This window comes from Tachypleus tridentatus, chromosome 8 (assembly GCF_004210375.1).
Source record: "Tachypleus tridentatus isolate NWPU-2018 chromosome 8, ASM421037v1, whole genome shotgun sequence".
Taxonomy (NCBI): domain Eukaryota; kingdom Metazoa; phylum Arthropoda; class Merostomata; order Xiphosura; family Limulidae; genus Tachypleus; species Tachypleus tridentatus.
In genome coordinates, this window is record NC_134832.1 from 17,382,370 (window position 1) to 17,626,162 (window position 243,793).

Genomic DNA, 243,793 nt, shown 5'->3' on the forward strand with positions numbered 1-243,793 from the left:
CCAAATCTAACATACACGCATAATTCACAATACGCAGACGACATCGCTATCTGGAGCACCTCCAGAAACCCAGTGATGGCCATGTCTCGCGTACAAGAATCACTAAACAACGTCTCAACATGGAGCAACAAGTGGAGAGTTGTATTAAATCCAATCAAAACATAAGCAATTACCTTCTACAGGAAATTAAAAAAGCAAAGGAAAAATCTAGAAAAAATAAAATTATCTCTCGGAAATACAACCATTAACATGAGCAAAAACATCACATTCCTTGGCATCACTTTCGACACAAAACTAACATGGAAAAAACATGTAAACAATATACACTCATCAATTAGAAAAAGGATTTTACACCTAATGACTCTAACCAGTAGACAATCGAAATGTTCACCAAACACCATTATCCAAATATACAAGGCTTACATCCGTCCACTTATAGAGTACGGATGTCAAGTAACATACAATATGTCAAATAACACACTCCAGAAAATCCAAGTTCAACAGAACAGAATACTAAGATCTGCATTCAGTCTACCGTCATTCACGCCAGTAAATTATATACATCAAATTAGCTAAGAGATAGACTAACGGAAATATCACACAAATATTATCTAAAAGCAGAAAATAGAAACAAACTAACGGCATCACTATACAAATTAACTAGTGCACCAAAAAAATACATTTCACCTTACAACATATTTCAAAAATCACAAATTACAAAACAAAGTATCTAAAGAAATAAATTCATGTCAATAATATGTATTCCTTTTTTTCAGATATCAGGCACACGATAGGCAAAACTTTCGGCGCCTGTCCTGTGAAAGTGGGTTTTCTCAAGGCACTCCCGTTTCCCCCCACAGCAAAAACTTAGGCATTGGATTTTTAGATCCCAGCCCAGGCATCTTTATTGCCAGACCCTGAGTCGGGTCGTTTGAATTGAATTCATGTTCATATTTGCTTGACTTCTTCCTTTCAGGAAGGGACCTGGCCATTCTCTCCGTTGCTGCCTTTGCCTCCGTCCAAGATAACATTTAGAGTGACATCCTCCACCAAAAAAAAAAAAAAGAGCCAAAAATTATTTAATAAATAAATAATAAAACTAAACTTAATAACAATTCACGAAAGGGGACGAAGAGGAACCACAACGTTCCTGAACACCCCAGTTGGAGAGAGAACTCTTCTGATTTCTCTCTCTCTAAACTAAACCCCTGCCACGTTAGTTTGCGTTTGCGTTTTACTGCAGCATATAAGATTACATAAAAATGTATGGAAAGAACCGCTACGACATTTAATATTACATAAAAATGTGAGGAGACAACTACTACAGCATATAAAATTACATAACAAATATGAGGAGACAACTACTACAGCATTTAATATTGCAAAAAAATGTATGGAAAGAACAGCTACAATGTAATACTACATAACAAATGTGAGGATTCAACTGCTACAACATATAAAATTACATAAAAAAGATGAGGAGACAACTGCTACAGCATTTAATATTACATAAAATTCTGAGGAGACAACTACTACAGCATTTAATATTGCATAAAAATGTGAAGATACAACTACTGCAGCATGTAAGATTACATAAAAATGTATGGAAAGAACCGCTACGACATTTAATATTACATAAAAAATGTGAGGATGCAACTGCTACAGCATATAAAATTACATAAAAAATTGAGAAGTCAACTGCTGTAGCATGTGAGATTACATAAGAATGTGCAGAAACAATTGCTACAGGATGTAAAATTATATGAAAACGTAATTAAACAAGTGCAGGTTTTGTTGCAACGGATAGATAGGTAGTAAAAAACTTACTAGGAAGGTGAAATTATTAAGGAATTTTATTTTATTTTTATTTCAACACATTCTACTATGTTATATTCGCTTTACGTCATTCACCTTATCTTACTGACGTGAAACCTTTGTTCATAGACACAGACTTTCGAATATATCTGTATAAATACAAAAAAAGCTTCTACTAAAAAACTAAACGTAAGTATAGGTTAAAGAAAACTCACAGGGAAGATATTAGCGACGGTAAAGAATTATTATAAATTGTTGTTTTACTTGCCTTCTCAAACATTAAGAACTGAATAAACATATGGTGTCTTAGCCCATCTGTTATTAACGCTACAATTTGCTTCTGGTAGGTTATATTTGACTCTGGCTTATCTCAGAACAAAGCGAGATAGTTTGTGTTTGACTATACATTGCTTTAGCAGTTCGCTTTAAATGTTCACGTTAACAGTGAATGTTAACATTATTTCACACCCGAGAAGGAGTTATTTGATTTCAGGTGTTATTAATCTTGAGTTGAAATGTTGATGATGTTTTGTGTCAGAAACGGAAGATGTTAATGAAGTGATGACGTTCACGACCACAATTTGTCTTTGTTTATTTCTTATCAAAGCTACAAAATTGGTTATTTAAACTATATTCATAATGGGTATCAAAACCCGATTTTTAGCTTTGTAAGCCTTAATACTAATCGCTAAGTTACTAGGGTGAATATAGCGGTAGATCTAGACCAACCCCTTAATGGTACAGTGGTATATCTGTGGACTCACAACGCTAAAATCGTGGTTTCGATACCTGTATTGGGCAGAGCATAAGTAACCATTGTATAGCTTTGTACTTAACTAATAAACAAATAAACACGACATAAATGGAAAATACACTACGCTTAATGTATTTATTTTTCCATTTGAAAAGCTATATAACACTTTGATTCCTAAATTAAAAACCTTACAGATATTAAGCATCTTTAAATTGAATATATAAACGCTTTCGCTGTAAACCTAAAAATAAGCCTTATATAAGTCATTTAGGCTCCAGTTAAAGAGTTTTTAAGAAAACTTTTCACGGCTGTATTGAAGATTGTACTGATTAGGAATAGTTTCTGTCATGTTTAGAGGTATATACTGAGTTGAGTACGTTCTATTAAACGAATTTTGAATACAAAGTCAACATGTTACTTGACAAACACACAGCTGATATAACGTTGTGTTGAAACGAAACATAACAGAACTATATATTTTGACACGGATAAACTATAGATTTTGGGAATTATGTGACGGCCTTTCTAGACGCAAAATATTCAAACATGTATATCATGAAGGTGCGTTCATATCGGTGATTTAAAATTTCCAATATATGGATATTTTTTGTGCTCAATGGTATTGGAAAACAAATTGATATGGAGCAATTGAGTCACAAGGACCATTAAGAAATAGACTGCGACATTTTGTAGCCAGTTAGAAAAAAATGAAGCACGATCGTCTGGTATAGCATAACCAGAGCTGGCGTAACGGACTGTAATGATGTGGTTAAGGTTCAAAATTGTTTTAAGATAATGTACTCTGGAGTGTGTGTGAGAAATTTTGTGCAGTCTTTAATTATGTGAATGCCGTACCTCATAACTATAACTTAATAATATGATAATTATGAAATACGAATCTAAGCCTCAGATAACCAAACATTACACCTTATGGATGAGATCAACCTTTCTCCTCAAACTTTCTTAAAACATGCGTACTAATTGTCTATGTACGACTGGAAGTTTTTTTTCTAATTCTTGCTTTATGACAGGAATTTATTTGAAAATATCATAATAATAATTTGTATGCGAAGTGGTAGGAGTTTCGGGAAGAATGATTTTGTGGTAATAGGTAATGTTTTTCTCGTAAATCGTAGGAGATAATACGCCCGTAGACTGCAAACGTCAGAAAAAATAAATGTTGTGCTCACTCAATGTCCAATGAAATTTTCCATAGTCGATGTCTTTATGCATTACCAATATTATTATATCACATGTAAATCTTATTTTCCCACTTTTTTGTATTATCACGTACAGGTTGGTTAGCGGTAAGTTTGCAAAACAAAAGGTACCCCGCTAGTACAGCGGTATGTCTCCGGATTTACAACGCTAAAATCAGCGGTTCGATTCCCCTTGGTGGGCTGAGCAGATATCCCTCTGTGGCTTTGCTATACGAAAAAACATACACACACGCAAAACAAAATATTTATCATCTCATAAAATTTTCTTAAACTGTCCATTCACAAAATATTTTGAGTGTTTTTTTTGTTTCGTCGCTTACGGTACCCATGTAGAATGATCTCAAGACTTTTGTCCCTTCTCACACTCCAGTGGCATAGCGTTATGACTGCAGAACCACACCTCTACAAACCAGGTTTTGATACCGGTTGTGGTCAGAGCACAGATAGCCCATTGTGTAGCTTTGTGCTTAATTCTGAACAAATAAATTGTCCATTATCTTCACTTTTGTTCTCAATGGGAGAGTTCCTTTTGAATAGATGATCAAACAGATATACTGTTAGCTGTATGGTCAATGGTCCTTCTCTAAATTAATCCTCGAGTACTCAAGTAGGCCTATCTACTTCTGGTGAAGTCTTTACTAAACTTAACCAACTGACCGTTCTTCCAAAATTATTCTAACATATGGCTTTTTGGCTTTGATCACCTAATTGTCTGTTACATTTCGGAGTCAGCTGTTTTGTTTGTTTTGAATTTCGTGCAAAGCTATACGAATTTACTTGTTGTAAAAATTGTTTGTTTATTTTCAATTTCGCGTAAAGCTACACGAGGTCTATCTGCGCTAATTTAGCAGTATAAGGCTAGATGGAAGGCAGCTAGTCATCACCACCCACCGCCAACTCTCGGGCTACTCTTTTACCAACGAATAGTGGAACCGACCGTCACAATATAACGCCCCCTCGGCTGAAAGGGCAAGCATGTTTGATGTGACGTAGATTCGAACCCGCGACCCTCAAATTACAAGTCGAGTGTCTTAACCACCTGGCTATGCCAGGCCTATTGTAGTTATTAGCCAACGTTGAAATCAGTGACGTATTGATGATATTGTACACAAATAAATAATAACGAAAATTTATTCATTGATTAACAAATACGTTTATATCTTGTACAGCGTTATGTGACAAGACATTCAATATTAAATGTAAGATTTTTCGTAATGGACCGATAACACGGATCTTCTATATAAACGTAATGCATTTCATAAATACTGACGACTTATAATATAGGTATAAATTAGTACAATCTGGACAATTAGAATATAAATATAATTCCGGTAGTATAATGAGCATGAGAAACATCTAAACTAAAATCTACCGAGTTTAGTTTTTTAATATGTATAAAAAACAGTCTAATTTAACATAGTTCCAAGTGTGTTTGTTTGTTTGTCGAATTTCGCGTAAAGCTATCCGAGGACCATCTAGAGGGAGAACAACTAACCAACACCTACCAATACCAGCCCATGGGCTAGTTTTCACCTAAGATGGGTGAGATTGATTGAAACATTATAACGATCCAGCGACTCGCTGATTATGAGTCAAACAATCTAACCATCAGGCCACTACCAACTTAAAATCAAACCTTGAAAGGTATCAAAAGTAGATGAACATTTTATTTAACTAAAATTAAAGAAACTCTCTACAAACCAAAAATATTATGTTAGTTGTTTTAAGTTTCCGTTATTGCAGGTTGGGAAACAAAACCTCAAAATAGTCCAAATGATTTAAAAAATCCAAAGAAAGTAAGTGATCCTTGAATTGTTTTTTTTTGTATAAAATAAGTCAAACGTCTGATAAGGACGGACTTACAATTTCTCTATGAGAGAAATGAAAGCAACTGATCCGTGCCCGGCATGGCCAAGTAATTAAGGCACTCGACTCGTAATCCGAGGATATCGGGTTTAAATCTACGTCACACCATACATGCTCGCCCTTTCAACCGTGGGGGCGTTATTATGTTTCGGTCAATCCCACTATTTGTTGGTAAAAGAATAGCCCAAGAGTTGGTAGTGGGTGGTTATGACTAGCTGCCTTCCCTCTTGTCTTACACTGTTAAATCAGGGACGGCTAGAGCAGATAGCCTTTGTGTAGCTTTGCGTAAAATTCAAAACAAACAAAACCCTTACTATACCCCTATTGTTTAGTAGTTTTTATGTATCATTCAGCATGTTTTGAATATTGTTATTAAGCATGTCCATAATGTCTGTGAGTTCATGTGATTTAGAAATAAACGATTTATTGTATGTTGTGGAATATGCATTATACTTTTTATTTCTTTCAATCACAGACTTTCTAACAATAAAATATCTGTCTTGTTTGAGGGGTCGTTTACCACATATCTTCTAAAGACAGAGAAATTGTACTAATAAATGTATTTTTTTATAAACAAAATTAATTTCAGAAATACAAATTATATACAAGTTATGACATTTACATCTCCATAACAAACAAACAAACAATAACTACAACAAGTAAATTCAGTTAGCGTGCTATATGTTTTATAGATTTCAAAAACCATTGGCTCAGATACAGCCCACAATGTAAACGTTGAACGATGAATTTGGATTCATCGTAAAATCTTGCTATTCGGCGGTAGAATAATAGCCCAAGAGTTGATGGTGGGTGGTGATAACTATTTGCCTTTCCTCTAGTCTTACACTACTAAATTAGGAACGACTGGCGCAGATACTCCTCGTGTAGCTTTGCGCAAAATTCAAAACAAACCGAACAGTACTATATACATTTTATTTTCTTGTAGTTAAGCTCAAAGCTACACGATGAGCTATCTATCCTTTGCCAGCCATTAATATCGAAACCTGGTTTTTACCGTTATGATTAAAATAGTTTTCTATATATCTGTAATAAGGATGAGTGTGTGTGTTTTTCTTATAGCAAAGCCACATCTGACATCTGCTGTGTCCACCGAGGAGAATGGAACCCCTGATTTTAGCGTTGTAAATCTGTAAACTTAATACTGTCCCAGCGGGGGATAATAAGGGTGAAAACGAACAGCATTTCTTAAAGTTTTTAATTTGTGCTTTATTCGAGGGAACTGAAATCAATGAAAGATTAATACGAGTGCAAGTTTATCAGCTAAGAACAGAGCTACATGAAAATCATTGTCAAAGATTACTATGAAAAACTTGCTTGAAAATAATGGAATTTCAAGATTCATTACTTTAACCTACAAGTCATGTAAGTAAGAATAGTAATAATTGTATAAAGAATCTCAGAGTTTCTGTCATATTATTACAAACTTTTAGTCAAAATAAACTACCTACATCGATCAAAGTTGAAAGTTATACTATGCAATAAATTAATTTAGTATGCTGTCTACCTAAGGATATGTAACGTAATAAAACAAAAAGTTGTAACTATTAGAGTTCATTGGTTCATTATTTAAACCCTCTCGCTGTTTTCAGTACTTTCTGTTGTGTAATAAATATCTCACTGAGTTTGGCCTCCTTATGAGATCTATTATGAGTGGTGATTTCGTATACAAGTTAAGATCACAAAATAATATTCATGAACGATGTATGTATTTGTATAATAAGTAAATTTAGATTAACAAAATAATATATAAGCTTGGTTAAACATTTTAACAAATAACATTATTCAAATTGTCATTACTGGAAGTATAACACTTAGCACAACTCACAATATTTTATACTTTTGTAACTAAACACAAAACTGTACTATAGGCTATCTCTGCTCTGCCTATCATTATTATCGAAACCCGGTTTCTTAAAGTGTAAGTTCGCAAAGTTTTTAGTGGATCTTCAGAGTAAAGAAATTTTAGCTCCCTAATGACTCCAAAAACGTCAAACATACTAGGGACTAGTTAAACACTACCTCAGAATATAGTCATAGATGGGCAGGTGCTATACAGCCCCCCCCCCCATCAACAAAATTGCTTAACACCAGATATCAGGCATTCTGTGAAAATCAGCCTATTAAGAAAATGTAGAGATGAGCAGAGGGTGAGAGAGAATAAGTCTGCCGGCGTTTATTTAAGGACCATTGTGAGCAGTCACCTGTTATCACAGCAACAAATGGTACCTAAATCACAAACTGGTTAGGGAACTGGTTAGGTATTACCTATCTTGCAGAGGTCATTGCCATTTTTGCAGCAACGTTGAAATTATTTTATCAACATGAAGAAGGTTTATGTGAGTGGCGTATTATCACAAACTCTTATTTACGTTCTCTCAAATGTTCTAATTAATAATCCATGAGGTTTTTCTTTGAACAGTTTATTTGTAATTTGGCGCAAAGCTACATAATGGGCTATCTATACTCTAACAACCACGGGTATAGAAACCTTGTTTCTAGCTTTGTAAATCCACAATTATGCCGCTATGCTTCTGAGGGGAAATTCAGAGGAAATGAAACTCCTGGAAAGTCCCCCACTGGTACAGCGGTAAGTGTACGGTTTTACAACGTTAAAATCAGGGGTTTCATTCCCCTCGGTGTACTCAGCAGATAGCCCGATATGGTTTTGCTGTAAGAAAAGACGCACACACTCCAGGAAAACACATCGCTGTATGATATAGCTAGGAGAAGAAAAATATGAATAATGAATAGAACAGAATACAGCCAGAAGGTATCCAGTAAATTAGCTGTCTTTTACTTCAGGCCAGACCTGAGAGATAAGAACGAACCTTTGGACGAAACCCTTAACGAATTACTTGAAAGTTAAAGTCAACGTGTTGGTAAAATTAACGTGAACTTCCTCACAGTTAACAATTTAGGTAACTATAATGATGAAAAAAAAAGGATGTTTAACATAAAATTAACTCCTCAAAAATTAGTATTAACTTCATAAGATTTTGGCACTGATTCATTACTTAAGAATAAATAAATTATCGTGTTACTGATTTTGTAAATAGTGTCAATTTTGTGTCTTAAGTGTAATGATATCTTACAATTTATTTCACGTACAATGTTAACAGTAACGTTGTACAAATATCGTGATGATGAATTTAGAATGAAACGTTAACATGATTAACTCTGTGGTTTACTACTGAGCTACAGGGAGCTATAAGACATAGAAGGCTCGGCATGGCCAGGTGGTTAAGGTGCTCGACTTGTAATTCGAGGGTCGCGGGTTCAAATCCACGTCATACCAAATATACTCGCCCTTTCAGCCGTGGGTATGTTATAATGTGCGATCAATCCCACTGTTCGTTGATAAAAGATTAGCCCAAGAGTTGACGATGGGCGGTGATGACTAGTTGCCTTTCTTCTAGTCTTACACTGAAAATTAGAGAAAGCTAGCACAGATAGCCCTCGTGTAACTTTGCGCGAAATTCAAAACAAACCAAGGCAGAGAAGAGGGAGTTTGGATAATAGGTCAGTGTATAAGCCAACCTCCCCCGCTAGTACAGCGGTAAGTCTATAGCTTTACAACGCTAAAATCAGGGGTTCGATTTCCCTCGGTAGGCTCAGCAGATATCCCGATGTGGCTTTGTTATAAGAAAACACTCAAATATAAGCAAACCCTAAATAAATTTCATTCTTCATTAACTTACAAAACCAGTAATTTCTCATGGAAAAATTAATAAAATCAAGCTATTAAGTTTCGCTTATAAATTTATTTCTTTAATATAATGTGATAGGTACTCGGAAGTAAAATATTTTCGTCTTTCGGGTATTTTGTTCAATTTCAACACCGAGTTCGTTAGTTTAATTTCACTCTAGCAAAATTAACTCAATTTCAACTACTTATCCATGATGTCCTTCGATTATACATACAATTGAAATACAGATATAACTTTAAAAAACTTAAGAATTGGTTAATAGGAATAATGAATCTGCATATAGGTTTATTACTATTTTCTTAAGACACCAGTGGTTATTTTTGCTCCTATTCTTATGTGATTGCCTTGATAAAAGCTTTAGCTTTAAAATGGTGTAAGTATTATTTGTTCACAACGTATTTTTCTTATTCATTCTATTTAATAGAAATTGTTATTATATACTGATCATGAGGGAACACTCAATAGCTGCGGCTGTAATTACAGTTTAAATTATTCAAGAGATTGAGCTATGAGCTAAAAATTCGTACATGAAAGAAAACTCAGATCAATGGCTAAAAATTTACTGATACATTAATGAAAGTATATTTTAGTAGCCTTTAGTTTAGGTACAATATTTTAAGATATTTTTGCTGAGCAAGGGTTACCTGTGTTAGCTACCCCTACTTTTAAAGTGATAGGCTACAGAGAAGGTAGGTAATCAATATTACTAACTGTCATATGTTTTCAAGTTTAATACAAGGATATAACTGTAACTTTTATAAAATACCCACCACTAAACATAAGATATTTAATTGCTTTTTTGTAATGTAGTAGGACTTGAATCTTGGAATCTTCGTTCTGCATTGCCTTTAACAATTAAATCCATAAATTCCGAGGACCGAATCCACAGCAATAATATCTAATTGTATGACTTTACTCAAACTACCATTTCTTCACTTTACAACTACAGTCCGGCAATTTTTTAAGTCTAGTTGTTCTAATGTAAATCCTTCAAAACGTATACATCATTTTAATGTATTTCAACATTCGTAAATCTCTTCGTTTACGTGTTTCTCTGTAGTGCAATTATATCATCATTAGTATACCTTTCCTTATATTGGTGTAAAGTTAATATCTTTATTCTTTGTAGCGTAAGTATCTCACTATACTTGCACTATTATTGTTATATAAATGTCTCAATATTCTTGTTTCATATATTAATGAAACGTTTGACACTCTTTTGTTGTTGATGTGTGTGTTTGTTTGTTTGTTTTTTTGGAATTTCGAACAAAGCTACTAGAGGGCTATCTGTGCTAGCCGTCCCTAATTTTGTAGTGTAAGACTAGAGGGAAGGCAGCTAGTCATCACCACCCACCGCCAACTCTTGGGCTACTCTTTTACCAACGAATAGTGGGATTGACCGTCACATTATAACGCTCCCACGGCTGGGAGGGCGAGCATGTTTGGCGCGACGCGGATGCGAACCCGCGACCATCCGATTACAAGTCGCACGCACGCCTTAACGCGCTTGGCCATGCCGGGCCACTGATGTGTGTGTGTGTGTTTTCTTATAGTAAAGTCACATCGGGCTATCTGCTGAGTTCACTGAGAAGAATCCAACCCCTGATTTTGTTTGTTGTTGTATGGAAAGTGTCAAAACACTTCGTGCACGATTATAAAACATCTATTTTGATATTGAGGTATTCTGTAAACATTGGGTCATAAGAAAAAAACAGACATTTGGAAATAATTCATATCTTTTTGAAAAATCAATTTCAGATTATTCCAATATTATAACTTTCTATTTCATTTTTGTTTTTTTTTGTAATTATTATTTCCAATCTTGTTATATCATAAAATATTGCCCCCCGCTAGTGCAGCGGTACGTCTACGAATTTACAACGATAAAATTAGGGGTTCGATTCTCCCCAGTGAGCTCAGCAGATAGTCCGATGTGACTTTGCTATAACACAAACACACACACTCATAAAATATTGTTACCATTTCGAAAATGCAGTGTATTTAAAAACGTTGTTATTATAATGTTAGCTCCTATATAATTCAGAACCACTATAATACATATGTTTTGGACTCGAAAAGTTAGGTTCTTGCTTATTTTCTCTGTAAGTATTCTCCTTTACCTAATGTATGTAGGCAACTTGCCTCAGGCACAGTAAAGTCACAGCAACCAATATAAAGTGTTATTCAAGGTATTTCTTCACACACTCCCTAGGGACATGTATTTTTCCTTTTTCACACTCACTTGCCTCTATACTTTTTATCACAAAAGTCATTTCCAAGTGGCAAATCGCCAGTCTATTTAACTCGTTGGTTCTATCATGCAGCCAACACTTCTATTTCGTTCGAACAATTCGAACTCTCTGTGATGAAATGTTAAACTTCAAAGCACAAAACAGCAACAGTCAACCCAAAATATAACCATAAATCTGGAAAATATGAAAAATAAAGTGCCTTTTCAGTCCTGCTTTAAAAGTTCTGTATTTTTCAAAAGATATGGAATATGAAATGTCTCGTTCAATTGGTGAATATCTTTACAGAAAAAAATCTCTTTTCTTTCTACGAGTCATGAAGTAAAAAATTCACTATATGGGCGATTTCAAGCTGTTGGGTTCAAGTGTGACTCAGGATTTAACCTATTAGACTGGGTTTTCAATAGTCTGGAGTTCTAGACTTTGTACTGTTAACTACTCTTTATACTTTCACCTCTGAATGCACTATAAGAGTCAATCTCCTTATTCAACGAGCTGTGCTTTGACAGGGGTGCTGCCAATGTTTGCCTGTCCTCTAGTCCTTAGTTTAAAACTAGGAATACGGCCCGGCACGGCCAGGTGGGTTAAGGCGTTCCACTCATAATACGAGGGTCGCGGATTCGAATCCCCATCACACCAAACATGCTTCCCTTCAGCCGTGAGGGCGTTATAATGTGACGGTCAATCACACTATTCGTTGGTAAAAGAGTAGCCCAAGAGTTGGCTGTGGGTGGTGATTAGTAGCTGTCTTCCTTCTTGTCTTACACTGTCGCGCAGATAGACCTCGAGTAGTTTTACGCGAAATTAAAAAAAACAAACAAACAAGAACTAGAAATGGCCATGGCTGAACGATGGGTGGTTTTGTAACCTTTTGTATACAGAAGATCTCGGTCGGTGAACAAATAGAAATCAAGTTGTTGATTGTTTGTATTTTTAATAGAGATGTAGCATTTTAAAATAAAATTAACTATACTAAAACCTACATTCATTTTAGTAATTTTTTTCTCATTTCAAATTACACTTGAAAATGCAAATTATTTAACTTTTGTTTTTGTTTTTATAACTTCCTTGATTGAAGTTGTTAGGTTTTGGTTTTGTTTTTATAACTGACTTGATTGTTAGGTTTTTGTAATGATATCACGGTTTGGCAAATTAAAGGCAGAAAGTTAACACTGTTTTGAGACATTTTATAACTGTCATATTTGGTTCCTCTTTCATTAAAGGATTCTCTGTATATTAAAGACAATCAGTCTAAACATTTCTCATTACTTTGTTTTACGAAAGAAAAAGTTCGTTTGTTTTTAAATTTCGCATAAAGCTACACGAGGGCTATCTGCGCTAGTTGTCCCTAAGTTAACAGTGAAAGACGAGAGGGAAGGCAGCAAGTCATCACCACCCACCAACAACTATTAGGCTACTTTTTTACCAACGAATAGTAGAATTGACCGTCACATAACATCGCCCCGCGACTGAAAGGGGGCAACTATGTTTGGTGTGATGGGGATTCGAACCGGCAAATCTCAGATTGCGAGTCAAGCGCCCTAACCACCTGGCCAGTTAAAGAGACAAGGTGAAAGTAAATCGAATCTCTCAAACAACACAGCTAGTCAAATACAAAACCTTTTAAGTTGTTAATAGTTGCCAACTATTCCCTCTTGTAGCCAGTTGCTACTTTTGTATTATCTTGATATGTTAAATTCTACAAAAAACGGTTTAAACGACGTTTCACTTTGGTCCAAACTACATATTAAACTTGAACGCTATATATTCCCTGGACACGACAAACAACAGCTTAATAAATATTTGAGTTAATTTACTTAACTAATCGTGTATAATGGAAAGAAAAATGAAATCGACTTTTTCATTTATCAAAAGAAGAATTGGTCCTGAGTAGTTAAAAATATTCATGCTTTATAGCTTTATGAGCAAAAATGCTTAGCAATAACACATGGTAGGAATTTCACCATAACTAGAGACCATGCACATTTACAGTAATTAGCAAGGTACTCATTGATATTTCACGAATACGATTTTGAAATAATACATAGACCGGGTTAAAAACCAATTTAGATATGTCAAAGGCTGAGCTAATAATAGAAAACATATGATTAACAAAGTTAATGAAGTGAAGAGAGACATTGAGTACAACTATGAAGTAGTTTATGATCTAGATGATGTTATCAGGAAACAAAAGGAAAGATGTAAGTTCAGTAATAAATATAATATCACAAGGAAAATAAACTAAATACTTGTTAAGTACAGATAAGTTATGTACAAAAAAAAGAGAAGGTTTATTACATATTGTAGCACCACAAAGTGTGAGAAACAAAAATACGTGTTAAGTACAGATATGTTATGTACAAAAAAAGAGAAGGTTTATTACATATTGTAGCACCACACAGTGTAAGAAATAAAAATACGTGTTAAGTACAGATATGTTATGTACAAAAAAAGAGAAGGTTTATTACATATTGTAGCACCACACAGTGTAAGAAATAAAAATACGTGTTAAGTACAGATATGTTATGTACAAAAAAAGAGAAGGTTTATTACATATTGTAGCACCACAAAGTGTAAGAAATAAAAATACTTGTTAAGTACAGATATGTTATGTACAAAAAAAAGATAAGGTTTATTACATATTGTAGCACCACACAGTGTGAGAAACAAAAAAAAGAGAAGGTACTTGTTAAGTACAGATATGTTATGTACAAAAAAAAAAAAAGAGAAGGTTTATTGCATATTGTAGCAACCACACAGTGTAAGAAATAAAAATACTTGTTAAGTACAGATATGTTATGTACAAAAAAAGAGAAGGTTTATTACATATTGTAGCACCACACAGTGTAAGAAATAAAAATACTTGTTAAGTACAGATATGTTATGTACAAAAAAAAGAGAAGGTTTATTACATATTGTAGCACCACACAGTGTAAGAAATAAAAATACTTGTTAAGTACAGATATGTTATGTACAAAAAAAGAGAAGGTTTATTACATATTGTAGCACCACAAAGTGTGAGAAACAAAAATACTTGTTAAGTACAGATATGTTATGTACAAAAAAAAAGAGAAGGTTTATTACATATTGTAGCAACCACAAAGTGTGAGAAACAAAATACTTGTTAAGTACAGATATGTTATGTACAAAAAAAGAGAAGGTTTATTACATATTGTAGCAACCACAAAGTGTAAGAAATAAAATACTTGTTAAGTACAGATATGTTATGTACAAAAAAATATGTAGAAGGTTTATTACATATGTTAGTAGCACCACACAGTGTGAGAAACAAAAATACTTGTTAAGTACAGATATGTTATGTACAAAAAAAAGAGAAGGTTTATTACATATTGTAGCACCACAAAGTGTGAGAAACAAAAATACTTGTTAAGTACAGATATGTTATGTACAAAAAAAAGAGAAGGTTTATTGCATATTGTAACACCACAAAGTGTGAGAAACAAAAATACTTGTTAAGTACAGATATGTTATGTACAAAAAAAAGAGAAGGTTTATTACATATTGTAGCACCACACAGTGTAAGAAATAAAAATACTTGTTAAGTACAGATATGTTATGTACAAAAAAAGAGAAGGTTTATTACATATTGTCGCACCACACAGTGTAAGAAATAAAAATACTTGTTAAGTACAGATATGTTATGTACAAAAAAAGAGAAGGTTTATTACATATTGTAGCACCACAAAGTGTGAGAAACAAAATTATTATGAGTAATTACCTTAATACTCCAACCACAGCACACTCAGATTTACAGAGACATATATAGACATAAGTAAGAAAATCTTAGGACATAAGAAAACATATTAAGAGCTTCTGTAAATTTGCAAGAATGTCTAAAACGAAATACTAGTCCTTATTTCAATCATGCTTTTTTAGAAAAAGAATGCCGAACTTTACCATGTCATTTCAGATGATAGTCGTGGTCATTTTAGGTCCATTTCCAAAAACACATTTTAGAAATTAATACAAATTATTCGTTTTATACTATCTAATCAGATCTCTAAATGTATCGTTTACTATATCAGAATGTGGAAACTACAGCAAAAGCTATTATATGTTAAACTATATACATGGTATATAAAAATTATCTGTTGACATATAATAATATAAATGTTACTTCAAAGTTTATGACAAACAGATGTAAACAGCTGCTAATCGACTAGTAGATAGACTCAACAACAGAATGATGTTAGAAACTGTAGCACAGTATTGTGAATCAAATTAAAAAATATTACATTAACAACTCCCATTGCTAATATTAGTTTAGAGAAGCAGAAAAATAAACTGATTTAAGAAAATCGTTCATTCTTATTAAATGGTAGATAAACAATATTACTGATACAGCCAGTATTAACTCCATGTAATTACTTATGCTGATCATGCATTAAATGAGGATTAAAAATGAGAAATGATGTAAAGATCGTAAATAATATTTTGGATAGGAAACAAATAATGAACTAAAGCATCCAAAAAGAAACAAGTGAATACAAAAGCAAATCTTAGTGAGATTAAACTAGAAAAATAAATCTTATTGTATCCACCATTGCTGAAAGAGAAAACACTAAGAAACTAGCTAGAACATGAAAAGGTCCCTTCAGAGGAAACAAGCAAACAAGTTCAGTTATACATATAGTAAAAAAATTACGCAGTTAAGACAAGTCAATAAATTAAAGTTAAAAAAACATAACCATATGAGTATTTTATTTGTTTCTTGAGTTGTAAGACTACAGATATGCCGCTGTGCCACTGGGGACACCATATAAGTAGAAAACGTACCTGTAAAACAAGGCTTAGTTAATCTGACGAACCCATAAAGAGAAATGAAATGTAAAGTAATAAAACGCAATAACGAGACCGAGTGTACTGAACACTTGAAATATGATTTTGCAACGGATGATGACTTACGTTACTGATGTCAAGGGTTAAACATTGGATTTAGACTACGTAGAGCAACAGAATAGAAGACTAGCAAGAATCCTCCATCATACACTATAGCCAAATTCAGGCACAGAGATTCACAACCTACTTCCAATAGTAAGTGCCAGTAGAAGTGAAACCATAACAACACAACCAAAACCAATAGTGCATGTTTGTAGCTTAAGACCAACCTTGTATATTAGATACTTCATCGAAAGATATCCCCTCTGATAGAGCGGTAAGTCTACGGAGTTATAACGCTAAAACCAGGGATCGATTTTCCTCGGTGGACTCATCAGATAGCTCGATGTGGCTTGCTATAAGAAAACACACACGCACACATCGAAAGCTTTGACTTACCTGTGATTAAACACATGACCATAGATCATACTGATGAGGTGAAAAAGACAAAAAATAATCCATTAGGAAATAGTTGTGTAGAATAGTGAATACGTTATTTGACAAAATGCATTTGTAATAACTGTTAATACTGCAAAGTTCCAAAAATTCAGGAAGTATGAATAAGTTTATTTCCAGCAATTCTAGGGCAAGCAATATTCTTGTAATAGTGACCATGGTATTGTGGTATAATTCTTTTTCAATAACAAATACAATATTAATTGAGAAAAGGTTGTTTTGTTTTTGGAATTTCGCACAAAGCTACTCGAGGGCTATCTGTGCTAGCCGTCCCTAATTTAGCAGTGTAAGACTAGAGGGAAGACAGCTAGTCATCACCACCCACTGCCAACTCTTGGGCTACTCTTTTACCAACGAATAGTGGGATTGACCGTCACATTATAATGCCCCCACGGGTGGGAGGGCGAGCATGTTTAGCGCGACGCGGGCACGAACCCGCGACCCTCGGATTACGAGCCGCACGCCTTACGCGCTCGGCCATACCAGGCCTGTTGAGAAAAGGAATTTCATCTTATAAGAAAAGGTAACTTGATGCTATTGTAAAACATATCTTTTAATTAGTAAATTTGCTAATTATAGGCTGTGAGAAGGATGTTCTGTTTTACAAAATAATTTAGATTATTTGCTACGTAAACAAATAAATGACATGGCTTTTAATTATAATAAGTGCAAGATTACACATATGGGATATTACAATTTATATTATCAGTAAAGGTTTAACGGGAATAACATTAATAGTGTTTTGAAATAAAAGCATCTTTCTGTTCTGGTTAATCAGTTTCTTAAACTTTTCAACTAATGTGTTGATGTTCGTGGCAAATAGGATTTTAGGTTGTATCTGAAAATATCCTGAATACAAGTCTGAAGATGTTATGATGTCATTCTATGAGAAGTCGCTTTTCCTGCAGTCTGACATTGCTAAATTAGGGACAGATACTCCTAGCGCAGATACTCCTCGTGTAGCTTTGCGCGAAATTCAAAACAAACAAACAAACTTAATATGACAACCAACAGAAAACTGAGTTCACACTCTTACCATATGAATTGATATCTCACAAACGACAGTTAAAAATAACATTTCGACTAAGACCTTGTGTGTTTCGTGGTCAGCTGATCTAATGGGTTGTGGTATCGAAGAAAATCCTCGTCAGCAATGATTTTGACATATTTTGAGTTGGAACACTGTTATGTTATTTCTACTAGGAAAATGCATAAGGCCAGTATAAAAAACGTTTTTTTTTAAACGGTTCTCAGTCGCATTGCGATATAAGATCACACAAACTACCAAGCTATAGATAACTCTGTTAAAACAGTCATTACACACCATACAAACAAAGTTTAATTAAAAAATTAAAAGTAAAAAACAATTATACATGTGTTGGTGGTTTCATTTTCATACGATGAGCTTCCTTTTGTTGTCACGTTAAAACTATAATAAATCAAAGTTTTTTTTTCCTTTCTTTCCTTTGGGAAATATGAAAGAAAGAAACGTAAATTGATTTGAATATTTGTTATAGGTTTGGAAAAATTATTTTACTTACCGATTATTATTAAATAATTCTGGTTTGCTGCTTTCATTTCATGGTTATTATAATTTAATTGGTACTTTGTGTGATTTATCACTTTCACTTACTGATTATTATTTTATGTCTTGCTACTTTCGTCTGAGTATCGGATTTCTTAGTATCAGATTTTATCAGTTGTGTTCCTGACTTTACAAGATCGTAAAATGTTTGTTTGTTTTTCATTTTTTTAATTTCTCTCAGAGGTTTAACAGTGAGCTTAAGTAATTATAATACTAAAAATTCGATTTCCCAAGTTGGACAGACAGCAGTATCGTATTGTGTAGCTTTGCACTAAACAAAAGCCACAAACACAACTTTTTGAAAATTACTTTCCGTCATAGTAACAAAGAAATGGTTATCTAGCGATATATGCTAACATAGCCGTTAAACCCAGTAAAATAGCTATTAATTTGTAAGCTAATTTTTAAAATATATTAATACATGTCATTCTGACGTATGTCATTATACTTTGGAATATTAGGCGTTTCTCATTGTGGCGTAAAGTTATTGCATTGTTTGGAAAGTGAAACAAGTACTAAGAGAAAAGAAAACGGTTTGAAATAAATGTGAAATACAAAAATAACGGTTAAATTATTCAATGATGCATATCAGTTTTCAGGCAAATACGAAAAAAAATTATGGCTGCTAATAGCTAAGGTTGCTATAAAACTGGAAAAGCTTCATTAGCCGCCAAACGTGGCTCACGTGGGCGATTTAAGTCCACTAGTAAATGCTGGCGAGAATAAAGCTCATTAAGGTGTCTCTAATGTAGGGTTCCCTGAGGAACCTAAGGGCAACTCCTTAAACAAGATTGGATTCGGTTCAACGTACTATGTAAATGAAATATATGAAGATGAGAAATATTCAGCAAGTAAAAGGTGAAGTGAGTTTTTAACTTATTTTGTGTCTCTTTGTTATTAAAAATAAGATAACCTTCCAGCAAAATTAAAGCAATGCGATATTCAGCCTAAGCACGACTCACACGTCTTATTACTTTTATCTCTGAAACTATTTTAAGTGTAAAAATTGTTGAAATTGTGTATGTTTAATACACAAATTAAAAATTCGACTAATATAATAACTTATGTTAATGTCTAATTTAAGCAAAATGACAATAGTCATTAAATACAGTACTGTGCAAAGGTGTTAGGACAATAAAATATTTTATTGTTCTTTCCATTTTATGGAACTAATTCTTTCGTGCCATTACAGAATATAAATTCCAATCATTCTTTAGAAATCTCATATACTTGTATCAAGGGTATTTCATAAGGGATGAATGAACATATTTGAATGAACATACTGATCAAATTGAGGATTTAAAATAACTGTTATGGTACCCCATACAGTGTTTTAACTATATAGAAAGAAGCTAGCAATGAGCTAGAATATGGTACCAATATGCTAGAAGATATCAGTTTAATAGCACTCCACAAATACACCTTGATAAAAACATTGTTTAACATTATATATTAAGTATTGGCGTCATTCTAAGACGTAGAGGATTGTAAGCAAATCAGAGAGTTCACATAAAATCTTTACCGGATGTTGCTTTGACTCTGACAAATTTCCGCATACTTGAAATGCTCCCCAAACACTACAGAGAAGAGTAAATTTTAAAATAAAAAAGTAAGAGGCAGTATCTTCATTTATGCAGCCTTTAGAATAGAAGGAAGACTGCCGCTGATCTCAAATATGAGATAAATGACCATGTACCAAATAACAGAAAAGTGTTTAAGTCTACAGTTTCAAGAAGCCTAAACTATAATGCAATATTTGGTCGTGTAGCAGTTAAAAAGCCTCTACTTGAATCTACAAATAATGTCAAAAGACTAAAATTTGCTAAAAAGTACAAAATATGGACTGTTGATTATTGGAAAAGGGAGATATGGATGTATGAGTCCAAGTTTGAAATATTTCGTGCAAAGCGTAAGGTGTATGTCCGGCAGATGAAAGACGAAAGATACCTCAAAGCATAACGCCTATCATGAAGCATAGGGAGAAGAAAGTGTGATGGTATGGGAATATGTTTCTGGTAAGACGAAGGAGATATTTGTTAGATAGGTGGACTAATGGACCAGTGTAAGTACCATCAGTTACTGATCCATCATAGTATACCCAGTGGTGGTGGACTAATGGACCAGTGTAAGTACCATCAGTTACTGATCCATCATAGTATACCCAGTGGTTTACGTATTATTGATAAGGGAATCTACTATCAAGAATATAATGACCCCAAACACTCATCCAACCTTTTCAAAACTTACTTAGTTAAGAAGAAAGTTGATGGACTAATTAGAATGCCCTGATCACGGGACGTTCCACTGACTAATGTGGAGTTGCCCTGTGACTTGCTTCTTTTCTGCCTGCGGGATCCGGACTTGTTCACTTCCTTTTTGCCGCCTTTATCTCACTCTGCTTTCTCACCCGACATTTTCATACTTCCCCACCTCACTTCATTGCCTCAAACAAGCCAAACTAAAATACAGGAAAAACTCCCATGTACAAAAAAATAATCTTTCACGAGCAGGAACGAAGAGGAACTACAACGTTCTTAACACCCCTGTTGGGGAGAGAATTCCTCAGACTTCTCTCTCTCTAAAACTAAACCCCTGCCAAGGTTTCGTTTCGTTTCGTAATTAGAATGATGCAATGTCCCTCACAGAGCCCCTATTTCAACCATATTGAAGAGATATGGGATTTGACAGATAAAAAAATTGACAAATCTAAAGTTACTTCCAAATAAACTTTATAGGAGTGTACTAGAAACACTTGGAGTAAAATATCAAAGGGCAGTTTGATTAAATATGTTACAACAATGCCTGAAAGACTGTTTACACTTATTAAAACAAAAGGAGACTCAAATTATTATCTGTTTCCTGAACTCAATCACTTCCACCAAGTTTCTATTATTCCAAATATTAAAACATGAAGATTAGTAAAATTTTGATGTTTCACCTGTGATTTACCTTCAATTGTTCTTTAAAAGTAATCTGAAACCTAATTTTGTCTTTGTCTTCACACATTTGCACAGAACTGTAGAGGGTAATAAATTCAATAGTGTGAAAATTATAAATAAAACCGAGTGTTAAAAATCAAATCTCCAACTTCAAATGAAAGCAGGGTAAACTATGGATCATTATTAATAAATATTTTATTTATATTACTGGATTACAGTGTTACAAAACTGAGAAAACATCTCTTTGTACTTGTCTCCGGATTTGTACTTGAACGCCATATCAGAGATTCACTCGTTTAGTTTCAAATCATTAAAAACCATAGCCTTTACCTCCAGACAAATTAGTTCTTATATTCCCTCACATTTGATCATTTAGAAGGTAAGAAAATTAAAATCCCACCATATTTTCGTCAGTTAGCAGAAAAACAGCTTTCAATCTCCAGATAATAATAACAACGTTTTATTTCTGCCAACGTTTCTCCATGAAGGCTTTATCATGGCAAGTAGTAAAAGAACTGTTTGATGTGAAAACTACAAAAAAAAGCTTCCATCAGTCGACCGAATCCACTGTAGTGGTTTCTACATCAAGATAGTCATTAACCATAACCAGAAAACCAGAGGCTCTGGAAACATTTATAATGACCTTAATGAAAAAAAACAAATTAACCTATTAAAACATAATAATAATTTAAAAGTTTCGGTTTAATTGCCGAAAGCCGGAGAAATATTGGAAAACCAAAAAGATTAAAAACTGTTATAAAATTTCTATATAATTCTTAACACAATATTTGTTCCACATTATTGTTATGATCAACTTTCTACTGTAATTTTATTTCCATATCCATTTATCAATAATAAATGAAGCGTTTGAACGAGTAAAATTAACACTTTTATTTCTTTTATTACGATTTGAATACATGTATAGTGTATATCACAATTATACAAATATTGGTTTAATTTACAGTCTATTAGAACACATATTTCCGTGTTAACTTTAAGCATTCAAACTGTAGGTTTAAAAATTTAATCAAACTTTTAGATCCAACTAAAAGTGAACAATATGTTTTGAATTCAATTTGCCCTTATCTATAATAATTCAAAAAGTGTCTGAATAAGTAAAACTAATAGTGATTAAATAAAATATAAATATTATTTGTTATTAATGACAGACACAAGGGTTGATAAAATCTTTCCGTTCGAAGAGTACTGTTTATACAGAATAAACTCAGTTCTGGTCTTATCCAGCTAAAATTTTTATAAACAAATATAAAGAGAGGTAGATAGATAATAAACGTATAAACAATGAAGCAAGTTAGTTGACCTATTTCTACCGGTATCATTAACAGCTAAGTAGTAGTGTAACACTATATACAGAGTTTTGTTTTAGTAACAGATGTTTAACATTTCCAGTACAAACATAGTGGATAACGTGCTTTTCTTGTAAAATATCTGTGAGTTTATTAATGTTTTCTGCTAATCTAAAAAACTTGGAAGTTAGAAAACCATTGTGTACCATAAATATATACATTATTTTGCACGAATAGTTTTAGACCAATCGAATTAGAACTGAAAATTCGAATTTCTAACCCGACAGTTACCTTATTAACACATGAGGCTTAGGGATATGTCAGAGATGCCTTGTTTAACTTGAGCTGCCCATAAATTTGAACTACTAACTAGAGGGAGGGTAACTACCAAAAAAAAAAAAAGCCGCCACAAGGGATTTGGCTCGGGTTTTTGAATCGAATAACGGGGTTGCTTGTAACGTATATAAAGTATCCATAACATAAGTGCAACATTATTCTCTGAAACTCAGACCTAGTGGTCAGCACGGTAACTACAGCGAAGGAAAATTTTATTGTACCACCAAGTTGTTCACACTTTTCTGTCCTCCGCTGGTAGAGCAGTAAGTCTACAGGTTTGTAATGCTAAAATCAGTGGTTGAATTCCTCTGGGTGGACGCAGCAGATATCCCGATGTGGATTTGATGTAAGAAAAACGCACACATTTATGTAGTTTGTTAATTATTTATTAATGTAATTATGTATATATTTATTTAACATGTATTAACTTTATACCCAAACCATACAAAATTCATACCGTTCATTACGCAACTCGTCAAAGTGTAAAAAAATCGATGGAAGAAAATAGTAATTTTACACATTCAGACACTTGATCATTAATATATATTATTATGAATTCAATGAATACTCGTATTGTCCATTTTCGTCTAGCCAAGCAACTTATCCATCAAAAAACGTGAAATTAGTCAATCTAATATTTATATTTGTTAAGAATGACTCCTATTCTTCAATTATAATAAATGCATCATTTTGTGAAAAGCTGTCGTAACGTTAGAAAATGAGTTTTGTAAAATATTAGACTTTCAAGAATATTCTATTCACACCTCATGCTGCGAGAACACAGTCAACTTTCAAGTATATTCTATTCACACCTCATGCTGCGAGAACACAGTCGACTTTCAAAGTATATTTTTGATGACAGCAGATTGCAGTTTCTTCATGTCACAGAGTCATATTTTGGAAACTTTTCAAACAAAGTATCTAACTTTATCGTCAAAATTGCGATGTTTTGAGATCGGCTTTAAGAAAAAATTGAATTCCATTGTTTTCACGTATATTCACAAAAGCAGGTGTTCTTTCCTAGAACCTTCAGTATTCCTTAAATTTACGACGTTTTGGAGACAAAACGTAACTGTCAATCTCGAGGTTTGTTATATTTAGGTGAACTCAAATAACTCGAAAGTAGAGGAAAGGTCCGTAAACAAAAAGGGATTTGGAAAGATAAGACCTTATGGAACAGTTCTGATTGTATGCCGACTAAGCTCAGACTTTGGAATAAGTAGAGCGAATACTAACTACGAACTATTCTTTATTAAACTCTTACAAGATGAAAATATAATGTGTCTAATTGCTATTTATCACAGTCTTTGCTTTTACAAAGCAAGAATCAATTTATAGCACTCTTAGGTTTCCATTTCTCAGAACGGATTTCTAGAGAACTAAATACGTTGTAAACCATAAAAAGTTGTCTTTAAACGAGTTTTTAAGTTCACAAAACTTTGTATTTGGATATTTCACAACGTGACTCCCAGTCACACCAAACATGTTCGCCCTTTCAGTCGTGGGGGCGTTATTATGTGACGGTCAATCCCACTATTCGTTGGTAAAAGAGTAGCCCAAGTGTTGGTGGTGGATGATGATGACTAGCTGCCTTCCCTCTAGTCTCACACTGCTAAATTAGAAACGGCTAGCGGAGATAGCCCTCGAGTAGCTTTGCGCAAATTTCAAAACAGATAGAAACAAACTACAACGTGACTGATTACGCTCTTCAGTATTCGTCGAGTAATGCTTATATATATATATCACCCAATCGGCCACTAACCAGTAGAAAACGTTTCAGCATCTTAGTGGACCAAAAAAAAAAAAGGCCCGGCATGGCCAAGCGTGTTAAGGCGTGCGACTCGTAATCTGAGGGTCGCGGGTTCGTATCCGCGTAACGCCAAACATGCTCGTCCTTTCAGCCGTGGGGGCGTTATAATGTGACGGTCAATCCCACTATTCGTTGGTAAAAGAGTAGCCCAAGAGTTGGCGGTGGGTGGTGATGACTAGCTGTCTTCCCTCTAGTCTTACACTGTTAAATTAGGGACGGCTAGCACAGATAGCCCTCGAGTAGCTTTGTGCAAAATTCAAAACAAACAAATGGACCAAAAAAAGGGTTGTAGTTGATATGGTGAAGATGACGACAAAATCACAAGGCAAAGCTAATTTTAAAAAACCTTATCTGTTTTCTAAATCATTTGATTTATGCAACACAAGCACATATTCAAAACTAACAATAAATTTATAATAAACATTTTTTTTAGGACAAAACCTTTGGTAGATTTCTACACCACAAAGAACAAGTAGTGGCTTGTTTCCGTGTGTGTTCATGTTTGACTATTCTTTACCTAGTGATTTTGGTATTGCTTATATTTACGGCATTTTAGGAACAAAAATCTTTAGTCAACCTGAGATACAAGTATTTGTTTTGTCTCTGGGTATAACCATGCTAGACGGTGTCTCTTGTTACCAATATCGGTATAGCTTAGCAACTCTAGTTTCAGTCGCGACTGTCATAAAATAGTAATTTAGTTTAGTTTCCAAATAGGCACCGGCAAAGGAAACAAAAAGTTTCAATAATAAATATAATTTTATTCTAAGAGTTTATATATATATTGTTTGTTTGCTTGGAATTAAGCACAAAACTACACAATAGGTTTTCTTTACTTTGTCCAACATGGGTGTCAAAACCCTGTTTCTAGCTGTGTGAATCCACAGACATTCCGCTGTGCCACTAGAAGGCTTGTACAACGAGAAAACCCCCAGTGGCTCATTTTAACATTGGGACAACCGTCATATTACAAACACAGTGCAGAATATAAATACAACCTTGTATTCAAATACCACTAACGGTACAGTAACAAGCTTGTATTCAAACACCATTAACAGTACAATAATAAGTACGTATTCAAATATCATCAACGGCACAACAAATGTCTTGGCAACACACACACAGACGAATTTTTTGAACAAGAAAACATTTAAAATGGCAAAACAATGTCAGACGTAAATTGTAAACAAACTGTAAATCTCATATTTTATTTCAGTGATTTCTATATGATAATCTAGTGGTGTATCACTGCAGCTGCGAGCGATGACATCATAAAGCAAATACTTTTACAGAACAGTTTCTCAACCAGATAGACTTATAATGTTATATAAAGACATTCCAAAGAGAAATATACCTAAAGGCAGACTTTTAAACGAATCACAGCTGAAAGACACAGCATTGTAAGAAGTAACAAGTGTTTGGTGTTCCACGCAAAAGTAAAAATTCACCCAGCAGAACGTTTACGACAGAAAGAAGTTCTCAAACATAACAACCCCATCTATTTCAAAGCTCTCATGCGCACAATTGTGGATACGAAGAGTATTATACAGCCCAAATCGAGATATTGTTGTAAAGATGGAGATATCTCCTGATGATAATAGCTTCCACAACACTTCGAAATCTACAACGTTTTCGTGAAAAGATGGCCAAAAAAAACCAGCAATTACACTTGACCATTACCCTAATTCAGCTCAAATAGAACGTTTTTGCCTTTGTTCTCCATAAATATTGTTTTGGAATTCGACGTTCACGTACAGAAGAAATGTTTTTTACTGTTAAACTTATGTCTCCATTCTTTATACACGCTTTACTTGTAATAGACAGAGTTGGTTTACAGAGTGTAATGATATCCTTCAGACCGACTTCAATAGACAGAGTTGGTTTACAGAGTGTAATGATATCCTTCACACCGACTTCAATTGTCAGTGTTGGTTTACAGAGTGTAATGATATCCTTCAGACCGACTTCAATCGAAGGCAGCATAGAACGTGTTCCTCAAGTACGATTAACCTCAGTACAAGTACTAAACCAAATGCTTTATTAATATTCACTCACATTCTGACATTGTTAATGTCAATAACGTCTTTGTTATGACGAAAATTAATTTACATACAATCTCATATTTATAACATAACCCAATAACACTTTTAATATGTGCCACATTTCCAATCATTGTTGGAAACATGCGAACAAATGTGGAAAGTCCAGTAAAAATAAAATGGAAAGAAAGTCAGACAAGCTTCACATGTGATCATAAGAAATTATTAGTTCAAGAGAAAATGTTTCACTTATTAAGACAACATACTCATATTTTACGTATTATCGTTATTTTCATACAAGTAATTATATTAATGTCAAAACAGTAATTCTACATCGCATGTCTTCGTGACAGCTGTTTTTATTTATAGATTTCTTCTATACCCCTTTCATTTGTTAAACTTCATTATCATTCATATACTTTGTAATTTATTCTAATTATATTTTTTATTTTAATTAGAATATTAAATTTAAATTTTCAAACTCTGCTGAATTTTTAGAAATCTCTCTGTGTTTGACAGACGTTTAATAAACCTCAGTAAAGTAATTTCCAACTTTTATGGTTTCCTTCATATAAGGACTTTTAATTAGATTTTTTGACACATTTTTTTTTCCGAAATAACTGCTCAACTTTAATTGTTGTAGGGTAACTTGTATCTCGTTGGTACAACGGTAAGTTTACGGACTTACACTAAAATCAGCGGTTCGACTCAGCAGAGAGTTCCATGTGAGTTTCCTGTAATAAAATACACACACTTATGACAACCAGTCGACAAAACGTAGACCCTGCGAAACAGTTTTACTCTTATTTGTATTTAAAATGTTTTCAATAAAAGTTATCGAACAGTGAATTCAAAAAGATTTCTTTAAGTTATCTTAAACAGAAATAAATACTAAGGAACAATAAAGAGCAATGTTGAGTGGACTTTTTTCTAAAACATAGAAATACACACATAGAAAAAAATACAAACATAGAAAAGAATATAAAGAGAAATTTTGTCAAACAAAACAAATATCGTGTAACAGATAAATGACAATATTACTGTGTGCGATAATAACAACAAATAAATTTGAAAAATCATTCACATAATGCACGATTATGGATTAATAATAATTAACAGTAATTGTAATTACTCATTGCTGTAAGATTTTCTTTTCATTGAAGGCAAGCTAACAGTATGTAAATAATTAACTAGTAATAGAACAAGAGGGAATCCTCAACAGCCTCGGCACTTGAAATTCTTTTAGACAGGAATAGAGTAAATTATTGTATGATACCTTTATTTACCTTTTTTATTAACTATATTTTTGTGCACCAGAAATACCAAGTATCAGTGCATGGGTATATTTCATTAATTTTAATTATTCATCAGGACCTCTATAAGCCTACAGTCAAACTGAAACTCTTTTACGCAAAATTGAGAGTAAATTAACAATTGAGACTTTGGGCATGATCAAATACATCAGTTGAAAGGGTTTGATCTCCTGAGTTGAAAACTGTAATTAAATATCAAATCGGTCAAAAGACAACGGAGCTATGAACTAAAAGTTTGTACCTGAAAAAAATGAAATATAGTTCAGAGCCGTTCTTTGAACCGTTATGCCGCGGCTTAAAATTTAAACAAAAATTTAATAATTCATCGATTATTCATAAAATTATTACAAGATCCATTTCTCGTAATTAGGTGGATACACTGAAAACAAAAACGAAGTAACAACATAAAAAACTATAGTTTGAGACATTAGCTTAACTTAAGATAAAAGATAACTAATGTTTCTCGCATAATTTTCATAGTGTTTCAAAGTTTTCACATTTTGTATGTTAACTTGAATGTCAATTTGTATACACTACTGGCCAAAATCTTAAGGCCAATGAACATAAAACAAAAATATGCATTTTGTGTTGTTAGACTCAACCACTTATTTGAGTAGAGCTTCGAAAGATAAAAATAAGAAAAATGAAAATAAAAAAAACAAACTTATTTTTAGCATTTAATAGGGAAAATGTGAACACTATGAAATTATCCTAAATACTAGCTGATCAAACGATTAAGACCATACCAAAAAGAAGTCCTAAACAAGGTAGAAAATGCCCAGCAAGAGGTCTCAGTAGTGAGTTGCACGGCCGTCATTGCGAATTACTGCAAATATTCGGTTTGGCATGGTCGATATAAGCGTTTGCAGAAGGTTGGCTGGAATGTTATTCCAAGTGGTGAAGATGGCTCCACGAAGATCATGCACTGTTTGGAATTGACGTCCATTTCTATAGACTTCCCTTGCCATGGGATTTAGTTCGGGCGAACACACTGGATGGTCCAAAAGGATCACGTTATTCGCCATGAAAAAGTCCTTTGTCCTGCAGACATTGTGGTTTGCAGCCTTGTCCTGCTGAGAGATCCAGTCATTTACACACAAGCGAGGGCCTTTAGTCAATAAGTATGCTTTCTAACATTCCAATGTATCCAGCTACTGTTTGACGCCCCTGTATAAACTGAAGCTCACTTGTTCCATGGAATGAGAAAACACCCCAGATCGTGATGGAACCTTCTCCACTGTATCGTATAGAAAATGTCTCCGATGAGATATCCTTATCGTGCCGGTAACATTGGAAGCCATCTGGACCATCCAGGTTAAATTATTTCTCATCAGAAAACAAAACCTTCGTCCACTTTTCTTCGTCCCATGTTTGGTGCTTGTCAACAAAGTTTAACTGAGTTGTTTCGTGGTGTGGAAGGAGGCGTGGCCTTTGAAGACGTTTACGGTTTTTAAAGCCCTTCTCTCGTAGATTTCGTCTTATTGTTCTTGAGCTGCATTCTGCGTCCGTAAAGGTCTTAATCTGGTTCGACGATCGGAACTTGCCGAATAACCCGTCGAATCCTCCTGCTCAACGTTGGCGAAATTTTCTCCGGCCAACCACTTAAAATTCTCGTTCCGTATCCCTCAGGGTCTTTTAAGAAATTTGCAACAGCAGTTTTACTACGCCCAATCTCACCAGCACGTTGAAAGAGACCTTGCTTTTACAGCTCGACATTTCTGCCACGTTCAAACTCTGTTAACTTTTTAGCCTTTGCCATGTTTTTACCCAATGTAACACAGAAGATGTCAGTGGGAGATGTTGACAACGCTAATGCTTGAATACAAATGACTAAATTTTGTTACGTGTTTACCGATTAACGCTTCGTTTCAGTATGGTCTTAAACCTTTGACCAGCTAGTATTTAGGCTAATTTCATAGTGTTCACATTTTTCCCTATTAAATGCTAAAAACGTTTTTATTTGTATTTTCCTTTTCCTTATTTTTACCTTTCGAAGCTCTACTCAAATAAGTGGTTGAGTCCAACAACGCAAAATACATATTTTTTCTTTATGGGTGTTTTCTTATAGTAAAGCCACATCGGGGTATCTTCTGAGCCCACCGAGGGGAATCGAGCCCCTAATTTTAGCGTTCTAAATCCGAAGACATAGCGCTGTACTAGCGGGGGGCATTTTTTTTATGTTCATTGGCATTAAGATTTTGGTCAGCAGTGTATATGGGTTAGACAGCCAGATCATACATTCTTAAGACTCAGATATATCCATCCCAAATTTAGAAGTACTGACTATATAAAGTTGCAGCAGTCAACAGCACCAGCGGCCTGCAGAGCTACCCGTAATCGAAAATCGAGATTGACTGTCACGGTTATAACACCCTAAACTTGAACGTTTGGAGCTTAATATTAATATTCACAATTTTGTAATTACTGTCAATAAATAAACTGCTCAACACCAGGAAACTCTTGTATATTTTACAGAAATATAATTCAGACTTATTTATTTCTCACAAACATTAATATGTGAGCGTGTGTGTGTTCATGTTTCATTGCATAAGTACTTGTTATAGCTATTATAACAAGGAAATATTAAAAGATTGCAGAAAATTTTGTTCTGTATTTTGTGCAAAGCTAGTCGCACCTAATTTAGCCGTGAAAGACTCGAGAGAAGGCAACTAGTTATCACCACCCATCGCCAACTCTTAGGCTACTCTTTTATTAACGAATATTGGATTCATCGTAACATTATAACCCTCCTACAGTTGAACGGGCGAGTATGTTTGGTGGAACAGGGATTCAAACCTACGACTCTCATATTGCGAATCAAGTGCCCTAACCACCTGGCCATGAAGTTGATACTTCACAGATAGATCAAAATGGAGAAAAACAAGCAATCTGATGAAAAGGATATAAATGATGTAAATAATTGTAAGCCATAGATTGTTTACAGTATATTTATTCATATTGTTTACAGTATATTTATATATGTTCACAACATATTTATTTAAAAGAAATCGTATCATGGTCAATTGATCTAGTCGTTTAACCTTCATGCTTCTCAACTTGAAAATACCAAATGGTGAAAAATCATTATTAAACATTATCCAACAAGTCCAATTCTTAGTAGATGGTATCTTGAAGGCATTTTACTTGCAACTCAACAAAACAATTGTTTCACTCTATAAGAATCAATGATAAAGAACTGGGTAGTAGGTATAGTGGACCTGGAGTGGTTTAGAGGTCAAAATACCAGAGTGGTTATACGAAGACACCGTTGCTGCTAAATCGCACTCCGAGGGTGCTTTTCAAGAGAAATGGTCAAATTTATTGACGTAGTTCATGAGTTATGAGGTTAACTACATTTTCCACCAAAAGAACTGTAGAGATTTGACTTATTTAGAATTTCTCAAAGTATTAATGACAAAAATTGTCTTCTTTTAAATAAAGGTTAAGAGTCGAATTTTAATGATGAACAAGTGGAAAATCCATTAGCGTTCTCGTTGATCTTTTCTCAAAAATATTCCATCATTTCTTACACTTGGTGTTAAACTTTTATTTTACGGTTTTATTTTCCGTGAAACATTTTCCTAGTCCTTTTCAGATTTGATGTTGGAGTTATTAATCTACAAAGTAATGTTTAGTTTTTATAACATTTTTCAACTTTTCCTGGCCTGGCATGGCCAAGCGCGTAAGGCGTGCGACTCGTAATCCGAGGGTTCGAATCGCAGTCGCACCAAACATGCTCACCATTTCAGTCGTGGGGGCATTATAAAGTGACGGTCAATCCCACTATTCGTTGGTAAAAGAGTAGCCCAAGAGTTGGCGGTGGGTGGTGATGACTAGCTGCCTTCCTTCTAGTCTTACACTGCTAAATTAGGGACGGCTAGCACAGATAGCCCTCGAGTAGCTTTGTGCGAAATTCAAAAACAAACAAAATTCAACTTTTCCATTACGTACAGAGAAGAGCTCTTGCGTTTGAAATAGTGGTCCCTCGTATTTTACATTGGCTGTGTAAATTTCTACTTTATCGTTTTTAATTAAGTTTCTTTGGCACGATGGTAATGCCACAAGCTGAGTAAAATGTGTGTTTTTCTTGTATCACACGAGGTTTCTCAGAAGATAACCATGATACAACAGTTGTATCAGACTTCAAATTCCAACAGAAACCTAATTCTTTGTAATAATGGATCTTAAAATATATAGATATTTCAAAGATTTATGATATGCATATTTCTGTACTTTGGATTACTGTGACCATGGATGTGTAATATATATACAATATGTATGACCCGCAAAAAGTTATATAAAATGATAAAAATTTTCGTCATTATAAACCTGAAATTTGATATCTTAAAAATTCCTCATAAAAGCGGATAGAAAATGCGTTTACACTCCGTGTACATGGAGAATATTTGATATGAAAAACATCCAAACTTTCCATTAAGTAGTTTTGGAATTAAAGGTGGTTTTGAAAATGTTGTAAATTTTTCTAGGATTAAAAAAATTAACTCGCCCGTGGATCTACCAATTTTCGGAACTGTAGTACATGAACCTAAATTATGTTGGTCTAGCCAACATAATTTAGTTCCATGTACTACTTTGGGTGAGCCTTAAAATTTGTTCCACAGAAACGTAATTAACAAAGTCGAAAAAGTGTTTGGAAAGTCTGCCAGTATTAGTCTATTCCTTTCAAGGTTCGTATATATGTTAAAACAAAATACTGCTAGGTATTTCGGTTTAATTCCACCAAGGATATCATTAAAATAGTATAGATAACATCACCTGGTGACTGTACAGATGATGTTGTGGCTGCACGAATCAAAAATGATGAAACAAAAAATGAATGATTGTGACCGTTCTTGGAATCGTTGTTTTCTTTAACTGCTTCTTTTTTGGTATGAGTGCTGATAATATACGATAAGGACTATAGGAGAAAACATCCGAGAGTAAAACAAACTGTGTACGTGAAATGGATTGTTTAAAAAAAGGGAAAGAGGATTATTTAGCAAAGTTGTATGAAATCTTGATAAGCACATATATACAGGAAAAAAGAACAAAGACGTAATCTCAGACTTTCCTTCCAATATATGACTTTATAAAACTTTCTTGTTCAACGTGTATGTAATTTGCAAAGCAAATTTTATTGCATAAAGTGCTGTATGTAACAAAGCAAGTAAAAACAATGGATATGGAATAAAAATAAATAAGATACAGAGAGGTTTGTTTATTAAACCTATAATCATTTATAGTGTTTGCAATTTTTAGTTGAAAAAGAACAATCAACACTAAAATAAATACATTAAGTAGACAAATTAATCGAGTTACTTATTTTGAGGTTAATAAATTCGACAAAGAACAGATAAATCAAGCTATGTTTGATTTATTTTCAGTTTATTTGTTTTTGAAATTTGCTCAAAGCTACATGAGGGCTATCTGTACTAGTTGTGCCTGATCTAGAAGTAAAAGACTAAAAGAAAGATAGCTACTAATCACCACCCACAGCCAATAATTGGGCTACTCTTTAACCAACTAAAACTGGGAGTGACCGTCACATTAAAACGCCCTCACGGCTGAGAGAGCGAACACGTTTGTTGTGACGGGAATTCAAGCCTAGTGCCCTAACCACCTGACAACATTAGGTTTTTACAGTTTATAAAAACTAGCGAAAGCACCCGGCTTCGTTTGGGTTATTAAATTTGTATTTTGAACTCATTTTAACAAAAAAGTATAACCTATATACTTTTATTGTTAAGCAACATGACATTAAAGCTATTGTTGGAACGCATCACTATCAAAACGCACTTGTTTTTCTATGAATTACAATTTATTATATAAGAAACCATTTCTTTCCTATGTGGTTTTTCACTAGACAGACTCATTAAAAAGATGCAAGCACGCATGCTAATGAGAAATTATACCCAGATGCACACCCTCAAGATCCACTTAGTATGGCGGTATATTTTCAGGTTTCTAGGTTCTTTCCTCTTAGAGCTATGGCGGTCACGTACAGTCCCACAAAGACGCCCTTTTATTATCAAAGACACATAACAAAAAAATGTGTTTTTACTGACTTAAGTTAAATATTTTCTCAGACATGTAAAATCTTGAAATTTTCGTTTATTGAATTTATGTAAAACATTTCAAAATAATTCATTAATTTTATGATGGTTTTGTAATATAATAAATATCTTTTTTAATGATGATCAAGTGTATCATTTTGTTAGCAGAGCTGTAATATCTATCTTTTATTGACATATCACCAAACTATCATTTTATTTAAAAAGTAAATTTATCCTCAGATATCTAAAGTACTCTACAGCGTATTTCTTATGTCTAACATCAATTGGAGAAATTCAACACAAATGAATATAAAATACACATCAGACAAAATAACTTTATACTTATATGTTATTCTATTTGCCTGCCAGGTAGGAGATTTGTTCATAATGAATTACGTTTTATAAAAGCAGGTCAGTAGTTTCGAAGGCATATTACCAAGACTGTTTCAAGTGGTTACATTATTAAACGCCTTTTTTTCCTAATCGTGGAAATAGCCATGCCAAAGTGTTTTCAACTCGTTTGTTTGTGTATATATATACTGCTGGCCAAAATCTTAAGGCCAATGAACATAAATAAAAAATATGCATTTTGTGTTGTTAGATTTAATCACTTATTTGAGTAGAGCTTCAAGAGACGAAAATAAGAAAAGGGAAATAAAAATAAAAAGCTTTTTAGGATTTAATAGAGAAAATGTGAGCACTATGAAATTAGCTTAAATACTCGTTGGTCAAAAGTTTAAGACCATGCCATAAAGAAGTCCTAAACAGGGTAAGAAATGTCCAACAAAGGTCTCAGTAGTGAGTTGCACGGCCGTCATTGCGAATAACTGCAAACATTCGGTTTGGCATGGTCGATGTACGTGTTTGCAGAAGGCTGGCTGGAATCTTATTCCAAGTGGTGAAAATGGCTTCACAAAGATCATGCTCTGTTTGGAATTGGCGTCCATTTCTATAAACTTCCCTTGCCATGGGGTTTAATTCGGGCGAACACGCTGGATGGTCCAAAAGGATCACGTAATTCCCCATGAAAACGTCCTTTGTCATGCAGGCATTGTAGATTGCAGCGTTGTCCTACTGAGAGATCCAGTCATTTACACACAATTGAGGGCCTTCAGTCAATAAGTATGCTCTCTAACATTCCAATGTAGCCAGCTGCTGTTTCACGCCCCTGTATATGCTGAAGCTCCATTGTTCCATGGAAGGAGAAAGCACCCCAGATCATGGTGGAACCTCCTCCACTGTGTCGTGTAGAAAATGTCTCCGGTGGGATATTCTTATCGTGCCAGTAACATTGGAAGCCATCTGGACCATCCAGGTTAAATTATTTCTCATCAGAGAACAAAGCCTTCGTCCACTTTTCTTCGTCCCATGTTTGGTGCTTTTCAGCAAAGTTTAACCGAGCTGTTTCGTGGTGTGGAAGGAGACGTGGCCTTTGAAGACGTTTACGATTTTTAACTCCTTTCTCTCGTAGATGCCATCTTATTGTTCTTGAGCTGCATTCTGCGTCCGTAAGGGCCTTAATCTGGTTCGACGATCGGCTGGTATCTTGCTGGACAACCCATTGAATCCTCCTGCTCAACGCCGGCGTAATTTTATTGAATTTCTCGTTCCGTATCCCTCAGGGTCGTTTAAGAAATTTGCAACAGAAGTTTTATTACGCCCAATCTCACCAGCACGTTGAAAGAGACCTTGCTTTTACAACCTTTTTTAGGCTAATTTCACAGTTTTCACTTTTTCACTATTAAATGCTAAAAAAGTTTGTTTTTTATTTTCCCTTTTATTGTTTTCATCTTTCGAAGTTCTACTCGAATAAGTGGTTGAGTCTAACAACGCAAAATACATATTTTTTCTTTATGTTCATTGGCCTTAAGATTTTGGCCAGCAGTGTATATATATGCATATTTAAATTCCATTCTGCAAACTTAAACTATATTACGTAAATTATGAGACAGAACTTGTTGAGAAAGGAAAGTTCATGCTATGTCGTTGGAGATCAACTTGAGTAGAGCATCCTTAACGTGAATCCCAGTCTAGACTCTCCTACTAACATTTAATCAAAACTGTTCCACTGGATGTCTAGCGAAGTATCTACAAATGTATTGAGATTTCAGGATCTATCCTTTATCTTTCTCTGTGCATGGTCCAAAACTATTTCAAGAAAGTTAATTTCTATACAGGTAAAACAGCTGTGTTTTAAAAACATCACTGTTGGACGAGGTGTAAAATACGATTTGGGGTACTGTCATTCTGTAAAAAGTGCAGTCCTTCTTTATAAAATTCTGTCAAGACATGCAATGTTACGCTGTCCAGAATATCACGTCATGACATAGCATTTATAATTGTATTAATTATTACTGAAAAACCAAGATGAAGCGATCTGAGAAACGACATCTCTATTGCTTCTCAACTTCGCGATGAACACAGCACACTCAATTTCAAAGCATCCTACAGGTTTCCGACAAATCCATATCAGTCTATTTGAACTCGCATTGATCATATCTGCGTGACGGTTTCAAATTGCTACTTGTCTTACTTTCACTCTTAAAGGAAGAAGAAAATCGATGCTTAGCATTCACGACTGTTATTATCACAGCGGGTGTGCTGGTCTGATATCCTCATATTTTACTGATCACGGAGAACCATTACTAGATTTTCGGTTTAGTACTACAATGCCGTTAAAAATCGAAGAAGTAGTTAATGTGGGTTTACAGACTAATAGTTCTTATTCATATGTTCAGTATTATTCCATTTTTCTAAGTACTTTTAGAATCTCATTGAATGTGAACACAATAGATGGGCTGAAATGATTTACTTACTCGTACCATCAGTACTCAACTTAAAATGATTTACTTACTCATACAATAAGTACTCGATATAAAAATGATTTACTTACTCATATAATCAGTACTCGGTATAAAAATGAGTTACTTATTCATATAATCAGTACTCGGTATAAAAATGATTTACTTACTCATATAATCAGTACTCGGTATGAAAATGATTTACTTACTCATATAATCAGTACTCGGTATAAAAATGATTTACTTACTCATATAATCAGTACTCGGTATAAAAATGATTTACTTACTCATATAATCAGTACTCGGTATAAAAATGATTTACTTACTCATATAATCAGTACTCGGTATGAAAATGATTTACTTACTCATATAATCAGTACTCGGTATAAAATGATTTACTTACTCATATAATCAGTACTCGGTATAAAAATGATTTACTTACTCATATAATCAGTACTCGGTATAAAAATGATTTACTTACTCATACAATAAGTACTCGGTATAAAAATGATTTACTTACTCATACAATAAGTACTCGGTATAAAAATGATTTACTTACTCATACAATAAGTACTCGGTATAAAAATGATTTACTTACTCATACAATAAGTACTCGGTATAAAAATGATTTACTTACTCATACAATCAGTACTCGGTATAAAAATGATTTACTTACTCATACAATAAGTACTCGGTATAAAAATGATTTACTTACTCATACAATAAGTACTCGGTATAAAAATGATTTACTTACTCATACAATAAGTACTCGGTATAAAATGATTTACTTACTCATACAATAAGTACTCGGTATAAAATGATTTACTTACTCATACAATCAGTACTCGGTATAAAAATGATTTACTTACTCATATAATCAGTACTCGATATAAAAATGATTTACTTACTCATATAATCAGTACTCGATATAAAAATGATTTACTTACTCATACAATAAGTACTCGGTATAAAAATGATTTACTTACTCATACAATCAGTACTCGATATAAAAATGATTTACTTACTCATATAATCAGTACTCGGTATAAAAAATAAAATCTCCTTTCAAGGCCAGTGAGCTCCTTTTCCGGTTGTAATTTAACTCTGGATGATTGGGTGTGATAGTTGCTGGCTGTAATATATATTACCAATAATTTTGACACGAAATTTGCAAATAAGATCCTCGGGGTTGAACCCATACTTGTTAGGGATTTTGTTCCATAATATTTTTTTTTAATGTTATGCATATGTGAAACAGACCGAAACAAAATTTTTCCAGATTTTTTTAGACATAACTTACAAAAGTTTGGTACAAATTAAAAGAGAAAACAAACTAAACCAACAAAAATTATTTATTAATGTTTAAAAATTAATACAACTTTGTTAATTATGAAAAGAGCCAATGATACTTGATTGTGTTAATATATTAAAATTGTATTATAAAGAGGTAAAAATTATTTTCCAAATTTATTTGAAAAAAACACAAAAATTCGAATGCTTAAAATGTTAAGCCATTGTCAATTTTATTCAAGTGATTAAAGACGAAATTCTCGCTGTTTTTGTGTTGTTGTTTCACAATAAAATAAGATGTAACAGCCTTAGCATAGTCATGTAATGTTATCCATAGTTTAATTTTGTCTCACAGTATATCCCAGAAATCATATTATGCTTCTATTTATCGAATGGACACTTTTGGGCTTCTTTGTTAGGTTAGCGTTAACCACAACACTACGCTAAGACTATCTGTGCTCCTGTCACTGTGGTTATCACAACCCATATTTTAACTTTATAAATCCTCAGATGTATGCGCACTTTTGAACTGTGTATGTGTTCTATATCAGAGGTAATCGCGTTATTTAATCTGATAAGAGTGACCAAAGAGTTGGCGGTGAGTGCTGTTTACTAGTTTTTTTTCTGTCTAGAGTCCATCCTGTCTAGTTAAAATTAAAACGGCTATGCCTTTTCTGTAGTTTCACACGCTATTCTAAGAAAAACAAGATTCAAATGTACTGAAAATAACCTAACCAAGTTACTACATCTTCCAGTTATTTTTAAATACTGTTACATATAACACGTTACTTTTGAATCTCAGTTGGTAAGGAAAGAGAAATTCGACGAAAACCCACTTGAATTTAAAATTTATCTCAGGAGGGCTGGTATGGGTATCAATACTTTTACCAAAATAAAGCAAAGAACAACGTTTCGACCTTCTTAGGTCATCTTCAGGCTAACAAGAAGATGACCTAAGAAGGTCTAAACGTTGTTCTTTGCTTTATTTTGACAAAAGTGTTAATACCCATACCAGCCGTCCTGAGATACAAAGAAAGATATAGTTTACTCCAAAAGCAACCGTTCTTAAGGTTAAGCACTGTGTTTGATTGTATGTTTGTTTTGGAATTTGGCACAAAGCTACTCGAGGGCTATCTGTGCTAGCCGTCCCTAATTTAGCAGTGTAAGACTAGAGGGAAGGCAGCTAGTCATCACCAACCACCGCCAACTCTTGGGCTACTCTTTTATCAATGAATAGTGGGATTGACCGTCACATTATAACACCCCCACGGCTGAAAGGGCGAGCGACTGGGATGCGAACCCGCGACCCTCGGATTACGAGTCGCACGCCCTAACACACTTGGCCATGCCGGGCCTAACTGTGTTTGAATAGGCTATATTAAAATGAGTTTGTAACTTAACCACGTCACTACAGTTTATACTGTCACGTCCAGAAATGTCAGCTTTGCATCTTGCGGATAGTTCTAGGGTACTTTGTATTGAAAAGGCTCCGTTGTAAGGTTATCATATCAAAGTCACACCCGTCTTTCCTGATTACTTTTTATAACCCGTATAGTATATTATGGAGACCGTTTCCCACCTCCAATCACAACAATCCGATTGTACATAAATTTATAAGCGCTTCGCCTGTGACTTTACTGATATCGCTTCATATGGAATAGTAAGAGTGCTCGTTTTATTAACCATCTGCTTTCGATATGAGAACTTGGAATGTCTTTGTCGTGGAAGTAATTTGTGTACACCTGACACGTGTTGTGAGGGATTATTTTTAATGTTAGTGCACACTGTTGCCTGACATATACATATATATATATATATATACGGTTTTTGTCATTGACTATTGTGTTCTTGGATTCTAACCTGTTACAACAAGCCACGCTTTGTTTACCGCGGTTCGGACACGACTTGTTGCAGGTCACTTTCTAGATCGTTCTAGTTTTTCAAGTTGATTCTTTTATTTTCCAATACCTTTAAGTGCAAAATATATCGCTATATCAGAAATTCTAAGTTTCTTATCTGAATGCATTTTATCACCAGAAATTATTATCGGAAAGGGCTATTATACACCCTTCTCAAAAGCGATCCACTGTCGGTGGCATCACACTACTTGCGTAATACCATACAGTGTTCAAATGTAGTTCTGATACATCCTGTTCCATCGTAACTTTCTCATTTGCATATTAAAAATCGTTTTAGTATAATGTACTCAACCCTATGTTATTACAATTAAAAGTACATTTGATCATTGTCGACCAATAACAATTTATAATTAGAACGAGATATAAACGTTTAACTAGACTGTTTCTATTCTCTAAAATTTCAGAGTCAACTTTCTACGCTCAGATGATGTTGTAAGATTCTACACATGGTACCCAATCTTTATAACGGAAAATGAATGTTTTATAAAGCTCGTAGCTTTTACTACTACTACTACAGTTGTTTCTGAGTCCAGTTTTTCACTTAGATAATGTTGTAAGTTTTTTCGCAGCAATACCTGATCATTAGTAAAAAGAATAAACGTTAACTGAAAATGACATTTACATGACATTGTGTTTCAGCCCTTCTTTTTGATAATTCTAATCATAGCCTTAGGATCCAATCTATCTGTCATAGATGATAATCGCACAAAATAAATGCTTTAATAATATAGACCGCGATGCCTCTAGCAACATACTTGGCCAACATCAGACGTCACGTGGCTTTTACTAAGTTGTCGCAATACATCACAGTAGTTATTGGAATACTGACATACATTGTATAACCTAAAGGCACAAGATTATTATATGGAATATCTAAAGACATAAAATTATTATACAGGTAATTAGTGTCTACCAGATTAATTACATATTTTCTATATGCTTATTGAGGCTTAGTTTCTAAGAAAATGTAACAAATTAGTGAAGGAAACTGTGTATTCTCTCATTTCTTCTTGAATCCAAACTATTAATAATATCAACTCAAGATATAATGTAAAATTTAATTATCACTTAATATCTTTATAAGCTTAAAAATCAGTAAATAAACTAATTTTTCTGTCAGCTGTGTGAAAATTCGCTTAGACACTATGCACTTGTCTTTATACTTTATTCTCGCTTCTCTTAACGGAAACTTAACTTTTGATATTGCTTGTTAAGAGATGACGCAAGAAGCTGTTTTTTTTTTAATGGAGATCTCGTATTAGGTGTGAATATATTTTGTTTCATGTTACCGCCAACAAATTAGATGCATGATTACTGAAAAAGAAACTACATGAAGAAGAATTGGATTCCTTAAACTATGAAGCTGCAGTTTAGTTAATAATAAAATTCCTAAATAAAAATTTTGACAAAAGTAGTTGATCATCTTCAAGACGCTTTGATGCGAGAATTCGTGTTCAGTTTCGACCAAAACAAAAGTATAAATGTTGATGAATTTTTACCCTAGATTTTTATTTTTACTTTTACTGCTGTTTCACGTGAGTGCATTAGACATTTTAAAGTACATACTTGTGTATATGAAACACAATTAGAATATAAAATTACTACATATATATATATATATTATTGTTACGATGCCATATTTTTGTAATATTTAGAAAAATAGCTTACTTGAAAGGCGCTGCAGTGTGTATTACCTGATCATTGACTATAACTAACGGTTTTTAGCACACAAGTTCTCTGTAACGGATTTTTTTTTAAATGTATATGAAAAAAGTCTGAAGATTCCGTTAGGAGAGAGAGTGAAGTGATTGTTCTTGTTTGTTTGTTTTCAGAAGTTTGTTTAGTTTAGTTTGAGTGGCCATTTCAAACAGATATTTTCTGTAACAAACTAGAGTTTTCTCTTATCCAGATATTAATCGTTGTTTTTGTTATAAGCTATCACTAAAGGTTTTATTTTGTCTGTGACTCTAAATCGTTGATAAGATTAAGAGTTAGTCTTTACTTTTCTAACTTCTGTAAGTCTTGTGCTTTTGTTCAAAACCGTTTTTTGAAAATATTGAAAAGTTTTGATGCAGTGGAGACTGAAACAGTGAACTTTTTGCAACCGTCTAATCTAGCGTGAATTAGAACTTTGAAGTTACATCCTGAAGCTGAATTACATACTACGTTTAAGGCGATTGTGTTGAATTGGAGATACAGTTTATACATGGATCTACTAAAATAAAAGTGATTTTTATTTTAAATTGTATGTTTTGTATATTATTGTATATAATTCATTATCTTATGTCTCTCTTGTTGTTGTCTTTATTTTATAATATATATATAAAACTACAAAATTGAAGAGTTGTCATTTTCTCGTTTTTACGTATTATATTCTACAATACTACGAGATCGTAACAATTTGTAGTAAAATGTGGTTTCGTCGTGACTTTTTTCAGTCATTAATTAGTTCTCATGTGTGTGCACACGCTGATGAAATTACGTTTCTTGTACGAGTTGGACATTCTAGTAAAGCAATAAAATATTATATATTTAAATAGCCTTATAATTAATTATTTTTAAATCCTCATTTTTATCACATGTTCTACAATGTCAATCATACATAAAAAATGTTATAATATTTGAATAACACAAATATAAATATGTAAATTAAAAGCGACTAAACTCAATGTATATGTGTGTATATAAGAGAACATGAAATCAATACATCGCATTGCGGATACTATATCCAATAAAGGAGAGTGGCTCCATATTGTTTTGGGGTTTTTCTTTTCCACATCCCACGATTTAATGGAATTTTTACGGGTTACTCCTACATAGGCTGTAAATATGAAACGTGCTCCAGTGTATTGACATTTCCTATCTCTAAATATCAGGCTCTAGTAAGCCACTAGCAAATACATAAGGAAATAATTGTAAACAGAATAAGAAAAAATGTTTACATTAAATATACTTCAGTCATTTTGCACAGAAAGGTTTTTCTTGTCTGGGAATAGTTTTATACGGTCTTGTTGAACTCATTTCTATATAAATAATGCCCCTCAGTAGCACAGCGGTACGTCTGCGGACTCACACCGCTAAAACCGGGTTTCGATACCCGTGATAGATAGAGCACAGATAACCCACTGTGCAGCTTCGGACTTAATTCTAAACAACCAACTATATAACTAATATTCAAAGTACAAACAGAATTGCTCTTATAGCGTTTAAACAATCACGCATAAAAACAAATCATTTATTTGAACAAAAGCGTTTCAATTCACTTCTTTTCATAAAGTACGAATTTTTTGCGCCGTTGAAGACTGTGACCAAAGATTAATTACAATACTTAACACTGTAACAAAGTCTGTTTTATGGACTTCCATGAAGACTCTGACGAAAGAATAATTACAAGAACTTAATACTGTAATATTAACAAAGTCTATTTTGTAGACTTCCGTAAAGACTCTGACGAAAGAATAATTACAAGAACTTAATACTGTAATATTAACAAAGTCTGTATTATGGACTTTCGTGAATACTGTGACCAAAGATTAATCACAAGAATTTAATAATATATAATATTAAGGGTCTGCTTTATATGTTTTGAACAAATTTATTTGTTTGTATGTGAATTTAATGCTGTCGCGTGACATATCTTGGGTTTATTTTGCAAAAAGTAACTTATAATGAGGTTTATTAAATTAATGGAACTTTTATTCAGATATACACATAATACATTTTAATTGTGTATATACACTGCTGGCCAAAATCTTAAGGCCAATGAAAATAAAGAAAAATATACATTTTGCGTTGTCAGATTCAACCACTTATTTGAGTAGAGTTTCGAAAAATGAAAATAAGAAAAGGAAAATAAAAAACCTTTTTAGCATTTAATAGGGAAAATGTGGACACTATGAAATTAGCCTAAATACTAGTTGGTCAAAAATTTAAGACAATATCAAAAAGAAGTCCTAAACAGGGTAGAAAGTGCCCAACAAGAGGTCTCAGTAGTGAGTTGCTCGACCGTCATTGCGAATAACTGCAAACATTCGTTTTGACATGGTCGATATAAGCGTTTGCAGAAGGCTGTCTGGAATGTTATTCCAAGTAATGAAGATGGATTCATGAAGATCATGCACTGTTTGGAATTGACGTCCATTACTAGAGAATTACCTTGCTAAAAAAAAATTTTTTTTTATTTTCCCTTTTCTTATTTTCATCTTTCGAAGCTCTACTCAAATAAGTGGTTGAGTCTAACAACGCAAAATGCATGTTTTTTCTTTAAGTTCATTGGCCTTAAGATTTCTGCCAGCAGTGTATGATATACAATAATGCCTCTTCTGCTCATTACTTCATCAGAACTTTACTTTTCAGATGAGATAGTTTTAAATTACGACACATGGGTGGTAGAATTGATACTGATAAGTTATTGTACTTAAAGCATCTGGTGTTGATTAAGTTAAAGTGAGTTGCATTTATTATTTATTTTGCAAAAATGTGTGAATTAAATTATTTGTAATTGAACATCAGTAATTATCAGCATTGTGTGAGCTCTATGTAATGATTTTCATACGAGACAAACAAGAAAACACACCCTTCTAATATAAAATCATACAACCCGCAATAACTACAAATTGAAATAAAATACACAATTATCAGCTTTCAATAACTTGTCGTCCATTCGGTTCACAACATCCCAGAATGTCTCCACACACAAAGAAATCCAGATACAAATTTTCAAATAGGACATGAAAAGGTAAATCGGTCTTTACCCATTGTGGCTTCTTGTTTAAAAAATAAACATCACATAAATAGATGTGTTTCGTTCGTTTCGTTGAATTTTTTAATTTCTTTGATCTCTTTTTAACGTTATTTTCAGACGTTTAATCTTAGAGAAAGAAAAAATTGTGACTTCCTCCAAAGGAAATCAAGTACGAGAGAGTGTTGGCTTTCTTAACGAATCTACTACAAATGTACAAGCTTCAAATAACTGCAAGGTGGCATTGTCATGAAAATAAATAATAAACTTTATATCATTAGTACACAGTTTCAGAGGGATTTGTCAAGCGTAACTCGGAATGTTTAAGCCTCATGGTAGTCGTGCTTTGTACCGATACAGGAATGTGGTGAGCTCTCCAACTGAATCTTCCTTTAAATCTCACTTCCAAATCTCTCGCTTTTTGGTGTTGTTTTTTTCCTTCTCAGCATGGTAAGTGAGTATTTTCGTTTATTTCCTCAGCATCTAGGACAAAAGATAAACTAGAAGTTAACTTAGTTGTAATAAAAAACAAAAACAAGAATTTTTTTCCTTTAAAAACGTTTACACCAATCGCTGTTCCATGATAACCGGTGAACCTTTATGTCATTTAAATTTACTAAATTTAAATTGTCAACTGTTTTTCTCATAACTTTAGCTTAAAATAAATAGTTTAAGGCTTCTGAAATGTTTCCTTAAACAATAATTTGTATTGGACTTCGTTATTACAAAATGTATAAATATAAACCAGTTAAAAAGTAATTTGGTACGCAGATGAGTAAGGAGTTTTTAGTTCAATTAGTAAAATTAAATAATTATGGTTGGATTATCCTGTTTATACAAATATTTTTCCATATTGAGGTTGAAATGCTGAGTTAAGAAGATAAATTTTACTTATGCGACCCCGTTTTCTGTCTTAATTACTGTGATTAACAGTGTTCGCAGTTCCAGTTTTATTCAAACCTCTTGCCTCTAAGCTGGTAACAAATTGCGAGTGATAGTTTGAATGTGAGACTTCGTGAATTTCAAGTCATTCATTTAATCCTGGTTATAATTTCAATTTCACTTTCACTGTTCGGCTTCATAAGTTAAATCTGGAGTGCAGTGTATTTATCTCCACTGCATTTGTGAGCCCCATTTTACCTCCTACCTCCACTACTACGATCCAGTTCATAGTTTACTATTCTGAAGAGTGCTAGTTTAAAATATGTAAAATTGGTTTGTTACTTGTTGTTTTGTTTTTGGCCTGATTGACTGATTGAAATTTAAATGTATCAAATACAGCTATTTTGTTTTGAACGTAAAACTTTCCTGCTGGGAAAGCGATAAGTTTATGGATATAACAACGCTAAAATTCCAGATTCTACTCCCTGTGGTGTACAGGAACGCGTACAGTTAGAAGAATGATATTAAATGCTAGCATATTCTAGCTAACACGTAGGTATTAATTATAAACAAAATAACCTTGACATGTGTTTATCATCAAAAGTACAGTGTGTAAATGAAATAACCCATGGTTTTACTATAGCATTTAAATAATGTTATTTAAAGTTTTCTTAATGTTGGGCCCGGCATGGCCAGGTGGTTAAGGCACTTGACTCGTTATCCGAGGGTCGCGAGTTCGAATCCCCGCACACCACACATGCTCGCCCTTTCAGCCGTGAAGAAGTTCTAATGTGATGGTCAATCCATCTATTCGTTTGTAAAAGAGTAGCCCAACAGTTGGCGGTGGGTGTTCATGACTAACTGTCTTTCCTCTAGTCTTACACTGCTAAATTAGTGACGGATAGTGCAGATGACCCTCGAGTAGCTTTGTGCAAAATTCAAACCAAACTCTAATATTGTTTTTATTTCAATCAACTTTTTACTGCATACAATTACATGCTGTAAAACATTTTCAATTATGTAAATGAAAAACTATTACCTTAAACCTTATCACTAAAAAGTTTTACATTAGTTGCACTTTCTACATGTATGTTGCTTATCTGTACTGCAATAGCTTAGAATAATACATTGAATATTTACCTATTGCACAATTCTAATATAAACCTTATTATAATAATGGCATAAAGTAAACTTTAACAATTGTAAAAACTCGTTGTATAGTTCCGAAATATATATGTATGAATAGAAAACCAAAAGTCTAACAGTCAAGCGAAACAAAATGAAAAGAAAGAATTGCGTTCAAAACAGTAAATCCAATGAGAACAGCTATAAATAGGTAAATAAAAAACTAGCATAAAATTAAGTTTTGCATCAAGTAACAAAGAACAAATTATTTCCCCCATACAGTTTACGCTTCTTTTACGTAAGATGTTAATCTACTTGCAAATGAATTGATCGCAGTTTTTATCTTACGTTTTATAGCTGAGGTCATACTTAGCATCTACGTCAGTTTAATGTTACTCAGTTGTAGATAGATAGTTACAACATAAACCTCAGGGTGTGAAACTTGGCATAGAATAAACAAATCGATAATGAAATACGTATGTTTCTCTGAATACACAAACATAGCTCCGAGTTCTTAATATTCAACCAATATCTTGGGGTTTTCCTGTTTTTAGACTATTAAGTTGAGACTTTCATTAGTTTCTTGAAACAAGTATATAACAAACAACACATAATATGTATCCTCGTATATGTCTTTTCTTCCATTAAACCTACTTTTAAAAAATAAAACAAATGTTATAGCTTTTACAGGTTTGTCTTGACAATAATCTATTTTCAAGCAAATACGCTTTGGACGACTGTTCTTTAGTTTAACTATATAAACCCAAACATTGTTTTTGCTTTTTTTTAAAGGGGAACGTAAAATGTCATGATAAAGTCGCTAGAATGTCATGTAAATTTTCAAACAGGAGAGATAAAAGTATAAGTAACAAAAACAGTAAAGTATTATGATGCATGGAAAATTGGAATGGCATGTCTTCGTAATTTTTAATCAAAAATTGTCCCTTTAAGTTTATTTTGAAAGTTAGTAAATATACCCTGTAAAATGTTTTTTCAGCTACTAGTGAGCCCCGACATGGCTAGGTGGTTAAGGCACTCGACTCGTAATTCGAGGGTTGCGGGTTCGCATCCCCGATACTATACATGCTCACCCTTTTCTTCAGCCCTGGGGCGTTGTAATATGACGGACAATCCCACTATTCGTTGGTGAAAAAAGTAGCCCAAGATTTGACGGTGAGTGGTGTGACTAGCTACCTTTCATCTAGTCTTACACTGCTAAATTAGGGATGGATAGCGCAGACAGCCATCGTGTAGCTTCGCGCGAAATTCAAAAACAAACAAACACTATCCATGGCATTCTTTCGGTATGTTAGCGATAGGTTTATGGACTCATATCCATTAAAATCTAGGGTCTTATTCCTTGCAGTATATATAATGCAAACATTCCACTGTGTTTCTTTGCAGAAGCAAAAAAAAACAAAACGACATACCCATCGCTATCTACACAATGGGCTATCTACAATGTGCCCAAGATTAGAATGGAATCCGAATTTTAGTGTCATAAGCCCTCAAGATAATCTTTGAGATATTTGAGGATGGGAGTGAAATTGTCTTTAAAAGATTTTTGTTTTATTTAATGTATTTGAAACAGCTTCCTGTGGTATTTCATGTATTTGAAACAGCTTTCTGTGGTATTTCATGTATTTGAAACAGATTTCTGTGGTATTTCATGTATTTGAAACAGATTTTTGTGGTCTTTAATGTATTTAAAATAGCTTCCTGTGGCATTTAATGTATTTGAAACAGCTACTTGTGGTATTTCATAGTGATTAACAGGTTTCTTTAAGCAACTTTACAGGCTCATAAATTTTAATGTCCCTCGCTGGAACAGCGATAAATCTTCGAGTGCACAACGCTAAAATTATGGGTCCGATACCCTCTCGGTGGACAAAGCAGATAGCCCGATGTAGTTTTGCTATAAAAACACACACACACACACACAAATGTTTGATACATGTTAGAATTTTTAAAATACAAGCATTAGTATACGTGGAACAACATGAATAAATTTATGACATAATATTTAGGCTCAGAAACATAACTATTGCCACATCGTTTTGAGCGTAGTATCCTTCTTAAAGCATACAAGTATCACGAGAAACAAAATGATCAAAAATTATTTTGTATTGACTATAGAAAAGTACGGTGAAGAGTAGAACACATGAAATCAGACAGAATTAAAACAATCACAAAAACAAAAACCCAATATAGATGTTATCACATGTCATTTTCTGTTTGCCGTTTTTTTCACATATTTTATTTTTCATTTCATCTCATCGTGTTTCCTTTTATAGATTGACCAAAAAACAATAAAAGAATTAATTAAGTGGTTTACGTGAAGATCCCCAGAGAAATAAAGGAAATGTTTAAAACACAGACAGCTAGAGTTTGAGTTTATATTTAACTTAAACATATTGATTTCTTTTTTTAATTTTTCTTTTGCGACCAAATCAAGAAAATAATACGATAATCGAAACAGCAATAAGCAAAAGATATATTTCTTATAAATGATAATTTATACATATGCAGTTAATAGGAGTACAACGTTAAAATAATTGCACAATCGATTAGTTATTAAAAACAGGAACTTGTCCTAAAAATACTCTTTGGTATCTTTAGGCCACCATCTTCAAAATATACAAACATATATATATATGTTGCAAAAGCGCCATCTTAATTCATTTAAATGCTACTTTGATGTCACATAGCACAAACGTCTGACGTAAAGTTAAATAGATTTTTAAACGTAATAAATACGTACTATATCCGTCACAATTATCAACCTAATCAGTCATGGTGCATGTCAAATCATTATACGTAGTAGAGGTACGTGCGATTTGCTGTAGGATTAAGTTAAACTTACAAATATATTAAACGTGGTACACACACACATATGTATTATAACCGGATTTAAATCACACAAGCAAAACTTCAAAACATTAAAAATAAAATAACTGCGAAATGGTGCTTAAAAATATTAAAAATATCTTTATCGGTTCCGGGTCATGTTGGTGATTACCATCACGGCGACAACCCTTTTGAATTTTTTTTATATATATTATGAACTGTTTAGCAACATTGTAGCTTTTTTATTGTATAAATCATTATTGCGTAATTTTTAGTTTTGCTATAATACATTAACTTTCAATATTTTTTTTTTTTTCGGTTCATTTTCGGAGTACAAATTCAGTATTTCACAAGCTTGTTTCGTCTCTGTCAAATCATTTAATTTTATATTTATCCGTTCAAAATGCAACAAATTACTCTTATACGCTGTAAACCTGATTCATAAACTTGCACACATTCTCCTAAGTAAACGTAAATATAATAAAAAATAAATCCATCTTACGAAACAATGGTCGACACGTTGATTTTTTGACAACTTGTCCAGTCGACGACCTCTCTTTCGACATAACTTACTGTCGCCTATTTGTCCTATTGTCCATATGCCACTTAACAATCTCAGCATTTAACTTCGACATCGTAGGTGAAAAACCGCTTTGCAATCGGATGAAAAACAATGGTAAAGGGTTATAAAAACTAAGTGATTAAAGTCAAAATATTCCAAAATCTCTCCATCTGTAATTGTGTAGGCATGAAAGAAATCTTACAAAATCAAATAATTATTAGAAAAAAATATATATAGATGTATGTCTTCTCTACCCACATAATCGAAATCAGATATCACAGCCACCACCTCCCAAAGACAAAATATATATACTGTATGTTTGTTTGGAATTTAATACAAAGCAACGTAATGGGCTATCCGTGCTTTGCCCACCACGGGTATCGAAAGCCGGTTCTTAAAGATGAAACTCCGCAAACATAACGCTGTACCTCTGTGTAGCATAAATATCATGATAATCTAATAAAACAATGCATTTTGTGTCTCTTTCTGCTATTGGTGTAAACTTTCCTTTTTTACTTTCTTTTGTCTTGTGTGATTAAATCCTCATTACTTGTAATAAATTATATTCCTCACTTATTTTCGATGTTGATTCATTTACAGTTTAGCAGTTAAATGTTAAATTATATTTTATACTAGTTTTTCGAAAGTCACTTCTCATAATGTAAGACTGTTGGTTTGTTTGTTTTTTTTAATATCGCGCAAAGCTACTCGAGGGCTAACTGCGCTAGCCGTCCCTAATTTATCACTAATCATCACCACCCACCGTTAACTCTTGGGTTATTCTTTTACCAACGAATAGTGGGATTGATTGTCACATTATAACGCCACCACGGCTGAAAGTGCGAGCAAGTTTCGTGCGACGTGTCATGACTTGGGAAAAAACGTAGTATGAAGAAATTACTTTGACACAGAAATACGATACCGTACAACATGAGTGCTTTCGAAAGGTGAACTTTTTCTTCAGGGGTAATCTGTAGAAGAAAGGGCCGCCTTTCGAAAGCGTTCAGCTTATTCGGTATCGTGTCCTTGTGCTAAAATCAATTCTCATATAAAAGCATGCGAAACGAGGTGACCTAGGCCTGTGCAACATAGAATACACTTTTGTTGCTCTAATACTCCATTTTGAGTTCACTATTGAATAACCGTGTATATTCTGCATTTCCTTGAATGTTTGACTTCAAGTGATTAAAAATATAAACACTTCAATTCTGTAAGGCGTACTTAAATATAATAGAGACTCTGCTGTGTTCTAATACAGAACTTAACACGTTGCGGCAGCCTGTTATATTAAATTATATCATCCGTGGAAATCTATTCGATATGAATTCCGAACTAGAGGTCACCTTCCCTGACCAATGAAGAGAACCGTGATTGTTCTGATGGCATATTAGAAAAGTAACTAACACTTTTGAAATATTGTATAAACTGTAAAGTTGAAGATACTTCAGAATATATTTAACATTAGAAGAAAGTGAAAACAACACTCAAATTTCTGAAAACTTCATGACCCCCAGTGGAACAGCGGTATGTATGCGGACCTACAACACTAGAAACCAGATTTCGATAGAGCACAAATAGCCTATTGTCTAGATTTATGGATAACTTAAACCAAACTAAACTTCATAAAAGTTATATAATCATTGCACTGAATTATACCAAAGACGTACTCATTTTTCTTCTATATAAAAACAATCTACCCTGAATCTGGCTTGATAACATAAATCATACAATATTCTATATTCACCCTAACAGTAACTTACAATTGTTTAAAACGAGTAATTTCGCCCAAAGCTACACGAGGGATATCTGCGCCAGCTGTCCCTAATTCAGCAGTGTAAGACTAAAGGGAAAGCAGTTGGTCATCACCACCCACCACTAATTGTTGAACTACTCTTTTTTTAGTCATCACCACCCACCACTAATTGTTGTACTACTCTTTTTTTAGTCATCACCACCCACCACTAGCTGTTGGACTATTCCTTTACCAACGAATAGTGGAATTGATCGTCACATAATAACGCCTCCACCGCTTAAAGAGACAAGCATGTTTGGTACGATGTAAATTCGAACCATGACCCTCAAATTGCGAATCGAACGCTCTAACCACCTGGCCATGCCGGACTGTAAATTTAAGAGCAATATTTGGAGGGATTTACTTAATAAATATATAGTTTGTCCATAAATTAACTTCCGGAATGTTATCTTTAACTGCAAAAACTCTATATACTTATGCAATAAATTAGTGTAAATATATTCCATAACATAAGTAAAATAAAAAACAAAGTTTATTCACATTTCTTTTTCTTTAACAATTAAACATTAGCATTATCAAATACCAACTTTTATTATAATTTTGAGGTTACATGTTAAGAGAAACCATAACAATGTTCCATTGGATATTTTTGAAGTGAAGAAAAACCTTTCCTCCACTTTACCAACAACGATGTATAAAAATACGTTATTTATCTTAACGTTTCTTCCTCTTTTTTGTGTTTTTCTCTTTAGCAATATTATTTTCAAAATCCATTCTAAACTACTCACGTACTTATTTATTATTACAATTATTCTAGTAGTGTGAGTTATTCAAAAATATGCCTTAGTAACAACTGTAACCCCTTGAGATGTTTGTAATCTTCATATAATATCTGGTGATTGTCCTAACAGTTTCAATTAGAACTGGATTGGCAAGAATCCCTGTAGATTTGTATTAAAATAACAATGTGAATTCAGGCAAAGTTTAGTGAAAATTTTCTTTATATACCAAACATAAAACTATTCTATCTCCTCTAGTTCTTTTCAGTTGTTGGGTTGACATATACCTTAGGATTCCTCATGTTACAATGCGTATTTCTTAAAAATTACATGAGGGTTGAGGAATTACAGTATATCTGCAATGTGGAGGTAATATAACATATGAGATCTGTTTGACTCTGCAATTTGCTGTTACAACAAAGTGAATATAACATCTTATACTTCAAAATTTAATACGTTTTTTTTCTATTAAGTTAAGCTGAGCCTAATGTAGTACAGTGATGTAAAAAACTATACATCATCCTTTGTTTTCACACTTCTCTTGTTTCCTATAATTTTTTCCAAAATTGTGTATTGTGGAAGTGTCGGAACTAGTGTAAAACCGTTATGTAAATTGTGTGGTGTATGTTAACTTATATTTCGTTCATTCAAACTCATATATACATCTTTATTAATAAACCAACTAAGACAAACATATTACAGCAGATGATAAACACATACATGGTAAATACGGAAAAGTTCTTTGAGTAAGAAAATCTAAATTTTAATACAACGTTATAAATTTTATTGACAAAAATTGGTCACAGAGTCTGTTTCTTGTTTTAATGTATGGTTGTGTCCATTCTGACCTCGATAACTACTTAAGCTGTGACATAAAGAGTTTGAAGGACTGGATTCATCATCACATACGTGGACTGGAGCTTCTGCAGTTCTAAAATACTTCTCTTGTCTTGCATTACTTATTACTTTTATTACTTATTATCTTCTAGAATTTTCGACAAGGTAGAGAGTTGAGCCGCTGCCTGACCAATGTAGTATCTTGATCCTGTCCATTCGAAGGTAGTCTTTCACCCGAAATAATTAAATAAAACCCAATATATATTAATATACATGTAGAGTTAAATTTTCTCTTTAGTTCATGCCTACTTCATAGAGAACATGAATATTACCAATCTTTTCAGCCCTGTTACATAGATTAAGATCATCCTGGAATGCGCACTGACCAGTTCTATCAAAGTGACCCACAACAGTTGGTTTTAATTATATTGACACAATCATTCACTAAATACAGGCTCCTCATACCCTGTCCTAGATACATCCTCATATCAGCTGACTCTGTGAATGCCTCACAGTTACATTCAATCACGCTACATGAAACATTTCTAACATTGGCGCTTCATCAAGTACTCTAATCATACTTGTCCTGGTGGAACATTGATCGCTTCAGTCCAATCAATATGCCCTTTGGTATTCATCTTGATGTGAGATTTTGAGGATGTATGTTGTTATTTTGCCGTCTTGCTAGGAGACCTGCTAAATATAGGCAAGATCAGACTATACGCAGTGATAATGACCCGTGATGTTTCCTGCTATGCTCTAGTGAAATTTGTGTCAACGATTCTGCAGGTTCATGAGCTTTAAAATATGATCTTCAGCAATTGTGTAACCTGTGTGTCTACTCCTTCTGCTGCCCCACGTGACCAGTCTCTTTATATTTCTACACCAAGGAGCTAACTAAATTCGTTAAATTTAATTCTTCTAGTAATCTACCTTGTCCGATGTCCACCTTTGCTCAAAGAAGCTAAGTGTGTTTTTTTTCCCTCGAAATTAACTCGCAATCCTTGACCATGATAACATCACACCTACGTTGTACCTGATACACATTCAAATTGACTTTCAGTAACAATCTTATGTTTATAGCCAAAAGGGGGTGATGCAAAGTATTTTCATCCATGAAACACATTTGCACCTACATACATTAGGACTTCAACTCCAAAAATGATTCTGAAGAGAAGCGTGTGTGTGTTTGTCTTATAACAGTCACATGGGACTATCTGCTGCGTCCACCCAGAGGAATTCAACCCCTGATTTTAGCGGTGTAAGCCTGTAGACTTACTGCTCTACCAGCAGAGGACAGAAAAGTGTAAACAACTTGGTGGTACAATAAAATTTTCCTTCGCTGTAATTACCGTGCTGACCACTAGGTCTGAGTTTCAGAGAATAATGTTGCACTTATGTTATGGATACTTTATATACGTTACAAGCAACCCCGTTATTCGATTAAAAAACCCGAGCCAAATCCCTTGTGGTGGCTTTTTTTTTTTTTTTGGTAGTTACCCTCCCTCTAGTTAGTAGTTCAAATTTATGGGCAGCTCAAGTTAAACAAGGCATCTCTGACATATCCCTTAGCCTCATGTGTTAATAAGGTAACTGTCGGGTTAGAAATTCGAATTTTCAGTTCTAATTCGATTGGTCTAAAACTATTCGTGCAAAATATTGTATATATTTATGGTACACAATGATTTTCTAACTTCCAAGTTTTTTAGATTAGCAGAAAACATTAATAAACTCACAGATATTTTACAAGAAAAGCGCGTTATCCACTATGTTTGTACGGGAAACGTTAAACATCTGTTACTAAAACAAAACTCTGTATATAGTGTTACACTACTACTTAGCTGTTAATGATACCGGTAGAAATAGGTCAACTAACTTGCTTCATTGTTTATACGTTTATTATCTATCTACCTCTCTTTATATTTGTTTATAAAAATTTTAGCTGGATAAGACCAGAACTGAGTTTATTCTGTATAAACAGTACACTTCGAACGGAAAGATTTTATCAACCCTTGTGTCTGTCATTAATAACAAATAATATTTATATTTTATTTAATCACGAGAGTGTAAGTGTTGTTATAGATGTAAAATGTTTGAGAAACAACTGTGCTTAATTTCATCTCACTTTGTACATGAAATATACAGAGTTTGCAGATCCTGAAATGTGTATCATCACTGTTGTATAATTCTCGGTCACTCATTTATCTTTCCAACGAAGATATATTATCAGTCTGTAAGTATCTTTCTTGTTTTAAGTTTTAGAAAAAGAAACTGGCAGTCCTGTTAACCTTTAACAATTCCCCTTTTAAAACTGAACAAAACTAAAAAGTCAGTTAGTTTAGTGTATTTTTTAATACCACATATTTATATACTTAATCAGTCCGTATTTGTTTGTTTTTCAATTTTGCGCAAAGCTGCACGAGGGCTCTCTGCGCTGGCCGTCCCTAATTTTGCAGTGTAAGACTAGAGGGAAGGCAGCTAGTCATCACCACCCACCGCCAACTCTGTGGCTAATCTTTTACCAACGCATAGTGGCATAGGCAGTCACATTATAACGCCCCGCGGCTGAAAGTGGAAGCATGTTTGGTATAACACGGATTCGAACCAGCGACCCTCGGCTTACGATTCGAACGCTGTAATCCACCTGGCCATGCCGAACCATTACCTCCGTAACAGATATTGAAACTTTTCAGTTTCCTCAGCCCTCGAGTTTTTTTTTCACATCTCAGTATTAAATAGTGTGAAGTTACAAATCTTCACACTACATCTCACCCGGATTTTTAAAGTTAAATAAAATCAGATTCAGAGTGAAGTAACATTCTATCAATACAACTCTTTGTGAGCAGCAAAGTTGTAAGCGGCTTGGCTAAACATTATAATAATCGCATTTTTTCTCTTTATAATGGAATTGAGCGTATTAATTCATGTTACTAAATTATTATACAATGTTTCAAAGTCAACTGCCAAAATTTCAAACATAAGTCATTGTGACAGATTTATTATTATATATTTATTTTAATATCGACGTTTCTTTCAGTTAAAATTGTATTTAATAATCCACGTAACGTATATTGTTAAACTGATATTGCGAAATTCCTGCCTATTTACTAAAGTTGTAGAAAATTCTCGAATGTAAGAATCAACAATACATGTGTATACGTAAAACTAACGTGTCGTTTGTATTGTTGTGCAAGCGGAAATTTCTAGAAATTAACTTCACGCTTATAAAATCAACCAAAGCGACGCGCCAAGAGACACTATGTATATTTTATTGGTTTGCAATAATTGCTATACTATAAATCTCAAAATCTATAACTGTGATTAGTGCTTATTAATCGAGAACTTAGATATTTGACCAGGAAGAAACGTGTACAGGTTTTGAACATTACAAACCGTTTAACTTCAGTAGATTAACATCGGACGTTAATACTTTTATGAAGACATTATATAACTTTAGCTTTGAAAAATTCACGCGTGATAAGCAAAGAGCTAGCTAGCACCCTGTTAAGTGAGTTGTATGAAAGAAGTTTCAGATTAGATACATACAGTATTATTTGTTAATTTGTTGACAAATATCATACATTGGATATACATCGACATTTATTTAGTTTTTTAAATCTAAATTACAATTTAGCTTAAAGTTTAAGCTATTTGAAACCGTAATACGTAACAGTCATACAGATAAATCTTTCGTGCATCGTTCTACCAAACATGAAGAAAATCACCAGTGAATGGGACGTCAATATTCTGTTATAAAGAGCATGTTTATATACATACCTAAAGTTGTTACGAGATTCAAATAAGTATTAATTCATTAACATTCAATGTAGTATTAAAATAATATTTCCTTTTGTTATCTTTTTTCTTTTGTTTCTTTAAAAGCAAGCACAAAGAAAGACAAAGGGTTATCTGTGCTATGCCCAAAAACTGATATCAAAACCGTGTTTCTCGCGTTGTAAGTCCGTATACAAACTGCTGTACCACTAGGGGACCTTTGCTAGCGACTATGTGAGCGCTTTACATGTAAATTTTATATAACGAGAAAAGAAGAAAGTTGGCAAACCATTGTTTTAAGTTATGTGACATCAACGGCCTTACCAAAATTAGCGACACTTTCGGAAATAATCCAAGGGCATTTCATTATTCTGATTAGAATGTAATCTGCCTCATTATATAACCATGAAACTATTTAAGATGTCAAAATTTGTTGTTTTATAAAAAAAGAGGCCCGTCATGGCGAGGTGGTTAAGGCACTCGACTCATAATCTGAAGGTCGCAAGTTCGCATCCCCGTCACACCAAACATGCTCGCCCTTTCAGTCGTGGGAGCGTTATAATGTGACGATCAATCCCACAATTCGCTGGTAAAATAGTAGTTCAAGAGTTGGCGGTAGATGGTGGTGACTAGTTGCCTTATTTCTAGTCTTACACTGCTAAATTAAGGACAGCTAACGTAGCTAACCCTTGTGTAGCTTTGCGCGAAATTCAAAACAAACCATAAGAAAATATATCCTTATGATTTTTCTTTTTTTTGTTTTGGATATATAAAGACAAATCTGAAAAGATAAATTTATACCTCGAAGATGTTTTTTTACAATAAACAAATGTTAAACTAAATTAGATTTATCATACTAGAGTAAACATACAACAAGAGATGTTTTTAATTGAATAATTTCCTGTTCATATAAAGTGATATTAATGCGATCACACATGTTCTTCCCATATTCTTATTGGCATTCGATCTTATGCTTATTCTGTGTTTTTAATTTTATTAGTATTGTAAAAGTTTAATATTTATTTCTATTTTCGGGGTTAAAATAATTATCTGGGGAAATAGGAGAGGACAAACTCATGTTAACTTAATATTTTCACAGATATCAGTGTACACAGGGCAAGTAAACACATAAATGTTCTTCAGCCGCAACTAATTGATAATGTTCTCTCTCTATACGCTAGTTGGAAAGTTATTAATTTTTTTTGTCTTGTATTTGAACATATTTAAATAAATTACATTGCGTGGCACGTAATAATAAACACTGATTTGACATAGAAACGTCTATGCTCTCATGTTCTCAGGCCTACATCTTCTGTACTTTCAATGCATGTCAGAAAATGTAGTGTACAGATATGTTGCGATTAGGTTGGTATCGTTACAATGCAAGAAGAAAGACAGTCGCTCTTTGATTCACCAGTGAAAACATTGGTTGTAATTTCAGTGAAATGCAGAATGGCGACATCGTGGAATGATCTGGAACAGCCTTTTGGTAGGCTAATGATGATATAATAAAAGGAACCCGGTAATATCAAAGACAAATTAATTAGCCTAATGCAGACACATCCTCTGGTGAGCCATAAGTAAATCTTGTTTTCATCAATGCCTTCGCTGTTCAGAGATTACGCTATGTTTAGTAATAAGATATACTAATGTCATCTAAAGGAACTGCAGAGATCTAGAAAGTGGTTAAATTTGTTTGTTTTGTTTCTTTGGAACGTTCGTGTCACTAAACTTACAGAATGGCTGTCTACGCAAACCGCCCCTAATTTAAAATGGATAGATTCTAGAAATGACAAATCTTGGGTTAACCAACCGAACAGTGAGATTTGATCGTCACTATTATCACTCACACACGGCTCAAAAGAAGTGTGAACCACGATTTTAAAACAATGTACGCGAATAATGTACACACGGGTTCGCAGTCCGACACGCTAACCACCTTGGGCAACACCTGGCCCAAGTGATTAATATATGAAATGAAGAATATTATTCCTGGAATGGCTCGGGGAAAACAAAAATTATTTGTATCTACACACAGGCTTTCATGATCATATAAGTTGAAAAATATACCAAAAAAATATTTATGTTACTCAAATACAGGTGCTTGGCCTGTATCCGTTTTATATAACTAAGATTACTTTCTGTTTTATCAAGCAGATAAAATTTAACTGTCTTTTACCTGAATTCCTTTTTTTCGTGTAGTTTTATATACATATACTATTTACATTAATACAACAATACGGTTGGGAAAACAACGTAGTTGTTATTCAGTTGATATATGTAGATACCATTAAAAAAAAGGGGAAGCCCGTAAATCCATTGGAATTTTGCTTCCTTACAGCGCCATCGCACGACAGTCTTTCCAATTAAGGCGTAATATAGGACATTCAATAAGCACGAACACCGTCCTGACGGGCCTTGTTAGGAAACGTGTGGGATTCTCTGTGCAGCAGAAACTTGACACTGTAGAGAAGTGACCCGTGACGTGGAGTTGTCTAGTCCTAACCGAAGAACATATCTCTTTCAATATTGCACAATAACAACAACAAAAAAAAATCAGGTCTTGCACGGTTTCAAGTAAAGATTAAGATAAGAGAAATACAAGAATTAATTCATAACGTGACTTTGATGTCGTAATATATCCCCATGGTAACCTCAGATATCTTGTGTTGTTTCGTTTATTGGCTCAAATTCATTTTAAGAACAGTTCTTCATGGAGAAAAAACGAAAACAACACAATTACTAAACGAAAGCCTATAACTGACAAATTACGTGTGGAGTTAAGATATTTTATTTTGGAGATTTTGATTTACACTAGAAATAGAATTGGTGCTCATTTCACTTCTCACGCTCGTTTATTCTTCAGTTACATCGACTGCTTTTTTGGCATCATATAATATTGTGTGTGATGTAGCTTGTCATGTACAAATAGGTCGTTATTCTGCCTGCTTGTTTGTTTTTTTTAATTTCGCGCAAAACTACACAGGGGCTACCTGCGCAAGCCGTCTCTAATTTAGTAGTATAAGACTAGAGGAGAGGCAGCTAGTCATCACCTCCCACCGTCCACTCTTGGGCTACTCTTTTACCAACGAAGAATGGGATTGACCATAACTTTACAACGCCCCAGGGGTGAAGAAAATGGTAATCATGTGTGGTATCAAGGATGCGAACCCGCGACCCTCATATTAGGAGTCAAGTGCCTTAGCCACCTGGCTATGCCGAGCCTAATCAGAATAGACCATAAACCAAAAAAACAACAAAAAACGGGTGTTATACAGCAATGTTTACTTTGTAATTAAAATAATACATTAAATACATAAAAAATAATAATTTGAAGTTCATAACATTTTGTAATTTGGGTATTGCTGAAAAAATTATAAAAAGTAGGTCCAATCTTAAAACCTATTCAAAAGCCTGTTATATTTAAATTAAAGAATGCTAGCATTTTGTGATGACAACGCTAACATCCGTCCATCACAAACTAAGAAAACGTTTTACGGAAGAGAACGTGTCGCTTTCGAAACTGTCTTAGGTAATTACTATATTTGCAGCTGTTGTTCCATAGCCAGGCATGTCCCAGTGGTAAAGGCACTCGACTCGTAATCTGAGGGTCACGGGTTCGAACCACCGTCACACCAAGCATGCTCGCCCTTTCAGCCGTAGGGTTATTATAATGTGACGATCAATCCCACTATTCTTTGGTAAAAGAGTAGCCCAAGAGTTAGCGGTGGATGCTGATGACTAGCTGCCTTCCCTCCAGTCTTAACACTGCTATATTAGGGACGGCTTGCGCAGATAGCCCTCGTCTAGCTTTGCGCGAAGTTCAAAAACAAACAATTAGTTAATACGTGTTTTAGTAAGGATATTGTTTACAGGTATAACTGTTACATATCAGGAACGTTTACCTTTATGTTTTGATTCTTTTGTTCTATAACTCAATATTATAAACTCATTTATACAGCTCCGCCTTCTCTTAGATCTTGATGCATTTTCATGTTGTTGTTTTTTCAATCTGTGTTTCTTATATCACTGTTTTTTTCCACATGTTCTACATATTACCAAAAATAATTTAAAACGTTTTTAAAAAACTGTTACTGAATAAAATCTGCTGAGTAAGATGTTATTTATACTAATACTAAAGACGAATCATATTTTTGTAATAGTTGAATAATGACTGACACTTTGATTTCGCTAGAGATATTAAAACTTCTTACTCACATCTTTACTTCATTATCACATATTTAGAAGTAAAAGTATCCAACCAGAAAAGGTCAGATCAACAATACACGCCTTCCGAAAAGGTACGGTAGGCGTCTCAAGACTAAATATCAAATTTCAATACTCGTGGCGCGTGAAGCTCAGACAGACTATTGTGCGTTTTCTTTTTCTTAACAACAAAGAAACAATAAATGTTTTATGCCTAAAAGAGCTTCAGGAAAAATTATATTTATGAAAAGAATATGGAAATATATTTTAAAACACGCCCCTTAGAGACACAGTGGTATGTCTGCGGACTTACACTACTAAAAACTGGGTTTTGATACCCATGTTGGACAGAGCACAGATAGCCCTTTGTGTAGCTTTGTGCATAGCAAAAAACAAACATCTTTTGAAAAATATTAAATTATTCAAACTAAAATTGAGAAGCTATACGTGAGGATAAAATGTTTGAAATTTATTTAGAAGTTAATATTAAAATAAAAGCTTTGAGTCCCAAAGTTTAGTTTAACTAGCAAATCCTATGGCGCACATTTACAGGACCGCTATGATTGGAATTTAATTTCTTTAACCAAGTTAAGAGAGGTAATTAGTAGGCCTGCTTATTTACCCAATTTAATATAAATGCTACATTTGAGACTACTTTCAATGAATCTTCCTAAAATTGTTTTCGAAAACCCTCGGGTCTTCCAAGAAGTGGCGTGAAAATATATATCTTTATGCTAACCTCAAGACCGAAATAATTCATTTAGTATCGTTTCGAACACGGTGCGACAAGCGGTTTGAGAAGAATTACGTGACACACACACAAACACAGACACGTTATAATATAATAACAAAGAAGTATTTTATATCGTGTTTATAAGTTTGTTACACAAACATTTGTTTTATATCATAATTATAAGTAAATTATAGGACTATCCCTACTCAGCAGGCACATGGATGTTGTACCAAGAATTAAACTTTGCATTTAATGTGGTTGAATAGGGAATTTTAGCCCCTCGCTAGTACAGCGGTATGTCTCCGAATTTACAACGCTAAAATCAGGGGTTCGATCCCCTCGGTGAGCTAAGCAGACGGACCGATTTGACTTTGCTATAAGAAAAACACATACTGAGATTTTAAATCTGTGCCAATATGACTGAGGTAAAACATATTTTGAAACTTGTTACACATGGTTGTCTACTAGTACTTTTAACAATTTGCTACATGGGACTGTTCCACAAGGCAGTTTAACACTTTCTTACATCTAACTGTGTACAACCAACTTTATGCTTAACGATTAACAAACAAACAAACAGAACTGATGCACAGAAGTTAAGACTTTTGAAATATAAGCACATTTAATGCCAACATAGTAAAACTGAACCTCAAGATGTTTTATAAATATTATCTGGAAATATTTGTTTTCTCATCTTTTAAGCGATTAGACTTGCTTTCAATTGTTTGATGTGTAGGTTTCTGTTCTATGTGAATTAAAAACAAAATACATACTTTTATATAAGACGTGGTTATTTATCATGCATGTTGACATATATTTTTTCTATTTTTTTTCTATCGTATGTTTTTATCCCCCAGGCTAAACGTCCGTAAAGTGTGGAAATTTTCTTACGAAGTCTTCGGATTTACAACGCTAAAATCAAGGGTTCGATTCCCATCTATGGACACAATAGGTAGCCTGCTGTGGCTTTTCTATAGGAAAACGCAAAACATTCATTACTGTTTTAAGCTATATATATATATATACAAGAATTATTAAACGAAGGATTTATTGTTGTAAAACGTTCCCTGTATAATACAGTAAAAGTATACACAGAACTTTCATTATTGTTTCCAGGTATACGTTTCTGGGATTTATTGTTGACATTCTAATTTTTTTCACACTAACAGTAAAATATTTTTTACTCTTTTCTGATTGGTTTGAATAAAGCATGTAATAGTGAAGAACATCTTACATAGCTTATGTTTGTTTGTTTTTTTGGAATTTTGCACAAAGCTACTATGCTAGCCGTCCCTAATTTAGTAGTGTAAGACTAGAGGGAAGGCAGCTAGTCATCACCACCCACCGCCAACTCTTGGGTTGCTCTTTTACCAACGAATAGTGGGATTGACCGTCACATTATGACGCTCCCACGATTGAAAGGGCAAGCATGTTTGGCGCGACGGGGATGCAAACCCGCGACCCTCAGATTACGAGTCGCACGCCTCAACACGCTTGGCCATGCCAGACCTACATAGATTATGAGGAATTGTTATAATCGGGTCGAGCGTAATCTAGTATTTAGTGTACCTGCTTATGAATCCTAGGGTTTACGATTCACGTCCAGTTATCAGAGAAATAATCACTCTCTGGACTTCATGGCCATGGTTGTGCAACAAAAGCGAGTGAAATCCTACTAATTAGTTAGAGTGGCTCAAAGATTGGTTTCGTTTGAATTTCGCGCAAAGCTACATGAGGGCTATCTTCGCTACCTGTCCCTAAGTTAGCAAGGTAAGACTCGAGGGAAAGCAGCTAATCATCACCACCCACCGCCAACTCTTGAGCTTCTCTTTTACTAACTAATAGTTGGATTGACCGTCACTTTATAACGCCCCTATGACTGGGATACGGAGATTCGAACTCGCGACCCTCAGATTACGAGTCGAGTGCCTTAATCAACTAGTCATGCCGAATCCTCAAGGGGTGGAAGTGGATGTTGTTGAGATACTGCCTTCCTTTAAGTACAACAGTTCAAATGTATAGTACGTTCTTGCAAACATCCTTTCTGTAGTAACAATAAGAGTAATATTCTTTCGAATGAGTTCCTTTTTATAATTTACTTTTCCACTTGGATTTGAGATATATTTTAAATTCTCTTTGTAACTACGAAATTATGATGGTTTGCACAATGTTTGTTACTTCTGTTCTCAAATTAACTACACTGATACCGGTACGTTTTCACTGAGATAATGTTAATTAATTCCCTTTTTTACTGGTTGTGAAACCATAAAATACATTGAGATACTCACGAGTGGCAGCTCTGCTTATAAAACTTATGTTATGTGCTAGCCCTAATTTTTAACTGATAGGTTAGAGGAAAATTGCTTTTACAAAAGTTGTTTTAGTTTGTCCTTAAGCACAAGCCTATACAAAGGGCTATCTGTTTTTTGCCCACCAGGGGTATCGAAACCCGTTTTCTAGTAGTATAAGTTTGTGCACATAACACTGTACCACTGTAGGGGCCTTTTACAAGGAATATATTTAGGATATGGATGCGCTTTCCTACTACAAGCTAATTCGATGACTTAAAAAGTGCGAAAATGACGTCACCGAGGTTGAGTTTAGACAAACTAATGTCGGGAAGTATCTTAGTCATCACATATCTAAGTAATCAAAATAACCCAAACAAAGAGACGTAATTAAATATTACTTGAATATATTAAGCACGCCTATCATTGCACTGAAATAATATACATGATATAAAATTGATGCACTGAGGATAATGTTAAAACATTTTGCAGTTTCCGTTGTCTAACAAACTTGAAGTTTCTGTGGGTTCGTTATCTCATTTAATTGCAAGGTTAGATAAGAATTTGTGTAAATAGTTCTGATCAGGTATCCTTACAACCTATCGTGGCCTGTTCCCCTGTGACTGCTGTGGCTGAGACATTGTTGTATAAAGTGTAATAAAATATTTACAGTAATTTAGTAGGATATTACACGTAATTTTGAATAACTTTGGCCTACTTTTACGTCATAATTAAGAAAAACATTAAAGTTCACTCTTAACTCATGTATAGTGCTTTTAATGCGGTATCTCATAATCCTTATATTCCTAATATCAATGATTATTCGTAGTAATATATACAAAGGTACAGAACGTCCAACCGATACCTACTTTAATAAGTATCTGTTTTAGCCCTTGAGATGGAACAGATGCCGCCGTATTTAACTTTTTTTAAGGAAATAATTAGTATGTGTTTAGGACCTTTCAGCGTCTGTTTAACAAGAACATTATTAACTATGTATAATACACCTACAACTTAGAAAAACTAATTAAATATACAACAGATATATTTTAAACTGAAATTAGCAGTTATTTCAACTATGACACACATACCATAAAGATAAATGTTTTACGTAGCTTTGGGTCAGTTAGTTTCAATTCTGTTGATGCTTGGTTTTTATTAGTGGATGTGCTATTAATGGTTACATATAAAAGTTAATAAAAAGGAAATCGTATGCAAAAAACAAAGGCAAAAGAATAAGAAAGAAACCTAATCAAAACCCATTAATCCGAAACGTAATTTTGTTTCCTGTATGTTAATATTTAAGGCTGAAAAGAATGAAGTATACAAAAATTGCGTTTTCCACTCCCTCTCACATTATGCATCTTTCATACAGTCACGAAGCTTTATATCCTACAGTTCTAGTTTACAACCTGATAAAATCAGTCTACCTTGTGTGTGAGTTAATCCAAGAAGTTATTTTCCGTAGTGACTTTCAGTAACACAGTGGTACTTCCATGGAGTTATAACGCTAAAAGTTGGGTTTCGGTACCTGTAGTGGGCACAGTACATAGAGCCCATTGAGTAGCTTTATACTTAATTACAAACGCACAAACTCTCTACATCGTGAGTCGGTAAAATTATCTATTGTGTTACTTACTTCGTAGGGCTCGGCATGGCCTAGCGCGTTAAGGCGTGCACTTCGTAATCTGAGGGTCGCGGGTTCGCGCCCGACTCGCGCCAAACATGCTCGCCCTCCCAGTCGTGGGGGCGTTATAATGTGACGGTCAATCCCAATATTTGTTGGTAAAAGAGTAGTCCAAGAGTTGGCGGTGGGTGGTGATGACTAGCTGCCTTCCCTCTAGTCTTACACTACTAAATTAGGGACGGCTAGCACAGATAGCCCTCGAGTAGCTTTGTGCGAAATTCCAAAAACAAACAAACAAACTTACTTCGTGGATTGGTTGTGCTGATTTAGATATGATCCTGAGTACGAGATTATTTTGTGATTATCGCATGGGAGAAATTACTTCGAGATTCTTGTTTGGTTGGCAGATATAAAGTGTGAATCTCTTAAAGGATATGCTGTAAAACCCAGTCTGAACCTTTCTTTCGTTGAACTGGTGATTATCATGTCGACCGTGTTTGTAGCTTTTAACTTCTCATTTTATAATTCAATAAAAAATTCATTTCAAGTTACAACTTATCAATGTCCATTCTAATACAGTATTTCTGTTCATTAGATACATTTATTTCATTCTGTATCTGAACTTAATTTTAACCTCAATCCAATAATACCTACCATATGAAGATCAACCTTTGTCTTCAGAGTGATTCTTGGTAAACCGTTTGACGATCCACTCACTGCACGTACAGGACTTGTTTCTTATCCAATCGGTGGTCAAGTAATTGTGTCTTTCTTCAACCGACGTCCGGCTTGGTAACTTCAATTATCTAAATCACTTTTCTTCCAGTAATGGGTCTATTGATCTTCAATTTCCACTTTGTCTTTTTTTTTTTTTTTTCGTTTTAAGTTTTGTTAAACACGATTGAAGAATAATTCAGTACATACTGAAAATATCTAGGAATCAGTTTGACGTATTCTGCATGCTAATATCCTATTCTTTTCTCTTTTTTTGTAAAACAGCTAGAGTTCTTCGAAGTTAAGTTTTGCTCTCAAGCTTTAAAAGTGTAAGAAGTTTATTAACAAGCAACGCACGATCAAATCTAATGTTTCCCTGGTTCATACTTTAGAACGAGGTTTAGAATGTTAACACCATACTGTTCCGCCGCAGACACTTTGATACGGTTATGACAGTCTCTAATAGTTCTTCCCAAGCTTTAGTAACTTCATAAAACTCTAGTTCTTCTAACACTAGATTGTAATAATGCCGAAGAAGTTGAAATTATTTCAGTTTTTTTCTCAATTTATTTATCAAACTAGCTTACTTTCGAGAAGAGGGTAGGTAGGGAAGGAGGGGGGTAGAGAATGACAATTTTAAGGAATTATATTTCAGCTGGGATACTGCCAGGTAAAACTGTATTTTTAGAAACTCTTATCAGTTTCTTTAACTTTTATAAAATGCAAAAGCCCACTAATATAAAAGCAGATTACTACATTTCTGCTTACAGGCTTGCTAACATTAAAAGAGTAATATAATCAAGAACGCTCCTGGATTTTTTGTTCGCAACCCCTCTGCTTCGAAATTAACCTATTGCAGAACAAAGATAAAAGCTGCTTTTAAAACATTTTAATATATAATTTTGACCAATTTAATGAACTTTTTAATACTATCATCAAAGTTATGCGAATAGCCTACGTTGCTGTCCGTTGTCTGCCTATTTTGTCAATTGCTCGGTTCATCTATACTCTGTAAAATAAATCTGTTTTTATGTGTGGCTATAAATTCAACTGCCATGTAATCCCCCAATTATTCCGTTGTGATCCACAAACATCTTTGATATTCGCTTATGCAACTGTACTAATATTAACTGACATTTTATATGGCAATTACGAAATGGAAGATTAGGACCACCGACTGAAAAAGTAACCATTCATACAGCAAATTCTTGACCTTGCTAAAATATACTTAAGTCACGCGATTGTCATTAATAATATCCTTGGTCGGCTATACCTCTTTTTTTTCTAATTTTGTCCTCGTGCTCGTAAATTAGATGAATAAGAAAAACTACCGAAACTTTTATGAGAGACTGATAAGTACAGTTTTCGTTATTTAAATCCGTACTAACAGTCACCTGTTTTGTTTTTTGTTGTTTTAATTTAGATTACTCTAGATACATATATAACGACTTCTTACGCTATATAAGCAATTGTTATAACATGACTAATCGAGGCTGACTTTCCCCAACACAGTTATTGGTGCTTGATTTTTTTAAAACTATTAGTAAGTTACTCCATCTTGCTTACTTTCTGTTGGTTTAGCCTTGAGAATTTCAAAGTGAAGATAAGCCTAAAACAAATAGGGTTTTATCTGCACATTATGAAAAATGTATAATTTTCAATGCTATTAGCATAAGCCACATCCAAGGAAAGCTTGCATTTAAACATAGGTTTTTCAAATATCTTAATCGTACATTTTTTTATTTTTTTAAACTGCAAAACCCTTGGAATTTTGTACGTTTTTTACCACGATTCAATTAATGTAAGCATTATGAGAATATTAATTTTATGCACCTTGAAAGTTACACATAATAAATGTGCACATAAATATATCATATATAGGCTTATTGCTGAGATCCACATCTGCAAAGTTATGAAAAACATCTCACTCATTATCAATCAAAGTAAAAAGAGTAAGAGAACAACTGTGAGCTTAACAATATCTAAATATAGAGTCTTCCAATGAAATACATTGGAAAACTATATAACTCTTTATAGTGTAAGATATTAGCTTCCAGAATATATTTATTCTATATCTTCAGATTTGTTGAAATTAGGCACAAAAGTACACAATAGCACATATCGCAGCGTCACTGTAGGGCTATTTTATATCCCTGGCTAGATAGCCGCGAAAATATATGTTCTTTTTTATCGCAGATTTAACCAAACGATGAACCACAAATTATTGGGAATCTTTGTGCTATGTTAAAATAAAATCTTACTATCGTTATATGTTCATTACGTTTCAGTGTAATCATGTAAAATGTTAATAATTTATAATATAATTATAATCCAATGGTAGGGTTTGTTCTGAGCTGGTGGCGTTACAGCATCAGTTTGTAATGAAAAACAAACGTTATGAATAACTGGATATAAATAAAAGAAATGTGAAAGTTTAGATTAAGTAAGCAGAACGTAAAGAATAAGGAAACTACAGAAATGTTTTACTAAAAAATAACTAAAAGATGTAACATTATCTTGTAGCAATTGTCCATGAACACTTTTGTTGTTAAGGGGTATAAGTACACGTGTTGGCTTTTCCACTCTCATTTACTGAACCAGTCTATATCAACAACCAGTAGTGTATATTTGAGTTTGTAATACGTTACTTGATGTTTAACAAACTTTATACTGTGTTTTCCTGCGACCGCGAAAAAGGCTTATACGTGCTCCAGGAATTTCTTAGGGTTCTTTTTCCCAACAGGTGTTTAAGGCATTCAACTCGTAATCTGATGGTTACTGGTTCGAATCTCCATCACACCGTGGGGGCGTTATAATGTGACGGGCAATCTCATTATTTGTTGGTAAAAGAGTAGCCCAGGAGTTTGTATAGCCCTCGAGTAGCTTTGCGTAAAATTCAAAACAAACCAAAACCAAATTATTTTTCAAGCCGTTACCGTTAAGATTCCAGGAAAATTAAACTGATCCTGTGACAATTATATTAACTATGTTTATGTAACACTTTACATGATTTAAATACAATATTTGAAAAATATAAAGGAAAATCAAACTAAACTTTTCAATCTTTGAGTGAATTACGTAAAAAAACTGAATAAGCAGGAAAAAATCATATCTAATGTCTCAGTCTTCTAATAAATTGTATAAAACCAAGGGAAAATATTTTTAAAACCGTATATTTTGTTTCAATTCATGAATGCGTTAAGTAAAAGGCTGAAAAAGAGGAATAAAACCATATCTGAAGACTTGGTCTTTAAGTAAATTGTACAAAAATTAAGAAATAATCGCATAGAGGACGCGACTGAAGAGGGAGAACGTTATAACTGTTATAGATTTCTAAAAGTTATTTAATATTTATATTATAATTGAAGTAATTTGGTTCAATAATACAATAATAACTAGATAAAAAAGAAATTTTGGTAAATAAAATCAAGACGATAAAAGTTTTAACTTAAAATTTTGTGGTGTAAATTTGACAGCTACGTTAAAATAGGCTTAGTACTTATAATCATACTTTAAGCTTAGGTATATTTCAACTTACTAGTAAATCGTAAAACAGGAGAGCTACATTGTATTATTAAATAAATACAATCTGAAAATTAAATTATTGTATCTTGGTGTTTTAAATTCAAATTATACTGTTATAACTTATAGATAGGTTATAAATCAGGCAAAATAGATTTTATTATTAACGTTACCTATAGTTTTAATTCTAATTGTAATGAAATATTGTGTTTTGTTTCTAAGTAATATGTAATTAAAGGCAGACTTTAGTTTGAAAACAAAATAGTGATGAAATTATTATTGGCTCTTCAACGTTAGACTTAATAGTAACAGTATGAACCTAGACTACTGTTATTTAGTATTAAGTATTTGTTTTCTGGCTATAAGTATAAATACAATGGTTAAGACTAATGTAGGATATAGGCGCTCACAGTTTGTTAAGTGTAATAAATCCAATGGGTGGGTTTTATTTAGGAAATTATGGATGGCATATACTTTTAAGGAAGCTAGTAGTGGTAATGAAGATGTGTAATTTTCACGTAAAGTTTATAGATTGGAGGAGAAGTTGGAGGCTATCTTTATCAAAGGAGAAGTTTATCGGTTGCATGTAAGGAATACATCCACTAACAATGATATTCAGGAAGTTAGAAAGATTACTATTAGAGTAAAAAGTTGTAAACTTAGTTATAATGAGCCTATTATGTTGAGCAACAAATTTCAGTCCTTGACTTTACAGATGAGAAGCTATTGGAGGGAAGGAAACCATAGGGTCAAAGAAGGATGTGAATGACAAGGAGATTACAGTTATAGGTAATTTCCTGACAAGGCATGTGGATAGAATAATCTATGAGGTAAATAGGTAGAATTACACTACACAGGGGTGCAGATGAAGGATAAAACCGGCAGAGCAGTAGATATAATAAAGGAGCTAGCTGAGATCCAGCTGTCGTAGTGTATGTAGGGAAAGTTAGGTCAGAGGAACTAATTAATAAGTACAAAGGGTTGATAAAGATATTTAAAAAAAGGGCTACAATACAATTTTGTCAGGGCTACTGTTCAGAATTAGCTGTGGGAATGAAGTTATAGGTAGATTACTAGAACTAAATGCTATACTTAAGTTAGTATGTAAGAATGAGTAGATTGGCTGGTTGGACTTGTAGGGGTTGGTTCAGTTGAATAAAAGAACTTTATGTTATAGATTTTTTTACATTTAAAGTCAACTAGAGTAATGCCACAAATAAGATTTCCAAGGGACCCTTGTTCTTTTTATTTACCTCGAAAAATAGATGAAGGAATGATCAACATGTTATTTAGTTTTGCAGTTATATTTAGGTCTTGGGTGTTCTTAGCTGTGAAAAGGATCCTCTCAAAACTTCCATAATTATTTATATTCGTACTGTACTTATTACACAAGCAAACAATTCGATGAACGGAATTGTAATCTCACTTTTCGCTTTGAAAGAGAACAAATATAAATATAATCATGTGTTGTCTAACAGTATATATTTACTTGACGTTAATTGGTTATATTTTAAATGTCACATTATTAATCATCCCACTAGCGTCTATAAATAACCTGGAGTAAACGTAGTTTGCGTACCGTTACAACCCAAAACAAAAGTCACACTTCACACTTTGGAACCGTGGGTGAGTTACAAAAAGTGCCGGTCAAGTTTCTACTATTCGGTCTGACGAATGTAGATCAGCAGTTGGCTGTGGTTGCTACTAGCTATAGCTGTCTTTCCGCTAGATTATCACTTTAAAATCAGATAACCCTCGGGTTGCTAGCTTTACGCGAAATCCAAAGAACAAGCAAACCATTTAACAAGAGAATACTTATAAACAATTAAAACCAACAACAAAAGCGAGTTTCTCAAAAGTGTTGAACTTCAGAAAAAAACTACATATTATACTTTTGACCATAAAAAGATATAGTCAAATAAAATTTGATAAAAGCCATTAAATCGTTGGTGTAGAATTTTACGAAATCTGGTCATCACTTGTGAAAGGATCTCACAAAATTTTAAAAGATGAGGTTCATAAAGTGTGCTGTTGAACGGAAATGAAATTCAAAACCCTGAAGGAAGTATTCTTTGATCAACATTTTATATACGTTTTACTATATCTGTCATGGATGGTACCAATGAAGTATTTTCTTCGTATCTTTCGATACACGCAGATTGTTTTACTACCTTATTTTAAACCGAAAATTTTCCTATGAATCCATCGAGGACGGTTTGGAGGTTGCACACCAAAAGCGGGTGAGGGATTCAGCTTTAATTAAGGACTCACATTTACTGTTAAATGTATCAGCGGCGCAGCATGGCCATGTAGTTAGGGCTCTTGACTCGCAATTTGAGAGTCATGGGTTCGAATCCCCGTCATATCAAACATGCTTGCCCTGTCATCCGTGGGGGCATTATAATCGACGGTCAATCCCACTATTCGTTGGTAAAACAGTAGTTCAAAAGACTGTGGTGATTGGTGATGACTAGCTGTTTTTCTTCTAGTCTTTCACTGCTAAAATAGGGACGGCTAGCGCAGATAGCTCTCTTATAGCTTTGAGCAAAATTAGGAAACAAACAAATAAATATATATGCTGTGTTCAGGTGACCCTTTATGACATCTTTGTAAGCTCAGTTGTGGTCCACCTTTCCGTCATCGTCCACAAAAAGTTCTCCATAAAGTAGAGTATTTGGAAGTCTATGTTCTTGTATGTGCATCACATGACCAGCCTACCACAGCTATCTTTTAAGAAGTATATCTTCTACACTGGATATGCCAACGCACTTCAAGACTTCTTCATTAGCAACTAAGTCTTCCAAAGATATGACAATTTCTTACTCTTGGCAGTCTCTTTGTGTCACAACATGGAATATACAGTCTCTTCCGAATATATTAGGGAGCTCCCACTATACCGCATGTGGTATACTTTGCACTTGTTTTTGTTGTTTTTCGTTCGTATGTCAAACTGTTTCCAGAGTCTCCCTTATAATCGCTCGAAACAAACAGATGTCTCTTGGATCCTGCGGTCAAGTTCTGCAACGAGCCTGTTGTCATAAGCAGCTGTACAGCTTATTGCCATGTTAGCTTTACATCGTGAGAGATAGGTAGTGACTAACTGATGACTTCGATATTTTGATGTTAATTGTTAGCTCGAATGAGTGAAGGCTTTGGAAATGTGTTCTACAATGGTTTGTAGGTCATCTATCGAATTAGAAATAAATGTCTCTCAGAACGGCTAGTATGGGTATTAACACTTTTATCAATAAAGCAGAGAAAAACCTTTCCATAACTGTTTCAGTGCTCAAAACTTGATATAACATGCCTTCTCTGCTGTTTGCTCAGTTAAACCAAGCTTGCAGCAGATAAGGTAATCCACCATCCTGCTTCGTCAATGGTTTAACAATATCCCTGGTTTGGGGTGCTCCGAGGTAACTAGCACTTTCCCGGGGTGCCACCTCAAGGCTGCTACTTGCAGCAGCTAGGTCCTGTGCCGCACAATTGAATAAAGCATAAAACAACAAGTACCATTACAATTGTTGTAATGTCTCTAACGAGGTCTTATTGTTATCATTGGACTTTATAGAATCTTATTGAGTGTTACGGTGTGGACGTTACTGAGAGGTTAACTTTATTTGTTGTTTTCAGTTTCCATCCTCCACGTGTTTTGTTAAACACTAGAAAGTAATTGAAGTCGGAATAGTTGTGTTCGACAAACTTTATAATATGTGTAATATATATTGTTTCTATATGGTTATATTTTAATTGGAGCACCAATATTCTATCTATTTACCGCACAATTCAGGTATTCGTTTAGTTTTTTATGTACTTCAGGTACCGTTCGTCCTCTACTAAACTATTTTACAGTTAAACAATAACTTGTATCATATTAATTTCATCAGTTGCCACGTTCCTCTAAAGTTACACTGTAGAAACCGTTTAATATGTTTTCATTTTTCACAATAGGTTGTTAGGGGTCACTTGTACACGGTTATACACGTTGTAAATCAGCATATATACTGGGTTTCGATAGAATCATTGTGTAGCTTTGCGCTTAATTTCAAACAAACAAGCAAACTGTTCAACGGACAAACGTTGAAGTTACAACAGTACTTAAAGCTAACGGCTAGTGCTCGTGTGTGTTGTGTACTCTATTCTTTCTTTAATGCTACACAAAAAAGAGTTTCTATCATCAATTATATTATGTCTGCCATATCACGAGCCAACAACACCTTTCACTCAATACCAGATCAACAAGGGTGAGTTTTTCTTTTTAGCAAAGCCACATCGGGCTATGTGCTGAGCCCACCGAGGGAATCGAACCCCTGATTTTAGCGTTGTCAATCCGTAAACTTACCACTGTACTAGGGGGTACAAAATTGTTGTTTTTTGGTATTAAGCAGAAAGCTAGACAGAGGATATATCGAAACCCGGTTTCTAACGTTATAAGTCCGCAGACATACCACTGTGCCACTGGGGTGCGATAAGGCAGAAATAGCAGAGGTCGATACACTATTTATATGATTTGTTGCATAACCAATAACTCTTAACCGTCTGAAGTAAGTTACGAATACGAAGGGTAGTTATTATCAGTTTTATTCAAGTCATTTACAACTCACGATTAAAGCAAGGATTAGTAACATGATATCATGTTTTTGTTTTTAACAACGATTATTTATTATTAATTTATTTTAACATCAAGCACTTTTACTAATCATTCAAAATAACTGATGAACTTTTTGCCTTCATCAATAATACTATTTAAAATGTTTAGTATACCTCACTTTATTATGATACTTTTGCCAATGGATAATTTAGTATATGGATTTAGGACTAACCGAACAGGTTGAGAAATTATTAGATTCAGGACCGAAAATGCCATTATCAGCGAGGAGATCCAACTGATGGCATAATACATAATAATGTTTATAACTATTCTTTGTTTGTTTGTCATAAAACGCAAAGCTATACAACAGATTAATCATGTTCTACTTATCGCTGGTATCGAACCACGATATATAGTGTTATAATCCCACTGACATGTTTGCTGAGGCACCAGGGGACGTTTTAAGTGAGTATTTTGTGTTTGAATTTCGCGCAAAGCTACACGAGGGCTATCTACGTTCCTAATTTAGTAGTGTAAGACTAGAGGAAAGGCGGCTAGTTATCACCGCCCACCGCCAACTCTTGGGCTACTCTTTTATCAACGAATAGTGGGATTAACCATCACACAATAACGCTCCCACGACTGAAAGGGCAAGCATGTTTGGTGTGATGGGAATTCGAACCCGCGACTCTCAGATTACAAATCGAACGCTTTAACCATCTGGCCGTACCGAGCCTCTAAGTACGAATGCTAAGAATGCGAGAGAATTATAATTGCGTGGTTATGCTCATTACCAGATTGACTTTGTTTTTCATATGAGTAAGTACGTTGTTTGGATCAGAAGCTAATGTTGACATTGCATTGTAACTGGTCATATCAATTGTCAGGTGGTCAGCACTGCGATTAAGACCTAGAAATTCACATTTTCAGAGGCTATAAGATACATTGTTAGTTTGTTAAATCTGTAAGTGCTGATTAATACAGTATTGTTCAGTTACTTTGTGGAAGATTATTACAGCAATTTAAAACAATTTAAATTTTAAAATCTTGATGAAAACTCGAACTTACAAACCTTCTTTTAAATTAATATTTATTAACATTCAATTCTTGATTTTATATATTAATGAATTACAAGATGGTATTTAATAAAGAGAAAACTTAACTGAATTATTTTATATAAATATTTCTCCTTGCAATGTTTCTCTAAAACCGACGTTAATCAAAAACGTACAAAAACTTACATTTCCAAGTAAAGATTTGTTTGTAATTAAGCACAAAGCTACACAATGGGTATCTGTACTGTACCCATCACGGGTATCTAAACCCGGTTTTGAGTCAGCTGATACGCAACTGTGAGACTTCAAGTAAAGGAAACGTTCTTGTGTTATTTATCGATTTATTTCATACTTTCATACTGACTCTAGCTCGAAAAATGTTAATTTTAAGTCACTTGTTTTGAAACTACAGTAAAGGTTATGCAGGTATACAGTCGATAATTTTAGTTTGAACTAAAATTACGTTTGTTCTTACTTTGCCTATTTTTCATTACCATAATTTAATGTTATATGCTATATTATCGGTGAATGTTTATTGACAAGAAAGACTCAAACCACTGAAAAGGTAATGCAGTAAAGCCCCCATTATCGCCTTGTGTTTCTTCTTACACATTTAAATTCTGGCAGAAAAAAGCTGCAACCAAGAAAGGTGCATGTCTTTGGTTATTGTGGTTGTCATAGAAATGTAGGAATTATTGGCTTTTGTGATGCACTTAATGAGAAGAAAGATATATTTAACAGCTCGCAAAATTCAACAAGACGTTCATTACTTAGGAACGTGTTCTTCAGACATCGATTTGACAAGATTGTAGGCCGTGTATAGAATAAATGAGTTTCGAACTTTTATCAAGGGTTTACATTTTTCATTTCTTCTATCGCACAGTTTTAGATGTGTTTAATCAAACTGCTATACAACTTTAATCAACTATTTCGTTAAAATGCTTCAATGTTTGTCCATATGCAAGTTTCTGTTTTCAATTTTCCAGCCATAAAAAATACGACTGTTAAATATTATCGATACATTTAGTATGCAATATATCAATGCAGGTCTCTTCTAACACCCAAACGATTTACTCAATTCATCTCAAAATGATAAAGATTGTCTAGGATGGTATGTTTCTGATTTATAAAGAAATCCAGATTATTTGGTGAGTCTAGCAGGCGATATTGTAAAAAGTTAAAATGCGTGTATGTGACAAAAAGTACTCGTTTTAACATGAAGCTATTTCAATGTGGCAAAGCTCGGAGGCTAAAACCTAAAAGCCAGAAGTCGTGTCAGTTATTAATATGTTTCTAATGACAAATAAAAGTAGTGAATTCAGATACGCTAAAATCTGTAAATAGTTTTTGTAATTATTTATCTTACGAGTATCACAAGTATAATGTTCACCTATAGACCTCAAACAGTTCACCCATCATTGAGAATAATTTAAAACACTGGTTGATATGGGAGAAATATAAGTAGGCAACTACTTCCTTCTAATTCCCGTGTCCATGATGAATGTCTAAATATTCTGAAATTGAAAGTGCTAAAATATGGCTTCTTTGCTGTTCCTTAATATTTGTAAAAATAACATCCCTGTTCCTGTGCTAAAAGCCACATTCAGTTCTTCAGTTCTTAAAAAGTAGATACCTAATGGATTGTGTATGTCATATGTTGTCAGTATTTAGTAAAGATACATTTGTTGATGCTGCCTAGTCTGCAGACAAGATGTATAATCACTCCACAACCTATTTACAACAGACCATATGTGCAATCACTCTTCGATCTTTCCAATACAGTCCAGTTTTCTTATCACTGTACGACCTTTCCAATACAGTCCAGTTTTCTTATCACTGTACGACCTATCCACTGAGGACCAGATGTCTGATAAATCATTTTACAGCCTATCCACTGCACGCCAGATGTCTGATCACTCTACAACGTATCCCAGGGTTCGGGAATCCTTCAAGGAGGAAAATCCATCTTTTTAGTTTTGTCTAAGATGCAAACATTTCAAGAGCCACAATATGCCCTTATGATGTAGTGTAAAAAAAGTCTCCCGGTGAGCTAGGGATAAGTCTTCGGATTTACAACGTTAAAATCAAGAATTCTATTCACCTCGTTGGACACAGCAGAAAGACCGAGAGCGGCACAATCTTAAAAAGTCACAATTAATTAATTGCTTGTTTTTGTGTTTGTCGATTTGTAACGGTTGTGTACTCCCTTCCAAAATACACACTCATTACCAATAAAGAATTGTACGGGACCAAGAAATGAAGTTCTCGCCAAATCAACAAATAAAGAAGAGACCATATCACATAGTGAAATAGGGGCTCTGTGCTTACAGGGTGGATAGAAAAAGTAAAATGTGTTGAAACAAACGCGTATTCTTACAGTAGAAAACTTAAAACCTTCGTATATCTAATGTTACATCGATTTTTAGAATTGAATTCAAGTGAACCTACCTTCCCAATACATATTAAATGTTTGATACTTAAATGTGTGAGTATATATTACATGCAAACAAACTTGTGCAATATGTACAGCATTAAGGGAATGCAAACTAGCACGTAGAAGCAGCAAATAACATCTCATTGTTTAATTACTTCAAATATTTTGTTTGGAGTACCTAAATGTCTATAGCTTCAGAAAATAGCGTAACAGTCATTACACGTATTCTTATACACAACGTAATCTGAGGGTCGCATGTTTGGATCCCTGTCACACTGGAAATGCTCGCTCATTTAGCCGTAGGGACGTTATAATGTGGGAGTTAATCCCACCATTCGTTGATGAAAGAGTAGCCCAAGAATTGGCGGTAAGTGGTAATGACTAGCTGCCTTCCCTCTAGTCTTACACACTGCAAAGTTAGGGACGGCTAGCGCAGATAGCCCTTGTGTAACTTTGCCCGAAACTCAAACCAAACCATATAGACTATTAACCATGACAACGATCATTACAAGTCCTTCACCTCATGTGTAATATTCTTGTTCGCCGGTAAACACGTCGACATCTGGAGGTTATTCTAAACGGAATTCAAGGGTAGAAGATTTTCATTAGAAAGGATATGTGTTTTTAATTTCTAAGGATTTTGAAACCATAAAATGAAGGGTGATAATAAGGGGAAATTTGGGTACAGTTTGTTCCGTGCAGATAAGTTTGGTTTTGGCAGGAATCTATTTAATGTTTTGGATATAATTACGTCACTGAATCATTGTATAGTAGATTTGTATCATAATTTTTAGTCCTGTTTTAATTGCCTTTGTCTTCATCTATTTGTGTACAGAGCCATGCATGCCCTGTCATACTTGGATATTATGAACAACGCTACACTACCTGCACTGATGGAAATCCACAGATTACATGAGAATGCACAACATGAAACTGTATGTCAAGTTCAGCAGATGTTGGAGACAAATAAGATCTATAATCAACCAGGGTTCCGAGTTCCGATTGGAAGCCATTTGAACCATTTAGGGACATTGTAAAGCGCCGTACAAGAAACAGACATCAAATCTCATTACAATTACACCTGTTATGTAAGATGGATAGGTGTGGGGATCTGTTCCACCAAGTCTATGCCAATGGATAATGGCTAGTGTTAGTCTAAAGTCTGATTAACAACAAAGGTTGGATTCCTCTCTGGTAAAATAAAACCCCAGCGACAAAATACGCAATACTTCCCTCCTTGATGTACGTTGTCCCATTAGTTTTAGTAATATAGTATGCTGTAGTTTTTAACTGGACTCTGTGATCCTGTATTTTTTATTTTATTTTTACATTATATATTTCATTTAGAAGTTGAAGATATTTCATTTAAGTATTTATTTGTTTAGTGCAGTTTGTTCGCGATATTGTTTGTCTAACTTTCTGGTTATTTTTGCCATTTTTTCACATATTTCTTCGTATGTGTGTTTGTGTCAATATATCTTTGTAATTCTATATATATATGTGTATTTTTAATAAGCTCACTGCAATGGATATTAAATTTGCACTGAACTGCGTAACAGACTATAGCCGAGAGCCATGTTACTGTTCATTCAACGATCCCATATTATCTTCTATACATTACAATCAAATTATTTCATAGTTAGCAACGCCTACAAGTATCTCGCATCACTGGAGATAAAGAGTAAAAACAGTTCGTCTTTTCAAAATAAAAACGACAAAACTTCAGAACTGTGGATTTTCTGTTACTCTAGTAAACGATATACAATGAAAATAATAAACGTTCTTACGTGCAAGAGAACAGCATGGTTAATCTTGTAAAAGGAATAGCCGCAAGATACGGTTGACTCAGTTTTGTTGCAAAACAGATATGTAAAGATATTAAACTAGAACTATTTTATTTATCTTCTATGTTTACGCAGCCATGAGTTAATTTCATTTGATTGTTAGAGCCTGCTGATCTTAATGGTAACGTCTTTTTGATTGATCGAAGAGTATATTTTCCAGCTGGTTAATTGTAATAAAATAAGACTTGTGTAACTTATCTTGGAAAATATTTATTCTTTATTATTATTATTTTCGAATTATATATGATTAACCTCCTCTGAATTTCACCTACATATAAATGAGTGTGTATCTTTCACTTGCAACGACAATAAAATTATTTGATACATGACATGCAAAATGTTAAGAAAAGAAAAAAAATAATAAATCATTAATATCTTTCTTGCTAGGATACCAACACATATATATAAGATTATAACCTGATATTTCTATATTAATACCAACACATATATATAAGATTATAACCTGATACTTCTATATTAATACCAACACATATGTATAAGATTATAACCTAATACTTCTATATTAATACCAACACATATGTATAAGATTATAACCTGATACTTCTATATTAATACCAACACGTATATATAAGATTATAACCTGATATTTCTATATTAATGAATTCGCAATAAAAAGTCAAAAATATTTCAGGTTCATCCACATTCGAAATGGAAACATTAATATGATGAAAAAAGTAACCCCTTGATCTAGAAACTTTTACTAATTTTCTAAATAAGCCTTAATCTAATGATCAAAATTATTTGTCTGTCTTTTTATGTGTATGTGTGAGTGTGTCTTTTATAGTAAAGCCACATGGGGCTACTTGCTGAGCCCACCGAGGGAAATCAAACCGCTGATTTTAGCGTTGTAAATCCATGGACATACCGCTGTACTAGCGGGGAGCTGTTTTTTATATTTCTGAGCAAAGCCATATTGAGCTATCTGTTTTTGTCCACTACTGAGAAACGAAACCCGGATTTTAGCGTTGTCAGTCACAATGTTACCGCTGACTCACTGGGAGATGAAGGTTATGAAACCTATGACAATCTGAAAGGAATGCATTTTTATGTATCGTGACGCAGTTGCATTTTACGTAAAGTTATTGTATTGATTAAATTTAAATTATGTTTGTGTTTTTCGTGTTTTTCTTAGAGCAAAGCCACAACGGGCTATCTGCTGAGGGGAAACGAACCCTTTAAATTGTTACAATTGACAGCTTTTTAATTTAGAATTAGTTTGTGTTTTGTTTTATTTTGAGTCTGGTTGATTTTAGTAGTATCTCAGATTAGCTTCTAATAAATATTAAACATTGATTTTTTCAGATACGAAAGGAGATTATTATATACAGAAACTTTGATGAGAAAAGCAGGCTTAGCATTTTGATGAAACACGAAAACTAACTTTGTGAAAACGATTTTAGAAAACAAGAGACTGGCTGAGGGATCTGTGTCAGAGATAAGTGACTGGTTACTGAATTACTTCTACCGTTTATACTAAGTTTATATAAAAGGTTTTCTTCGTTATAAGAATAAATTATAAAATATTAACTTAGTGGAGTGTCGCAACAGATGGAAGCCCTGGTCTAACGATCACATTTAGCGGTCTTGTATATGGATTACAGCACATTTTTCACCATCCTAGCTGCGTAATGCCGACAGGGTAGACTAATGTCTAGAGGTATATCAAAAAGTTCTCCAAAGAAAAATATTCGTACAGTGAGATCATTAAGTGACCCAGAACCGAAGGAACGAACATTTAGAGGGTATATGCATTCAGTTTTCTTCGTAAAAGAGGGGGAGGGAGAATCTCATATTATAGCCTTTAGAATATTAATACACTTCGAAATCCCAGCCAAATAACCTGCAGCAAATATCCTCTCCGTGAAGTAACGATCATGATTGTACCGTAAACAAGATAATTAACAAAGTTTTGAGATTCACGAAATAACATAAGCTTCCCGATACACCTAAAAATCAATGGTTGTTTCATAACTAGAAATACAAAATGGCTGAGGAAACTCTTAAATTATAGCAATCCCAATCGACCGCAAGTACACCTGTTAAATCTCTATTCAGCTCCAACGGAATGTTATGCCTTTGTTCTGTTTGAATATGATATTAGAAACCAGTGTTCACGTACAATAGCCCGATGAAAGGTTTGTCTGAATGCGTAATTTTAGACTGTCCTCGCCGTCATTCGCAGAAACTAGTTATAATAGAAATTACGTTTTCGGGCAGTATCGTGTAATTGTAGCCATCATACTGCACGAACCACTACGGAAAAACTAGTTCCAAAAGCAGCATGGCTGCTGAAATATCGTTTTTATAAAGTAAAATTAATTAATTCTAACATCGTAGGTTTAACTTACTTATCTTCACGAAATATTCAATTTACCTAGATAATAAAATTAGAATCACAGTATTCGTAACAAAATCGCGATTATTCTTGAGATAAATTTATTGCATGATTATAACAGTATTTTTTTTAATTTCGCGCAAAGCTACACGAGGGCTATCTGCGCTAGCTGTTCCAAATTTAACAGTGTAAAAATAGAGAAAAGGCAGCTAGTCATCACCACCCACTGCCAACTCTTGGACTACTCTTTTACCAACGAATAGTAGGATTGACCGTCACATTATAACGTCCCCACGGCTGAAAGGGCGAGCATGTTTGGTGCGAAGGAGATTCGAACCCGCGACTCTCGGATTACGAGTCGAACACCTTAAACCACCTGGCCATGCCGGGTCTTCATGATTATAACAAATACTTGAAGGACTGTTTGTATTTTATTTTTGCGCAAAGCTACACGAGGGCTATCTTGAACTGCTATTTTACCAACGAATAGTGGGATTGACCGTCACATAATAATTCTCTTACGGGAATTATAACGTTGGCGGTGGGTGGTGATGACTAGCTGGCTTCACTTTTGTCTTACACTGCTAAATTAGGGACGGCTAGTGCAGATTAGCCTTCTTGTAGCTTTGCACAAAATTATAAAAGAAACAAACAAACAATCTTATCGCGTCAATCTCTTGCCTAATTAAAGATAATTTCTCCAGAATAGTGTGTGTTGGTATTTTTCTTATAGCCAAGCCACACTGAACTATTTGCTGTGTCTACCGAGGGAAATCGAACCTCTGATTTTAGCGTTGTAAATCCGTAGACTTCCCATTGTACCAGTGGGGACTCTCCAGAAGAAGAGATAAACAACATATCTTCCATCACTAAAATCGATCTTATAAAACAGTTAAACAACTGCCTCAAAAACGTCCTGAATACAAAAGCTTCCCTAGTGTGTTGGTCCGGCATGGCCAGGTAGGTTAAGGCGTTCGATTCGTAATCCAAGGGTCGCGGGTTCGAATCCCCATCGCACCAAACATGCTCGCCCTTTCAGCAGAGGGGGCGTTATAATGTGACGGCCAATCTCACTATTCGTTAGTAAAAGAGTAGTCCAAGAGTTGGCAGTGGATGGTGATGACTAGTTGCCTTCCCTCTAGTCTTACACTGATAAATTAGGAACGGCTCGCTCAGATAGCCCTTGAGTCGCTTTGCGCGAAATTCAAAACAAAACAAACAAAAACCCTAGTGTGTTATACTTAAAGCAAAATGTTAAAAAATCGCAAAAGAAGTCGTTGACACAAAATAAATTAAATTAAACATGATGGTAGACATGACGAAAGCAGGTCTGTATAGTGATTCGGTGAAGATTATTACTGTTTATACAGGTGGTTGGATCATGAGGATAGCGCTCTTGTCAAAGTGCAATTGATGAAATTTTGGTCGACCTTAGAAGGTAAACACACAGTATGTTGATACATATGTACGTACATGTGTGCACTTCCTTTTTTGTTTGTTTTTCTACTTAGTGATTGAAATGTTTAGATGATGCACGTATTTTAGAAGCGTTTCAAAGGGGTGGAGTTAATGAGGTTGGCTTTGGGTAAGTGGATGAAGTTGAGCGGGGAAGAACAAGTAATGAAAACTGATGAGGAAATTCTTCCAAAGAAAAAGTAAAAAACGCTGTTTTTCACGGATCATCTACGTTTTTACTGTATTAATCACAAGAGGTGTGATTTGAAAAAGAAAACCGTTTAATTCGTATAAGCAAAGCAGAAGGCGTGAGCTTCGTTACACTGTGACTAGCACCAGTGTTTGGGATACGTGCGAAAAAACAAAAACAAAAAATCATTTATCTTAAGTTCAATATTTTGTCATTTAAAACTACAGTTCTTATCTTTAGTTTAAAAGTATATAACGTATTTACCAATTTTTAGCATTACAGAGATATGTTAGTTTGTGCAATTCCCAAATTTCCATAGGAATATTTGTATGCAGTCTTGAATATTTGCCAATAATGTAATGAAGGCAATTTTCCATTCTTGTATATGATAAGCAATGGATGGAGCTTTTCTTTTAATATGAAGACATAGAATTTTTCTTAATTCTTGTCATTAATCTGTTGGAAACTTTAACCCTTTAATGAAGCAAGAAATTTATTCCGGGCAGTACTTTCAAAACGAGTCTAACAGTGTGTAGTAATACATGAGGTTACTACCATTTCAAAACGAGTCTAACAGTGTGTAGTAATACATGAGGTTACTACCATTTCAAAACGAGTCTAACAGTGTGTAGTAATACATGAGGTTACTACCATTTCAAAACGAGTCTAACAGTGTGTAGTAATACATGAGGTTACTACCATTTCAAAACGAGTCTAACAGTGTGTAGTAATACATGAGGTTACTACCATTTCAAAACGAGTCTAACAGTGTGTAGTAATACATGAGGTTACTACCATTTCAAAACGAGTCTAACAGTGTGTAGTAATACATGAGGTTACTACCATTTCAAAACGAGTCTAACAGTGTGTAGTAATACATGAGGTTACTACCATTTCAAAACGAGTCTAACAGTGTGTAGTAATACATGAGGTTACTACCATTTCAAAACGAGTCTAACAGTGTGTAGTAATACATGAGGTTACTACCATTTCAAAACTAACAGTGTGTAGTCTAACAGTCTAACAGTGTGTAGTAATACATGAGGTTACTACCATTTCAAAACGAGTCTAACAGTGTGTAGTAATACATGAGGTTACTACCATTTCAAAACGAGTCTAACAGTGTGTAGTAATACATGAGGTTACTACCATTTCAAAACGAGTCTAACAGTGTGTAGTAATACATGAGGTTACTACCATTTCAAAACGAGTCTAACAGTGTGTAGTAATACATGAGGTTACTACCATTTCAAAACGAGTCTAACAGTGTGTAGTAATACATGAGGTTACTACCATTTCAAAACGAGTCTAACAGTGTGTAGTAATACATGAGGTTACTACCATTTAACGCCAATCACGTGTATCTGTATCTTTCTCTGACAATAGTCTTAAAGCCTAGCATGGAATTATGGTTAGGGCGTTCAGTCTTCGAATCGCGAGTTCGAAACCCAGCACCAAAATTCCTTACACTTTAAAACACTGGGACGTTATAACGATCAGTCAATTCTACTATTTGTTGGTAAAAGAGTAGTCCAAAATGTAGTGACGGGTGTTGCCTTCCAGTTACGTTCCCTCTGGTTGGAATCTAAATATTAAGGACTGCGGCGAATAGTCTTTACTTTATAGTCTTTACTTTTGCCGTGAAGAAACCAAAGATTATTATCAGATAGCGGTAACATTGTACTGAGACTAAAGTAGCTCAATGACTTAATCTTTAATATTTATAACAGTGACAGTTTCATCAGTATAAGTACCGGTTCAGATTCATTAAGTTACAGTTCTCTCAGTATAAGTACCGGTTCAGATTCATTAAGTTACAGTTCTCTCAGTATAAGTACCGGTTCAGAATGATTAACTGCCCAGAAAGTGATGCGTCACAGTTTTCTCAGCCTAAGTACCGGTTCAGATTGATTAAGTTACAGTTCTCTCAGTATAAGTACCGGTTCAGATTGATTAACTGCCCAGAAAGTGATGCGTCACAGTTTTCTCAGCCTAAGTACCGGTTCAGATTGATTAAGTTACAGTTCTCTCAGTATAAGTACCGGTTCAGATTGATTAACTGCCCAGAAAGTGATGCGTCACAGTTTTCTCAGCCTAAGTACCGGTTCAGATTGATTAAGTTACAGTTCTCTCAGTATAAGTACCGGTTCAGATTGATTAACTGCCCAGAAAGTGGTGCAGCTTTCCTAGCGGTTCAGACTGATTAAGGAACTTTTACTTTATTAATGCAGTACTCTATTTAAGAGTGGTGTAAAAGACTGAAAGTCTATGTACTTAGTGTTTGGAAGTAAAAAGCTCTATAATCTAATTTGTGGTTACTCTTTTATCAAAAGAACCAGTTTTTCGTACTTGTGGTTAACTATTTTCTGTGTTTGTTGATTGTAAAGATGTAGATTTGACTGTCTACACAATGCCTATCGCAGAGTTTAAACAATAATATAATTTGAAGTTCAATGAGAGGGGATATTTTTTCTGAGATCCAAACTCTTAAATGTTTAAAAAAAGTAAATGCAGTAACAAGTGGTCTGGCCCCAGATTGTGCTGTAGCGCGTTAGCATAAACTCACACACACAGACACAGAGTAAACGATGAAAGTTATCACGTTCTAATTTTCTTCGGGAAGAGGTAATTATCTCCCCTCTCTCAACATGCACACACATTTAATTAGGAACGACTAACGCAGATAGCCCCCGTATAGCTTTGCGCGAAATTTGAAACAAACAGTCAAAATGATGAGGTGTTTGTTGGATTGTATTATCATAGTTATTAAAGTTACTATTTACTGTAAGCCATATTCCAAAGAAGGAGCAAAACCAGTTCTATAAATTTTTAATGGGAAGGTTCAGACCTACAATATCTTAGTTCTGTGTTGCAATGTGAATAACCAAGGTTACATCTCAAAATTTCACACACTACATTCATAGCTTTTATATTTTTCTCAAAATGATAATTACATTAATTAAAGTGATAATCAACATGGCCACCAAACTGAAATAATTGCATAATACAATTTTCATTGTGATTAATCATCTCACTAGACACATCGTTTGATCGATCCCAAATTAAATTAGCGACACTATCACATTATACAATCCTCAATACAAACCAACAAACACAGCATTTAAGAAAGTGACATTCGACAGTAATCAACATTAACTTTAGGATAGCAACCCCATTATTCGGAACAGACCTATACTTCACAGAATCGACTACATTCTTTAAAATAGATGGCGGTAATCTTCCTCTCTAAAATAATGTTAATAGCTTCCTTTCTAGTAACGCCATGGAATTTCGATTAACAGTTTCTTGTCATCACTCCATAAATCTGTACAGTTATATCACTCTTTAGTTAGGATAATTTCATAACATTTTATAAATTTATACTGAAAAGTTGGAAAGGAATATTGAATAATAACCTTCCACCTGTATGATTATTTTGAAAACTTGAGCTTGCTTCCCCTAACTAATACTTTATATCTGCACGTCCGTTCACTTTATAGTTTTGCTGCTCTAAATCAGTTGTCTTTATCCGAATGACAAAAAATAAAAACTGTAGTAATTAATGTTAGACAGATAACTTGTGCCACTTTTTGGATAGGTGTAATCAAAAATGTTGGTCAGATTTGAACATTTCTTTGTTGAACAATGCTGCACGTGTGACTTATATTTATACCACATGAAACTGCTAAATGTAGGTTTCAATGACTTATCAGTGTGCCAAATTTGAAAGAAAAAATCCATAAAAGTTAAGTATGTTTATCTACCAAACAAAATTTCCGGGCGTTTAGTACGAAAAACAAAAAATGGAAAGAAATTCAATCAAAATTGAAAATGTTATATCTCAGGTTTTGGTTAATGGATTGCCTTAAAAATTAATATTTGAAATAAGAGTCCAGTAAAGCACATTCTTGGAAAATATGTAATGGTTTGGATTAGGACAGTCCGAGATACAGACGGTGAGAAATCGCTAAACTATCATTCCTGTTAATAACTCCGTGTGTTCTACAGCTTCAGGGTACTCCAATGGGCTGCACAGTCCTCAGATTTCAATCAAATACCTTAGGGATGAGGTGGAACAGGACATTCGCAGCATGAATGTGTGGCCGACAAATCTGCAAGAACTGCGTGAAACTATCGAGTCAGCATGGACCAAAATCCCCGAGGAATGTTTCAATCACCTCGTTGAATCCATGTCGTGAAAAATTCTGGCTGTACTGGAGGCAAAAGGTGGTCCTACCCGTTGCTAGATAGGTGAACTTGTAACGTGGCCACTGAGTGTATGTTTATTGTCAAGCGTAACATGTAAGAACAGTTTTGTAATTAGATATAAGATGCACATAAGGTTTTGAAGTCAGAACTGACATTCTTGCTTGTTGTTAAGCGCGAAGCTACACGATGGGCTATCTGTGCTGTGCCCAGATTTCTAGCATTATAAGCCTTCAGACTTACAGCTGAGTTACTGGAAGGCAACAAATGTGTATGAATTGTTTTGCAATCAGACTAATAACCACACAAAGTATGAAAGTCAAACTAAAATAAACGTTTACTTAACCTGAAGATGACCTAGGTCGAAACGTTGTTCTATCCTTATCAGTAAAAGTGTTAATACCCACACCAGCCGTTCTGAAATATATTTTTATTTCAAGTGTGTTTCTTGCCATCAAGAATTAAAATAAACGTTACTGAAGTAAAAAGAAACTAACATAAACGATATTGAAGTCAAACTAACACAAATTGTACTGAAATCATAACTAACATAACAATTTTATAGACAATGATTCTATAAAAATATGGTGTCATTACAAAACTATGTTTTCTATAATTTATAAAATTGTAAATCCTTAAATTTAGACTTTTGGTATAGATTTCAATTCAACGGTAAATTACTTTTTTTCTAATTCAAAATACTTAGATTAACACATATGTGTAACAGCACAAGCATGTGTCAGCTTTAAAAAACACAAAAACTAAAATCACAGTTTGTCACGTTTCATTCAGACGAACCTGGTCAACATATTACAAAATAAGCAATTGATATACTCTTTATAGTGGCGAACTGCTACTGCAATTTATAAAAAATATATATAATACTGGTTATTATGATGCACTGTTACTTCAGTTTATAAACAAAATATAATACGGGTTATTGTGATGCACTGTTATTGCAACTTATTAAAAAATACTAGTTTTTGTGATGCTTCGTGCTTTGCTTTTGTAAAACATTGATTTCTTAAATGTTCAATTTATTAGACAAATTAGATCGACTATTATAACTTAAGATTAAAATAATATTTCACCGGTAACTTAGAAGTTTAAAGACTTATAACCGTAAAAATACAGGTTCGATACCCGCTATGGTCGCAGCACGGGTACTCCATTCTATAGTTTTGTGCTTAATCGCAACTTAAAATAATCATATATGTGGTTGTTTATTTTAAACTTTCAAAAGTGAATAAAATAATTAATTATAACTTAATTTTCTCTTCATGAATTTGTCCTGAAATATAATAATTATTTTAAAAACCAGTTGGAATTAGAAAAATAGAAACGTGTAAACCTGCCAAACTGATTTATCTAAAGTCAAAGTTACAAATTTCGAACGGCTTGAGTACAGTGTCTTCATTCACTTGACATGATCGTCCGCGAGTTGCTCGAATTCCATTTAACTACTTCAGCGACGCCAATCGGAAAATGTCCGAAATAAGTGTCTTCTTTGAGGGTTCCGCGCGTGGTAGAATCAGAAACGAAGACACAGACTCGAAGTGAGGGTCTAAGCGTGGTAAAAGAAAAGCGCGTACACTAGAACGCGAGCAACGGTATGTTGACTCTTATTATATTTTGGTCACGGTTTCCATGGAGAATAATTGATACGAGTAACAATATCGAGCATTCTTCTACTATCTACCACCGATACATAACTTTGTGACAATTCTTTTCGGTGACAATTTTTTTAGCTTATCCTAAATTTTATTCCCAGTCATCACCACGTGTCAGACATCCCTCACACAGGAATGTCGGAACTTAAGCGATTTTCCGCGAGAGAGATTCTTTTCACGACGGGGAAAGAAAAGTGTAAAACAGGCAAATACATAGGGCGTAACCTCTGGATCCTTCTTTGGACGTTAATCGCATCAATTTCAGTTACCGTCGTCAGTGCTAGCAATATTCGTAAGTTTCCTGTTTGTTATTAAGTTCTTAATATTACTTCAGTAATACACGAATAGTTTACGTACAAAAATAGTTTCTGTGATGGAAATAATCTCTTGTCTGTAATTAAGAAGTTCAGGTTTGCTACAATGTTATTCAATAATCTTTTAGTTAAAATAAGTTGTAGATTTCTAACAGGTATTAAATTTGCAAGCAATTAAATCAAGTGTTATCAATGTTAATGAAGAAACGTTTCGTTTTTACTTTAAAATCAGTTTTCTTCTATAGATATTAAACCAACAAAAAAAAATATCTATTCCATAAATAAAGAGACAGGTAAATATGTGGTTGGATTATATGGTATTGTTTTTTTCCAATACCTAAACTCAAATAATTTGACAGGAGAGCATCTTGTTATGAATATATACGCACAAGTGTATAAAACTAAATTTTAGTTTTTCATTGTTTTTTGTGGAATTAACTTGTATAAGTTAGTTTTGTACAGTTAGTTCAGTTTTTTACTTTTATGTAATTTTTACATATTTTATATTTTGTCTTACAGAAAAATATAGATAGGTTAAAATATATATAAATAACAAACCTATAAGGTTATAAAGACAGACAAAGAGATACAGATACATAGATATAGTTCATGCTAAATATATCAACGTGTATACGAATCGATATTGTGGTTCAAATATCTTAAATTTTTAATGGACGTGTCAGTGTTTTGGGATTACAAACACGCAATTTGTAAATAAAATTGGACAGAAAAAAATCGAAGTTCCTATTGTTCTCTTAACACATCTTACGTAAAGTTAAAGAGTGATCGGGAAAAAAATCGCCCAAACAGTGTATGTGTTAAAAATAACAACACAAATGTTTACAGTTCCAACGTACTTATGAAGACAAATGCCTTAAGAGTAAAAAAAAAAGTAATAAAAATAGTATTTTAACAATATTTTCCAATAGAACCACAAAGATTTTTTGATTTTTGTAGCAATATATGTTCTTACATTTGTTGTCAAACAAGACAGTTGAAACAGAAAACTCCAGTCAATTTATTAATACACCATTAGAGGGCTCTAAACTTGTATTAAAGACGTTTTATAATGTTCATGAAAGATTTAATAAAAATACATGTGCATATAAAAGTCAACTTATAACAGAATTTCAAGATTCTACAGCTTTAAAAGGTTTTTACGTTCCAACATGTAACTGTGATATTGCTGAATACAACAGATGTTATATGTTATTATAATACACTCTTATTTCGCGTTTACTCATAATTTCTAACTGTCTCTTGCGTAATATTTATTACCATAGTATGCTTTATATTATGATAAATAATTGGTTATTAGATTGCTGATAAGATGTTTGTATTGTGCTGTAAACTGGACTATTATAATATGTTAATATTATTTGTATTCACAACTCAAAGTGGGTTGTGCACTGGTCTTGATGTTTAATAACAATTACAGAAAAAAAACACAAGTTACAATGCCACAAAGATTTAACAAGAGGGAATCCTCAATAGCCGCGGTACTTGAAATTCATTTAAGCACATTAAAATAATCTATGTGACGCTTTTTTTTTCTTTTTTGCTTGCTATATATTTGTTCACTAGCAATACCAAGCATGTGGTACACACACACCCAAATCAGTTTTATTACTCTACCAGAGTATCATCAAATTCGAATTATTTTAGGTAGAATTAAAATAAATTGATATATGAGACCTTGGGCGTAATCAAATACATTGATCGAAAGGATTTGACCTCCTGGGTCAAAAACTGTAGTTAGATCTCAAATCGGCCAAAAGATGACGAACTTGAAAGAACAAAAACTCTATGGGTCGCTATACTGCAAAATAACTGCACAGCAATATTATGTGATTGTTTGTATAAAACACTGGAAGTTGTAGCGCTCTTGTAAACTAAATTATCATTATGTCACTATTATCTTTTAATTCATTTCAAAAAACTTTTACAGCACATTCACCCTGGTCTTAAAACTACGTGACATCGCTGAGGCTTAGTTCATAAGATCCCAATATGAGGGATAATTTTGAACTTAAATATACCTATACCTCCCAACCTTGATCAAGCAATACCGCTTCTTTTCCACAAAGCTTAAAGTTTATTTAGCAAACTTACAGACTTTCACGAAGCAGGTAAACCATCTCATAGAGCTAAAATACTGCGTAAGAATATCCTTGTACTGGTGGTTGTTGTTACTATTTGTAATTAAGCACAAAGTTACATAATAGGCTATCTGTACTCTGCCCACCACGGGTAATGAAACCCGGTTGTAAGTCCGCAGACATACCGCTAACAACAGCGAAAATATGTATAAGTTAATTTTTCATTCAAAGCTTCATGCAGAAAGGAAGAAACAGATCCGTAAAGATGACTGTTCAGAAAAGAGAACTAACTACATTAGGTGCTCAAAAAATTCTAGTTTCTTAATTGACTACATTAGGTGCTTAAAGAACTGTAAATTGAGTACATTAAGTGCTTAAAGAACTCTAGTTTCTTAACTAACTACATTAGGTGCTTAAAGAACTGTAGTTTCTTAATTGACTACATTTGGTGCCCAAAGAACTCTAATTTCTTAATTGACTATATTAAGTGCTTAAAGAACTGTAGTTTCTTAATTGACTACATCAGGTGCTTAAAGAACTCTAGTTTCTTAATTAGCACAATTAGATAAAAACGTGACGATAATATTTGAGCGTAAAAAACTTCTTTGCAATACAGGCTTGAGCATACAAACATATGTGCATTCCCATGCATGCGCAAAATGAAGTAAAAAGTAGTAGCTCGTGCTACTTCCGTGTGATCTTTCGTACATCCTTGACTTACTGCCAGCGTTCCCCCTGAGTACGGGGTTTTAAAATAAATATCAGTTCAACAGTTTCGAAGAGTTAGTGGAAGAAAATAGATTTGCCCTAAAGTATATCGACTGAAATCATGCGTATGGCCTAGAAAAAATAATGTATTAATTACTTTGATCTATTCATTGCTAATTTTGGAACTACACAGCAGGTGGTATTTGCATGTGCTATTGAAGAACGTTTTTTTACAGACAGGTGTCAAATGTTGCACTACGTCACTATAAATTATTATTGCTAAACTGATTCGCTTCCAATGTTTATGGTTTTAATTCCTAAGGTCAGCGAAATCGTTGTAAAACAGTAACAAGCATTTTCAAGTACAATCTTTTAAAATCCTGTCTTAAGTTAATGGTAATCTTTATATTTACTAAAAAACAAAAACAAACACGCTAAATATTTAATTCTGTAGCTAAACACATTTATTTAAAAATATCTAATCCAAATTTTCTACAAATAAGGCTTCGGTATATTCTATTGAGTTGTTATTCTGAATATAATTTTTTTATGTTGTAACTCTCAACCAATATCACGAAAAATATATATTTAATGAACATAATTTACATATAAATATTTTAGATTAATGACATTTACTTACTAGTCCAAGATCACATGAAATCTAATTACTTTAGGTAGTCCTGGTGAGTTTGAGCTCACATTTTCAAATTTTATCAAAATCTGTCGAATATACATTGAACTAGAGCAAGTTGAAATGGACAGGAATGCAAATCATTATGAACGCCCTCTATACTTTGATGGCAGATATTAAAAATCGAGTGTAATGCGGTTACTGGACAACTTGAAACAGAGATGGTGAACTGTTGGATGTATCTAATCACCAGGTGAGTTCCGAGTAATCTGTTTACCTCGTAGGTATCCTGAGTGGGGGTAAAAAATTAAATATATAATATGTGCTCATTGATTATAATTTTGCCTGTTTATCGAAACGACAGCCAAAGGAATGTGTTTAGAAAAGTTGTTAAGGTTTGAAATAATACAGTGTGATATAAATTGGTAAAAGGGTGATTTTTCACTTTCTGGGTGTTCTGTTAAAATCTATATATAATGTGTGTTTGTATGTGTATAAGACGAAAAAAATTCGAATACTTCGATCAACAGAATATGGAGTTAGCTCAAAGTATTACCATCATGACGGTATAGGGAGTGATATTGGAAATATGGAGCTTTCATTTGTTATACGAAATTCAATCGAAAAGAATATTGATCAAGCTAAGAACAGCAATTCAAAGCTTCAAGTCCCATAACATGTTTGATGGGTCATCTTAAATATAAGTCCGTGGAACATCCCCAGATGACTTTTTTTCTTCTACCAACTTTAATCAACTGATAATGCCGGTTAAAATATGGTCAGATCATAAGTCGGTATGGGTTTCCAGTAGTGAATTCCATAAGAACGTTTTAGAGTTGGTAAGCGTGACATCGTTGTTTTCTTACATAGAAGTTTCTTAAATATTTTATACTTTGTGTGTTCTGTTTTATTAGCTAGGATCACTTACCTAAGATGAATACAATATATTTTTTCTATATTTCGCTATCACCTTGTTTAATTTTATCTCGTATGTATATTTTCCATAATTTTTTTCCTAAACTTACAAACATTATCTGTCGAGATAATTGTTAAATTAATAATCTTTACTTACTATTTTCACATTAATATTTATACTATTAAAATGGAGCTCTGTACGATATTTTTTAATAATACTTCTACACAAAATATTTAATTGAAGACATTTTGGGTCAGAAACTTCTTCTTTGTTATTAAAAAATGAGAAAAACCCAAAATTGTCTGATAAACATGTATTTTTTATATGTAATTACATTATACATGTAATATATATATATAGATAGATAGATAGATAGATATGCATGTGTAAATGTCCTGGGGAACAGTGCTTAACATAATCAAATAGAAAGCTGGTCTGGAAACTAGACCAACATGGTGCGATATTAGAAAGATAAAGTTTCCAGTCATACCTCCAGTACAATCGCTCACCTCAACAAAATGGTGAATGAAACTGGAATTTCGGCTATTCCATGCTAAGACCTGCCGACCAATTCGTTTATGTATTTCTAACTGTTGAAACGAGAGCTTGGAGACTGTCCTTCTCGAACTCCAAATCTTTCATGGAAAGCAAGCAGGAAGAAGCAATGGGCTTTGCACGTGAAAGCCCAATAATGGAGCTTTTCGCAATGAAACATGGGCTATAACGACGTAGTGATGTTCTAAAATTGTTTCAATATAACATATGTGTGTGTGTGTGTATGTGTGTGTTTCATTGCTTTCTTAGAGCAAATCAACATTGAGCTATCTGCTCTCTCCACAAAGGGGAGTCGAATATTTGATCTTATAATTGTAAACCCGAAGTCTTACTGCTATCCCAACGGGGTATTTAGTATAATGTGTTCAACTCTTTGAATATAAGTTTAGTTTAATGAGATTATCATCCGTTAAAGTTATAATCAATTTAAAACATTATAGTAAAATATTTCTCGTATTTTTTCTTCTTCAAATCTAATTTCACATTACTTATACAATACTACAATATAAATATCCTAAATACGTTGTGTCGTTTTGTAATTAAAAAAACACAAAATATATTCCAGTAGCAGGTTTTATGAATAATTCAAAACAGACATTTGTTTCGGAAAAATTATTTGAATTACATTCATTTTAAGTAGAAATTATCTAAGATGTAAAAAAACAAACTAATTAGTTAATCGAGAGGTTTTTCTTTATCCTGCTCTCAACTTAAATCACTTTTGATGAATCTTGAAGTTAATTCCACATTTAATGAATAAACTTATCCAATTTCTAGTAACTGGTTTTAACGGCTGTACACAAGTATCACTAAATTGCTTTGTTTTCTATAGTTTGAAGACGAGATACGTTACAAGGAAATCGAAAAGATCACATAATGAGTTTCAACTTGTGGAAAGAGGCGGGCTCTTACTGTGATTTGTTTTTTGTTTTAGTTTTTTGTCGTCATATATACGTCAGATATAAACGTCTAAAACGTAATATATTGTTGCTTTGCCGACGACACAAAAGCAGTTCTTGGCGAAATGTATTTAATTACACCGTGAATTTGATAACATCTGGAATTTTCATCGGGACAAGCGGGTTATCGCTTGGTTCTCTTTTGCTTATTGAAATAAATATTCGCAGAATAGATTGCTTCTATCTACTATAGTTTGTACAATGACTCATCCAACAACTTTACGTTTAAAAATCAGGTTGAGCATACCTTTTTAAGGTACTATTATTATACTTTGAAATAACCGCTCAAATACATTTTTATCCATTGATATAAACTGTTTGAGCCGAATAATTGGGTTTTATATATTACATTGGGTTTACATATATCACGTTTATCACTGGGATGCACAAAAACATCGTTCAAAACCTCCTTGCAGGGCATGAACTAATCTCTACCGAATCCAGCAGTTTATGCGCGTAATTATTAGCTTTTGCTAATTAACTTACAAAAAGATGATTATTTGTGTGTGTGTGTGTGTATATATATATATATATATATATATATACTTTTGTACGGTAATTACAGTACGTCATTACTATAATATTTCAAGCTAATTATGCAGTGCGACGTCGCCAGCCTCAAAAGGTGGTCTGCATTGGTTATCGACCTCCTTCCAAAACGGATAACCTCACATGTATTTGCAATTCCAAATGTGTGGTATGTCAAAGATGTTTCCACACCTAGAAGTGAGAAACAAGGTTATATAACAGTTGCAACTGGATGTAACTACAACCTTATAAACTGAAAGACACGATGTATCTCTCATTAAACACATCAATCACTGATGGTATAACTATTCTGTCGAGCTATTACATTTAATCAGACTAGTGTGAGCATGGCAAACAAATGCTAGACAAACATTAAAGTCCAATTTAAACCTCTGATTAACAGAGCAGATGGTTTAAAAGTACAAAAGAAATTTTGAAAAATACGGAGTGGATATACCGTCATCAGTTGGCAAGTTGTCGTTCCATATGGATCGCAAGAAGAAATAAAACTAAACTTTGGTCCTAATAAAACATGAAGTTTTAAATCTTAGATATCAGTCTCCAGTAAACGTTGCTACTGCCCCTTAAACTCATGTAATGGGACGCGTGCAGTTCCCAATAGTTATTTATACAACAGTGTTTAGTTTTCTTGATGCTAGAACTCGTACCAACTAATGTGTTATTGATGACCTATTTTCGTAATCGGGTTATAATTACACATTTTACTTTCTCACTTCCTTTCCGAAGAGAATATAATTACACATTTTACTTTCTCACTTCCTTTCCGAAGAGAATATAATTACACATTTTACTTTCTCACTTCCTTTCCGAAGAGAATAATTTTTATTTCAATATTTTCCACACATTTAAAAAAATTAGAATATTAGAATATCTTTCCTAATGATATAATACTAGTATTCGACTCTTGGGTATAAATAAACCATAAATCGATTAAAACATAAAAATCCACTCCAATGTATAACCCGTGTAATATTGCATTTGCTGTTTAATTTTCTTGTAACGTAAATAAAGCTGAAATCTGGTCACACGTAGAGCGAATAAGGGTTATAAAGCACGCTTTATTTGTTCTCTCAACACGCGTTTCTATGAGATAAACTATCAAACTTTTCTTGGTATTCTTGACTTCAGTTTGACCTAAGTAAAGTTTATCGTCGGAAGACTAGGAGTCATAGGTCAAGCATGACTGTCACGTGATTTGTGATAAGTCGTATGTCAAACGACATACACTACTAACGTGAACGTATAGTTAGTTATCCTTCGTCTTTTATGAGTTATACCTATGATAACAGAGTAATTAAGTCCATACCATGAGGGTTAACTTATTTTCATAGATTGTATTACTGTGATAGTTGGTTAACTACAGCATCGTTTCTATTCCATTTTGTAATTATGTTCTAGGTTAACACCTTTGACATAAAATTAATAACTGAACTAGAATTTTCACTTGCTAAGCAAAAGCTTTTCTGCAAATAAATCGAAATTTACTCGTATGAAAGCTAACGCAAACATAGTTGGCATTGTTTGTAAAAGGTATAAAATAATGAAATGGTTGTCAAATGTATTAACAACAATCGCCAAGATTGGTCTGTTGAAAAACACTTTTTCGGACATTCGCGTATAGTCCAATGATTACACTATATAACAAAATTTTTACTTTTTCTTGTTCCTGGGCAGAAAGTGTTATTTCCAAATTGCTTATGCCAAAGTAAATGGAAAAGACGTATTTTTCTCTTCAAACTTTGTTTTCGTGACCTGATCCAGGTTACAATTTCAGAGGTGCAGTTGGTGAGAGAAATCCATACTATATCCCAAGCAAAGAGACCTCAATGACATGATCAGAGATCTTGGTCTAACAAAGTCGAATGTCGAGCTTTTAACATGTTGGCTCAAGAAGTGGGATTTGTTAGATGAAAGTGTGCAAGTCGCAAGTCAGAGGAAGCGTCAACGATATTTTTCAAGCTTCTTCACTCGTCAAGCTGGGCTCTGTTTCTGCCACAATGTATTCGGTCTGTGCAAGGCAATATGGAATTGCCTGTAACCCGAACGAATGGCACCTCTTTATTGATAGCTCATCTAGAAGCCTCAAAGCTGTGCTGCTCCATAACGGGAGAATAAGTATCAGTCTCTTCCCCTGGCTCATTCGGTGCACCTCAAAGAGGAATACAACAGCATCAAGGCCTTGCTAGAAGCCTTGAAGTATGATGAGTATGGCTGGGAGGTTATCGGATACTACAAAATTATGGTATTTCTGATTGGTCTCCAAGGAGGCTTTACCAAGTTTCTCTGTTATCTTTGTCTTTGTCTTTGCAGCGCACTACAACAGGAAGCACTGGCCACAACAGAGTTTTCTGTGGGGAGGCATAATGTCAAGTGTGAGCCACTAGTGGACCTTCAGAAGGTGTTGTCCCCACCATTGCGGGAGGGTGACCACATTGGGATAGCGGGTGATGATGACATTTTTTGAATGGCCCGGCATGGCCAAGCGTGTTAAGGCGTGCGACTCGTAATCTGAGGGTCGCGGGTTCGCATCCACGTCGCGCCAAACATGCTCGCCCTTTCATCCGTGGGGGCGTTATAACGTGACGGTCAATCCCACTATTCGTTGGTAAAAGAGTAGCCCAAGAGCTGGCGGTGGGTGGTAATGACTAGCTGCCTTCCCTCTAGTCTTACACTGCTAAATTATGGACGGCTAGCACAGATAGCCCTCGAGTAGCTTTGTGCGAAATTCAAAAACAAAACAAAACCCACCATTGCACTAAATTTGGGTCTTATGAAACAATTTGTCACAGCTTTTGACAAGGAGTCTGCAGCCTTCAAGTACCTTCGAGGCTTCTTCCCTAAGCTTGTCTGAGGCAAAGGTCAAAGCTGGTGTCTTCGCAGCAGTTCAGGGCTTTTAAGACAATCACAAGGCCGAAAATTATACGTAATTTGTTGAGGCTTTGGTAAAGAACTACGGCAAAATGGGCTGCAGGATGTCCCTTAAAGACCATATCCTTGACGCTCATCTTGATAACTTCAAAGAGGACACGGGAGCATACTCAAGGGAGCAAAGCAAGCGCTTCCATCAAGATATACTGGATTTTGAACGCCGCTATCAAGGAGCGTATAACGAAAACATGATGGGAGACTATATTTGGGGCTGATACGTGAAAGTGATTTACATTACAGTCGTAAATCTCGAAAAACTATTCACTTCTAAACATGTTTGTTCATTTTTGTATAACTTTAGTGTACATATATGTAAATCTTGATTCATATGTTGTTTTATTCAGACCTTGTGTTAATGAAAATGTGCAAATTTGCCCGTTTATACATAGAAGATGGGTTAATTCCTAAATTTCATTATCCAGGTTACAAAAGCAAAACTTGAAGGAAATAATGGCCATTTTCTGTACTTTTACAACATAAGCAATTAAGAAATACCACATACTATCCAGGAACAAAATTTGTGTTACATAGTGTAATACTACATACTATCCAGGAACACAATTTGTATTACATAGTGTAATACTACATACTATCCAGGAACAACATTTGTGTTACATAGTGTTATCAGTGCTATTCATCACCAGCTCTTGAGATGTTCTTATTTGACCGAATAGTCGGACTTCGATGCCACACCTATGGCTTCAATATTTTGTATAAATTTAATGTACACAACCATAATATATCCATTGTTTTAATTTAATTTTGTATTATTATACTGTGATAATGATAAGATACACCTTATAATATTATTTTTCTAACATTGTCACAACGTAAAATCTCCAAGAGATTATTGGTCTGGTTTGGTGTTTTTTTTAATTTCGCGCAAAGCTACTCGAGAGCTATCTGCGCTAGCCGTACCCAATTTAGCAGTGTAAGACTAGAGGGAAAACAGCTAGTCATCACCACCCACTGCCAGCTCTTGGGCTATTCTTTTACCAACGAATAATAATCATTACATTAAAATGCCCTAAAGTTGATAGGGCAAGCATGCTTGGTGTGACGGGGATTCGAACCCCCAACATTCAGATTACGAGTCAAGTGCCTTAACCACCTTATCATGCCGGGCCCTAAGAAATTATACCATATTGTAACATAAAATCAAACTGTGTGTGATAATTATTTTTCTTTTTTTTTTAAATAAATAACTTTCTGTAATAACCGAACTGCAACGTTTTTCCTGCTAATGTATTTTCAGTTATATCTACAAGGTATTACTTTACCAAAACATTTAATATATCCTGATTTTTTGTGAAGTAGAGTTAATGTTTCTAATATTTTTTACTATTTAAAAACCTTACATCTACATTTGCTGTAATTTTTTTTTAATTTCGCGCAAAGCTACTCGAGGGCTATCTGCGCTAGCCGTCCCTAATTTAGCAGTGTAAGACTAGAGGGAAGGCAGCTTTTCATCACCACCCACCGCCAACTCTTGGGCTACTCTTTTACCAACGAATAATGGGATTCACCGTAACTTTATAACGCCCCCACGGCTAGGAGGGTGAGAATGTTTGGTGCGACTGGGATTCGAACCCTCGGATTACGAGTCGAACGCCTTAACACACTTGGCCATGCCGGGCCATTTCCTGTAATATAATTGATTATTTTCAATTATGTTTTAATTATTTTAATTAATATCACATATGAACGTTTTCTTAAAACTTAAACGTGAAGTTTCATTGTACCCTTTATTTGTTGTTATTAAGCACAAAGCTACACAAAAGACTATCTGTGCACTGCCAGCCACGGGTATCGATACCCGGTTTCTAGTGAGTCCGCAGACGTATCACTGTGCCAAATCTCCTTTGTAAATTTTGAGTCTTTTCTTATTCGTTTGTTTTTTGTATCTTGTAGGTTACCAGTAAGTTTACGGATTTACAACACTAAAATCACGCCTTCGATTCCCCCCGATAAAACAGTTAGCTGAATGTAGCTTCAAAATAAACATAATATCCATAAACAATTAAAACCTAAAACCATCTACAGAACTAACTCAGTCAGAAGATGCTAAATATCTCATCTTGTGCATCTTTTCGATTATATTTTCATTGTGAAAAATAAATTCCTCATATGTGCCGATATGTACTGTATACTATATTCAAGTGCATGATTTTCGTTTTTGATACGTACTCGGTATTATTTGTTGTCCCGATTAGTTATTACGTATTTGGAATAAGTTTTGTTTGATACTTTCGCGCAAAGCTACCCTAGGGTTATCTGCGTTAGCCGTCCCTAGTTTGGCAGTGTAAGACTAGAGGGAAGGCAGCTAGTTACCATAATCAACCGCCAACTTTTGGAATATTCTTTTACCAACAAATTGTGGGATTGGCCGTAGCATTATAACGCTCTCACGGTTGAAAGAGTGAGCATTTTTGGTATGACAGAATTTAAACATGTAACCCTAAAATTACGAGTCGAGTGCTCTGTAATAAATTTTACTCCTTACCTTTTGGAGAAAAATTGAGCGAGAGGATTCATAACTAAGCGGTCTTACTCTCCACCTATAGTTCCCCGCTGGTACAGCGGTAAGTCTATGGATTTACAACGCTAAAATCAGGGGTTCGATTCTCCTTGGTGGGCTCAGCAGATAACCCAATGTGCCATTGCTATAAGGAAAAGCACACACTCCACCTATACTTTAAATATATATCTTAAAGTTGTTTGGTACTTTCCTTGTAACATGATGTTTTCGAAGGAACACCGTAAGTCACGAATATACGAAGACAAAGATGACCAGCGAGTAAGTGTAATCGGATTATATATATATCAGGTCATCCCTTGAGTAATGTCCGATTTTAGGTTCAGAAAGAGAGAAAGGATTTCAAACGCTTTTAATATTATTTAATGAATAATGTATGTTCCATTATTATTAATTACTTCCTGCCAAAGATTCACAAGCTTCTGAATGTCTCTTCTATAAAATTCTTGAGGTTTGGAGGAAAAGATTGTAGAGGGTAGTTTTGACATCTTCATGTGTTACAAGATCTTTTCCATCTAGCTCTTCAATCTTTGCATATGTGATCCTTGCTGTATGGGACCGTGTATTATCCTGGTGTAACACAACACCTTTCGACTGATCAACGTACGCCTCTTTTCTTTCAGTGCAACATTCAAGAACTCTAACTGTTGACAATAGAAGTCTAATGTTATCGTTACATTGAAAGGCAGTAACTCAAATTGGATCACACCAACAATATTCCACCAACCGCTTAACATGACTTTCCTAATGTGGAGGTTCATTATGGGCTGTGCTTTAGACGGCTTACCTGTACTGATCCATTGTCTGCGGCGCTTAACAATTTTATAAAATATCCATTTTTCATCTCCCGTCACTAACCTGTCAAAAAAGTGAGATATATTCACGAGAATGTAGAGAATTGCAAGTATCCACTCTTATTCTAAGGGTGGTTTCTGCTAAATCATTGGAGACTCATTTTCCAAGTTTTGACACCTTTCCAAACTGTTGAATGGGTCGAATTAAGCTTTTGTGCAAGTTCTCAACTGTTACAGCACAATGTTCATCAAGTGCAGCTTCGTCATTAAACTCAACAGGACGACCTGAACGTGGCGCATCACATCAGCTGTAGTCACCTGATCTGAACTTCTGAAACCACCTTCGACATTTTCTTTCATTGAGAGACTTTGTACCATAAACACTTTGAATGTTTTGTGTAGTTTCTGCTGCATTGTTGCCTTTTTTAAACTCATAAAGAATTATATACCTGATGTGGTCCTCAGACACATCCATCTTCTTAAGGGTTTATTTGATTAATGATCTGGAAAAGTGGAGTTAGGTTAGTTTCTTTTATTTGTCTGAACATTTTTATACACGTCGTACTACATATTTTAGTCATTAAAGTCTTCTACAAAGACGGAAATGATGATGCACTTTCTGTATTAAATTTTCGAACATTACTTATGGGATGACCTGATATATACATAAACATGAAAACCAAGTTTTAGTTTTTACTTAACTTTTTCTTCTCAAATAAGTTCATGCAAAACACATGTGTGTATGTGTGTGTACTTATATTTATAGCAAATCTCAACCGGATGCGATAATACATTGATTTAATGTATAATTATTATTATGCTGGCCCTGCACTTTTGAAAATCACTTAATCGTTTTATGATATATGACACATTAATTCAAACACTCACGTTTTCATACTGTTTTTTTTTGTATTATTATAATAATTAATGTATAGCGTAAAATGATAAGGCAAAAATAGGAAATTTATCCAGTAAACATGAAACTGGTTTTACTCCCAAACCGGAAAAACAGCTGCAAAAAATGAGTTTGGTAAAGTTTGATTTAAATAGTATTCTTATGGTCTCTGTTTTTAATTCAGAAATTTCTCAAAATTTTTTCTTCACTTAGCCGGAAGAAAGTTAATAAAACCATATAAAACGATTTAGGCTGTAGTTAATTAATAAGTGCGTTACTAGTTTGTAAGTTATTGAGTAATCAGTGCATGATTTAGTCATTTTTTCTCTTACTGTCAGCCAGTTCCTTCGGTGTTGTAAATATTCAATTTCTGTTTCGACAAATAAATAAAGATACGAAAATAGCAAGTAAGTGGTATTTCTGTTTAATTTTTTGAGTTAGTGCTATTAGTAGATAATGCTTACGTTTACCGTAAAATATGAAATTGACTGAATAAGCAGTTTTTTTAATCATCAAATAAAATGGACTTTCGATTATAGTTTTCACCAAAAATTCAAAAAACCCGCTCAACAATAAAAACCTTAACAACAATATACAGGGTGTTGGGAAAGTCACTGTGCAGTTTTGTCTGTTAATAAATATATAAGTGCACAGTGACTTTCCGAACACCCTGTATATTTTTGGTGTCATTCCGAACACCTTAAGTTACTACGAATTTAACTGTGAACAATCATTGTATAAACTATGATTTTGTGGTGAGATTATAAGCATAATTGCATTGTTTATTTTTCTTTAAGCTGAAACGTACATCAATAAATTAGGCTTCTTTACAATAACTTGACAACTGATAACTTGTATTGTGAAAACAGCGTGGGTGGACAGATATAAGTTATGTATCCCTCTATTGTCATGTTATTACACTTTTAGTGAGATATATCTGGTATTTGGTTCATAGATTGAATTAAATATCGCTTTGTCGAGTATTTGATATCAAAGAATGGTGCGTATCGTGCCGCAAGGACGGATATCGCTTGAGTGAGCTTATAAAGGCATGGGCTTATGAACTTTATCCAATCTTAGAGCGGCGCAGGGAAGAAGGTTATTAACTGAATATCCGCTACGTCGGCTACATTGTAGATTCATGCTGTTCCTTGTAAGACGTTAGCTTATTAAGTATTTCTACCATGAACCCTAGAGACTCGAACGAACAAAGTCTGGTATGCTGCCTTCTGAAAGAACCTGCAAAGTTATGAACGGAGAAGTAAAGTCGCCACCAGAGGATCTCGTTTACCAACATGAGGAAAAATGTTATTCTCGAAAGTTAAAACACGTTGGACAAAAATCAAATCAAGGAAGAAACATTTGTGTTTGCTTTATTTGTGTGTTTTTTTTCGTTTCGTGTGTTAGTTTAATAAAAGCATTTAATTAACAGCAAAAATAAACAAATTTCAATAACAGTTTTAATTTTGTATTTTCGAAATAGTTTTGTTAATTGTAAAATTAAATGAAATTGTTAGAAATTTCAAAATGGAAAGGTCTAGATTCTTATTTTTAATTTATTAATACAGCAGTCAATTAGTTAATTGTTATTGACACTGTTTACATAATACGAATACAACTAGTTTCTCTAATTGCTTATAAGGGAAAATCTTGTTATAACGTGCAAAATGTACAGAAATATTTCTTTATTCATATACATAAAAACAATTTAGTAATAAAATTGTGTATATTTGACCCCATAATGGCACAGCGGCAGGTCTACGGGCTTACAACACCAGAAACTGAGTTACAGCCCGGCATGACCTGGTGGTTAAGTCGCTTGACTAGCAAACTAGAGATGGCAGGTTCGAATCCCTATCTAACCAAACACGCTCGCTCTTTCAGCTGTGGGAGTGACGGTCAATCCTACTGTTCGTTAATAAAAGAGTAGTCCAAGTGATGACTAGATGTCTTCCCTCTAGTCATTCACTCCCAATTTAGGGACGGCTAGGGCAGATAGTCCTCGTGTAGCTTTGCGCGAAATTCAAAACTGAAAGGAAAAAACAAGGTTTTGATACCTATGGTGGGCAGGCCCCAGATATCCCATTGTGCTACTAAGTTTATCTGCCACAGTCCACAATCTTGAGCTACTGACCGCAGTACTATCCATCATTCACGGCGAGGGTTTTACTATCACTCTTATATCGACCACTCCAAAACCCAGAATGCTACGATACAGCGAACATAAAAAAAATAAATAATTACCATTAATTAAAATATGATTATGCAGTAATTTTTTGTTCCATACAGTGAATGTAAACGTAAAAAGTAACATAAATCGTACGATAAAATAAATTAAAAATGCCCCACTTCATACTGTGGTTTGACTAAGTTTTTGTTTCGTTTATTTTTTATAAATTACACAAACATATGAAAACAAATAAATTTAATTTAAAAAAGTAATAGAGAAATAGAGAGGTAGTTTGTTTATTTCAGACTTTTTGTGTGAAGCTACACATAGTCTTCGCAGGTCCTAATTTTGAATTTATAGACAAGAAAGAAGGCATAGTCAAGGAAATCTCATAAGATTAACCGAAAAAAAATACATGGCTTTAATAACAATAATAATAAAACACTGTACAATCTCATGCTTCCTCGATATTGAAAAAGCTTTTTCGTTTGTTTGTTTTTGAATTTCGCGCAAAGCTACACGAAAGCTATCTGTGCTAGCCCTCTCTAATTTAGCAGTGTAAGACTAGAGGGAAGGCAGCTAGTCATCACCACCTACCGCCAACTCTTGGGCTACTCTTTCACCAACGAATAGTGGAATTGACAGTCAGATTATAACTCCCCACGGCTGAAATGGCGAGCATGTTTGGCGCGACGGGGATGCGAACCCGCGACGATTCGAACGCCCTAACCACTTGGCCATGCCGGACCCGCTGTAAGGCATTCGATGAAGGATAGCACGATCAACTCAGGCACAAACAGTCTAAATTGGAATTCCACATAAAAATTATTCCCTGGGTTTCTAAATTCCTTTTAGACAGTATCATTGGAGTATATATTGAGGGCTCCGACTGCGAGTGTTGCACTCCGAAGGCGAGTATCACTTAAGAAGGAGTACTTAGTTCCACTCCCTTTGTCACGTGTGTCAGCAACATGCCTCTTAAAGATCAAAACCGCACTAACTGATCACAGTTCGCAGGTGTTGCGTGACCCAAACCCAGTAACATACAATATACAACCACTCCAGCATGAACTAAAATTGTACTGTAATAAATGGAGTATTGAAATTAACGTACATAAGTCATATTATTTACAAAATCATTCAGTATCACAGTTATGTCAAGACGAAATTCTATAACATGTTATAACATCAGCAAAATTCTTATGGATTACATATGAGTCAAAATGAAACTGAATACTACATATTAATAACATATAAACCAGTATTTGGAAAAAAAGCAAGTTACCTTAGCAGTCTCACTGGCAAAAACCAAGGAGCTTCATCTGAAAATATATTAAATATTTACAGAATATAAATAAAACCAGTCGTAGAATATGTCTATACAACATGGATCAATATATCAAAAACACATAAACAAACTACAGCAAGTACAAAAATATATTTTAAGGAAACCATATAGAGTGTCACAACCGACAAACTCACTGTTTCTATAAACCTACTCACGCGAACTCTGTCAGATGTACTCCTACACAACTCAGTTCAATATTATCAGAAAAGTATTAACAAAAATGAGCCGATGAGCAAACCAAAGAGTTACATAATACATGACGAACCTAGCCCAAAGTACCTCTCCCCTGTAAATATCACAAACAAAAATACTTATAAACCAAACAATGTAGGACTAACTGAATTCTAAACACAAACGTAGCTCTATTTTAAAAGGATTCTGTATGTATATATGACAGCTTAGCGGAACTGTATTGTGAATACGGACTAACAATGCGATCACAAAATAAGTAAAGCTAGTGAAAATATACGAGTTAATATTACCCTATGAATTAGAAATGGCACGAAAAGGATATATTAATTAAAATCTAGGACAACGGATAAAATTTAACGTATTGGGAATTCACGAAACAACTTAATAACAGTTATTAACTAGGATTCAGTAACAACACAAACAAAATAAATTCCTGAGAAGGTCAACACTGAATCTGGCTCTCCTGTTCCAAAACATGGACCAAATCACGGTGAACAACAAGCATATTTAACAGTGTCCACCACTAACTCTCGTACTATCCGAAAAATGTGATTTATTCATCACTCCTTTAGTGCACCCATGTTTACGAAGTGCGGAGCGCATTTTTACGGCTACGAGCTGGGAATTATTAACCACTGGATTTACTGTGCCGGCCTGCTAACCACTAATAATGACCATGTTCCGCCAAGAGGGGGCGAAATAAAGTAGAAGACACGTTTTGTGTTATACTAAAATTAGCTCAAGGCAGACGAAAAAATCACATATAGATAAAGCTTTAACAGCTATCAGATACATCTTCATTTTAGAATGAAATTCGAGTTTGATGCCATGGGACATACTACTTTATTTCTTAGCTAAGAAAACGAATAATTTGTTATACATCCTTCTGAGAAAACAAAAATGTCGTTATAATTCAATGAAAGTTTTTTTTTTGCAGATCCACGTGAATTATGCCACGGTTTCCTGTTTTATGTAATATCCAGCAAATATAAAATACTATAAAATGGTTTGAATGGGAAGAAAAGTGTTATTTTTCTCGTTTCTTCACCTTCTCAATACATTAAAGCTTAAAAGTTTCTATAGGTAAGATTGTTAGCTTACTACTTGAAGAACTTGGTTACTTTGACAAATATCAAATCCTCATTCACAAAAAAAGTTTTGTGAATTACTGAAGCTGTAAGAATCTTCTTTATATTTCTTGACTATAAGGAAAGCTTTATAACTCCAAATAACACCGACTGATGTTTTGTTGTACTTTTTTGAGTGTTTATAAAACGGCTGGCACGGCGTGGCCAGGTGGTTAAGGCATTCGACTCGTAATCTGAGGGTCGCGAGTTCGAATCCCCGTCAAAACAAACATGCTCGTCCTTTCAGCCGTGGGGGCGTTATAATGTTACAGTCAGTCCAACTATTCTTTGGTGAAAGAATAATCCAAGAGTTGGCAGTGGGTGTTGATGACTAGCTGCCTTCCCTCTAGTTTTATACTGCTAAATTAGGGACGGCTAGCGTAGCTTTGCGCGAAATTCAAAAACAAACAAACAATGAAACGGCTTAAAGTGTCACTTTTTAAAATTAACCTCATTATTGAGGTGTATGGAATAGCGTTCTGTAAGTTTTACTTTCACTCATTTTTAGTTCTACCAATGGCACTGCGATATGTCCCTAAACTAACACTGCTAGAAATCAGGTTTCAATACCCGTTGTGGGCTGAGCACAGTAGTCCATTGTGTAGTCTTGTGTTTCATTCCAAACAAACTCATTTATAGCAGTTTCCAAATAAATATTTAGACATTAGGCTAAACATTTCGCTTTTCTTATTTGTTACAAAATCGCGCAGAGAAAAGCATCGGTGATTTTGTATTTTTTAAAAAATATTTCGCACACATCATTTTCAGCAGATTCTAGCATTTTAATTTCAGTAGTTTCATGAAAATAGCAAGCACTGATAAACAGTTTTTCTTCGTATTGTTCTTTCACATTTCGAAACGACAAACAAATATTAAATTTTTTTTATTTGTTGTTTTCGACCTGAATGGCACCATATGTGACACGTAGAGGTTAAGTGGCCAAGTCAGAAATTCCCTAAGGTTTATGCATAGCCTCTTCTAATTTAGAACTATCAGTAATGCCCACCACTCATGCAGAAACTCTTAGCCAAATAGCGGGTTTGAATTTCAAAATTTTAACGCTTTCATGATCGCAGTTGCAAAGAGTCATCGACATAATGCGTTTCGAGCCTCAGACCTTCAGACCCATAGTCCAGCATTAGGACACTCTTTTAGAAATCATAATACGAAAACTAAAAATAGAGTCAAAACAACAGCTAATCATCTGTATAATGCATTTAAAGAGGTAATAAATTATACATAATTACTTAGATCTAGTTCCCTTGCGTGGTTATGGCACTCGACTCGTTATTTGAGGGTCCCGGGTTCGAATCCCCGTCACATCAAACATGCTCATTCTTTCAGCCGTGGGGCGTTATAATTGGACAGTCAATCCCACTATTCGCTGAGAAAAGAGTAGCTCAAGAGTTGGCGGTTGGTGATGATGATTAGCAGCTTTCCCTCTAGTCTCACACTGCTAAATTAGGGACGGCTAGCGCAGATAGCCCTCGTGTAGCTTTGCGTGAATTCAAAACAAACCAAACCAATCCTTTCGAACAAAATTGAATAACCCTTCCTCTAAAACAAATATACATATATCTAACGCTAAAATTTAGCAACCTTCTTCTTAAGAGGGCTAGGAGATGATTAGGGCACATCACTTGCAGTCTGAGAGTCACGAATTCAAATCCCCGTACATCAAATATGGTCGCTATTTTAGCCGTGGGGAGTTATAATGTAACGGTCACTATTCCCACTATTCTTTGGTAAAATAGTAGCCCAAAAGTTGGCGTTGGGTGATGAAGACTAGCTGCCTTCTCTCTAGCATTTCAGTGCTAAATTAGGGACGGATAACGCAGATAGCCGTCGTCTAGTTTATTTGGCGAAATTCAAACAAAACCTAAATCTTTTTTTTTTTAGGATGGTGTTTCAAAAAAATTAACTCGTGTGACTCTGTACAGCATTATAAATTTTAAACTGGAGATATTTTCTCCATAGTTTTAACTATTTGTCTACCTTTAATAAAAATATTTCTTCTTAATAACATAAAAACCGTTAACTATAAAACATCCTCTCTACACCATTGAAAGACTTAATTTTTTACTCTTTGAAACTGCACCAACTGGAGTTAAGTTGTTGTAAATAAGTTAATGTTTTCTGAATATATTCTATAATACCTATAATATGCTCCAAAAAAAGGCTGCATGTAACTTATTTGACTAAACTCGTTTAATATGGAGTTACGCAGATAGTCAATATTTGTCACTTATCACATCATTGAGAAAAATAATCGAAAATCTCGATATAACATTCACGCAAGTTGTTTGCAACTGTTAAAATATTACTAATTCTGTTTCTGTTATAGCGTTGGTGAAATTTAAAAATAATCAATCGTTTACTTTAACATTTTGTAATTCACCTTCCAATCAGCAGTCGTGTAAGTAAAAATGGTGAAATTACATCTACCAATTGAAACGACGATAACGTTTCAGTTCACTGAATTAACCTGTTAACAAAACTATCACGCATTAATAAACCAAATTCTTACCATAGTTATGTTACAAAGGCATTATAAATAAAATAATTGCTCTAACGAAAGTTTCCGCAATGACGTCAAACGTACCTTGCATCCCAGAGGTACATCAGTTAAAAAAACAACAACAGAAGTGTAAGGGTGCCAACCACTTAATTTACATAATGTTAAGAGTATGAAATATACTCTTTTGTTTTCTAATCAGCGAAGCCTTTCAACAGTATTCGATACAAGTGATTAGTGTCCTCGCGGAGATTTCAAGATGGCTCCTACATTTCTCGAAGGGACAATTATTGTTTCACTGATGATTGGTATGAGTTAAATCAAATAACCTAAGCGATAAATCATATGTGATGACCAAGAAAACAACACATATATTGTCATGTAATATCATCTGACGGTGTTGTTATTTTTCTCTGTAAAATAGCTTTAAATATGTATGTTGTTGTTATTAAGTACAAAGCTATACAAAGTGCTATCTGTGTTTTGCCCACCACGGGTATCAAAACCCGGTTTTAGTAGTATAAATCCGCAGACATATTGTTATGTCACTGTGGGGGGTTGGCAAATACATATTTACTGGACTAAAATAAGTGTTATTATACGCGTAACAGTTTTGGACCGTTTTCGTGTTATCTTTCACACATCATTGGATAGTTTCGTGTTTGGCAAAGACAAATATTACAGATGTAAATGCGCTGTTGTTGTTGTTCTTTTTTATGGATTTATTTCAGTTAGAAGACATTGGATGAGAGTTGCTGGCTTAACTGTAATATTTCCTCTGCTATCTTCACCCTGTACAGTTAAAGATACTTAACACAAAAATCATTAAATAGTAATTTGGAAAATTAATTAAACAAAATCTTTACTAGTTTAGATTTTGGACAAATCTCGTTAATGACTGTCTTGGCATTACGTATCTACAAAAGTACCTTAAACATTATCTAGCATTACGAAACCTGGGTTCATTAGAGTCAATCATTAGCTACGACCGTCAGCAATGTGATGAAACCATTGTTTTTGTTTCTGATTTACTATCTGTATAAACTTGTAAGTAAAAACTGGAAAAAGTGGTGGTAGAAATCAATACATTTTGGTACAGGTAAGTGTTTCTTTAAGATTTCATGGCTATGAAAAACAAGGATATGTGCGATGAAGACCTTTAATAAATATTTTTTTCGACTTACGTATAAAACTCGCATGATCTTAAAGTAAAGCCTCTAGTTCCGTATAAAACTCGCATTGTCTGACTCGTATGATCTTACAGTTTTTGAATAATTTAATACTTTTTATTACCTTTTATAAAGTGAGCAAAAAATACATTGGTTCATTACCGTTTCATAATTTTTGTTCATATTCGTTAAACGGAACACATAAATCCGGTGAACAGTAAGCAGTTCCAGATCGAACATATTTAATCTAGGTCTTAAAATCCATCTTCGTCATCTTCAACGAAAATGGTACTTAAGATTTTACAACGTATTAAAGGCACAATTCTTGATGTATTCATAATGTTCCAGATTTTTCGTTCATTCTTCCTTGTAAAGATATATCGAAATTAATAAAATTATTCGATGTCATACAAATCAACGAGAATTTAACGTGAGCTATTTCAACAAAGTCTGAGTAATTCCAAAATGAACAATTTGATAAGCAGTCATCTGCTAATCAAGAGATTAACATTACAAAGCCTAAAAGCAAATTTCAATTCAGGAACTCTGCTTGATTTACATTATGGTAATTTCATCATTGAAGGTTTTTGAAGATTAGTCGTGCTATTTGCATGTTAAGAGTAGCCTTAAAAATAAAACCCTTTTTTTCTATTTTAATTATTTTCCAGTGGGGTAGTGATAAGTTCGCGGACTTAAAACGCCAAAATCCTGGGTTCGGTTTTTCTCAGTAGAGAGAAACAATCTGTTTTAATTTACACTAAGTCGATTGTTTTTATATCTGATAACAAGCTGAACAGTTAAGTTTTATTGGCCAGAAATCTAGTTTGCTTACAAATTCAAACAACACTGCGTTATTAAATTATTTTATCACAATGTTGTAACAAGAACTTCCAAATGAATACATCTCTGCTATTCACTTTTACTTTAGATTATAAAGATGTTTATAAGTAAGCATTGAATAGTGTTGTCCTTTTCTGACCAGCCGATGTGTTTCCATGTCTGGAAACGAAACTAGAAAATTTCTAAGAAAGAATGAAAGGCTATCATTATGACGTGTGTCAACACGTGGTTTCTGTCATGCGCAAATTAAACTAATGAGTTTGCAGAAGTTTTATTGGTTCAAGACGACTATTCCTAGATCTGGACCGGAAGTGGACCCTAAAGTTGTTCTAACACTTCATGGTTGACGGTCCATTAAAACAACTTTGTTAACAGAGTTATAAGTTTAACTTAAGTGAAACCAGAAGGGAAACTATCTCCTGAATGTAAAGTCACCGGAAGCTTCCTGTTTATGGGGTGGGTTGGGTGGGAAAAATCGTATTCTAACAAAAATGGTGGGGAGAATGTTTTGTGATAAATCAGAGGCTTTATAGTACTTTCATTTTTAATTTACAAAAACCAGTTTACAAATAAGAATAATTAAACATATATAATTGGATTATATATTGGTGTATGCAGAAAGCACAACCAGTAAACCTGTAAATTCATGGTTGACGCTATAACAAATTGTTTCTAAAGGTGGTGATATCTGAGATTTCTTTGTTTAATTGCTTCTTTCCTTTCTTATAAAAACACTTCTCTGCAAAAGTTTTTCGGGTGGTGTTTGATCTGTAATAACAGAGACAGGCACGTGGTTTCTTCCTTCTTTTTAAGGTATCTTTAAAATGGGTGAAAGACAACAAGAGCACCATTAAGAATAAGATTTCTGTTTGTTAGTAAGCACCAAACAGGCTGTCTGTACTTTTTACATCGCGTGTATCAGAACCAAATTTTGAGGGTTATGAGATCTAGTAGGTGTTGGAATAAAAAAAGTCTGAATTCCATGGTTTTTAAATCAAAGATTTTACAATGAAAATGGGAAGTAACAAAAGGAATATTATAAACCTTAAACACTTGATTGCTAACCCTCCCTCCAAAAACAGCTATTATTATTATTATTATTATTATTATTATTATTATTATTATTATTATTATTATTATTATTATTATTATTATTATTATTATTATTATTATTATTACACACTTAAATTGAACTCATCGTGACAACGGAATAAACTTTAAAAGTACGAATTATGCGTAAGAAATAATTGTTTGTGGCTACATTTACAGAAAGAACTCAGATATGTTTATACCTGTCGCACCAACTATGAACATTTTCATTCGTCCTTCACGTATTCAGAAAAAAAAAAAACTCAATAGAAATAAAATAATTAGATTGATCTGAAAAATTGTATTAAGTAAACACATAGATAATCTAGAAAAACATTTAAAAAAATATCATTGAAATTGTTACTGTTAAGGTGAAGGTTATTAGCATGCAAACACTGTATATATATATATATATGTAGTAATTTTATAATTTAATGAGGGGTATATAGCTTTATATCAACGATGATAGATGTGTTAAGCAGTTTTGAAGTTATAACATAAACAGTCTAAAGACTTCAACGATATACGCCTAAAAAAAAATCCAGAAGTATAGACTTCTGTGAAGATCATAAGTCTTATTTATAATAAATATATTAAACTTCTTAATAAATATGTAATGAGTTGTTTTATTTTGAGAGATCTGATACGTAAGCTTATAATGTGATTGAATAATTCACACTACCTCATGACCAAGATCTTGAAATATTTCACTATTGGAAAGGAGATTACTTTTATGTGCAATACATCCTGCCACGCTATCATATAACGCCCACTGAAGCCTCAAAACAAGAAACTACGAAACAGTTTAGAAGATTCTACATCCTTGTTTTATTTGAACGCGCTTCATAGTCTGTAATTAAAGGTAATTAAACAAGTTTAGAAAATAAGGTCCAGGTTTGCTAGCATTTATCTGCTAGAATGGTGTTTATTAATTTTTTAAATTTATTTTAAATTATTTTTGATGTAAATTTTATAATTATTTATTATTATATATATATATATATGAACTGGGAATTAAATTTACAGGTTGAAAAATTGTTTGTTTGTTTTGAATTTCGCGCAAAGCTACTCGAGGGCTATCTGCGCTAGTCGTCCCTAATTTTGCAGTGTAAGACGAGAGGAAAGGCAACTAGTCATCAACACCCACCGCCAACTCTTAGGTTACACAATGGGCTATCCGTGCTATGCCCACCACGGGTATCGAAACCCAGTTTCTAGCAGTGTGAGTTTGCTGACATACCGCTATGCCACTGGGGGGGGCTATCCGTTTTGAATTATCAGAACAACATAACTGAATTAATGTAAATTTAACTGTTGTTCACACAACTAGATGGTAAACTGTTTTATAACTAGTATCTTGGGGTCAAGTTTTGTTTGTTTGTTTTGAATTTCGCGCAAAGCTACTCGAGGGCTATGTGCGCTAGCCGTCCCTAATTTAGCAGTGTAAGACTAGAGAGAAGGCAGCTAGTCATCACCACCCACCGCCAACTCTTGGGCTACTCTTTTACCAACGAATAGTGGGATTGACCGTCACATATGTATTTACACACACAGAGACACAAAATAATTACTCCCTTTAAAAATGAAAAATGTAATTTCTGTAAAATATGGTAAGTTTTTTTATATATAATGAATTAAAACATAAGAAGTAAAACTAATTTAAGGGAACAAAATTAGTAAAAGTGTAAGTAACGAAACTAAATCGTTAAATAAATAGGCAAAAACAAAAGAGAAAATTTAATAACTAAGTAGGATGAAATAAATTATATGTGAATAGTTGCAAAGCTTTTCAAGCTTCAAAAACAAAATAACGAATGTGATAAAACAGCTTAAAACATGAAAAGATATTTTGTAAAAAATCGTATTTTGACAAATTCATAAAAACGTTTGATCTTCTTCATAAATAGAACATGTACGGTTAAACAATAAGGATAGTTTGTTTGTTTTTTAATTTTGCGCAACGCTACACGAAGGCTATCTGCGCTCGCCGTCCTTAATTTAGCAGTGTAAGACTAGAGGGAAGGCAGCTTGTCATCACCACCCGTGGCCAACTCTTGGGCTACTCTTTTACCAACGAATAGTGCGATTGACCGTCACCTTATGACGCCCCCACGGTTGAAAGGGCGAGCGTGTTTGTTGCTAGAGGGAAGGCAACTAGTCATCACCATCTACCGCCAACTCTTCGGCTACTCTTTTACCAAAGAGTAATGGGATTGACCATAACATTATAACGCCCCCACGGCTGAAAGGGCGAGCATGTTTGTTGCGAAGGGGATTCGAACCCGCGACCCTCAGATTACGAGTCGAACGCCTTAACCCATCTGGCCATGCCGGGCCCAAATGGTTAGGAGCAAAACAAATTGACACACCAGTTTATTTCATTCTAGTATGAAAATGATTAAACTAGTATCCTAAGCTCTTGTATCGTATTTGAACACGTGTTATACAAAATCGCAGAGTTAACAGACAAGAGCAGAGGTGCTGCATTTCTAAAGAAATAAAACTATCCAAACATATTCAGTAACGTTCACTTACACTTTGTAATATACAGAAACCAAACTACTCGATTTGTAGTGAAACAAGAGAAAAATCGTTGAACGAGTAATTGGGCCTTGGTGTATTTATAATGTTCAGAGTTCAGATTAGTGTTGAGAAGTTTAATAATATAAAGTAATCTTCAAATAAGTGCTGTTTCGTGTCACTTTAGACCGTGTACTTTCATCCGCGTCCCAGCTTCATAGTAAACCAACAATATCAATTAGATGAAAGTGAATGAGTTTTAGTATTATTAGCTACTTGACTGTACTTGAAGTTTCAGAAAGCCATTAGCAATACTGCTATCAATAAACTTGGCAAGACCCCTCAAACAGCTTCATTCGTCTATAATCTAATAACGATACGAGAAGACTACTGCTTAACATATAGAGCTGCATAGCAAAAAGTTCAAAGTTCGAGATGTGATGCCGCCGAACACGTTCCACAGTTTCAGGTGTGAGTCGTTATAAAATTGTCAATTAACTCCATTATATAATCCAATAAAGAGGACAAAACTATTATGGTGGTAGTTAGTGCTGACTAGTTGTCTTCTTTCATTTGATTACAGGTCAAAATTAGGAAGAGATATGTCTGTATCCTAAAGGTATCTGACCCACCCGTTTAAATCAAATGCGCAAAACGTGTCTTTCAGGTTAAATACTGAAACTTTATGATCTAATAGGCTGGACGTATCCCAGTAGCTAGCGTGCTGAACTGGTATCCGAATGACCATGGCTCACCTCTCACAGCCACAAAAATAAATAGTTTTCTGTACTTTAGGGCCATGGGCGTTATAAGAGTGACGGTGAAATTCCATTGCACAACTAAAATAGTTTTTGTTTCTTTGTTTTTTGAATTTCGCGCAAAGCTACTCGAAGGCTATCTGCGTTAGCCATCCCTAATTTTGCAGTGTAAGACTAGAGGGAAGGCAACTAGTCATCATCACCCACCGCCAACTCTTGAGCTACTCTTTTACCAACGAATAGTGGGATTGACCGTCCCTATGTGTAGCTTTGTGCAAAATAACAAGAAACAACAGCAAACGAACTAATTTCCTAGTAATGATAATAACAGGAACGTTTTGCATTAGATGTAACACAAAAGTAGTTAATTTTTGCCATCATTTAATTATTTATGAAACTTGGTTGTTTTGGGAAAAGCAAACAATAATTGCCTTATGTAGAAAACCATCGCAGATTATTGGAATAGATTTTACTCGTATATTGTCCCTCACTGGTACCGCGGTAAGTCTACGGACTTACAACATTAAAATCAGAGGTTCGATTCACCTTGATGGACTAAGCAGATAGCCCGATGTGGCTTTGATATATGAAAACACACACCCAATACTAAAATCCTTGGTTTGGTTCATTGCAGTGGACACAGAAAATAGCCCAATGCTATAAAATAAACAAACTTAATGTATTAATAACGTAAATAATAGTTATTACTACACTTTGTTATCGAGATATAATTATAAAATATAAAGGTAAAATATAAAAAATATAATAATTAAAATATTTAGTTATTTCCAGCAAAAAATTATGGTGCGAGTAAGGATTAGATTAACAAAACATTTATGAATTGCTTGAAAATTATGTATCAGTCAAAAATAAATAAAAAGGTGCTTAAAAAGCATGCAGTCAGAAATAAATAAAAAGATGCATAAAAAGCATGCAGTCAGAAACAAGTAAAAAGTTGCTTAAAATTATGTATCACTCAGAAATAAATAAAAAGATGCTTAAAAAGCATGCAGTCAGAAACAAATAAAAAGATGCTTAAAAATTATGTATCAGTCAGAAATAAATAAAAAGGTGCTTAAAAAGCATGCAATCAGAAAGAAATAAAAATGTACTTAAAAAGCATGCAATCAGAAACAAATAAAAAGTTGCTTAAAAATTATGTATCAGTCAGAAACAAATAAAAAGGTGCTTAAAAATCATGCAGTCAGAAATAAATAAAAAGGTCTTTAAAAAGCATGCAGTCATAAACAAATAAAAAGTAGCTTAAAAATTATTTATCAATCAGAAATAAATAAAAAGGTGCTTAAAAATTCTGTATCAGTCAGAAATAAATAAAAATGTGTTTCAAAATTCTGTATCAGTCAGAAATAAATAAGAATATTGGTAAAATTTCAAGAAAGTCGTTATTTACCACACCATTTTTGGTGAGACAAATAGAATGAGTTAAAGTATTGGTTGAAAATTTTAGGCAAGATAGAATAAAGTAAAAAGAAAAACGTTAGATAACTGTAAACCAAGTGGGTATAATAACGTTATTGCTAATTATTAGAGAAAATGCAAATATTCCGAGTATTTGACTGTGGGAACAATAAAATATAATTATATGTACTCACGGTTGATGTTTTTTTCTTTTTTTACTCAAGAGATCTGCAAACACTTTTAAGCTTTTAGAAAACAAGTTATGTTTAAGTTGAAGTTTAAATTAAATTTAAGAAGTTAAGTTAAATCATATTGAACTGAAAAATTTAAGTTAAACTTATCTAAAATATTTTAGTTCTTTGGGTTGAATTAATTTAATGTTAAATCAATAAACTATTAGTTTGTGTTATTCTATAAAACTTTGTGTTTGCACTTTACTAATGACAGAAACATAATTAATTTGAACAATTTCTCGTTAGCAATCCAAACTTGAAGAAGAATAGACAAGCATGTAAATGTCAGGATTTAAGTTCATTGAGTAAGGTGAAAACTATTGAAACATTACAGTGCTTAAGTATAAGGGAAATAAAACAATTCTTTTCAACTTGTAAAAGGTATGATGTTTTGTTATATATGTAACGAGAAATTAAAAGTAAAACCTAATTTCCAACTTTATGAAAAGAGTGGTTAAAAATCATAGAATTTATCCATGCAGAGATTTTGATGAATTATATATTACTAAAGTTTACAAGTTTTGTAAAATATACGAGGAAGCATATGATGTAGAATTAATTTTGTGAACCGATAAAGAGTTTTTGACAAATAAAAAATACGTCTTTTTATAAATACACCAATAAGTTAGGTTTCAAACGATTCGAAGTTTATTTAGTTGTGAAATAAAACTCTTTTGTTTGATCAGGAATTCAACAATAAATATCGATTAAATAGTAAGTCCTGTTATTAAAGTTTTACGTTTGAATAAATGAAAAATTGTAATTTGTTCTAAGTTTCGAAGAATAAAAATTAGAGGTATAAAAAAGTGTTATATGTGCTTCTGTGCGAAGAACATTTGGTGAATGTTTTTTGTTTGTTTTTAATTTCCCGCAAACTTACATGAAAGTTACCTGCGCTGGCTGCCCCTAATTTAGTAGTGTAAGACTAGAGGGAAGGCAACTAGTCATCACCGCCGACCACCAACTCTTCTACCAACGAATAGTGGAACTGACCAGCACATTATAACGCCCCCACGTCTGAAAGGACGAGCATGTTTGGAGGGACGGAGACTTGAACCGCTACCATCAGATTAGGAGTCGAACGCCCTAACCACCTGGCCAAGTCAAACGTAGTTAGAAACAGATTGAACTAGATCAAACTATATGTCAGATTCCTAGTGGGATGCATTCCACTCCCGGCAAGTCCCAATATTTTCAGTGGTATCTCAGTACCTTATAAACACTGTGATTTTAAGCGTGCAATATCGGTGTCCGTGTTAACAATAGATCACATTGAAACTAAATGTCATGAACTTTAAAGATGTGAGGCTTTCTCTACCAATTGTTAATTTACGAGCGTAGCCAGAAAGACCAAATGTTTGGATTCAGAGGTGACTAAAATTATTTTATAGCAGTAGTTATACATTCCAGTTATCCTTTAATTGGTGTCTGCAGTGTTAATAGATATATGTGTTTATTGTATTGTAAATTACTCAAATTTCAGCATTACTTTGAAAACGTACGTGTGAATGTATGTTGAATAATGCCATTTGTGAAATTCAGCGACTCAAATATCACACTAAGCCAAATAAAATGTTAAGAGAATTAGCCTTCAGTGGTTATGAGAATGATTTATTCAAATTAATAAAAAATAATGACTTTAGGAAAGAAACAGGTTGATGTTGTTGTTTTGAACTAAACAAAACGCTAAACAATGGGCTATCTGTGCTCTACTCATCACCGGTATCGAAACCCGGTTTTCAGATTTGTGAGTCAGCAGACATACCACTGTGCCACTGGTGTATGGGAGGAAGGCAAAATCAGATTACTAAAATACAAAAAGGCGTAAAATGCCGCAGTTTTTGTTTGTTTGTTTTAGGAGGTCTTTTTTATTTAAGAATGCCACACAAAGTTACACGAGACTAAGTATTTATAGATCTTACAAATTTTGAAAGTAAAGACGAGAATGAAAGCAACTCAAGATCAAACACCAAACACTCTTGAGCTATTTCTTACTCCCGTCTGATCGTATGGAAGAATTTGACGGCCACATATATTGTGCATTCATAGACTAAAAGGGCGGGGCGCGTTTTTATGGCAGTGGGGTTTAAACCACAATTCCTCTGATTCACAGTCAGGCACGCTAATAATATAGGGCCACACCCAAACCGAATGGTGAGAATACTTTAGTTTTGAAGTGTTATCATGCAATATTTAATGTTTTAAAAAAGTGTGTGTACCACTTGTAATATTGAAGATTTGATAGCTAACTCCTTCGAATCTCTTTGGGAGTCATCTTTAGCCTGAAGACAGTCGAAGGGTTTGTTTTTGGTTTCTTTTGAATTTCGCACAAAGCTACACGAAGACTATCTGCGCTAGCCGTTTTTAATTTAGCAATGTAAGACTAGAGGGAAGACAGCTAGTCATCACCACCCATCGCCAGCTCTTGCTATTCTTTTACCAAGAAATAGTGGGATTGACCATCACATTATAACACCTTCACGGCTGAAAGAGTGAGCATGTTTGGTGTGACGGGGAATTACGAGTCGAGTGCTTTAACCACCTGGCCATGCCAGGCCCAGTCGAAGGGTCTAAATTCCAGTAAAATCTTTAATATTCAACAGTGATGTATTCATTTCTTTAATATTAAATCTTGGTATTTCTTTATTTGTAACTAAACACAAAGTTACACAATGGACTATCTGTGCTCTGCACACCACAGGTATCAAAACCTGGTTTCTAGCGTTATAAGTCTGAAGACATTCCGCTGTGCCACAGGGGTCTGAATATTGTGTTAATATTGTAAATGTAAAATTAACTTTTCTGCTTAATAAAGCGGTTTCTATATTGTTACTGTTGATGCGTGGCTTTTACAATAAGAAAACCAAGCAAACATGCGGAAATAAGACGAAACTATTAACCAAAAACTCTAGCATTTAATGTAAAATAGAAAGATGATATATTAAAAGCATCGTATGTATCATCTTTAATGTTATGACGCTATAAGTCGTTTGGCATATCGTTGTCCATGATGTAGCCAGGATTATACATGATACAACTAAAAAGAAATAATCGAGATTAAACTATTCTGTAGCGCATAGGTGTATTATTGAAAAAATAAGCATACAAATAGAACTAACAGATCTGAAGTATGGGATAGATATTACGTAAAATGTAGATGTTGTTTTATGTTTTTATATTTATTATTATATGCCTAAAGAGGCATATAAAATAGGATTTCATATCTATCTTTTGTCACCTATCATCTCCCAGTGAGTCAACGCTAAGTGTACTGACCTACAACGCTAAATCAGGGTTCAACAGAACACAAATAGTTTGTTGTGTAACTGTGCGTTAAAACGAATAAGCAAACTTTAATTAATATTTCCAAGTCACTTAGCAAGAGACCTACCTTTCCATACCAGAACTCGTTTGTTTAGTTACACGGTGAAAGATTAAAGGTTCCCTGAAACTATAAGTTATCATCAAAGTTGAACTGTTTTTACAGGAACTGATGTTCAAACGATAATTGTTTACTAATCCAGAAATCAGATATTTTCCAAGAAAAACAGCAGCTGGCATAGTTTAGAGTAATCAAAATAATCGTACATTGATTACAAACGCAAATAATGTACATATTCGTGTTTTACTATTCTTTGGTATGTTTTGAATTTCGCGCAAAGCTATTCGAGAGCTACCTAAGCTCACCGTCCCAGCAATTATAGAGAGAAAGCAGTCAACTAATACCGCTTACAGCCAATTATTGGGCTACTCTTTAACCAATAAATAGTGGGATCGACTGTTACATTACAACACCCTCACAGATGAAAGGATGAACATATTTGATAGGATTTGAACCCACAACCCTCGCACTGCGAATGAAGAGCCCTAACTACCAGGCCATGCCGGACCCATACCTTATAGAGGGAAGATATATTAAGTCACTGTTAAGTCGACACCAGGTTTTATTTTTGCCTCGTTTTTTGAAAAGATCTATTGTAAAGCTAAGACATTCACGAGCTATTCATTGTCTTCAAACTTGGAAAATGCAATACTTGACCAGTTATTATCACAGGTCAGGCAAAATTTTATTCTAATTGTTATTATATTATAGCTTGTTTATAGGTCTTAAAAATTAAAAAAAAGGTTTAGACGTGTCTTGGCTACTGAGCCATAAACTGACTTTGAGACTTGTTATGTAATCGCACTGACGCGGGTGGTACTGTGTACTTGAACACTTATTTATAATATAGAATAATAATAATGGACAAAAAGTAAGTCACGTAAAAACCCACGATTCGTATAAGCCTATCGTAAAAGCTAGATCTATCACCATGTGTTGTTGGTGTAGGATTATTCACCAACCATAACCATATAAATTAACCTCCAGATGTCGACGTGTTTACCGACGAACAAGCATATTACACACAAAGTGAAGGACCGGTAATGATCGTTGTCATGGTTAATAGTCTATATGGTTTGAGTTTCGGGCAAAGTTACACAAGGACTATCTGCGCTAGCCGTCCATAATTTAGCAGTGAAAGACTAGAGGGAAGGCAGCTAGTCATCACCACCCATCGACAACTCTTGGGCTACTCTTTTACCAACGAATAGTGGAATTGACCGTCCCATTATGACGCCCCCACGGCTGAAAGGACGAGCATATTTGGCACGACGGGGATGCAAACTCGCGACGCTCAGATTACGAGTCGCACGCCTTAACAAGCTTGGTCATGCCGGGCCTCCAAGGAATAGTGGGATCAACCATCATATTATAATGTCCCTACGGTTGAAAGGTCGAGCATTCTGGTGTGACGCGGATTCGAATGCATGGCCCTCAGATTACTAGTCGAGTGCTCTAACCACTTGGCCATACCGGGCCTGTAGTTTTAAAATGCCTGTTATTTGGTGCTCAAAGTAAGTTTGATTTGGATCCTCAACCTCATGTGAATTCACAAAATATCCAAAACACGCGTACAAAAAATATCAAGTCCGTTATTTCCGTCCAGTTAGCTGAAAAAACTCACATTACACCTTAGAGATTTTACGCTTAGATACAGAAGTTGTTTACTTTTCGGCAACAGGGTTCTTCTTGGGTTTTAACATATATGCAACACGTGTGATCGCGCGTACATCGTGCGACATTATATCTTGCACAACAAGGTGGTTTAAATGCACACCTGCTGCACATAAAACAAAAACAACTTTACTGTTCGCAATATTACCATAAATTTCTTCTCACTGTTGCAAAACCGCACGTTACTGCTGTTTAAGGGAGAAGAATCAATCTGTTCTTCTATACTGATTGAACAGAGCGATGTTTGACAATGCAGGAGTAAAATGAGATTACACACCTGCGTTAAGATCTATCTAATGTTTATTGATAATAAATGTTTGTGTTTTGTATTGTAAATGGCGTTTGGGAGTTGTATATATTTTATTACACAACAAATGTGTCACTAGCTTCAAATGTGTTAGTCTGTCGTGTAATTAAGTGACTGGGATTTACATCATAGAGCAGGTCTTAAAGTGATGTTGAGGCTCGAAAACATCGTTAGTAGCGAGGTTGCTCTACTGATGACCCATAGCGGGATGGTCATGTAAGTTTTCTGTTATTCATAATTAAAACTAAATATTTTTTTGTAATTATAATCTTTGATATGGAAGTTTTACTCGACTGGTCACCCATGGCGGAATGGTCATAGAAGTTTTCTGGTACTCATAATTAATACTAATTATTATTAATTATAATCTTTATTTTAAAAATGTTGCGGTTCTTTTGTTAAGGTTATAACAAAACTGGTATATCATTCCTATAAAAAATAAAACAATTCCAGAATTAATCTGGAATATGGGTTCTTGACGCAAATATTCTGATCATGATTTTGTAAAAGACCAAAGTTAAAAACTAGATAAGTTTAGATTGTATATCTTTTTTTTTAAATTTTGCGCAAAGCTACACGAGGGCTCACTGCTCTAGCCATCCCCAATTTAGCAGTGTAAGATTAGAGAGAAAGCAGCTAGTCATCACCACCCACCGACAACTCTTGGGCTACTCTTTTACCAACGAATAGTGGGATTGATCGTCACATTATAATAGTCCCATGGCTGAAAGGGCTAGCATGTTTGGTGCGACGGGGATTCGAATCACCCACCTTCAGATTACGAGTCGAACACTTTAACCCACCCGGCCATGCCGGGCCATATAAGTTTCGCACATGTGTTTAATGGGAAACTGCTCTGAACAATTAACCTATCACTTTTCTAATGTATAAAAACTGTATGTCACTTGGAAAACTAAAATAATTGAAGGTGGTTGTAGGGTCGGATTGGCGTGGTATTTAAAACACTCCACTCGTAATATGAGAGTCGCGGGTTCGAATCCCCGTCACACCAAATATGCTCGATATTTTAGTGGGGGGCGTTATGATGGCATGGTCATTCCCTCTATTTGTTGGTAAAAGAGAAGCCCGAGAGTTGGTAGATGGTGATAAACTAAGAAAGGCTAGCATAGATGCTTTCTTGGGTTTTTTCTTGTGTGAAATTCCACACAAACCATAGTGTTTGCACATCTTCAGAAAAACATGTAACACTAAATTGAACGTCTACTATATGTAGTCTTAATAGCCTTTGTATATCAAAATATATATATCATGTTGTTGAAATACTACATGTGGATTGGTATGTAAAGGTATTGCGATAGCATGCGTATATTATAACCATATATGGATAAAACATGTAAAAAAGGCCCAAAAACAGTTTCTGTTTTAACAAAAAGACATCATTTTCAGTGAAAACTATGATTTTTATTTCGAGGGGGTGGAAATCCTAAACCTCCTTTACACACACATTAATTTTGTGTGTGTGTCCAAAATTAGCATCTTCTTTACAGTGTTCCGCCTATACTCTTATATTGCATCTACTTTCATATGTACTAGTAATGTCAGTTAATACTTGGCTGGTTTATACTAGTTTAATTGAGGCTGTTTGTTTTAACTGAAAGCTTCGTCGGAGAGTTGTTATACGGAATGCAAAAAATTACACATGTTTTAGAAGTCGAAAACATCTGTCTCGGTATTCCCTAATGAAACACACATTAGTTACCAATATTCTGAAATTAGTAATAGCCTTAATGTATCTAAGAAGGTACAAAATACGAAAAACAAAGTAGAAAAAGAATATTTTAACATTATAACTGGGAAAAATATCGATGCGTACAATTACAAATCTAAAGTGTATGTTTTCTTCATAATATTGATCTTTAGAGCACGAAATGTTAGTAAAATCGTTCACTGAATGTAGTTAATATTAGCAGAAAGCACGGCTAGAATTTCGTCTGCAAAAGTTAAAAAAAGCACTTGTCTCCTCTGGCGGGAAAACAAAAATCTGTGAAATATATGTTGGTTAGAAAAAAAAGTTACCCAATCATCTGTCTTCTTTGTCTCCAAGAACGTGTTTATAGTACGTGCACTCACTATATTTATGAGAGATCCTACTTTAGGTCACTGTTTTTCTTTCTTGCTTTTTTATCGCCTAGTTTTGCAGAAATGAATAAGAAAAACTAAAAGTTTTTCTTCTTTTTTTTTTTTGTTACCACGGTTTGTGGCACCAGTTTTCCAAGATGCGGCTAGGAAAGTTTTGTTGTGCCAGGTGAGATGTGGTGCCAAGTTTTATTTTCGAACAATCCCAACACGTTGTCAATTAAGCCACTCGGAAATTGTTATGTAAGTTTGTAAAAAAGAGAAACGGTAGTTGTATGCATAACTATACAAGTTATGTAATGATTCCCACAATGCTATTTCAATCATTTCATTTTGCTATTTTATGAAATTAGTACCTGGAATTAATTTTGAAATGCTCCAAAAAGTATTTTTATGTTAACATGTTTGAGCGCAGTTCCAACATGAAACACAATGCCACGTTTTCTTATCAACTTGAAGCCGATAAAAACAGTGAAACGTCAGCATGATCTTCTGTTGAGTCTTATTGTGAATATCTTTTAAGACTAATGTGATGTACAGTCATTTGGTTTGTTTCATTTCATCGTGATCACGCGATTTTCAAAAGCCCCCCCATTTGCGAGGTTCTATTAAAGTCCATAGGTAGGTTTATTGATTATTACGTTATCCATCAGCCCCCCTTAGGGACAAATCATAAAGTCAACCTCTCCTCCCTTCTGTACTAGACGTACACCTAACATGCTTTCTTGTAATCCACGTTATTTATCCGTACATGATGAGCTTGTCCAGCTTCTTCTGTCCTTCCCAACTGCTTTTCTTCTTCAGTTAATTTAATCCTATCCGTCACACCTGAAGATTTCTAATTTCATCATATATTTCGATCAACAATGTCTCCTGCCAGTATAGCGGTAAGTCTATGGATTTACAACGCTAAAATCAGGGGTTCGATTTTCTCGTTAGATTCAGCAGATCGGCTGATGTGGCTTGCCTATAAAAAACACATACAATACTGTTGCTTTTCCAGGTATATCAGTGCTTTATATTCTAAGTTTTTGTCGTAAGAAGAGCGACATGAATCTCTTCAATATCTAGATATCATTTTCAAACGCTCGTGTGGAAATGTAATTAAAAGAATGTATTAAATTAATGTTGTTGTTTTTTTTTAGTTTCGTAAACATTCCTCAAGCTAACAAAACCACGAAATTTAAAACAAAATAACGAAACTTTCGTTGTTGGTTCCAGAAGAAAATATGGAAATGTAACTTTCGTTGTTGGTTCCAGAAGGAAATATAAAAATGTTAGAGAATCACAAATATTGTTTATTTATGCGCTTCTATTGTATGAAACAAAACTTTCATTAAACAACAAAGAAGATGTTCTCCTCTACAGAAATGTTATTTTAACCTCACACCACAAAAGGGAAGAACCTCATGTATTGTTATTGGAAATATATTTTCAAAATGAACAAAACTTACAACATGCAGACAATTTAAAACAAATTATTTTATGACGTCTGGTGGCTATAGATGAATACCATCCCTCATATAATTGCATCTAGCCCTATACTCGTCTATACATGTAAGTGCTTCGAACAGGAATTAAAGGTTTCTATCGTAATTTCACACTTTTTGGAATTAAAGGTTTCTATCGTAATTTCACACTTTTTGGAATTAAAGGTTTCTGTCGTAACTTCACACTTTTTGGACAACCTCTTCACTGCTTATAATGTGTCAAATAAAGCTACAAATCATTCAGAGTTATTCATTCAGAAATACATTTTAAGCGAAGACACACAACTATAACAATTCTTATAAACCATATTTCTAACAAGTGCCGAAGAAGAATGCCCCCGCTAGTACAGCGGTATGTCTCCGGATTTACAACGCTTAAATAAGGGGTTCGATTCCCTTCGGTGGGCTGAGCAGATAGCCCGATGTGACTTGGCTATAAGAAAAAAACACACACAAACCGAAGGAGAAAAAAGTGAAATATATATGTATAATATTCACACTATAAAATGTCTTTTAGCACTAAAGACTAAACACTAAAACACTAAAGTGTGTGTTTTTGTTTTATACTTATTTTTTTTACATTACTTTAATGGTGTAGCAAGAAACAAGAGGTACTTTCCCGTTTTGACATAACGACAATTCACGCAGTACTTACTATACATTAAAAAATATATCCACCTATTCGTTTCTGTGACGTTTATTTTATTCTAATCAACTTGTAAACCAGTGAAGCTAGTGGTAATCTGGTGAAACTACTTCCAGTTACATGTATCTTGAAAAAACTGATTGCTGTGGGTACACCTAAGTGGATAAGCCAAATAACTTTGAAGTTGTGCCAAGAAGCTGTTATGTAGATATGTGTGTGTGTAGAAAAAAATAAACTTGTGTTTTTGTAAGGGGGGGGGGCGAATACGCGTGTCCTCACATTTCCACAGATACATCATTTACATACTTTATAAAGAGTTATTAGTTTTATCTTATCTAACACAGTACGAGCCATTAGATGGTTTTACAGTTCAATTAAAATTCTGAGGATTAACAAATAAATGAACTCCTGAAGAACGAAGTATGCATACCTGCATACCGTTTAAAAATGAATTACATACGTTATAATCATCCAAACCAAACGAAGATGATAAAACCATATATAACAGACTATACTTTATTCACATATTATATGCTACTTTAATTTTTAATGTGGTTGCCATGAGATCGAAAAACTTAGAGAAAAATTATGGAGAAAAAAATGTTGCGATTACGATATGGATGTCATAAATCTTTGTTATTTGAATATGAAACTATCCTTTCCTAACTATCCTTTCCTATTTTATTCCATATAACGACTGTTCCGCTATAGCAGAGCTAATTTCCTGATTTTCGTCGATTTAGCTGCAAGAAACGTTTATAACCAAACGATAACTATATATTTATATAACATTGTATCTGCTTTTGAGTGATATATATAAAAATCGAAAGAATGTTGATATCTTGAAAACGTTGCATCTGCCTCAAATAGCGCTATAATCTTTCGGATCAGAAATCCTACATTATCAAGGCAACGGCTGAATCTGTAGAAGATATAGTGTGTTGATAACTTGAAACGTTGCATTTGCTTCACATAGTACTCTAATCTTTCGGATCAGAAACCCTACATTATCAACGCAACAGCTGAATCCGTAGACGATATAGTGTGTTGATAACTTGAAAACGTTGCATTTGCTTCACATAGTACTCTAATCTTTCGGATCAGAAACCCTACATTGTCAACGCAACAGCTGAATGCGTAGACGATATAGTGTGTTGATAACTTGAAAACGTTGCATTTGCTTCAGGTAGTACTCTAATCTTTCCGATTAGAAATCCTACATTATCACGAGGCAACGGCTGAACGTGTAGACGATATAGTGACAAAATAAAGCAGATTGCACTTATAGCTACCACAGTAAACCCCATATGATGATTTCTTACAGAACCGGTTGTGTCGTAACATAATCAACTCTAATCATCTTGGCTGATTAATAATCAATTATTGTACCACTCACATCTAACACTACGATGTGACTCTCAATCAAATGGTATTAGTAAACTCACTATATTTTTTATCATCATTGTTTTATTGTATTTGCCTTATTTTATTTGTTACCAGCTTTGTCAAAGATAAGCTTACAGAGATACAACATTAAAATCAGGGACTTGATTCCACACAGTAGACACAACACATAACTCAGTGTGGCGTTGCTTCATGACAAAGCAGCTTCATTTCTGTTGTGTAATGGGTTATTCTATTGCACATAAGAATTTACTGTTTAGTGTCACATACACACACACTAAATTGTTTTGTTTTGTTTTTTGCCTACACCCAACACACATTAGTCGATAAACTCCTATTAATTTCCGGGTTAGGAATGAAACTTCACAAATAACAGGTTAAACCAAAAATTCAGATGGGTTATTGGATCAAAAATATGTAGTACGAAAGAAGATATTTTATCAAAACAAACAAATGCCTACAGTGAACTGAGTGATAACAGGGTTGTATTAAATAGATATAAAAAAACAACCAGCTGTTATCCAGTTAATTAGCCTCAACTACCTAGTTCCTTCCACATTTGTCACTGATAGAATTGAAGTATAGGTATCATTGTTTAAAACACATCTATAGAAAATTCTAAATTAAAACAAGGCTTAACAGTTATTGCGTTAAGCATTAATTCATACATTTTTATTTACAATAATCCAACCGTTCGATTTTCAATACCGTTATTTCCCTTAACGATTTTTATTGTGTTAAACACCTAATCAGGTCGTCTTCTCTGAAAATTTCTTTCCCAGGCCATAGATAATGTGTCACTTCGAAACATCTTTTGTAAAGTGTCGGCTTGGAACGAGTTCTTCTCTCCCCTGTTTTAAGTCTACCACTCTCATCTCCAACCCCTCATCCGTTGAAATTCCTCTCACTCAACCCTCAATATGTCACGCTCATCCTTGGGTTTTACGCATCGTTTGTTATCCGAAGCAGATTCCTTGGTTAGAAGTTTCGGAGAACGTTTTTTGTTTTTGTTTTTTTTCTGCAAGAGGTCGCGCGTCTTAAAAAAAATATATTGTGTCGCCATCGGCTTACTGTTACTGATAGCAATCGCTACTGTTGAGTGTGGAAAAAACTACGAGTCATAAAACATTACAGAAGATACAACATTATAAAGCAAACGCAAATATATTATTTGATTGACATTATGTAATAAAATATCTTTATTAAAACACAGTCTATGTTCTCAAATAATATAATTATTAAAGCTAAATTGTGGGATGCGCCCCCTACTATAGCGATAAGTCTACGGATTTACAACTCTAAAATCAGGGGTTCGATTCCCTTCAGTGGGCTCAGCAGATAGCCCAATGTGGCTTTGCTATAAGAAAACACAAAAACATTGTGGGATGTTTTTATTATATTTTTATAAATACAAGTTTATTGATAGTTAGTTTAAGTTCATTGTGTGTAATTGAAAACATTTTAATTAATTGAAAATCATTCCATTACATTGTAATTCTTTCTGGTATTATCTCTTCATTAGTTACACGATGCTAAACCTACTGTTGTTTCTTTGATTCTATATCCATTGGCTTTTCTAATCATGGAAGAATTAGCATTAAGTCTCTTTTAGATTAACAAAGCTAAGCTCCTTAAAACTTCAAATATCCTTTTCTTTCTTCATTCTGGTGGACGTTCTTTTAAGCCTTAATTTGCTCATTTGTTCACGTCTTCACGGTCGAAGAAGAACTGCTAATACAAAAATACCATGATTCTGAGTTTAAGAAGACTTGATTGCACATGACTACCCATCACAGTTAGTTGTATAAACCAGTCTGATTCTACATACTGGTTTAGATAAAGTAAGAAGTAGTATTAATTCAAACGAGCTTCCAACTCTCTAACTGGTAGCTTTGTTTTATTTTGTTTATCATTAAGTGAAAATTTGTATTAGTTATTTTGATAACAAATATGGCTTCTGACATTAAAGCTATGAAGAAAAATTTAAGATATAAAAAGATGAAAATGGTGCCTGTTATTTCTCTTCCTTCTTTTCTGAGGAAGAGTTTGTTTGTTAGATTGTTTGGCCTTTAATTTCTCTTATCTTCTATCAGCTGAACCGACTTTTTCCGGTACACTTAAAAAGTTATACAACAGACCTTATAACAAAACACAAACCCTTACTAATTTATTGTATTTTTAAACACTACATTCATTATGTAGTCCCTAAGAGATTATAAAAAATTAGATGAGTGTATAGAAATAGTATTCCAGCCTCATTATATTTGGCATATCTATTGCCGACTACGCATTTCGCACACTCCAGAGCTCTTCAAGCCAGTTGGGATACAATAAACATTTATTACATCAATTGTTATGGTGAATACGCCTTTTACAATGTGTCGAAGAACAATTACAATCTTATAACACACTGTAATAAACCACTACGTGAATAAAAAGAAAACGTTAGAAATAGTGAGCTAAACTGATATATTTAAATACATTTGTAACAAATAACATAACCTGCAAAAGTTAGAATTTTCAAAAACACTTATGAGTAAGTTCAGTTACTGAAAACCATTCTATCCTGAATAGTTTCTACAGAGAAAGACATTACTTCATGAAATATGTTACATTATTTTAAATCCGATGTATTTGAGTGCTGTTATTAGTCACTGGTAGTTTAAAGTGTATGTTGTGCCGTTGTTTCCAAAATGATTAGCCATTTTGTGGTTGTTTGTGTTTTGTTATTATGAATAATTAAATTGCGTGACTACAAGGGCATATGTATACATTTACAACTAATTGTGTTAAAATATGTAAAATGTTAAAATTTGCGGCATGCAAAGATATCTCTGCATATATACAAGCCGTCATGTTTCTTTTACTACATTTTGGTTGTGGTATGTATTATATGTGCATGATGTACACACATACACACACACGTTTCTGTGCGTGCGTTATGATTGTATATATTCATATATATATATATAAAACCCTAAACATATCAAATAATCTAATGAAGTCATTCCTTAATGCGTTCAAATCGCACTGAACAAAAATATAAAATACATACAAGTTGTGTTACCGTTGCAAATAATTTTTTATTTCTTTAGAATTAAGCACAAAGCTACACAAAAGGCTATTTGTACTCTGCTTACCACGGGTATCGAAACACGGTTTTTTGCGATGTGAATCCGCAGACATAACGCTGTGCCACGGGAGGCGCTGCGAAGGAAATAAATCTGGAAAAAAAATAACTGCAAAAACAGCATTCATAGAATATTAAACGATTATAGGATGTATCGTTTCTTCAGTTCACATCCACTCGCCGGTGAAAACTGAAAACAACAACAACCAATAAAACGGTAAGGCCTGAATCTCACCTATCATTCACTATTCCCAGCTGATTATAGTTATGCTAGTATTCCCAGACCACAGGTTACAATGTTACTAAATACAGGTATTATTATGATAATTACAAACCACAAATTACAAATCTAATAAAGCCAGTTACAGTTATGATAATTCCAAATCTCAATTTACAAAGTTAATAAATCCAGTTATAGTAATGATAACTCCAGAACACAAATTACAAAGTTATTAAATCTCGATATACTTATGATAATTCCAAACCATCAATTACAAATTCATTAAATCCGTCTATGATAATTCCAAACAAAAAAATTACAAAGCTAATAAATCCAGTTACAGTAACAATAATTCCAAATCTCAATTTACAAAGTTAATAAATCCACTTATAGTCATGATAATTCCAAACCACAATTTACAAAGTTCTTAAATCCAGCTATAGTCATCATAATTCCAAACCATAAATTACAAAATTATCAAATCCAGTTATAGTCATGATAATTCCAATCCAGAAATTACAAAGTTCTTAAATCCAGTTATAGTTATGATAATTCCAAACGACAAATTACAAAGCTAATAAATCCAGTTATAGTTATGATAATTCCAAACGACAAATTACAAAGCTAATAAATCCAGTTATAGTTATGATAATTCCAAACCTCAGTTTACAAAGTTAATACATACAGTTAGAGTTTTGATAACTCCAAATCATAAATTACAATTTTATTAAATCCAAAAATCATAATTTTCAACCACAAATTACAAAGATAATAAATCCAGTTATAGTTATGATAATTCCAAACCTCAGTTTACAAAGTTAATACATCCAGTTATAGTTTTGATAACTCCAAATCATAAATTACAATTTTATTAAATCCAAAAATCATAATTCCCAACCACAAATTGCAAAGTTCTTAAATCCACTTATAGTCATCATAATTTCAAACCATAAATTACAAAATTATCAAATCCAGTTATAGTTATGATAATTCCAAACTACAAATTACAAAGCTAATAAATCAAGCTATAGTTCTGATAATTCCAAAAAACAAATTACAAAGCTAAAAAATCCAGTTATAGTTGTGATAATTTCAAACCATAAATTACAAATATATTAAATCCAATTATGATAATTCCAATCTGAAAATTACAAAGCTAATAAATCCAGTTATAGTAATGATAACTCCAAAACACAAACTACAAAGTTATTAAATCTACCTACAGTTATAATAATTCCTAGCCACAAATTACAAAGCTAAAAGATGCAGTTATAGTTATGATAATTCCAAACCACAAATTACAAAGCTAGAAGATCCAGTTACAGTTATGATTATTCCAAACCACAAATTACAAAGCTAATAAATCCAATTATAGTTATGATAACTTCAAACCACAAATTACAAAGCCAATGAATCGAATTATAGTTTTGATAATTCCAAACCATAAATTTGAAATATATTAAATCCAGCTATGATAATTCCAAAACACAGATTACAAAGGTAATAAGTCCAGTTACAGTTTTGATAATTCCAAACCAAAAATTACAAGGTTATTAAATCCAGTTATAGTTCCGATAATTCCAAACAAAAATTACAAGGTTATTAAATCCAGTAAAATTTATGATAATTCCAAAACACAAAATACAAAGTTCTTAAATCTGGCTAAAGTCATGATAATTCCCAACGTCAATTTACAAAGTTAATAAATCCAGTTATAGTAATGATAACTCCAGAACACAAATTACAAAGTTATTAAATCTCGATATACTTATGATAATTCCAAACCATCAATTACAAATTCATTAAATCCGTCTATGATAATTCCAAACAAAAAAATTACAAAGCTAATAAATCCAGTTACAGTAACGATAATTCCAAATCTCAATTTACAAAGTTAATAAATCCACTTATAGTCATGATAATTCCAAACCACAATTTACAAAGTTCTTAAATCCAGCTATAGTCATCATAATTCCAAACCATAAATTATCAAATTATCAAATCCAGTTATAGTCATGATAATTCCAAACGACAAATTACAAAGCTAGTAAGTCCAGTTATAGTTGTGATAATTCCAAACTACAAATTACAAAGCTAATAAATCCAGTTATAGTTATGATAATTCCAAACCTCAGTTTACAAAGTTAATATATCCAGTTATAGTTTTGATAACTCCAAATCATAAATTACAATTTTATTAAATCCAATTATGATAATTCCAATCTGAAAATTACAAAGCTAATAAATCCAGTTATAGTAATGATTACTCCAAAACACAAACTACAAAGTTATTAAATCTACCTACAGTTATAATAATTCCTAGCCACAAATTACAAAGCTAATAAGTCCAGTTATAGTTGTGATAATTCCAAACTACAAATAACAAAGGTAGTAAATCCAGTTACAGTTATGATATTTCCAAACCAAAAATACAAGGTTATTAAATTCAATTATAGTTATGATAACTCCAAACCACAATTCACAAAGTTATCAAATCCAGTTATAGTTATGATAATTCCAAACCATAAATTACAAAGCTAAAAGATGCAGTTAGAATTATGATAATTCAAAACCTATATTTACAAAGTTAATAAATCCAGTTACAGTTATGATTATTCCAAACCACAAATTACAAAGATAATAAATCCAATTATAGTTCCGATAATTCCAAATAAAAATTACAAGGTTATTAAATCCAGTAAAATTTATGATAATTCCAAAACACAAATTACAAAGTTCTTAAATCTGGCTGAAGTCATGAGAATTTCAATCCACAAATTACAAAGTTAATAAATTCAGTTATAGTTTTGATAGTTCCAAACCACAAATCACAAGTTTATTAAATCCAGTTATAGTTATGATAATACCGAACCACAAATAACAAATCTAATAAATCCAATTATAGTTATGATAATTCCTAACCGCTAAATTACAAAACTAATAAATCCTGTTGTAATTATGATAATTCCAAACCACAAATTAGAAAGTTATTAAATCCAGCTATAATAATTCCAAACAAAATTACAAGGTTATTAAATCCAGTAAAATTTATGATAATTCCAAATCACAAATTACAAAGTTCTTAAATATGGCTGAAGTCATGATAATTTCAATCCACAAATTACAAAGTTAATAAATTCAGTTATAGTTTTGATAATTCCAAACTACAATTCACAAAGTTAGTAAATCCAGTTATAGTTATGGTAATTCCAAATCACGAATTACAAATCTAATAAATCCGGTTATAGTTATGATAATTCCAAACCTCAATTTACAAAGTTAGTAAATCCAGTTATAGTTATGATAATTCCAAACCACAAATTACAAAGTTATTAAATCCATCTATGATAATTCGAAACCATAAATTACAAAGCTATTAAATTCAACTACGATAATTTCAAACCACAAACGTAAATCCAGCTATAGTTATGATAGTTTCAAAACACAAATTACAAAGCTCTTAAATTACTTATAGTCATGATAATTCCAAACCGCAAATCATAAAGTTATCAAATCCAGTTATAGTTATGATAATTCCAAACTACAAATTACAAAGCTAAAAGATCCAGGTATATATGATAATTCCAAACCACAAATTGCAAGGTTATTAAATTCATTTATAGTTATGATAATTCCAAACCACAAATTACAAAGCTAATAAAGCCAGTTATAGTTATAATATTTCCAAACCACAAATTATAAAGCTAATAAATCCAGCTATATATAATATTTCCAAAACACAAGTTACAAAGCTTATAAATCCAGATATAGTTATGATAATTCCAAACCACAAATTACAAATCTAATAAATCCAGTTATAGTTATGATAATTCCAAACTTCAATTTACAAAGTTAATAAACCCAGTTATAGTTATGATCATTCCAAACCTCAGTTTACAAAGTTAATACATCCAGTTATAGTTTTGATAACTCCAAATCATAAATTACAATTTTATTAAATCCAATTATGATAATTCCAATCTGAAAATTACAAAGCTAATAAATCCAGTTATAGTAATGATTACTCCAAAACACAAACTACAAAGTTATTAAATCTACCTACAGTTATAATAATTCCTAGCCACAAATTACAAAGCTAACTAGTCCAGTTATAGTTATGATAATTCCAAACCACAAATTACAAAGTTATCAAATCCAGTTATAGTTGTGATAATTCCAAACTACAAATTACAAAGGTAGTAAATCCAGTTACAGTTATGATAATTCCAAACCAAAAATACAAGGTTATTAAATTCAGTTATAGTTATGATAACTCCAAACCACAATTCACAAAGTTATCAAATCCAGTTATAGTGATGATAATTCCAAACCATAAATTACAAAGCTAAAAGATGCAGTTAGAGTTATGATAATTCAAAACCTATATTTACAAAGTTAATAAATCCAGTTATAGTTATGATAATTCCAAACCACAAATTACAAAGCTAGAAGATCCAGTTACAGTTATGATTATTCCAAACCACAAATTATAAAGATAATAAATCCAATTATAGTTATGATAATTTCAAACCACAAACTACAAAGCTAATGAATCGAATTATAGTTTTGATAATTCCAAACCATAATTTAGAAATATATTAAATCCAGCTATGATAATTCCAAAACACAGATTACAAAGGTAATAAGTCCAGTTACAGTTTTGATAATTCCAAACCAAAAATTACAAGGTTATTAAATCCAGTTATAGTTCCGATAATTCCAAATAAAAATTACAAGGTTATTAAATCCAGTAAAATTTATGATAATTCCAAAACACAAATTACAAAGTTCTTAAATCTGGCTGAAGTCATTAGAATTTCAATCCACAAATTACAATGTTAATAAATTCAGTTATAGTTTTGATAGTTCCAAACCACAAATCACAAATTTATTAAATCCAGTTATAGTTATGATAATACCGAACCACAAATAACAAATCTAATAAATCCAATTATATTTATGATAATTCCTAACCGCTAAATTACAAAACTAATAAATCCTGTTGTAATTATGATAATTCCAAACCACAAATTACAAAGTTATTAAATCCAGCTATAATAATTCCAAACAAAAATTACAAGGTTATTAAATCCAGTAAAATTTATGATAATTCCAAAACACATATTACAAAGTTCTTAAATCTGGCTGAAGTCATGATAATTTCAATCCACAAATTACAAAATTAATAAATTCAGTTATAGTTTTGATAATTCCAAACTACAATTCACAAAGTTAGTAAATCCAGTTATAGTTATGATCATTCCAAACCACAAATTACAAAGTTATTAAATCCAGTTATAGTTATGATAATTCCAAACCACAAATTACAAAGTTATTAAATCCATCTATGATAATTCGAAACCATAAATTACAAAGCTATTAAATACAACTACGATAATTTCAAACCACAAACGTAAATCCAGCTATAGTCATGATAGTTTCAAAACACAAATTACAAAGCTCTTAAATTACTTATAGTCATGATAATTCCAAACCGCAAATCATAAAGTTATCAAATCCAGTTATAGTTATGATAATTCAAAACCACAAATTACAAAGCTAAAAGATCCAGGTATATATGATAATTCCAAACCACAAATTGCAAGGTTATTAAATTCATTTATAGTTATGATAATTCCAAACCACAAATTGCAAGGTTATTAAATTCATTTATAGTTATGATAATTCCAAACCACAAATTACAAAGCTAATAAAGCCAGTTATAGTTATAATATTTCCAAACCACAAATTATAAAGCTAATAAATCCAGCTATATATAATATTTCCAAAACACAAGTTACGAAGCTTATAAATCCAGTTATAGTTATGATAATTCCAAACCACAAATTACAAATCTAATAAATCCAGTTATAGTTATGATAATTCCAAACTTCAATTTACAAAGTTAATAAACCCAGTTATAGTTATGATCATTCCAAACCACAAATTACAAAGTTATTAAATCCATCTATGATAATTCCAAACTATAAATTACAAAGCTAATAAATTCAGCTATGATAATTCCAAACAACAAACTTAAATCCAGCTACAATTATGGCACTTTCAAAACACAAATTTCAATGTTCTTAAATCTACTTATAGTCATGATAATTCCAAACCACAAATTGCAAGGTTATTAAATCCATATATAGTTATGATAATTCCAAACCACAAATTTCATAGCTAATAAAGCCAGTTATAGTTAAGATAATTTCAAACCTCAATTTACAAAGTTAATAAATCCAGTTATAGTTATGATAATTCCAAATTACAAATTACAAAGTTATTAAATCTATCTATGATAATTCGAAACCATAAATTACAAAGCTATTAAATACAGCTATTGTTATGATAATTCCAGTGATGTTACACAGCAATGTTCTCCTATTGTACCTCGTATAGTATGTGTATAAATAGTGTTTTAAGTTGGATGGTTTTAATATTTGTTTTTACAATTGTATTATCAACTTATGTTATATTTCTGTCTTATAATAAACTTTAACAAACATAAAGTATTCTGATACATGAAATAATTAGTTCATATCTGTTTACATATTTGAAAGTACTGATATGTACATCTGTTGTAAACGGTGAAGCTTAAAAACCTTAAGCATTTGTTTCTGATAATATTCTACGATCATGAGCTAAGTCTTATATCCCTGTATATTTCTCCGTAAATATTCAATCTTGACAATAGCCTAGCTGTCTTGTACAAAGCATACCATTTCTCCTTCATTGCTTTTAATAATACGTGTTATATAAGACAACAACAGTTCCCAGCACCTATTTCAACTGTTCCATCGCACAGAAAACTATAGGCACTGCCCCCGGCGAGGTGAAAACTATGAAATCCTATGGATACCCATTTTCTTCTCCTGCAGCTTCAGGCATGTCATGGTGAATGGGAAATACTTCCCATACGACCGGAAGCCTTATCGTAATAAATTCATATCCTGTGGGCCATGTTTCCAGACAGAAATCCTTCTTTATTGTATTGTACACGGTTGTATAATCACTGTTCGTGATATGCCACAGATCTTTGTATTCGTGAATGCTAATCTGTTACACTAAAAAAAAAAATCACATTTTGCTTCATGCCTTAAAACATTTCTTTCTGGATAGTGCTGGCGTCTCATGTTGATCCATATTGCTTTGCTTTCCAATACCATTAAGAACACGGAATATTCTCGTTTTAAATTCTCAATCTCCAATCTGAACAAAGTTTAGTGATTGTAAAAGACTGTCATATACCCTTCCTGAAAGTAATCAATTTTCTGTGGTATCGTAATATCTAGAAAGTGCCAGATAATGTCAAAATGTTGTTCGATTATCACGTGACTTGCTGATTTGCATATTTAAAATACTTTTAATATAACATACTAAATACTCTGCATTCACACATTTAAAAAAAACGTTTTGATTATCTTGCTTCAACCACTTATACGGAAAAGAGTGAGTGGTTTCACTCCAACTCCTTAAAAATTCACATTTAGTCTTTCTTGTCAATTGTAATGAACAAAGTAACAAAAGACTTAATATGTTTTCTAGAGTGTATCGAAGAGAGTTAAGTATAACTATTAAACTTTTTTCTTTCAGTTATAGATGAATTTTCAGTTACTTGAGTCAGCTTGTTGTCAGAATGTAGTGTGATTAAAACACGTGTAATCTAAAAGGCGTAAACTGATGGTTTATTTATCACACACCAGATTACCAAACGAGCACGTGACAGTAACATGACTAACAAATTGTAGTTGTTTTTTACTGTTTGTATAAAGTGCTGAAAGAATATCATGTTATCCCAATTAACTGTCACCAAGACAAGAAATTAGAATATGTAATGAACTTCGGTGCAATTATTGTGTTAAGGTTAACACTATTATGTAATGTTTTTCTTGTTTGAATAGGGTCATTTTGCATCGTTCTACCACATTTCTCTAAAGTTAAACTGAAAGTGTTGGTTCATGGATCGTCGTCGATCACAAGACGTGATTATTGTTAGAAAAGGTTTGGGTAGTCAGACTATTGTTATGTGTGTAATTCTACGAGAGTAGATTGAACCAATAGCTAATGTTTGTGGGTTCCCTAAATAAGCTCTACTCTATGTATCGTTATTTGATTTTTACTTTAATTAACAGTATTTGTTAGACTATTTAATACACTAAACTTCATTACATTTTTCATTTATATTTATTGTGCTTTTATTATAAAAGTTATTTTGCACTATTAGCTTAGTACTAATGTAAATCTAGTACGCTTGCCGAACCTCGAGAGATATTACGGGGATTATCCTTAACACAAAGAGTGCTCAACTGATAAAATAGTGCAATTAAATAGTTGTTAGAAGGGACGTAAAAAGTATAATTAATTATTATCGTTACTAGATTAATGTTTTATTTTCGTTCTAAGTAAGTGCGTAGTTTGCTTTGATAGGAAGTTGATAATAATTACATAAGTAGTAGCTTAGAAATTGATATAAAAATAAAAAGTAAAATAAATATTTTTACAACCCAGATGCCTGTGTATATTTTACGCTGAAGAAAAAGACATGTTTTTAAACAGGGATCTCACATTTAGTTTTGTTGTACGGTTATTTCGAGCCCATTAAAGACTCTATGTTACAAAAACACTTATTAGTATCTTCATTTTTCAAGAATGTTTAACAAGATCACTTTAGCCTTAAGATTTGCAATGCAGCTTCCAGAACAATTTATTATCACGATTAGTAGACTATTTTATTTGAACGTAGCAGTTCGTTCTTTTATTTAGAGCTATTCATCTTAAGAAGCGATACACAAGTCTTTTTTGTCACTTATCCGGTCTAAAGCATCTGAGAAGTAATGTCTTAAGAGCGTGTGACTACTGATCATATAATTCACGTTAATCTTCGGTCTCGTTGGTCCAAAATCCTAACTAATCGGCCCTCGATCGAACTCCTTAAATCAGACCCCCTTACTCCCCTTTCTGTTGAGAGATTTATAAGGACATCTGTCATGAGACTTTTAGCTAATTTTCATTTTGGTTCCTGCGTAAATTTAAAACACAGATTTTTGGTTGAGAGTGTGTGTCGAGTGGTAGGTGGGGTGATCAATCGTCCAGTTGACTTTAACTGATTTACTACACGACAACTTCGAGCCCGTTCATAGATGGGTCAACTTTGTCAGTGCAGTGTAACCAGCAGTGAATTGAAAGATTTACGTGTACGTGGAGATAATCCTAACATGTCCTTTAAAATAATAAAAGAAAATGGACTTCGGTTGTAAAACCAGAAAGAAAATGTGTTCCTCTACATTTTGAGAGTAATTGGTAAAAGTTGACAGGGACATATGTGTACGTATATAAATTACTTCAACCACTAAATTTACTTCCTTGAATGACCTCTGTGGTTGGTTTAAAGTGAGTTTGTAAAGAGCGATGAAAATGTTAAATTATTGTCAAAGATCATGTTGTGCGTCATGCAATTTGCAAACGCTTTTACACGTCATTTCTAATACACAAAAATACTAATAAACTTATTTGCGAAAAGCAGAGAAAGTAACAACTCAAGCTTAGTAATAAACCAGTAATTAGTTAACGTGTTAAATACAATGGTTAATTTTCCAGGTCAAATTTAAGTTTCAAGAAGCATTGCTTATTGTTGGTGACTTTTATCTCCTCAGAAAACCTAATACGTCACATCAAGTTAAAATTATTACTATTCACTAGAAAGCACACTCATACCTATCATTTGGCCCGGCATGGTGAGAGGGCTTGATTCGCAATTTGAGGGTCGTGGGTTGGAATCCCACCAAAATTAGTTGCCCTTTCAGCCGTGGGGGCTTTATTATGTTACAGCCAATCACTCTATTCGTTGAGCAAAGAATTGACTGTGAGTGGTGATGACTAGCTCCCTTCTCTCTAGCCTTTCATTGCTAAATTAGGGACGGCTAGCCCTCGTGTAGCTACGCGCGTAATTCAAAACACATTTACCTATCATCACATTTATTTCGAAAATGAAAAAGCTGTTTCATAATCCAAATTATGAAAAGAGGGTATATAAAGTATTTAGCTGTAATATGATCAGTAAAATGTATCTGTTTGACAATCTAGTTCAAAATGTTGTACTCACATCTCAGTAGTATTGAAATAAGCGAGCCTTGTTCAGAACCCAAGTTTATAAGTGAATAGGTGAAGCTTATCTAAACATAAATTAAAATATATGCGTAAGGTTTCACCATTACTATTCTACTTTTTGTCGAACAGTGCAAGATTCAAAGTTGACTTTACATCTTTAGAGCACAACACTATATTACAATTCACAAAGATCGTGATGATTAAACTTTTTCTAAACACAAGATGTTTCGGAAGTTGTTTTTTTTCCCACGAGTCAATGTTTGTAAAGCTCGTATGTTCCCACATTACCAAGATTCAGTAACATAAACATGAAACAACTGTCTCACGCTAAGTTCTGGTCTTGTTAAGCCTTTATAAACACCAGATCACTTTGTCAGTATATTTGGGTCAAACTTCTTTCCAATATCAACCTCGAGTAGACCTTAAGTTTATTTTATAAAGCGTTGCAAAAATTCAGCGTAGAAGCATCAACCTGTGATCAATGATAACATTTCTCTATTAGCTTCTTTAGATAATTGTTTGAAATACGCTGTAATTGACAAATGTTTCTGGTACTGTTAAGCTTGGAGGTCCTTTGTTGTAGTGTTTTGACCTGCAAACATGCCTCTTGGAAATAAATATTTGCTTGTTTTCAAAAATCCTAATTACCAAAGTAAAGCATGCTATTAATTATCCAATGTGTCCAACTAATTTACCTTTTGGACTTACCTGTTTTACAACACCCAAATCAGGAGTTTGATTCCCCTCGGTGGCCTCAGCAGATAGCCCAATGTGGCTTTGCTATGAGCAAAACACAAACACACACACACTTAACTGTTTAATTATTTCGTCGGAATGAATTAATTACTGTAGTATTAGCTGAAAAATAAAAAAATAGCAACAGCCTACAACTTCATTCTAGTTCTTTTAAGCTCGTGAAGTACCTTATATTATACATTCCAGTTGCTCGGTGGTTAATCTTAAGGTTTATAACACACAAAAATTGGGTTTCGATACCCGTGGTTGGCACATCACACGTACTTCGTTGTGTAATTTTGTGATTAACAAGAAACTAACTATATGTTATTGATGAGGTAAGTACAAGAAACTAACTATATGTTATTGTTGAGGTAAGTCACTATTGTCACTGAAACTAACTATATGTTATTGGTGAGGTAAGTCACTATTGTCACAACTGATATTTTTGCATAAATCATTATCATATTTCTAGATACAACATACTTCATTAATTACACGTGTACGTATAAATCACTTGACGGGTTTACTACCACAAAGATAATCATAAAGTGAAAGCTTGTCAGAAGTAAATACCTTACTTCTCGCACTGCACACTTCTAAACATGTTCCGCTCCCTCATAAACAAAGTTTGCTACCATAATTCTTTAAATTTCCAATGTTTAGACAGACCCTAGTCATTTGTCACTGGCAACTATTTCCGGTTAAAATGCCTCAAGAGAACCTTAGCCATAAAAAAGAAGTAAAACTTAGTTTAATGTTAACCCTGATTATTGGCAAAGTGGAAAATCCAGGAAGTAGGAAATAACCATGTAGTTGATGCAAAGTTTTCTTGTGGAGAATATTTTAAAATCTCAATAAACAATAATTCTCTACTTTCTTTTCTACACCTCGACGATTATGTAACATGATAGCAGCAAGTAAGTTTTGTTGTGATTTGTGAATCGTGCACTTCATAAATCATTTGACTTTGGGCCTTAGTTCTGGTTCATATTCAGAAGACACTTCTGAAGTGATGATTTTCTTTATTCTTATTAAATTTAAAATATCCTTTAAATGACGCAGACGATTTTATATCCTTTCTTTTCTTTCAATAACTAATATTATGAAATATTTTTCGATTCTCCTTATTATGAAATAAGAGAGGATCTTTAATAGCCGCGGTACTTGAAATCCTTTTATGAAGGATTATAGTAAATTAATCCATGAGACCTTCCCCCCCCTTTTATCATCAATATTTCTGTGTGCCACTCCAAGCATGGGGCACGCGCATACCCGATTCACTTTTATTAGTCATCAGGATCTCTACAAGCTTAACCTCAAATTGAAATTCTTTTAGGCTGGATTAGAGTAAATTAATTTATGAGAACTTGGGCATGATCAAATAGATGAATCGAAAGAGCTTGACATCCTGAGTCCAAAACTGTAATTAGATCTCGTATCGGCCAAGAAATAACAGAACTACAAACTGAAAGTTTGTATTTTTAAAAAATACTCAGAGGCGTTTTATGAGCCGCTATGCCGCGACTAAAAATTACCTACTTAGTACCTCGGTTCAGCCATTATACTAATTGTTTTTAGTGTTGTGTTGCCATCTTTCGTATAAAAGTTACACTAACACAATTTGTTAGTAAGAACTTCCTCATAAATTAAATTCAATGCAAATAATCCATTCTAGCTCAAATATGTCTTTTTTTATTTTAAATGTTTAGTTAAAGTATAAATCATATTTTTATCTTACTATTTTTTCCTGCCAAAGGGTTTCCTGACTTTAAACACAAACAAAGTTTCCCTTATTTTGAATGCTTTCTCATTTTTATCATTAATGCAAAATAAATAAAATTTGGTTGAATACATGGGTTTAAAAAGTGCCAAAACAAAAATAGCAATTGAATTTTTTGTAATTATGCCTTACACATTTTCATATCTAATTCTGTTCTGTTTATAATTATGAAAGTTTTGTTCAACATAATTGTGTAATTAATCCTTACCATAAAAATTTGGTTCGTAAATAAATAAACTAAAATGGATAATAATTATAACGACACTTCACTTTCTTAAATGAATTTGTGCCAACACAGTTGTTCATGGAGTTCGTGATATGAATAGTATGATATGAACAGCCGGTATGATAAGCTCTTGTACTATTTGAAAGGCCTTATCAGTACTATATATATTGCAAATATAATGTGTGTGAAATATGAAGAGATATTCTTTTTTGCTTTCACTCATAAGTTTTTAGAATTGACTTTAAATACCGTAATCAATATAGGAAAACAATATTTATTATATTTTTAGATTCTATATAAGAAATTAGATTAAAGCATTCATATCTTAACAACTGTTGTTGTAACAAATTGCTTGTATAAACAGTTCTCCAACTTCTGTTGTGTTTATTTTGCCTCAGCTGGCCTGGAGAGCTAGCTCTTGATTATCCGAAACGCGTAGTCAGCAATGGATATAGTGAATATGGTGTGATTGCAATACTATTATTATGCACTGTTCTAATCCTCAAACTCCCTATGAGACTGGATAAAGAATATAGTGTTTACAAATGTAATAGGCCTGTTAGTATTGTCTTAAGACAAGTCTGATTAGCATCTGTGTGTTTTAGAGCAAAGCCACATTTGGCTACCTACTGTGTCCACCACTGGATATTGAACCATGATTACCGCTGACTTACCGGGGAATAACAATGTTTGAAATATAAACAAAATAGTTAACAAATAATAAGTAGCACATTGGGATTCTATGTTCACTTATTAAGTCGATAAAGCTTGTATCAGTTTTTCTGTGTCAACAGTTCGCAATCCTGGTTGTTAAAATGCATTGAGACCATCGAATTTCTATCATAAAAAGTAGCTTTTTTTTTACCCAAAAATGGATCCTGTATAGATCTGTGACCTCACCACAAAACAAAAATATTCTGTTGTCACGAAATGTAAGTACCTAAGCCAGAGATATTGCCTTTGTGTGATTATTGTAACATTGTACGTAAGAATAGCTATATTTTCAGGACAAGACTTGAACAATGACATCTCTCACATTATTAAAGGGTTAAATAATAAACTTATTTTACAAACTTTATTAGAAACCTTGGAATGTTAAGATGTTCTACACATACACCACCCTTTAAACATGGCCAGTTAAACAAAGTTTTTAGCCCCCCAGCAGTATATCTGAGGACTTAGGACACTAAAACCGGGTTTCATTAACCGTGGTGGGCAAAGCACAGACAGCACTCTGTGTAGTTTTGTGATTGATTACAAACAAACAAACACTGAATTTAACAATAGTATTTCTACACAACGTTGCTTATATTAAAAAAGTTGAACTCTACAAAATGTTCTCAAATTTATGTTACTAAAGATATTTCGACTAGAAATTTCATGACATTACTGAGCAAAACAAAAATGTGGATAATTTACTAAGGAAACAAAAAGAGGTTGTTGTGTTAATAAAAATGACACTATAATCGAATAGTGGGATTGAACCGTCACTCTTACAACACACCTATGTCTACAAGCTGTAAAGCGTAATTTTGTAGCAACGGTTTTCGAACCTTGGATTCACCCTCCGACACCCCAATCATTAGGCCTACTTTTAAAAGACGTTTATGAAGAAATGTTATAGAGATTCATTACAGGCATACAACACATATAGAATAAGTTAGAAAAACCACTTTGTACCATCACGAAGAGTTGAGAGTTTAGTATTTCCTCGTGGTATGGTACATAATCTTTAATTAACATGAGTTATTTCCGTCGTTTTCATAGTATAAAAAATCACGTGTGAATTTCACACATTGAAGCAACATTCACTCAGACTGACGCCTCAAGTCTTTTTTCACCTCGTATTTCACTAAATTGATAAAACCAAAAAAAAAGCTTTTACAATTCAACTACAAGATTGAAGTTCGGGTGAAAAGTTTAATGAAGCAACTGAATTCTTCCTCTAAACTAGTACAAGTAAATAAAGACTTCATAAAAATGTGATTTTTAACTTTTTAATGTATTGTTCTACCATAAAGTTCGAAGTATGTATTTAACAACTGTGTTTACTCATCGTGGCTTAAAGTATCACGTGGCCACCTAGTATTCATTTAGAGTAGAAATATTGTAAAAAGCCGTAGAGCATATCCTTCTTTGCGAAATTACATAACTTAAACATATTTCCCTATAAGTCTACATCTATGTATTTTCATCTGTATGTATTTTCTAACAATCACTCCTAATTAGCATAAAATTCGTCAGTTGCAGATTCATAACGTACACGTTTATCACGACCTCGTGCGCAAGCTTGCGTCCATTTGAAATGAATGTTTGATAACCGATCAATAATTAAAAAGCTGTTCTAACGTCTAAAGCACCCACGTTCTCTTCTTAAATAAGTGACCGAAACTAACCACAACGTTTAATGATTATCAATGGAAAACCATTAGAAATGAAACCGAATCAATTTAGAACGTAAATAATGAGCTATAGAAAAAGCTAAACCTTCCTAGGTTTTCTTAAGTCGAAACACCTAGAACGTCCAAAGATGTATATTTTTTTCATCTAAACAGAGCAAACATTATTACATTTTTCAATTGCAGTAAGACGAATGAATATCAGTTTCAACAGTACCTCCTCATTGAAATGCCTAGCAGATGGACTGTCGTAACACTAATGCTGGTTTTTAAATATATTTTTATAAACCACATATGCAACAAAATGCTTTTGGCTACATGACCTAGTCGGTTACAATATTTCTAAAAATGTATATAAAAATATTATAAACACTTCAATTAGATACACTAATTCAAGTTGAGGCCCCTTATCTATTTTACATAGCAAATGAGTGGTGCTTAACCATTCGAATGTTGTAACAGGAAAAAGACATTCAATTACTCAATGTGGTGTAAGGTGTGGACCAACTGGCAGTGAACAGCATAAAAAGAAATCGCTAATTTGAAAGTTAACAGTTTCTTAAATGTTAAGTCAACGAATCCGTTGAATGGCTCTTATTATTACTCGTGTGTATATATATATATACGTATTTAAACTTCAGTGTTTCTTAATTGTTAAACATTGGATGTTATATGAATCTCTAACCTTTCATGTTTTGACTAAGCCTGAATTTGTGAAAATTAGACTAAAATTAAAACTATAGCTCCTAGTTGTCAGGCTTGTTGCTTGTGTTGGCTATTACAAGCTTTGTTACTATTTTGTCCTAAATCATAATCTTCGCCGTTTCTGTTACTGTTACCGCAAAATATCTTTGTTCTGTATTTCTACTGATCGTCAAAGTACAAGAGTAGCATATAGTTTTACCAGGAGAAGTTGTTGCTATAGATGTCACATGAGAAAAAAACATAAATAGCTCTGCTAAATCCTAAAAAAAATTCAGCATCTTTCTTTTTCTAACACGTTTTGCACCTAGGAAACTTTAGAAACTTCGAGCTTTATTACTTAAAACATGTTTCAAAATGAAAACAATGAAAAAAATCTGCAACGACAGCTATGGAAATTCTATGGTTTCCCGAAACGTTCTGCCGTTTAATAAAAGGTTTTTAGTTTTAAAGTATTCTATTTCGCCCTTCGCATATTTCATTTGTCTATTTCATAATACTGATAAGATTCAAAAGAAAATCATGTCATGTTTACAGTATGACTGAATACTGTTAACATGGCAACTGTTAGACAAGGCTAATTTTAGATAATTTCACTGAAAACTATAATACTTCACTAGAAATATCCGACTGGTTACAACGACCAACTCGCAATATGAGGGTCGAGGGTTCAAATCCCCATCTCATCCAACATGCTCGCCCCTTTTACTCGTGGGAGTATTATAATTTTACGGTAAATCCGACTATTCATTGGTAAAAAAGTAGCCCAAGAGTTGGTGGCGGGTAGTGATGACTAGCTGCCTTCTCTCTAATCTTACACTGCTATATTAGGGGCAGCTAGAGCAGATAGCCTTCATATAGCTTTCTACAAAATTCAAAACAAACAAACGAATCAATAGTTCTCAGGATAGTCTGGTGCTTATGGGAGTTATGTGCCTGTAGAGTACTACCGAATACTGATCCATATAGAAGTGAAACAGTTCTTAAGTCTGACGAACTGAGGATCCTTTTAAGTATACAAAAATATTATCTACTAAAATGGATTTATTTTGTCACATCTATTACTAATCAATACATAATTCTAGTTAGCCTTCATATTCGCCCTCTAGTGACATAGCGGCATGTCTACGGACTAACAGAGCTAGAAACTGAATTTCGATGCACGTGGTGGGCAGAGCACAGATAACCTATTGCCCAGCTTTGCACTTAACTAAAAACAAACAAAAAACTTCATATCTACCAATTTAATATGTGAACGAGGTTTCCACACCGAAAACAAACTATCGTTTTGATGTACGGTGTTTTAAAATGTACTTCACTCGTACAGTAACCTTATATTCCTGTGAAAAATTCAAGAACAGACAGCGTTGATACTACTCATTTATTATCGTAAATTACTCAGCCAGACAATCTGATTACAATTGTAAAAAAGAAATGAGTAACACAGTCTGTCACTGAATAAATCAGTAGCATCAATGTTGCCTATTCTCAAAATTCCTATATAATTCTGAACATACGGTTACTTATTACAGAAATAAAAACATTTCAAAATACCATACATATAAAATTCATTCCACCACCAATGAAACCTAGTCTTATTCTTTCGAGTTGCCTTTGTCCAGTGTTATTGATGAAGATTGAAATTCCTCGAAACCAGTATAACTCACTGGTTAATCGAGTCATATACTTGACGTCACACTTACTTTTTGTCTTGTTTGAATAGTTTGTTATAGCGATTAGATTGGCTTTTACCTTCCTGCTAGTAGCAACCATTAAAAAAGTTTTCAACTGTAGATGAGCACCATTTTGAATTACAATATATTCTCTGTAATGATTTTTTTTAATTATATAGTTTAAATCATACCATTTTTGACGAATAGTTACAACCTAAATTTTTGTAATACACATGAAATAGTGATGAATTTATATATATTACGATTTAAGTTATTGATTCCAATAAATAAATATTATGTTTCGTGACAGGTATATAATAATGGTGTTAGTAGCTTCAAAAGTTCAATTACATTTATTATTCATCTCATTTGTCTCGGTTTCAAAAAGTTCTGTGGTGAATTATTTGAAGACTTAAGAGTGAAGCTAAATATATATTTCTTTATACGAAAGGTAATATGAGGATGAATACTTTACGTAATGTATAATTACAAGATGCGTAATTAATATAAGAACATTAACAACCTGATAATATCTAAATCTAATTTGCTTAATATCTAAATGTTTTACTAGAATGCTTTCGGTAGATATTTTAAGCAGCAAAGGAAAACGAAATAAGTTGCTTTTTTAATTATTTTAAAAACACAGACGTGAATATTTTATAAAGTTAAGAAAAATTTGATTTCTTAGATACTGATTACTGCTACAGTGGTTATCAGTGGGATGAGGGTTAGTTTTGTGACCATCTGTTATTCGCTGCCATATGCCAACTTCACTTTCCACCCCTTCATTACATAGTCACTATGGTAGTTTTCACAGAGTGTTATAGTTCGTAGAATAGATCATCAGTTAAGTGGTATCTCATATGGAAAAGAATTCAGTTTTATGGTGGGAGATAAACACTGGTCGTTTAACTACCGCGATCAACATCTTCTCCATGCTTCCTGCTTTGTGGTTTACTTTTCTCTGATACCACCAGCTGTTGCGGCGCCTCACGTCGGAAGTCGACTGACACAGAACACCCCACACCCTAGCTCCCTCGTTTGACCTTGTTGGTGAATTACAGGAGGTTTTTTCGGCTGATGTGCGCCGGGTAAAACCCGCTGTCAGTGTTAGATCGTAGAAATAGTGGAGAAAAAACAGACGTCGATAATATTTAGTATTTGCTTAAATAGCTGAAAAACTCCAGATTTTTTAAAACGTCCAGTAAATTGGAAACACATAGAAAATACCTGTGATTCAGTTGAGGGAAGTAGAACATTTTAAAGCCCAATAAGATATTAACTATTCAGCTGAGATACCCACGAAAACACATCGAATTAGTACGTTTACAAGAAACGTTTCTGAATAACTAAATTGAAACTAAAATGTTTGATAATCAGTTTCATTGTGTTAAAATCTTTATCTCTTCAATACTTCAACGATATTAGTTATCACTTCATAAAACAAGATTTGAAATGTTTGCTTTCACAATAAATTAAGTATTTACATGTAACACACGTCTTGCTTGGTTTGGTTTGTTTTGAATTTCGCGCAAAGCTACTCGAGGATTATCTGCGTTAGCCCTCCCTAATTTGGCAGTATAAAACTAGAGGGAGGGCAGCTAGTCATCACCACCCACCGCCAACTCTTGGGTTACTCTTTTACCAACGAATAGTGGGATTGACTGTGACATTATAACGCCCCCGACTGAAAAGGCTAACACGTTTAGTGTAACGAGGATTCGAACCCGCAACCCTCAGATTACGAGTCGAGTGCCTTAACCACCAAGCCATGCCAGGCCTCACGTCTTCCTTCTTTTCTTTATATCGAGTACTCCATTAAACAAAATGTAGAGAGGTAATAGAAGTTAAAAGATAAACTAATTTGGTTAAAACTTCGCACGAATAACTTGCTTGCATTCTTTTTTTTTGTAATTGGAATGTATTAATTCTTTATTGATGTATATATTAATATGCATAACTTAAAATTTTATTAACATTAAACATTTTAAATTTATTTATACACACCGTTTACATAATTAAGTTTGAATTTATTTTATGAGCGTAAAGTTACATAATGGGTTATCTGCACTTTGCCCACTGCGGCTTTCTTACCCGAAATGTTAATGTTATAAGCCCTCTAGCATACTCCTTCTATGTGTCGCTTATTTTAAGTTTAATAATTCATACTTAACTCTATTTTATATGACAACGCTTATTTTTGGTAAAAAATAAATGAAAGACTTAATGTCTTTAAGAACATAGCATTTATCTTCTCTTATTACTTGCACTCAAATCATGCTTCACAGAGCATGTTACATGCTTCAAATGTGTAGCTCAAGAAAAAATGTCTCGGTTAGTTACAAACCCTCTGATCTATTTTTACTTGTACTGTTATTTTAACAAAGCTGCTGCGTTGGTTGTGACTGGTAATCGGTAGAAAACTTTGACTATTTCTTCTCTCGTGCTAGATCTTTGCTGAATATTAAGAAAAAAAAGAGCTTTGTTCAAATGGGTTAACCAATAACAGCGATAAGATCTATTCATGATATCAAAAGAAAATTTACCTTAAGTTTCGAGATTATGTCTCTGATGTCAAAAAATAACGGTAAACGAAACGATTGAGGAAGAACACAACTCGTGTGTTGCCTTTCGTTTAGATGTGCATTTATACACTAAAATAAATAAGGCAAACACTAAAACTTAATATAGAAACTCGTTCAAAGTTTTATATAAGTTTGTATTTAAGGGTGTAAAGTTTCTCACTGCAACCAACGTTGACCATACATGTCATAGGTAATGGCACCGTTGTTTATTTCACGAAAGTATCATGTTTTCATTTTGTTTGATCACGCGAAGAAGTTTTCTATCACCATTTTAAAACTCAGTAGATATTATTATGGTACATGCAGGGGTCATATTTAAGGCAAATGGATTGAGATAAAAATGTGTGTCACACTAATATTTATTAAACTGTTAGTAACATAGAGTTTAGTGGTGATAAAATGGTACACTGTGGAAGAATATGGACCACCTGGTGTTGATGTGATTGGCAGTTCTGATGATGCTAATAACTGACATGCAATTCTTAGCCCTTGGGTGCCATGTGAGTCACTTAAAGCATGTGTTCTGATGTAAGGGGCGCAGTTGTGGGTGAGCTGACGTGACACTCCTTAGATAAAACTTCATTACAAACCTGCACGTGATAAATAGTTTGTTCTTGGTTTATATGGTGCCTAAACCCAAAAACTTGTAATAAAAACATCTAGTCTTGAAACTTTTTCTACTGCCTCCTAATTGCGAGAAATCAAACATTAATTTTCTAAAATCATTTTTATAAAGTTAGTGAAAACATAATCAGCCACTAAGCTTAAAAATTATTATTTTTTAGTTATATTTTATTAGATGACTCCCACATCCAGAAATATAGCATAAAATGGCAAAAACATAGATTTAAAATTTACCTCTTGAGCAAATTAGGGTAAAGGCAAAACATACAATATTCCACACTTAGTTTCTCTGAAGTTCAACGGTAATTCTACAGACGGACAACGCAAAGATTCGGTGTTCGATTCCGCGTGATAAACAAAGTGCAGGTAGCACATTGAGTAACGTTGTACTTTCTGTATTTTTAATGTCGATTTGCTTGTTTAATTCCTTATCTTTCAGCTCCGAGTGTAAAATATATTTAAACTAATTTCAAATACACCACTGTGTAACTTTTACGAAAGATACACTTGTTTGTTTGAGTTCTTAGAAACAAGTATTTGCGATAAGAAGAGAAACTAAGATAGATGATGTTCAGCATTCTGGAGGAAAATACAAAACTAAGCCCTCTATTCACTCTGTCTTTACCCATAAACGTAAATGGGCTCTCAATCCAGACAGCTGGTCTTTACCCAAAAACTTACCTAGACCCTCAATTCACACTTTTACCCATACACTTAACTGTCGCACTTCCAGAGTCCAGTGTAGTCTCAACACTGTTACTCTTTTATATCTAGACATGTTGGTAAATACGTATTTGTTTTAGACATGACATTGTATCATTTCAACGTATTTATTTATGTGCGAGAGATATTTTGGGAGTATAATGCCTCCTTTTTACCAAATATACTCATTAAACACTCATTTATTTTGTGTGTGTGTGTGTGTGTTTCTTTCTCTTATAGCAAGGCCACATCGAGCTATATACTGTGTCCGCCAGGGGGAATCGAACTCCTGATATTAACGTTGTAAATCCGAAGACGAACCACTGTCCCAGTGGGGATTCATTTATCTTTCCTGGGTCATTCTTTTTTAAGTATACATCTGTAACACATTTTTTTTACTGGGGTAATCTTCTTTGGTCAGTTTAATGTCGTTTATATATAGACTTTTAAACACAGTTTTCAGCATGCCCTGCCAAAACATGTGTAACCTATTTAACGATAACTCTACAGGCTTTATCTGTTACTTAACAAATACAACTATATCAACGACAGAAACGTATTAAAACAAAACGATCGTTTCTCAAACAATAAGGTTGTTTATATTCTCACTTTGTTTTTGAAGTCCTCTTTCTAAATGTATCTTATAAACGACATCTTATTAACATAACGTCATTGCGTGGAATTAAAAGGCTTAACGATTCATGCCCGACACGGCCAATTGGTTAAGGCACTCGACTCGTAATCTGAGGGTCGCGGGTTCGAATCCCCGTCACACCAAACATGCTCGACCTTTCAGCCGTGGGGGCGTTATAATGTGAGGTCAACCCCACTATTTGCTGATAAAAGAGTAACCCAAGACTTGGCAGTGGGTTGTGATGACTAGCTGCTTTCTCTCTCGTCTTACACTGCTAAATTAGGGACGACTAGCGCAGATAGCCCTTGAGTAGCTTTACGCAAAATTCTAAACAAACTGAACTTAACGACTCTATATCCAAAGAGGTTTTCTTTCCTTATTGCACCTATGAATTTAAAGGGTTTAATTTAAAGTATCTAACTAAAAGAGCAAACTTCTGTTTGCCCCTGAAAAAGAAAGGTCCACCTCTCAAAAGCGTTCAGTTTATAGGGTTTCTATCTTATCTCTATCAGGACTTCTTGAACCTACGTGTCTTTATAACATCATAATGAAAACAGCATGTATAGACGACATAAGCATTCGTAACGTATCATTTCTAATATTAGCAATTTCACTGCAAAAACCTGGTCTATAGTTAGACTCAAAAATATCTTAATCTAAATAGCTGGAAAAATCACCTGCTTATAACTATCCTTTCTCAACCCTAAACAAGCCATACATTTTGTAATCAATGACCAACGCTTATGGCTAAACTCATCTGCTGACAACAGAGAAAGCCATATCATTCCGTAAAAGGCGTGACCTACTTTAGATGTTTCCCTGCATCTGGAGCACGAATGAGGGTTGGAGTGAGAGTCAGGGGAACAAAGAGAGAATGGGCTCTCATGTTTCTAGCTAATATAGGTTACTATAGCCAAGCGCGTTTGTCCTTTATATTGTTCTTAACGATTCTGTATACTACAGTGATGTTTTCAACGCTTCCAACACCGAGCTCTGAGAAAAAAAAATGCCTCTGTCTTGAAATGCACGTCAAGAACGTTTCATTCCCAGCTCCAGTGGCTCTTGGACTTCTGTACACAGGTGCACGATAGAACACCTTTCTCTCTAACACACACACGTCTTTTATAACGCACAAGTACAACGAAAATTATCGCTTAATAAAAAAGGATATGTAGGGTGACCGCAGAGTTTTTTTCTACGGAGCTAAATCAAAATTAAGGGACGATGAAATAACCTTCAAAGTTTTGCCAGTACAGTTGAAAGAATATGCAAGCTCTCACAATCAGTTTGGATTGGTTTCATATCTGTAAGGTTAGTTAGTTTTTTTAGGTTCTTCATCCTATAGTAATTTCACCTTATATGAAACAACTGTTATATAAATACAGTAATTTGAACTTACATAAAGCACAATATTTCCACTGCATTTATTCTATATGTATGGCATAAAGAGCAATTAAGGCTAATATGTTTTGATCTACAAATGAAGCCACCTTGATACTGACGTTTTTTACAATATTTAACTAGAGGGCATATGTCTGGAGGTTATAAGTAAAGGTGGCTGACAAACCTGGTGGTTAGTATTAGAACTGAAAATTAAGTGTGATAAGCAATATGAAACTGTGAAATGAATACAAATCTTAGAAGTTCATATACGTGTGTTGAATGAATAAAAAGGAATTATCTTTCAAGAGAAGAGTGTCCCATCACAATGAACGTCCATGTTGGCTACTGAACTTGAAAAAGGAAACAAAACAAGATAGGATGGAAGTGAACATATCACTTGACGTAACTAATGAACATATAACAGACTAAATTGTCTCAATTTTACATAACAATAAATTTCCTACATTGCTGGCTTCCCCACTTTTCTTATCTAAAGTTTAATGTTTGAAAAATTTAATCTCATTTTGCATCGTATCTTTCCTTTAGTTAACTATAGAATACTACTTTTATGACTATTTTACAATAGAGTAATATTTTACGATTAGAAATTCTGGTTCTATTTCTTTATTTTTAGTTCAGTAACCAGCTCTACATAACTTTTTACTTAGCGAAAACGTTTCTTTTATATTTGTTTCTTTACTTTGTTTATAACATGACGTATGTGAGTTGCTAGGTTATACAACATATTGCAAAGCTTTATACATTTTCCATAGAATAATAATAAAATAGGTAAAATCATAGTCACTGGTAGAATTACGTAGGGATAAATCAGTTGAAGAAAGATGATGATGAACGAAAATGAGAAATGTCGGTTTGGGCTATTTGCCAGTTTTCGACACTGACGCTCTGGATAGCTGAAAAGCGGCACATACACCGAAGATAGCGCGACTATGCCAGGTAGTTCTTCATTTCTAGCTTCTGATGGCCTTTATAGAAGAAAATCCACATAAATTTTGTGTTTTTTAAAACGATCGTCCGTGCCGTACCTACATATAGAGCACTAGCGCAATCTCCGATAGCTAATACTTTATTGTATAAATATTTCCAACTGGTACTTTTATTCTCCAGAAATTATCTTACTAGATATGGTTGTGTTGTTTCGAAAGCAGTTTTATATTTCATGACTTCTTCCTAAGGTTTAACGCCTTGATAACATACGGATAAAGTGTGTTTATGTTTTTTCTTATAGCAAAACCACAAAGTTGAATCCACCGAGGGAAATCGAACCCTGATTTTAGCGTTGTAAATCCGTAGACTTACCGCTGTACTAGCGGGGGGACTACGGATAAAGAAACAATGTATCTAACGCTAACTATTTCCATCAGTCACTTTTTAACGTAAAAAAGGCTTGTGATCAGTGTTAGCACGTGATTTATTTACGTTTGGCGTAATATTACTTTAGTTGTTGATTTCGTTCAATTTTTGGAGTTTCAGAAAGATATCTATAATGATCCCTATCTATAGATTATATAAGTCTTTCTGTATTTTATTGTGCCCAAAACCTTGACATTAAACAAAATTTATGACTTATTCACTCGTGTATGTCTAATTTTTATCGAGGAAACAATAATAGCGAATATCTTTGAAAGTTGATTTAATCAGACTTTAATAACATAATATAAGAAGTGAAATGAGAAATAGTTACAAATATAAAGAGTATGCTCTCAACGAGTGTAACGATGGGTCTTGCTACAAACGAATAAGTTAATCTGGTTACCCAATGGTTAAAAATATAACGAAACGATTTTAGAGCCTCATCACATTGTTACTTTCCATATCTTCTCGTCCGACCATGCTCTATCTAACGTTGTATGGCTTTTACGTTAAAAGTACACCTCTACCTTATGTATCATGAGAACGACGATTTCCCAGCATCCGTTTCAACAGTCCGATCGCATATAATTTCATAAGCACTACGATTAACGGCTTGACCGATGTGACTTCGTATGGAATAGCACGAACAAACTTCATTTTCTTGAGGTATGGGATGGCTCAACTGATGCGTCGTAAAAGTGATCTGTGAAAAGGAATATTTTTTGGACATACTGCATACTGTTGCCTAAATCATGTGGAAAGGTGGCTTTTAGAGCTGGCCTTTGTGTTCTTGGATGCTTATATTTTGCAAGACATTCCATCACGCATTTCGCTACGGTAGTACGACTTGTTGCAAGGCTCTTTCTGAATGATCCTGGTTGCCCACGTTTATCCATATCCTTTTTTTGTCTAATGCCATTAAGTACAAGTGATATTACCTGTTTAGAAATTCTAAATCTAAATTTTTAAACACAATTTTATGATCTTAATGTATCAGTAATCTGCTTCGGAAATTGATGTTACATGCACTGTCTCAAGATGACCAGTTTTCAGTACCAGTGCCTAGAGAGCCTTTGTATCTGCGTTACGCCAAATAAATTCAAAATTTAGTACTGCTATGCTACGTTCAACCGCGACTTTATACCGGCTGTGATTTTCACGTCACTTGATGATTTACGTATTAAAAATCGTTTTAATGTAACGTCATTAACCCTCTGTGTTATGTGTAGCCTATATAGAACCCGTTGTGGCCAAAACACAGATAGCCCACTGTGTATCTTTGTGCTTAACTCCAAACAAACTATACAGAACTGGTTTCATAAACGGAGCTATGGCCCGGCGTGGCCAGATGGTAAGGGCACTTGACTCGCAGTCTGAGAGTCACAGGCTTGAACCCCGTACCCCCAAACATGCTCGCTCTTTCAGTCGTGGAGGCGTTATAGTGTTATAAGTCTCACTATTCGTTGGTGAAAGAATGGCCCATAAATTGGCGGTGGGTGGTGGTAACTAGCTGTCTTCCCTCTAGTCTCAAACTGCTAAATTAGCGATGAAACGCAGATAGCACGAAATTCAAAAAACAAAGAAACAAACACGGATTCGAACCCGCGACCCTCAGATTACGAGTCGAGCGCTTTAATTACCTGGCCAACAAACAAATTAACGGAGCTTGTAAAAAAGATAGCGTAGCGAATACTACTATAAAGGTTACGTCTCGCAAATATAAGGCTGAAAATTATTGGGCTCATAAACATTATTGTTGTTGCCTTTAAAATACTTCAACTTTAATTCACTAAGCACTTCTTTTCACCAGAGTCTTCTTTTGGGAAATCCCTACTGTATAAAACAGATGTCTAGCATTTCTTAAGACACGAAGGTTGTACGATACAAACATAACGACGTTATACATGGTATATCACTAGACGTTTGTAGCTGCTATTAATACTTCACGAAAGTGCATCCTGGTTAGAACACACAAGGAAAATTACACTTAACTGTTCTTGTAAAGAAACTGAAACCTCGTTATGTATGAAAAAATTGACACTTAGTTATCCGTGTAATGAAACTCATACCTATCTACCCATGAAAGAAACTAAAACTTATTAACTCGTGTAATGCAACTGACACCTACCTGCACTTGAAATAAACTGACACTTATCTTCTCGCAAATAAAACTCGCACTTAGCTTTTCCATGTAATGAAACTGACACTTATCTACCAATGAAAGAAACATACTTAGTAACCCGTGTAACAAAACTGACACTTAGCTTCTCATGCAATAAAACCGACAATTATTTAGCTTCCATTGTAAGATCCTCAGTTGGGAAGAAGAAGACATGTTTTCATCATACAGACAAACGTATTTTTAGTTACCTGCTTGAGAAAGCTGACATTTTGCTAACTGTACGTGCAGACTAACTTTGCTACCTGTGTGAGAATACTAGCATCTTAGTATTCGTATGAGGAAATTGACTCTTCGCATGAAAAAAACCCACAATAAAACTGGCACTTTACCAATTGAGCAATAAACCTAACTTTTAGTTAACCGTAAGAGGATATTGGCATTTCACTATCCATATAAGAGAAAACTTTACCAAATGTGCGAAAAGAATAACTAATGACTATCTGTATGAGGAAGATAACTCTTAAGACTTGCGTGAAAAATAATTTGTACTTTATAACCATATGCAAAACCTGGCTCATATTTTCCGATTTTTATATCTATATATTTTACACAAAAATCAAATTTTGTGAAAAACTAAACATAAAACTATTATTGCATCACATATGTGAGGAGGAAACCAGCTCATAACTAGTTATGTCAGGTAACAGGCTCGTGCAGACACTGACTTCGAAGTACGTAAATAAATTAGTATTTTACCATATGCACAAAGAAACAGGCTTGTAGTTACTTGTTTGAAGAAATAGACGTCTTGCTTTAACGAAAGGTCTGGCTTTTAGCCATCTGTGTGAGAAAACTGACATTTTAGCACACGTTGGGGAATGTTGACATTTTGCTTCTTGTATAAGAAAAATGACATCTTAACACGTGTTAGAAGAACTGACTGTTAGCTTCCTGTTTAAAGAAACTGACATCTTGGCACATGCTAAAGGAACTGACTTTTAGCTTCCAGTTTAAAGAAACTGACATTTTGACACGTGTTGGAGGAACTTACTCTTAGCTTCCTATGTACAGAAAGTGACGTATCGCCAATTGTACGAAAAAAACTAACGCTTAGCCGCCCTTGTGACAAAATTGATATTTATCCGTATATCAAAATAAAACTCGCTTACTGTTATTTACATACAATTATCTAAAATACAGCTAATGCATTATAACTCAAAAGTATTGCTTTTATAAAAAATTAATACTAAACCTAAAAAAAATATTTTAAGTTTGTGTTGCACCAAAGTATGTATAGATTTCAAGCTTTGTCCTCCAAGAGGTGTGAATTATCTAATTAAAAAATAGATAGGTTAACCCTAACTACTAGTTGTCATTTTTCACAGAATAAGTATATAAATTTGTATACCATAAACAGAAAAATAGTAAAGAAAGTTTGTTTTATAGTTAGTTTAAAATCGACAATAAATGTAATGTTTAAAAATGAAATACCAAAAGTTATTTCAAGAAACCTTACATCTTACATATACGTAGTATCAGAAAACTTAGATCAGCTTAACATTTCATATGTTGTTTCAATATATAAAATAAAATACTATCTTGAGCAGAGATGTCTTGAGAAGCTTAAATAAATATCACTCTGTAATGTTTTAGAAATATTGAGCAGTTCTAGCGACTAGTGAGTTACAAACTCTAGTGATGTAAGAACACTTTCTACTGAAAGTTCTACTGAACTGAGAACACTTTGTACTAAAAAATCTAGTGAACGGAAAACACTTTGCACTAAAAGGTCTAGTGAATTGAGAACACTTTTTATTAAAAGATCTAGTGAACTGAAAACACTTTAAATGTATCTCAGAACAGTTGGTATGGATTTTAACACTTTTATTGATAAAAAAAGAACAACGTTTTGACCTTTTTGGTTATCTTCAGGTTAATAAAGAGAGAGTTTGAATATGATCGTTACCGGACACAAGTCTTAGGGACGAGAGTATAAACGGGTATTGTAGGGATTGTAGGGGGCGCTGCAGGTGGAATTTAGGTTATTAACTAGTATAGGTATAAAGGTGTTCTGTTATATTGGTTTAATTTTGGTTTCAGTTGCTGTATAGGTTGGACTTCTTTGATTTTGCGTTTGTTTACAATTGTTTCCCTACTTAATATCTGGGTGTTTTCTATGGTTATGTTGTGTTTATTTAATTTGCAGTGTTCAAAAACGTGTGAAGGAGTTGTTTTTTTGGTTTTTTTTGTATTCTTTGAACCTGGTTTTCATATTTCTGCTTGTTTCTCCAATATAGAAGTCGTGGCAGTTGTTGCATTGTATTTTATAAATTATGTTGGTGTTGTGTTTGTCAGTGTGGTTTTTACATAGCTTGGACTCTAGTTTTGTACCTGGTTTTTGAATACATTTGGTGTTTACTGGAATGTTGTGTTTTGTTATAAGGTTTTTCCAAATCTTGTGTATTTCTTCGCTGATGTCGGGAACATATGGTATGCAGCAGTATAAGGTTTTGTAGTTTGTTGTATCTTGGGATTTGTTGTTGTTGTTGTTTGTTGTTGGTCTAGGTGTGTGCGTATAATTTTTCAACGGTTTTTTGAGGAAGTTTATTGATATTGATGAAGTGTTGTTTTATTTTGTTAATTTGATCATTAATTTTATCGGGTGAGCATAGTTTTGTGGCTGTGTTTATTTGGTTCGAATCCACATCACACAAAACATGCTAGCCCTTTCAGCCGTTGGGGCGTTATAACGTGTGGTCAATCCCATTATTCGTTGGTAAAAGAGTAGCCCAAGAGTTGGCGGTGGGTGGTGATGACTAACTGCCTTCCCTCTAGTCTTACACTAGTAAATTAGGGACGACTAGCGCAGATAGCCTTCGTGTAGCTTTGCCCGAAATTCAAAAACAAACAAGCAATTTTGCTGTTCACAGGTGTATCGAGTTAACGTGATTGAGTGTATGTTCTGTAGATTTGAATCCAGCAGTTGTATCATCAACATACCTGTGCCAGTATAGTGTGGGCGTAAGGCTGAATTGATTTGTTTGTTTGTTTTTGAATTTCGCACAAAGTTACTCGAGGGCTATCTGTTCTAGCCGTCCCTAATTTAGTAGTGTAAGACTAGAGGGAAGGCAGCTAGTCATCACCACCCACCGCCAACTCTTTGGCTACTCTTGTACGAACGAATAGTGGGATTGACCGTCACATTATGACGCCCCCACGGCTGGGAGGGCGAGCATGTTTGGCGCGACGGGGATGCGAACCCGCGACCCTCGGATTACGAGTCGCACGCCTTAACACGTTTGGCTATGCCGGGCCTAGGCTGAATTGATCGATTAAGATTTAATCTGTGTCATAAAAATGTTGGCTAGAACAGGTGGTACGGGATTCTCCATACATAGGTCATTTATTTGTAGGTAGTTTTGGTTATTGAACATAAAGTTATTTTTGTGGTAGTGAATTATATAAGGATTGCTAATTGGTTGCTGGGGATGTGTATTAATGGGTTGGGATCTTGGATATAAAATTTTAAGGCTATCTTGCAGGCTTCAGTTGTTGGGACTTCTGTGAAGAGGGAGATTACATCAAAACTGGCCATTAAGGCTTTATGATTTAGTTGATTAAAAATATATTTAAAGTTAAAAGAGTCTTTAATAAAGGAGCTGGCTGATGTTACATATTTAGAAAATGTCCACGCTGTATATTTACCGAGGTTGTAGTTAAATGATTCATACATAGGTCGACATTATGGGTCGTAATAGACAATCAGGTTTGTAAGGTTAGGGGGTGCCGAATAGTTGTGGTATGCATGAGTCTGTCTTTCATAGGTAAGAATAAATGTTTTCTGAAATTGTGTTAATTTTTTTCATTTGTTGTCCTATTTTGTTTAATTGGTTTTCATATGTTTTTATTCGATTTGTGTTTAGTAGTTTAAATTTGTTTACATCTGATAAGATGTGGTTTATGAGAATATTTTGTACTAAAAGATCTAGTGAACTGAGAACACTTTGTATTGAAAGGTTTAGTGAGTTGAGAACACTTTGTATTAAAAGAACTAGTGATGTAAGAACACTTTGTTTTAGAAGATGTGGTGATGTGAGAACACTTTGCACTGAACAATGTCTTACCAGTGCAGAAAAGCTAGAATTTTCCCTTCAGTATCAAACATTTTCCGTTTTCTCAACTTTGTAAAGATTTTTAAATCTATCTATTTACCTAAACTGCAGTCATTCCTCGTTGGATGTAACTCTCTATCTATCTACCTAAACTGCAGTCATTCCTCGTTGGATGTAACTCTCTATCTATCTATCTAAACTGCAGTCATTCCTCGTTGAATGTAACTCTCTATCTATCTACCTAAACTACAGTAATTCCTCATTGGATGTAACTTTCTATCTATCTACCTAAACTGCAGTCATTCCTCGTTGGATGTAACTCTCTATCTATCTACCTAAACTGCAGTCATTCCTCGTTGGATGTAACTCTCTGTCTATCTACCTAAACTGCAGTCATTCCTCGTTGGATGTAACTCTCTATCTATCTATCTAAACTGCAGTCATTCCTCGTTGAATGTAACTCTCTATCTATCTACCTAAACTACAGTAATTCCTCATTGGATGTAACTCTCTATCTATCTACCTAAACTGCAGTCATTCCTCATTGGATGTAACTCTCTATCTATCTACCTAAACTGCAGTCATTCCTCGTTGGATGTAACTCTATCTATCTACCTAAACTGCAGTCATTCCTCGTTGGATGTAACTCTCCGTCTATCTACCTAAACTGCAGTCATTCCTCGTTGGATGTAACTCTCTATCTATCTATCTAAACTGCAGTCATTCCTCGTTGAATGTAACTCTCTATCTATCTACCTAAACTACAGTAATTCCTCATTGGATGTAACTCTCTATCTATCTACCTAAACTGCAGTCATTCCTCATTGGATGTAACTCTCTATCTATCTACCTCTGCAGTCATTCTCATTGGATGTAACTTTCTATCTATCTACCTAAACTGCAGTCATTCTGCAGTCATTCCTCGTTGGATGTAACTCTCTGTCTATCTACCTAAACTGCAGTCATTCCTCGTTGGATGTAACTCTCTATCTATTGTATCTACCTAAACTGCAGTCATTCCTCGTTGGATGTAACTCTCTATCTATCTACCTAAACTATCTATTGGATGTAACTCTCTATCTATCTACCTAAACTGCAGTCATTCCTCGTTGGATGTAACTCTCTATCTATCTACCTAAACTGCAGTCATTCCTCGTTGGATGTAACTCTCCGTCCGACTAGTGCAGTATTTCCTATTTTTAGCTGTGTCCACCTGACTCCTGCTTCTGCCGTTATATCGCTCATCCATCTTCTCTTCTGCCTTCCCTCGGAATTTTTCCCTATTCCAGGTTGCCATATCATTGTTCTAAAGGTCCAACTATTATCGTAATGCCTTGCTGCATTCCCGGTCCATTTCCATTTAGTTCTTGGAATGAACCTTACTGCATCTATTACATTTGTTGTTTTCTTATTCTATCGTTTCTCCATCTGTCTTGTTGTGTAATATGAAATATTTTTCTTTCCATAGCTCTTTGTGTGATTTTTATTTTCGTTTTTCCTTATCTCGGTACTCATGCTTGGCCTTTGTATGTTAAGGTTAGTAGTCCACACAGATTCACGATATTTTCTTCAAAATAATGAGGATATCTTGGTCCTCTAATATTTCTTTATACATTCCAAAACATCAACATCTTGTCTTTATTATTATCATAATTTCTTTCCTTCTTGTGTTTTCCATTTTGAAAGTTAATCCTAAATAATTGTACTCTGGCGCTTTTTCTATTTCTTCATTTTCAATTTTGATGGTATCCTTGTCATGATAGTTGGTCATAGATCTGTTTTGTTTTTGTTTTGTTTTTACTGGTGTATTTTTAATCATGCTGTCTTACTACTGGCATTCAAACAACGTAATAAAGTTTTCATCTTTTTTGTTGAATTTGTGAGGAGAGCTACATCATCTACAAATCTTAGATCTATCAATGTATCACCATATACTTATATACCTTCCTTCTCTAACTAAGTTTGTCTAAATACTTGTTGTAAAGTTGATGTAAACAGTATTGAAGATACTGGATCCCCTTGTTTCACCTCTTCCTCTACCTCTATCACTCATGATACTTCTTTATCAATATGTATTATTGTTGTTGCGCCTGTACTTATATCTCTGAAGATTTCGAGGTACGTTAGAGTCACACCTATTGTAGCTAATGCATTCAATATTGTACTGTGTTCTTTAGAGTAGAATGCTTATCCATAATCTATAAATCTCACACATAAAGGTAAGTTGTATTCATTTGAATTTTCTATTAGATGGTTAAGCTACATGTAAATGATCCGTTGTTAAGAAATGTTACCTAATGTCTCCTTATTCTCTTGGTTGGTGTTCGTCCAAAATTATTTACAGTATTTTTTGCAGTAATATTGTAAGTATTTTATATCAGTGAGGTAAAAGGCTTATGGGGCGGTTTATATCTTGTTTGTCTCCTACCTATATAAAATGATTATCTTGATCTCTTTCCATTTCTTTGGTATCTTTTTGACTCCAATATTTGGTTAAACACTTTTGTTATCTCCCTTAATGTTTCAGTTCCACCTACTTTAAATATATCAATGGAGATTATATCGTTTGCTGGGAGTTTTCCTACTCTTCATCTCAGCGAATGCATTCTCCACTTCCGAGACTAAAATTATAGGTACTTCTGTTTTATCTGCTTTGTTCTTCTCAAAATTAATTTATGTTCCTGTTTCACCTTTAATAGTTGATGTATATACATCTCTGTAAAAATCTGCTCATATCTCAACTATTTCTGTTATATTATTCATGGTGATTCTACTTCTTTCTTTTCTATTGATCGTATTTTCCTGTTTGAAACCCCTCCACACTCAACCTTCTTAGGTCTTCCACCAGCTTTTAAGATCGTATTTTCCTGTTTGAAACCCCTCCACACCATTTCAACTATTTCTGTTATGTTTCTCCTTTATTTTCCTGTTTGAAACTTCCTTACTATATTATTCATTTCTTAACCCTCAGCTCATATTCAACTATTTCTGTTATGTTATTCATGGTGATTCTACTTCTTTCTTTTCTATATCGTATTTTCCTGTAATCTCTATGACCAGACAACCTTTTACTGTTCTGTTTCTACTATTTCAACTCCATATTCAAATTTATATTCTGTAATAAATTATTGTTTTTTATATTCAATAAATTATTGTTTTGGAAATATCCGTATTATTATTCTGTTCTTTCTTCAAGAAAAAATGTTTTTTTTTTCATTTATAAACTTTACTTATTTCAAAACATAGTGCTTTTTCTTCAACTAATTTTTCTTTAAAATAAGTTCATTATTAGTAGATAACATAAACAAGGCAATATCTGTGAATCTTCCCCTGCATATATGTTTATTTCTCACCATCACTCTGTGCTGTAAAAAAACAGAATCCGCAGGGAGTTTATTGCGTTTAAAACCAGCACCACAAAGTCAAGTCAAGTTCATGGAACAAATGAACATCTCTAACTCTATATTATTCCCAGGATGGTAACAGGTTTCTGTTATTGAAACCAAACAAAATACATTGTTTCTCTACAGTCATTCGTATTATGAACACAATTACTAGAGCGGTTATAAAAAACGAAAAACATTTTTTGCGTGTGTTATGAAAGAGATTTCACTGAAATTGGTTTCAGTTCTTTAAAAGCGCACGTATATTTATATACATATATGCACGCGTATTTATATATATACAACAATTCCTGTTTATTTTTCACGTGAATTTTACGCATTCTCATTTTATTTCTCTAATAATAGAAGTTAAAAATTATTTTTATTTTTTCGTCTGATCCCATGTCTTATCATTTATGACTTAAAAAATAGAACCAAATATATGTCATTACAGAAGACACTCATATATCAAAATAAGAGTAAAGTAATGAATTATTTGTCTAAAAAAATTCATATATTTTTCATCAATAATACCAAAACATATTTATTCTTAAATATCAACACAGAATGTTTATAAGGTACATTGTCTCATTAGTGTTAAATATGTACTCATTTCATGGTAACCAAAATGAAAATAACTGCTTATTTTTCACAATGAGATATTATCTGAATACCTCGCCATCTGTTAGTAATTATTATACAATGATTAGTTGCTGTTTTTTAACATTACACTTATTGGTCGATCCAGCATGTGTATCTTTATATATTTGTCTCTGAACAGAAATCTTAATTTAAGTGATGATGTCCGTTTCGGAAAGAATACGAACCTTCAATGCAATTTTCTACCAACCAGAACTTAAGCACCCCATCATAGTTGGATTCAACCCAAACTAAACTTTGAAGACAAAATTTGCTAAATTAAAATATGTTGTACACAACAAGATTCTAAAAACTGAAGTTAAATGGAGATGTTGACCCCAAAAAGAAGCCCAGAGGAGAAAACAAAACACTGCTTTCTAGATATGTATATTGTATGTTGCACTTGCCGATTTTTATTGTTGGTATTTAAAACAGCTCTGAATAATAAATATGTATTTGTACATAACACAGCGGTTATGTCAGTCTTAGCATCTAACATGCCTGAATAATAAATATGTATTTGTGCATAACACAGCGGTTATGTCAGTCTTAGCATCTAACATGCCTGAATAATAAATATGTATTTGTGCATAACACAGCGGTTATGTCAGTCTTAGCATCTAACATGCCTGAATAATAAATATGTATTTGTACATAACACAGCGGTTATGTCAGTCTTAGCATCTAACATGCCTGAATAATAAATATGTATTTGTGCATAACACAGCGGTTATGTCAGTCTTAGCATCTAACATGCCTGAATAGCAACCTCTTACCTTGAGTTGCTATTTTTTTTTTTAAATCCAGTTAGCACAGGTAAGCTTCTAACAGATTATTTTGGACCTCTGTTGTCATTTCCAATCCAAATTAAAATAATTCGAAAACGTATCAAGCATAAAATTAAATAATTAAGCATTTTAGCTTAAAATTATATCATTTTATCTGTAGTTTTTTTAATGCTTTCCAGTAGCACAGTGGCATGTCTGAAAACTTTTAATAGTAGAAACCAGATTTCGATACCAGTGGCCTGCAAAGCACAGATACCATATTGTGTAGCTTTGTGCTTAAATAAAAATTATAATAACTGTTTTTTATGATAAACACTCTACATCTCTACTTCAATAAAGGACAAAAGTAAACACCTCCTTGATTTTTATTAAATAAATTATGTACATGTTAAACCTGATATGGCCTTTTTACTAACATGCTTGGACTACGAGTCCGGAGATTCACGGTTAATGACATACCTTCGCCAAAAATGCGCTCCGCACTTTAAGATCGTGGGTGCGTTATTCTACAAGATAAGAGAAGTTGAAAAAACTTAGTGTCAGTTTCTGTTTATTAAGTACCTTCATGTAGTCTATTATTTCGTAATTAGGGATACTTATTGTGTAGCTTGGAGCAAAAAATCCTAAAACTAACTGAAAAATGACGTTCCATAAGAAAACTGAGATATCTTTTAGTAAAAATTGCTAGATACATTTTAATAGAAAATTTGGGGTTGCTGAACTGACCTCTACTGTTTTCCAAGCTGTAAAAAGGCAGAAAAATAAATGACTTCCACAAAACAGGGTAAAAGCCAATTATTTCTTCAAACATTGTTTTTCTATGATTTTGTGGCACTGAATTGACATTCATGTCTATTAAATATTAGGGTAATGTTCTGACCTTCAAACTACACCCAAATAAAATGACCACCAAAAACGGAAGAGCAGGTCAATTATTCCAAGACGATAATTTGAAAAATTGGCTCTCGTCTTTTTTTCTGCTAATTAAGAAATTTGACTGACATAATAAATGATTCAACACATCCAAATACTTTATAAAGCCAATCGCCAAATTTTAATCGAAAACACTTGAGGATGTTAGGTTTTCTAAAAATAAGGATAGTCTTATGAGTTTGAACTTTGATACAATAAGATCCAGAGCTTCATACTTTGTTTAAAAATTTGTTTTGCAGGTTATATTAATCCACATCATATAAATGAGGACGCCCCGAGTTCGCATGCCAAGATTGGTCCTGCTAGCTCCAAAAGTGTCTGTGAAATTCGCGAACAAACAAACACACAATGTGCATTTTTGACCTCATTTTATCAATTTTAGTAGAACCTTCTACTAGCATTATCAGCAATAACTTTCTCATTAAAAATGTGTTTGTGAGAGGTTAGCATTGAATTAAAAAATAAAACATGCATATTTAAAAAAAGGTACATCCTAACAAGTATCAGTTTGAATTTTTCAGTTTGTCAGGAATACCAATACAAAACTTTTCTATATAAACACAAATAAAAACATCATTACGTTTCGCCACATTAACGTGGCATCAATTGATAACAAAAGTTTTATAAATAATAACGTGTAAAAGGATGTTTATCTACTTGACCTAAAATGCGATCACGTTTTCAACAATAATTGTTTCGTAAAAAATGGAACCTAATCTCAAACAGAGCTTGCAAAGTCAGCTCACAATGAACTTAATAATTTAAAGATTATAGTGTATCGTTTAAGCAGAACATATGTAACATTCAACAATACTTGTTATATAAAAATACAAAATACGCTCAATTCCATAAGTAGCTTTTGTCGATTTAAGTCATTTTCCTGTATTTTTTCATTGTAATAAAATTATTAGCTTCTACATGTTTATCGTAATCACTTCCCGAAATAAAAATTCTTCATTGTTGTTGACATTATCTAAAGTATTAAACACACAAATAGTGCAGATGTATTAAACCTTTGAAAGATAACATAATTTGTTTCCGTGGTTTAAGAACAAACTTGTTTTAAACCAAATAGAATAAAATATGACAAAATTTAACAGGGAACTGGTTTTTCAGTTAATGAGAGATTCAACTCAGAAACAGTTCCTCAATTAGACATGTTTAATACATAACTGGTTCTTCAACCAAAGACAAATTCAGCACATAACTGGTTCCTCAACCAAAGACAAATTCAAAACATAACTGGTTCTTCAATCGAAGACAGATTCAACACAGAATTGGTTTCTTAGTTGAAACATACCAGTTTGTTATTAATGACGTTATGCTGAGAGAATCAGTACCACTAAGACTTTTTTCATTTAAACTGTAGTTTCGGAATTTCAGCATAGTTGGTTCAGAAAAATAAAACATTCATTATTTGTTGTTTTCATATGCACCTGTGGCGTTGATATGTATTTTTACGTCATTTACTGTCAAAGCAATAACCTCTTTCATATTCACAATATAGCAAAAGGTACATCATATACATAATCAGATTAACAGTTTTGTAAATAGAAATAAGAAGTTATTTCCGATGGATATCATTGTTAAATGACTTCTTCATCACGTATTATCACTGATGGCTCTTACAATGAACTTTCAAAAGCTTACGTATGATACTCCCCGTGTTACGACTGTAAAATGTATTTTCTCCTCACTATTGTTATTAAAGCTTCTGCATGAATAAAACTTCAAGGATAACAGATACCTTGTGTATTATTCATCGCACCCTTGGCTACTTCTTTATGGAATAAATTCGAGTTTTGCGCCACAACTTACAAAAGAGGTGGCTGCCTAGAGAACCAGTAACATATTGTGAAACTCTTTACCTCATTGATATTCTAAAGGTAAATGAACGATAGTTATTTAATGACATAGCGATTGATTATTCATGTGCGACCACTTAATGTCCTGAGTGTGTAGTGATCGGGCCTTCTTTTTGTTTTTAAACCGTTATATAAAATAGTTTCAATAAAGTTTAAAATATTCAGTATATATATATATATACAAATACTGTTTCTGGTTTAGATTAACTTTATTCAATAGCTTTAAAGCACGTTTGTTAAAACATTTTTGTGGACTACAATCTGTTTTATCTGCATTTGTTTGTTATTTTTCTTGGTTTCTCCTGTTTGGTAACATAATTGTCGAACACCAAATAACATAAGCCATGGCTGTAGCACAAACGACCTACCGGAAAGAAGGTTATGCTACAATGTCAAGCTAAAACGTGAAATGGAATAAACAAGTCACGATTTTGGCACAAACAGTTAACTTCATATGCATGTCGTATTGGCAAACTGACAAGAAATGTTGTGTTATGTTTAAGGGCCTTGACCCTGCTCTCTGTTCTACACACTGACAGTTGGAGACTGGATGCAACAGAATTGCTCCAACAATGGATGCGTATTTGAGTCGTGTACTAATTTCCGTGACGGTTGTTCCAAGAGAACAAAAAGAAACGACAGGATTCTAGTATAGTAGTCTCTTGTTTTACGTTGAACGTGATATAATGTCAGTGATATAATAATAAATTGACATATTCTGTCTTTTCTTCTTTGAAACATGGGCATTTCAGGCCTACAAATGATCGAATTCAGCTTGTTATGATAATATACAACCACTAACCCGGTTAGATTAGCAGATACTATTTACAATAAATGAAGAATAATTATTTATTGCATAAAATCATGTTGAAAAATATAAATACGAAAACCACTTGCCCCCTGAAAAAATGAGAAACACAATTCTTTCTTTATTCAGTTGGCATATATATATATATATATTATTCACTATTCATAATGTCATACTACTTTGACTCCTGGAAAACTCTGCTCACCCTGGAAAAAATTTCTGCAAACGCTCATTTATGTAAATTAATATGCACATTAAAGTTCATAATGTCAGACATACCAACTTATTATCATCACTTTTACTAATTTCAAATGCTGCTCATGTCACGACAAGTGAGCGACATGGACAGGAAGAAGTTTCGTCGAGAGTTAAGACTAGTATCTTTCCAATCCGATAAAAATGTTTAAAACAAGAAAACAAAGTTGGGAAAAAAATATCTTACGGCTGATATTTCAGAGAAGGAGCTAAATAAGATCCACTGCTCCCATACCTCGACTTCGTTTGTGAGTAAAATACATAATGATGGCATAAAAGTCTCATTTTCATTTTAGACTAATATGTTTCAGGTTACAGTATTTATTTACGAAAAACTGTCTTTCAGGTAATGACACTTGATTTCAAAAACCGGATAACTGTTTATTTAATTATAAATCGTTAGAAACGGCACTTATCACCTAACATCGAACCCACATTAAAGACACAGCATTGCACAGGCTTGTTATAGTTTTATTGTCTGTACGCTGAATCTGAAAATGATATCCATTTTTCTCCATCACATACCTTGTAAACGTGATATTGTTATTCTTAACATGCTGACAACCACTGGTTATAGATTTCTGTAGACCAATCGTGACGACGTGAGAGTATTATAAATTGTTCTATAACCTAAACACAACAAACATAATAAAAATAATAAATTTTTTTGTGTTAAATGAAATAATCATTTGATCTAAGTTACATTATTTTTAGAATCTGTTATTAAAACCGAAACAATAACATTGGATCAACATTTTACGCCGATACATACGTTATCTCGTTTACATTTGGATAACTTTAGGTTGTTTTTGTGTTTAGTAACGACGGAAAGTATAGCTTCATACCATAACAACTGCTGTTGCTGTTACTATTACTATTCAGTAAATGGGAAATTTTCCTTCCATACTAGAGACGAAGTATCTCGCCTTTACAGAAGTTGACAGCTTTGACGTAGTTGAAATATATTTACAAATCCTTCTTTGATTTTGCTCATATCTTCATAGAAGGTACTTTTCTCCTGCTGACATTATGGCTGCATGACCACCGCCCACCCCTTTCGGGAGCAACAAGACTAGCTTACCAATATGTCGTTCCTCCTGTGGGAAAATGGTAAGTCTACGAACTCGCTATGTTGGCCCGGCATGGCCAGGTAGTTAAGCTACTTGACTCGTAATCTGATGGTTGCGGGTTCGAATCCCCCTCACATATGCTCGCCCTTTCAACCTTTCAACAAATTAGGAATGGCTATTGTAGATAGTTTTCGTTTAACTTTGCGCGAAAGTCAAAAACAAACCCATAACGCTAAAATCAAGGGTTCGATTCCCCCTTGGTGCACACAGCAAACACCACACACTGGTACATCAGTTCTACTGAATGATAGTTCAAATTAATTCAAATAAAATTTTGATAATAGATAGAAAATTGTGTTTAAAACAAACAATATTGTGCTGCTACTTCTAACCCTAATTCTGCTTTGTAAACGGCTTGAATAAAATATACAATAATCTCAAAAATACTTAATCTGTTTGCACAAATAATTATATAACTAGCACCAACATCACGTACTAAGTCTATGACACATATTATTTGTTGTAAGGCGAAAGAACAGATTGATGCCGAACAAATACCATGATACCCTTTATGATTTGAAGATTGGTTTGTTTTGAATTTCGTGCAAAGCTACACAAGGGCTATCTGTTCTAGCTGTCCCTAATTTAGCAGTGTAACACTAGAGGAAAGGCAGCTAGTCATCGCCACCCACCGCCATCCCTTGAGCTACTCTTTTTCCAACGAATAGTGGGATTGACCGTTAACTTATAACGCCCCCACGGTTGAAAGGGCGAACATATGTGACGGGGAGTTGAACCCGCGCCCATCAGATTACGAGTCAAGTGGCTTAACCACCTGACCATGCCGAGCCGTATGATTTGAAGAAGAACTAACCAATCATTTCATTCTGCGGTCCAGCTCATATCTTCTAGTTTCTGTTAACCAGGTATTGTTCTCTCATGGGTCTTTTTTATTTGATAGTTCATTGAAATTCATAGAAACTTTGATTGTCTGAAGCAATTGCTTTAATTAAATCTAAATGTATGCAAATTATACAGTAAGTTGGCTAGTCTTATCACGAACTGAGACATGCGTAGAGAGGAAATAATGCATTAGACAGGCTGAAGTGGTGATTAGATACCATCCATAAATTAAAACGTGTCAAATATATGGAAGATAAGGTCGTGGTACCTGAACTGGAAAGAGGTCAGTTCTCAACAAATGATGCGCTCTTTGAAACAAATTTACATCTGAAATTTTGATTCATTTCATTTGAACGAGCGTCTCTCGTGACGAGGTGGCTGTCGTGACCATTTACAAAAACTGTTTACCTTAAGAGCTATACACAGTTTTCATATTTCTGCCATTGTTAATTTGGAAGAAAAATCAATAATGGAGAATAAAAAAGGAAACAACCTCTCCATGGTACACAAAGTTCCGTAAGGTACCGAACAAATACGCCCATGGTATACAAGGTCCAGTAGGTACCGAAGGAATTCTCCGGTCTCTGTAAACAGACAGTTCCTCGAATAGACTAGCTAAAAAAAATATTACGGGACTGGCACAAAATACGTTTAGTTATAAATGTTGGAGAGCCTCACAACTTACAGCTTTGCCAGTTGGCAAACGTATCGACAAAAAATCATAGATGGCGCTGCAAGGCGACCTTAAAACAATAAATTAAATTTCACCTATAAGAATACTGTAATACCAATGTAAGTTACGACAAACGTTCAGTTTGCTTTTCGTTCATTTCATCAACAAACTCCTAACGAGGTAAAACAACACCGAAGAAGCATATTTTTAGTGACGTACATAATGTAATGCTGGTTAATAAGGTGTTAACATCAAGTAGGTGTAACAATTCTACTAATGAGTGAATAACTGAGTTTAGATTTGACTCTCACTTATAACTACAACTTTTTGTCATAAATGTGTTTCGCATATATTTTGTAGGTCAGTACCAACCTACAAAGGAATAAGTTGTATGTTTTTACCACCATCTACGTGTTTATCTCCAACCCATTTTGTGTAAATTAACTTCATTCGACATGTCCCAGAACGAATTTGTGTTGCTCGATATATATTGTATTCTATTTTTAACTTATTCTACACAATATTACTGGAGTTTAGCTGTATCAAAACCAGCTTGCACAAAGTTGAATTTTATTTCTTAAATAAATTTCATACAAAAGTATAAAAAATCATGAAACCTGTACAAAACCATATGGATTTTGTTACTACTATGGTTAAAAAAACGCACTTTTAATAACCTGGTTATTTTTAATCTAGAAGTTACGTGTCTTGGAATCTTTAATAGTTTACTTCCGACGCATTCTTCGTTCACGTGGGTAATTTTCGAGAACTGGTGATTAATTCAGGTAAATTTAGTAAATTATCCTATCCTAACAAATTCAGAAACAAATGTTGTTAAGAATTCAGTAAGGCTAATATTAAAAAGAGAAATAAAATGTTTTGTTTAAACACTATTACGTTTTATTTTAAAGGTTGTGTATATTACCTTATGTTCGTATATGTACTTGGCTATTAAACATTCAGCACATGGCGGTTACTTTGGTTCTTATACGTTCAGCATATGATGGTTATTTTGGTTATTATACATTCAGCATATGGTGGTTATTTTGGTTCTTATACGTTCAGCATATGGTGGTTACTTTGGTTCTTATACATTCAGCTTATGATGGTTACTTTGGTCGTTATACATTCAGCATATGGTGGTTATTCTGGTTCTTATGCATTCACCATATGGTGGTTACATTGTCTGACACGGCAACATTTTAACACCTATGCTTCCAAATAACTTAATCATTTTTCATAAATGGTCACAAACGTCACCTCGAACATTCCTTTACTACTTTGATATGTCCTATTTGACTTACATTATAAAGTGGACTTTTTTTAATGGTGCTTTTGAGATGGCAAAGTTTAGTCATCAAATAAATTAACGCCTGAACAATATCACTACCTTCTTGTCTTTGAGCCTCAAGACATGTATCGAAAGTGACAAAAAAGTGTTCTTCCTGCAAACGTTTCCACACAAATGCTCATTGTGGTTTCCATATCACTTATCTCTCTCTGTCTGTAACAGACAAATTCTAATAGTAAGAAACTAGCGATAAATATATATATATATGTATATATATAACAAATTTATATTTATAGAAGAATAGACAATCGCTTAGTTAAAATCATAGTAACTAACAACTAATGTTCTAAACTGCACTGGTCATGTCAATCTATCGGTTGTTTGTTTGTCGTTCAAGCTGTTTATATCCATCTGTCTTCCTTTCTCTTTACGTATGTCCGTTTTTCTTCTATCTCTACAACTAAGTTCATGGTTTACAATAATAACAAGCGTTCAGCGCTGAATTGTAATATAGCTTGAAATTCGGGGATCGACAGTGTGATGGGCACAGTACCGGTAGCCCATTTGTGTAGCTCTAAACATAAAAACTAAACATTTTCCACTACTGATAGACGAATATATGTTTAATTTGCCTACAGATGCAGGAAGGTGTTTTTGTATATGATCAACATAAAGCCTCTCCATTGGCTCAATAGCACACCGCTAAAAATTGAGTTTCAATACTAGTAGTGGAAACAGCACAGATAATCTATCACTAATCTAGCTTGAGAACTCAGGTGATTTATCTTGTCTTTATTTTCATTTACTGAGGGCTAGATTTTAGAGTTCTGTTACTGATTTCCGAGGCACTAAGATAAAGAAACCGACTGTGTTAATGTGTTTATGCGAACATATTATATAACTTAGCAAACAGAACTGTAGGAACGAAAAGTTACCGAAGCTGGTTACAGAAACAATAACAACAATATATGAACTATTTATTTTACTTACTCAGGATTGGTTTTGTTTTAAGGTGAAAATTATTATTATATTGAATATGTTAATATGGCTACTGTTAGCATCTAGATTATTAAACTATTATATAGTTCGATAAATAGTTTTATTAATCTTATAATAAAATTTTGTTTATCTCTTCTTAAACGGTCCATTCAGTTGCCAAATTCAATGTACACATCACACCAAACATGCTCGACCTTTCAGCCGTGGGGGCATTATAAATTAACGGTCAATCCCACTATTCGTTAGTAAAAGAGTAGCCCAAGAGTTGGCGATAGGTATGATGACTAGCTAGCTGCCTTCCCTCTTGTCTTACACTGGTAAATTAGGGACGACTAGCACCGACAGCCTCGTGTAGCTTTGCGCGAAATTCAAAATCAAACAAACAAATCAATATAGACAATAAATCTAACGCTAATACTAATTTATGAAGTTTGACTTTTCAGTTTGCTCCTCAATAATACATTACATCAACATTAGTTTTTCTCTAAATGTATAGTGCTTATTAAAGTATGTGTAATTCTGCAATGCATGTTCTGCTGTGATAATATTGTGAGCACTCAAGCGTAGTAGGCTTACCCTAAAAAATGACAGAAAAAAATTAACATATTTTCCTATTGAAAACATTGCTCCAAAATTTATGCTATTGTCCATTTTTGTGGTTAGACAGCAGAACACGTTTTCTTCATTATTAAATCACAAGTTTCTCGTGTGTGTTTTCTTATAACAAAGTTACATGGAGTTATGTGCTGTGTCCACTGAGGGGAATTGAGCCCCTGATTTTAGCAATGTAAATCCGAAGATTTACCGCAGTTCCAGCGGGGGCGTTTGTTGTGGAATCATAGATCACTTTGTACTTCATTATATGTCTTGTAATTCACCACTTACCTCATGTCAATAACCAAAATTTTAAACCTTTCAAACACCAAATAGTTTACTGTTCACTGAAAAAAAAATCATACTTCTAAAATTATTTCTGAAATTTTCTGTTTGAAGTCACAAAGATCAGTTTGGTTTAGTTTGAATTTCGCGCAAAGCTACACGAGGGCTATCTGCGCTAGTCGTCCATAATTTAGCAGTGTAAGACTAGAAGGAAGGCAGCTAGTCATCACCACCCACCGCCATCTCTTGGGATACTCTTTTACCAATCAATAGTGGGATTGACCGTCACATTATTACGCCCCCGTGGCTGAAAGGGCGAGCATGTTTGGTATGACGAGGATTCCAACCGAGTGCCTTAACCACCTGGCTATGCTGGGTCACACAAAGATCAGAGGTGACTAATAATTTATTTTCATATTTTGAAATGTCTTTTCACTAGTCATGAAAAAAATAATCATAACATTGTGTTACATTTATTTTTATTTCTTCCTAGTTAACAAAGTATTAAGAAAACATTACATGAGACAAGCATCCGTACTATCATCAGATGAATGTATATTTCCAAATATCCAATGATAAAGGAAGTACGGTAAAATACATCTGTATTTGTTGTACTGAAGCGTTAGACTTTAAGTTTACAATTAATTCTTCACTTATTTACAACAGAGGGCTTTAAACGCAATTTTGGAGAGAAAATCGTTTTGATGCTGATAGAAACGCCTACTAAAAATATTTAAAATATCATTTTTTTACTTTCAGGGGATTTCTTATAATCAAGAAATATTATACAGTCAAAAATTAAGTGGGACCGTCCGTTGCTGAGGAAGGAGATGCTATTTCCTACCAAATTAATGTCATTCATTGATCCAATTTTTTATTTGATTATATGTCTCATTGCCCCTTCCCCTCCAAAAAGGAAAGCTAACACTAAGAGTAATGTTAAAAGCATAGATGATTTTGAAAGAAGACAGATAAGCTAAAATAAAATAACTTCTCAGCAAACTGACTGGTTATCATTTGACAGTATCTCATGAAGGTGATTGGTTATTAATAGGCAGTATATCCAGGAAGTTTGCTGGTTATTTCTTAGCAATATTTTAAAAACTCAACAACTATTAAGAGGTAATATATGTTAGTTAGATAGGTTTAGTCCTTTGATTACTCACTGTAATTCATGATATTAGAAAAACACGTAGATTCAAGAAGTCTTGATACAAACTGGCAAAAACTCTGTAACCCAAGCGCTTTCAAAAAATTGGACCTCTTTTTTCAGTTTACCTTTGAAGAAGAAAGATCCATCTTTCGAAAGTGCTCGGGTTATAGAGTTTATTTCATATTGTGTTATCACTTACAGCAAAGTACACTAATTCATCTGTTGTTTCAAGACGCCACAGTAAAATGAATTATTTATTTTCAAGGCTTCAAAGAGTTGTTAGAAGCACAAAGCCGGACTAGTCACTTGTAATGCAGTTTGACTGTAAAACATATTTACAAATAAAAATTTAGATGAACTTTTTGTTTAATCGATTCGATAAACTTCTAACTGATTGAAAGGGCGATGCTCTATCACTCGAAGACCATCTGTTATGGAAACTGAATATCCATACAAATTTATTATAAATAAAATAAAAATTCGAAATGTACGTTACATTCCATAATTTAATATGAGATCAAATTAAGGATTTCTTCTTTTTTTTTTTTAGTTTATAGTTTTGACTGTCTATCGAAGGTACTTATAGGCAGATACAGCAGAAATTTAAATTTAGAAGACGAATGTAGATAGGTAGACATATAGGTACCATATAGCATGTAATTATTATATTGTATATAAAAATATATATCTTTCAGCTCGCAACTTAATTGAAATTGTTGAAAGTTATATTTTCTTACAGATCGGGCATGGTTAATTTTAACGTGCCCAGACTATGAATCTGTAGGTTTGTGGTTAGACTACAAAAACACTTTGGCTAGCACTGTTTAATCGAAAAGTTTGAACTGGCTGTCATTCTTATAATGCATCCATAATCCTGGAGTAATATGAGGTCATGGGTGCGTTATAAATGTAACAGCCAATTCCCACTGTTTAATTAGACAATAATAGTCCAAGAACTGACGGTGAGCGCTGTTGAATAGATGCCTACTGTTTAGTTTATCAGCTCAAAATGTGGAAAAGCAATATTGAAATAAACCTTCATAAACATTTTATCATCATTATTTTACACACCCCCAATTGTTATGGCGGAATATCTGCGGACTTACAGCGAGTTTCGATACCCGTGATGAGCAGAGCAAAGATAGTCCATTGTGCAGCTTTGTGCTTAATTTCAAACGCTATTTATGAAAATGTTTATTGGTTATATTATATTAAGAACAAAGTAGCTGTCAATATTTTAAAATTTTTTCATAGTTTTTTGTTGAAATTAGGACTAACCCGTGAAGTTACTGTTGAACGTGTTTTTGTCCTCTAGATGTTTCCCAGTCGTATACTTCCACCACGTTTCGGTGGGAAAGAGTCATACTAGTAAAGTGTGTGTGTGTGTGTTTTTCGTATAGCAAAGCCACAAAGGGCTATCTGCTCAGCCCACCGAGGGGAATTGAACCCCTGATTTTAGCGTTGTAAATCCGGAGACATACCGCTGTACTAGCGGGGGGGCCATACTAGTAAATAAGTCGAAATTGCAATGTCTCGATCAAGATGTTCAGTTTATTTTCAAAATATATATCAATATATTTATAAAAAAAGGAATGATTTCATGTTTTCAAACAAATCGCATAAAGTATAATCACCTTATATATCTTCGTAGACGTCATATTACCTCCTCAGTCTTATTTATTAGTGCTTAAATTTATGACTGTTAATTCCCTTTGTCCCCGTTTTGTTTTTTTAAGAAATAACATTCACGAGTAGTGTTTTAAAGGATAAAGGCAGTCTTTTCCTCCTACTTTTAAAGTTTTTACGTCTTAGCATCAAACTCTCAAAACCTTTTGGCAAGATTCCGGTAAAGCTCCGGATTTCCTCTTATTCTTATCAAGGCCAGAGACATATTTACTTTCATCAGTGAGAATTCCCATTTGCAAGCAGATTTGATCAGAATTCAATGTCAGGCCCCGTCTATTGTTTCAGAGCGTGAAAGTAGCTTATCTGTGTATTCGAGCTATAAAGCTTATAGTGTTGTTACTTGAAACTTCGTTCGTTTTAAGACTAATGAACCACAAAAATTCCTCTTTTCATCCTCATATTTGTGATCGTTTTCTCTGTCTCATTCCTCGAAGTATTCTTTTGTTCTATTAATTCAGATCTTTCTATCTCTCTCTTCATCATGTTCGTTCTCCCTATTATTTAATCTTATATTTTTAATTTTTCTATTTTTACAAGTGTTTATTCTCATGTGTACGATTTTCATTTTGTCATTCTTTTATTTACAAATTTTCCCTCATTTTTTCTATGATTTTCAGCCCATTCTTTTCCTCTTATTTTTGCTTAAGACACTTTTCTTTATTAAAATAGTCGTATTTTATTATTCTGTTTATAATACTTGTTAGTTATAGTTAGTTAGTTATCACCATTAGATTCCATCAAGGAACATAGGGCCGCAATCACTTGCGGATTCTTCAACAGGTATGTAAGTGAGTAGGTTGTTAGCCCACTGCACCGAGCCGTCCCTAATTTAGTAGTGTAAGACTAGAGGGAAGGCAGCTAGTCATCACCACCCACCGCCAACTCTTGGGCTACTCTTTTACCAACGAATAGTGGGATTGACCGTCACATTATAATGCCCCCACGGCTGGGAGGGCGCGCATGTTTGGCGCGACGCGGGCCTAATACTTGTTAGTTTTTGTGTATTATAACGTGTTGAACGAATAGAACTGTATACGAATATATATTAGTAACAAAAATAAAAAACACTTACAGCCTTGGATACATACAAATAACACTTGTTTCACTTCGAATAGCTCAACACAACAAGGATATATAAAACGTGTGTGCTACAGAAAAGTGGTTCTCTGAATATTTTTGAACTATTTGATAAAATACTTCATCCATATATACCAACATAATAACGAGTTTTAAAGTGCATTTGCACTGTATATAAGAATATGTTTTATACCATATTTATAATATATAACAACCAGATGTAAAGCGTATTTCTACTACATGACAATGAGTTTTAAAAAATACTTGTACTGCCCAACAAAGAAACTCGGTTTAAGTCTAGCTGCATAATAACACTTTTGAAACGTTATATTAATTATAAAATTTAAGACAACTATGAGTTACACAGTAGTAACGTTCTTATCATACTTGTATCCAAGACAGATAAACTCAACATATGCATTAGCTATGAAGTCCAAAAAAGGCTTAAAACATTAGTGAGTAAATACGTCGCTCGTTACTTTAAGGACCAGACTGAGAGCTTGAAAATTGAACCCAAACACAGTAAATAAACAAATACATAGTGTGGAATCTCCACACATAAAGAGGAATTAATATACCGGTGATAAATGAATGTTCCCTTCATCAACCCTTAAGTTTGTTTAACCCGTATAAGACTAGACTATTAGCCCTAAATATTATCTTCGTGGTCAAAAATTTAAGTCTTTTTGTCATCTCCTTAATAATCAGTTTCTCTGCTTACCGTTTGAGCAGTTCACATCAAGTAACTTACTTCCTGTGATTACTACTGTTCAAATGGTACAAGATCTTTATTTATTATAGGGTACTACTGACTGACTCACTTCCCTCAGTAATACAAAACTAGGAAAAGCAGCGGATAGTATTGGTAGCTTTGCCTTAACTATAAAATATAAATACAGACACAAAATTTTATTTACAAGATCCTGCAAATAATCTAGTTAGTGTTACGTTGTGCGAATGAGTGAAAAATCCTCAAAATGATTTCTATATAATGTTTCTCAAAGGATGTTTAAAGTAAATGATCATCGACGATTCTCTGACGGAGTAAACTCGTCCGAATCACATTTTAGTGATTACTAGCTTTCTCGTCTCGTAGGTACTCATTAGAAACCATTTGTTCGGGGTTCTCTTCTGAACTGACTAACTCGAGAAATGATGGTGGTAATGATGATGTTTGGTAAGAAACTTACGCAATTACATCTCATCCATCATTCAAATGGGACAGTAGAAAAAAATACTGATTAAAGTACTTCTAAACCGAAAAAAAACGCTCACCCGAACTATCTTGCTTTGAAATATTTTTATTAACGTCTTAAGAAAAAAACAAAACTCTTCAGAACTTATAGTAGTAGTCAAATAACCCAGTGGTTTCCCCTCACTACACGTAAAATATTGTTATGCTTACAATAATGAGTAGGGCTTCCACCATGTCCTCACCATGGGTCCGCTTTTAAGTAAAATAATTAAAATGTAAAAATATTCATAAGTTTTACTCAAAAATATTTCCGTTTTGGTTTTAAATTTATAACTTATTTTTCTAAAGTGTGTCTAATGGATAAGTTTCAAAACGGGATTCCTCCTTGTTACTCAGAGATGAATGAATTACATAGCCTTAAGGGTTCATTACCCTAAAATTCGGGTCTCTATCCCTGCTGTGCACCTTTATATTTTAAAGAAACAGACAAGAAAACAAGACGAGCAGAATCACTTTGAGCCAAGGCAACGACCTTTTATTGTTGTAGTACAGATAATAACACTTTCTCAGAAGCATGGATATTCAAGCCAAACATACAAAACAAAAATCGCATAATATTTCTACTGTCTGAAGTACTGAGAAACTCATATCCACACTTACTAGAGGCATTTCTCTTTTTTTCTGTTGTTTCTTTTCTTAGATTAACTAAATTATGAATTTTTCTTCCGGTTTATGTTGTTCTGTCCGTAGTTTATCGTAGTATATTGTCAAAAGCTCACTCTTTCATCGTGAACTTTTCCTGTTTAATAATATATTGAGTTAAAGGGTCGTGTGCTGTAACAACACTGAAAACGTTAAACTGGTTTCGCCACATACGTGCATACAGATGAGTTTATATGTATAAGACTGTAGTTACGAATTATATAGCGAAGAAAACCATTAGTCTTCCTTATGAAAAGTGTTGTAATCGATTAAGGTTTAAATAATAATAATCGTCTATCTCGTAACAAATCAGCTATAGAATGTAGCCTAAATACAAAAAAAGTAAAATGTTGCATTAACACTGACCTCTACGTCAAAGCTTTGCTTCCTAAACGTAATTCGTGGTGGTGAAATTAATTATCTATTCCAAAATTAATTATTCATTTTAACAGGGAAATATTATCGAGGGGGAGAAAAGTACAAGTAAAAAACATAAAACTCATTTAGTAATTAACATACGCTAAGTTCGTGTAATAAAGTCTCTGCCAAAAGTAAGTAGAAAAAAAAGATCACACAGGATCATGTTTCTTATCTCTTATACAAGAACTGGAGGAATGTATCTCAGAACGGCTGGTATGGGTATTAACACTTTTATTGATAAGGCTGCGGATCGTAAGGTCCAAAGTAGATGTGACGCCACTGAATACACTCTGCACTGTCATCTGTTGCCACTTTAAAAAGTGACAGACGATTCCACTAGTTTAAAAAACAACCATTATTTTTTATGTACTCTAGTCATGTTACGATGTAAGTTTTATTTGATTGTCCGTTTTACAAATAAAATGGAGATATCCCGAAAGATTGTAAAATTCATGTAAAACACTGTTATTCCTGATAATTCAATTGTTAATGTCGATCACAACTTTTTAAAATTTTAATTTGTATCCTTTTTAATTGTTTTCTCTCGATTTTTTTTTCAAACTAGGAATAGCTATACCTAGCCTTAGGGGTTTATAACCTGTCCTGTTTATATACATCCTAAAGGTATTTGAAACGCATTTTCTCTATCCTCCTTTTCATAAATAATTAGTAAAAGTAATAATAAGTTGTTTTATTTTCTGAATATTTTTAAAGTCATTTCTCCACTACTGTAAAAACCTATTAACTGGTATTAAATATGAAACAGATCCGGTCTATGATCTATGCTTAACTTGTACAGTTATAAATTACTGATAAGTTCTTGTCCATTCTCACTGCAGTCTTCCTAAAGGTCGATATTTTAATAATAATAATAATTGTACTGATAGAATGCCTATACTTCCAGGGATTTGGAAAGCAAAACTGCAACGTTAAATTCAAAAACAAAACCAATTCTCCAGTTAATGGAACGGGTATCCTAGACAAATAAGTTTTTTATTCACGAAAACATATACATTGCTTTCAATTTATTGAAACATTGTGTTCTGAAATGTATCAAATCAGTCACAAAACAGAAACTCTAAGTTTTGTGAAGTATGCCAATGGATTTTTAAACTGAAATATCACCACGCATTATCAGATAATGCTCTACATGTTGACCTAAAACACATTCGTCGAAGTGACCTATTTACAATTGGCATCTTTATAGGCCTAATATCTGCGCTACCGAGGACTGTGTTTAGATCACAAATTACTATGCAAATATAAACCTCAGTTTATGTATTAGACGACCTGTTTTATATGATACATATTACAATAACCGACTTATTCAACCTGGTTCGCCTCATAACTTAAAAATATTTAAGCAAGAAAATTGAAATTCAACTAATATATATGTTTATATACTTAAAAACTGTATACAAACTGTCCCGTTATCAGTACTCATCGCTAACTTTTAGGGTTGGTAATCTCTTCTGGCTGAATAGTGGGACTTGACTACGACTTCATATTGCACCCTTAACTCCACAGTGCAGAGCAATTTTCCAACAACAGGTCATGAACTGTGATTTGAGCACGCTAACCACTAGACCACACTTAGCCCAAAATCAAAAACCCCTTAATCAAACTTGGTTTCACGTGTTTTACATTTTATCAGCTAAATTCCTTTTTATTAAAATATAATTTTCCAGACATTTGTTTTTATTTCATTTAACTTGAATTTAACGATAAAATTAGTTAATTAACTAAACTCTCACTGTAAGGCCCCAAGTTTACTTTATTGAAGTTTATGTTATAATGCCATCTGTCGAATTATAAATGAACTACTTTTCTTCAATATCACTTCCCAGTATATAACGGATATTAAAGCATTACATTTAATCTATTACATTTCAAATAAACTGTATTAGTTTTTGTTGTTACGTGGTGTAATTAATCTCGGACGAGTTTCAAATTTATTATGTTATGTGTGTCACGTATTATGATTTCTTTTTTTGTTTGGGAATTTCGCACAAAGCTACTCGAGGGCTATCTGTGCTAGCCGTCCCTAATTTAGCAGTGTAAGACTAGAGGGAAGGCAGCTAGTCATCACCACCCACCGCCAACTCTTGGGCTACTCTTTACCAACGAATAGTGGGATTGACCGTCACATTATACACCCCCACGGCTGGGAGGGCGAGCATGTTTAGCGCGACACGGGCGCGAACCCGCGACCCTCGGATTACGAGTCGCACGCCTTACGCGCTAGGCCATGCCGGGCCATTATGATTTCAAATAACCCGAAATTGGAATTTGAACATAGAAGTTAATTAAAGGTCGAAATGTATCAAATTCATGATATTTCCCAACAAAATGGTACATACAGTTTTCTTTTTTAACACAAATATATTTTAATACACAAACGACAATACAATTTATAATAACAGTTTTACAAGTACTTATTAAAAATAATAATTTATGTAGAAAAGTTTTACAAACAATATTAAGTCCTCGTCCTCTACTCGGTCTGGAACTGAATATTTTATCGGCGGTTTATGAGGAGCGAATTACTTTTATGCTGATACACAGTTATACTTCACTGGACGGAAATGCAAGTTAACTCTATTCTTGACTAACCTAACACGATTTACGAGTTTACTTTTCACAAAGGAAGCTAGATATCTAATAATCTCGTGGAAATAATAACGTCCAAAGTTAATTCTCTGAAGTTGAATAATTCGTAACGTTCGAAATCTATAAACGTCCCTGGTTGAATATCTGTAATTTTTTCCAATTAATAAGCTATAATTCTGAATAAACGCAAAACGCGGGGAGACACTTTAATATCAATATAGGTATAAAGGCGTTCCTTTATATGCTCACCAGATAAAATTAACGATGAATTAGACAAAATAAAACAATACTTCACCAACATCAATAAGTTTCCTCCACAAACCGTAGAAAACATTATACGCACACACCTAGACAGAAAGCAAAATCAACCAACTAAAGTAAATACAGCTCACGAATCAAAAAACCACGAAACCATATACTGCTGTATACCATATATTCCCGACATCAGCAAACAAATAACCAACATTTGGCAAAATTAGTAACAAAATATGACATTCCAATTAATACCAAATTTATTCAAAACCCGGCACAAAACTGAGGTCTATACTATGTAAAACTACACTGACAAACACCACACCAACATTATTTATAAAATACAATGTGATAACTGCCACGACTTCTATATTGAGAAACAAGTAGAAAATGGAAACCAGATTCAAAGAACATAAAAGTCACCTTCACACGTTTTCGAACACTGCAAGTCAAATAAACACAACATAACCATAGAAAACACTCAAATACTAAATAAAGAAACAAACATAAACAAACGTAAAATTAAAGAAGCCTTACTTATACAACAACTTAAACCCAAAACACTTTAATATCGTTGGGTCGCTACAGTCTCGCCGCGTGTTGCGATGGCTACGTTTTATACCCATTAGGCGAGATTCTCGAAAATTCAGCTGGCAATAATACTGGCATTTATGTACATATATACAAAGCTCGAGAGTCCTCTACACACTTAAAGAACAGACAGGACTTAAGTGATATAAATTTAACAATATAAATCACATAATTTTCTAAATATATATTAAATTGAAATAAGCATTACTCATTCTCCTTATGCCGGCCGAGCATGGTCAGGTTGTTAAACCATTCAAATCGTAATCTGAGGGCCGAGAGTTCGATTCTCCATCATACCAAACATGCTCGCCCTTTCAGCCGTGGGGGTGTCATAATGGGACAGTCAATCTCACTATTCGCTGGTAAAAAAGTAGCCCAAGAGTTGGTGGGTGGGTGGTGATGACTAGTTGCCTGCCCTCTAGTCTTACCCTGTTAAATTGGGGATGGTTAACACAGGTAGCACTCGTGTAGCTTCGCGTGAAATTCCAAGCAAGCAAACCTATTCCTAGCAGTTCGTTCTAGTGATAAAGAACTGATGACAAAGGAAGATGGTGAGAAGCAATTTCTATTTTTTCAAACTTTCAAAAATTTAATAAACATTATACGATATAAGCCAGCCGATGACACCTTTTAGGGTTGATTTGCCTTCAAAACCACGGAATGTTCTGAAAATGCGAAACGATTAATTATTTCAAGTTTTGTATTATAGTCTACAAATCCAGTTTTACAACATTTTATTTTATTCCAGGTTCATACTGCATAAGTTCAATTAAATAAACTGAAGATGACCTAAGAATGTCAAAACGTTGTTCTCTGCTTATCGATAAAAGAGTTAATACCCATACCAGCCGTTTTGAGATATAGATGTTTTGTTTGTTTGTTTTTTGAATTTCGCGCAAAGATACACGATGGCTGTCTGTGCTAACCGTCTGTAATTTACCAGTGCAAGACTAGAGGAAAGACAGCTAGTCATCACCACCCACCGCCAACTCTAGGGCTACTATTTTACCAACAACTAGTGGAATTGATCGTGTCTTTATAACACTCCATGGCTGAAAGGGCACATATTTGATGAGACAGGGATTCGAACCTACGACCTTCAAATTGCGAGTCGAGCGTTCTAATCACCAAGCCATGACTTTGTAGATAACTCAGGTGTTTTTATTTGAGGATAGAATAATTAATAGCACTAAGGTTCTTGATCCTAAGACCCTACTTTTCTATGGTTATAATATTTATATCAATGTTATGTTTCCTCGTAAGTCGTTTTTAATAACCTAATTATGTTTTTCTTAATTGTACTGGTAGTAAAATGAAGTTGTTTTCTTCTGTGGGACTTGTGTCTTTTTTTGGATTCACGTTTTTCAGATAGTCGTTTCTTAAAGATTTAATAAAATATTTGCAGTTCAACGTCTAAATTGTTTGCACAGAATATATTTAATGTCATTTGCATAATGCTCTTAAAGGTTTTCAGCTTCTGTTCTATGTAGTGTGCGAATTTCCAATTAAGACAGTACACTTCGTCTCTTGCTTCTCTATGGATTTTATGTCTCAAATATCCTGATTGTTTTCTTGTTTAGAGAGTTTACAGAAGACTTTTATTCGTTATCATTTGTAAAATGAATATTTAGGATATCGCAAAATGAATGTTATGATATATGTCGCCTACGTGGTTTGTAATCTGTTTCTTTTTTCTTCGTCATCAGAGTTCACACCGTTATTTTTTGTTAAGTATATATTTCAGTTTTTTCTTGTTTGTAAAGAAACCTTTATCGGTATTTTACCTAACGAAATACATTTTGTGTCTTATCTTTACAATCATATTTCTCTATTATATCTGGTCAAACATTCCATTTATTCACATCCTGTTCTCTCTTTTTTCCATGGTTTATTCGAAGTATTGTTTATTGTCCCAAAATAATATGTATTTAAAAAAACGTCTTTATTTTTAAGTAAATTTTATCCAGGAATACGATGTTTGTTTTCAGAGGAAAATATGTATGTATAACGTACAATTTGTTGTTGTTGTTGTTTGTGTTATTAACCCTAGAAACACAATGTATTCTTTCTTTACTTATACTCAACTTTCTCCTGAATTGTTAAGTGGTTGGATTTTTATTTTCTGCAGATCATATGTTGATTTGTTACATGGGCAACTCTTGTGTATACTAACACTTAACCTAGATATGTTGATTTCTTACAAGGGCATATCTTGTGTATACTAACACTTAACCTAGATATGTTGATTTCTTACAAGGACATATCTTGTGTATACTAACACTTAACCTAGATATGTTGATTTCTTACAAGGGCAACTCTTGTGTATACTAACACTTAACCTAGATATGTTGATTTCTTACAAGGGCAACTCTTGTGTATACTAGCACTTAACCTAGATATGTTGATTTCTTACAAGGGCATATCTTGTGTATACTAACACTTAACCTAGATCTGTTAATTTGATACATATAAATCTATTCTGCATGCTTTACTTAGATATGAACTTCATACAGATATATCTTCTTTTTGCATACCTTACAATTATATTTTGTTAAATATACTTTGCAGTTTTTTTTTTGTTTAGAAAGAAAACTTGTGTGGATCTTACCCAATTAAATATCCTTTGTGTTTCTCTGCACATTCATGTTTTTCTATTATATTTAGTCAAATAATTCATTTCTTTTCGTCCTCGTCTGTCTTTTCTCTATAATTTATTCATAGTATTATTTCTTGATACAAGGAGATATTTTGTTAACAATTTACTAAAATACGTTAGTTTGACAAAAAGTAATCTTACGATTTATATATATCTTCCTGCAGATTTAGTTATTTATTCACCTTGACTTATCCAAAGTTTTCCATCTCGTATGTATCACTTTTTTTACACATATCTCAACCCCCAAACAAAGTTCCTCGTTCCAACGACTTCTATGACAACACTCTATAAAATTCTATCTACAATATTCTCTTCCTCTGTAGACACTTTCCTAAAGCAAAACGTTCGTCTACAACCATATTATTTTCTAAAACTGTTTCTCAAAAAGTTTATGCTTTATATTTTGTTGTTTCATTAGTAAGTCCAAATTCATACTGTAAAAAAAGTAAAATTTGCTATAAAAATAATACATTACATTAATGGCGTTTTTACAGCATTTTTGCCCGGCACGGCCAGGTGGATGAAGCACTCGACTTGTAATCTGAGGGTCGCAGGTTCGAATCCCCGTCACACCACACTTGTTCGCCCTTTCAGCCGTGGGGGCGTTATAATGTGACAGTCAATCCCACTATTCGTTGGTAAAAGGATAGCCGAAGAGTTGGCGGTGGGTGGTGATGACTAGCTGCCTTCCCTCTAGTCTTACACTGCTAAATTAGGTACGACTACCGCAGATAACCCTCCTGTAGCTTTGCGCGACATTCAAAACAAAAGCTGCATTTTTATGCGTTATATCCACATAATATTCTGTATATACAATAAAAACGTTTCTGCACTTCATAAATACTATGGCAACTCGATTTTACCTAAATAATTAGGCACCGATAAAGGTAGAATGGGTAAGTTTGACACGTTCGTGAATATTTGTCTGATGATACCATGACTGTTCGTTCCCTTTTAAACTCGACAACATTCTTGTTAAAATTTTATTTAATTATAGTGAGTAACCAATAAACTACATACAAGTTTTAATGTTTCAGAAACTGAGTATAATAGTTCATAATCAAGCTGTGATGAAAAAGCTTAAACAAACTGTTTTAAATAACGAAGCCTCAACATTTGAGAGTTTTGCTGCAATCCGAATATTATAATCTTGTGAAGATATTGTTATTCGAAGAAGTTCAACACCAAATCCATTCAAAACATCCTCAGAAGTGAAGTAAAAAGAGGAGTATAATAAATGCATGGATTTATAATCAGTAACAGAATTGTTCACAGTCAGATAAAGGAAAAAACAAAACATGAAAAAGAGTTGCAGCAAAAAAATAAGCCAAATGTTTCACATGCGAAAATTTTAAAGTATTTAAAACATTGAAAAACTAATGGGACACAGCCTAACAAAATAAAGTACTGAACTTTCTAAAACCTATATTTCTTTTTGCAAGGACCATGAGAACTTTAAGGTAAACAAGAACATGTAAGAACACAAGTAAAATTTTGTTTGATATGTTTCGAATATTTGCACAAAACTATATAAAAACTACCTGCAGTAGTAACCCTTAGCTTTTAACTAATGAAACAGAAGAAAAGAATCTTATCAACAGAACCCATTGCCAGTTTTTGGGATACTGTAATCGAATGCTAGGATTGACCGCCACTCTTATAACGCACCCAAGACCCCAAAATGCGGAACGTAATTTTGTGACTACGGAACTTAAACTGTGGACCTTCAGGTTCAAAGTCAGATACATAATACCAACTGGACCACGCCAGACCCTCAGTGATAGTGTTGAAGGTATTATTATGAAAGATATTAGTATGAAGAAGGAGGAGCTAAGTTACGTCATACTGGTTATTTTCTCTACACCCAGTGAACCAGTTTTAGTTGGTTCTGGTTTTTTACTACACCTGTAATGATCCAGAACATGCTACCCTGCTGCATTATGGTACTTGAAGGATGTTAAAAGAGCCGACGATGTAAAAGATATGAAATGGTCAGCCCAAAGTCCAAGTGTTAATCCAATTGAACTTATTACCACCAGTTGAAAAATAATGTGCCAAAAGAAAATACAACTTTTGGAATTTATTTAACAAAAGCGAAAATAAAAATATGTATATATTTTCAGAAACTCGTACATTCGTTCCCAAGTCACGTCTCGAAATAGTTTAGGCTGGGAAAGGACCAACTGAGCAGAGATCATTGAATTTGTTGTGTCATAAAATTAACTTCTGCTACCTGGTATAGTTACGATAAATAAACTTGGTATTCCGAAAATTGTTTAATCTCGACATCTAAGTTTAAATACTCATTAAAAATAAATATCACTGAATAAAAATATGAACATGTCTTCTATTTTTTAATCGTTCTTGAAATCGAATGTTGATTACATCAGACGTAGACGTTTTCACTAACATTATATACAGATGTGTGTAACAAAATTTCAAACATTCTTTCTTTTCCCTAAACGTTTTTATGAAACTAGCTTTGTAACATAGTAGGCCAAAACACGTTCTTCCTTAATAAACGCAATGCATGGATTGCTTAATATTTTGAAGATCTGAGACAAAAAGATATTTTATATTTACACGTAAAAGTTATCCTGAATTCTACATACTTTGTAGGGTAACCTATTGTTAATAACTTCTTAATGCATGTTACAGTGTATTTCTGTTTCTACGATATTTAATGAGGCCTGACTAATTAGTTGAAGCATCACTATTTCACACATCTCGCCCACGTGCAACATGAATCGCGCTTCTGGTATAGACGTTTTGTTTCGTTACATTGAAAGCCTCTTAAAACGATTTAGAAACGTTCAAGGTTTATTTCTTGTTGAGATCACGACGTTAAACGAACGAGCCACCGAGAAGTTTGGTGTTGTGAAAAAAAAGATTTTTGAAACATACTGAGAAGAAACAAAACTTTGAAACCTGTAGTTATGATGATGAAACCAGCAGGTCTCCAGAAACAGTTGAGAAAATTGCCTTCAGATGTGTGAAACAAAAACACATACCACAGCATGTAACTTCTTAACTGAGAAATCCTATCAGTCTAGAAGAAAAACAAAGAATCGTCGAAGTCTGTTTTCGTCCTGTTATTCGTCTCTGTCTTGTTTAGTGTTGTTCGTTAAATTCCTTTGCAGCCCATCAATACCGAGACATGGTGACAGAGAAATAACTTACGTGACTAATTACACATAATGTCATTGTTTCTTTTTCTAGTAAGCTTTTTACTGATTTTCGCTCATTGTATGTAATACATAAGATTGTTTAGTGAGGGATTAAACAAAAAGATCGAAATAAATGTCATTAGTAATAAAGGTATAAGAATAACTGGAATTATGTTCCTAAACATGCATTAAAACTTAAAATCATTCCTAACATGCTTTTATTGTGATAAAGTCAAAAACTTGACATCGTACATACAAATAGCAATGTACTTTTGCAGCTGTTTAGTTTTATATACTTTTTATAACTGTTTCTGTCGTTTGTTTTGAGCAAAGCCACAATTCATCAGGGGGAATCGAACCACGGATTTTAGCGGTGTAAGTCTCTAAGCTTTCTGCTTTCCCATCGGGGATAACTGTTTATCTAAAATAAAGCTTTTATTTTTATACGTAAACAACATATGAACCTTTCTAACTACTAGTAGGTGGGACGAGGCGTGGTAAAATATTAGTATAATAATCGACAGATTAAAGATAAAAAATCCGTACCTGTAGTTGTGGATGCGTTAAAAAGTAACAGTCAATGTTGCTATTCGGTTTAAAATATCTCAGTAGGCGTTGGGTTCTACTGATTATCTATCTCCCCCTCCGGTCAACAGTTGAAAATTACGAACGGCCATGCTGAGCCATAGTCGTTTCGCCCACATTTCGCATAAGGTATGTTCAGGCTGGAAATTACAAGGATCAAAAATAGAAGTGTCAGTTCAGAGATTTTCAACAGAACCCGAACGAATTAACATTGTAGCTCTACATGTGGTACGCTACTCTCGAACTAACTGTTATATTCTATGGTAAAACTGAAGTACAAACCCTTACTTATTTTAGTTTTATCAAGACTTCTTGGACCTACGTGTTTTTTAGCACATCATGCTTTATTTTATGATTAGGCATCACATCTTGTATTTTAATGTTGTATAGAAACTCTGTTCACTCAGACTCAGAGCATTGTAAAGATGAGCATCACAACTACATCACAATTATTGATATTCTGTATTTAAACATTAAATCTCCAATTTTGAAGTTTAGTCATTACACAGATGGGCATTATATAGATTTTAATAAGATTATATTAATGTACATAATTCTCAATTTTTTATTATTAATACTGTATAGTTGGACAAAACACTTATGTTTATATTTTAGTGTTGTTAGTTTTGTACAATTAGACGGAACACTCAACCATTATTTAATTTATGTAGTGCTTATTGGTGCAGAGAAGAGATATTAATGCTAGAAATGAACGACCTTATAACACCCAATTATTTTTTATTTAATTAAACACTCAACGTTTCACTTTACAGCTTCTTCAGCGTTTGTGTTTTAGTGAATGTTTAATTAAATACAAACGACATTTTGGTGTTATAACGTCGTTTAGTTCCAGTGTTAAGTCAATCATTATTACCATTGTACAGTTTAGCATAATGATAAACGTTTGTTTATATGCTGTAGTTAAACATAACACTAAACTATACTGTGTAATAATTGTTTAGTTTAGCTCAGCAATCTTCATCAGTTTGCTATTTTTATAATGTTGGGTGAAACATCCAACCTTTAATTGCTAATATTCAACTTAACAACTTTTGATTACTATTTATGCATAGTTAAGGAATTAAAATTATACACACATACATATACATATATATAATTGTAATATTAACTACCATTTAATTGTTTTTACAGTATTTTCCAATAATATTCAACTTTGTATACTTAGACACAATTATTATTGATAATATTATACAGTTAGACACAACACCAATATTTATTGTCTTTAATACAATTAAACCTAGCACTAAATATTTATTTATTAATATCTTATTCTTAAACACAGTAGAAAATTTTTAAGTATTGGTATCAGTACCACAAAACATTTTAGCATTAGTATTGTAGTTAATAATTGCAATGTACTTTAAACCATTATTACAATACACATTATACTGCTCTCAACTTTTTTATGTATTTACACATTATACACAAAGTTAGAACGTTTTAATTATGGCATCTTCCGTAAAATTAATAGGAATTTTGCATTTCTTGCACTGGGAACATTATGTATTTGAAAACTGCAATGAAAACTTGAAAGTAAAGTAAAAGTTATGCAGGATGGCCCATAAAAGCTAAGACGAAATAGACTAATCCAGAACGATACAACCAGAATAAGATTGTGTGTGTATGTGTTTTTATAGCAAAGCCACATCGAGCTATCTGCTGAGCCTACCAAAAGGAATCGAACCCCTGATTTTAGCGTTGTAAATTCGTAGACATACCGCTGTACTAGCAGGGGGGGCAGGATAAGATAGCTAAGAATTATGCCGAGACAATAAAATCCATAGCAAAGAAATAGCAATAAAACCAAGGTAATACAACTAGATCTGATCAATAAAAACTGTACCAAAAGAATAAAAACTAGTTTGAATCGATTACAAATGAACCACAACAAAAAACATAGAGTGAAACAACACAAAACAGCGATTTTATTTAATAATAATACAAAATAATAAAATGTGTACCTAAAAATACAATAAAACTAAACTTCGTTTGTTTTCTTGTACTTAACCAAAAAGCTGCACAATGGGCTATCTGTGCTCTTCCCACCATGGGTATCGAAACCCGCTGCGCCAACGGAGGAACAAAACTAAAACGGGAGATGTTTTTTTTCAAATTGTTCACTTTGTAAAACTTTGTGTATATTTATGATATAGTGAATAGTAAATCTTTAGTGACCTTGATGAAATAAATGTCAGAACGTTGGTTATATAATTCATTTATCGAGACGATCCTGGAAATTCTGTTGGTGTTGCAAATGTTTCTAAGCTAATACCATATATAGCACTGGTAAAATAAATTAAGTATGATTTGTTTGATATACAGATATAACAATAACACATAAGAATAAGCACATAGTAGCTTCCATCGTGATGCTGTATTTGTTATTGCAAAATAAGAAATAATTTCTGTTTCAATTAAATCACAATAAACTAACCAAGCCTGCTCATAACAAACTTTAATGTTTAAAAACATACTGTCTGGTAATAGTAAACATCAAATAAGTCTAATATGTGGTTTATTTGTTTTGGAGTTAAGCACAAAGCTACACGAGGGGCTATTTGTGCTCTGCCCACCAAGGGTATCGAAACACGGTTTCTAGTTTTGGAAGCCCGTAGACATATCGCTGTGCCACTGGAGGGATTTAATATGGGGACATATTCATTAGGATATTTGTATGTGGTAACAGTTGTAAACATTTTTTTAATTAATAATTATTTGCTTTAGAAAAACCTATTTCTGGAAGACTGATAGGACGAAAGTCCAAAATTTAGACTATGTTATATTTTTTATGTATTTTCTTTAATGTTTTCCTAATACATATATTTTTAACCATTGTCAGACAAGAATCAATATGCATATGTCTAATTATAACTGGCGAACTGCTATACCGACTGTCAGCAAACCTGGTGTGTACCCTTATGAAGTGAGAAAGGGTTTCAAAATTAGGATCATACCTCTCTATATCTTCCCCTTGCGCTTAAATGGTACATCAGCCAGTTTACATGTATAAAGAGATTCAGAATTTGAAATGTCGGTTATACAGGAACTTCTCGCTTAACTGTATCACAGTTACTAGTCTTGAGACCATTATGCGTACAAAAATAATAAAAGTACACACAACACACACACACGTGTTTATATATTTATACGCAGCTTTTCGCGTTTTTCTTGAGAAAAGTGTTTTGATTTCCGAGATTCACGGACAGACAGTTTTTAGTTCATTATGCGATCTCTGACATATCCAGAGATCGTTTCCTAAACCACCAGTTCAATCCAGGATTTTATTACATTTCCTGCAAATTTGTCAGAATACAGCTTATTCTGTGACGAATCGAACGGTTTAAGACAATCCTGAAAGAGGGAAGTACTTAAGAAGGTACAGGGGTGTTTGTAAGACCGAGTTTTCTGCTGAAAATTGGCTTATGGCCATTAGTTTTTCTGATGAATGTTCACAAGGACTGCGTTGTTTTTTCTTGTAAAATGCTTATAACTATCGTACCGAACCATCAGTTTCGAAGCTGACCTGCACATACGTGCAAGATCGCCAGATGCTCAGAATATTACCAGTGCAGCAGGTGTGAACGTGATCACGACGAGATACCCTGACCGTGACGAAGAAGATAAAGTATGCTCGTTTTTAACAGAGACTGTTGTTCAAAAGCTGCATATGAAGCGTAAAAAAAGCCTCGATGCATTTAAAGTAATTTTTACAATAAGAAGAACTTTTATCCTAAAGTCAATTAGAAAAAACAAAGCAAAATGCTTCCACTAAACGGTGGGTTGCTTGAGATACAATTTATGATTGAAGAATGCAACTATTGTCAGAAGCTGGTGTCCCTCAGTGAGGGGTGGTTAGCCCTATACTCTTCATGATGTATGTAAACAATATGCCATTGAAGGATCCAAGTTGTGGATTCTCTTCACAGTTCGCAGATGATGTGGCAGTCTGGAAAAGTGCCACAACACCAACAATAGCAGCCACCAACATACAACCGCAACTAAATAGAATAAGTGAATACTGTCAAAAATATAAATTAAAAATAAAGACAGCAAAAACACAACTCGTAGTCTTTACGAAATTGACAAAACACAAAAACAACAGCCAGAAATATATATGAATGGCATGCTACTTCAGACTGCCCCATCGGCAAAATTTTTAGGTCTAACCTATGATTCAAAATTAACTTGAAATAATCATGTTAACGAAATTAAAAATAAAGTCTGGCGAAGAACTAACTGTGCTAGGAGTCTAATTGGCAAAAACAGTGGAGCATCTATAGACAACATACTAAAAATCTACAAAACATATATTAGACCAGTAATAGATTATGCAGCTCCAGCATGGATAACTGTAAGCAATAAAATAATTAAAACCAAACTACAAACAATCCAAAACACACTCCTCACAACAGCATACACAGTTCCAAGAACTACATCATCTCAATTCATACACAAATATTCGAACATACCAACCATACAAGATAGTATGATACATAGTACAATAACGTACTTCGATAAAAATTGGATTAAAAATGAATTACTATGGTGCCACCAACAAACTTGACATTCTGCTGATAGAGTAAAATAACAACCATATATGTACCACAATACATGGACATTGCCCTAAAAAGGATCAGAATAATATTAAGTTCACTCTGACCTAGAAAATAAAATAATTACAAATTTCAATACTGCAAGACCACATAAGTACGGGGAGGAGGAAGAGGTCAAAGAGAACCTGACCCCCCAGGGTATGAACATATCATACCCAAACACCGCGAGAGAGAGAAAATACAACTATTACTGATTAAGATATATTAGCAGAAGACGAAGAAATAAAATAAATAGCAACGCGACGAGAAGTCATTCACGAAAGATAGACAGTATAATAAAAGGAAGAAAAAGGATAAATGAATGATAGTAGGAAACAATAACTGATATGAAAGATCGAAGCGATAGCTATCAGATAGTAGCAGAAACAAAAATAGACATAATTCGTCAACAAGGAGAAAAAAAAAAACAAGAAAATCACTAAAGTGTCCTCAGCTCGTATGTGACTGATCACCAAAGCTGTTCAACTTTTACACTGTAGAACTAACTGTCCGTTCGTACAGCCTTCAACCTTTAGAAATGCAACAAAATGCTTTAGCACGTCGAGCCCAACCCATCCCTGTAATTTTCCGGATTTCCGGACTTGGCGGGGACTCCGTCCACTTGTCCAACTACTGTGATTTACTCTGACTAAGTCAGATATTCTTTGTTAAGTAGGTATGTGCAGCATATTTAGTATCGTTAGTACATCCGGAAAAGTCACCGTTTTGATTAAGGTTAACATTATTAAGCTAAACTCAAGAATAACATAAAGTAACTAGTGTCTCTTACGAGAGGGAGTGTGAGGTTTTGAAAGAATGTTTGAAATTACAAATGAAAAAAAAATAGTTCTACTAGAATGTTTGTATAAGAAAGAATACTGTCCATTAATTTTAAGAATATAAAATGTTTGTATAAGAAAGAATACTGTCCATTAATTTTAAGAATATAAAACGTTTGTATAAGAAAGAATACTGTCCATTAATTTTAAGAATATAAAATGTTTGTATAAGAAAGAATACTGTCCATTAATTTTAAGAATATAAAACGTTTGTATAAGAAAGAATACTGTCCATTAATTTTAAGAATATAAAATGTTTGTATAAGAAAGAATACTGTCCATTAATTTTAAGAATATAAAATGTTTGTATAAGAAAGAATACTGTCCATTAATTTTAAGAATATAAAAATTAATTGCAATTTAAGTATGATTCCCAAGGAAGATTTTTACAAAATATAAAGAATGGAAACACGTGTCAAACGTAAGTAACTACAGATAATGAAATCGAATATATATTCTAAGACATTATAATTTATTTCAGACGAGTCTCCGATTTATTATGTTGCATACATTACGTATTACGATTTCAAATAAACAGAAACTGGAATTTGAATTTAAACGTTAATTGCATATTAAAATTATCAAATTTATGATATTTGCCAACAAGATTCACACACACAATTTTCTTTCTTAACATAAATATATTTTAATATAAAAACAGCAATATAATTTATAATAACAGTTATTACAAATAATGATTTATATACAAACGTTTCACAAACAGTATTAAGTCCTCTTTTCGGTCTTGAACTGAATACCTTGTCACTGGTTCACGAGTCGCACATAACTTTTATGTTGATATACACATACACACCTCACTTGACAAGAATGCCAGCTAGCTGTATTCTTCACGTCTGAGTTTTTTTACCGACGAAAATATCTAACGTCCTTGTAGAAATATTAACATCCTAAGTTAATGCTCCAAAGTTTGTAATGTTCGAAATCTACAAACGCTTCTGGCCAAATATCTATTATCTTCCGATTAATAAGCGTTTGTTACAATTATAGCTTCAGAGGTTTATAGTATACTGATTGTGGCAGACCAACAATATTACACTGTCTCTTCGAATGTTGCGATTTATCAACTTTAAGATGAGGTTCTAGAAAGTTTAATGGTAACAATACTGGCAATCCGTAGTATTTTGCATTCATCATACATTATTGATTCTTGCGCTCAAGAATCTTCTACAAATTTAGAGAACAGACGGTACTTTCACAATATACATTTAACAGAATTACATGCATTAAACTGAAACAAACGTAAATAGTAAAATAAACACGTAATATTAAGTCCATTACAATATTAAAATATACTTGTGTTAAAAAAGAAAACTGTGTGTATCAATCTTACTTTCATACACCATAAATTTGATACATTTAATTAACTTCTAAGTTTATATCACAATTTAACGTAGTTTCAGGCTACTTGAAATCATAATACCTAACATACTAAATCGGGAATTCATTCTGGATACCTAAATACCTATCCACAGTATAGATAAACTTACATTTTTAGTTATTTATACCATTTTTAATGAAAACATTTCAGCAAAGTAGACGATATTCTCTGTAAATGTTGACTTCTGTTCTAATCAATCTACCTGTAAAGATCAAAATTAATAACCAACTCAGTAATGTAGCTAATGTAATATTCTATTCTCAAGTTCTTATTGTTTTATCAGTTGACTAACCTCGCTCTCAGTAATATTTTTAGTTCAGCCAATCTAGAAGACTTAGATACCCTAAATTAATATACTAAGCGAACGTGCAAGATAATCTTTATAAAAAAAAAAATCTATTAATGCTAAATGAAACATTTTAAACATTCTAACCAGTACTGTTAAGCGAAAGTTGCATTAAAAACAATATTAAAGTTGTACAGTAGTTTTTTCGAATATAAGTCATCTGAATAAGTGATAGTAGATGTTAGGTTCTGACTTATGTTTAACAATCTTCTTGTTTCTCTGACTGAAAAGAAGAAAACTGTGAATAATCTGTTGAGGAGATTTTTTTTTACGTTTCACATTGTAAGGCAGATTGGAATTCGTTTCACATTGTAAGGCAGATTGGAAGTGACCAACTGAGGAGTTATAGACTTTTCAACAATACGTTAGACCGCTGAAGACTTTTTTTTAACAATTATATTTCTTCCTATATCACCATATTCTTTTAAAATTGAAACACCGCATGATAAAGATAGGGTAGAAAGTATACATAAAAATCACCATACCTGACATTCGCTTGACGTGATATATTAGAGAATATGATAAAATTGGAGTAACGCCTGCCTTTCGAAACATTTAACATGCTTAATGTTATTATATGTCATTAAATTTTCACTCTACATATAAGCAAAACTTACGTTGTTGTTTTGAATTAAGCACAGCGCTGGACAATGAGCTAGCTGTGCTCTGTCCACCATAAGTATCGAAACCCAGTTTTATTGTACGTCCGCGGACATACCTCTGTGCTACTGGAGTGCCCTTACTTGTGCCTAAATCTTGATAGTTGTTCCCGGAGAAACACCAGAGAAACCCTAAGAAGTACATTAGATATCGTAATTTTCATTACGTCTGGGTTTAACACCAAAATAACGACTTTTTTTTATATTTTGACAAGCCTATAGAAAAGCAAAGCTAACCATAATAGATTAAATATTTTAATTTTCACTGAAACTATTAGATTGTCTTCTGAAACAGCGGTAAGTTTACAACCTTACAACGCTAAAATCCATAATTCGATTCTCCGTGGTGGATACAGCAAGTAGTCCAATGTGGCTTTGCTCTAAAATAAGCAAAATCTGTTAGAATAACATCAAAATTATGATTATTTTAAATATATTGACAGCAGAACCCAAAGTAAATGAATACTTACCACAAGACGTACATTAGATATTATAATTTTCATTGAGGCGATAGCCGACCCTTTAACATGAGCTTAACTATATATTACTGTGCGTGAAATATGCCATTATTCTTTATTGTCTGAAAATGAACATCAAGGGTAATTATTCCATTAATAATAAATATAACCTCCAGGACTTGTGTGTTTTCTTAAAGCAAAGCCACATCGGGCTATCTGCTGAGCCCACCGAGGGGAATCGAATCCCTGATTTTAGCGTTGTAAATCCGGAGACACACCGCTGTTCTAGCGGGTAGCTCCTCCAGCACTTATGCTTTCTGTTGGAATTGTTGTTGAATCATCGTATTAAGGTTACATTCCATCTCTTTCACTCATCTCCTACTCTTTAGCTATTTTGATGACCCGATGTAAGAAAGATTAGGACGTTTCAAAGCTTTAACAAGCATTGAAGTTAAGAGTTTAAGAATAAGAATCAAAAGAACTCGCATTAGTTCTCGACTCTCATTAAAATAAAAGCTAATCGATAATTCAGAAGAAAGATTGCTCAAAACTAATAACAAGTAACTACGGCACGACTGACGTCCGCCATGACACAGAAACGGCAAAAATAAAATTGTCTATCCTCCGTCTGACCTCGTTAAATATTTACAGTATACAATAGAACGTTTGTTTAGGATATATACATCGATATATTATCATGGAGATAGAAAACTAAAACTTCTTTGAAGTGTAGATATACATATACTTGAGTTCAACCTTTTCATAAAAAATATGTGATAGCCACTCATCCGATATTTTATGTAAAGATCCTATTCGCTCGTTTCGACATAATACGGGGGGATGATATAAAGGAAAATTGGATACAAAGATTTCTGCATCCGAAATGCTGCATCTTTGAAGAAAAAATAAGGAATTTCGAGTTACGTAGGCCTAAGGGGATTAACAAAAGCTTATCGGTTAAAGCACCTTTTTTTCTTTTTTTTTTGGTAAAAGCATTCTTGCTATTCTATCGAACTCTCTGTTTTATTATGTTACAAAAAACTTTGTCCGTGAATATATTTCAGAAGCAAGAACATGCCTTATGTATGGTATATGGGATTAGATAGCCAATCATCCAGCCTTTTTAAACTAAACAATGAAATGAAACTACAAATCTACTATTACTATTACTACACTATACATATACATTAATACACTATTAATATACTCAATTTGCTGGAAACCTATAATGAATCAAAAGTTAGGCCTAGCATGACCAAGTGGGTTAAGGCGTTCGACTCTAATCCGACGGTTGCGGATTCAAATCCCCGTCGCACCAAACATGCTTGCCCTTTCAGCCGTGGGAGCTTTATAATGTGACGGTCAGTCCCACTATTCGTTGGTAAAAGAGTAGTTCGAGAGTTGGCGGTGGGTGATGATGACTAGCTGCCCCCTCTAGTCTTGCATTGCTAAATTAGGGACGGCTAGCGCAGATAGCCCTCGTGTAATTATGCGCGAAATTCCAAGAAACAAACAAACCAGAAAAGTTCAACAAATTACTAACATTCCTTACTAAAGCATACATATAAAGTGCGTTAAACTACAAAGGTTCATTAGTAAAGCTTAGCATGCAGTGCTTCAAACTACCAATGTTCATTACTGAAACATACGCACACAGTGCTTCACGTTACCAAATTATTTTTAACAATTTGTTACAACATTTCTCAATTATTTTGATTTCTCCCAATTTGTCTGCTGAACCTGATTTCAATATTTTACCTTTCTGAGCATTTTCTAAACATTTTAATACCTTACCTTCAATATGCAAAAGTTTTGTTCAATTAAATCGTAACCTGGTCATCACACATACTTATTTAAGTAAGTGTAAAAAGGTAAAGTAAAATACAGTTATGTGTTTAGTCTCAGGCAGGTTGGCAGGTGAAATTGACAGCACACACATTACTTATTTTACTAAAGCATAAGCACAGTTAATATGCATTACAATTGTGTACTTCAGTTGTCGTTTCTGGCACGTGTAAAAAACTTGCAAATAATAAGTTGTTTTCTGTTTAATAACTTAAGTGGGATGTCGAACCTAAGAATGCAATAGTTTGTCGGCCAACACGCTCAGCAGTTCAGCCAACCAAGTACAACAGAATCTAATGTTATTTCTATTTACTGTTGGAAAGTAAATAAATGTTAAAACTTTTCTTCACCGTATATTTGTTAACTACAGCCAACGTAACAACTTAATATTTCCTATCTTCACTTCCCATTTAACTGTATGGAATACGCACGTCTTGATTCTCTGTAAAGCTATAACTGATTATCTTTGAAACTCCATTCAATTGATTCAAACATATGCTAACACAGCTATATTATCTTATTTTATATTTACGATAGTGTACGCCAATGGATATTAAAAGAACGATCTCATTAAATTATTAACAGTGTTATTTTGATGTAACATGGTGATGTAACCTTTAAACTGTAACATGCTTCACCAGATTGGATGCTATATAATATATGACTTAAAGCATAGCATTTGCTTAAGCGTTGCGTCAGCTTTTAATGTGTTTTACGAGAGTTGCTGTTTTGAATCAAGCACAAAGCTACTTAATGGTTTATCTGTCCTCTGCCAACAATGGGTATCAAAACCCGGTTTTTAGCGTTGTAAGTCCGTAGACATACCGCTGTGCCACTGGGGGGGATTTTACAAGAGAAAATCATTTCATAGGTATTAACATTTTCTTATAACTTTTTTTTTTAAATACTTGAATAACTGTTTGTTAACTCTGTTAAAGACGAATAACTGAAGGCGCAGAGTAATAGAAACGAAGCTGCACCTAAGTTATCTTGCTAGAAATAATGGTTTCGATAACCTACAGTTAAGATATAAAGCAACAGGTGATATCGTTAAGCTCGCGGTGATTAATGGTTGCTAAAAGGAAATAGACAACGCTTATCCTGGTTGAAGTTAGTATGATAATATGGGTGGCACTTGAAAACAATTTGTACGAGACAGAAATGGCAAAACTGTTTAATATATGCTTCAACATCAAATCTGAAAACCCTACGTTTAGAACAACGCCATTTACAAAGAAACTCTTCTTACGACTTGAATAAGTCTACGTGATTAAAAAAATAAAAAAAAGACTCATGAGATACAATTTTTACTAAATATTCTTGAATGTTTTCTTATCAGCGCTGGTTTATATTCTTCCTTTGCAATACGGTAAACTTGACGGTTTTACAAGTTTATCACCTTTGGGCTTGTATGCAATAATAAATTACAAAGCTGCCAGGAAGAATAACAGGCTTTATAAAGATCGTTCTATAATTTATAAACTCAAGGAAAAAGATTCGGAATTTGAACTTTTTTTCTTGTTAAGTAATTAAAATAATGAAGATTTTATGCAAGGTAAAGCGTCGTTATTAATTAACCCCATATGTTCCATTCCTGAATACTTCACGCACAAACTGATTAAGTTCACTGAATTGTTTTTGATGCTTTTCCCAGTATTCATTAAACAACACCAGATTGCGCTGGAAGAACACTGAAACGCAACACTTTTTCATTTCAGCATTTAACTTTTCTTTTGGTGATCACTAATTTCCTTTTGGTGTTCAATAATCGATATGTTATAACTTCACAAATGCTAATAAGCAACATAATAAATCTAGAATATTTACTACATTATTCGTAACTGTTTCTGAAGTGTTCGAATCCCCTCAAACTTTACCTTACACATTACTTATCCAAGCATCTTTATATTTTGTATTTAAGATATCAAATGCAATAAAAATAATCTATGAAATCAATACTATAAAACGACAGAAGCTAATTGTATCGATGTACTTTTCCTTGGTTCGAAAAGAATAGATAGATAAATAGAAGTTTGTTCTATATTTCTTGCACCAAATATTTATGCAGAAACGTGCGATGTTGTAAGTATTAAAGTTTGTTGAAAAGTTTCACCAATCACGGAATTATTTTGTTAAGAGATACTTTTTACTGAATTATGTTAGGTATTCGTTTACTGATGAAGTGTTAGTTTCACATACCAACAACATAAACTATCTAGACTGGCGCACGTTTCAACATAATCAATACAGTTGATATTTATAGTCCAAGCAGTCTCAAAACGTAATCTCCTCTAACTTCATCCGAGTTAGTGTTTATGAAGGACGGTTGGAGCTGAACCAGTGGATATTACTTTCTGAGTATGACTTGCTACGATATATAGGTTTGATTATTGCCTGATTTACCGGTGTCGTTATTACATACGCGTGGAATTATTTGTATATACTTTATTTCTAGGCTATCATCAACCTAAATGTAGTTGTCTGTATATATACTGCGCCTGCGCAAACATTTGATACGTTTACTATCTATCTCACGAAGCCTGTGTACATCAGTATGTAATAAAAATTTTTAACATAACACTGAATTATGCTTAATAACTTCAAAAAATTCAACTTTCATACATGTAGAAGGTAGAAATAAAGTCGATGTCTCTTTTAGTCAATGAACATGTTTCAACTCATTCGCCTGCTGCTGGTTGATTTTTTTTTATATGTCTTTTTGTTTGAAGTTTACGTCAAAGCTACACCATGGGCTATTTGTAAGTCCGCAGACATACCGCTGTACCACTAGGGGCAAATGGGACTAAAAAATTCTGTAATGACAAGGACATATTTTAGAAGTCAAAATTTTTGTACAAAAATATGTGTTTGAGTGTTGTTGCAATTATAACACATAAAAAAGCCACAGACGGCTCATAGTGTAGCTTTGTGCTGAATTCCAAACAAATCAACTACATTTCGTTTGCACTTACAGATAGTACGTAAAAAAGTACTTCAAAGTGTTAATACAAATAATAATCTTTCAAGTTGAATCTATTTTGAAATGATATGACATAAGGATCTGCTCGTGACACACAGACCTAAGATTTTCAAGTATCTAGATATGTAAATAACACTATGATGAAAGACAACAATAATCATTCTTCTCTGCTTGAGGTTTTCTTCTTTTAAAGCAAATAATATATGAGGTTTGTATAACGTACTTTATTTGGACTATTGCCAAGTTTGTTTGTTTTTTTTTCATTGTTGTTTTTTCGGCTCAGCCTTATGAAGGTGCAAGATGTTTAGCAAACAACAGGATAAACTGTTGAGGTTTTTGACTTGTTAGCCAATTCTAATGCATCATGAAGTACATCAGTTCTTCATGTGCGCACCTGATCTTGTTTTCAACTTTCTTGATTTTTATATTTTTTTAATTTTGTTTCTTCTTCAGGTTAAACGAACTAAAACGTGAAGTTATTTTAATTGTTCTAAAAAGATGATTTGTTATGAACTTCGCGCAAAGCTCCACAAAAGCTGTCTGCGCTAGCCATCCCTAATTTAGACTAGTGTAAGACTAGAGGTAAGGCAGCTAGTCATCACCACCCACCGCCAACTCTTGGGCTACTCATTTACCAACGAATAGTGGGTTTGATCGTCAAATTACAGCGCTCCCACGGTTGAAAGGACGAGCATGTTTGGTGTGACGGGACTCATATCTGGACACCCTCGGATTACCAGTCGAGTACCTTTACCACCTGGCCATGGTGGGCCTCTAAAAAGAGAAACCTACAGTTTACTTGCCATAACCCATGAAGCCTTAAATTTATTTCTACTGGACAATATAAAAAAGTCCAAAGATTTTGTTTCTTGTTTCAATTATAATTGATATTATTAGTTAACAATTTGCATCACGCGCATCGATATATATATATATAATATACACATAAAATTACAAACTAAATGTTGTGAATATTAATAGTTTATTTTATTAGTGCTTCTAAATACCTGCAGCAGGCTACGTGGCTGACTTTAATAAAGTTACTGCTTATATTTTCTTCATCAATCTCTAAACAATAAAGAAAGTTAGACATTATGTAATCTCATTCCTCTGAAATATCATAACTGTACATAAGTGACCCCAAGTGGATTATTAATAAGTCTGCTTCTTTGTGGTTAGCTTCAAACAAACATAAAAAGAGAGAATTTAAGCAACAACTAAACCAAACTACACACACGTACTTTCATAAAGTATCTCAATTGCACATAAAATATTTTCAATAATTTTGTTCTAAACACATATAAAGTTTGTAAATTCATAAGTATGAATGTTGCAGTAGAGAAGCTCATGGTAATAAAGTTAAGTGGTATTATTTAAATTTACTTACCAACTTTTCTCAGCAGGTTGATACATAATTGCAGTATTTTTTTCTTCTAATAAAACCAAAATATGTAAAGGTTTCGTGGAGTTTTTTCTCACAATTAAACCATCCAAATGGAACAGTTTTTTTTTACTAAACGTTTACGAATTACATATATGTGCGCATAAAAAAAGTTTAGTTTAAATCAACTGTATAATTCACCAAATACATTGCAGCTGCAAGCTTTACCAGAAATATAAACACTTCTGATTGATACCGGACTATACCAGCTATATGTCATACCAGTTATATGCAATTCTTGGGGCAGTACTAGTCCATACCAGCCATTAAATGTACCAGTAATATAAAAACTTCTGGTTGATGCTAGTATATATATACGTATGCTGTACAGTAATACATAATATTTGGATAATACCACCTAAATATTTATATTACAGTAATTTGATCAAACCTGTGAATTAAAAAAAAATATTTTATGTTCAAGTATATTGTAAAAAAATATATAAAATATTTTTCTTCCTTTGCACTTAAGAAATGAACTAAGCCATTTCATTTGGAATTGTGTTTACTGCAATAATAACTCGCTTCTAAATACGTAGCAGTTTTCAAGTTTTTTTAAAGTTTTCTTAGTCGAGGCCTGGTATGGCCAGGTGGTTAGGGCACTCGACTCGTAATCTCAAGGTTGCGGGTTCCTATCACACCAAACATTTCCGCCCTTTTTAGCTGTAGGGGCGTTATAAAGTGACGGTTAATCCCACTGTTCGCTGCTAAAACAGTAGCCCAAGAGTCGGTAGTGGGTGATGATGAATAACTGCCTTCCCTCTCGTTTTTCACTGCTAAATTAGGGACGTTTATCGCAGATAGCTCTCGCGTAGCTTTGCGCGAAATTCAAATGCAAGCTAAAAGCAATGCCCTGTCCATTTATTTTAAACTTAAGTAATTAAAAAAATCATTGTGAGCACAAGCTTTATAGTTTCCAGTAACTTCACATTAACTCGTGTAAATATAAAATACGTGATACGTGAACATTGATATTTGAGTTAGTATAATGACATTATTGTGATTTTTTCTTTATTCGTAATTAAACGCAAAGGTAAACAATGGGTTAACTGTAGTCTGCCCACCGCAAGTATCAAAACTCGGTTTCTAGCGTTATAAACTCGCAGATATACCTCTGTGTCACGTAGGGGGGTCGTTAATAGTTATATATACTTTAGTAACTACTGAAATTTATCAAAAATGGATTGAAGTGCATTGACGTTCATCTGTATAAATGTATGTGTAAAATTTACAAATTACCATAGGGTTTAGCTTGACTAAATTTAAGCGTATAATTAGTTGTATTTTTTTCTTTCTTACATAGCTAATCGCAAGAGTTGGTTGTTAATGTTTGGCGTTTTTTGGTGCAAAGCAACTAGGCTGTGTTCCCCTTAACCTATAAACAATTAAAAATAAAATATAATTATTAAAATTTGTAAAAAGGAATCGTGTTAAAACAACCTAGCAACTGGTAGCAGGCACTTTCCCTCTAATGTATTAGATCAAATTAGAGACAGATAATGCAAGTACTTCTTGTGTAACCATTCGTTATACGTCATGTTAAAAGTATAACTAAACTGGAAACCTGCAGTATAATGAGTAATTTGCATAATGGGCTTCCCCTTGCAGACTTTTCAGTAACTTCATAGGTTTAAACTAAAGCACATTTCCACAGATATATCATACATACTTACAATGACCCATATACCATGGCCTTACTTTACACTCAGCAAACATGAATTAGTTATATTAGTTAATCAGTTAACTATTATACACTCAATTATACAAGCAAGTTAATTCAAACGAAAACTTTATCTCTATTCAAAGATGAATTCTTAGTTAATACGAATTACAAAATGAGAACATTTTTCATATTTTGACGTTGTTTTTTTTCTACTTTACTTACCTGTACCAAGTGAACATAGTGTTTTGCTTATTTCATCTGTAACAGGAAACGCAATAAGGCAATGCCTTTAACAGGTGGGTTGTATGTCCAGGATTTTACGCAATCGAGTATCCTCCATGGTGCACGAAAAGTCAAACTGATATCAAATTGTTCATTTATTTACCTTGATAACATGTTTCTCTGTTGTTTTAACCTACCTAACCAGTTGTTCTAACCAGTATAGTATAGCTCAGTTCCAGGTAGTTAAAATATTGTAATACTCATGAAATAGCCCTTATCAAGTATAGTATAGCTATACTATAACCCGCTAGTACAGTGGTGTGTCTACGGATTTACAACGCTAAACTGAGGTGTTCGACTCCCCTCGGTGGGCTCAGCAGATAGCGCGATGAGGCTTTGCTATAAAAAAAACAACACATAAACATAGTTCCAGGTAATTAAAATATTTTAATATTTATGAAGCACGTACACAGAAACATATTTAACGTTGTGCATGTTCACAATCATATTTTTCCTACCATATACACAAATAACACAATTTCAAAAACAATTGCTTATGCAAACGATTGTGCAATATGGTAAAATAACAAACAAATAAATTTTGTGTAAGCATACTGATTCCGTTGCTCTTCTTATCAGGTTTATGTTTCGGTATCATTTGTTTTATCAGTAAAATATGTTTGTTTTTCCATTAATAATTCGTGTTCGCGTTTCAATTTTCTTAGCTCCGTACTCGGTAAAGCAATTATAGACATGTACAATTATTACTCAGTGGAGCAGTACGGTTATTCTGACTCAGCTTTATAAACTTTTGTGATGGATTATTCGACAACGCTGTACGGTTATCTTCACAGTGATATACAGAAACGATTACTTCATAATATAATTTGATTAGTCTCAAGGTGATGTCTGTAGGTGTGTGGTGATTACTCAATAAAAGAAGTATGCATAAACAGATTGTGGTGTATTGGCTGATGTAACTGTTGTATTTTAATGCACTCATTAGGCTTAAGACTAGCAGAAAAAAGAAAACTTCTAAGTTTATTTTTCACGTAGGCTGTAAATGAAGAGCATACAAGCTTACCTCTTACGGTTTTATCCATTAACCTAAAATGTATTCGCATATGTGCACCACAACTAAGACTGTAGCTTTAAATCTGATAAAATTATAAATCACTCACCAGACTGACACAGCACAGAAAGAATCACGTGAGTAGGACAGTCTCCAATGTGTTTTTTTTTGTCTTCGATTGTAACGGACAAGTTTATTTAAATTACCCCCAATAGGAATCAACTTAATTTGGCTTAAGCAGAAACGTGTAATCACGTGTAAAGACAAACACGTGTTTGTCTAGCTTCACTCTTTTCCTTTCTTAATTGACTCTGTAAAAAGAAAACGGTAAAGCCATTTAGTATTTCCAACCCCAAATACACATTGCGCGACATATAAGCTAAATGACAAGGTAAGAGGCCCAAAAAAGCAGATTTTCACAGCTTAAAATCCCTAAATCTTATATATTTACTTTACTAGAACTTTAAGTGGATCACCTAGCGGTTATCAATACATTTTACAACAACCCAAAAACATTTTTCATGCTCTTTATATGATTAAAAAAAATATATGAATCTCCCAATTATCTAAAGTAATTAATATGCCAAATTGTTAAATCGAGGACTTATGATAAGCGTTCAAATACTACAGAATTGCACGTACTGTTAATTATTTGTCTTCTCTTTATCAGTTTAAAATTAAGAGAAGCTAGAACAAGTATATATCCGAAACAAAATTGTTTAGTCTTTAATTTACTAACCTGTAATGCGTTGTAATTATACCCAAACTTTCTTCAAGTGAACGGTTTGATCGTAACTGAAAATTGTTGTGTTCATGATTGCGTCTGTAGGTTTAACCGTAGTTTGAATATTACTGTTGTATCTATGTAAATATTTTTTTTTTCTGTTCGTTATCACATATTCCTTTGAGGAATTATTAGTTTATTTCTCGACTGCTGCTTGAACTGTTTTGATTGTTGCTATATCATATTGTTTTTGTTGTCAAGTTGTCCTGTGTCCTGATTAACTTGTTTTTGTTTTGTTTTTTCTATATGTCTGAATACAAATAAAACATTCAAGACTTTGCGTTGTAGAAACTTGGTTTTCCGAGGTTAGTTCTACTTCTCTTCTTGACAGTTTATATATAATATTATAGCATTAGTGTCAGGAACTCTTCGCAACTTCCAAGTTCACGCCTGCGATGGAAATGATCTACTGATCAAGTGTTGGCCTGACACAGTTATCGCTGTCAGCTTCGCCCGTTATGGAAGGACAGTCTCATCTCACGAGCTCTGCCCACCAGAACTACATACACCTAGCAAAAACAATTACCGGGGAAATGACACAACAAAATGTTTAGCAACTCAAGCTTTACGAGTAAGTTTTTATATACATTTTCATTTTCACTTAAATAAATATTTATTTTATAATAATGGACGAAGGAGAACTGGTTCGTAAAAGAATATTTTTTCTTCTGTTTTTCAAAAGAAGTACCGAACATGCACAGAATTCTATTTAACTTTTAGTATAAATGAAGTACAAAAAGCACATCTTATATACTGCTTTGTTTTTAGTATTGTATATTTTTCTTGTATAATTCCTGATTTTCTGCATGAGAAATGGTCTTGCATTATTAATAAAGCACACGCGTATTTTGTATAATGTTTATTTTTTTTATTGTCTTGTATAATATTCGGTTTTGCTCTGACAGAATGAACTTAAAATGCTAATAAATCACCTATCTTGTATAATATCCTGTTTTTTTAACGACACGTGAACTTACAGTACAAAAAGAAGCATAGATCTCGTATAATATCCTTTGCATGTGTCACATAAACTTAAAAGTGCTTATGAAGCACAGACTTTGTAAAACAGTATGTTTTCCAATAAATAAACTTTCTCTGCTAATAAAGAACCACATGCTGATGGACATTTGTTACAAATACTACTAAGCTAACATCTGATTTTGAGAACAAAAAAGTAATTGTTCGGTTGGATTCGTGGTTTCGAAATAGTTGATTTTTAACGTTACAAATAATAAATAAATTGTTTTGCTTTCCTGCTGGCGTCCAGCAGCGTCTATTATTTGTAAGGAACAAGATTCGTTTGTAGTCAAAATCTTCAGCAAGAATTTGCATAATTCAAACCTATTTTATTCTACTTTACAGGCAGTTGAAGCAATGTGTCGTCACCAGCGAGTGTGTAAAATAAAAACGTCCCCAGAATCCTTCGGCGAAGATCCTTGTCCCGGCATTCGGAAATACGCTGAAGTTGTGTACAAGTGCCTACCAAGTAAGTCGAACGTAACGCATAACTAGGCTTAGGCCTAAGTAATGTTATCATTTACAAAGTACATGTTAGGCTAAACCTCTAACTAGCTTAGAACTGAAATGATATTTAATCACCATTTACAGACATAGAAATCAAAATAAGATGTACTTTCTCAACTCTGAAGTGATATTTAATCATAATTTATGAAAGTACACATTAAGCATAAGAACCGAGTATAATACGACCCACAAACACAAAAACTATTGTTAAATATGTTTATTTGTGAAATCAAAGGCGAAGTCCACGCTCACTAGGTGAAGTTTAACGTCACTCAACGTCAATAACGAGTATGCCCCACGTGAGCATCAATAACTGCTTGGCATCTCCTGCCTATGGAAGCGATGAGATGACGAATCACATCCTGTGGAATGGCTGTCCACTCAGCCTGCAAAGCTGCTGCAAGCTCAGGTAGAGTTTGCGGTTGAGATTGTCGCCGTCGCAGACGTCGGTCCAACTCGTCCCGAAAATGTTCGATGGGGTTTAAATCTGGTGATCTGGAGGGCCAGGGAAGAACGTTGATGTTGTGGTGTCTCAAAAAGACAGTGGTGAGTCAGGCTGTGTGAGGACGGGCTTTGTCATGTTGAAAAACGTCGTTGACGTTCACCATGATGGGTTGCACATGGGGCCTAAGAATCTCGTAGACGGTTGCGTACGGTCTGATCGGAAATCCTACGCAGCCCTGGTATGGTTGAGGCAGCAGACGTCGCAGTGGTGGTCCTATCCCGAAGGTGACGTAACCGAATGTAGCGATCTTGTGCGGGCGTGGTCACACGAGGTCTGCCAGATCGTGGACGGTCACGAGTTGATCCATGTTGTTGGTGACGATTCCATAGCCTTGTGATGGTGCTTGGGTGGACATTCACAGCTCTGGCAACATCTGATCGAGATTCGCCTGCTTCCAAGCAACCAATGGTGTTGTTGCGTTGTGCTTCAGTTAGTCTTGGCGTAACTGTATTGCGTGTCGGTGGCTTAACACTGAGCTATGGAAACCGAGAACCCGTGACTTTTATAGGGATTTTGCACATGTTGCACTTGCAGAACATGCAGATCTCTCAAACAAATTTATTGGACACGCATGCGTTTTGGCGAAAAATCCGATGTTTTCCTCCGTTTTCAAAGTGCACAACTTTTATTGTCATTTTGGTCTGACACTCAGTGCCTTAACAGTGTAACATCACATATTCTGAGCTTGTAACATTATTACATATATTTTTCTTTAAAATAAAAAAATATCCTTTTAGCGTTTCTTGTTTTGAAGAGTATAGATAGAACCATTGTAAAACAGACGGCTATCAGTTCAAAATTTAAAACTAACATGAGTAAGAAAATTTTGTGGGTCAATAATAACAAAATCCAAATTCCGTGTATTCTCATAAATAAATCTGTAATATCGTATTACATTTAGGTTGTGTGCTTACTGTTATGAACAAAGGTGCGCAAGGGGCTATCTGTGTTGTGCCCACAACAGATAAGTCTCAAGACATGCCGCTCAGAAACTGTGGAGATAGGCTAATTTATTACGTATTGCAATAAAATAAAATTGCTTCATTTGCACATGCTAACATTTGTTTTGTTTGTTTGTTTTGGAATTTCGCACAAAGCTACTCGAGGACTATCTGTGCTAGCCGTCCCTAATTTAGCAGTGTAAGACTAGAGGGAAGGCAGCTAGTCATCACCACTTACCGCCAACTCTTGGGCTACTCTTTTACCAACGAATAGTGGGATTAACCGTAACATTATAACGCCCCCACGGCTGAAAGGGCGAGCATATTTGGCGCGACCGGGATGCGAACCCGCGACCATCAGATTACGAGTCGCACGCCTTAACACGCTTGGCCATGCCAAGCCGCTAACATTTGTAAGATAGACTTTTAACAAAGGTAGATTATTACTTTTTTATGGATTCTAATGAATTGTGGTCGCTAAATAATTCAGTTTCTAAGTGTGTTTAATTGATCTTCAAGTTTTCAATTGTATATATTGAATATTAACGTGTTTGTTCTGCAGTTAGACGTAAATGTCTGTTAGATGTCCATTCATATTTAATTAAACCTGGTTTTCATGGTATTGCATTGAATTTCTAGCGCAAAGAATTTCCCAGTAGATTAAATTTGTTAGATCTGAAACTTTCTAGTAAAATAATATTATTTTCATTCTAAGAAACGGACACGGGTTTTAGGATTAACCTTATGAAATCATTGTAATGAATTGTATAAATGTAATGGTATGTTTTAAACTGTATTATAATTTATGTAATAATTCGAAGAACCTATGAGTGAAATCAAAGTAGAATATATTATAATATGTCAACCACACTTCAAAATAAATTTAATCAATCAAATTGTTTAAATTGAAATTAATATTATATAATACATGATAATTAAAATTATTCAGTTACTGGATTTTAATTAACCTTATTGGCTAAATGTTGTGTAACCTTATAAATTAAAGGTTAGTTATCCTTATAGCTCGAATGATAACAGAATTCACAGTTTAGATATGAGTAGCATCATTGCTTACACAATAATTAACTTTGTAAATACAAAATAATCAGATTTCAAATTGAATGATAATCAACTTTAATCTTATATGTTACATAGAAATTTTAATAATATGCAAGGTGCGTGCTAAACGGTTAATTAATGTGCTTCCCAAACAGTGCTTAAAAGATAAATCATTGAAACGGTTAAGATGTGATTTAAAATATGTTAACAGTGCAAAATTTTGCTCGATTTACAATAGAGTTATTAGGTACATGCCAAATAGCAAGCACCTATCACGATAGTTAAATAAATCGTGATAAATACCCATAACTGTACCACAAATGTGATTCTAATCTAGATTCATTTATCAACAAAATCGTGTGCGAAAATGATCGTCTTCGACTTCAATGTAAAAAATCCCGACGAATCGTGATTTACTCGGCGTCATTCGGAGGAACTCACCACGATATCCATGAATGTCCACAGAAGTCCGGAGTTGTAGCACGAGGTAGAATTTGCCTTTATTTATACTAATTTCAAGTAAATCTAGTAAATGCACTGATTAAATATATTTGGAAAAAGTAAATACACTAAATATAGGCTTAATGTTAATCTCTTTCTCATATCTCTTTTACAATTTTACAATTAATAATTTTATTTTTTTTATTTTATTGTTGAAAGTTGTTAAGAAGAAACACTGACATAAGACCGTATTATTCTCTGTTAGACTGTCAGGTCAGTTACGCTACAGAAACAGTGATGCAGAACTGTCTAGGAAAGCGCAGGTGCACGGTCTATGCTTCTATCGAAACATTTGGAAACCCTAGTTGTCCGCCAGATACTCGACATTATCTCAAGGTTGTTTATACCTGTGGTGAGTTACCCTATATTTCTTCTTTAATTCTTACTGATCTGTGGACATAAACATCTGTAGATCTATATATGTGATTTTGACTCCGTCTTGCAATGTGGTGAAGTAAAACGAATTCAAAACCCTACAGGTATGATGTACACTTCACAATTCTTAGAGGCCTAATGGTATTTCTTTGGTCTGCTAACCACAGCTGTGCTGGTGAGCCTTGAATAATCGAATCTGTAATCTACAGCAGAAGTTACAGCCAATCAAATAATGCATTAGGCCTTACGTCACAGATACTATTTTTAGTTTCTCATCTGGTGAAAATGAAAATGAATCTTTAACGTATATACATATATATATATATAGAGAGAGAGATTTATGTTTCCACTATCTACGTTTCTGTGTATATATCTATCTGTCGTTTTGTATTATCAGGTATTTATTCATCTGTCTGACTGCTTATTTGTGGACATAAATATGAATCTATCTGTTTAGCTATTTGTTTATCTGTCTGTCTAGTGGATTTCCGTATTTGTTTATCTTGTAACTTGCCATTTATACACCTGTCTCTCTTATCAGGTTAATCTCTTTACTAACCCTTGTTTATAGAAACTGTTTTGTTAGTAAAGAATTAAAGGAAATATTGAATTTAAAAAAAAATGTGCATTTAATATGCTTCCAGGAAAAAATAAGACTAACTTCTTAGACGAAGAATTATCCTTTGTTTCGTTAATGATCCATTACACCAAAAACGTTAAAGTTATTTAACGTTATTTAAAGTTATTATTAGATATTACACACATTTAAGATAAAATATTTTCAAACATATAGTAATATTTGTTTGTTTCTTCACATTGTTAGTATCAAAAGAAATCCTTCGAGTGTTAGATATCAATGATAACGGTGACAGTGGAATTGACGAAACAGACGATTTCGTTGAAGAACCGGAGTATAAAGCGCCACCTGAAGGTCAGGACCGATCTCGGTGGAAAGAAGGCACGCCGTTAACCAAATATGAATCAGGTATATTAATACGATTTTTCTCAACTCGGTATCGAACCTAAGATCAATCACATGTCAGATGACTATTGTACCAACTAAAGTAAAGAGAATAACGCAGAAGCCATTGAAGTAATACAGTTTTTTAACAACTCAAACTTTGTTCTGTTTTTAATTTCGCACAAAGCTACATAAGGCTTATCTGCATTAGCCGTCACTAATTTAGCAGTGAAATATTAGAGGGAAGACAGCTAGTCAATACCACTCACTGCCATCACTTAGGCTTCTCTTTTACTAACGATTAGTAGAATTGACTGTTATCAGTAAGGACTGATATCAGTTAGTCTTTGTTATTCAAAGATTCTCAGTAAGTTACTGTCCTACATTATTCTATATCATACAAAGATTCTCAGTAAGTTACTATCTCACATTATCCTATATCATACAAAGATTCTCAGTAAGGCACTATCTCACATTATCCTATATCATACAAAGATTCTCAGTAAGTTACTATCTCACATTATCCTATATCATACAAAGATTCTCAGTAAGTTACTATCTCACATTATCCTATATCATACAAAGATTCTCAGTAAGTTACTGTCTCACATTATCCTATATCATACAAAGATTCTCAGTAAGTTACTGTCTCACATTATCCTATATCATACAAAGATTCTCAGTGAGTTACTATCTCACATTATTCTATATCATACAAAGATTCTCAGTGAGTTACTATCTCACATTATTCTATATCATACAAAGATTCTCAGTAAGTTACTATCTCACATTATCCTATGTCATACAAAGATTCTCAGTGAGTTACTATCTCACATTATTCTATATCATACAAAGATTCTCAGTAAGTTACTATCTCACATTATCCTATATCATACAAAGATTCTCAGTAAGTTACTATCTCACATTATTCTATATCATACAAAGATTCTCAGTGAGTTACTATCTCACATTATCCTATATCATACAAAGATGCTCAGTAAGTTACTATCTCACATTATCCTATATCATACAAATATTCTCAGTAAGTTACTATCTCACATTATCCTATATCATACAAAGATTCTCAGTAAGTTACTATCTTACATTTTCCTATATCATACAAAGATTCTCAGTAAGTTACTGTCTCACATTATCCTATATCATACAAAGATTCTCAGTAAGTTACTATCTCACATTATCCTATATCATACAAAGATTCTCAGTAAGTTACTATCTCACATTATCCTATATCATACAAAGATTCTCAGTAAGTTACTATCTCACATTATCCTATATCATACAAAGATTCTCAGTAAGTTACTATCTCACATTTTCCTATATCATACAAAGATTCTCAGTAAGTTACTGTCTCACATTATCCTATATCATACAAAGATTCTCAGTAAGTTACTGTCTCACATTATTCTATATCATACAAAGATTCTCAGTAAGTTACTATCCTACATTATCCTATATCGTACAAAGATTCTCAGTAAGTTACTGTCCTACATTATCATATACCATACAAAGATTCTCAGTAAGTTACTGTCCTACATTATCCTATATCATACAAAGATTCTCAGTAAGTTACTATCCTACATTATCCTATATCATACAAAGATTCTCAGTAAGTTACTATCCTACATTATCCTATATCATACAAAGATTCTCAGTAAGTTACTATCTCACATTATCGTTTGTCATACAAAGATTCTCAGTAAGCTACTATCTCACATTATCGTTTGTCATACAAAAATTCTCAGTAAGTTACTATCTCACATTATCGTTTGTCATACAAAGATTCTCAGTAAGTTACTATCTCACATTATCCTATATCATACAAAGATTCTCAATAAGTTACTATCTCACATTATCCTATATCATACAAAAATTCTCAGTGCGTTACTATCTCACATTATCGTTTGTCGTACAAAGATTCTCAGTAAGCTACTGTCCTACATTATCTTCTGTCATACAAAGATTCTCAGTAAGCTACTGTCCTACATTATCCTATATCATACAAAAATTCTCAATAAGCTACTATCCTACTTTATCGTTTGTCATACAAAGATTCTCAGTACGTTACTGTCCTACATTATCTTTTGTCACACAAAGATTCTCAGCAAGCGACTGTTCTACGTTTCTAAGATTCCTACGACATAGAGGATCGTAAGATACTTACAAAACATATATATCTATATTTGTAATTATAGATTACTTTTACCTATCTCTAGATGATTCCAAGAAATCAGACATCCGTCAACCGGAAGTCCAAAGTGATGAAATTATAGATTGGGAGGACGCCAGCAACTGCACAGTTATTGAAGGTGACCAGAAGGTTGTTGGCTTTCTTACGGAATGGATTGCAGCATACAGATACCTCAAACGTAAGTTCCTAACGTAATTTGTTGATGTTGAATCACTGGATCGTTTATTTAAAAAATCTTCAATTTATTTAGGGGTCTAACTCCCCTCCTTACAACAGAAGAAATTTCTATTCATTTTTATGTGCTTCGGTTGCATTTTCAATAAGAACGTTACTTGTATCTCTTTCTGTCTTTTGTTGAGAAAATCATTGCTTAAAATCAATAAAATAACAATGACAAAAATAAGCAGAATCGTCGTAGCCAGTGTTGTATATACTACCACCATTAATGTTTCTTCTAGGTTTGTTTGACTGTTTTGAATTTCGCGCATACATGAGGTCTGTCTGCACTAGCTATCCCTAATTTAGTAGTGTATGACCAGAGGGAAGGCAGCTAGTCATCTCAACCCACCGCCAACTTTTTAGCTGCTCTTTTACCAACGAACAGTGGGATTAATTGAAACATTATAACGCCCCAAGGGGTGAAAGGGCGAGCATGCTTGATGTGATGGGGTTTCGAACCCGCTATTGAGAAGTCATTTTCATGGACCGAATGTACTACGTGAATATCATAACTTTTTAATAAATAAAGGTATATAGCTAAAATGCAGAGTAATTATGTGACTATGTTTCAGTAGTTTTTGGTTTTTTTTTCAGTTGTTACTAATACTTAAACCAGTAAGAATATTAGTAAAAGCAACCTAACAATTCCTGCGTTTATTTTTGTTTCTAAACTTTTGTATGGCTATTGGATTTGTTTTCTTAACTTAAATAAATGTATTAAAGTATTCCTTTACAATGAAGTAAAACGTATTTTGTACATTTATGTCTATGTGGTACATACGTTATTATCATTTACTATTTTTAAAGTCAATTTCGATAAGTACATTTTGATCTGTTTCTTTGTTAGCTCACACTGCGAGGTGTAGGCGATTTTTTAAACTCAAAAAAAAAAACGTTTAACTTCCCCCTTCTCATCATATCATTATGAATAAGTTAGGCCTAATGGAAAGCGTGGTAAATTCGGTTTCGAATTTCACGGCAAGGTGAAAATATATATGGTTAAAACTTAAGTGAATAGTTTTCAACAATAGAAAACTAAACTCTGTAGCCCTCGGAGTATTATGTATCGTGACGAAGTTCATACCTATATCAATGAAACACAGTTTGTGTGTGTGTCTGTTTGTTTGTATAGCACAGTCGCATTGGGCTATGTGCTGAATGCAGCTTGGAATATTAAAACCCAAGTTTCAACATTGCATGTTCATAAACTTACTCAATTGTTTGTTAGTTTATTTCACGCATACAACGATAACATTTCTGTACAAACAGACAAAAATAAACGGAAAATATTCCCTTTCACGATTAATTTTTCATTTGTAGCTAATATGTCCAGCAATTTTTATCTAAAATCTGTTTCGAATTTTAAATTCGGTACTTTTTTGCTAATTTGGCATTCACAAACTTGGTGCAAAGCGATGTAACTCACCCTGATGTTTACTTCAAAAACGTTTTTGTTGGGTTTCCATTGGTCATTAATTTCCAAGCGTTATTTCTGTTTGTGGTATGTGTTTACCAATCTTAAAAAAAAACTGACAATTGTCTCTTTACAAATTATTTCAAGTAAACCCATCAAGATGTCTTTAATTTTGATGTTGACAAATTATTCTTCATAATTACGGTAAAAATATATCTAATGCGCATATTCACTTGGGATAAGGTCAAGAAGATAGCTTTTCTCTCGCTAATCTTACTAATTTGGAAAAGGTAGGGGATTAGTTATTCTATCTGTAATAATTAAGAGTAAATGGAAACAACCCTAAAATTATCTTTTGACGTTTAACCAAAAAATTTGATAATGTGCAATGTGTTTACTGAATTGTTCACCTAAATACCTATCTAACCAAAAACTAATAGTTTCAAAACGCTTACGGTCGGGCTTGGCCAGCTGGTAGGGCGCTCAACTCGTAAAGTGAGGGTCACGGTTTCGAATCCCCTTCACACCAAACATGCTCACACTTTCAGCCATTGGAACGTTATAATGTGACAGTCAATCCCACTATTTGTTGGTAAAAGAGTACCCTAAGAGTTGGTAGTGGATGTTGATGACTAGTTCCCTTCCCTCTAGTCTGACACTGTTCAATTAGATGCGGCTAGCGCAGATAGCTCTCGTGTAGCTTTGCGCAAAATCCAAACACAAGCAAAAGCTGAAAGTAAAAACTACTAAACCTTAATAAAACATGAGATATTTTATGAGGATATATTCAATGTATTATCTGTTATTAAGTTTCGACACTTCCTCTATGAATGAATTATAATATTAAGAGACATTCAAACGTAAGTACATTAAAATGTTGAATTTCACGTTCATCCTAATATCACTTATTGTTATTCTGTTGTATGTGATAAGACTTGTCTTATGATTTGTAATGCTACACATTATATATCTTATCTGATTTTATTTGCATTAGAGAAAGCTGCTATAACGTACAGTTATTTTATTATATTTAAAGCGTGCCGAGTCAAATATATCCCAAGGTGGTCCTTTGTCATAATAGTTAAAGTTAGTCGACCCACATTTCCATCTTAAACCATTAGGCCGAGAGAGTGTGATTAGTTGATATTAATATGAAGACAAGATTGTGAAATCTTTTGAAAACATACCTAATCAGCATTTGTCTCAAGATACGCAAGAATTTTATGTTTCTTAAAGTCCTGACTCCACGAGACCAGTTTTTCACTTGTACCACATATTAAAGGCATGTCTAATGCATTTACGCATGTCACTAATGCATGAGGTATGCAGTTCAGTACGTCCTCCGAACTGAAACTATGTTAATTTACTTCGATCGATCACCCTACGAGTCTACTTTAAACGTGTTTATAGCGCTTTTAATATAGCTGAAAAAAAGAATCAAGCTTTATAATACTCGTGATATATGTGGTGACTTTTATTAGCTATTTGTTTCAGATCAAGAGGTCTTAATAGCTTGTGGAATATCTATTTACTAGACCAATATGTAAAGATGTAAAAGCACTGAGAACTAACGCATAATATATGCTATCATTTGAGCAGTTCTAGAAGGAAAAGTTCTTGTAATACACCGTAATGTAAACACATTTGTCAATTTCATTTAAATATGCATTCACTTCATCAGTAGGTACTCCGAAAGAAGAAGTTTTGGTAGTCCTTCAGTAAGTCAGGTATAAGTTTACGAACTTACAACGTCAAAACCAGCGGTTCGATTCCCGCCATGGACAGAATTCAAACAATGTGTAGCTTGACGCTAAGAAAGGAACTACAACAACCTCTTGTTAACTGACGAAACGTTTCATGATGCGAAAGATAATTTTATGAAGTCGTGATGATAAAACTTAATCATAGATCTATTTACGTTTAACGGCAATTATTTTAAAAGTTTACCAGAGAAACTCATAAATCTAAATATAAAATATTAGTGCATCTTCTGGGTTTATTTATGTTGTTAGCACATCTAGAGTGGTGGACAAGAAATGTGATCATCCAAGTTTGGTCTTTTTTTAATACAATCGCCACTTTTAAGAATACAAATTATTCTGCGTCGTTTGCAAATCAATCGACTCCAGGCTACAAAGAAACTATGAATAAAAGTAAAATAAAAAATAGACTAATATTTGTTCCGAAATTATAACCGTAAATAGTTTGTAGTTTACCTAAAGCACTTTGTCTCTTTTTCTTCTGTTCGTCAATACTCTGGTATATTGTTTATCACGACTCTATGGTTTTTAGGTTAATATAAATAACTTAGGATATGATTGTTATATTCGCCTAAGTGTTTTGAAATATTGTTTTATCACGACGGCTATGATACTTATGTTAGCCTAAATATTTTTGAGTATTGTTTTCTTATGGTGTTTATGAACTGCTGTTTAAATTATTGTTGTTTGTTTGAAGTTAAGCACAAAGCTACACAATGTGCTGTCTGTACTCTCCCCGTCACAGGTATCGAAACCCGATTTCTAGTGTTGTAAGTCCACATTCATACCGTTGTGCCTGTTGTTGAATGATTATTATTATAATACATTCTTCTAGTTCTTTCAAAGTCCATAAGGCACTAGATTAAGGATATAGTATTAAAAATGTAATAAGCTTAAGATAATGCTTCCATTACATAGGGTCCAGCATGGCCAGGTGGGTTCAGGCATTCGACTCGTAATCTGAAGGTCGCGGGTTTGAATCCCAAACATGCTCGCCCTTTCAGTCGTGGGGGCTTTATAATGTGACGGTTAATCCCACTATTCGTTGGTAAAAGAGTAGCCCAAACGTTGGCGGTGGGTGACGATGACTAGCTGCCTTCCCTCTAGTCTTACACTGCTAAATTAGGGACGGCTAGCGCAAATAGCCCTCGTGTAGCTTTGCGCGAAATTCAAAACAAACAATCTATTACATAGAGAAATGAGTAAAACGGAAACAGAAAGCAGCAATACATTGTACAAACCTCACTGTGTGAGTGTTTATACGGATTTCATTTTGTATATTACTATACCCGTAATTCTTTGTTTTTATATACTGCAGAAAACAAGGAGAAGTGTATTCTTTACTTGACACTTAGCTTGGGCGGTGGCTTAGTCGCCTTCTTCGGGGTTTTGTCTGTACGTCTTTACGTTCAGAAGAAGGCGGAAAGGAAGAAGGCTAGCCTCAATATCAACGAACCTCTTCCAACATCATTCGACGAGGAACTTTCCGACCTGGAACATTTCGATACCATTGACAGGCCAGATCACAGCGGCGTAGAAATAGTCCGGTACTGCAATCGATCGGCAATGAAAAGACAGGATAGCGACACACATCCTCGGGCCCCTATGTCCCGAAATATGAATAATTATTATTACAGTTAGTTCTAAGTAGGCAGTTAAAGCTACGCTCAATGTCGACTACTTCGTACAAATATATATATGTATATACATATATATTATGGATACATAATTATATATAAGTATACGAGAAGGTATGTTTCAGGTAATTTTAATTGAACTTCTAAACTGCTGATTCTCATTCATAGGTTTGGAAGAAATGAACCTAGGAAAGACTAACCGCAGCGTCCAATGCCTGAAAACTAACACACTTGATGATAAGGCCTCTAAAAAAAGACCCTGAACTGTTACCTATATTATATGGTCGAAATTACGATTACATAAATTGACTGTGTAATGTTAAATTTTTTTTATATATATAAATGAAACTGTGTGATACATTTAAAAAGTCACAAATTGTTTCATGAAAACGAAACAAAAACTAACGAGGCCAAAGCTTTAGTAATAACCACAAAGTAGTAAGAAGTGATAAACAAACAGTTTAATAGTAATAATTTTTGTTTTAAAGGACATTGTGTTCTATGTAGACATGTTAGAAGTCTGGTGCACAGTTCGGGGTTAACTATAACTAGATGTCGCTACTGTATACCCGATGTACTCTTTTAAAGAGCGTAGATAGCGATATTACACGCTCTTTAGTAAAGAACTGTCAGCGACATGTATATTAACGTCTTATAACTGTTCCATATTTTCATTACACTAAAGGTGTTCCTTTGTTGTTATGAATGTATTTACATACATGTATATAAAAATGTTTTACGTCTGTTCAACATTTTAAGCTGTTATTTTCCAAGAACCGGCAATCTTCAGTACAGCGTACGAACTACTGAAGTTCATATCGAGCTGTTTAGAGGCACGCACCTTTCCCCTGTTTTATGTGCTTTCAGTGATGTCAAAATACCTATATCACAGTTTACTCGTGTATAAAATGGTCTGATTTGTCTAATTATCAATGATATTTTTACATATCAATCGAAACGCTAACATAAGACACTTCTTGTCTTTGAACTCTTTACAACTCTGTCTACGGTGGTTTTTTGTTAGCACTAGTTCCCACGTTCAAACCGTTTACTTTTAACGCAATTATTTGATCTGTTATAATGATACTTTACTTTTCACTCTCATATGTGATCTCCATGATAATTTAAAACTTGTGTCTACATGAAAAAGTAGCTGTTTAAACATGTAGTTAGAAATGTATAACCAAATTCTATACTGTAAAGATAGTTACAGGGCCTCAACATACGATTAATGTAAAGATAGTTACAGGGCCTCAACATACGATTAATGTGAAGATAGTTACAGGGCCTCAACATACGATTTAGAGAAACGTATGATACTGTAGGTAATAATAACATTACTTCATTCGATGACAGACTTCTAGTGATATACGGCGTTCCTATTAAATTATTGATAGAATTGTTTACTTTGTTAAAATTGTGTAAAATATAATTTGCAAACATCAGGTGTGTTATACACCCTGAAGCAAAGTGTATTTTATATTTAAAATTAAAAACATTAATAATAGCATGAAAACCGCTTGAAAAATACGTACAGGTGTTATAAAAATATTGCAACAAGTTCAGTATTTTATTATGCGTAATGTTTACACATCTTTGAAAAGAACATCTTCTAGAAGCAAATATTAACCCTAAGCCTCAGAAAAATAACTACTATTCTGATGTTAGATGTTTATTAAACTATGCTGGGCCCATGATGGCATGCACAAAACCTTGTACAACACGGTATATTGTTTGCACATAACGTTCTCTGAATATTGGTTGAACAACATTAAAGATTCATCTAAATCTTTAAATATATAAATAATTAAACACAGTAACACCACCAGATTTAAGTCACTTAAATCTCCGTTAAAGGTGCTTGTTTGTATTTAAATACAAAGCTACATAATGGGCTATTTGTGCTCTGCTTATCACGGTATCAAAACCCGATTTCTAGCGTTGTAGGCCCGTAAACGTACGTTGTGCCACTGTATAACATTAAAAGTGTTAGGTTTTATTACGTTCATTAGAAAATAAAGTAACACCCATGTGTCTGCTAACAAACTTTTATTTCCGCCAATCAGATATACATACACACAAAGCAACCTCATACTTTTCTGAGAATGTTTGATTTTTATTGAATCCTTGGTGGGCCAGCGATAATATTCCAGACTTACAATACTAAAAATTCGGCGAGAGAAAATAGTTAGAAATTGGTCTTGTTAAAGATATTTAAACTGGAGTGGCACGTGCTCCTTCGGCTCTCCTGGCTAGGCACCTATGCCAAAAGAAATAACCATTTATTTAGTTATAACTAGAAATACATTTATGAAATATAGCTGAAGAAATCAGCATTTGTATATTCGATTTTAACAAGATAAGTAATTAAATATTTTTACGCGTACATTTGTTCAATTTTAGTTAGGATAAAAAAATTACCAAATATTAATTCGACCGTAACAAGATGTGTTCTCACTTATATTAAACCAATTACACATCTGCTCTTAATCCGGTATTATTATAATTCATAATCAATATTATAATATGTTAATAACTACTTGTTGGAAAATTAAATAGTTAGATAAAGGTTTTCATATTATTATTGTATAATAACATGGATTTCGAAATGCATTAGCAGTATAAAGCTGCTATGTCAACGTTTCTTTAATTAAATCACCATATTGAGTTTCCTCACTTTAACTATATAGTATTTCCCAATCGTAAGTATCTATGGTTCCTTGACTTTTGAACTTTTTCCACAATTTTCGACAAGCTGTCTTGAAGTTTTGCATCTAGGTTCTTGAACCCACAAAATATAAAGAAAGAAAACACTTTAAAAATGGTCTCGAGAATGACCCACAACTAGTAGGTCATGGGTTTAAGAGTTATCAGATATAAATTTCTTCAGTTTACTTTATAACTGCTATTACCATGGGTGGTATCATTCAAAGCAGTAACATATATTTATATTATTAGAATTTCAAACGTCTGCCTACCAGTAATGGTCAAAAATGATTTGGGAGCTCTTTCGACTGTAATCAAGAATTTTCACACTCACTGATATAAGCATGTAAAGTACGTGTCTGTGTTAATATTTTTTAGATATTTACACCGTGACCCCGTTCAGGGGCGATACAGAGGGCTGGTATACTTAGAATTAACTATGTTTATTAACATTAAAATTGGAAAGAACGTGTAACTTGTAGGTTGAAAACAATATGTGCAATTTTTTGCTTAGTTTCCTGTGAATGCTCAACTGTTATTTGAATACCATTTGGTTTTCATTAATAAGCATAAGCCAATGAAGATATTAATGATTTTTATATCGTATTTAATGTGGTTTAAGCTTACATGTTACTTGTGTAATATTCGAATGAACAATAAAAACAGTATTCATTTCAAAAACGATTTTAAAGATGAGGGAACAAGGCATTGAATTCCTCAAGGACTCGTTTCTATCGAATATTCATTTTTGCCCAACTTAAGAAGTTAAAATGACGTAAGTGAGATCATGGACAGCAGGTTCGACTAAAACTGAACGCGGACAGTGTGTGTTCATAGTTGCACAAGCAAGAGTAAACTAAAATAAACATCAAAGCAGTTATTGGTCTTTAAAAAGGTTATATTGAATCATCTTGTAGTTTTGTGTGATGCAATATTTCCAGCTAACTCCTATTACAGTTCTAGAGCTGGGTCTAGCATGGCCAAGTGTCAAGGCGTTCGACTCGTAATCCGAGGATCGTGGGTTCGAATCCTCGTCACACCAAACATGTTCGCCTTTTCAGTCGTGGGGGTGTTAAAATGTGACAGTGAATCCCACTATTCGTTGGTAAAAGAATAGCCCAGGAGTTTGCGGTGGGTGTGATGACTAGCTGCCTTCCCTCTAGTCTTACACTGCTAAATTAGGTGCGACTAACGCAGATAGCCCGCGTGTAGCGTTGCGCGAAATTCAAACAAAAAACAAAAAAAAAAACAAAGTTCTAGATGTAGCAGAAACAAACTTGGCAGGTGGATTCAAGTGATCGAGGGGTGACCTTATCTACATTTGAGGGGGGGGGATAAGATACACCAGAACTAATAGATATTTAAGAGTAGATTTTCATGGTCGCGCAAACAGAATCTGACATAAGATTTTATGTTCCTGGTCCCACTCTGGTGCCAGATGGCGTCATGTGTGAACACTGTTCATGCCTCCACTCACAAACTAACATATCCGAATTTGACACACATGCTCAGGTGTTACGGCTTGCTTTCGAATACATGACCGTTTGAAATAGATATAAAACTAGTTGAGGATAAAGGAGGAATTTGATCGGTACATTGGGGTTTCTGTAAATCATAAGGAGGTCGTTCGGAGTACGGGTATTTAATACAAGAATTATAAATACTTGATATGAAAATCAGATAAAGTGTTATTAAATATTATATATATTGTCTTACTTGGTGTGAAAAAAGAAACCTAAAAACTATTATCATGAGGAACCAACAAAAGCGGGTTTTTTAATATTTATAATAAGGATACATTTCCGGCCATATGTATCTTTACCATTATTTTATGAATATTATATGAATACGGAATATGTTATAATGCATACCTAATTAATCATATTAATCATAAATTATACGAAACTGATTTTTTATCCTAGGCTAATGCCCAGACACCAATACCAATTGTCTATTTATTTAGCCAACTGTATCTTTATTTATTGTTAAGCTTAATTAACTATCCCTAATCGATATTCACTTTGGCTTAGTTCCGAAAAATTAAACTGCCTAAATTTAGTATTTCATCATCAAAACTAACAGGTTCTTCACAAGTCAGACAGGTTTATGTTATCAGTTATACTATTGACTTTCGTAGGTTACAAGCATTAGACACAAGTAAGGGTAAACAAGGGTCAAATAATATACCCTTTAAGTTACGTCGTAAGCTAAAAGAAAGAGAAAAAATACACTTCATGCCTTGAATTTATCAGTGATAGTAATAGTCTAGCAACACTGGATCCGACGATCCAAGTGTGTGTCGCGTTACTACAAAGTTTTTCTACACTTTTGGATCATCAGTACTTCATCAGGCTGGAGTTCAAATGCCATTATTCTATTAAAGATTGCCAATATTTTGTGGCAAATGGTATTGACTAGTTGCCTTCCCTTTAGTCTACCAGTTGAACATTACCGATAGCTGACGCAGCTAGTGCTTTGTGTATTATTGCACGAATATCCGGAACAAATAAACAAAGTAGTATGCTATACAAAGAAACCTAAATACAGGAAAACATATATATACATCTTCCCTTCAATTATATGCACAGCTACTTGCGTCGACAGTACATAGTATATGTAAATATAACATCAATAGATGTATTTAAATCACAGAACAAGAAATCCGATAATTCAATCGCCATCAGAAGGCAGAAATTCCTTGTTAGGAGTGAATTATAAGTTTGCTGGAAGACTAAAGCCTAAAATTCCCCGGCGACATACCTTTTTAAATTTTATATTTCTTCTAAATTCATCCCTGTAAAGTTTGGATTACTCGGTTTGTTATCTTGCAATTTGTCTTTTTTTCCTGCGTAATTTCTTAATGTATAATTAAGGTGAGTCGTTTGTAATGGAGTGACGAGACAACAAATTTAAATTTTGATTTTAAGAAAATGATCTGTGCATTAAGATAAACAACGCTACTTCCAAAATGTTTGGATTTATCAGGTAATAAGTTTCATATCTTTAGAGTCAATTTCGTTTTTGGAGATACAATAAGTTTGTGATTTATTTTTTCAGGGCTCACAATGAACACGTGTTTTCAATTTATATGCGGTAATTTGCTCGTACGGCAGTTGTTTAAAACATTGTAACCTGTGTGTGGCGCTCATTGTGAATCACATACCAACGATTTATTTTCTCATTCTCAAAAATATAATTGATCGACTTTGGCCGACCGATTATATTGTCGAACTATATAAATCTGAAAAAACAGCGTTCGTGTCTTGTTGCTACAAAACAGTGTTCCGTACTTAAAGGTCGGGGGGCCCGGCATGGCCTAGCGCGTTAAGGCGTGCGCTTTGTAATCTGATGGATCGCGGGTTCGTGCCCGAGTCGCGCCAAACATGCTCGTCCTCCCAGCCGTGGGGCGTTATAATGTGACGGTCAATCCCACTTTTCGTTGGTAAAAGAGTAGCCCAAGAGTTGGCGGTAGGTGGTGATGACTAGCTGCCTTCCCTCTAGTCTTACACTGCTAAATTAGGGACGGCTAGCACAGATAGCCCTCGAATAGCTTTGTGCGAAATTCCAAAAAAAACAAGTTTGAAGGTCGAGTGAAGATTATATCCCACCATTCGATGATGGTAACCCAAGAGTTAGTGGTGGGTGCTTTGGACTAGCTGTCTTTCCTCAAGTCTGTGATTTCGGTGGTAGGAACGGAATAGGCGAAAGACGCTTGTGCAACCTTGTGAAAATGTTTGAAACAAATGTCACACTCAGCGGAAGTACTTCAAATCAAACAAGATATAGTTCTGGACTTTTTAGTGTTGTTCGTTACACTATTTATACCGAACTATAACCTTGGATAAGAAAAAGTTTATAGCATTTAGCAAGAGAAACACATCAAAACTCAATTTATCATGAGAGGTTTAAATAAGTTATGTACTACCTCTACGGGGTAACCTTGATGTTCATGATTGAGATCTGATGTACTTTAAAACTGAAGCAGATATTCACAGAAGCTTCTCAACTTGCATCTCGTAGTATAATTGCTGTTATATTTTTTTCCTATAAGCAACTGTGTTGATCCTTAATTGCCAATAAAATGTTTGTCCGTTATGAGTTTCGCGCAAAGCTACTCGAGAAATATTTACACTAGCTGTCCTTAATTTAGCACTGATAAACTAGAGATAAGACAGACAGCCAACACCATTTCTTAGTTTACTCCTTGACCAAAGAAAGTTGAGTAGCCCGTAACATTATAATGGTTGAAATAACAAGTATGTTCGGTGCCAAGGATTCAAACCCGAAGTTTGCCATGTTAAGTCCCAATACAAATGTGCAAGAACAGGTAAACCTCTAAGAGATGTTGGCACTTAAAAAGAACCATACGCCAATATCAGAAACACGTGAAAATTGTTTTTGTATATTTATTTTGTATAAAAAGTTTGTATGGCACATAGATTCATAGAGTGTTATTTTACAATATATAGATAATAAGAGTGAAAATCCCTTTGAACATTTTATTTGCTTTATAACATTCCTGCTGAGGAAATTCACTTACTTTTAGTTACATTTTAACTGAATGAATACCTCTTCTTCAGGTATGTATTTCAATGTGAACCATTGATTTGTTTCAATGGTTTCTGATTGATTTAGTTTTGAAAAACTAAAGTATGAAGAGACAGTAAATACGGGTTGCACAATCTTTTTTTAACCTGTATCATCAGAACAGCAGCACCGAGAGAATCAGGGAGAGAAAATGTTTCAGGTGACTTTCGTTATCCGTCTTTCAAAACTATAATCACTGAAACAACAGTATTGAGACAAGCAATAAGAAACTAGGAGACAACGTTTTGTGTGACTCCTGTTAGTTGTTGTTGAAAATCAGATTTTCAGAATAACAGTATTGAGAGAAACGAATTAGTTTCGGATGAATCTAGTTACCTGTGGTTTAAAACATGAATCCCAGAATAATAAGGGTAGAAGGACGATCCGTGTGAATTTCGTATCCTTTGGATCATGATAAAATAATTTAAAGAATTAGTGTATGTATTATAACTGTACTGTTCATATTTCCTAGTTACTTGTACAGAGTCGTTCTACTGCTTACATTTCTCAGTTGTCGCACCATTTGTTTTTCTATGTGGTGCAACGAGATGCAATACAACAGTAGGAAGGGAATACTTAAGCGACGAAAATATGTAGTTATCAAACTTAAACTTACACAGCTTTATGAAAAAAGCTTTCGCAGTAATTTACGTTATATAAAAAACAATGAATATTAGCATGAAAAACACACATTCCAAATTATATGTGAAAACGTTATTCCTGTACTCAACAATCAAATAAAGAAAACCTCTTATTGTTAACTGGTCTTCTCAATCTGCCAAAAATATCTCACCGACGAAACTTTCTTCATGTATAAACCTTAGATCTGTACCTTCAGCAGGTTCCTATTTACGCTCCACCTGTAACGGTTGGTGGTTGTGTGAAAATTTAAGTGTATAATAATAATTGATTTATTTGATCCCTAAATGTATAAAAGCAAAGATGTGTACATTATCCAATTACGTCATATCTGTTCATCTCAGTCTTCTAATTATATATAGATATACCAGTATAGTTTATTTTTTATCCTAGTGTAAATGTTTCAAAGTTAATAAATTTGTTTCATTATGAAGTTTTCAAGTTCTAGTTCTTTGATATGTTCAAGTATTGTATAAAAGAAATGTCTTGGTGGTGGGTAATGATTCATTATGAACAGTCGTGTTTCGCCGTACTTGGTGGTGGGTAATGATTCATTATGAACAGTCGTGTTTCGCCGTACTTTTAAGTACTTTACCGATATTATTCGCATGTTATCATGCGTCACAATCAGTACAAAGCAGATGTCATTGGAAGTATTTTGTACTGATCTCTGTCAGATTTATTCTGAATTATATATCATAAACACTGGAGAAAAACATTCCTATTATTGTTGTAGTTTCATTGAAATAATATATATCACGTATAAATCAAAGTATGTAACACATATTTATAAAATATAATATCAGATCAGAAAGATATATAAGTGTAGGCTTTCAAAAAAGTGAAATAAAAATCCTCATTATTTTAGCTCACTTCCAAACAACAAGTCTAACACGGAAGAGAATACTGTCATAAGCAAACTTCCTTCACCCACAATAAAAAAAACATTACATTTAGATTTGTCACCAAGATTTTCGCAATAAAGCCAAATTGTCACCTCCAAACTGTTACATGATGAAACTACAATATTGTAATTATCCTTGTTTTATTAAAGAGGAAGTTCAAATCTAACTAATTTAACGAAACCATACGATCATTCGTAAGCCAAATTGTACCTAATCGTAATTTGATATTATCGGTTTTTCGAATAGTTTCAGCGTCCGTATTGTGGACGTATTGCAAAAATTATCAGTATTTACCTTCATATTGAGTATCCTGTATCCTAAATAATTTATAAAAACACGTTAAACATATCATTTTAGAGCTTTTATGAATTAACTTTTCTGGCAAGAAACAAGTAAAATCTTGAATAAGCCAACGCTAAAAATGGAGACTAGTATTGGACAACCCAGAACCAATATACGGAGAAATTTCATCTCAAAACCAACTCTTATTAACACTTTTCAATGCTTGGAGATATTTCAACAAAACAACGATATTAATTTTTGAAAAACTATTAAAATTATAAATAACAAGTATGAGTACTTTATTAAAATGGTCGTTGTATCTAATTTGAGTATTTAAAAATATCATTTGTTAGTTTAAAACTAAGCAGATAATGATATTTAGGTAAACCTTGCTTTATTAATTTTATTATTATATAGAAAGCTACACTGTGAACCTGATGTCGTGCCTTCTGCACGAGGTATCTCAACTAGTAATTAATACCGAAATAACAAAAACAAGGTGTATGTGGGAGTTCACGTGAATATGGTAAGGAATATATTGGATAAAATTCCCGTTCTTTGGATCTTAGACAAAGTTCACGTGCGTATAAGGGAACTTGAAATGTCGGTCCAACATATTATCAGTTTGAATCTAGCTAGAAGATGCTTTAGGATAAAACGTATCTCCTACATCAACCCCTAAGTGAAAAAATAAAGTTATTGCTCAGAAGTTAATGAAATTATAAAAGCACGTGATTTAACCTGAAACAATTACAGCGTTCCTGGTAACGACAGCAAACTTTGGTCTAGTTTATTCTCTTAATATTTTTTCCCTCCGCTTGAGGTCCGGGATGGCCAGGTGGTTAAGGCGCTCGACGCATAATCCGAGGGTCGCAGGTTCGAATCCTGTCGTACCAAACATGCTCTCCCTCTCAGCCGTTGGGGCGTTATAATGTTACGGTCAATCCCACCATACGTTTTGAAAGAGTAGCCCAAGGCTTGGCGGTGCCTTCTCCCTAGTCTTACAATGGCCCTCGCGAAATTCAAAACAAACCCTGCACTTGAGTAGCCCTAACATCATCCCTTTCTTCTATAGACCTCGTATTTCCACGCATTTTATATTTGTATCTAAGCCTTGTATGCCCAATTTGTATCACACCTGAGAAGACAGGCGGGTGCACAGCCAAAATATATAATATGATTTCGACAATAAATATTATTGTGCTTATATATCATTATTAGTTAACTTACTGTATTGCTTGGTATTATAAACATGAACGGTACTTTACGCGATACGTGAGCTAAATGACATATCATTTAGCCAACGACTTATGCATAGTCACCCTTAAGTTGAAACTGTTCACCAGGAGGAATACATCTAACAAGTCAGAGGTATCCACTGCCTACAGAACTATTTTTAACCAAATAGCACGACTGACTATCACTTTTACAACACGCTAATAATTATAAGTGTAAGTTTTGGACCTTCTGAACGCAGCCTTGCGTGCTAATCTATGTGCTTCGCCTGGACCAAGCAATTAATATTAAAATGATGGGATATGGGAAAAACTGTGCTTCGCCATTAAATTAGAAGTGAATACTTCTTCTAAGTAAATAGAAAAACTAAACTAAGAATTTTGTTACAACTTATAGATAGCCACTTTCTTGTAGTAATATATATATATGTGTGTGTGTATTCAAATCAAATAAATGAAACAAACACCAAGCCGCAGATAGCCCTCGAATAGCTTTGCGCAAAAAATCAAAACAATCAAAACCAAGTATTCTGCAAAATAAATTCGTTGTTTGTTTGCTTATAGTTGAACACAAAGATACAAAAAAAAGGGTTATCTCTGCTCTACCTATCACGTGTATTGAAACCCGATTTCTAGCGTTATAAATTCGAAGACATATTGCTGTACCACTGAGAGTGATTTAATGAAACCAATATGAAAACATTTCTTTAGAATTTACCTTTTGGCTAATATTTCTATTTGTTTCTGCACTTCTAAGCCAACCTTTTATAAACACTATATAACAGATATTTATTTCAGAAAGAGAAATTTATAGACTAAAAATAAATTTGGTAAAATGAAATTAATAATGTAAACATATAAATATAATTTAGAACAAATTTTTCGGTCATTATTATTGTTTGTTTTGGAATTTCGCACAAAGCTACTCGAGGGCTATCTGTGCTAGCCGTCCCTAATTTAACAGTGTAAGACTAGAGGGAAGGCAGCTAGTCATCACCACCACCAAGAGCCATATCTTGGGCTACTCTTTTATCAATTGACTGTCACATTATAACGCCCCCACAGCTGGGAGGGCGAGCATGTTTGGCGCGAACCCGCGACCCTCAAATTACAAAGCGCACGTCTTAACACGCTTGGCTATGCCGGCCTCGGTCATCATTAACTAGGTGAATAAATAAAAGTGTTATGAAAAAACAGAGCACGATAGGATATCTCCTTTATTTTGAAAAAAAAAATTATGTTCAGAAAGTAATCTTAGAGAAGAATCTGTTATAAAAACAATCTACTTAGCAAGCATTAATGATACGAAAATCACTCAAATAACTTATTTTAAGGTTTATTAGTTGTTCTGATTTGTATTCATATTTTCTATTTTGGTAGCTGAAGAAATGTCGAATGGATAAGCTTTAACAATGCTACTTATTTTTAATTATTCTAAAATTACTATAAAATTAAGAATTAACCTAATTTGTAAAAGAAGCAAAACAATTAAACGAAAATTAGAGCAATGAGTGAAAGCTCGTTTTTTTTATATTATGCAAATGATATCGCATACTTTAAACTGTAATGCTGAACCTGCTAAGCCTGCGTACACGTGCATCTGAAACATTGTATGCAAAAACAACAGAAGCATGACTAGTAATCTACATATTTTTCCATATTTAAGTTTTAAAGTGTTAATAACTAAAATGTCATATTAAACACAGCCTAGGATATAAAAGTCATCGTCATAATAATCAGTTATTAACTGATCAGTTAATTGGTTGATACAACTTACTCATTAAGCTCATTTTGATGTCATCTTAATCCCAATAGAAAAATCAGTATGCATACAAAGTTTCAATTATTTTGGATTACTAACGGTTTTATTACTTTACAAGTTCAACATAGGGAATTTATTTCTGGAACACCGTGTACAGGTATAAGCTGAAAGGAAAATAAAGCTGAATAAATATTACACCTACAAAACCAGGTTTTAATGAGCATGTAATTTTAAGTAAATTTACGAAATGAACTGGTTTGTTTTGAATTTCGTGCAAAGCTACTCGAGAATTATCTGCTATAGCTGTTCCTAATTTAGCATTAGTACACTAGAGGGAGGGCAGCTAGTCATCTCTACCCACAGCCAACTCATGGAATACCCTTTTAACAACGAATAATGGGATTGATCATCAGAGTATAACGCTTAAATGGCTGATAGGGTGAGTATGTTTAATGTCATACAAGTTGAAAGGAAGGATAAGATAATTACGTGAATTACGAACTACAGATAAATGTATATAGAAGTTGTTTTATGGAAAAATGTAAAAGTTACGTGAATTAAGAACCACAGGTATATATATATATATATGTGTGTGTGTATGCTAAATAAATACATACTTTTCTGTAGGGTTTGTTTTTGAATTTCGCACAAAGCTACTCAAGGGCTATCTGTGCTAGCCGTCCCTAATTTAGCAGTGTAAGACTAGAGGGAAGGCAGCTAGTCATCACCACCCACCGCCACCTCTTGGGGTACTCTTTTACCAACAAATAGTGGGATTGACCGTAACATTATAACGCCCCCACGGCTGAAAGGGCGAGCATGTTTGGCGCGAGAGGGATGCGAACCCGCGACCCTCAGATTACGAGTCGCACGCCTTAACACGCTTGGTCATGCCGGGCTTTCTGTAGGGAATTTGTCAAATGACGAGAGAGTAAAATTTCCTATAGAAGCACTTCTTTCACTAAGAGAAGTAGAATTTCACTCAGTTTAAGATCCGTGGTATAACGATATATTCTCAGTTCAGAAACATAGAAACTAATAACGTCTTCTCAAATGTACACAAAACTAAATATGCTCATAAACCGGTGGACATACTTTCACCTGCGAAATAATTATATGCAATTCTTCAATAAATATGTGTACAAGAAATGTCGAAAATTTCTCTTATTCTGGAAAGTACAGAGAGGCACATTCTAAGCATAACATTAATTCAAATAAACCACCCATTTCCCTTCCACTTCAAAAAGTTGCATCTTTTCCTGAATATGTTTATCGGAATGCTGAATTCCTGAACAGCGATCCAGTTCTACTTTAAGAGTCGTGTCTGGTTGCATTGCATCAAAATATCTCAAGACTGTACCCAACATTCAAATATATTTCAATGTACGCATCTCATGTCGTTCCTTACAAGTTTGTAAAGTTAAAGTAAAGTACTTTCGTTTCATTCAAATGTTTTGTTTCTATACAGCAAGATTAGAACTAACAACTTGAAGAAATGTGTATTATATTCCAAGGTTACTATTTTTGATGTAAACATCAAACAACAGAAGTTAATCCTTGTAATAAAACCTGTGTATTATATTTCAAGTTGCTTTTTCTGATGTGAACATCAAACAACAGATATTTGTTCATGTAATAAAACCTGTGTATTTTATTTTAGGTTACTCTTTTTTGATGTGAACATCAAATAACCGAAATTTGTTCATGTAATGAAACCTGTGTATTTTATTTTAGGTTACTCTTTTTCTGATGTGAACATCAAACAACAGATATTTGTTCATGTAATAAAACCTGTGTATTTTATTTTAGGTTACTCTTTTTTGATGTGAACGTCAAATAACCGAAATTTGTTCATGTAATGAAACCTGTGTATTTTATTTTAGGTTGCTCTTTTTCTGATGTGAACATCAAACAACAGAAATTTGTTCGTGTAATAAAACCTGTGTATTTTATTTTAGGTTACTCTTTTTTGATGTGAACATCAAATCACCGAAATTTGTTCATGTAATAAAAACTGTGTATTATATTCCAGTTTGCTCTTTCAGACGTGAACAGCAGAAAACAGACGTTTACCCTTGTAATGTTTCAAGGTGCTAACGCTTCTATCACTTATGAACTTATAATCAGTTCTATGATTATTTATAGAATTGATTCGAAGTTGTATTTTTTAAACAGTGTTCCAGACAAATTTGTTATGTAACTTTGGGAAAAATTGTTCATAATAATGTTATATACTTTGAAAAATATCTCATTTAAAACCTCATTTTAAACTAGATTTTACACAATCAAAAACAGAATCAATATAAGTCATTTAGAGTAAAATGTGAATCAACATCTAAGTAGATCTTAGGATGAACGTTATCACGCGTCATGGACGCTGAGATTGATTACTGACGTTCCAGTTCAGGTCTTTACTGGCATACTGCCAAGTGTTGAATTGTCACGTGAACATGTTCCTCTCATTCACGTTTCATTTCTCATAGAAAATCTCTGGTCAACGACGTTCCCTTAAAAGCTCTTTCAAATGTATTCAATCCACTGAATGGTTGGTTCTTTGAAACACGGGATCTTTTGTTCTTGTCTATAATCCCTCATAACATTACTTTTTCACTAAATCACATCTGAAGGAATCCGCGATACTAAATGACTCAAACTGACAAAGAACTCCTTTTGGCAGAAGTAAAGTCACGGTGAAAATAAATGTGTGGAGCAGTATTTTACAACTTAACGAATCACTTAATGTAAACTTGTCAGCGCAGAAGAACAAAAGATATTTTGCAAGTGTGTTTGTGCTTCGAAACATGTTGCTATGTTACTGTTGTTTTTTATTTAGCTAGCTAAGATTGTACAGTGCTGTTTTTCCTTCTTTTTTAACTATTTGTTTTATTTCTAATTACAGACTTTTTAGGCTTTTCAAAGCACATCTACATCTTAAAATATTGAATACTTACTGGAGTACCTGTCTCAGGGACGGAAGTTATGTAAATTCACGATTAATGAAAGGTTATCGTAGAACATGAAAAGTTCCTTTCCTTATATGTAATTGTATTTAAAAAAACTCATACAAAACGCAAAATGCAGAAACGTAAAATCTGTATGTACCGCTGCATCGAACTAACGAGACTCCGCTAGTACAGCGGTATGTTTACGGATTTACAAGGCTAAATTCAGACGTTCGATTCCCCTCAGTGGGCTCAGCAGATAGCCCGATGTGGCTTTGGTATAAGAAAACACACACACACTCGATTTAATGAACCTCCAAACCAATTTTGGTGAAGATCTATCAACACCCTGCGAAGTACTTACATTGACTTACAACAGACAGTATTATTATAATTATATATATATATTTATAACATTTAAGAACATTGTTCATTATTTGCATTTCATATCAAGAGTTTTAATAGTGTTTAAATATTGAAAACTGGATTATAAGAATTGAGTGTTTAACTTTATACTTTGATACGTTTAGTTGTTTCTCTTAATAAGCCCTTTATAGGCCCGGCATGGCCAGGTGAGTTTGAATCCCGGTCACACCAAACATGCTTGCCCTTTCAGCCGTGGGGCGTTATAATGTGACGGTCATTACCACTATTCGTCGGTAAAAGAGTAGCCCAAGAGTTGGCGGTGGGTGGTGATGACTAGCTGCCTTCCCTCTAGTCTTACACTGCTAAATTAGGGACGGCTAGCACAGATTGCCCTCGAGTAGCTTTGTGCAAAATTCAAAAACAAACAAACAGATCCTTTATATTAAAAGCTGTGTATTTTCACAGGAGTTTTCATATACCTTATTTTTGAACTACTCAAAGACCTCTTTTATAATGATTAACAATGTAGCAGTCAAAGTTACCTGACCTCTGTAACAACTAGAGACTGAAGAACTTAGTGTGTGTACAAGACAAGATAATGATTACTTGTAAGCGGATCGAAAAAAACACAACACTTTAACTATAGATGAAAATAAAGGATGAAAGTGCAGGCTAATTGACTGTTGAAAGGGTAGACCTACGGTGTTGTGTTTAGAGTGAAATAGACAACAGAAGTGTATCTATATAATATTACTGTCTGTCGACCATTGTATGTTCATGTAACTTCTCCGTAGAGAATGGATGGATTTTCACCCCAATTGGTTTGGAAGTTTATTAGGTCTATACGATGGTACACACAAATTTTAAGTCTTGCATTTTGCAGTTTGGTTTGTATTGGCGCTTTTGCGGTTTTTTTTACTGCTAATTCATCTCCTCTTGATGGATCACCACCGAATTTGATATGGAAGTTCTTGAGTCCATGCAAATTTGCGGTTTCACATTTTGTGCCTTGCAGTTT

The 243,793-nt window shown here is 33.7% G+C and overlaps 1 protein-coding gene across 1 annotated transcript; it reads left to right on the top strand.

Moving 5' to 3' along the window:
- Window positions 1-90,438: 90,438 nt before the first annotated feature.
- On the top strand, window positions 90,439-227,596 carry LOC143258597 (protein eva-1-like). Its single transcript, XM_076517788.1, has 8 exons — window positions 90,439-90,859; window positions 214,597-214,817; window positions 215,609-215,732; window positions 218,613-218,762; window positions 218,982-219,128; window positions 219,975-220,136; window positions 222,347-222,499; window positions 227,033-227,596. Exons 1-8 carry the CDS (start codon window positions 90,703-90,705, stop codon window positions 227,353-227,355), a joined length of 1,437 nt encoding a protein of 478 aa, XP_076373903.1. The 5' UTR covers window positions 90,439-90,702; the 3' UTR covers window positions 227,356-227,596.
- The last annotated feature ends 16,197 nt before the right edge of the window (window positions 227,597-243,793 follow it).

What these genes read in the sequence shown, in the direction of transcription:
- LOC143258597 (XM_076517788.1), top strand. Translation starts at nt 90,703, where the DNA reads ATGTCGGAACTTAAGCGATTTTCCGCGAGAGAGATTCTTTTCACGACG. An exon ending in TAGCAACTCAAGCTTTACGA is followed by an intron (nt 214,818 to 215,608) that starts GTAAGTTTTTAT and finishes TCTACTTTACAG; the next exon opens with GCAGTTGAAGCAATGTGTCG. An exon ending in CAAGGTTGTTTATACCTGTG is followed by an intron (nt 219,129 to 219,974) that starts GTGAGTTACCCT and finishes TCACATTGTTAG; the next exon opens with TATCAAAAGAAATCCTTCGA.